Genomic DNA, 288,358 nt, shown 5'->3' on the forward strand with positions numbered 1-288,358 from the left:
TTTTTCAGCTGACTGCTGTGGTAGAGATGATGACAGCTGGTATGAAGTTGTCTGAATCAGTGATACTAGAATTCAAATACATGCCAACACTTTGCATAAAATATGCAAAACAGAGCTATTTCTGCACTATGCCTTTTGACATCTCGGCACGCATGTTGACTTGAATTGGCGTCCTCTCTTTTTGATTTTCTGGTATCAAAATAAAATGGAAAGCTAAGAACAGAATATAAAATCAGACACAGCTACCCAAAAAGGAGGGCAATGGTGAACAAAGAGGATCTTTTCATAACTGAAGTTAAATATTTAATTCTAGCAAACAAATATATTTAAGGAACTTTGCTGTACCTGACTTCATAGTTGTTCAAAGGGATGCCAGTCATCCTGGGGATAGTTCTGAATATACTGAAATGAAAATTCAAAGACTGAGAAGTAACCCAATAACATTTGTAATTTGTTTCTCTTGCCAGGCGGCAATGGCTGACTAATTTGGAGCACACTATTTTATCAGATACATATTTAAAGCTGACTAGTCTACATGTCATTCTAAATACAATTTGTAGAAATTGTAGATTTTGATGAAAGTGATACATTTTCAAAAGATTGCATAGGGTTTTAGTCAACCAGCTCATGTAGTCAGGACTATGAATCAAACTTCACTGCAATGCTTTGAAAAATCAACCACCTCCAAACTATTGCCAGACAGTTTAATGGGAATAGTTTTGTGAAAATCGTGACTCTGAAAGACATAATTCTAAATCACTGTGGCTAACAAATGAGAATTACGAGTAAGAAATGACAATTAGGAGTAATCAATGTTTTGAAAAAGAATCTGAGTGCAAAGGAACCATTCAAACCAATTGCTTTTATGGTTGTATCTATGAGACCACGTCAAAGGAAAAGAGATTACATTGTTAATGGCAGATTCTTTGCCTTGATTAGAAAAGGTAATGCAATAATGAGACTTGAACTAATAACACATTCATACCAGATTTAGCTGTGAGAAACTTCCTCCTCTGTCACAGTAGGATGGGTGTAAAATAAACCTATGAAGGGCCGGGACAGCAACTATAATAGGAACCAGAGAAGAAGTATTGAGTTGAAATAAATATTCAGTCTAAAATGGGCTTGTACAACATTTCATTCGTCTTGCTTTTTTTAGCAAATTTTGAGACTGTGATTAGAGTTCTTAGGACAGAAGCTAATGTAATGCTATGTGTGTCTTTCACAGCCAGCAACCACTGGCTACTGAGAAAACATGTGTGACTTACTCACTATACCATATGGTTGATAATCTCAACAATCACAAATCGTTCTGGTTTTGGAAGGAAGCGTTTTGAAACACTGTGGGATAGAACATGAAGTGAGGAGACAGAAATAAAGAAGTGTGCTATGGACTGTCTCAGTAAAAAGCAGAAATGCAGCTATAGACTTAACAGAAGCTGACAGTGCCCAACTACAAACAGGACAAGAGCAGGAGGAGATAAAAGCCTACATCTTCCCTTTTTTACCAGCACAAAACCCCGTACTCACAATGCACTGTTTCAGAAGACAAGCAATGTTGCGTGCAGTTGATTAGAGAAAGACGCATAGCAGGGTTAACAGCAACATAGCTTGAAGTTGGGTTGAAACACACAAATTGTTCCTACGTAATTGAATCAATGGCAACGTGGCTCTCTGAAAACTATCAGATAAAAAGCAACATGAGTAACAACAAAATAAAACTGAAGACAGACATTAATTCCTTTCACTCTCTGAAGACACTATGACTACAAAGCGTATGGGTATGCATGCAGGTATGCATGTACAGCAAGGTGAAAAAACATTTACCTGAATCTCCTAATTCACTGGTTAATAATGATGTTAACACCTCACCCACTGCTTTACACCTCAGAGTAATGAAAGTATAATGCAGCTAGACTTCTTTACCTTTGAAACTTAATTTGCTAATCCTAAAAATCTTAAAGTCTCTCCTTCCTGTGTTCTTCTCTCTGGTAATCTATTTAGCTGTACAGAGAGTATGATATATGAGAATAAATAATGCTTGCTTCACGGAAAGTGAGATACAGCCTAATGAGAGTGTTGGAGTATTGCCTTCTAAAATTAGTTTCAGATGTATGAATAAGTAGCTTGCTCTTTGGAAAGGCATAAACACCTGTGGGTAAAGCAGACTTAAAATGAAAGTCCTCACCATCACTCCCTATCCCTGTCCCACTTTCTGGACAAACACCAAAATGCTGTGTCTGGACCCAAGCTACGGAAGCCACTGGATTTCTAATTGGAGTTCATTGTTCAAAGCTCTAGATTTTTTTTCAGATTTTTTTGTTTAGCACATATCTGGGTGCTGAACCCGATTGTTATCCAATTGCTAAAAACAAAGTGCTTAGAGACAATTGAGAGGCCTTTGGGTAGCTGTCGTGGTTTAACCCCAGCCGGCAACTAAGCCCCACTCAGCCACTTGCTCACTCCCCCCTGCTGGGATGGGGGAGAGAATCAGAAGGGTAAAAGTGAGAAAACTCGTGGGTTGAGATAAAGACAGTTTAATAGGGAAAGCAAAAGCCGCGCACGCCAGCAAAGCAAAACAAGGAATTCATTCACTGCTTCCCATGGGCAGGCAGGTGTTCAGCCATCTCCAGGAAAGCAGGGCTCCATCACGGGTAACGGTGACTTGGGAAGACAAACGCCATCACTCCGAACGTCCCCCCCTTCCTTCTTCTTCCCTCAGCTTTATATACTGAGCGTGACGTCATATGGTATGGAATACCCCGTTGGCCAGTTGGGTCAGCTGTCCTGGCTATGCTCCCTCCCAGCTTCTTGTGCACCTGGCAGGGCATGGGAAGCTGAAAAGTCCTTGACTCGGGTACGCACTGCTTAGCAACAACTAAAACATCAGTGTGTTATCAATATTCTTCTCATACTAAATCCAAAACACAGCACTATACCAACGATTAGGAAGAAAATTAACTCTATCCTAGCCAAAACCAGGACAGTAGCCAAGGTGTCTGTCTGGGATAGGCAGATATGACACAGGGCCTCAGAAAAGACCCACATCCTCTGAAGCAGCAGCTGGCAGCTAGGGTGGATACCCTACAGCTGCTCTACATCTAAAATAGCACTAAATGCCTAGGTTTGGGCAACTGAATGTCACTCCCCATGTCTGATAAACACTCTCTAGCAGGGAGACCTCAAGAGTTCTGTCACCTAAATCCTGGGATTAATGTCTTAACCAAGTGAACATTTAGACACATTTTGTCCCCTACTAGAAGTGCAATCAGCAGACCAAAGTGAGTGGTGCTAAGGCTCCTTACATCTCCATTATATGCGGCTCAGGAGGCTCACCCTGATTTAGATGTTTTCTGGGCCAAACCTCTCCACTACATAGGTGGTTCAGTGCTCAGAGAAAAGTGATAGGCACAAACTGGAAGACCTTTTGGTAGTATAGTCCACAAGTAAGTTAGGAACCTATCGTCCCTGAAGAGCACTGCAGCACTTCTGGAGTAACCTTTCTGATTTAGTTTCCTTCCAAACAGAATCTGTTTCATGGGCACACAACTGTCCTCAGAACTGAACTAATACACAGTAAATTGAGACAATTAAGGGATTTGCTTCAAAACTGCATTACTGCTCTGAACCAAGCTGCTAATGTAGACCCGGCTACACTGTACATTCAAACCTTAGAATTGGCACAGGGCCACTAGGCCAGACCGCTTTTACAGTTTTATCAGTGTCACTCTTGGTGAAATAGCTTTCATGGTTTAGAAAGCATTATCTTTTAAAAAAACCTCTCCTGCCTTTACTTGCCTTTGTACATCACCTGAGGAACTTCCAGGCTCCAAACCTCCATGGGCAACTGGCAAAAGATACCTCCTTCGTATCAAAGGGGTTAGAGCAACTCAGAGTTGATGGCCACTACCTGATCTTTCACAGTTTCATGACTGTGTTTCAAGTTCCTGCTACAGTACAAATATTCAAAAAACAAAACAGGTTTTAAGCAAAATGGTGGCTGAATTATAGCGGCCTTAAGTTGATATAGATATGTCTCAGTACCTTCAAGAGACAGCAGCTAATGTAGAAACCTTTTGTTAACCACCTAATTAAAATATCCTGGTTTTTAACAGTTTTGCAATGCTGAAGCTATTATCATGCCTAAGTAAATCTTGTATTCACCCATCTGTGATTAAATCTACAGAGACACCCTCTATAGTATCAGTATTTGGCTGTGTAATTTATCTCATAATTTGTTCTTCTCCGATCCATCAATAATATAACACATAGTGCTTACGTATCCACTTCTACAAATGGTCTTTTACAGCACCTTATATAAATAGTATAGAATGTCTGATTCTTTTCATATCTATTTTTATTGAAAGACTAGTGAAATGGCAGTTCTGTGAAATGATGTTCATCATTATCATGGTCTCAGAGTCAAAGATGCTGTTGCCATAAGGAGGTGGGTGCTAACACCTGTGCCTACTTTTAACCCCATGCAGAAGACTCCTCTTTTTGGTTTAGGAATCCAGAAGCATTAGCTGGCAGGGTGTGTTCAGTCAAATGTGCTCCTAGGGTATTATCTTACCATCCATCCTCCTTTTCACATGTTCCACCTCACTGTATGGGAATTGCTTGGTCACTTATGTATAGTCTATCCAAACAACTCCTACTACCCAGTGCTGCTGGGACATCATTATTAATGACTCAATAAGCATTCAATCAGTCCGACTAAAACCAAAAAGGTATCATGTTATTTCATTAAGAGCAGGTACACAGAATCCGCCCATGGTGGTTTTCCACAAGCGGAAATCCACGGGTGGATGCATCTTCTATGCAAAATTTCTGACTCCTACAGGAGGACGGTAAACACAGAAATGCTGTGTCACTTTAATATAGTGAAGAAGCTACTCTCATGCTGATGCAATAGCTAAACTGCATAAGCACATCAAATTTCAAGTTTATTTCTACCAATGAATTTGGAAGGCATAATGTATTTTCCTCTTTAGCACATAATCGTTTGTTTTCCTTGGAGTTGTCAATATTTGAAAGCTGAAAGTAGAAGCAGAAAATCAGCCTGCAAACTAAATATCTTGTTTAGAGCAGGCTACTAGTGAATGATCAAATCCTACATGAGTTTTTGATTCCTGGAATAGTTCACAAGTAAAAGCTGTTGATTGTTTTAGGGCACTGCCTAGCACAAACACACAAAATAGCACGAACAATGCAGTCCCTAAGATGCAATCTCATTTTCTACTATTTGTTGCGGGGGAAATGGTTGGCTTGGAATTCTGTTGACCTTTATGGCGCCTGAGGGAAGCTCTCTCAGACAGCTAAGTCCTTCCATCATGCTTTGAAATTCAGCCTGTTTCTGAGAGGCCAAGAGCTTTCATCAAATAAATGGATGTTCCACAGACTGTAAGATTTTCTCTCGGATGCAAAATGATGCAACTTTAAGAATAATTCCATGGCTTGTCGGAACATGTTTCAATTACAGAAGCTTGCTTTATTTTATTACAATATTCTAGAACATTCTGCTTGAACTTTTTTTAATCATTATAGTTCTTCACTCCTTGGGCTGCAGTGCAGTTGCCCTCTGTATATGGTTGGGCTGAACTAATCTGAACTGCAGCAGTGCAGTTGCCATGAGAAGTCAGGGAGATGCTACCTTTGGCACCCGCAATTATTTTGAACAAATGTAGGAAGTGCTGGGCCTAGCAGCTTTGCAATCTATGATCGACTTTTCTACCCTTTACTGGCATTATCATGTGTTAGCCTCTATAATGCCCTGAGCCCAGCTTAGAATAAACAGATACTAGAAACACCAAACTGGTGAAAAATGAATAATCAGGAAGGAAAGCAGTTTTTAGTCAGACTTTATGAACACTTTTTAATTAATATGTATTAATTATGTATTAATTAATATGTAGTATGTACTTTTTAAAGAGATTAAAAGCTGCTTCTTACATGAAAATACAATTTTCAGTTACAGATTTGTTTTCAGCTTGCTTCTGTAGGGCCACTAGAATAAAAACGGGAATGTAAGAGATGATATTTCTGAAAATTCTAATGTGAAAAAACGATCATTCACTGCCTTGATATTAAAAAATGTAGCAAAGAGGAACAGAAGCATTGCACATCACTCAGTGCAAATGACTTTTATATTGAAGTCTTGGGAAGAAATTAATCATTGCTGTAAGTGGGCAGAACACAGCTGGGAGTGGCTGAATTGTGTTTGCAACCAAGGCAAGCTGAACAGCGCTCTGTGAAGCAGCTCAGCTGGATTCCTGAGCAGTGAGAGGCTGCTAACCATCAGCCTTTTAAAACACCACAGTAGTAAAAGCCCACCAAATGGCTGCAAGAAAGTGTTTGGTCTCAGGCCCAGTGGGAATTTCCTCAGATTTCAAATAGTGGGGGCCATATGCCAAGATCCCTGCAGCACTGCTTATCTCAAAAGTGAACAGCTGAATATATTTGGCAGAGTTTTTACTACTGCTGCTCAAGCAGCTTTTGTATGGGTTTGTATGGGCGCAGCTATCATAGCACTGGAATTAGGAAGAATCCTTTTTTAACTCAATATTCTTTTGCTAAATCTCCGGAAAGCGTGTATAGGGAAGATATGAATTGACCAAAAAACCCTTAAAAATAGATAAACAAACATGCAGAATTTTTCTCTCGTCTCAAACAGAAATCCCCCCTCCAATCATCTACCTATACATAAGGTCAACACTTCTGAGTGTGGGATAGAGTAGGTTGTGCTCTTCAAACTTCATGAAGGACTATTTTTCTCCTTTTCCGGATTATAATTTTTCAATGATAATCTTAATGTCAGTGTTGCAGTTACTGTAATACACCAACTTTGCCTCCTAATACACTAATACTACTATGAAAGTAGGTAGGTTCCAAAAATGCAGATTCACATTAACAGCCCAGTGGTCACGCTGACATGAAAAAACGTCAGGTTCAAACATCATGCCAGAACTCTTTGGTCTTCAGCTGACTGACACCTGGACATGCTGCAAATGATAATTGACTTGATCTTCAAGAAAGAGATTACTAAAACATGTACCAACTCATCTGCTCCCAACAGCTGTTTTGCTGGCAGACTCCAGGGAGACCTCTTATCATAATCTCATAATGAGGTATTAATAGAAATCTCAGAGGAAACTGCTTGCTCTTTCTCGAAAAGGAATTATCGGTAACTGCAGAGCTCCGTTGATTGCAATGTACTGGATGCTAATGCTGGTGACAAGGAAGGCATTCCCTGGCTCCTCCTCTGCAGGTGGGAAGGCACTCGTGAGCTATGTGCTTCCTTCCAATAGGAAAAATTGTACGTTGAAAGTCCTATACTTGGTCAACAGAAAACTAAAACCAAGACAGTGGGCTTTGATGATACTTTTATTTGAGGGATAGTAAGATGAATTTTTGGTTTTGCCTGCTTAGATGAGAAAAAGCATTGATCCTGTAGGAAATGATGGTGAGAGCCACTTAAATAGTGATGCTACAATGAGTTCCTTTTATTGCATAATAGAGGACAAATGAAGTAGACTAATTGTAACAGAAAAGGACCAAATCACGAAGCCCAGTCCTCTCTCGGAAGCATACAAGGCTATTCTTTCTTGTGGCTGCTACAAAAGTTCTCAGAATATTTTGAAGAAAAAAATGTCTTTGTTCAAGGTGACAGTCCTTAGAATCCATAATATCTGCATCTAGACTGATTATAAAATTAGTGTTTCTCAGAACGTTTCAGCATGAAACCTTACCACCTAGGTTCAGTTTTTCCCAGGCATTGTATATGTGTATGTTGAGGCCTACCTGCGAGGGAAAAATCTATAGCAATGCAGGTTCGATGAGCAGGTGGCAACAGAAAAAAAGGCTGCATTGAAGAATAAACATTCAGAGAACCACAGATACCTATTGCTGGCTGCTTTCTCCAGGACTCCCAGGCCTACAAAAGATCTCTCAGATATTGATCCTTTTTCCTTCGTATGAAAGAGATGAACAATCCCACTGAAGTTCGTGGGAGCTGATGGATGCTATGAAAGGCTTTTCACAACAGCACTGACAAAGATGTTTGCCTGTTTCTTCTGCCAAGCAAAAGATCATATGGCTTCACCGTTGAAAGAAATAAAATAGCAAACAAATACTGAGCAATTCTTTTAAGGTGAAATAAATATTCAGGCTGCTCTTGCCTTCTAGATGTAGAGAACCCCATTGTTTCCATATGAAAAGCAGGTTCTGCATTGTTTAGGTTTGAAGAAAATAAGATGAAGCAACGTTTTTGTCCATAATACTGAAGCCCTTACAATCCAAATATTATAAACAAAGTTTCAATAGTGGTATATAACAATTAAATTATGGACATGAATTCTTCAAGACTTTCAGCACCCCAGAACACACGGAACAACCAGGGAGCATTTTTGACAAATTAGACCTGAACAAGTATGATAGAAGTGATTTGACATTGTTAAGCTTGCCCTCTGTCAAGGTAAATCTCTGTTTACTATGATAACAGCAATGAGCAACTTCTCTCTATTAAAATAATTCAAATTCATTCAAAACTGCACTAGGTCCTGAGTTTTTATCAACCAGAGTATAAACAGACAATTAACATAAAAAGTTATATTGACATCTGCATATCATGAAAAGATGCTGACTCCTCCTTTTTTCCTCTTCCTTATTTCTTAAGATTATTGGAGTCATTATTTTCCTCTTCAAGGAAAAAAGAAAAATCCTTCACAAAATAATTCTTTGTCTTTCGGCATATAAATCCTCAAATGGGGTTACTTAGGACTTGAGCCAACAGGAGGATTAAATGAGCCAACAGGAGGGTTAAATGAGCCAACAGGAGGGTTAAATGAAGCTGCTATACCTAGCAAGGTGGTGTTTTCCCCTCAGATGACAGGCTGTTCATACGGAGCTACAGGACTTCCTACAGCCTTTCTGCTAAAGCCATCTCTGACTGCATGAAGAGGGTATAAAAAGTCTAAATGGTTTGGCCAGCCCTTTTTTTTTTTAATCCATTTCACTCACCGGTTGCATACTCCTTGATCCTTGTATACCAGTGATATCCAAAGCGATGTTGGTTTAGCACCCTGAACAACCCTAATCTCTTCTGAGACTTGTTTCTCAGCGGAGAGCTGAGCTTGTTTCAGCAGAGAGCCCTTTAGCTCCAGCTGTCCTGCCTTTCACAACACATCGACCCAGAGGCGTGCGGCTGTCCTGGTGTGTCTCAGCTGGAGATCCCGAGGCAGACGGGGTTGACAGCGCTGGCACTGCGACCTGGCGGGGCAGCTGGCCGGCGTGGATGAAGGACTGCAGCACAATACCCTGTCGTGGTCAAGCTGCTGTGGGGCTGCCAGCCCTTGCCCCCCGCGCGATGCAGCGCTCCCAGGGCTGTGCGCTCACGCGGACTAAATGCTGAACTTGTCTGGTGTCGGCAGCAGGAAAAAGGCTGAAACCTTTTCCTCCCTTCCCCACTAAATTAATTGTTGATATGAGAAGTACTTCCTTCACAAAGAGAGTACACTATTGAAATGGCTGGGCAGAAGGTGCAATTTTTCGTGTTATCTGAGGTTGGCAGACACGTATTTACAGATGAATCAACTCGATTTCCTAGGCAGAGAGACAAATCAAGTCTCTAGAGCTTCATACCATGGGAAATGCTTTGCAAAGTGTTCCAAGTAGTCCTTTATCAAATAACACCGTGGTTTTGAGCCAGCAGCTCCTCATTAAAGTATTGATCCTTTCCTGGCATTACAAAATCTTGCTGAGATGATGACATAATGTTTCCAGTGGAGCCAAGGGCACCTCAGCCCCTCTCTAGACACGCTTGAGCACACTGAAAAGAGCAACGAGATGCAGAGTGCTGATGAATAGTCCTTTGCCTTCAAGAAAGGAGGACCTGAATGCAAACAAGGATTTATTAACATAAATGCTTCTTTCACATTTTGAGATGAGTGAAAACAAAAGCACATAAGCTTTAAGATTCAACCCGTCTTACAAACCCAGCAGAAGATTTCCTAAGCTAAGTTAGATACTGAAACGTTACTGAACATCATGGCCAAACCCAAAGCCCGCTGAAGGCAGTTTTATCTAGGATAGAATATCCTATTCATCTAGGATAACTAGATCCATCATTTCTAAGCACTAGATGAAAACTGACTGCTATTTCTCTACACTAATAATTTTCTCATTAATTTTACTGGTTTTGAGCATGCTGCCAACTATTAGCACTGAAATAAAATGGACATTTTCTTCTATTGTGCGGTGTGTAACAGACAGAAAATTGGAATACTTTAAAGAACTCATATAGCTGCTGCTGTGGTGATTTATTCCTTCACTGCTTCCATATGTTCACACTTCAACTGGCTAATTATTTAAGAGCTATGAAGAAATTGCCTGAGTTACTTTTTCCTAAGGAAAAGACCCCATTTCAGACCCCCTCTCATGAGGGATGTCACAGGAGGGGCCAACCTCCTGACTTCTCAGTGAAGAGAGACAGAGCACATTTCCAGACAGCAGTTTAGATCTTAGCTGGACTAAAAACTATGCAGAGGTGGCCCTCTTTCTTCACCTACACAAACATAGGAAAGCTCATTTTTAGACACAGCAATTTAAATAAATTTGTTCCATTAAATTTCCTCTTGCCACAAAGAAAAAAAAATCACTGTTCTTGGTGATACTCCAACAAAACCACGTTTTAATTTGATTTCTATATAAGACTAAGCGTGTATATCTAATGTGCATTCATATATATACATACATACATATGCTATGTCTAAAATAATGTAATGTAACTGCTTCTCTATTACAGAGAGTTTAAGTAATACAAGCCAAAAGAGACATGAATAAAAAGAAGAAACTCAGAAGGGAGTAGCTTTGAGAGCAATTCATAGGTTGTACAGCCCAAGGGACTGTTATGATCATCTCCTCTGATTTTCTGCACAAAGAACATAGATTTTTCACACAGTAAAAACCTCAATCAAGCCCAATGAATTGTAGCTGAAGTACAACGTATTTTTCAGCAAGACATCCTATCTTGATTTAAAGAACTAAATTTATGGAGAAGCTCCTACATCCTACACTCAATGATGCAATCGCTTATCTTCACTCTTTAGACAGTATTTCCCCTTAACTACTTCTAGTATTAATTTCCAACCATTAAATCATGTTATGATTCTGCTATGTTCTTTAGTAGTGATTGTCATTATCATTATTTGCAACTGTTAATTTTTGCCACCTGCAAATACATGGCACCAGTGATTTTGAATTTTTAGAGCAATAGTAAGAATGTTGGCTAGCATTATCTGAGAACTGGTACAAACAGAAGGGTACCACATACAAATTAATTTAAATCATAGACAAGAAAGATGGTATGGGATCAGCTTGATATTAATAATAGTAGTAATTCTAGTATTATTATTAATACGGGAACAAGAATACAGTATGACATGAACTATGAATTTAAAGTTTTTGTCATGCAGTACTTATAAAACTTTTTTTTCAGTATCAAATTCTTGGCTTTTTTTTTTTTTTTTTTCCCTAAAAAAACAAAGGTTTGTCTGGTAGAAACCTATCCATTCTTCCCTTGGCTACATTAGCTAGTCTAATACAAAATACTATCTCCTTGTACAAATCTTTTCTCTCACAAAACAAAGCCAAAGAGGAGAAAACACAGAAGTTTTCAAGCTTCATTAGTATTTCAATATTGTTCCTGTTCTGCAGCCCATGGCTGATTTTCAGAGTTAGAGAGATTTCTGAAAACCGATGCATAAGGTATTTATTTCCTCTGGCTACTTGTGAAATCTTACTTTAATGACCATGCATACTAGAATTATTACCACTATAGTTCAGGATTTCAGTAGAAGAGATTAATCCTTTGAGCTCTTTCTATTAAAAATGGCTTTAACTTCTGAGGAGCTGCCTGTGATTGCCTTATTATTTTCTCTTCAAAACTCAGGGACTGTCTGGTGGTTTTACGTCAGTATTCTTAGTTCATTTCTTGCAGTAAGATTGCCAGTCCTGAAACAACTGTCAAGACCATTCAAGTGAAATTGCAAATTTTCATTTCAAGGTTTAGAAGCTAAGCTGTTCTTTCTTTTATTGCTTTACAACATGATGCTACATGCTGTGTAATACAAGAAAGTGATATGAATAGTGAAATACTTTATTCTCACTTTTCTAGTCTGAGGGTTTTTTTTTGCCCTTAGCTGAAAAACTTGTGCTATTCCTACCCCTTTCTCGAAAGTAATAAGGTCTAAAAAGAACAAAACTATGCAGGTTTCGATTTTTTTTCCAATTCCATCAAAATTCTTAAATTTGGGAAAACATTTATCATCTCCAGCTAACGAGTTCTTCGTAAATGCAATTCACTAACAGAGTATACCTCTTGGATAAGGAGAGGCAATGCTTTAAAGCAAAGGTATAAAATACTCTGTTACCTTTATTATATCTTTTCACCCAAATATCTGGACCTACTCTCATTTTCTTTGCAATATAATTTTGCTTATGTCTCTTTCACCAAGCTCTCAGCCCCTCTGTTGCTAAATCATAAGCCAACACTCGCACTAATAAAATGGGGGGCTCAGCCGACAGCGTTACCACAGGAGCACTCAGTAACTCTCTTCTACTGAGAGTCATGCTGGAAGGAACCTGTTACTAGAACGCCAACTCCCATATCTTCATTACACTCATCACTCTTGTTTACATTTGCTCTCATTCAAACAAGAGCATACAAACCGCACAAAAACAGCAATAAAAAATTCAAGTAATAAAGAATAGTTAATGAGACCTGATATAGACATACCTCTAAAGTAGCAAATTTCATTCCTCTTTAAGAAAAAGAAAACATGATTTTGGTACAACTCACTTGACTTGAATAATAACTATAACGTATTATACTGAAGATATTTTTGGAAACTGTATCTATGCAACACACTGCAAGGCCAACTGTGAATTTACATTCTATCCTGTACTTGTCATTCACCTTACGCTACCTGAACTCACTCTACCACTAATCCTTTTCTACAGAAATTGTATTAATAGGATTTCAATACTGAAAATATGTGGAACACTAAAAAAGAAGGAAAGAAGGCTGTTTTCAGTTTAAGTACACATTTCAACTGCTACGCAGAGAAACTCAAAAATGGATTAAAAAGCGAACAGTGAAACTTAATTATCTTCTAATATACATTTGGATCAAACAGAAATTAATTGAGAGAGAAATGGGATTGAAAAGCACGGTAAAGGCTTTGCTATCCTCAAGAAACACCACCAAAACCTAATCCCTCACACAGACACAAATGACATGAAAAAGGCACTAATGGTAGCTTTGAGGCATGAAAAGAGAAGTCAGTGGTAGACTTAAACTAGATATAGAGATCCAAGGAGAAACCACAAAAGGAATTTCAAAAAGTGCTAGTGATGGAGCTGGATGTTCAAACACAAGACTAGAGCAAAAATCAAACCCCAAGCAAACCCTGCAGCAGTCAGTCATGAAGATTGTCAGAGAACAAATGTATGCTCTCAAGATAAATTCTAGATGCCAATTAGCACGCAGCTTGATGAGTTCTAACACTTGAAAATACCCGCTGAAGATAATCCACCATCCACTACAATTTCTGTGTAGCATCATGTCTCCATTCTTCTCCATTTTTCTCCATTCTTTTGAGGGTTGGACTCAATGATCTTAGAGGTCTTTTCCAACCTTTATGATTCTATGATTCTAGGATTCTAGGATTCTTACATACATGGGAGGAGTTAAAGATTCACTTCTAAATAGCATTTTTTTGACCAAAAAATGGAAGGGGCCAAGGACATGATTGATGCCAGTGGCATGCCAAATGCAATGTCTCCATGCTGAATACATCTACTGAGAAACTTTGTTTAGAACAATGGATCAAACAGGAGGAGAAACACAGACTGGCCAGGGAATGAACTAAAGGGAACATGTCTTTTATAGACTTTTATAGCTCTGGAGGTTTCCAACACTGAAGAGTCTCAAAGATCTACATATAAATTCATCAGAGGTTGTTATAAACCACAGGTCAGAGCAGGTCAGTATCAGCAATCACAGCAGCAGCAGGATAACCAAAAAGTAAATAATGCTGAGAAGTACTTCTCTCCATGCCTGGTGCATTTCCTGAAATTTGAGATGAAGTTGTCCATTAGAACCAAAATGACCAAAACTAAGAAGTTGAACCAAAGCACCTAAATCTGCTGTTCAATTCCTTCTTAGAGTTGCAAGACACTTTGTTTCAGTTTTTTTCTCCGAAAAATTCAGTAATACAAACTTTGAAAAGAAAAAACAAAATGAGGCCACTTAGCAAAATGAGTATGGCTGTTCTAAAAAGAAACCTAAGGGATCTGAGAGCCCTACTCACTCTCATATTACATGCCCAAATCTGGTTTTGCACTCCAGTTAATTACAGATGATACTTTAAAAAAAAGATGCCAATTTGTAGATGCAGAAGAAAAGCTCCAGACACCCATCTTTTACATTCTGCCCTATTTCATGTCCAATTTTTAGATTAAAGCAATAGTAGACAGTTTTCCTATTTGTTATGATTTGGAAAAACAAATGGTTCTGTGTCTGTTCTGAGGAATTGCCTACTCTTACCGACTTTAGAGAAATGGTATTGCCTACTTCCTCATCAAGCCACAGTACTAAGCTGGTCTTCTGGCACCTCTAAAGCTCTCCCAATAACTCGAAAAGATTTTTTAGCCTCAGGAAAAATCAACTAATGCTACAATGACTTTGCTTTTCACCTTGTTCTGACAGCAAGTTAAATGTGAAGTTTAGAAACTGGTTTGAATTGTATAATTTAAAGAAAAGAAGTTTCTATCAGCAATGAACAGAAGAGAACTATCATGGCTTAGAGCCAAATATGCATTGATTTATTTCTCCATGTTTGAAGTTCTGTCATGCTGCAATGCTATGTTCTTCACTGTATGTACTGGAGGCACAATAACGTGGAATTTCAAGGTATTAGAAGTATGTTGGAAAGGACTCGTTGCTTCTGCAATTTCTCTGTCTTCTACCTAAGACTTCTACTTACAAAGCGTCCTTCCTCCTCTGAGTCATTTAAGCCTCAACTGCATATAGCATCAGACTTCAGGAAAGAGCAGTTTCTTCAACTGGACTGCTGGTGAGCAAGCGCTCTTTGGCCAGAGTGCTGTTCCTGGCTACACCCAACAGACAGTGTCAGATTATCAGTTGATGCTGCGACACAAATAAAAATAAAACTAAAAACTTTCACCTAAAAATGTACGAAATGTAAACACGAGCACTGTTACTAATATTTTAGTGAATGACAGCTTTTGAAAACTATCCACATCGATCACTCTTCTAGAAGGAGAATCAAAAGCCAAAGACATTTACCCAGAGACAGCACATATTTATTTATGCTCTTTTCTGGTTCACAGTCTTCTTTTACTGTTACTGAATAGAGAGTGTGAGTGTGCACAATTCCATACACGTGCACTACCAGCGTAAGTGTATTTTGGCAAGTCCGCTCTTATTTTCAAAATCTTGTTCAATCCATGTGCAATAGGGAAGGCCACTTACAGAGAAAAAGTTACAAAATACTATGATGACTCTCCGTCTGCAATGATGACTCCTCCTGGCCATTATTCTCTCATGTTGATTCCTTCCCCCTTTTTTCCTCTCCACTTTTCTGGAGAAGAATTGCACTGGCCTGAAAGAGCTGTTGCGACTATGTGATTTGCTGGACCATGCCTAACGTCTTTCAATCTAGCTATTGGCTATCCCTCTTCTTTAACATCCCTTTGTCCTTTCTTCCATGGTTCTACGTGACTACTTCTCCCATTTACATTACCTGGCCCTGTATCTTTTTGTCACAAAGTACTCTACCCTCCGAGATTGTTGTCTTCCCTAGTATAAGTGGCGCGCTCTACCCTTTTCTACCCTTTTCTTTTTGTACAGAATGCTGGTTTTGGGTTAGCTTGCTTGGCAACTTCACTCCCTTTGCTCAATTTTATTTTAAAGAACTGCTTCTTCCATGATATTTATAATAAAGTAGATGGATACAATGGCTCAGTAGAAAGGCATGTGCGCATGGACCAAACAGAAACAGTGATCAGCCACCATACAAAGCCTGTGTGCCACATTCAGAAGCACTTCTACCAGTTTGTTAAAGCAGTAAAAACCTGTGCAGAAATTAATGTTTCAACAAGGAAGTGGCTCATTTGAATTCAGTTTAAATTTTTTTCCTTATTCATTAAAGCAAACAAAAAATGCATATAGAGAAACGTAGTCTTGTTAGCTTGTAGAATAAGTCAGTTTAAACCACACCTTGCATCTACATTACAGTGTGTTGCTGATGCAGCGATGTACGGACAAGCATGAAAAAGCACACTCCCTAGCTTACACAACTTTATCAGCAAATCCTCCTGGTGTGAGCGTAGCTAAGTTAGCAGGGGAGTGCTGTTGTCAGCTTAGTTAATTTTGTTTAGCATCAATCTATACTTCCCTGTGCATCATCAGAAAAGCTTCTTTTCGTAAAATACACTGCACCTCCACAGAAAAGTCTACCTGTATAACCATACCAGCAGAACTATATTAGCAGAAGCTCTCTAGAACAGATGAGCTGAAAAACAATTTGGTAAAACTGAATGTCTGCTGAAACACATGCATATATAGCTCACCAGCTATCACACTAAATAAACATCTCAGTCTCTTACTTTGTTCAAAATATTGCTAGTGCAAGCTACAACACTCCTAATTTTGATCAGCCAAGAATATGGCTACATTTCTACATTTTAGGACATACAGAAACTTCTTGGGCACCCTCAATAACATTTACTGACTGTATGCAGTGACTTGATCCTGAAAAATGCCCAACAAAAACAAAAGCAAAGAAAAAAAGAAAAAAAGAAAAGCCCACTGCCCACAAACCTCTTGTTAGTTCAGTACATTATTTACCCATGCTGGCAACAGACCTCTTCCTAGCTATAAATTCCTGCATACAACCTTTCATGAAACAAAACAAATACTACAGTAGGCCTTTTAATATTTCTTCTTGCTCTGAAGTAACAAAAATTCCCATGCAAGTGGTAACTGAAATATTGCTGCAAGTTTATACTGCAATCCCAGTAGGGCAGACCTTAGTTAATACAGCTGTGCGGACTTCAAAATAGCTAGTTTGACTGTTTGGAGCAGTGTAACTACAGTTAAGCACAACTCAACATTAACCAATTTCCCAAGTGCTTATTTAGATACTTGGGAGTGTTTGAAGACTATGCTAATCAGCTGCAGTAGGCGAGTCCCAGTGGTGACTGCAGTGTTGTTACACTCCTTGAATGACAGCACCTGAACGCTGGCAGATTCCTTCTCAAACACAGTAAAGAGGTTGACAGCTGAATCTGTGTACGCCCTTAGCTGCCCATGTTACATTTCTGTAACCAAAAAAGTTAAGCAGGAACACTGCTAAAATACATGTTCAGACCACCTTTTCCTTCCAAGTACAGTACAGCTGTGAACTTACCTTCTTATGATACTCTATTAATACCATTTTATAAGTCCTTTTCAAGGGCACACTCTTTGTGGTCGGATCACCTTAAGTGAGGGGCATAAAGAATTGTACTTAAATTACCTGATGAGATCTTGAAAGGTTCCTCCTTCCAAATCCCTTCCATCTCCAGAACCTTGGCAACACAAATTTGTGTCAAGGATAAAATAAAATACAGAATAAGGAAAAAATATAAAAGTGAATGGGAAGGGAATGAAAATATTGTCCTTGCCATCTTGAAAGTCAACAACAGAGAAGGCCCAGTCCAGCTCCAGATTACTTCAGTCCAAGGGTCTAAACTGGCAGCAGCTCTCCACAGAAGCAGAGATGTTATGTGACTGTGTACTTCCAGTTCTTCTTGATACAAATGTAGTCCCATTTGCAGCTCAGGCTAATTCACGTGAACAAATCAATGCAACAGTTATTTGTTTCCAGTATAAAATTCCACACCACACTGAAAACTTAAGCACAACATACTGGATATAATGAAAACTAAATAATACAGCTAACTTTGTACTGACTTTATTAAGTAATTCAATAAAACTTCCATTTCTAAAATGAACCCGAAGTTCCACATGACTGTACCAGACTGACACAAAAGTTTGACAGCTGTACTTCAGGATTCAGGTCAACTTTTACAAGGATGACAAATGGCTTAGGCTATCTAGGCTGGAGCTAATTAAGTTTCCCTTTGACAAATATCAACAATGAACAAATAAAAAGAACATAAATATAGTTTCAACATCCATATTAATGCTAATGATAGAATGTATCTTTTATGGATTTATCACTTTTTTGACTGTCACAACTGAAAGTATCTCATTTTTATATTCTAACAGCAACAGGTCTAATTTAAATTTATCTAGCTAAGATCAAGCAAAGTTCCACTCACGACCTTGCAGGTTTTATTTTCACTTTAGCTAATAGACGTAGTTCATATTACATTATGTTTCTTGTGTATTCTATCAAAGCTGCTGATACTCAAGGTCACGATGCCTTACAAAAAGCTTACAAGTCCAGAATCTGTAAGAAGGATCCTGTTTAAAGGACACAAGTAGAGATGATGATACTACCCTAGCATATATATCTATAAGTAGCACTGAAATTACTGGGACATGCAGCTTTCACTTGTGGACTGTGATCTAGCAAGATCTGTGAAACATTTTATTTCTGTCAGTTCTTAGAAGGTAAGTGCAAAAGTAAATCCCAAAGCAGGCAGAAAACTTCATTAATTTTTATTCTTAATAAATAACTTACACATGAAATACATACTAAAGAACTAAATGCTGTGTGGCAGGTCAGGTCTTGTACTACATGCCAGTTTTCGAGTTAATTATGGCAGAATGTTCCAGGAACCTATTTTGACATATTAAATTAGTCTTGCATTACGGTGCAGCAAAAAACTCTGTAAGTCAGCGTGGTTTTCTCAGGAGCCATACTCCAAAGAGTAACATAAAACCACATTGTTTGCAGAAGTGATGTATCCTTGGGTCAGAATTGCTGAGAACTCAAATAGATATAAAGATCCTCAATCTTGTATCATCTCAAAGCAAATAAATGAAGTGGATACAATGATTGGATGAGTCCAATCTTCAGGAGAACTTTAAAGCTGAGAAAGATTAGAGCACCCCCTCTCTCACCCACCAATGTAACTGGGTAAATAATTGCAAATAATTGGAAAAAAATAGAGTGGAAAATATAGGATGTATTTTGTTATAAAACGGTGTTAGATCTCATTTGATTGAAATCTGTCCTCTTATCTTCAATTAATGTCTCCTTCCATTCACATGGCAAGTTTTGCGTTTCTTCTTAAAGGGTACTCCAAATTACTCTTTATGGTTAAATAACAAAGGATTAAAGCCTGAAAACATCATACCCGGAGTGCCATGAAGTAAAAACTGACTTTATAGGAATACTTTAGTTACCTACAGCCAGGACCCAAGAGTGGGTCTCTGCACTGTCACAGGCTGGCACCTTACGCACCACGACAGGGCCAGGGAAGGGAAGCGAGAGGCTCCCTGGCGCCGGTTTACGCAGCGGCGACAGGGCCCGGCCAAGGCTTCCGGCGCCGGCCGCCCGGCCACCGCCGCTTCCAGCTGCTTTCTCGCCGCCTCTCTGCCCACCCCTACGACGACCTGCCCAGGCAGGCGGGGCTGGACGCGGCCCCGCCGCCATGACGGGAAGGGCAGACCGACCGCCACCGCGGCCGCGCTCTGCCCCACGGTCCCTCCCCACCCGCCGCCCAACACTCCCTCGCTGCGATTGGGCCAATCTGAACAACCCGGCAGCACTCTCACTTCTGGTTGGCTGGAACCTCCTGGCCGCCTTGGGGGGCGAATGAGGAGCGCGCTTGTTTCCTGGTCCCAAGATGGCGGCGCTCAGTCCCGTTCTTGTGGAAAGGAATGGGGGGGAGTGAAGCCTGAGGGAGCGGGTCGGGGCCGCGAGCCGCGCCGCGGGGAGGGGAATGAGGTGACGGCCGCCATGGCGAGCGACGGGGGCAGGAAGCAGTTCTGGAAGCGGAGTGGCGCGAAGGTGCCGGGCAGGTGAGAGAGGCCGCGGGCAGGTCGGGGCCCGCGGGCGGAGGCTCTCCGCGGCTGGAGCGCAGGGCGTCGGGGCGAGCCTCCAGCCCGGTGGTGCCGGGCCGCGGGGAGCGGTTCTGCCCAGCCCCGCCGGCGCCGCGGAGCCCGTCCCGCTTCGTTGTCTCCCCAGCACCGTGTTCCTGCCGGCTCGGCCGCTGAGGTCAGTGGATCCTCGTCGGTCCTGTGCCCTCTGCAGGGAGCGCGTCCGGTCGGCCGCTGCTCGTAGCCGGGAGGTTGGCGTAGGGCCTCTCCGTCCCTCCCTCGGTTCTCTCTTGTTAGCTCGGTGCCCGGAGTGTTTCAGAGTCGGGCGCCTCCAGGGAGCGATGGAAGATGGCTGGTGGTCTCGGTGAGCGCTAGTTATAACTTCTATCAGAAAAGTTGTTAAATAACTATCTGAGTGTGTGCTCCCAGCCTGATGTCATGGTCAAAAGAGTTAACGTGATTTTGGGGATGTTTTCCCTGAAAAATTTTGTATGGAAGCACCTATTTAGTAATGATACAAGTTATGAAGTTTTGTGACTTGGTATATGTTATGATATATTGAAATATTACACAGGAAACTGCACTTTATAGGCATATAGCCATATTTTAGCTTCTGCTTGATATTTCAAAATATCATAAATTTCTAAACTTTCTTCCTGAAGTGGGAACAGCAGACCCAGTGTTGTATCATTGCTAAGAGCTACAAACACATTTTCCCATTCAAAATTTTCCAGGGAATACATCCCCAAAGTCACATTAACTCTTTTGACCATTACATCAGGCTGGGAACGCATGTTCAGATGATTATTTAGAAAAAACATTCTCTGCTCCCATCCCTAAACTGTTCTCACAGTAGAGTAATTCAGTTTCTTACGTTCTTTTTGTAAGAATGATGCATATTCTTGGTTCTCAGAGAACAGTAACTCTACACTTCATACCATTTACCTGAGTGTAGCAAAATAGTCCTGCTCATCGTTTAACTACTTCCATTCTCAGTTACCCATAAGCACTAACTGGTAGTGGTTTTGTTTCTCTAGTTATAAACTAACTCTTTCAGTCCAATTCTTGTCTCTCTGAACTTCTTATTTTGTAGCTTTGCTGAGTCCTTTGGGGGTAAAACACTTTTGACCCCCCTCGATTACACAGGGTCTATGAATAGTTGCAGTTAGTTAATTTGCAGGCATGTGGAAAAATGAGGACACTGTGGAGAATGTGCTTTGGTTTTGGGTTTTGTTTTTTTTTTTAATAACGTGGGGAGGATTGTTGTTCCTTTATATTTGGGTGGATTCCCATCATGGTCATTCATAGAGTGTTGGAAGGAAAAGGCAGATTCTGTCTGTATGCCAAAATGGAAAGTGACACCTGACCCTCATGTGAGCATAGAGCAGGAGAGCTCAGAGACTTGGCCATGGAGCATATGGCGTACAGTCATGTAGAAAAACTGGTGGTGGACTGACTTTTTGATTTGCATGGAATCACATAAAAGTTGATAGAGTTTATAAACCACCGCCCTCAGTTGTTTCTAGGGATAATTTCACTACTGTTAATACTGCCCCTGTAGTATAACTCTAAGCCTCTCAAAATTTGTTATGACTGCAGTCTTTTTGGCTTGGTTCTATCTCAGGTTTACTAAGGTTGGACTTATTTATATTTATGGTCTGGAGATTGGTTTTGATTTGTCAGGGGGGCATGTTTGTCTCCTTTTATGTGGTTTTTGGTACACGTTTAGGTAGATGTTAATGTTGCATATGATTTGCCTCTCTTGCAATCAGAGAGTTTTGTAGTAATAATTTCCATTATGAAGCCACATGTAAATCTTGATGTGTTTTCTGTGGAGTTTTTCTACTTATAAAAATAATTTTAGAGCTGAAAACTGGGAGGAAATGAACTTTTAGTTTGTAGAGAGTTTTATTATTCACACACTAACATGCTGTTTTATAATGTTAGAGACTGTAGTGAATAAATCTGTGTTTGGAAGCTTATTTACTTCAAAGCATTTGTTTTTAATAGTCCCATGCCTTTTATTCTCTAGCATGCCATCTTTTGTATTTTTCTTTAAATTTATCAGCCTTGTACTTTTAGCAGTGGTTAAGAATTGACTGCTTGGATTTTGGGTGACAAGGGTACATAGAAGATTCAATCTTTGCAGATGTTTCTTTGAGAATTTTTATTTTTTTGCAAGAAATAAATGAAGAAATGATAAACCAGAAAAGAGAAAGAATTTAAAAGCCACGTAGATTCTCATTATGGAGTTAACTTTTTTCTTGTTTTAATTCCTGGTCAGAAAAATAAGTCAGCCTAAGTTAGCTTAGGCCTCAAAAAGAGCTCCTGTTTGGCAAGTCTATGATTTTTAGCATATATTTCAATTTCAGCTTTATTATTTTTAGTGGTATGTGGGATTTTTTGAAATGGAAAACTGTTGGAACATTTCAGTTCTGTTTATTATTGACTATTTATTTAATGCACAGAAAAACCCCAAATTTTTTATTATTTTTGTGATAATTCTCTCTCTTTTCCTTTAGTATTCAACATGTGTATGGAGCTCAGCATCCACCTTTTGATCCATTATTGCATGGAACGTAAGTTAACCTAATTTTTAAGTATCCCAGGTAATTTGGAACTCCTCTGCCTTCTCTCCTCTTTTTTTTCCCCTGTTGGCTATAAAGCTTATTGTTAATCTTCCTTTTTCAGTTTTTATAATAATCTTGACTTCTCTGTTCTAACTTCTCTTTTGTGACTTCCTAGTGCTTACCATATCAGGAGCAACAAATCAGCTGCTCAGTTCTTAACTAACGTAGATTGCCAACTTTTATTATCTGTTTGCAGTGCCTTATAAATTGGAAATTATATGGTAAATACTGATCTTAATTTAGCAGATGAAGTTTACAACTCAGGTGTAAGCGGCTTTCCTGCATGCATCTTTCTGTTGATGGATTGCCTTTATTTGTCTATCTATAAGAGAAAAGAGTCAGGTTGTGGTGTAGATCATTTTAAGGCAAAGGTGGGCATTTTGCTTGTAGGTGAGAAGGCAGCAGGTAGAGTAGAATTTACAGTGATTTAAGAGTTTATTGCCTTAGATCATGGTTATTGGATAGCAGAACACAATGTACATGAAAGTGGCAACGTTATCTTAAACATCATTAGTAACCAAATAAATTTCATTCTGATAACCCACAACTAATGCAAGTGAATGATTTTCCTCTCCTTATGGCTGACGTGTTTAGTAAAATGCTGCATTCTGCCAGCTTCTGCTTTTTATATTTTGCTTTATTGTCTTTTTTTTTTTATTTGAAAGACAGTTTGTTTTAAGCTTTGTCAAGGTCAAAGTTGTTTCTGGTTTGTTGGTAGATTTCACAGATGCTTTGAAACCAGTATTGCTGTTAAAACATTGGTGTATGTGAGAATTTTGGGAAAATTGTATGACCAATGAAATGAACGGCCCAAAGCATCAGGGACAAAAAATAATGTTAGAAGGAAAAGTATTGGCTTGGAAGGAGGTCATACTTCTAGTGGATTTTTTCAGGGGCTGGTTTGAAATGGCACAAGAAATAAACATGTGCTAGTTAATTTTCAGATGATACAGAGTTGAAGGCAGTTGAAATGGCTCACTGCAGGGCAGTTGGACTAGGTGGCCTTTAAAGGTCCCTTCCAACCGAAACTATTCTATGATTCTATGAAATGTGTGATGTTGAGGACTGAAGAAAAAGGAATAGGATGAATTGGTTCAAAATGTGGAGTTATAAAGAGATACCCAGTAATAAAAACTAGAAGCTTATTGCTTGAAATGATGACAGAATAGGAGAAAGACCTTGCTGTTTTAGACAATGATGACAAGTTGGGCGGAAGTGTTAGTGTTGTAGCACCTGTTAAGAAAGATATTCCTGGTAACGCATAACAGAAACATTACTACGTTGTATGAAGACTGTGAGAGAACTTTTTCCGATTTCCAATTCTGGCTGCTTTGTCTTAACAGAAGAAAGTTAAACTAGCACAGATGGAAAGACAGGGATGGTGAGAAAGAGCAAGTTAATGGCAGTAACTTCTGTTTTTTTTTTTTAAGAGTAGACTGGGAAACTTTTTCAACTTAAGCCTTATTTAGCTGAAATCTGAAAGGAGATGTGATTGCTCTGCATTACTGTAAGTGAGAACAAGTGCCAAGCTGGGGAGGGATACTTGGTTCATCCCTCTTACACGGCGTATTGACAAAAGGTTAGGAGCTTGTCAGGGTACACTTAATAACTAGAGGAAATATCCTATGAGTTAGATAGCCTATGAGAAGAGAAAAATTCTGAAGCAAATTTGTGCTGGAGTGCCTGAATGGGGAGGAATGATAGATCGAATGAGTTTTAAGATGAGACTTGATTTGTTTATGACAGTGATTGTATTCCGTGATTGCTCATGATGACTTAGGAGTAGACCTGATGACTTGATTACTTGATTACAGCTCCTGTGTTGTTATGCAGCAATTGCATTGAAAGGTCTGAAATCTCTGCAGAAGTTCATGAAGCAAGGGAAGTGCCATGTGTCCTGTCTATCTTATAAACTATTCTAGTAGTAGTCATTTTATTTGACTTTGGGGTTGGTCTTTTTTTTTTGGAGGGGGTGTGGAGGTGGTGGTGTCTTTTTTTTTTTGTTTTTTTTTTTTGTTTGTTTGTTTGTTTTTTTTAAGACGGGGAAGGAAAGATTTGTTCAGCTTCTGTTCAAAACCATGAAGAGTCAGCTTTTACCTGCTCTTGTTCTCAGACATATTCAGCTGTATGTTATCATGGGTGGGTGTAACAGTAACATGAGTGGAGGGAGATAAATGTTTGCTACCTATGTAATGTCAAGCATGGACTTTTGTTTTTTGGCCCTATCCGTAGTGTTTTGCTTACTCCATTACTGCTTCTCTAAATATTCTTTATTTGTTTTTGAACAGCTTGTTAAAACCAGGTTCAAAAGCACCTACAACTCCAGTGAAACTAAAGAAAGTCAGCACCTTCCAAGAATTTGAAAGTAACACAAGTGATGCTTGGGATCTTGGGGATGATGATGATGAACTATTAGCAATAGCTGCTGAAAACTTAAATACGGAAGTGGTCATGGAAACGGCTCACAAAGTAATTCAGAATCACAGCAAGTTACAGGAACAGCATAAATTTCAGGAAGAACATCTACAGGAAGAAAAACAAGTAGAATCTGCAGAGCTAACCTCAATTACATGTGGTGATAACAGGCTTGTTAAATCAGTCAGTGAAGGTCATACATCGAGTTCATCAGGTATGTTAAAAAATGAAAAAGATGTTGAAAATTAAATGAGGAGGGTTATAAATTTGCCCTTTAAGACATTAACCCCTTCCCAACCTTTTCTTAATACCACAGGAAAATATTAATCAATATTGATTTATTTGAGGGAGATGCTGCATGCCACTACACTGAATAAAGCATGAATAAGCATTAAAGCATGTGTGTGAGAAATACATGGATGAGGGAAGAATAATTAAACTTTTTTGTTTTCAGCCTTAATATATCAGTTTTGCAAGGAAGTTGCACTATTGAATGTATTTTAATGGTTAACTGCACCAAGAATTATGCAATTAGTAGTATTCCTACTACTGTGAAAAATTGTTATTAAAATGCTGCTGTATAAAGTGTGTTGAAAAACTGGAGAAAACCATGCATGTGGACTGGGAAGTCCATCCTCACGTGATCTGGTCTGTGTTTTATGTATAAACTTTAAAGTAACCAATTACAATGATTTCCCAGTTCTTTTTTTTTTTTTAATTTTATTTTAGAATGGTGAGGGGGATAGAAAGAGCTTTCAGTAGCACAGAGATTTTAGAAATCAATTAGCCTTGCTGTTAGTATGATTTCTAATTGATGTGTTTTAATTGTGGAATGCTGCTTGGAAGAGGAATGCTCCTCCTGCTAAGTCCAAGTCATCTGAAGTCTAAACTTGTGCTATACTTGGGCTTACATTTCTCCAAAACATAATTCTATTTTAAATTTACAAATTAAATTCAAGTTATTAGTAGCCTTCTCACTAGTTGAGGCTAACTGTTATGCTTCTTTTTCCCTTCAGATAATGCTAGTGAAAATTCTTCCATACAGAGATCACAGTCCCTTCCACAAACTTCCACACCTCCCTCGGTGAGTGGAGTGGCAGACTATAATACCTCAATTACTCCTGCATTAACTGAAAGAGAAGCATCCCGATTAGACAAATTTAAGCAGCTACTTGCTGGCCCCAATACAGATCTTGGTGAGTATTTCTTACAGGAGCTATGAATTACATCTAAATTATTCTTTAACTATACAGTTTTCTTGTTTGATGTACTGTTCTGCCTGATGGTTTGATTAGGATCTAATCCTTTCAACATTTAGAATTGATCTAAGACAGACAGAATATAATTGAATGCTTGTAGTATTCATGCTTTTAATACGCAATTTACATACATCCTACTAATACGTAGAGTGTTAAATGGCTTCTTGTTCTTTTCTTTCTCACATTATTTCTTCCTACTGGACTAATCTCTGGAGAAGAAACAAAGTATAATTAGTTGTGTTTAGTGTTAATGCCTCATAATGGAACAGCATGCAGTATAAGAATGATTCTCACGCTTAGAAATATGAATGTGAAAAACGATGAGGCGTGGAAGTATCACTGCTTGTCTACTCAGTGAGCATTGTTCATGTTCACAGACTGATACAGTAGTTCTGTGTCTCATCTGTGAATGCTGACAACATGTTAATGTGAAAACAAATGTATTGTCAGATAACTTGACTGTTGCCTTTGTGCACTGGATTTTAACTGCTGAATAGTAAATACAAGTGCTGAGAGTACCGCAGAATCAAATGGCTTTGTATCCCAAGTGAAAATATGGAGTAAGTAGAAATAGTACACTGCATTTAGAGAAGTTGGCTAGTCACTTAGAAGTAGGAGGTTATGTCAAAATAATTAATAAACAAAATCGACTTTGAGTTACACCATTCTGGAAGATATCTGCAGGAAACTCTTATGGAAGGAAGTAGAAACTTCTTGAATTGACGCTTTCCTGTCCTGTCCTGTAATTGTCATGCGACTTCTTCAGTATAATATGGTCTAAATTGTGGCTTGCTGCTTTTTCTTTTTCTGTTTCTTTCTGTGCTGTGTCTTCTTGTGACATTGATGCTAGTAAAGGAGAACTATGGAAACAATACTAACTAGATGAGACTTAACACTTCAGTGAGTTATAGGACATTCTTATAAAATGCAACTGTGAATAAACTCTGGGGTGTTAAAACAAGTTACACATTTTATATAAGCTTGAAAATGATAATCAAATATCACTTTTTCTCCCTTTGTCTAGCAGATGTTATGAGCTGTGTGATTGTGACTTGACATGAAAACTCATATAACTTTTAAGAATGTTGTAATGGTAGAAATCTTTGTTACATAAGGTTACAAAGTCAGAGGGAAGACAAAGTTTAATTTAAACCTATCCATTTTACTTTTGCTGTCTAATTAGATGGGAATACTTTCCCAGTAAACCAAATTTAGGGATTAAAGTAAAATATTTTGGAAGGGAGTGAAATTAAATTTTCACTCTTATTAGGAGTGCAGTCACCCTGACTGTGGTGAGAGTTTAGTCAATGTTATTTAAACAAACTGGATTTGTTTTTTTCCCTGTTGAACTTCCTGAATCTCACACAGAAATATACTTAGAAATACAAAACTTTAGTATGTTGCTCTTATATCTAGTAAGGTCTCAATAGTCTTTCTTGTAGATATCACGAAATAATGCCTTTTCTATGTCTGTTTGTAGGAAGCTTGTTCTTTCTCTTGCTGTACAAACTAATGAGTGCAGAATTTGAAGTTCTGTGAATTAGAATTTTAAGTCCAGTTTTGATTTTTTTGATAGAAATAATTTGAATTTTGTATCTGGGATATATTCAGTAGCATTTCCTAATAAATCTATAAATAATTCATGATTTTTTTGTAGTGAAAGAAATGAGCTCATTATTGGCGACACGCAAATCTTGATGATCATGAAGCTATTAGTAGTAGATCATATGTGATGGTAGTGCTCGGACTACATTATCTCTATATATTAGGGAAAGTGTGTGTATGCCTATGACCATACGTACAGTTCATCAGAATCTGATGTGTGCATGTGTGTATGCATTTTTGGAAGTTGTTTGGCTTAGCGCCGTGTTACAATGAAGATTGTTTAAAAAGGTATCTTGACAGTAGTAGCCTGGGAGACTGTTGTGGGTTGTGTGTGGTGGTCTATGTGTGGTGTGGTGTAGTGTTTTTTTTTGTTTTTGTGGTTTTTTTTGTGTGTGGTGTTTGGTTTTTTTTTTTTGTCTTCAGAGTAATACTGAAGATGGACTAAGGTAGAACTAGGTAACAGGCTCCAACCTCAGATTTGTAGAGAATAATGAAGGGACAGGTAGCTATTCTGTTGCAGCTGGCTCATTCTCTTTGTGTGTGTTTGTGTGTGATGTTGTGGTATGTGTGAGTCTTTTGTTTTGTGTTAGATCCACAGAGAGTTAGGTTTTGTTTGTCATGATGAATTGAATTAGTGGGTAGTAGTCTTGGAGACGTTTTAGTAAATATTTCTGTTCATTTCTGCATGTAGTAGTATTGGTTTTGCTTGGAAGTAGTAGCAGAAGTAAAGTATTTCTGTTGACTTTGTTTTCTTGATATAGTTTTGCATATTGTTGAAAGAGATGATGTGACAAGTCCTTTCAAAGCAATATAAAAATAAGTTAATCTGTGGAACTGAAACAATGGCATGCACATTTTCAACTCAAGGCTTTTCTTTTATAATGTGAGAAATCAACATAGACTAAGAACACAAAGGAATACAAACGGCCTTGAAATCCTTTCAGTCACACTTGAGTAACGATTATCCTATAAAGACAATGTAAAATGCAATGTTAGTCTTGTGTGTTAACTACAGGTTGTGAAATAGTGTGTTCTTTCAGGAGAAAACTCTCAAAAAGATGGATTATGCCTATAAATTTGGAAGTGAAGATTATTTTAGCAATTGAAGTCCACTAATAGATTTTGGAGTTGGGTTTGGTCGATAGCTTGGGTATGGTGAAGTTGTGGAAATAGGTAGGTTCTATCAACCCCACCAAATTATACACTGAGCAAAATAATATCCCAGGTATAGTCTGCACTTGGGAGGTGAATCCATTGGTAAATATTACATAAATATATAATGACAGAACCATTCTCAAAGTTTCTGTGTACAGTTTTATCCAGCAGATGCTTACATACACAAATAGTTATTAGAGCAAGGCACAATCTGAGAACGCAAACTAGGGAAAGGAAGGAAACAAACCAAACCCAGAATTATTGGAATATAAAAGAATTAATTCTTTTAGATTACTTAACTTTTATTTATGAATAAAGAGCCTATTTCCATGGCTCAAAAGTGCCCTTAACTCATTTTCTAATGTTGTGTAGGGCTGAACTAATAAACTCACTCTTGTAACTTATAGTTGCCCTTGTAGTTGTTCTGAGTCTTCCCTTAAGCCCTCCTAACACACTTTACTTCTGTCCTGCAGTCATTTTTGTTGTTTGCATGATAAACAGATGCCAATAATATGCCTTATTTCCATTTGGGACTTTTTATTTGACTATTGCTATGCTGTTGTTACCTCTAATATAAATGGGGAAAATATAATGTGAATTGGATGTCAAGAGTAGTTAGCTATATGAAAAAAAGACCCAGTTCCTATAGAAATGTCACTTATAGGTATATGATTTGTGCTGCAGGAGAGAGGTATTCAAGAGCCCTGACAATACACCTTCAAGTAGTAATATAATGCAAAGAATGGGGAGATGATATCATAAAGTTAAAATTACAAAATGAAAGCTGCTAAACAAGCTGAACCATGTTACAGCAAGAATGTGGGCTGGTAGAAGGAGCCTGTTGTAAGAAGCAGTTTTGGTTGGAGAAGGACTTGAGGACTGATTCTCGTCAATTAGATCATATTGAGGTATACTGGGTACAAATTCAGGAAGCAGGATAGGAGCGGAGGTAGCAGTACAGCTGTGTTTAGTAGACAACTGCAGAGTATACTGTAGGGCCTATATGTCTGTATAGCCTCCCATTCCTGGTACTGCATGCCAGGTTATTCAGAGAGAACAATTTATGCTAGTTGTTTTGTGCAATCAGCTTATGCTTGTGCTTGCCTTGGAGTCAATTTGATGTAGATTTACTTCATTTCAGACCTTGTCTTTCCTTGTAATGGACCTTGGGTTACTGAATGAAGATAGGCTCTGTGCTTGCAGAATCTTTTGCAGCCAATTGGTTGCCTCAAGAGGAGAGGAGGGGATGGGATTTTAACAAAGTGTAGGGAGAGTGTCTGAGAAGTTTCTCTTTCCTTCAACAGATCACTGTTTACATATTTAAGAGGGACAGTACTGCTATGTCTATCCGGTTTCCAATTTAAGTTTAATTCTATTAAATTTGTTAGACTTCTGTTTTTAAGCAGTCTTGTACAATGTTTTAGGGAGCTGTTTCCTGTGCAAACACAACGTAAGCAAACTATGTTGATAAAATCAGACTGACTTATAACAACAAACAAGTTATCTCATACTTGTAACCTCAGCATAGCAGATGTATGATGGGTTTTGTAATATCAATTTAAAGACTAGCTTATTAAAGCGCTTCCTTAACTCCCTATCTTCAAATCAACTAATTTTCAGCTTTTTTTACACACATAGAGCTAATGAGTATGTAATTGGATGTCAGAAATATGTTTAAGTAAATCAAACAATAACCAACAGTCAGCTTGGTGTACTGTGTTCTCTTCATTTAATAAAGCTTCATAACATTATAATGCTACTGTTATGCAACATAGCACGTGTATATCAAGTTTTTCAAAGTCAACGTAACTAATTTCTGAAGATGTAAAGTTGTTCTGTGTGTCAAGGTGACTTTTCTTTCTACTTAATCACGACGTATTCCAAGTTGAACAAAATAACGTATTGAAATTTTAGCATACTACCTTGGTAAAAATAATAGAAGGCCCAGTGAAAGCACCCATGAAAATGGTAAAGCATTCCTATCTTAGTTTACTCATATTGCTGTATCCTATATTCACCTTCAAAAGCTCTGGTTCTTTGCACTTTTTTTTAAACTCATCTATTTCTCGTACTCATTCTAAAAAAAATCTCTAAAGAGAAAACCTTTGCAGAGAGCACCACAAGTTGATGAGTCTCTTAGTCAGTCCTTTGCTATAGAATTAGTAGATAATGTTGTGAAGTCTTACAGAACATACAAAGAATAGCTGAACCTTTGATTAATCTGATGGCAAAAATTAATTCCATAATTTTACAGGAATTACAAATGGTGTAATCTCAGATTATCTCATAACAATAGCTGGTTGCCTCTGTGTACTATAATAAGAGAGTTCTAGGTTGGTTCTCTAGAAATGAAATTTAGAAAGAAAACTTATTAGATGTGTCTTTTTTTCCCCCTTTTTTTTTACAGTGGTCATCTGTATTGTTGCAGCAACTTGAAAAGTAGGATTTTCCTATTTGTGCTTACAGTTGTTTATACATTCTAGATGTGTATTAAACCTGATTAAATATAGTAATTTTCTTTTATTTATTGTTCATAAATATAGTAGTCTGTAACAGCAATCTGTTATGTCCTTTAAAACTGTTTGTCAAACTGATGTTATTGAAAAGTTTCAATAACTTTACAAAATGCATTAATTGAAATGAACTTGATTAATTTTGTTCCCAGCCTCATTAATTTATCTGCACTGAACTGCATAGCGATTTATCTCTATGCTCCTAGTCCATCCATGTCATCTAGAATTTTATTGCCCCCTCCAGTTTTGAATTATCTGTAGCTGATCACATTAATGCTTATTCTTCTTCCAGTTCGTTAATATATAGTATAAAGTGGACAACATGTGTCCTACCGCTGCTTCATGTGACGTGCCATTAGTCATGTCTATCTTTTCCAGCTATTATCACTGAAAGGTGTCCTCTCTGATTCCTGTTCTGTTCTAGTTAGCTTGTTATCTGCAAAACATGCTTGCCTTTTCAGCTAATAAACAAGACTGATAAAAAAAGCTCAGTACTTTACCAGTAGGCTTTGGAACATCTTTTTTTTAAATTAAAAATCTTCTGAAAGAAATCAGTGCTCAATATCCATAAATGATTCCTTATATTAATTGTTTTTTGCAGGATTAATATTTTGTCTTCCTATTTTCTATGGCTTGGTCTCATAACTTGTGGTTTCAGGTAATCAGCATTTATTCTGATTACTGCTTAGTGGCATATTTCAATTTAAAGGTATTAATTTATTATTTTTCATTGTAACTAGGTGATAATAGGTTCTTGAAACAATTTTGAGAGGATTTTGCATAGTTTGTCTCCGGAGGATGTATTTCTCTTGTTTTGTAAAGATACTTGATTGACATACTCGTCAATGCATTACATAGTAAGTGTTGACATTTTTAACTAGTTTACTATATATTGGATCAGTCTTTAAATATTTTTTTTCGTAAACTTTTTGTTTTCTTCCAGTTTTTCCTCTCTGTTTTCAGTACCTTCTCTGATCTCAGTTTTTCAGTGTTTTGTGATTGTTTTTTTTTTTCAGTTCCCCTTTTTTGCCCCTATTTCCTAGTATTCAAAATACCAGTTAAAATAATTAATTTAGTAATTTGGGACTGTAACTCCTGAAAGGCAGCTAATGTTGTTAGCATATATATTAGAGGAAAATTTTTTTTTTGCTAAATTTACATTTTTTCAATGAAAAAAAAGCAGGAAGTGTAATTTCTGTAATTTTTATAATAACAAAGGGTGTAATCTCATATTATCTCATAACAATAGCTGGTTGCCTCTACGCATTATAGTAGAATTCTAGGGTGGTTTTTCAGAAATGAAATTAATTTTATTTTCTAAATGAAATTTAGAAAGAAAACTTAGGTTGCAAAAGTTACAACAAAGTTGTAGAAGTTATTTGCTATACTGTTGATGCTGGGTATATAGCTAGCAAACTTTTCTTAAAATGTATCTGTCAAAAATGAATCATGGGAAGTTGGAAGAATTCCATGATCAGAGACTGGTTATGGCACAGAGTGATATTGAAGGTACTCAATAAATATGATAGTAATTGTAGCTCCTTCCCTTCCTTCAACTGTACCTTCAAGATTATCCATGCAAGCAAACCAGAATAAAACCCCTTTGTATTATGACACTTGTAGTTTAATCTGAGTCATTTATATCTTATGCTTTTTCAGTTACACAGTTTCAATTTTACACCCATGGCTAGAGAAAAATATAGAGCAAACACTTTAATCATATTAAAAAAGTCCATGTTCCTTTAAAATGAACATTGGTTCATTTTTGTTACTCCATGTAATATTCTAGTCTAACTAGGAAAAAGCAAATAACTATCATTTTCACTTTAGGATACATTGGTACAGATATAGAAGCCATATACATCTGCCTTATAACGTTTAGAACTGTGCTAGTCGTATCTTTTTCCATTTGATTGATCTGAAAACATCAATAAGTAATGCATCAGTCTCATCTGTGTCTCTCGTACACATAGTTGTAAAATTTTAGATGTCCTGACCTTTAAACAGTTCCTGATTGTAGTGAAAGGCTTTACAGTTATACTTTCTTTTGCTCTCACATTAAGACCAAAGATTATGTAAATTTGTTTTTTTTTCAGTCAGACATGAGAATATATGGTAATAAAAAAGCAAAAATACATTTTTCAGTATCCAACTTGACTGCAATTTAATGCAGACTCTATAATATTAGTTTTTATGTTTAGCATTGTTTGATGAACATACAGTATCAGACACCAGTTGTCTGGCATCATACAGGTTAATGCAATTTGAATTGCAAGTATCATCTGGTCCCAAGAGAGATCGCTACTGCATTACACAATGTCATTGTTATACATTTCTGGTATTCTTTGGGACATATTAAATGTTTATGTTTTGATTGTACTTACTTGATGAAAACTACTCAACCAAGAAATATTTTCTGGAAGTGAATGGTCAACAATTAGTATCGTAGAATCATAGAATGGTTTGGGTCAGAAGGAACCTTCAAAGATCACCTAGTTGACATCTGTCAATAGATCAGGTTGACCTTGAACGCTTCCAGAGATGGGGCATCCACAACTTCTCTGGGAGACCTGTTCCAGGGTCTCATCACCCACATTGTAAAAAAGTTTCTTCCTTATGTCCAGTCTAAGCCTACCCTCTTTCAGTTTAAAACTGTTGCCCCTTGTCCTGTTGGTACAGGCTTTGGTAAAATGTGTCTCTCAGTCTTCCTTATAAGCCCCCTTGAAGTACTGAAAGGCCACGATAAGGTCTCCCCAGAGCCTTCTCTTCTGCAGGCTGAACAACACCAACTCTCTCAGCCTTTCTTCATAGAAGAGGTGTTCCATCCCCCTGATCATCTTTGCAGCCCTCCTCTAGACTCACTCTAGCATGTCCATGTCTGTCTTGTGCTGAGGAACCCAGAGCTGGATGCAGTGCTCCAGGTGGGGTCTCACCAGAGCAGAGCAGAGGGCAGAGTCACCTCCCTCGACCTGCTGGCCACACTTCTTTTGATGCAGCCCAGGATACGGTTGGCCTTCTGGGCTGCGAGCGCACATTGCTGGCTTGTGTCCAGCTTTTCGTCCACCAGTACCCCCAAGTCCTTCTTGGCAGGGCTGCTCTCAATCCCTTCATCCCCCAGCCTGTATTGATGCCAGGGGTTGCCCCGAGCCAGGTGCAGGACCTTGCACTTGGCCTTGTTGAACCTCATGATGTTCACATGGGCCCACTCCTCAAGCCTATCAAGGTCTCTCTGGATGGCATCCCTTCCCTCTTGTGAATCAACTGCACCACTGAGCTTGGTGTCATCTGCAGACTTGCTGAGGGTGTGCTCAATCCCACTGGTCTATGCCATTGATGAAGATATTAAATAGTATTGGTCCCAGTATGGACCCCTGAGGGACACCATTCGTTACTGGTTTCCACTCGGAATTGAGCCATTGACTGTAATTCTCTGGAAGCGGCCATCCAGCTAATTCCTTATCCATCTAACAGTCCATCCATTAAACCCAAATCCCTCCAATTTAGTGGCAAGAATGTTGTGGGGGACTGTGTCAAAGGCCTTACAGAAGAACTGTAGTTGGTATCAATACCTTCAAGTAGAAAAAAATGTAGATTTCATTGTTTTCTTTTAGCAAGGATTTGTTAATTTTGACTTAAGCAAAGATTCCTGTTCCAAGTTCCAAACACTACCTATCACTGAACTAAGTTTTTATTGCAAAAAAAAAAAGACTGAGCAGCTGCAGATCCTATTAACAAACCAAATAATCTTCCCTTTTTCTCAGTTCTGAAGAAAGAGCCTGTACCGTAAACCTTTGCCTTTTTTTTTTTGGTCAGGAGCTTTGGTATTCAAATATGACTTGATTAATGAACGGATATGCGACATTGTGGACTACTCGGAATAGCCCTAGTTCTGAGGTTCTGGATTTCTTTCAGGAAATAGTTGCCTATAAATCGAGGAGCTCTTATCTTATTTTTATTAATATCAATTGCAGCAGCATAGCACAGAGAGTAAAACTGTTTCTTTTTGTGCTGAAGTCCACAGAGAGCATTCTAGGTTAAAACCGTTGATCTGAACACCACTCAAAAAGAAATGTGCTCTTAATACAGTCTTTAAAACTCCCATGTTAGGAGTAGGTTCCTTTCAGCAAGTTGTGGAGTTCTGAACTAATTCTTTTCCCAATGGATTTGGATGTAGAGCATTACAGCAGGACTGTAACTTCAGCTGATGCTAAGGGATTACTGTTTTTAAAAAAAAAAACCCACACCCAAAATCATCATCCAAATTCCTGTGTACACACAAAATTACCTTGGTAGTTACCATTAATTGATCATTGAAAAGGAAAAAAAAAAAAAAAAGAATTAGACAGCATTCTAGTACAAATTGCAAAATTCATTAATTCAAAGTTTTTTCATGTTGGGTAAAGTTTTAGCAGAGTTTTTAGGAGATCATATACCCCTTATTGTATTGATTCGTGATCAGCTGTTCAAAAATCATCTTTAAGCCTCAGCCATGCGGTGAACAGCACGATTCAGAGGGATATTTTACTCTGGATAAGCTGGGAGAAAGAACGGTACTATATGATGAAGTATTCTTGCACTTTTTCTGTTTCCTTTTTTTGTTGGTTTTTTTTTTAAATTTATTTTTCTTCAGTGTGCTGTCTCTCTTTCTCTCCTGATAGCGTCATGAAAGCTGAACTTACACAGACACTATGTGCAATCTGCATTATCATATTAAAAGAGACTTGGGTGAGAAGTTCAGTGTTCCCTGTGGTAGCTCATAGACTCTCCGAGGGAGCAGCCTCACCTGCGTCCTGCACCATTGTGCAGATGGCACAGCAGGGGAGGAACTTACTAGGAATGTCACCAACAAGGCTATTGAGAACTTTGAACTTTGTATGGGCCCTGAAGCTTTTGAACATCAAGATAAGCAATTTACATGTTGTAATGAGTGGCACATCCTGCTTGTAAGTCAGTTTACCAAGACTCAATAAAGTATAATTCATCCTGTATGTTTTCTTGCCACCATCTCTTCCACTGTAAAATAGAAACTTAATTCACAGTTAGTTACTTCATTTGCAGCGACTTGAATTTCTGCATCCATAGAGAAATTGTCATATTAATCTTTCTGCAAATGTTTTGCCTTATTATAGGAATTAACTGTCATCTCCAGAAAATGGGTTGATGCTTTGTCCCTCTGATTCCAGCTTTTTTTGATGGTGAAAGGAACCAGAACCTAAATTATAGCGTGAAATTTTCATAAGAATTCCCTGATCTTGCAAATACTTTCTGAAACATCAGTACAGTCTGTTAAATATGTCTCCTTTGCAGGATAGCATTCTTCACACATACAAACAGATTATAATCTGATTTTTTTTAGGCGGTATACCTGGAAATTGTTTTGCAATCAAGTGTGTTAGCTTCAAACATAGCTCTAAAGAAGCATCCTTTGAAATTATCACTTAATAGTTCAGGTTTAGAAAGTGCCTAGAAGAAAGAATTGTTATTAATTTTCCTGATTGCAAGATGTAACTGAAGAATTCCTTTAAAAAAATACTTATATTTTCTTGCAATCAAGTTTTGCATTTAAAATTTTTTACTATGTGCAGTGCTTTTTCAATATGAAAACCTAATGCCTATTAAGATAGTTATGTTTGCCAGCTCAGGCTGGAACAGAGGCTGGTATAAATTAAAGGTAGAACCATTGTAGTAGTTTGAGTTTGAGAAGTACATGGAAGAAAGCTTAAATATGCGAAGTGTTTTCTATGAAACTGTACTTCCGAATTTTGAATCTTGCTTTTATATTTAGAAGAAAGTCCAGAACTGGAAGATATTTATAAAAATATATATAAAGCAGTTATTGCCTGGGAAGGTAATCACAGTGGAGCATATTTCTCTGTGTATGTTTGTCCTATGCTGCCTTCCTGATACTGATGATTGGTTAGATATGCCTTCACATGTGTTTTAGCAATAACGGACATCTACTCTGGAGGTGGGATGCATATTTGCAGTTAACTGAGAAAACCTTACTTGGATTAGAGGTAGCCTTTTACAGGAATTTCATGTAATAGAGGTGGGAAATCAGGGAAAAGCTTTTAAACCCTATCCTGAATGCTTAAAAAAATTGTAGCACTTACTGTTGTAATTATGAGTCTTTACTCCAGTGATTGTATTGGAAATACTATGTTCAGTTTAGGTATAGATGAGGTTCTCTGACAGCTAGGTGTTGGTTCTTGGTTAATGCTGACAATTAAAATGAGAGTAAAAGGATTTCTCATTGTACATACTAGCATTTTTTCTTTTTTTGTGAACTGTGAGCTAAGATCAGAGTCTCCACCTCCCTGAAGGAAATTCAGCTTTGTTTCCTGTCTTTCCCAGTCCATGAAACATTTAGGAGAAATGCACTACAGTCACAGTAGTCTTCCCACTTTGATTTGATCAGCAGACATTAGCTCTTCTTAGAGGCAGGAAATACTAAAATATCAGATGCCTGAAAGTGGCACAGACTTTGCTATGTTAATATGAACAGAAAAAGCCAAATTCAGTAGTTGAAAGGCAATCTCTAAACTACTTTGGATGACCAAGTAAATTCATTCATTTTGCAAGATTGCCTGCTTTTTTATTTGACTTTCCCAATGCATATGGAGGAAGTGATGCAAGAATACAACTGTAGCTTGTTAGGTGTATTCCATGTGAAATTCTTTGCCTGATCAGGATCCTCCTTATTCTATACATCATGGAGTGTATCAGCAGCTTTCCTCCTAAGCCAAAGATATTGAAGGAAATTTTAAAAAGAAAAGAAGTCTTTGCTTTACTTACGTGGTAAATAAACATACATTGTAGGTAGACTTACTGGGTTTGGTTTTTTTTTATTATTGGGGGAAGCTCTCTAGTAATAGCTCTTGTGAATAATTGCATGAATTTTGTGGCTCAATAATCTAGACATGTATCTATTAATCCTGATTATTTCAGTTGTGCCTTTCTTGTACTATAGTTTCACATGAAGGACCAATGTCAGTTAGATTACATTTTTGAATGTAGATATTGCAATAGTTTTTTTTTTAAAGTCTGTTTGTTTATTTCATATTGTAGGAGTCTTTTCTTAATAACATGAAGCTTTAATATTATAATAAGTGAATTTATGCCTTGGTTATTTGTTCCGAATGCATATGAATGTTTTTAAAAAAAAAAAAAGATATGGGGGGATGGAACACAGCTGACATTGTCCAAAAGTCAATAATTATTACTTGGCTGTTCACTTAAAAACTGGATTTTTCTTGTGATTTGTCAACAGACTGCAAAATTCCATCTTCTCCCCAAACAGGAGAAATAAATACTTTCTGTTATTTCTAAATAAGTGGGGAAATTGTCTCCTGTAATTAACTGGTACTTTAAGTGGCATTTCCTGTTTTCTCTATTTCCGTATAGAGAGAGACCTTAGTTCTATTTGGAAAGTTTGTTAGAGACTGTTTGAATGGCTTTAAGGTAAAAATAAAAACAGTTGATGATGCACAGAAATTGAATGTTGCAGGAGAACTATGAAAAACTATAACGCCATTTAAAATCTTCTGCTGGCATAGTTGTTCTCATTACTTATTTTCATAATTTACATTGTTGGCTTCACTTGTTGCAATTCTTTCTTAGTGGTTTTATTAATCATCCTTTTGCCTTAGTTTTCCTAATCTTCTGTTCACTTGCTTTCTCATACTTTCTAACACCAACCTCATCTACTTCTGCTTCTCCAACTTTCTACTTGAAATCGTGGACAAGGTGTACTTTCCTGCTCTTTTCTAGCAAAGGTCCTGAAAAGGGTCTTACCCTGTATTAAGAACATTGGATTGGACTTTATTTTCTATTTTCTGCATGCATTCAGAATAACTCTTTGTTCCATTGGAAGATTAAGGGCAGTGTTTGCTTGAAAAAAAATTTAATGAAGTGCCTAACAGAGCTATTATTCATTTTGGAAACCAGTTGCTGTGGTTGCCATAGTAATAACAAGCCCTCTATTAAAGCTATTTTCTATATGTACTGCCTGTATTGTAACGTGCTGTTGGGGGAGCTGCAGTTCCATGAATCTGTGCTTTTGAAAGAATTTTCCAGCTTTGTATAGTTAAATTATCCAAGGAATTTGTGTTATAGGAACATAAAACATGTAAATCTAGTTTATCATATCTATCGTGGAGTTGTTCATGCAGGCCATCACTTCATGTAGCCGTTTACTGTAATCTCAATGAAATAACAGCTGTATCAAAAATGAATAATGCATACAGAGAAATTTTGAACTCCTTTAATATTTCTTGACTTATTTTTTATTTATTTGTAACTGATAGAATGATGAGCTTGTAGTTTCAAGAAAAATACTTGTAGACTTGATTGTTTCCCCTCGTGTGTTTTAGGTGTAATGGGTAATAGCTCTAGTAATAGCTCGTGGGGTTAGAAAGCTGGTAAATTAATGGCATGTTTTCTTTGTAGAATGCCCCATGAAATATTTATGGAATATGAAGAATCTTTAAATCTACTGCAGTAAAAGGATACTGTCCTAAGATTTCTTTTCGAATAATTGCTTTAAACTTTCTCTTCTTCAGAGAGAAGAAATGTATATCTGAATATTGTAGTAAACCAGATAAAACAAATTCTTCCAAAATGAAATGAATTATGTAAATTTGAAGCATTTACATACCACATTATCCCTTCATAATAAGATATTCTAACCCAACAATGTTTCTGCAAAAAAATAAATGGTGTCTCCTAAGCAGAAGTGACAGTTGGCTAGTGCTATCAAATGGAGATATTTTTGGTCTAAAATCTATGGGGTTTTATACATATTTTGATACTTATTGGTCACAGTATTATGTAAAATAATGAGACAACTGAAAGAGTAGCAATTGGGGTTCAAAGTGTTGCTTCAGAAGGTATCCTTTCAGTCTGGGACAGGGTTTATAGACAAGTTTTTACAAATACTGCTCTTGGATCTGGCTAATTTCAGCTCTGAATCAATAGGTTAAACTTAATTCTGCACTCGCATTTTTAGCAATTGATCATGTCTGTGATAAGAATGTTTTACAACTGCTCACTTTCAAAATAATTGTTCTGGAATTTTGAGAAAATGTTAATTATATTGAAGCAAGGATATTTTTGCAGTATGTGTGTCTGATTTGTAGGTGGCATTAAAACTCCTTTGTAGAATCCTGTGCTGGGGAGCATGTTCTCCAGCTTATAACTAGGACATCTAATTCCTTGGGAAATCTACAAGGGGAAAGAGTTAGTATAATGATAATAAATTGAAATTATGCTTTGACTAGGGAGAATGTAACATTTCAACGAATGACAAATAGTTTAATGGTTAATTAGACATTAAAAAGAGGACAAGTTTCAAATATAAGTGCAAGTACATTTCCTTGGTACTCTCAAAGTCTTGGTTGGGGGTGAATTTCTTCTGATGCCTTGATTTAAAGTGTTGCAAACTATGGGGTAGACATATATAGTCAAATAGATTTTTACAAGACAACGATTTCCAAGTTTGAAACCTTCACACCTGTACTTCTATACTGCTACATTCTATGCAATACTAAATGCATGGAAGTGCTTCTAAAAGCGAGTTTGAGAAACAACTTGCAAAAGGTATAAAAACTAGTGTTAAATGCTTTTTATCATATATATTGGGAGAAGGAGCATTGCCGAAGATTCTGTAGGCCCAGCAGACAATCCAGGTGTAAAAAGAGCACCCAGAGAGGATAAGGCTCTGACAGAGGAACATAAATAATTATTTAATCTGTGTTCAGCATTCAAGAATGTAGGGAGGTATTCACTCCCAAATCCTGTATTATGGAGAATTAGTCAGAGGATCTGTTTCAAATAAGTGTTATGTTGTAAAACAAAGATGTTTTCTCCTTGGTGTACATTTTTGCTTCAATGTCCAGTGCTGAGATTTTCTTCTAGAAAGAGCAGTCCTTTGAAACCCAGTCCCATAGGATATGTACATTATTGTTTGGAATTACATGACAGCCCAAGCTATCTGTAATTAAAGGAAATATATGTTCTTTGCAGAATAGCGTCAGGAATAAAACTGATTTGTCTTGAAACTTACCAAAACAAAACGTTATTCCTCCTTTCTCTAATTTTCAAAGAATGACTTCTTAGTTCAGTGAGTCCTACAAGTAATTGTTTATATTTAGCCTAGAAGCAGAGGTTTCATTTGAAATAGTGTTAAAATTTAAATTTTCTTTGTCAAAACTGTCTTTGCTTGATCCTGAATGTAGAAGGAAAGCTCAGCTGCATCACAGGATAGAAAGTTTTACTAGAATAAGCTATATTCCAATTTGCAATTTGTTTGCATAGTTCCTATCTTTGGCCTTAAATGAGTCACTTAAGAGTAAGTGGAATTTTTGTCATGGATGATTTGTCACTGATTTAATCATATGCTCCACATTTCTGATTCTGACAGTAGATTTGTGTCTTTTCTTGTTTTATGCTTGTGTGGTTTTTTGTGTGGTTTTTTTTTTTTTCCTTTTCTCTTTACATGGGTTGTTTTTAGAGGTTGGTACCATGTTTGCACATAGATTCCTATTTGGGTCGAGTTAAGGGAGGAGAAAAAAAATACAGTAGGTGAAGGATTAGATAGAGTTCCATGGGGTATAGACTTGAGAATGAGCATTTGATGTTACTTGAAAGTAATAAAAGTAGTTTTTGAGTTGCAACTTATTTTCTATTTTTCTACATATACTATGCTTATTACATAGTTTATAAATGGTGTGCTTGTGTGTAACAGTAGCCAAAATTTGAAGCTTTGGCAAAATGATTGTGTAATAAAGTAATGCATAAGATCTGTTTCCTTTCAGCCAGACTACCAGTGACACAAATAGATCAGGCCCAGTAAAGCATATTTGTTCATAAATACTGCAGAAGGACTAATGGAGCAGTATGATGCATAGTTGGAGATCACTTGCTTTTGAAGACTTGGGGTCTTTGTTGTTATTAATCCAACATTGGAGCTTATAATCATGTTCTGGGGTGGAGAAGAAATACATATATAATTCGTAGATGTGTTTAGTTAAGGCAGATATTCTCTTTTTTTTTTAATTCATGAACTATACAAAATACAATTTTTCTAGTGTTGTTCATATTATATGCTTACTTTGCCTTTATTTGTTCTGACCGATTTCTGCCTTTTTGGCTTTTAGGAGAATATAACCAGTGATACTGTTACTTATGATTTAGTGCTTACTAGCTTGGGGATTTACTTGACATCAAATCATGGGTGCAATTGAAACTTGTTGCAGATGTGTTAGGGCTTCAGGCAAATATCTAAGCTGCTGACTGCCTTGCTCGGAGGCTGAGCTGACTCCCTAGGGTGTGGAGAACTACTGGAAGCAATGTGAGAAATTGCTGAACACAACAAATAACAGTGTGAGAAGCTGACAGAAGTTATAGATAGCACCCTATGGAATGCCTGGATTTCGCAAGTAGTAAAGGGGGAATTGTGTGAGAGATGTCCAAACAGTGGCATTGGATGGAGGGGAGCACAGGGGCCACTTTGGAAGGTGCAGTGTTACAAGACCAACAGTGCCTAGGTAATCATTTCAGAAATACCAAATTTGGGTATAGTTGTAGTGAAACTGGGACCACTAAGGGAAGAAGTAACTGGAGTGGTTTGTTGATTTGGGGCAGAGAAAAGGAGGTAGAAGGGTGATGGAAAAAGAAGATCAAGTAATGGGAAAAAGGATAAGGTATGCGACCAGGTGCTGTCTGGGGGTACTTGTTGGGCAGCTTGTGCTTGATCATCGCAGCTGGAGTCTGACAATAAATTAAACCTGTTAAGACCATACAGTACAAGTCAAACCTACTTTGTCTGCCAGGAGGACTTAAGGGAGGAGGGCTTCCTTGGCTAGCATGGGGACACCTGGGTGGGTGGAGCAAGAATCCGGTTATCACTGGCTTACTGCTTCTTCCAGGCCTGTTGTGGAGCCACCACAACATATGGGTATTGAAATACCTGATTTATGGTGCCTCTGGTCATTCACTGCCAATATTATTAGACTGGGTGGTAGTTCTTGCTTTTGACAGTCATTGGGAGCTTGTAATATTAGAGTTGTATCTTGTCTGTTTTGTAGACTAGAAAATTGGATTTGCACGTAAATCAGATTAATGAATCCATCTTCTGCTTGCTTCAGGAAAATTGCTAAAGTTGCTATGACCTAAAACTGTAGCATATGAATTTACAAATTTTCCTTTTAATTGCAACACTATTCTTGATCTCAGACATCTATTATGAAGCTGGCTGTTTCTGTCCTTTGGAATGCAAAGATTTTGTTTTAGCTTGAACTTCTTGCATAAACGTCTATTTAAGGCCAAATAGCAAGATTTTTAAAGGTGATCACTTAATACCACGATAACATAATAATTTCTCTGTTCACGAATTTGTGTGTCCTTTATTCTGCTGCTCACCATGTTCCCTCTCCCCATCCTGAAAAATTAGTCCCTCACAGCTATCACTATAAAGAACCAATCCCCGAGAGCCAAAAAGCCCATTCCAAATAGTAATGTACTCAGACTTTTGTTCTGTTTTGAAATAGCAGACTGTTTTTCATCTTTTCCTATTTCTTGGTTTTTCACTTCAGTAGTATCCATCTTCTCTTCTTTGAACCTCTCCTTAATGAAGCCTGTTCCTGTCCAGCTGTGTTCTGTTCCCCAGCCTTGCTGTGTATCATGGCAGAGCTGTTTGCATGGGTTTTTTTTGTGTCATAGGTATTCTTGGGTTTTCTTCAGAATCCATTAGTGATTTTTTTCATTGTTCATGATGTCCCATAGCTCTTTGACTTTAGAACTGCTTTTTGTTTTCTGTCCTCAGTGTATCAGCAGCCAGTCTCTCTGCCGTTGCACTTAATGCATCTCTGTCCCAAGCCTCGGTTTTTATCGTGAATGAACAATCCTGGGTGCCATTTTCTATTTAGTATCAGTGATATTCACCAATCACTTATTTAATACCAGAGAATTTCAGTTGCTTATTACATTTCTTTCCTATTGAATCCTTCGTGCTTGCAGTGACGGCATACTCGTGATGGAATATATTTTTTTTGCCAGCCTGTGATATGTAGTTCAATTTAAACTTCACCCTCTCTCTAAATCAGTGTTTATAGTTGCACAAGTTCTGCTTTCATTGTTTTTTTGAAACTTCGGTTCACACTGAGCTCTAGTAGTATAATTTTTTTTTAATGTTACTGATCTTTTGGTCTGATGTTCTTCCAGTACCTATCAACTCCTTGAGATGAAGAATAAGGGAGGAATTTATTGGGATACCACCAAATTCCTTGGAGTTATGTATATAAGCATGCTTTCATGCTTCTTCCACCCATGCATATTTAGTGTTAGTTAGGTTTTCTTTTGTTTGTACAGTCATGCTACTATCAAGGAACCTTAATATAAGAGTGAACTCATCATTGTTGCTACTATTTTGTATGTACCTCAGTAGGTGCTCCTTCTGAGGTACCTCTGTGCTTAAAGAAGGGGAGATAAAGAGTTCAGTGCCTTGCCATATCTAGATCTTCTCTGAGCCTAAAGTGGCTCTCAGTCTGCCAATTTGGGTTTCCCTGACCAAAGCTCCCTTGCGTTTTTTGTTTTGGAGTTGAGACTGGTAAAATGAGCTTAAATTTGTTTCTGCCTGAGAGTGTATGTTTTTATTTCCAGATTAAAGAGCAGGCAATAATCTGCCTATGCCAATTAATAAAGAGGGAGGGGAAGAACTGGCATTGCAATTTTTGTGCAAAGAATACTTGCTGTAAATGATTAGTGTGTTGGATAGGGATGGACTCTAAATAAGAAAGAAAATAAAATGTAATCAGTTACAGTGAGTGTAGTTATGTTATTAACTCTGTAGTATATTTAATCTTACTGTTGTCATAGAAATGATGGATAGGCTACAAGTACAAGGAAATACAAGACTGAGGAATCTTTTGTTCACTGGAAATCAAATAAGTCAGTTCATATTTGGTGTGTTCTTATACTTTTTCCTTCAGTATTTGGTATTCTAGTCTTTGGATTGCCCAAGGTATATGACTGAATTTATCTTTGGTCATGCTCAATATAATGTTCCTAAATAGTTAGGTATTCTGCTGTTTTGGTACACTTAAACAGTAGTACATGTCTAAATATAATTTGCACAGACAGGAAATAACCTTGACTTATTTATGTACTCTAGCTTTAACAAGGTGTCATCTTGACATCCTTGTATTTCTTATTCTATAGGAAAGATATAAATTAGTTCATTTAAGAACAGAACTACAGAACAAACAGTGTCTTTAAGTCAAAAACATATTAGGAGATTTTTTTTTTCAGTTTTTCCCCTGTGTCAATGTATTTTGGCTTTTTCAGGGGTTTGAAATGTTGTGGAAAAGAAGAGCTTCTATTAATGCAACTTACTTTTGTAAAATACAATAGCATTTTAAAGCTTATAGACGAAAGACAGTTTCATTGGTGTTGTAAGAAAGTTATCTTTTTTCTTTAGACTGGATTCAGGACTTGATAGACACATTCACTTTGATATGGTGGGCTTTTAACGTCTTGTTTCTTAATATCTGTTCTTTTTCTCTGCTTTGCTGAGTTTCTGCTGTGTTTTGATCCCAATGCAGCGTCTGGTCACTGTTCTGATTGGATTTTGGTGACATGGCCTCACTATTCTATGTGAGATCTCTGTGTAGTCTCTGTTGTCTTGGCTGAGCCTGCTGCTCAAAGTGAGGGAAAACATAACTTCTTGAGTGTGTATATCCAGTACTGTCAAGTTTTTCTTACTTGAACAATTGTTGGTAAGCCCATGTCTGTTTGGAATAGTCATGATTGGTTTGAAGTGACCACCCTGAAACCACTCATCTATCTATGACCATAACAATCTTTCATTTCTGCCTCCTGCCAATTTTCCTCTCTCTGTATTTTCTGTAAGAAAAAGAGATGGAAGTATCAATTCATCCAGCTGGAATTTTTTTTGCCATGATTTATTTAACTTCATATTAATGCTGTCATCTCATTTTAAGACCAAATGGATTTTGCAAATATCATTTTTGTTAGCATGTATCTAAAGTAAAAATAGGGCATCTTAATGATCAGGTAACTTCATGCTGCAAACTCTGGGTTATTAGAGCTTTTTGTTTGCTTTAGTTGATACTTCTCTGAGAAACTTTAATTGCTAATTAAGAATTTTTTTTTTTTTGCATTAACTATTTAGCATCAATACACTTTTTAAATCAGATTCCTTTTTCTTGGAATATATTATATATTTTTTAAAATATTGTACTCGTTTCAGTTGACTATGTTTTCATTCCTGGTTAAAAATAGTTTTCAATGTGTCTAGAAATAATTTGCTCTATGATGACATACCACACCTAACATGATAATTTGCATTTCTTGATATTATAGATGCACATTTCTTTCAGAGTAGTAGAAGGAGGGTGGGCGTGGGAGGATGAAGACAGTTGTTGCTAATAGGAGTCCTTGTCTTAACAAAAAATAAAGAGACTATGCATCTGTAAATGGCCAAAGTCAGTCAGTTGTATCCACTCAGAAAGTTCTTATTCTAATTACTTTCTCTGTGCTTCGTTTTCTTGGGGTAGGTAGATAGACAGAATGTTTTTAAAGTCTTTGTCGAACTGTAGAATTTGGAAAATATATGCATATAATAGACACCGAATTTGCTGGAATATACATAGTTAATTCAAATATCTAATTAATTGGAATAAGTATATACAAAGTAAAATGCAGCATTTTGTTGTTTTGTATTCTATAGCAGGTTGATAACTTAAACTTGTGCAGTTTTAACTCATACTTTATACTCAGAGTAAGAAGAAAAAGAGCTACAAGTAGATATCTCATAAAAAATATTGTTTCTTAGGGACACTGTTAAGCACCTCTTGTCTTTATATTTTCCATGATTTTTGTATAATTTTTTTCACATGATAAACAGCTTTCACAAAAAAATGTGTTAAGTCCCACAGATTGGTTTAGCTGGGTATGGTATCTGACAAGCAGCTTTTAAGAGAAAGGAGTACAACATAAAGAATGAGAATATGGCATGGGATTAAATTCCAGCATTCAGACATAAAGCATCATTCTGTTTCTATAACTGCAAATCTAATTTTTAATTAGGATCTGTGTAAGCATATTATACAGTAAGTCTGAGTATTTCTTGCATGTTAATATAAGGCAAGTATACTAAAAAGTAATGCTGAGAAATACTACAAAAAGTTACCTTATCACACTCAGTACCTATTATCATAGGTATCCCTATGGATAGGAATTATCCAGTATTTTATTAATTCGTTAGAATTGCTGTATAATTCTAATTTCATTGGACTTTATAAGAAGATGTGATCATTGTTGTAAACAACTTTGTGCTAATTGGAATATATCTGTTTATATTAATTGATAATAGTTTCCTTAGTTCTCATGAAATACTTCTCCTTTAATAGAAGAATTACGGAAATTGAGTTGGTCTGGCATTCCCAAACGGGTTCGTCCAGTTGCGTGGAAGCTTCTTTCAGTAAGTTGTATTTTTTTTTTTCTTCTTTCTTTGCATTTAGTAGTAATGGTTTTTTTCAAGCATTGAAATAATTTTGCTTGAGTTATAATCCATCAGTGATACTTGAAAACATTGTGTCTTGATGCTGAATTGTAATGAAAGTTCTGTTCTTTTGCTCAGTTTCAAGATTAATTTGTCAAACTGAAAGGACGGGAATGAGAAGTAGTGGTAAATCATCTCAGCTGTATATCTTTATTTTTCAGCCTGGCTTTCTATGAAAGAAAGGCTTATGTGATAACAGTGGCCTCTTTCAACCAATTTTGATGGAATGGTGGAGAGTTCAAAGACAAGTACACTCTTACAGTTTTCTTGAAAATAGGCACACAGTAGAGGAAACAAAGCCTATCAGTGTCCTACGAAACACTTCATTCTGACTTCATATTAAAGTAACTACAAGAAAGGATTAACACTGTACTGAGGAAAAGCTGTGATAGGATCTTATGGGGTTTTTGGCCGATTTTTCTATAGTAGTTTAAGATGAACAAATCTGAACCACTGTGGTCAGTTACCTTGTGGCATTGGTTCTCCTGATGTCAGACCCTGTGAGTCAGTTCAGAGGGAGAAGCTAATTAGAAAGCTAATCACTCTTTTGTAGTGTGAGTTTTTGGCTGGTTGAGCTCTCTGAACTTTGCCTGGCGGTCAGAGGATTTTGCAACAGCAGTAGTTTGGGAGTAGGTTGACTGAAATACCATGGAACAGAACTCGGAGGTGTTTCAGTTGGGCATCAGAGACAAACTTGCAGGAATCTGGTATTCACTGGGTTTGGTGTTACGGAACTGGATTTTTTGTTTTTAATCTCGATGTTTGCGCTATATTTGAAAAGGTTCTTCTGCAAAAATACAATGTATTCCTCATAGGAGTATCTTTCATGTCAATCTTTTCAGCTGTAATACTTGCAAGGGCAAACAGTTGTGCATTTTAGCTGTTTGTCTGCCTGTGGTTGGGAGAAGAACTTGTGAAGATGTTTGTATTAAAAAGAAGGAAAAACCTTGTGCTGTCTACTCTCCAGAGACTGTGAAAGACACTTTATCAGCAAATCTTCATGCATTCAAGAACTGTTCAAAATTCTGAGTTATACACACAACAGTTTAACACTATTGAATTTTTCAAAGAGTAGACTTAAATAGCTTTGCTTTTTATAGAATAATTCAGCGGGGAATGCGAAGTATTTACTTCAGATTGAGACTGATTTCCAGTGACTGAAAAAGTCTCTCTTGCTGATGAGTTCTACTAAATTTGCAACTTAGTTCCTTGTAATGCTAGATGCAGATGTAGCTTCTTAATGGTGGATATTCAAATATCCTGCTCTAATTGAAATTAAACATGCCGTGTACAATTTATTTTAGTTCTGTTTCCAAAGTTGTTGTCTGAGATTTTGGTAATGAAAAGAGCATTTCTTGATGTTTTGGATGCCTGTTTTAAAACACTCAAAGTAAAAAAATTATGGCTAACTCAAAATGGACTTTGAAACACAGTAAGCTAAAGCATAAGTATAGGTTAAATTCTGAATCAGAGGACTGACACTGAGGTTTAGAGAATTGGAATTATGCAAAAGTTAACTGCAGTCACTTTCTTACTTTAAAGTAAGAGCATGGGCTTTCCATGAGCTTCATTCCATAAGTTGATTTTAGTTTAGTATTCCTGAGATTCCCAGTCTAGAGAAATTCCTAAGTGTAGAGTTCCCTTGTTCTGTTGTTTTAACCACTCCAGTTCGGGATCCATTCCAGTTCAATTCTCATCTTTGGCTGTCTTGCCATACCTCTGCAAAGAAACTGTCTTTAGGTTATTTTGTTTTTACTTTAAGAATTAAGTGGATTTTTTTTTATTATTTTTTGAGTAAGACACTTCCGAAAGTGTGGGTGTTTTGTGTTGTTTTTTTTCCCCTGTCACCAAATAGCAATATTTTGGAAGTTCTCAGCTTTTCTTATGTAATTCTTCCCATGATTTCTTATCTACTAAGTGGTCCTCAATTTGGAAACTCAAAGATGAGTCATTTGGTAATCATTACTTTTCTATACTGTAAGGCAGCAGCTTGTTTCATCTTCTTTCCAAAGTGAGAAAGAAAAAGTGCTTTGAGTATTTGTGGTCATAAACTCCATGATGCTTTTTTCTAATGGTAATTAATTTTTAAGTCACATTAATTGTTTAAACATGTTACCTACTGCTAATGTAAATTCCAGGTAAGACGGGGTAATGTGATAATCTTTTGTGCTATAAGATGCACTGGAAGCTATTGGGGAAATAAGTGTACAAAAGCAAAACTATTTTGGTTAAAGATCAGTTGCAAAACCAAAAAAGACCAGGAAACCAAATAACTAAATTAAGGCTGGAGTGTTTGTTTTGGAATTATTCAGAAGTCTCACTTAAAAAGCCCAAACTATGACTTGTTTGTGGAACTGAGTACAATTGGTAGTATTGAGGCAGAAGGTGATTGTCGTGTTTGTAAAATCAGCGTTGAAGTAAGAATTTTTAAAATATGATTTAGAAAATTGAACAGTTGAAATATCTATTACATAGTCAGAAGGTTAATAATGTTAATATGTGTTTGATGAATATAGTTTTTCAAAGGAAAAGCATATGAAAATCAATATAATGCTCAGGGGCTGTTGACGTTATGCATGTCTACTGGTCATAGTATATAAAAAAATTACATTATTTATTTTTAAAATATAGCAAAAACGTTAGGTATACTGTACCTAAACAGCAAGCAGAACTATTCAGGCTCACTTCTCTTTTGAATAACAAAACTAAAGAAATGGTTGCAAAAGCCTCTGGAGGAAATTAATGAATAAACGGATTAAACTATCCACCAATTTATTCCCTGATGATATGCTCAAGCCTTTCCAACTTTCAAAAATAAAACCTAATTTGTAAAGTGAACAGGAAACAAGACATGTCCAATTGAAAGATTACTTCGGTCTTTGAAACTGAATAATGGCAAAAAGACTTGCTGAGAAAATATTGGTATCCTTCGAACAATCACATTTGATCTCACAAATGAATTCTTTTCTAATGGAACTAAGATATCCTACAGGAAAAAAAACCACAACTGTTGAGAATAAACGAGAGGCAGAATTCAATATTTAACTTAATACAAAACACTGGGACAGGATATTAAATGTCAGACTGAGTCTTGAGGCAAAAGTTAAGCTGGTGCAATTTAAAGTAGCTGGAACCAGACGCAAGTCAGTACGTCTTAAAAGATACGGTTTTGCCAAAGGAAGTACCTCTTAAGGTATCTGGAATGTAGTACAGTTTGTACTTATTCTGTTGTCATCTTAAACTAAGAAATTAAAATATACGGGAATAACATTTCAAATGGTTTTAATATAGAGATATTTTCAAAAATCTATTGATTTTTTAGTATGGTGTGTATTTTTTATTTTTCCCTAAAAAAACCCAGAAGTTACAGAAATGACATATGATGTTGGATTGTTGCAGGAGAGTAATGGAATGTATATACTTATTCTTAAAGTGTTTAATTTTGTTGTATAATTTGCAATCTTAGCATGTTAGGTTTAGTCCTTCCATTTTTGCTTGTAGTGTTTAGGCCTGAATAAGAAAGTTGTTTTTGTAATTAAATGCACAGCATTTTGTTAGTTACTTGTGGTGGCTATGGCTCATTGTGTAAGTGCAAATATATGCTGCACTTCTATTATAGGATTTTTTGATGTTACGAGGGTGTTTTTTTTTTAAGGAAACTTAAATCTGACATAAATTTGATTTCTCTGTTTTACTAATTACCATTAGTATGGTCATAGCTGTTATTGTGGAAGGAGAGCTTTTGTAATATTGGCAAGAAATATTTTAATTTGACTTGACTAGTGAATAATACGATTATTAGTTTTTTCTTATATTGTCTTGTCCGGATCGCTTTCAAGCCATCTATCTTTAGAATGATTCTTAGACAAAGTATTTTTTCAGGCCATGTATGTAAAATATGAACTAGCTTTCTTTTTTGCAGTGTTATGGGATATTGGTGTTGATCGTTGGAAATCAAGCTGCTTATAAGAAAGCATTAACTATTTCTGAATGTTCAGGAAACTTTTTGGTAGCCAGTTACATGAATAATGGTGTTTCTAATAAATGTACTTTATATATCAACTGAACATTTAATAACATTCGTGATATTTCCTTTCGTAGAATGCTGAAATAGTAACCTGAGCTTTTTAGATGGAAAGTAGGCTGAGATGCCAGAAGTGGGGATCAAACTGGACAAAAGAAGAAAATGAGAATGGATTTTTTTTTTTTCAAGATTGGGATTTTCAGACATATATATATGAATGAGTTCAGTGAAGAACCATTCAGATATATTTTGTACTTAATGCAACAATGTATCATCCTGCATATCTGAAACATGACTTCCTTAGTGTGTCCATACCTTATGGAAAATAAGATAATATTTATAAATTGCTTTTGGGAAACAACTAAGGAAATGTATAGCTGGTGTTCTTACATCTAAGAGCCCAGTCACTGGTGCTGTTGAGTCTTTTTCTGTGATGAAACTTTTAATAACCTGTTGAGATGAAATGAAAGCTTGAAATTGTTTTTTTTTCTCACCTGAAACAGTGAAATAAAGTAGCTAAATGTTTTTAAAGCTTTTCAATTAATACTCCATTGTGTTACAAGTTTAACCATAATTTAAAGATATTTGCTAATGTATATCATTCCTACTTGAAGGCAACTGAGATATTACACATTTTGTTTAAAAATTTAATAAAATTGCTCCAATAATGGCCACATAGGAATGCAGAAATTAATGAAATCATATAGCATTACATTTATCTGAACTTGCTTACTTGAGCTTTTCTCTTCAGAAGGTGATCATCTTAGAATTCCTGATGAGAAATTGCTTTTTAAAGGTAGAAAAAACTTGAAACTTTTTCTTAAAAAAAAAAAAAAAAGCTGATTTAGTAAGCTGTTTGTGTCTGAACTTTTGTATCAGTTGGAGTGATTAGAAAACTGATTTACTAAAGGATTATTCAGATCTATGTAGGCGTGCATGGCACTACATCAGTTTATTAGCTTTACTGTCACATGTAATCAAATGCCAGCGGTGCTTTTTGTAAGGTGAAGAGTAATATCCTTTTCATTTCACTGTTTTTTTCAGGGCTATCTTCCTGCAAATGTGGACCGAAGAGAAAGCACTTTAAAAAGGAAACGCAAAGAGTATTTTGCATTTGTTGAACAATACTATGATTCCAGAAATGATGAAAATCACCAAGATACCTATAGACAGGTAGAACACCTATTGAAGCGACCTTTACCTACAGGACATCTGCTAAAAAATTTAAAGAGATTATTTTTGAAGTTTGCTACTGTTTTTTTCAATTTCTGTAATCTTACTTGACAGACAACTCTCTAATCAATTGTTTCCTACATTTCAGAAGCAAAAATATGAAATATTTTGGTCTGAAATTTGAAATAGTGGATTTCTTTTAATGTCTGCTTTAGTCATGCCGTGTGGCGCTGCCATTCGGTGCTGCCGTGGTTTTCTGTTTAAGAATAGTAGGGTTTTCAAATCTCTCATTTCCTGTTCAGCCCCTCCTTCAAATGAGTGAGGATGGTACAGGAAAGGTATAACAGTGATTGTTTCTTACTGGCTCCATACTTCTGCTTAAAAAGGTGAAACTCTGTATGATGCGCAGTAAACATAGGCGTGTCAAACTTTCTTGCCCACCCAATCAAGACAAGCAGATAACTTTTCTTCAAGTTTTGTATTAAAATGAATAGTTTGTATGACTAAGTATAGGCTAAGCAATCCTACTTCAGCCTTCCTTAGGACAGCAGAAGACAGAAGAAGCTGAGATCTTTCTTTCAGCTTCAAGCCTGATCTTTAGTAGTAAGAAGTATATATGATAGTGTCAACTGAACATGACTTTACAGAAGTAGTAGTATGTATTTACTCATAATTACCCTGAGGTAATGAGTATTCCCAATATGACTATAATTTGCAAACAATCAAAATGTGATCTAAGGATCCTAAAATGTAAAACCAAAGTGTATGGTTTTTTTTTTTTAATTTTGCCTCATTGATAGATTAACAATGACTTAAAGATTTGGCCATATGTTTTGAAATACAATAAATCCATGTTATCCCAAAAATAGTGATACAATGGAATTATAACTAATACTGTAAAACCATACGATTGTTTTAACAATTATGTTGTTTACAAAGTGTGCTGTTGGTTCCTTTTACAGTATTCTTCTTTCTGTCTAATTAGATCCATATAGATATCCCACGCATGAGTCCTGAAGTTTTAAGACTTCAGCCCAAAGTAACAGAGGTAAGAATGATATCTAAAGATTTTTTTTTTTTAGAAATAATTTTATTAATGAATCTGATATCACAGTGTTGGTTATTAACTAATTTGACAACACTTGCTATTCTGATTTCAGAACTAGCTTAATAAAGGCCAAAAAATGAGGATATGTAAGTATAGGCTAAGAATAACAGTGTAAACATAAGTAGTAAAAGGAAAGGCATCTCATTCCTCCTTCATCAAATCAGTCAGTTTTTTTCATTGGTCTTGTGCCTTTGAGGTTTTTTCCTTTTTTGCTTTTTATATGTTTTATTAATAATGCGTTTTTGAAGTAATCCAGAGCATAGTTCCCATGGGTCTGTGTATTTGTCAAAATCGTTCAAGGTCTGGACATTCTTATCATAGTCTTCCACTTGGGAAATTATCTTTTTGCGAATTTGTAGCATGACTGGTTTGTGTTCCTTATTTGATTTTGCTTCTCTGTAAGTTTTATATGTTGAGTACACTATTTAAATCCTTTTACTACCATGGTAGATATACATCAGTTAATGATAGATATGTTATTCAAATTTGTCTATGTTGTTGGGTAATTGAATCCTACAGGGACTTTTCTTTGTGAAGTATATAGGTCATAAATAGTATAGATGGCGTGAATCATCCTCTTTCAATTTTTTCTTTTAATCCTTCAATTTCTTCTCCTTTCTGATGTTTCTGTGTTCTAATGTACTTCCATGTAGGTTGCATTAGTATCATTATAGAGCCACACAGAACATCTTCTGATAGTTCGTTAGATGATATGAGAAGTTGAATGCAGAACTAGCTTTCATTTGTTTTTTCCAGTCTTGCAATTATTTGTTTAATGTAAATGCTCCTCCACACGTGTTGGAGAAATCGGTTTGAAGAAATAGCCTGTTACAGTTTTTTGAAAGAAAATGGTTTAAGAATACTGCTTTCTGTCTGCTTACTGCATAGTGGTGTTTTACTTGGGCTTTTCTAGGGATGAATCAAAGAGTAAGAAAAATAAAGGGACAGGAAGGTAAACAATACCAGCAAGAAATAAACTATTAAAGAAATGAATAAAATCAGTGTTAGTGTTGTAGCTAGAAATGAGCCAGTAAATGAAATTGGAGGTGAATATTATTTCATGAAAAAATGGCTACAGAAATAAGAACGCTTAAATACTTCTAAGAGGAAGGAAACACTTGAACTGTATCAGCAATAGTCTCTTAAATTATTCTAAAGATGTATTTGCATTCAACATAAAGTGGTGGATTTTTGGGGGTGGGTTTTTTTACTTCCTTACATTGCATGATTAAACTGTTCTTAAGGTTTCAATGAATATCATCTGTGTTTCAAATGAATATGACTGTGGTTCAGATGTTACAGTGATTGTGTTTTTGTAGTTCTTAGTTTGGGTGAACGTTCCCCAAGATGATGTTGGTTTTTCCACCCCCCCTGTGTTTTAATGAAGGAGAGATTAGAGTTGTTTAATTTGTCTCGTGTAAGAATCTATGTATATTCTTGTTTTTAAAGGAAGATTGCAAAGTACAAAACATTTCTTCAAGAATGACTGCTAGATGGTGTATTTATTTCTAAATTAGCTGAACAATTGTAAAAACAACTTGAAAATAGAAATTCTAGGTAAACGTCTTCTGTAGAATATATTGAATGTCCCTTCTTTTAACCAAATTATTTGGATGGGAAGTCAAGTAGCTTCATAAAAGTGATACTAGGAAAGACAGTCTTTGGAGAATATTTTGAAATAAAATATTATTTAGTAAAATGATGAGATTGTCAGATAGAAATAGAAACCTGTAGGATCTTGGACTAGTTTTGTCTTTTGTTTATTTGATTATACATGAGACAAGATATATTTATATGACTGCTCCTAGGAGATGCTTAATACATTTCTTCAGACAAGAAACTGGATAATAGTTGGTAGGAACACAGCTTTGTATTTACCATGGATATCTGCTTTTTCCATAATACAGTTAGAAATGTTAGATTAAACTTGTGTTGATAACTAAAGGAGATACGGTCAAGGTTTTCCAACATTTGAAACGTGTATTTTTGTTAAATATTTAGTGTGTTGGGGAAAGCATCCTATAAGACATTGAAAAGAATTAGAGTTACAGGATAGTTACAAGCCCTTTTTGGTTGGATGCTTAACTTGGAGCTAAAGAGTTTATTTGGGAATTCGGAGCGTATATTAATGTTAAAAAGATATTAGTGCAGTATTTTTTACAAGCAGTCACAGTTGAAAGGAGATTTTTTTTTTGTAGCTGAATTATAATTAATCTGAAAATAGGCTGGTTTAATGAAAATGCTGACAGTCAACTTCAGAACTAGTAGACGCTCACAGAATAAAACACTTCTCTTCTTATTGCTTGGGAGTAATTAAAATAAAAAGGAAATACTGTGTCTAGGTAACTTCTTGCTAAGTAAAATCCAGTATGTCAATAGAACTTCAGCAGCAAATATTATCCAGTAAAATTTGAGTCTGGAATGCAGTTTCAGTTTATTTTGTGGGATTATTAAACATGTGAAATTATTTAGGTCTTTTTCCCTTTTAATTGTCTTTTGGCAGATAACAACATTGCTCAGGTATCATTCATTTAATGTGATTTACTGAGGTCTCATTTGCATACATTTTTTTCATAAAATCAGCATTGTTTTCATTTCTAGTAATTTGTTCAACTTGTCCAAAGGTATATTTTTCATTGGATATGTGCATCTTAAACACTGCCTTAAAATAAACATGTTTTAAATCCACACTTTTTAGAAACTGTGATTGCTCTCACAAGTAACATAGAATTAGTCCTTAAATTAATTTAGTCTGTTGCATACAGCCCAATATCCCTGCTTGCTGGTCATACTTACATTTCTTTAGTTTGAATGTTTAGTAAATTGAGCCACAAGACAAGCGTAATTGAGCCACATAAAGTAGATGGACATACTTCTCATCAGTGTGATCAAGGCATTGTACAGCTAGATTGCTGCTGCTTTCTTGTTTTTTAAAAAAAACAAACCCCCAAAAAACCCCAATCAAAAAAAAAAACAAAAAAAAAACAAGCCAAAACCCCACAACACAACAACCCCCCTGCCCCCCAAATCCCTGTCCAAACTCTATCCCATCCATCTTTCCTACTCCAACTCCTTTTTTCTTCCCTAGTGAATAGTAAGGAAATGGATGGAAAAACGATAGAAAGCTTGGAGGAGTGAGATGTGACAGATGATTAACACTAGGAAAAAAAAAAAGTGTAAAACAAAGGTGTATTTTAATAATATTCTGTTAGTTGGGAGTGAGTGGTCTTGAGGTACGGAAGAATAAGAATGTGAAAAGGGTGGACAGCAGCAGTCAGTGGGATAAGGGAAAATCTAGGAAGTATTTGAGTTATAAAGAAGTGATAGAGATCCATCAGTATCCTGAACTTTACAGAGTCATGGGATCTTCATGTGTCAGATGTTTTTAGCGCTCCGCTGATCTCCTGACGAGATGTGTGGGCTGCTGGGAGGGTAGGCTTGCATATGTCTTTGTCTTTGGTCACTGTCTGATCCAAGAGAGTCAAGCCCAACTTGCTTGATGTCATCTTATAAAGACTAGTGCAAATGATGCTGGAAAGGTCATAACATCCAACTTCTCCCGTGTTTCTTCCTCTCCCTTTCTGGGTTTTTGGAGCCCTACCCTAGCACAGCCTAATCCCTTATCCTCACAGGGAGTCCCTTCCTACTCCCAAGGGCTCAATGCAGACAGGGGCCTTGCATTGTTCCCAGAGCTGACTCCCTTCTAGGGAGGGGGGAAGATGTTGCTGGTCCCAGGTGAGCAACGGTCACTTCCTCTTTTTTAAGGCGAGATGGCAAGAGCTATAAAGAAGAGAAGGGAATCGGAGTATGGGTCAAAGACAGGTTTCAAAACATGGCATAGTGTGCAAGACTGTTGTTGTGGATATTATGATGGGTTTTATACATAGTAATTTTTGATGCTGTGGAGATTTAGAATAATGATACTGCTACTAGGAAGAAAGTTACTTAGAATGAGGTGAAGAGAATGTATGTGACGGAGCAGAAAAAAAAAAACTAGAAACATAACACGTGTATAAACCTCACAATGTCTTCTGACTTCAATTTCCAAATGTTATTATTCCAGGATTTTTGTTCTTCTTGGTGGTATCTGTTTCCAAAGGGCTTTTCATTAGAGTTAATAAAGCTGTTTTAGTTTCTTATCTGAACTTGGAATTTGGTTTCTGTAATAAAATGCTTCATTTTAGAAAAAGTGTTTTGAGTCTGATATGTGGAAGTAACTCGTTATTATATGTTCCTCTTTAAATCAGTTTAAAGTGTTTATTTTTTATGGGAGTTACGTAGATCCAGGGAAGGGGGAAGGTAATGTTGGAGTGAAGACTTAAAGGACTGGGAATAAATAAATAGTGGCCCTCAAAGAGGACCATAGAGGAGTCACTGACCATAGTCAGTTTATTTTAAAGACTAATGACAGTAAGTGTAGGTTTAATAAATTTGATTACTTGATGTGGAATGGTCTGTAATTTGTTATCAATTTCTGCTTTGTCTTTATTTGAGTTTTGTTGAAATGGATAGTACATAGCTGTATATTTCCCATCTAAACTTGCATTATACGGGAGAAATAATTTCAAGGAAACAACACAATTTTTAAAACGTTTATAAATTTTTCCTCACCTATTTTTTTTTTTTTTCCCTACTTAGAGAAACAAAAAGCAAATTCTCGAAAGCTTTCATGATTAAAGCTTTGGGGGTTTTGGAGTTCCTCTGAGGTGGCAAAACTCACAAGAAATTCAAAATCTGCATTTAAGCTAATAGATACTTCTCTTTATGTATATGAATATAGTTCTTAATGTTACCATGAATGAAAGTTAAATTCAAAGGAGAATAATTGATTGGTAATGACATCTCATGAGATGTAGTGGTTCATAGTAGAAAAGTAATTCCAGTTTCTGTTGCTGGTTTGGAAATCAAGAAGGAAACCTTTTGGGAAAGTTACCTTTTTAATGAGTCCTATTTGAACACAGTGATGAGTGCTGTATAGAAACTTAAATCAGTCTGCCTTTCAGGTATTCAGTGCTCATTTTTTTCAATTCAGAACTGTAAATGGAACTTTATGAAAATGGGTAGGAAATTGAAAATACTATTTCAGTGTGTATTTGTTGAATTTCTGATTAGATGTGTTTGGGGATATTAAATATGGTGTGCCAATCACTGAGTGATCCTTCGTGCTCAATAATATTAAAAAAAACCCAAACCCAGACAAAAAACCCACTACAACCCACCCCTACATCTTAGTTTTCATATATAAAAATGCTTTGAAATCCATAGGCATCTCAATTTGCAATGCAAACTATGTGTATTATCAAGTTCTGAGGAAAGGAAAGGCTGGTGGTACAATTCTTGGGGTTATTTGACTTGAGACATGCCTTCGTGAAAAGCACTGTTTTTATAGTTTTTACAACGGGTATTTTGATAGCTGTTACTTACTGATATGTTTTTTTGTTTGTTTCTCACTGTGCATATTTTGTGGCCCCATTGCACCAGGAGTTTTGTGTTTAGCCTAGTGCATAACACTATTTTACATTCAGCAATTGCTATTTAAATAGGTTTTTCTAGTCACCTCTATCTGTTACTTGTTTTCAAGAAAGTTATTTGTATTTGCAGTATGTTAAACATGTCCTTTATTTGAAGGGAAACACAGAATGATAACACTGATAATACTGAAAAACTAATGTTACTGAAACTAGAAATGGCAACTTACAGAAGCAGGAAGGATGGCTGTGAGCTAACTAACCGTTTTCCAATAATAGTAAAAATATGACATAAACCAACTGTAATTTCCTAAGGGTGTAATTTTGTAAAATGTAAAAGGAACTTGTAAATGGTAGAACTTAAGGTCTTTATACACTTGTTGATAGACAATGAAACGCCACTGGCTATTGCTTGATGGGCAGAGGTTGGTGTTTTTTCAGTTTAATATGCAGTGCGTATCAAAAACCATGAAGTGACAGGACTAGCACCAAGAAGAATTTATAGCTAAAGGAATAAGCATCTTGGCTAATGAAAACAAGAGGCCTTTATGGAGAATTTGCTAAATGAATACCTCCCTTTCTGCCTAATCCTTGCCCCAAAACGGAAATCATACTGAGCAAAAACTGAATCTTAATTGTAGCTGCAATGGATCAGACATGAGCTGTGTTAGGGCTTGTGTTTTAGTGCCTACCAGAGCTTTTCATATTTATTGTTGTTGACCGTCTCTCTTGTTCTGTGGATTTTCAGCATGCCAGGGAAACAAAACCTGGAGGTTAAGGAAAGTTGATTCTCAAAAGAAGCCTGTGGGAGAAGGGTAGATGCTGATGTTTGGGACTTGTTTCTAAAGCAAAAAGTGCAAACTTCAGGTAGCTCATGTGGAAGCCTGTGACGGGACTTTCAAGCAACTGGATGCAAGCTATATATGCCTAGACCTTTCCTTACTTGAACAGGCTGTAAGAGGGCTTTTAAATTAAAGAATAAGATTTTATTTAAACTGGAATTAGAATAGTGAACTTTTAATCTAGCAAAAACTTGCAGTGAGATTGAATAGAAATAATACAGGCTTCACGAACTAAACTTCCTCTCTCTATTGCGTCCTTTGAGGGCAGGTCTTTTACGGGCTTTCTTGAAGCCTGAGCATTCATTGACTTCTGGGGTTGCAGAAAACTATGCCATCTCCTTGGGGTCCTTACAAAGTCTCTCCTTCTTTATTGGTATCGAGGCCCACTCTTAAGAGCAACATAGTCCTTTGGTTTGAGCCCTTCTGTCTCTACTCTGCTTACCTGCCTCTGCGTTCTGGCTTCTTGGGCAGACCTTCTAGGGAAAGAAAACATTCTTTTGCTTCGGAAGATTATATGTGATTGAGCAAAGCACATAGCAGCTTTCACTCTGCTGCTTATTTGCAGCATTTTAAAGACGTGTAGCACATTCAGAAGCAAATAATTGAGAGGAAATACAGCTTGTCACAGACCTAAATTGTGTCCGAGATCAAGTTCTGTGATTTCCCTGCTCCATACTCTTTTCATGCTGTCCTTCCCATGATCAGATATATTGCAGCCTTAGGAGCTTTTGCAGATCCTAAGCAAGGTACAGTTTACAATGTTGAGGAGGTGAGGTTATGTGATATGGCAGACAGTTGCCTTATTTCTACATTTTTTTCCGATTTTTTTTTATTAACCAGTATACATGCTTCTGAAGTCTAAAACCCGACACTGCAGTATCAGGCAAGCTTAACTCTTATGGAATCTCTTTTTATGGGCATGTTATTAAAAAATCTAAGCTATATGAAGTATTTTTTTCTGTTATTTAGGAATAAATAGAATCTATATTGATAAAATACTTCTTTCAAAGAGGTGAAAAATCATGGGAAGGTGATTTAATATTTCTGTCTCTTGAGGAAAGAGGAATTTTATATTATTGGAAAAGCTCCAGAGAGTAAGTGCTATTTTGTTGTAACTACTGTAACTGAATTATATACTAGATTGGTTTTAACATGTGCTAATACCCTGAAAATGCTTCCTTTTGAAGAACTGAGAAGCTTACTTAGCACTTGAAGTTAATTATGAATACCAGTATTCATTTATGCTTTTGTATGCATATTTTTATACTAGTAATTCTATGATACTAGATTTGTCCTTGTATAATTTTCAAGTGTCTTGTTTAAAATGTGCTCCTCACTTGATAAATTACCTGATAGTTTCTTTAACTCTTTTTCAGATCTTTGAAAGAATTTTGTTTATCTGGGCAATACGTCATCCAGCCAGTGGATATGTTCAGGGCATCAATGATCTTGTAACTCCTTTTTTTGTAGTCTTCGTTTGTGAATATATAGGTAAGAATTGTCTTAATACTGAGTTATGAATTGGTACTGGTTTTGGAACAGCATCTTCATTTTAATCTGATTTGGATTAGCTAATCAAAGCATAATTTGATACATGAATTTTATAATAAATTTTTGTAATTATAAATCTGTATAGTTCTATTTAAATATATACTGAGAAGCAGTCAGACTATTTAAGTAGTCAGTGGAGTTCAGGAATCTTTCAGGATTTTATTTCAAACAGTCTCCTCCCCCTCCCCCAACAAAACCCAACCAAACAAAACCCTCTGTAGAAGTTGCAGACAGCTTTCTTGTTTGTCAGATCAGAGAGCAGGGGAAGGAAGCACAATCTAGCATTTGCTTTTGTCTTGATTTCTAGTTAAGAAGTGTTCACCACTCCTGATGCTTTTTTCTTCATAGGTGGGTTTATTCTCCTTTTCTTTCTCTCTTCTAATTCACCCATTTTCTGAAAACTTTAAATTGTACATATGAAATGAGCAGGTGTTTAAAAAAAACAAAACCAACCAAAAGCAACAACAACAAAAAAAACCCCACACCGAAACAAGAAAACATGAAACAAGGAAACCTTTTAAATGAGTGGCGGGGAAATTAAAGTAGAGGGAACATATTAAACTGGATCTGTGGCTGAAAGAATGCCAACCTGGAATTAGGGTCTGAAAATTAAGGCAGCTGTAATCAAACTTCTCTGGTTAAGAGCTCTGCTTTTCTGCAGCTCACAACACTACTAACAATGCATTTGTGGCCTTATATATGAATATGCTTTTTGAAAACTTTTTTATTTGGCAAACTCTGATATTGGTTAAATGCTCATCTCTTACTAGAATATAATTCATATGTTAAATTTATATATTAGTATTTAAGTCATAAACATGGTGAGAGTAGTTTATCATTAACAATTCATTAATAATTTGGATATAACTGTTTACAAAAGGTAAGGTTAAACAGTAAAAATGGCAATGTTTATCTTATTTGAAGTAAAACTGTTTTCTTTGTATTTCTATTTGTCATGCACACATACAATGAAAATACACAATGCTTGTATGTAAACTGGAGCAATGTATTGTCTGGCTACTTCAGTGAGGCTGTGTATAGTGGATTCTTCCTACTTTCTCTATGCAAGATACCCATTGGTGTCTTAATCCAGATTGATTAGATTTAATGAAGGACAGATTATCCTTGAGAGTGTATGATAGACTCTGTTGCTTTGTTCGTTTCTTGTTTCATAAGGGGACATTTCATTGCTAAGCAACTAATGAGAACTACTGCTGCTTTCTCCCTAATCATCTCTTAAATAGGGTAGAGGCCTACTCCTGAGAGTACTTGAAGATTCTGCCTTTTACTCCCTCATTTGACAGATAATGAAAACGTTCTTAATGATCCTAGAACAGTAGGGCCTCTAGTAGACTTTAGGGTTGTTAATTGAAATAAGAAGTTCAAATGAGATGTGATTAGAGAATTGATATTCCATGTTAAATAGACCATTTAATTAATATGGTAAATAAGTTTGTCTTTACCACCAACTTACATTTGGAGACCCTGGTGATTGTTAATGTGTTTGTCAGTATTTTTGTATTGGAGAGCATAGCTGTTCCAGTAAGTGTCCAGTGAAGAAAGACAAAACTCAAAAACTAACAACTGTGAAAGATATTTTCCCACTGAAAATGTATGAAACTCAGAAACCTGTATTCTAAAAGCTCATTTAAAAGCTGTTATCTATGTAATAAGAAATATACTGAAATGAAGGTATTTTCTTCAATATAGTAGTGGTCCTGGCTAAGTGCTAACAGCAGTTATTTCCCTCAGTGACATATAAAAACTTTCTAAGATTTGTCTTTAAATAGCTTTTTGATTTGAGTCTTTCTAATATATTGAAGTTACGCTGAGTGATGCATTCAAGTTAGAATGAATAAGAGTGTGCATTTTACTTAAACTTGAAATGCGGACATGAAATTTATGAAGTACTCAAAATCCTGAGTTTTGTAATAAAATTTTAGAAGGATTCAAACCTCAGACTATGAATTGTGCTTAAGTAATTTAGAAAGAAATAAATGCAGAATTGCAGAAGTTTCCTAGAAAATTTTTTAAGCTATTAATGTATTTAATATTTACTCTAGTAATACTCTGTATTTACCTCAGTTTTTTACCTTAGATCTTATTTCTTACTCTGATTTTAAGTGAAAATTGGTTTGTACCTTAAATTGCTTTATTTATTTCTTTCTTTTAACTATTGATTCTTGTATTTTTCTCAATTTAATGGAAACCTTTGTGTTGCAGTTCTGAGTCACTTGGGTCCTGATTCATGCCATTGAAAATAATAATGCCTTTTAATTTAGGTTCTTTCTATAATTAAAAAAAAAAGAAAGAGGTCCTAAAGGATTATTAAAGAGTAATAGTAAATTATTCTTATTATTAACAATGCTATTAATAATAAATCTGTGCTGATTAGATCATCTGATGGTATATCCTGATAATATTAAAGACGTGTAGCACATTCAGAAGCAAATAATTGAGAGGAAATACAGCTTGTCACAGACCTAAATTGTGTCCGAGATCAAGTTCTGTGTTGCGGTTGCAGTTTTGTCAAATATTTTGGTGGGAGGAAAGCCATGTTTATTTTAGCTTTATGACAACTGAGCGAGCCCTTAATCCTTAATCTTGCCTAACAAGTGTGTGACATATTTATTCTAGTGACGCGAGCCTTTCTGCCCTGCTAAAGACATCCAAAACCAATTGGAAAATTATTGTTAAAGAACTTCTGAAGATACAGATGACATGTACGGAAGTGATAATTTACTTGCCTAGTAACATTTTTTTTCTTTCAAATCTGAATGCCAAAAAATATGTTCGTGAGTCTTTTTATAAGGACCAAAGTCATACATGTTTTGATGATTTAGTATGGATTGAGGTGCCTAATTTTAGCAGATAGGTTTACACATTTAGAATAGGTTGAGTGACTGAATGTAGGAATTGAATATGTTAAATGTTGAAAGCATTCTTTCAATCTTTCCAGCAGTGTAAGTATGATGAAAATGTAATTTGGTGATGTCTCATTAATTCCCCACTCTGCAATAAAAGCAGAATACTGTAATGTTTTCAGCAAGCTAAAGCTTGGTTGTCAAACCAAGCCAGGAGAGGCACAACTGCAATTAAAGAAAATTTTGGAGAGGGTAGGCACTGGCCCTGCTGGAATACAGTATATTCAGATTAGGATTTCTAGTCTACATTAGGAGGAGGAGGAATTTAAACCTTAGATTTCTCATACCAGGTGATTGTATATGTCAGTCACCTTTTTTCGCCCCCCGCCTCCTTGAAAAATGCTAGAGATCTGTAAGCTTATTCTGCCACAATATAACATCTTCTTTGGAATTTCAAACACTAGTGGTATGGGAAAAGTATTTCGTGCTTATGTCTAACCTCCTACATGACATAGCACTGTTATAACATGTGTTGTTAGAACAAATGCTAATTTACTGTCAGGGCACTTTTCCTGAAAGCTCTGTGTGTTTGCAGCGTATTAGTTTGTGTTGAAATGAATCTTGTCCGTGTAGATGAAATTCCAGAGGCGTTTTTGTTAATGAGATAAGATATACCACGTGACTGCTCACTGTGTGCTGACTTAATGGGTACAAGGACATTTTGCACTGGATTGCAAGTCCTATTTCAAGTTGCCACACATGTTGCTCTTTTTATATACCTTCCTGTTGCTCTGAGTTCCTGTTGATCTAGTTTCCAAATATTAAGTTGTGCTGCATAGTTGCTTGTGATTTCCTGCTCATGGAGTCAACTACACTTCACTACATCTGACATTTCAGTACTACATCTGCATTTCAGTAATTCACTGGACCTTGTGTGTACATCTAGAACATACAGAGAAGACCTGGATTTATTCACCATCTAGAGGGACGAAAGCTCAAGAGAAGCACCATCATAATAAGGATGCATGTCAGGCCATTGCTAAGTGGGATGGCTGTGTGAGATCACTTTGAGACCCCTAGCAGTGTTGGATCAAAAGGAAATTAGGAGTTAGTAGGAAGTCAAGGGCAGAAAATGAACACTATTGTAACACTTCATCATTTTATGTCGGATAAAGAATGTCAAGAAAAATGAGGCTGCTGAAGACGGGAACGGCGATTGAGATATTGTCTGCAATCTTCTTGCAATAGAGGAGCTTGAGACAATTTGAGGATGCTTACAAGAACTTGTGAACTGAAAACTTTGGAAAGAGGGTCTTAGCCTTGTAAGTATTTTTCTTGTGATTTTAAATCCTCTTGTAGAAGGCATTAAATGTGGCTTCTGTTACCTAGCGTTTTTTAAATTGATACTTCCATGACTCTGTGGAATAATTGTTTCAGGCTCAAATCCTAATGGGATTGGGATGGGATTTAGTCCCAGACTAAACATAGAGAACATAGAGGTTCTTTGATCCTGGAAAAGCCGGTCTGTCTATAGCTCCCTTGCTTACCTTTCTTTTTATTCCCTCTCGTGTGTCTCAGGAAGTCTTCCTGTCCTTAAAATGAGATTTCATACTAGTTATTGCCTTCTTTCCTTCCTTTTCAGCATATCTGCTGCAAAGTTTAAAACTATTCATTTTGGTTTTTCCGTAGTTTGTTGAATGCTGTATTTAAAATTGTTATTTTCATAGTATAATTGGAGTGACGTTTCAGAGCATTGTGTCATGGCTGTATCAGAGGTATTTCCTCAGTGTTTGTTTATAAAATATGAAAAAGTTGTCAATTTAGCAGAGGATTTTTTTTTCTGGAAAGAGAGTCGCAATTTTTATGCAATAAGTAAATCTGTTTAGAATGTACATAAAACTGAATTTCTGAATGATGAGGTAGTAAGTCAGAGAGCAAGGAGTACTAGCCCACTGACTCCAGAGAGCTGCTAGAAGATTTTTCCAACACAGGGTTGGAAGGTAAAATTTTGTTTAGCATGCATTATTTCCTTTACAAGACCAAGCTGAAATCTTGATTTCTGCAGTATGTAAAGTAATCTGAGATAATTAATCCTCCTATCTAAATACCTAGACCTTTCTTACTCAGTTCACCAATTCACTAGTCCTTGGAGAATTATGAATAGGGCTTGTGCATTGGGGTTTTGAGGAGGTAAAGTGGAAAAGATTTAACATATTTGTAGTTATTCTACTTAGAAGAGACTAAAACTAAGGGAATGACAAATTGTTTTGATAAAATGGAAGTTGAACTATAGTTGAGATATAACTGGATTAACTGGATGCTTCTCTCCCTCCCAGGCCCTTCATGTGGTTGGAGATTGACAGAATCATCCTTGCTGTCTTCTGGTTTACCAGGAAAGAAATACTGGAAAACCTCCCAGCACAGAGTGCTCAGGAATGTAAAGAATTTCTTAGGTTTGAGAGATGAAAAGACTTTATTTGCAATTGTTGTATGCTCTTAAACTTTTCTGATAATTTTGGCATTGCACTTTGTTACAAACTTCTACTGTTTTAATGCTTTTCTTTGTTCAAATAAATACATGTTCTTGAACAATACTGTATTAAAATGTTTTTATTTACACATTTTTTGAAGTGATTTATGTAACTTATACAAATTAAATCTGCATAAAAGCACTAACATGAAGCATAACTGACGTTTTAACATTTTCTTGCAAGTTGTAAAAGTATTAAGAAAATGTTTCCTCATTTTTTGAAACCATTGTAAAACTTGCATGAAAAACTATTCAAAATTATTTAAATCACTCCTCTGTCATATGAAAATTCAATGCCAGAAGTTCCATTTGATCACATTAAATTTTCTCTCCTTAACGCAAATCACCAGTAATGCAGTTTCCACATACAAAGGTATATTTCAGTGCTGCTTCTTAAAAATTTCTATGATGTTTTATAGTAATACTCATGACATCAGTGAAGTTGACTTAAATTATCATAAACATGAACAATACCCTGTGAAATATTATTTGATAATTGAATGGAATATTGTTATCTGTGTGATTTGGGTGGGCAAGGAATGAAGAAAGCTTACACAAAACTCTTTTGAATTAATGTCCTGAAAATACTGAAAACCAAATTCCATCTTCTGCATAAGTCCAGAAAACATCATATGCATTCTTCTGTAAAAGATCGGCTACTTAGACGAGCCATTCTGAAAATTTTGACTTACCTGTCAATTCTCTTTGAAGCACTCTTCGCTTTCATATATTATGAAACACTTAGTGTATACATTCATATATACGTAACTATAACATGACGCAGAAGTTGTTCAGCATTATCTTAGCTTGCTGTGAAAGAACCACCGCTCACTTTTTCAATTTCTAGGAATATGTTCCCCCACTCTCACCCTGTTGATGTGCCAATCTATTGTCCAGTGAAAGTATTTTGAAAGTAGTGTGGAGTAGCTGAGGAAAGGGAGGACTGTGATGAGTAAGATAAAGAGCATTTGAATTCGGTTTTACACATTGATGATTCCTGCTTTGCACCATGGAAAAGCTGAAGAAGGTCCACAAGTAAGCAGAAACCTGTGTTGTGTCCGTTCACAGTGCTGAGGACTTCTGTACCAGTCTTCTGTGCTGTGTGGCAGCACTGATTTTGACTGCAGTGGGAAAGCAGTAGAAGTGATAGGTGCTGAAAGAGAGTCCTAACAGGGTGTTTCCTAACTCATTAATAAATAGACTTTATGGAGTTAAACTGTATTTTATCCTGTTTGTTTCTTATGATTTGGCTTGTTCTACTTTATTTAGGAGCTTCCTGAGACCCTTTTATAGGTCTCATTTCTTCCTTACATCTTCTGTTTTATACCGCCTATCAGATTCCTCAGTTGGAATTCAACCATTCTTTTTGTGCATAAAGTACTAATTGCCCTATTTTTAAGTCACTGCAATTTTTAGACTCTGATGTTTATAGTCCTGTTATAGTTAATTTTTGTGAAGAAACAGTGTGTTCTGAGAATTTGTAATCACTTTAAAATACATCCATATCTTTCTGTAATTCAGAAGGTTGGTGTTTTTTTTTTTATTAACTTAAATATTTTTGAGCTGATGTAATGAAAAAACCCCAAGTTCCTCCAGGTAAATTACATTTTTCGTCAAAGGAGATAAAAATATAGACCTGAATTTTAGTGCTTTAAAAAAAACTTTAGCACTCTTTTGAAGCACTTGGCTAGATTATATTTCTAAATTGTTCATTTGTTTTTATGTATGTCTCACTTAAGAAAAATGAACCATTCACGATGTCTGAGCAATTTTCTTTATTAATATACAGTATAGTTTTTCAGGCCTAATTGGGTGAGGAAATCTTACTATTTTACATCCTTCTATTCACTTTGATCAAGGAGGAGAATCCATGTGAAAATAACTAGCAGTGAATTGTTTGAATTATTTGTCAGCTAGCAGTGCTCGCTGTGTCTAGGGTTGGTTAATAAAGCAGTATATTTGGAGGCATTGCAAACAGAACTGTAAGGAAAATGTGGATAGTGTTAAGAGGAATCTCATGCTTAGTTTATGAAGGTTAGGGAATGAGAGAGCATGAAGGAGGGCAAATACGTCTGCAGGACTCGTGGAACGAAGAGAATTGATAAGTAGGGGACCAATGAACTATAAATTACCTTTAATCTTTTGATCCTTTTGTTTTTGTGTTTGGATATTTATTTTAATTATTTACCTGGACAAATTCATCTTTATCTTTCAGCATGACTTGTTGGAATATTAATGTTTTTAGTTGCAGTTTGACTAATCCTGTAGTGAGCACTTTGTTCTGGCTTAGAGTTACAGAACTATTTCAATTAAGGACTATTTTTTCATACAGTTTTAATAGTAGAAGCCCTAATGAATATAATTGGGCTTTACCCAGGTGTGCACTTTGTGTGTGGCTTGCTGGTGATAGAGTTTATTCCCTACTGTTTTTCCCTAGTTGCTTAACTTACCAAATGCCACCACTGACTTCCAGTATCAAATGTATGAGGGAATCTGTCTGTATAAGCTCTCTCTTAGTCTGCTTTGGTCAAAATGAGATGATTTACTTATTTAATTAGTGGATTTTTAGCTAATTGTACCAACCCAATTAATGCTACTGGCTTGTCTTAGAGTATAGTAACCTTGAGAAGGTGTTAATAATGAGCAGCTGAGCACAGATTTACAAGTAACTGTTTGGTGTAGTTGGGTGATAGTATATTGCTACATGTATTTTACTCATTAATATATTTGATTCCCAGTAAGGGCTTGGAACTGTGTGAGCTGGATTACTATGTGCTGTAGACTTCATCTTCTAGATGCCATTTGCTGTGTCAAGGGGTTAATGTACCCTGCCTGTCCTGGGTTTATTTCACTGCTCTTTAAACTTAACTGTGGAGCAGCATATTTGAATATTTCCAAATCGGGTTTAGTTGGACAGCAAAGGGTTTGCTTGCCATATGCTTAGATCACACAGCTAAATCAGGGTTTGCTGCTGTCGAAATTGGTAGCTTTGCTTTGTCTTTCCCAACCCCAAACACGGCGTTCCTGTCTTCTCTTTTTGGTCAGCATTGGCTTTTATTTGGCACAGTGGATCAGTTCTTCTACACTGGCAGAAAATTCGCCCCATAATAAAATGAATAATTTAATTTTCAGCTTTCACCTCAGGAATCAGAGGTGAACGTCAGTACTGGTGTGGGAATAGGAGCATGTCAGGGAAGAAGGGAGAAGCAAGATCTCCATTTAATGCCAGATAGCTCTTAGACTGTATTATTAAACTGCATCCTCATGATAAGTGTTTGTGAATTCCACTTATTTTCTGCTTAGCAAGTTACAGAGCACTCAAAAAGCATCTCAACAGACAGATGTAGGGTAGATGCAGGTAACCTGCTTTTCTAGTGTTTTTACTTTCTAGTATTGTCTTGAATGGCCATGATTTATTATAATAGGCAATACTGTTTTACAAAATCAGTCCTTCTCTACCTCTGTGTTTCAGTTTTGATTTCAGTCTCTTCAATATACTGTGAGATTTCCAAGCTAATTGTAACAGTTAATCTGAAACGTTGGATGCGTGGTTGCATCCAATAGTCATCTTGGAGAAAGATTTGAGACTGACTGAACAAGTTTTTATTAATAATTATGACAACCAAGCACTGTGAATATAAATTTTCTAGTTACCAGTTTCAACTTCAAGGCTAATTAAAAAAAAGAAAAAAAAAATTGATACAAAAGCTTCTTTTTTTTAGTTCCTCTGAAAATTCCCCTGAAAGGCGGCAAAGCTTAGGCTTTTCTTTGCTTATCACATATAGAATTTTTTTTAATGTTACTTCTGTCATGTTTTCTATAATCTTAATTTTTTTTTAAGTAATTCCGTAGAACTTTATAACCACAGTGTTTGAAGTTGTATCATACTGATGGGATAGAGAAAATAACTCTAGTCATCTTCATGACCTCTGAAACAAAATTAAGTTCTTGCAAATGCATTTGCTTAACTACACAAATTGTAAAATCAAAATTCTTATGAACTGGCACATATTGCAAGTTTGAATAAAGTGTGGGCTGTGATAAAATGTCTTTTTCAGTTTGATTACAGAAGTATAGTAGTAATAGTGCTGAGCATTTAGCTCATAAAGGTGTGTTAGTAGAGGAAGTAGGATGTACCCTCAGCTTCACTATCTGCCAGGGAAAAATTAACTTATTTTAACTAAAACTTTTTTGTGGATACTTTTTAAAAAGTTTCCTATCTATTTGAAGTGGAATAAGCCTAATTAGAGTTAGATTTCTCTGGCTGTGGTTAGCAATTGCTGTCAGAAGTGAAAAAGAGACATTAAGATTATCCTAGTAAGTATATCCAACTGCTTAATTGCCTGTTATTTCTAGTTCTCTATCTGAGAGAAAATTAATATTTTGAGCAATGGTATTAAATGGTATTAAAATTGCTCATAGTGTCTTATGAGTTTCTGTTTTTTTTAAAAAAAAAGGAAAGGAAAAAAAAACCCAAACCCTGAAATTTTAAGGTGTATTAGTCTTTCAGACTTTTTTAGGCTTTTAAATAGTCTTCAAAGAAAAGACAGTCCACATAACTAAAGCATAGATTCTTGACTGTTAATGCTAGCTGAATGGAAAAAAAACCCAGTATATAAAGTATATATGAAAGGTGTCTGTGCAAAAAAAACCACAAACAAACAGGGAGTCTGTTGTCATGTTGATGTAAAACTTAAAATATTTGCAATTTTTTATGTAAGTAGAGTTACCAGGGATGTCAGAATTCAGCTCATGAAACCAAAGCACTGAGTGTGTTTTTAAGTCCTAAAACCCATGACCTGTTGAAAAATAAAGTAATAATACTTCAATTTTACTCTTAAATGAACTTCTCTGTTGCATTTATTCTTTCATACTCTAGTTATCAATCTAAATTCAAGTTTGGATGACAAGGGAGAGAAAAGCTGTCACAGTTGTATTCATCTGCTAGAGTTTTAGGAAACTTCTCTAACTATCACTGTTTGCATCAAATTTGAAACAGTTTGCTTTCTATTTTCAAAGTGTAAAGTAGACGCTACTAAATCTTAATAGGATTGTTGCATTGCTTTATAACATTACTATTTACAGTCTAGATATTCATGGTATTTTCTGACTATTAAAACAATTTTTTGGATAATGCCGTCTTCGAGTTTTATGGTTCTGAACTGTTATATTCAAATACTTTGGTTTAAAATTTTTCTCATGAGCTTTTATTTGATAAATAAGAGAAGTACATATTTGCTTAAATTGTTTTTCTTTTTACTTCGGAAAGTATTTGCTCTATTCCTTTATGCTTCTACTAATTTCATAATGTCCTAAAACAAATGGAAATAATATATTTGTCTAAAAACAATTCTTCAGTGTAATCTCCCTGATTTATCTGATGCAATTTGCGCCAATTTTTGTAAATAAAGAAGCGTAAAAGGAAAGATGCTTTCACCTGTTTTAAAACCTATTCCTAACTTTTGTTGTTCTCAGTCAAATTAAATATGGTAATATGAGGAATAGAAAAGTTAGACAAAATGGTAAGAGGTGGATTTGTACTAAGAGTATGCTAGAGGTTACTCTGGTATTTCAAATTTAAAAAAGTAAATGATTTCTTACGAATACACCTTCACAGGAAAACATTGTATTAAAATACAGCTTTTCCTTTCTTCAGGAGAAGAGACGGTAAAGATCTGTAATCCCCAAACTTCCTTTTTTTTTCTTTCTTTTATTTTTTTTTTCCCAAATGAGAGCATTATTTTTGTAGGGCTTTGAATAAAAGGAAAGGACTTTCATGTAATTAAGAAGAAAATATCTGAGTGGTTCAGGCTTGTCATATTAACTCCTTTTTCAGAGTGGCATCTACATACTAAGTCGGTGTGCTCCAAGTCCCAAAGCTGTCACTTTAACCTACCTAAATAAGTATTTCAAAGGAGTGATATACCTAATTATCATACTGCAATATTTTCATTGTAAGCAACAGTCTCTCTATTTTTGATCTGTGTTCTGGTGACAAGCTTTAAAAAAAGATGTCTAATGGGATTAAGAAAGGTTGGCTGTGGAGAAAAGCTGTAAGAGCAACTATTGAAGAAGCAAACACCTACTGTCTCAAAGATTAAAATAAGTGCCAGACGGAGGATTTATCAGACTTAATGATTTCTGTTGACTGGTAGTAATTACTTCCAGGTACCATTATTTGAATTCATTTTTATCTTAAAAAATGCTGCTGTATGTAACTGGCTTTCTTGTTAAATAGAGAATTAAATGAAAATATTTGATCTTTTTCTTTGTTGGCATGAGATAGTAACTGAAAAAATGGCAAGTGCCATTTCATATACATTTTTTTTGAATGATTTATGTCTGTAGGTCTAAGATTACATTCGTCTTCCTACTCCTCTTACCGTAATATCTTGTTCTAATACAAAAATTTCTTATTGCTGTTAGGGCAAAAATAACTGGATTGTATTTCCTTAAATTTACAACTTCCTGTTATCTGTGCTTCTGTTCTGTGCATTATTGTGAGTGGAGGCATCTGTGGGTAGTGTTTGAGGGTTTGGGTTGGGTTTTTTTGGTTTGTTTTTTTTTTTTTTTAATCTTTGTCTGCATGCTTCTGTATCGTGAAAAAAGAGGACGTTGAGAATACTGACCACTATGTTACAATGTATGGCCCAGCCTCTGTTTATTGTTCATAGTAAAGCTGTGGTGTGAAGACTTTTTTGAAAAGCAAAATCAAAATGCTAAAAATAGAAAGGAGTTTATAAGCCCAGGAAGTTAAATGTCCTTTTAGGTGACGATCATGGTTTTACATTTTAGAGGAACAGCCAGGTAGGGACTTCAAAGTTACTAATAAAAATTTCTTCAATCATATCCGCACCAGGAAGCCTATCAAAAAGTCAAAAAGTCTGACAGAGGTGTGAAGGGAACCTCTGAAATGTCACCCCATAGCAGGGGAGCTGCGTGGATTCTTTGCTTAAATGTTTTCTGTGAAGAAACTTTCCAGACCCTGTCTTGTGGACAGAATCAGAGGAATTATTTTGAATTTTTGGTCTAAGGGATGTATAGCACAAATACCTAAATTAGTAAGAAATTTCTAAGGTCAAATGGGACTAATCAAATGTTTCTAACAAAATTAAATTAATGTTTCTGTAATGTGGTAATATCTTTCTATAGGCCATGAAAGCAGTTTTTGGGTCCGTAAACTTGTCTTGTGTCCTCTCCCTAATAAATCAGTTGGTGTGACAAGATAGATGTTCATCCTACAAACGCTGCCTTGCTTCTTTTCTAACGATACTTTTTTTTTCTGGCTATACAGTTTCAGCTCACTGAGAGATTCATCCAGTTTGAGTTACTCAGCATGCTACCTTCTGTGTTTTACTAGAGGAAGTCTTCAAGACCTTTAAGTTTCATTAATTTGATTTTATGTTGTGATTAAACACACGTTATAAAAATGCTGAGTTATAAAATGTTGAGGTAGCATCATTATACTAGTTTGTCTTCTATTTCTGCAGAATTGCTTCTTAGACTACAGGTTGTCTCTGCTGTTTCTGTTCTTCCTGAAAGTTTATTCCACATCATTTTACTACTACCAGGCATTTCCATTCTCTCCAAGAAAGTCTCCATTGGCTATGTGATTTTTATTTTATTTTATTTTTTCTTTTAAAGCAATGTTTACTGTGAGGGTGGCAAGACCCTGGAACAGGTTGCCCAGAGAAGCTATGGAAGCCCCATCCCTGGAAGTGTTCAAGGTCAGATTGGATGGGGCTCTGAGCAACCTGATCTAGTTGCAGATGTCCCTGCTCATTGCAGGGGGGTTGGAACTAGATATTTAATGTCCCTTCCAATCCAAACCATTCTATGATTCTATACTGTTCTTCAGATGGAGATCCACAATCTTGCTTGTGTTCTACTTCAAGTGCCTTGGGTAGTTTAGAGGCTTAATATGGATTTTCTTCTGGCCTATATTTATGTATCTAACTGTAGTCTATATCAAATATTATTTTACATTTTCAGAAGAAAAAAACAAGCTCAAATTTTGTCATTAGTAATGAGAATTAGTAAGTCAGAACTAGTCTTTTCTATTGATTTTAAGTATTTGAGGTTTTTAGCTAACTCTCAGATTTGTCTGTTAAATCGCAGTCTTCTGTTTGTTAGGTGTTTTTTTTTTTTCCTCTGAGGTATGCTAAAGAGTACTGGAGGAAAAAGGATTTTTATTCCTCATGTATATAAAAAAAAATCTGCTAACGAAAGCCCTATTTTAGTGCATAGGATGATGTGTTTAAGTGTATAAATATGATTACTGGTGTGGATTTTAATTATCTATTTTTAAAGTTTGATTTGCATCTGTATGTGTATTTCTAAATTTTTAAATGCATCTGTCAAAAAGGCGTGTTATTTCATGATGCATAATGCACACTCTCAGAATTTTAAAAATTAAATGAATGTGATAATATGAATGTTACTTTAAAAATAATACATTTCTGTTAAGTTTGAAATATCTTTTGTGGTTTATATTGTCTCATTTTTGAAGGCAATTAAGAAACTAATAAACTTGCACTGTGAGGAAGTCCTAAGAGGTTAGTGAAAGGTCTTTTATTTGAAACTACAAACTGGAAATGTTGGGTCATGGGAATAAATGGAAAACAAGATCCTGAATAATGGTAGAGGCAGTAAAATGAAATTGAAGAGAAACCAAAAGATTTCTGCAGGTGTTAAAATGAAAGAATTGTGAAGGAGGAGAATGTTAATTACAATTAATGTAAGTATGGGAGACACATGTATTCCAAAGGGAGCTGCATATTTTAGTTCTGGCTTATGCATTCATTTTACTCTCCCCCATGGTTTCCATATAGTTATAATTAATATCATCTTTCTATAGTGAAGTGGCACAGAAGTGGCTATACTTTCAGATCTAAATCTTCTCAAGCATGCTTTCCAACAGACTGGGAAATACTTTAATGGCTTTTGGCATCCAAATATCACAACTTTGTGTGTTTATTATGAACTAACTCGCAGGAAGAAAAAGAGAAAGAATTACTTAACCAATGCTGTACAAATGTCAGGAACGTAACATTCAAATACTGTTGTATAGATCAGTAGCATCTCAAGATCTAAGAGGAGGTTTTCAAATTAGGTGGATCAGTGCTTTAAACAGTTTTTTTGTCTTACTTTCAGTGAGATATGTGGTTAGTTATGGATTTCAAACCAATTCAAATACAGAAGTTTGTATGCTGCAACTTTTTAATTTGTATGGGCTTTGCTTGTAGTTTAAATGCAAGCCTTTTTTAATCATAGTAATCATGAAGTAATTGGACTTTTTCATCAGTATGGGGATTTTTTGCTTGTTAATTTGGGAAATAGAGATTTTTAATTTCTACTTTAAGCTGTGGAAAACTAATTGTAAAGCAGAAGTGAAAAATTAAGTACTTAAGCACAATAACAAAAAAAAGGAGAAAATAAGTTTTTTTGTGAAACAATTTTTCTTCTATATGTTTTAATTGCCTTATTTCGTAGAAACAGAAAATATTTAATGATTTTATAGCACATTAGTTTTACTAAAAAACAATACTTTAAAAAAAATTGACTTATGAATTGCATCGTCATCAAAGACATTTCTGAACTGATTTGCATGTTTTATCTTTAGTTAATTATGAGATAAAAGTTTACTTTGTTACAGTACAACTGCAATTTAAAAACACTACCTTTCTTACAGTAACATGGGGGAAGAAAAATAGAAACCATACTTATTTTTGAATAGATGGAGCAAGTTTTTTTCCTTGTGTTGTACCATGGTATGATTATTTCTTGATCTTAATGATAAATACGTATACAGTATGTAAAAATATATGAATGAATCTCATGAATAAAGCAAGCCTTGTGGCTTTTTTGCCACAGATGCATATGTAGCAGTTTCATTGGGAAATTGTAAATCACAGCAGATTAAGATAGTTAAGGAATCCACTCAATAAGCAATATAAGAAGTAGTGTTGCCTGTGCAGTCAGAGTTCATTCTCTTTAAATACGCTTCTTTTAATTCAGTATATGCAATTTGTGCTAAACAGTGCAAATAATGGATGGTACTTATGTTCCGTTGTAAATAAGGCAAGAAGTCTGTAAGGTGCATTTCTTTCTTATTAGCTGTGGATGACATGGGAGATTACAAAATAAAGCAGCATATAATTTTGATTAAGAAATTTGACTAATATTGCATAGTTTGGATTTGCAGCAAACTGCCACGATCATAGGCTTGTGCATGCGATGTCACCAAAGAACAGTTATTTCCCCTGACATCTGTTTTTCTTTGAGAATTTATTTAGTTGTTCAGTTCAATGACAATACTAGGTTAATAAAAATTTCTTCATGAGTGGGTGAATTTATGCTTATATAGAGTTATTGTCATATGTAAAAGGTTGCTGAGCTTGATAGTGGGAAATTCTTCAGTCTTTCATCACTGAAAAAATTAAACTTCTGAATTTAAAGAAGTTTTTATATTTACATACACTTTCTTAGATAATTTTAATTAATTTTCTATTTATCCAAGTTAAAGTTGAACCTTTAGCCTGGTTAAGTTATCCAGATAATTATTAAACATACTACTGTTTATGGGATTGTTCAAATGAGTTCTGTTTGCCTACCTTTTAATATTAAGTAATTATGTGCAAGACAATTTCTTTTTTTTTTTTTTTTGTTTCAGGTAGGAAGTATTAATTTTCAGTAGTTATAAAATTTACCCTTCATACTCAAATAGATAGACTTTTAAAAATCTTTTAAATACATTTTGGCCTTTAATGCAGTTGATCCCCCCCCCCCCCCCCCCCCGCCCGATAATTCCTTTTAAAATCTACATTCATTTATAGATTCTTTTTGAAGGCTCTTCCATTTTAAAAAATACAGTGCTGGAGGGACTATCTCTAAAATAGCAATGTAATCAATCCCATACCTTAACACAGGCAAGGCCTGTGTTCCTGAGGCTTGCTTTAGACTTGTTTGACCACCCTATGGTTTACTCTTAACTCATTCTTGCTGTTTTGTGTGCTGCTTGTTTGTATGTATGTGCCTACATAGCTTGATACTTTAAAAAATTAAATGATAAGCACAAACTAGATAATTAAAAAATGTGGTTTGGGAGACACGTTCAACCTTTAATCTTTCATTTCCTATTCTCCAAGCACTTTTTGGATTTCTCAGGAAAGTCCCTTATCAGGCTTTCTAAGAAAATGCACATCAGCATTCTGTGCTCATTGTGCATATTGGATGCTAATTACTAGTCCCATAATTTGGTATCAAATGCACCACTTCTCCCTGGCAATCTGTTTTGGTTGACAGCAGCACACCTACTGAAGTGATTACTCTGAGAAGAATTTGTGCTGAATGTTGTGTTCTTCGTTGTTGCTAAAATAAATTTTTAAGAGCTGTGATCTTATACGCTTTGAAGACTCCTGTTTCACAATAATGTCATACTCAAGGATGTGGCTTGTACCTTTTTTCCTAAATGTAAACTGCATTTACTGGCCAGATTTCTCACCTGTGTGAGAGGTTGCCCTCTTGTATTTGGCATTATGCAAGTTCTGTGGGTCAAAGACCTATTGGTACCACCTGGTTTACTTAGTTCTCTTTCGTACCCTAAGTTGGTAGTAGAGTTGTTGAAGGAGTAAAGATATTTTTCATCTTTCTCATATCTGAATTGTTGAGCAGCAATCTCAGTTGTCTGTAGCCTATGAGGAACTGATGTCTTTTGTTTAATTTGCAACATGAGCTGAGGATCTCCCTATTTTTCAAATAAATTTATCATTCTTAAAAACAGGCCTTATTCTGTGTAGATATGTGCAGTGGGTTATGAATAGGAATAAGGGCAAGTTCTGGACTACTTAGTGTGTGGGGAGAGGGAAAAAAAAGCCATTAAAATCTAGTCTGGAAAAAACCTGAGTAGAAAATCTTACTGGCAAGCGTGTAGATGCACTAAAGGAAGTCTTTCAGTGATTTACTGATTACTGTTATGCACAGTCTGGAGTTAGAGAATAAGTATGTGAAGTACTTACTCTTTTGTGATAGAAAAAATTGAGAGTACTGGCAGGGTCATACATTAATTTTGATGAGCATAAAAATTAGGTCAAAGTAATCAAGTTTACAGTGTTTTTGGAGGTGGTGATTTACCTTGTTCTCCATGTCAAAGGAGATTATAACATTCCCCATGTGCAGTAAAATTATTTAGACAATATTAATAAAGTAAAATGATTAATGTTTAAAACATCATTCTTATACTGATGTATAAAGATATTTATCTTCCTTCCTGTTGCATCTTAAGGAAATTGTGGCAGATCAACTGAAAACAAGTGTAAGATTATTAACAGTTAAAACAGAAAAGTCAACAATATATTGTGTGTGTGAGAACAATACTGGTAATAGGGGAATATTTGAAATGCAATAAGGTCATGTTTACCTAAGCCTGGACTGATGAGATGATTGAATTCTTTTTTTTTTTATTTTACCTTTGTGACTGCAGTGTCACAAAGAAAGGGACGTTTTACTTTGGTGTAATCCTTAACAGCTCAAAAGCTATTTCTATCAGATAAATATGTAATTAGAATTTTTTCAGTAAGAGATATTGATGTGGTTATGTACATATTTAATTAGGTAATTGTTACTAAAGAATTTACATTTAAATGCTCTATTATTTCCTGATCTCCTTAGAAAAACATTACCTTAGTGCAGCAGTGACTTGAATAGCTGTTTCATAAGGCTTTTTGAAAACTGAGTTTGAAGTGCAATATGTAAGATCATCTAGATGTGGAAATATTAATGTGTACCTTTGCATGCAAACATATGCTTGTAGTTTTGTAGTTTCTGTGCTTGGCTGGTAACTTTTAGGTTAGGTCTATCTGAAGATACATCTAAAGCAGATTACAACAAAGTGAACTTTATACAGACAAGTACCTGTGCATGTACAGTCAAAATGTTTTCCTTGCACCTCTGCAAAATAATTTGGACTTGAAATATATGGTAATACTTTTTATACATTAGATGAGAGATATGTTTACACAAATTAGTGCTAAAAAAAGAACAATTGTAAGATGTTCAGAGAATTAACCTTTCTAATGTTTATAGGTATTATTTCTTATATTGGATTAATGTAAAGAACAGTCATAATTTATTGATAATCTTACAGTCTGTTTTGGGCTTCAGCACTGGATCTTTCTTATACCACCATCCAGTTCATCCCCTACCTCCCACGCCAGTGAATTCACCTGAGTTTTACCTGATTCTGAGTGCTGAGACACCATTTCAAGATAAAAGGCTAAAATTAAAACATTAATAAGCCAATTAAATGTCTGTTTCCTTAAAAATTAATTTCCTTTGAAAGAATGTAAGCTTTATTTAATAGAGATATTTTTTTGTATGAGCTTGCTTGGTGAAATGAAGTAAAACAATCAAGTTACATTCATTTCTTTTCCACTTTATAAAGACTGAGTATTGGTGTTGATATAAGCAACAGGTTTAGAGAAATTCTGAATGCAGGTTGCCTTTTTCTTGATTGCATTTGAACACATAGTTGGACACATGGCTATTTGGATGCATTGAGAGGGCTGCTAGTTATTATAGCAATATCATTAATCCGTTTTAATAATGTCATACATTTTCAGCATTTTAGTTTTATTTCGGGACATGATTTCTTCATAAATAAAATTCTCTCTGAAATTAAAATTTTCCAGTTCTTTAATGAAAAAAATTGTATTGGATGATTCCATCTGTCTGTAATGGCAGAGTTTTTACCCATGATCTGTACTGAAAAGGTGAAATTCAAGCATTTATTGGAAGAAATCAAATACAACTAAAAGGCAGAGATTAGATATGAACTTAATTTTAGCATTTTGAACAACTGCCACCAAAATCTTCAACTAAGCTTCATCTCATATTAAAACCTATTTTTAATGGAGGCAAGCCATTATCATCTATGTCACGTTTATTTTCTACTGTCATTGGAAAAAGAAAGCTTTAAGTAGTTGTAAGTAATAATTTTTTTTATTTTTCATTTTATCCTTATGTCTCTGCCTTCGGGAGTGGATCCAGATAAAGCTGTTTAGAAAAATTTATTCATTCTTTTTGCACTGTGGGAAGTTTCAGAAGCATACACTGGGAATGGGTAAAGAACAGCTAATACCATGGTTACAGCAATGCACGTATTCAGATCAGCATGTCATTGACTCCATGCTACAGCAGTTTTCCTCCAGGCAACTATTTTACTGTCTTCTACAATTACATAGATAACATGATAAAGATCTCCACAGGAAACTGAAGAAAATGAGAAACGTTGCTGTGAGACTTTGTAATCGGGAAATTTTATGCAGTGATCTTTTTTCCCTCAGATATTGATACATGTACACGTTGGCCTGCTGTCTTCTCCCATATTCTTGTTATTTAATCTTTATATTATTGTCCGTTCAGTTTTCACTCACTGAAAATAAATTTGAAGTTATCTAAAACCAGAATTTGCAATTCTGTTTTCAAGCACAAGTCTTAAATTGAAATGATATCTCATGTACTTTTGAGATGGTTATTTTTGCTTCTTCTGTTGTTTGTCCTGAAATCCCTTACGCTCTTTCTTTTTCTAAACATCTCTAGTGTGTTTATTTCTTCATCCAAATAAGTGGGGGGGGGGGGGGGGGGGGGCGGGGGGTGGTGGTGGTGTGGGAAGAGTAACACACAGCTTGATTGCTTTTCCCCTTAAAACTGCATGGAAAAAGAAGCACTATGTGTCTACACAAATAAAGGAATAAATGTTAAATATGTAAACTGTTATTTTGCGTATTATTCTGCCAATCAAATGTTCCTTAATTGGAGCTTGTCGTGAAAATGGATGGCCTTTTTCTATTTCAGCTGTAGTGTGGAAAAGGGTCATTCAGATATTCAGAGTCAGTTTTGAACTTCCTCAATAAAGTGCAGCAAGTTAAGGTGAATTGATGCAGCAGAAACCATTGCACATCACTGAGCACTTACTTGTTTGGTGGCTTTTGTGATGCTGTGCCTTCTTTATTAGATTTACTGTCTGGATGGCTTTCGCAGTGTAGCTCCTTGTTTAGCATACACCACATTTAAATCAAAAAACCAGTTAATATAACATATGCAAAAATATACTTCTTAGCTGATCTAATGAAAGATGTATTTTAATATATCTCTAAGTAATTAGATTTACTTTTTAAAATATTTGGTTGCAGAATTTTAAGCTAAAGTTTGAGACAGTTGTTTTACATAGGGTAAATACTACTAGTGTATAACTGAAATACAATTGAGTTGTCTTATACATTTAATTAGGTTTGGTTTTTTTTTTGTATTTCAAAACTTTATTATCTGACATTAGAAGAGATGACTTAGTGATGTATGAGAAACACAATGGAGACGAAATTGGACTGGAAGTAGCTTATATATTTAAAGAACATATAAAAATCCTGAATATTTATTTTACATTTAAAAGGTTTATGAAAATGCTAGACATCAGTCAGTATAAGCCACATAAAAGCATAATGTTCTTGGATGTCTTTTCCAAAGGGAGAGATAGAACAAGAAAGCTGGATGAGTACTTCATAAAAGTGCAATTTTTATGTCTGTAATGGTTGAGCTTGCGGCTCTGTGACATTATATTTAGGGACTATGTGTTCTTTTAGTGAAAGAATTGGGTGGTTCCTAAATGCTATCTGTATCTTTTGATTTATGGGATCACCCAAACTAGAGCAGAAAGAACTTGATAATAGTTGCCTTTCTAATCCATTTTTTTTTCCTGTGGAATAATGAGAATTCTACTTAGAACAGTGAGTTTATGTCAAACCTGTGTTCTTTTCAGAAGGGCCTGTCCTGACATCCTCTTTGTGCTTGGTGAACATACCTGTGATGAAAAGTAGTTGGAACCATTGGAAAATGTTTCTATTTTTGGGGGAAAGAATTTAAAATTTGTCTTACTAATTTGATAGTCCTTCCTTACTAGAAAAAATTTTCCAAAATATTAATGCTGGGGTGTCTTTGCTGTCCAAGTTGCTTCAGCCTTGTTTCTCAAACTGCTGCTGTTTTCTCACAGCCTGTAATTTTTGCTTGTTGCAGGTACTTCAGTAACAGGATGGGAAATCTTTTGATGGGTGTTTAAAGTTTTATTTCAGCTAAGTTTAGACTTCCACAGTTTAGAGATCTGCATTCTGAGGCATTCATTTTAAGTTCAAGTTATAGCTAATATTGAGAAACAGGATTTTCTTTGGATGCAATTAATCTGATTTATTTTAGGTTTCTACTTTAGAACAAGACAGCTAATACTCTGTCACTACTTGTGTTTGTATTGGCTGTGAAGGGGGGTGAAGATGCCTACCTTCGATGGTTAGGTGTATCTTCAGTTTTTTTGTTGGTTTAAATCCTGGTATGAGAATATAGTGTGAAATGGTAGATTTTGAAAGAGGAGAACAAAAAAGAGGTGAGATAAGAAAGATGAGAAAGAGAAGATAAAAAGTCATTTTCATTTGTTATCTTTTCATGCCCACCTGTAGAAGAGTTATTGTGTTGTGCTACGGTTTATAACTTCCTTTTTGTTCAGAAATGTGATAGCAGTATCATGAAAAGAAAAGGTGCTCAAAGGCAGGAAATTTGCAAAGGAACACACTAGCTCAGTAGTCGTAATCTCCGTCTTTCAGCAAGTGTTTAGTGGAGGAGGGCCTGAAGACTGGTTCTTTCAAGAGGAATAAATTTCAATATATGTTTGTGTTTTATATAAATATGAGGAATGCTGGTTCATTTATTGTTTTTTGTGTAGACATCGTGAGGCAGAGGGAAAATGGGTTACTCTTTTTTTCGCTGTATAAGCTATTAAAATGAAAATTAAAAATATTAACTAGACTTTTTTTCCCCCACTGGGGCACTGTTTTATGAATATATAATAAACATAAACTGTATAACTGTAAGACATTTTTATAAGTTAACATGTATAGGATATACCAAAAAATTTGTTCCTGCTGTAGAGGGTACATCATTCATCATCTTTTCTGTCTGGAAAAGTCTTTCTCTTCTAAATTAATGGGAATATTCATCCTTAATTTTCATTTCTGAACTGTTAAAAAGGGCTTCTCTGCTGAAAATTGTGGGGTTTTCTTGTATGTTTTAAAATCTCAAGGCACATCAGGTTGGAGGTAGATAGGTAAATACTTAATATTGATTTTTTTCACAGGTTCATATGAAACTTGTCATCTTAAACTGACTTTTTTTGTCCATGTTAAGTCTAATAGTTTTCAGTCTTTCAGTCTTTCTGTGAGTAAGTCTTGTGAGCACTCTTAGTAATTTTTCTGTTAGGGAACTTAGTAAAGGATGTGTTGACATTAATAATAATTTGCTACTTCTTCTGGACTTTGAGGGTCCTTTCTGTTGTCGGCTTTTTGAGCTGCGGAACTGGCGTTTCGATTTGGATTAATGTTACCAAATGTACATCACCTTACCTCCTTGTCTAATCTGATTAGGTTTCTTTCTTCATTGCTAAATGTTTTGGGTTTTTTCTTGATGTTGGTCTGTTTGCCTTCAATCTTTTCTTGTTATCTCCATTGTATTCAAGCATTTTACTGTGAAAAAAGCTTTTATCTTTTATATTATGCTAGGCTTTTCTCTTAACATGTTTTTTCTGAAAGGATTAGATTTAATAAGTGAAATGAACCCAAGTTTGTTCTAGAAGCTGTCTTCTATGTGGGGAGTCTATTAGAGAAAGTGGTGGGAACTGAACAGAAAGATATTGGAGGGAAGTGATACCTCCCAATTACCGCTGATGTTGCCCCCATTTTCCACAGAGCATTGTGAGAATTTGCTGTCTGTTGCTGGGAGAGGAGTATAATACTGATTTCTGGGGGGTCTGTCCTCCTTTTTGCTGGGAGGGATATGCTGCTAACATTGGGTAAGGAGACGCATTCTTTCTTCATTGTTTTGCAAAGCAGTGTTATATATGAGTTTATTATATAGGGTATTTAAAATATGTTGGATACTTGTTTGTTGATCTTCTTTTAGAAACTGGGTTTTTAAAACTGTACTGCAATGCAAAGGTGGCATTCCTTTAATAACCAGTAAATGACTACTGGTGCATTGTTTACAGTCCTGCCACCTCTGAAATCATTGTGTGCTTTTATTTTATGGAGTCTCTGCTGCAATTCCCTGTTTTACTTACCAGGTTTCCCAATATCTTAACTAATGTTTTATTAGCACAACCTAATCTCCTTGTCCTACAGCTATTAATATTTCACAATCTGTTACGAATGAGTGGTTAGAGGCCGCTTAAAGAATCGCTGTCAAAGGTATTAACAGAAAGCTATTTTAATAGAGATTTACAAAAGCGCGACTTAAGAGTTCGATGGCAAGGTTCACTCTATCACTTACTACATGGATGAAGCATACAAAAGAAAATCGTGTTATAATTGGGCTAGAATGATTTGTACAGAGACCGAGGACGAAAGGGTAAGGGAGACCCTACCGTTGAGTCACGAGGTTCAGAGAAGACCCGGCTGGATCCAATCTTAGACTCAGACTTGGACAACGGTTTATGTCTAATACCAAAAAAGGAGACCCTCCTGTCGAGTCACGAGGTTCAGAGTAGACCCCCTTGCTTTCCAAACTCCTTCTCAGAGAGGAGTCTAGGTGCGGCTGGATCTACCCCTAGTCTTAGACTTGGACAACGTTTATGTTTAGGGGTTATATGTGTTTAGCAGCAGGCTAAGGTTCATTCACAGTTTCCAGGTCGATCACAATATTTTGGCAGCACTTAATTATTAACTAATTTAACATTTACAAAGTAAGTTAGTAGAGTCTACTAAAATCACGACTTAATTACAAATTATGCTTACTATTAGTTCACACACACACAGAGACAGAAATATATATATAAATGTACAGAAGGTACTGTTAAAAATTACCCTGGAGTTCCGTGAAGGAATATTCATGTAAAATGTCTCGGCATTTCTCTCAGCAGGCGAGGGTTGAGCTTCGAGCAGGGAAGGGGGTTCAGCCCAGGTCCTGTTGTCAGCTTTCGGTGACGGTTCTCCAAATATCGCAGGCCCGAGAGGTCCCGAGCTCTGAGAGGCGTCCCACTCAGAGGGAGATGCTGGGCGCAGCCCGCTGCCGTCCAGGAGAGCTCAAAGGGTCTCGCTTAGGACCACCGTTTGTAGGTTTGCAAGATGATTGGCTTTAGTCATCCGTAAATTTCCATCCTGGCCACAGTCCAAGGCGGTGGTTGTTACAATTCTGAAGGTTTCGGTGTTGTTACAATTGAGTTACAACTCAGAGAAGATGATGCCTGGGCCAGGCAGTGAGACTATGTTCCCAGCCTCAGCTGTGCAGAGTTTCTGATACAAGTCAAGGAGCGCTCAGCCGTCAGACTCAGTGCACCAAGGCTGACGTTTCATGGGAATTTCTGAGATTGACAAGCGGCCCAGGAGAAGGGGGGCAGGGAATGCACCACCACACAATCCAAAACCAGTGATCCCTCAGAAGACACACATCCACAAACAGACACCAGTGCAAACAAGAATGCTTTGGTAACACTTTGCTACCAGTGTCTACTAGTAGTGGTAAAATCACTGGGATGTTAAAATTATTTTATAACATGTAATGCTAATGGCTATTACCAATTAACAAATAAGTGCTTTAAGGTAGCATAATCAAATGTGACAACCTAAAGATGTACTTAGGCTTCTTTAATGACATACTGCAAAGCTATGAGACAGATAATAGAGGAGTTTTAAGATAGTACACGTTTTTGGTTTTCTCTTACTGTTTATTCTGTGCTACCTTACAGTTGTGTAATGGAGGAAATTCCTTTTTGGTATATCATACTCTGTTTAAGTAGAACCAAACACCTCTCTCTTCTGCACCTCTCCCTCCTTGAGAAGAAACTAGGGCTGGGAAAGATGCTTCTTTGATTCTCATCTTGATACAGTAAGACACTGTGAGCTGCTGCAAGAGAGGAGCGACAGCATTTACTCAGAGCATTCCCAGCTCGTGTTAAATTCTCTTCTGGGCTGTATGGGAGCTTTGGGAGTTAGCTGGCAAGGCAGCACAGCAATTCTGTGCTCTTTTCAAAATGGATTAGTTCAGATGCAACGGTTTAAAAATAAAACAACGTGGCTTAGGTGGTAAAATTTCAGTTCATAGCGAAATGTGAATTTCTTTTAACACACTTGTGTGAAAGACTCGGTTTCTGTGAATTAGACATCACTGGGGTTCTGTGCTTTTCCAGTATTGAGAATCAAGGGGTTTTTTTGGAGTATGGGGTGGAAATCATCTGTTTCCTTTTGTCTGGTTTCCTTCTGATTCCAAATGCTTGCCTGAAAAACAAATCTTCTTTGAAAAACTGTAGTCAGCTTTCTAAATAAATTTCACTGATTTTTCTAAAAAGTTTTTTTTCAGAGATTTTTCATCTGTTAAGACTGGCAACATATTTTGCTGTGCATGATGCAAACTTAGACATGTTCTGCAGAGATTGTTCATACATAGCTTGAGGGCTCTCAAAGTACTTCTGATGATCCTCTTTCAGGTGTGAAATATTTGGAATGAAGTAATTTATTATATATTAATTCTGGTTAACCAGGCGTGATTTGAGATTTTCACAGTCTGCAAGAATTAAGTATTCATTAACATTTAAAGCCATTAGATGACACAGTTGAGCAATAAATGATTCATTTAGTCCTGTTAAAGTAAATGTGCGTTGAAGTTTCTGACTAGAAGATAAGTGGTGGTTGTCTTTGTTTTCAATTATTTTCCTCACCCTTGCTTTATTTATTCTGTGCACTTCATTGACTTGTCTTTCTCTCTCTTTTCCTAAAACAGAAGAAGAAGAAGTGGAAAATTTTGATGTTTCCAGTCTGCCTGAAGAAGTGCTGCAGAACATAGAAGCTGACAGTTACTGGTGCATGAGCAAGTTGCTTGATGGCATTCAGGTAAATTGATTTTTCCTGTCTGTAAGTAGTGGAGTTAACCGATTAATGTCATGGCTTTGAATTACTTTAAGGTTGTTGAGAAAGAGTACATCTATGAAAAACAGGGGACAAGTAGATTTTCCTGTTGGGGAAATCTGCTGCAAGTTGGCATAGTATTAAGAAAGGAAAAGGAAAAAAAAAGTGCAACTAATTTTCATCAAAATGTCTGCATGTTTCATTGTAGTATGATGTTCTAGACCAGAGCTGAAATCTCCAATTCTAGAGGCATGTTGTACACCTCAGTCACCAAGCACGGAGAATGTTTGCTCAAGTCTCCAAGTAAAATTGTCTTACTGAGGTGATGAAAAGCTGGCTTATTTATTCATTTTTAAGTCATTAATATAGCAACCTATAAACAATTGCTGTCTTAATAGTTCCTGAAATTATCTTCATATTTTTAAAACATCCATTTAAAACTTGATACTTATGCTACTTCGCTGAGTGTTTGAATTTTTTCGATGTGGAGAAGCTATAAATGCGGGCACAATTTTCTGCTAAATGCAGCAAGTTACAGACTAAGAATGGTGGATTTGTGTGTACATGTTTGCATTCGTTGGCATATAAGTTTATGAAGATTAGAAGGATTTACAAGAAATAGTAAATATGTAGCTGAACATCCTGCATTTAGGTGAGAGAGGAATCCATACAATCTACCATAGATTAAATGGGAGTCCAAACATCTGTATTTGATATTTAGCATATTAAAACACTTTATGCTGCGATGCTGACACACGGTAAAGTAGAAACTTCAGACTTTCCGATTTACCTGAATTAAATTTTATAGGCTTTGTGTTGGAATAGGCATCAAATACTATCTAGCTAATATCTGTTTTTCAGATCTGTGTTATTTGAGATAAACGTTTTGAATCTTGCTAGAAAGTAAAAATAATCTGGTTTTGTAAATTCAGAACATATGCATTAAATAATAGTAATTGTGAATTCCTGGGTTATGATGGGACCAAAATTGACCTTTGCTAGAAATGTGAAAGTTTCTGAAAGGTGGTGATTTCTATTTTGCACTGGCAACAAAGAATTGTTTTTAGCGATGTTTGGTAGGCAGATGTTTGCAGTCAGGGTTCATTTGCTGCTTTCAGTGAGCTGATTAGAAAATAAATTACAGCTACAAATATTTAGCACATTGCTGCTGCTTCTTTTCTTTTTTTATGTTCATACCTTCTCTTTCTGATTATTCCCTGCTTTCAGGGGAGCTACTTGTATAGTATAGAGGATCTTTTCTGTGAAATTGTTTCAGTATTATTTTGGTGACAATAGAAATTGTTACAGGGATAGCAAAACTTTGGTTGATTTATTCCTAACATTCTCTTAAAAGATGAGGTGATGGACAAGTGCTTCTACTGTACTTATTACATTCAATCCTTTTGATAGGTCCCATGTAACTTTATTTGCTTTGAAATGCTTTGGACAAATGCTTGAAAATTAGAGGTTTTGTTTCTCCCAGTGGTTTTAACGTAGCAAAGACCCTGGAGGTTGAATTTATGTGTGTGGAAAATGGCTATCCTCCAATCATTAGTAAATCATCATAGATGTGAATAACCATAAAAAATCCTATGAATTGAAGCTGTACTTTTCAGTGAAACTAAACTAATATTTTCCCAATTCTTTATTTTGATTGCATTTTTTGGTAGATATTTCTTTCCTTATGGTACTCAGTATTTTTAAAAGTACTTTCACATATTCTTGCCTATGACTTAGTTTTAATATGAATGTTTTATTGGCTAAGGCATGTTGACTAAGGCATATTATGAATTTAAACTTGGAACAGAGTTCATTTTTGACAAAATTGTTATAAAATTGAGTCAACAAACAGAAGTCTTTAAGTTCTTTGAAGGTATTTTAAGTGTATTTCTCCTGGTTAAAGGTCAAATGAGTAGTAGCTCAATGTTTTGTGTAGCATTGTTGAAAAGCATAGTCTTTTTGTCATGTTGACTCCTGTAAAAAAATGCTGCTTTGCTTATTTCCATCTCTCAGAACTACTACATTTTAAAATATTTGACCACATATCAAAAATATGTGAGAACTTGAAATCTACTTGAAAGGAAGAAAGCCTGGTAAAGAAACGCAAGCCCTGTTTCTGGAACATTTTCTGTCACAGGCCTGCTGCTCTGGTTTTTTTCTAGAAAAGGACGTTCAGAGATTACATCATTTCTCTTTAAAATTCTCTTTTCATACAAAACCATCAAGTACTCATAAACAAAGTATCGAAATTAATTGTAATGGAATTAAACTGCATCGATGAAAATTTAAGCTCTTGTAGAAATGGAATGGTTATCAATTGGATGTATTCAAGAATGCACTCATCTATCAAAAGAGGCTTGAAAGATTATGCTGGTGATGTGACTAATGATGTTACAGTTAATTCAGTGCAACCGCAGAGTGCTGCTGAAATGAAAGGGTTTGCTTGGTTTTTTCCTCCCATTCTGCTGTTTTCGTTCCCTTCTGTGTTGATACAACTTTATTTGTCAGATAAAGGGGTCATGTAGTTGCAGGCTGAATTGGTTGGGAGAACTAAGCCAACAAGAAATTAGCTCATTGAAAGAAAAGGGATAAAAAGCCCCCAGAGAATAAAGATTGTTTTACTGAAGGGATGCCATTCAGAGGGACCTTGACAGCCTTGAGGAGTGGGCCCATGCGAACCTCATGAAGTTCGGCAAGGCCAAGTGCAAGGTCCTGCACTTGGGTCAGGGCAGACCCCAATATCAGTACAGACTGGGGGTTGGATGAATTGAGAGCAGCCCTGCGGAGGAGGACTTGGGGATACCGGTGGATGAGATACTGGATATGAGCCAGCGACGTGTGCTTGCAGCCCAGAAAGCCAATCATATCCTGGCCTGCATCAAAAGAAGTGTGGCCAGCAGGTTGAGGGAGGTGATTCTCTGCCTCTAATCCACTCCTGTAAGACCCCACCTGGAGTACTGCATATCCAGTTCAGGGGTCCCCAGACCCAGAAGGACATGGACCTGTTAGAGTGGGTCCAGAGGAGGGCCATGAGTATGATGAGAGTTGGAACGCATCTCCTATGAGGAAAGAGTTGGTGTTGTTCAGCCTGGAGAAGGCTCTGGGGAGTCCTTATTGTGACCTTTCAGTACTTAAAGGGGGCTTATAAGAAAGGTGGAGAGAAACTTTTTACCAGGGCCTGTAGTGACAGGACAAGGGGCAATGGTTTTAAAGTAAAAGAGGGTAGATTTAGATTAGACATAAGGAAGAAATTTTTTGTGATGAGGGAGCCCAGAGAAGTAGTGGATGCCCCATCCCTGGAAGTATTCAAGGTCAGGTTTGATATGGTTTTAAGCAACCTGATCTAGTGAAAGATGTCCCTGCTCATGGTTGGACTAAATGAACTTTAAAGATCCCTTCCAACCCAAACTATTGTATGATTCTGTGATTCTAACTGACTTGCATTCTGGATGCACAATCACGAAATCCACTAGTGGGGGCCAAGAACTAGATGGGGATGGGTGAGGTGGGACCTGGAATTGTTAAACTTCAGATCAAATCATGCCTCAAATTGCGTAAGCTGATTTACATCAAATTGTGATAATCCTATCCTCCTGCCTGCACCTGAATGCTCATTCTTGTCTATCCCTTGCTGAGTGCTACTTATTGTGAGCTGATTCACAGAGCTGCACTGACTGACAACACAACAAAACAAAAAAGCACTGGTTGTTTTAAGGGGTGAACACCCTGAATAGGTACCTATAGCAAAGAGATGAGTTAGAACTACACAGTAGGGCCAAGACAGGATCATGACAGCTGAGACATAAATTTACTTTAACGGCTGTAGATTCTCAACTTACCAAGCTTGTTGCCAATATGCAGTTGTCTAGATGATCTGCTTCAGTCTCTCTACTTCTCAGAAAAGTTGCTGCTGATTGTTTCTTGGAAGTAGTCATTAAATTAGTTCTTACTACTCCTTTAGTATTTTCCATGTGATCTACTATAGATAATGGAATGTCTTTACAGCCAACCAGGAAAAACTGCTTCTCTCTCACAAGGCCACAAAACCAGACAATATAAAAACACAAAACCAAACGAGAATACCAAACAAGATTAGTGCTATTATATTTCCTTTTTTCTGTGAAAATATGTTGCAAGAGACTCATGTATGACTACTGATACTTTGTCTGAGATCTGTGAATAAACTGTACAAGGATTTTGGAGAAGAGGAATATGTGACCTGGTGACAACTGCAATCTAAGTATCTCTGCAGAATATATCCATTAATTTATTCATCAATATAGGCTTCCATTTGATGTTGGCCTGCCAGTATTGGATAAGTTTAAAGGGTGTACTGTGGTAACAATTAGGGTCCTGTTGTGAAATTTTTGACTAATACGAACTAGATATATTTTTTCTGTGTTTGTCTTTCCAACGCATAAGAATGTAATGGAAAAATGATTGTATTTGTATCCCTTTATTATTCTTAACAGAAAACTCATTTATTTTTCCAACCCGTCCAGACTGTCTCATTTTCTTGATTCCAGAATTGTCAAAGGTGTTATTAAGAAATATGTATTTCTTGATCGAGTTTTGCTACACATAGTATCTATTATTTCTCCTTTCCTCACTCATCTTACCCCCCTCCCTTCTTTATCTAATGTGACTCTGTGTATTTTTAATATAAAAGCACATCTTTGAACCATAGGGACCTATGGAATAAAAGACAGTTCTTAGCCTAGAGAAGAAATAAAAAACTTGGTCAAATCATCTGTTGCTTTAGCAGATTCACTCATGCTGTTTTTTGATGATCAGGGGGTTTCTATGCAAGTATGTCTTTGGCTTCAGTTAGAGGTAATATTTCTCATTTTTCTTTTGCAGAACTTTTCTAGTACTTAATGTTTGATATTGCACAATAGTTTAATCTATTTTGTGTTCTAAAATTACTTTGCAACTTCTTTCTCACTTTGTTCTCTCTAGTGACAGGCTCCTAAGTGGCTACACATATGTCTCATCACAATTTGATTGAAATTTAAAAAAAATTGATTTAAAAAGAAGTACTAGGAGATTCTTTTAATATAAATTTGTCTCTAAGATGTCAGTTAATCTTGTATTCTGTAGCTGTATATACCGTTTTATAGTAGTCAATTTTGGATGATAATATGCTGTAATGGTTTTCCTTTTCAGTGCTTCATGACTATGTGCTGCAATTTTTGTCTTTATCTTTTGTCCTAGAAAGATTATACCTCACTGCAATTTTTCTTACTTATTTCAGGAAAACAAATGAGAACTTTTAAAATCGTAACAATATAGTAGGTTCTTCTGGTAGTAAGGGGCCTCTACAGGCCATCTAGTCCAACCTCCTGCTCAAAGTAGGATCAGCTCTGAGGTCAGATCGGGTTGCTCAGGGCTTTGTCTAGTTGGGTCTTGAAACCTCCAAGGATGGAGACTAGGGGTTAACCTGTTCCAGTGCTTGATTGTCTTCATGTTGAAAAAGTTTCTCCCTATAGCCAGATGGAACACTACTTCTTTGTTTATGCTGCTTGTCTCTTATCCTCCCACTATGCACCACTATTAAAAGCTGACCTCTGTCTTCTTGATAACATAGGTTTCAGCAGGCTGCTGTTAGGTGCCTCTGAAGCCCTCTTTTCTTCAGGCTGAACAACCCCAGTTCCCTCAGCCTCTCACAGGGCATGTGCTCCTTACCTCTGAGCATCTCGGTGACCTTTTGCCCTTGCTCCAGTTTATTCATGTTTTCCTTGTATTGGGGTCCCTAAAACTGGATGTGGTATTCTAGATGTGGTCTTGAAATACAAGAAATTATTTTGAAACGTTAGAAGAAAATTCTTTACTGTAAAGGTGATTGAACTCTGGAACTGCTTGGTCAGAGAGGTTGTAGAATCTTTATCTTTGGAGTTCAAAACCTGACTGCACATGGCCTTGAGCAGCTTGCTCCAGGTCACCCTGCTTTGGGCAGGGGTTGGGCTTAGATGGTCTCCAGAGGTCCCTGCCAGCTTCAGTGATTCCACAATGAGTGCTGAATGGGGATAATTACTTCCCTTCATCTACTGGCCCAGGAGGCTGCTGGCCACCTTTGTTGCCAGGGCATACCACTGGCTCAGTCTGAGCTTGCTGTCTGTTGAGACTTCCAGGTCCTTTTCCACAAAACTCCTCCCCAGTCAGTTTGTCTCCAGCCTGTATTCTTGCAAGATGCTCTAATGCTGATTTATAAAAACCTGTTTCTGAGAGGGTGTGTGGCCATGTGCAATATGTCTAAATGAGACCACCATTCTTGATTATTTTCAACACATTAGTTAATAATTTCACATTTGTAATCTACATAACAGTATTTTGGGGCGTTCTTATTGTGAATAAGAATCATGTATTCCTGGGTTTTTTGTAGCTGGTTAATTTCCAAAACTATTTTGTCTTGCATTTCAAGTTGAACAATCAAAAGATTAAACTTTTCAGATGTCAATCCACCATGCTCATGCTGGTTGTCTTCAGAACGCTTCTAAACTGTAGATAACGTATGAGTAGTTTTGCATTTTCACCTGTAGGAAAATGGCTGTGCATATAAGAAAGCTAGAACTTACCCTACAAGTATTTTTTCTACTTAATTAAGTTGACATTCCCATATATCTATCGTAATTAGCTTTTTTATTACTAAATCATCCTTTATAACACTTTCCTCAACAGAGTCCCGTTAACATTCAAGTAAAAAGTTCATGCTGATCTGTGCCACCTGAAAATGTAATGTTCATGTATAAAATAGAGTATAACTCTTCATTTTAACTTCAAGTATAATGGTAATAAAATAACCAAAGGGGAAATATATGCATTGCGTAATGGTCTAACCAGATGTATTAAAAATAGCAATAAAATATTAGTATCATTATTTATCAGGGCCTGGGAATTTTTAGAATAAAAAGGAGATAATTAATTTCCAGGGACTGGAGTATACTGAGGTATATATTAGCTATTTCTATGGCTTATTAAATAGCAAGATTTATGATCTGCAAAGGGAATCCCGCAAAGTTCTTTCTCGCTCCTGAGTTATGGGAAGTTGTTGCTAAGGTGTGCCTGAAGTCTGAATTATGGATGGATGGAATGCTGTTTGGAAAGCTTTTCAGAGGTCTGCGGGAACAGATGAATAGCATGAATACGGAGCTCAAGTGTTGAGAAGTACATGCAGACATAACTGATGCTAGCTCTTCTGAAAATTCTTCACAGGACCTTGCAAAGGTTTATTTTTAAGGAAAAAATAGGTCGAAGATAGTTTTCTTTGTGTGCCTTTTCATTTTGCAAGACAAGTTTCTTGATTATGTCTGCAGTTCATTTGGGTAGCTAGTTTAGGGTTATGATAATTTGCAGATCTGTTGTCTAAGAATATGGCTTCGTTAGCCAAGATAGATATAAGGAATATGTACTGTAAGTGTCTGCATCTGTCTCTTATCCGTCTCTTGTCATGTGAACCGTGTGTCTGTTGCATATATGCTTTCATGCACGGGTCGAGTTTCTGTATCACGGGTACCGCAGGGTCTAGCTGTGCAAATGCAGCGATAGCTTCTCTAGGATTTCTGGGTATGCATCAGCCCAATGCTTCTGGTAAGCTTAGCTAAATGGAGAAAGCAGTCTTTCCTCCTGCCTTTCTCAGCTGAACATAGCACCACAAATGTGGTGCGTTCAGGGAAAATGTAATATATGATATAACTGTCTCCCAAGCAGTCTTCAGAGTCTCCACTAGCATTGTATAGCTGATACTGAAAGACAGTACTGCAGTTGTGCTCCAATTTCTGTATAAACATATCCTAATGCCAGTCAGAAATGTATGTGTTAGAAATGTGGAAGTCCTGTCAGGAATTGTCAGAAATGCTAGCAGTAGTTATTTCTGTACATAGTTCTCTTAACGTTTGAGCTGCATATTCATGCTCTGTGTCTGTTCCTGCAGCTACTGTCACTGTAACTCCATCTGTGAGATAGAACTTCTATATGGTAATAACTGTGTAGTAATTTCCAGAAATCTAGGTTGTTCATTTTATGGTAGTGTCTTGTCCAAGTTGGATCCTGAGAATGACAAAACATGTTTTTTTTTTTCCTTGAAGCTACGACTATTCTAAGGAGAAACAACGGATTGCTTGATCAGAATTGTGTTTTAAAGCACTTATAAAAGCAACAGCTTTTTATTTTGGAATTAAAGTCCAAGTTGTGTTGTAAAACTTTATAAATCATAATGTATATAATTATAGGGATGACTGCTGATGGTTGCAAACAGACTGCTCTGTCTTGCCGAAAGTGAGTTTATTGTTGAATGGAAACCCCTGTACTGATGAATAAACAATAGCTTGGGATTACTCTTATTCTTTTCATTATCAGCAGCTTCCATAAAGCTATTTCTAAATTATGAACAATTTTAAATTCAAATATCCAGTTTCTCAAATTTAGATATTAATTGGAAAGTCATAAACATGAGAAATTTCATGAGAAATAGGTTCTGCAATTAGGGCAGGCATTTGTGCCTGTTCAGGATTCTAGAATGGCTTTTCTTCTAATGAGAAATGGACAACTTCAACATTTTTAGTAATCACTTATCAAATGATACCCCTAAATGATAATTTTCTGTTATTCTATCTGCATGTCATATGTGAGACTCAAATCTTCTCAAACATAACCATGGCCACCACAGGTGCTTCTATCCAGCAATCCTTTCTGTATTCATGCTCAGATGTCTGATTCTATTTTCTTACATAATCTGTTGGAGCAAATATGCTTTTATGGTGTTTTAAACTTAGAGTGAAGGAAAAGAAGATTCAAAGTAGAACAAGAGTCTAGAAAATTTTCTGTAAGCAGGTTTTACCTTTGTCAATTTAAGAGAATGTTCTTACACAGATTACACATAAATTACTGTTAAAAATGAGTGCCATTCAGGGCAGACTTTTTTGAGGGCAAAACACACACAGGGCAGTATTGTGTCATTCTGTGTGACTTTTCTTTTTCCAAAGGACCTTGAGATCTCCAAAGTCTTTTTTGAAGCTCCTCTTCATAGAGTTCTTTGAAGACTTTTTTAATACCTGAATAAAAAAAAAAATTTTATTGAACAACACTAGGAAGTTAATAAACAAACTCAGGCAGTAGAGTTGTTGTAATTACAAGCTGTTGGAGTGTAATTAACACAGTTGTTATGTTAGTCCTGTTCGTTTAATGTGACAGTAATTAAAGCATGTCTGCTATTGTCTGTTCAAATCTTGGAAGAGTTAAAATGTAAAAAAAGCATATCTGCTATGCTCTTCCTGTATGGCTCTGAGTAGATTTAGTCTGAGCAGCTAAGGATTGTATCATGGTTGTTGATGATCTGGCCTCAGACATATCATTTCAAAGTAGATCTTGAAACTCTTGATGTACCAAAAACTGAGATAAAAAATGTCAACATTTTAGATTTTTTGAATAAATGATCCTTCAAACTTGTCTACATTGAGACTGTCATTAACAATGAGCCTGAGTCATATAGCATCAGTGTCTACTTTGCAAAGTATAAATCGTGCATTGATTTAGAAGAATTGTAATTAAATCTATTGTTTGTGATATCACTGAACTGTATAGTAGGAGTATGCCACAACAATCAGCTTTGCACGAAGATTGCTGAGTTTGGACTAGTGCCTGTCCACGAGAGATCTTTTGGGACTCTCCTGAAATTTCTAGTGGCTTGCTTGGTCACTGGGGGACTTACATTCCTCCCCATCAGTTTGAGAAGATTGAATGCGTCACTAGGATACTGTGCATTGGGATGCCTAGTAAGACTTTCAGAGGCAGTTGCTAACTCTGCTCAGTTTGAAATATATCTGTGATTACCTCCTATGAGGGTCTCTGGTAATGGGTAAACAAGAAGATCAATGGGCAAAACTGCTTTGGTATGAGAGGAATGGAATAGGGTGGGTATGACATCAGATTTTGAAAATGGTTTCAAGGGGATTCAGGAGAGCCCAGGCAATTACACATGCACATCAGGAAAGTTTGTAGGAAGTGTAAAAATAAACAGAATTAATGGTGAAAGGATAAAAACCATATTATTTAATATTTTCTATAACTCCTGTAAAGCAACACAAATCTGGCAGCTTTTGGAAGGAATCAGTGAGACTGTGAACAACTGTTTAATTGCATTTTCAAAATGCATTTTGATAAAGTCCTTTACCAGAAGTTCATAAAGCAGCTAAGCGTCCATGGGAGAAGCATTGCCTGTTACCATGTATGGAGGAGAAAGGTTTGTGGAAGTAGTCCTCAAAAGAGAAAACATCACTTTGCTACATTTGAAACCTAAAATGAGTTTGTGCTTGGTATGCTGTTCTAATCCTTTTGTCCATCCCATTTTGAAATGATGGATTGAAAGTTTAAAAAAAAAAGTAATGGAGCAAGATAAGTGTGATAAAAGGTATGGAACAGTTTCTGGGTGATGGATTAAGTTCCTCAGCTTGGATGACTTAGCTAAGTGGAGAAACGTAATAGAAGTCTTTAAAATTATGAGCTGCTTGAAGAAGGTGAATAGGGAGTAGTTGCTTTCAGTCTCTTCTGATGCAAGACCTAGGTAGTATCTGGTAATACTGGTGAGTGATAGGCTTAAAAAAAGAGTGGTTGAGTAACTGAGCTGTGGGGCTACTTGTCAAAGGATGAAAAGCATTTTACATGGGTTTAGAGCCTGAGCAGTTTGAAGTTTGGTTGAAGAAAAGTCTTTAAACAACTTTAATTACCAAGGTACCACCTTGAGTAAGGGAAGTCTCAGCGCTGCAAACTAGAAACTGAAAGAATGCTGCAAGCATATCCCTCCGGGCTTATTTTGCTCTTATCATCCCCTGTAGTCATTTGCTGCTGACTGCTCTTAGAAGAGGAAAAACAAGGTGGTTCTTTTCTTTGGCCCAGTACCCCATTTTAAATTTGTAACAATGCGTTTGTTGGGACTTCAGATAATAGAAGGCTGAGGGCATCGGTAGGATTTATCCTGAGGGCTGTACTTTTTCTTCAGGACAGGTGTATTCAGAAGCTCTTAAGGAGCCTGTGTTTCTTTGGAAGCTAATAATGCAGTTTTCTAGCATGTCATTGAGAGTAAAATTTTCAGGAAGAGAACAAATCTATTTGTAATCTGTTCTGAATGCTTATATAAAGGGCATTGTTTTCTGTGTTTTAGATGAAATATACTGTGCTATCAGTATGCTTCAGAATAAAAATATTTTAGCTTCTACCTAAAATTTACAGCATCAGCTTTTGGGATTGTAAGTGTCCATATTTATGATTTCTAGCGCTTACCCAGATTTGAACTGTTGTCTGGCCTATACCATAATCCAAAAATATCCCCCGAGCACTTTTTATTGCTACTCTAACAGTTTCTGTAATTTATAATACATCCAGTTGTGTAAAACTGAGGTTTATTACATAGCCCAGTAGATGATTTGGTCTTTGATTCTGAGACTATGGATACTATTATAACACGAGGATCAGTACCTACTTTTTAATAAGATGTTGATTTTTCCATCCTGTTATGTAGGAATAAATAAGATAATGTTTTCCGTGTAGAAAATTTTGGGCTGCAGTGCTTTGTAAATCTCCTTCCTACTGCTTAGGAAATTTTAAGTTTTCAAAAGTCAGGCTTAGTAATTACAAAGGTTGAAAGATCTTTTCTTTTAAAGGAAGTATCTTGGAGTGATTATGGAACATGCTATGGAATATGTGCAAACAGCATGCTCCAGCACACTTGTGAGTTTGTTCTTGTGCATGCACACTCTCTCCTTCTCCTGAACTCTATTTAAGATTGAATTTCCATTATAATCTCCAGCTTCAAGAAACATTGTGGGTAAACTGTGCCTACCATTGAGAGTGTTAATATACATGTTAGCTATCATCATCTAAGTGTCATGCTTCCCTCCCACCTGCCCCCACCTTTTTGCATAACTTTTGAGAGAAGGTGAACCAAGATTTTTAATAGGAGTTTGCTTAGAGGATACACAAATATGTGAATGAATTACTTAAATGAGTTTAAAAAATAAAATTGAGAAGATCCCTTTCTGACATGATGAGGAAAATATACAACTTCAGAAAGCTTTTTTTTTTCAGTTGTCTTTTGTTCATGTGATAATATACTTGCACATACCAAGAGTGATGTATAGGAAGCCTTAAATATACATCAGTAGAGAAAATAGACATCTAAGTATGCCGTATAGAGATCGCTTAATGTACCCTTTATATTTAAAAGCTCTGATCTGATTGATAAAACCTTATTAAAAACAAACAAACAACACATGAAGACTTTGTATCAAAACCTTTCATTTGCTTCTGTAAATGGTTCTAATATTTTCATCAGTACATTGTTGGTGAACAGCTTGTGTGACCTGAAAAGATGAGAAGCACCGTGCCTGTACTTGTGCTTGACTGCAGTCATTATTGTCAAATTATTGACAGTGTTTTTTCCTTTCAATTTGTTTGGCTCTATTTCTCCTTCCATGATAACATACAATTTTTCTTTCCTCTTCAGCTTTCTTCTTCTCTTAAAATTATCCTGTCATCACCTATTTAAAGAAGAAGATGGGGGACTTTGTTTAGCTAAAGCCTGCAAAGTATGAATTTTCAAAATAGAAAGTATTCCTGATACTGACAACTGTAGTAAAGGTCATATGTGCAATATATTAAGTAGTGCAGTAAGGTTCTGTATCATTCAAAGGGCTTTGTTTCCCCAAGCTTCTTAGCTTAGAGAGTTGCAAACTTGTTTCATTTTCTGGCTCTGGGAAACAATTTTAATACTCTGAAATTCCTTCTGTATATTTTTAAATAATATAAATCAGTGCAGAAGGGCAAAGGATCTAAAATGTTAAAATTTCTCATATGTAGATAAGAAAAGTTGTGTTTTGAAACTTGAAAATATTTCCTAAGGAATGACTAGAAAAAGTAATATAGTGTGTTTTCGTTTGTGTGTGTGTGTAAATATGTAAAGTGTATATATGTCTGTTTATATATACACACAGAAGTATATAGATGTATGTATTACTTATTCTTACGAATTTATTATATATAATTAATAATATACATATGTTATTACGTTTATATATAACACTCAGTATGTATTTGATATGTTCTGTGTATGCTTACGGCTGCCTTTGTGCTTATACACCAGATGGCATTCACAAATGCTGTTTACATTCCTTTTTCCATGTGTAATTGAAATAATTGAAGAAGTCGGAAAGAAAGATTTTCAGATTTATTATGGACTCATTGTTATGAAGTACCCGTAGTATTTTGGAAGAGATTTAAAATTAAAATAACATGGAGATATGTTGAACTTACTGAACAGTTGCTTTGGAAGTACATTTAACATGCACTTAAAAAGAATCTGTGTTCTTTTTAGCACTCTATCATAAGTTAGCAATATTTTGAACAGAAAGCTGTCAGGACTGTGGCTGCGTATGGTGATTAGAAATGGAGTATATTTATTACAAAATGCATCAGAGTGACTAATAAAAATCTCATTGAGATATGTGGTTGAAAATACTAGAATCTACTTTGGTATTTTGTTCCTGATAAACAAATAAAAAATGCTAGCGATGTATGGTGTAGATACTCCAACATTTGGAGGATATAAAGAATGCAAGTAGGACCATCCTTAATTCACTCAATATCACTTTGTCAGTGTATACATAGAAAAGGTTACTTTAGGACTTACTTTTCAGGGTAAATACTTTTCCAAGTTATATCTTGCTGTCAGCATTCAGAATAGAGCTAGCAAAATGGGTGGGACTTGATACCCAGTGGTTAAACACGCTTTTAGAAACTGTGATCGATCTCTCTCTCTCTCCGAGTACGGGAGGATAATCCCAGTAAATTTGTTCAGTGCATTTTTTCTTTATTTTCACTTTCAAATTTCTTTCATTTAGAATTTCTCTAACCTTTAAAAATATGTAAGGAACTACGTAATACGTGTTTTCATGTTTACCGAGGGCTATAATTGAAATATTTTATTTTAAATTATAATGGTTATTTTTTGAGGAGCAGTCCTGTCTGACCTAGTTGTAGCTGCAGGGCAGTGAGGTGGTTATACTAGCCTCTACAGAGTAAGTACAGACTGCTAACACAAAGATTTGAGACTTGAGCCCTTGTGACATTATAAAGTCTTAACCTTCTGTATTGTAAAGTGAAACTAATTATGTGTCGGAGTTTGAACTAGATACTGTAACCATTCAGCTGTGAAGTAGATTAGCGTAGTTCACTGAAAGTATGTTGGAAGCCATCTGAGCAGAACGTCAAGGAATTTAGATATTGCACACCAGTGCATGATTTTTTTATGTTTGTCATAGATTCTGTTGTGTACTCATGCATACTTTGTCATACGTGAATACTTACTAAGTGTCAACTCAGTGGTTAGCAATATAAGGCATTTTATATTAACTGTTTGCTGAAGAACTGTTGAGGCAAGACAATCCTGTTGTCAGTTACTTATTTTCAGAGTTTGTCTTTTGCTTAGTATTGATGGTCAAAGTTACACAATGAATAAATGAGGAAATATAGCAAAAAATTGCAGGATGAGTAATGAAACATTCCTGTGAGGACCCACAACTGTGAGGGGGAATAGGTAGGACAGTTGAATACTAGAACACTTTTTTCTGCAAAAGTTGGCAGAGAACTTGTATTGGGTTTACGTGGCAAGGTTTTGGTAGCAGGGGAGCTGCAGGGGTGTCTTCTGTGAGAAGTGGCCCCATGTTGGACAGAGCCAGTTCCAGCCAGCTCCAAGGTGGACTTGTTGCTAGCCAAAGCTGAGTCCATCAGCGATGCTGGTGGTACCTCTGTGATAACATATTTAAGAAAGGGTAAAAACCACTGCGCAACTGTGAGAGAGACCAACTGAGAGAAACAACCCTGTAAACACCAAAGTCAGTGAAGAAGGAGGGGGAGGAGGTGCTCCAGGAGCAGAGATTCCCCTGCAGCCTATGCTGAAGACCATGGTGAGGCAGGTTGTCCCCCTGCAGCCCATGGAGGTCCACAGTGGAGCAGATATCCACCTGGAGCCTCCACCTGTGGAGGAACCCCACGCCAGAGCAGGTGGAGATGCCTGATGAAAGCTGCAGCCTGAGGAGAGCCCATGCTGGAGCAGGCTCCTGGCAAGAGCTGTGACCCATGGAGAGGAGCCCGCATAGGAGCAGGGTTTCTGGCAGGACATATGGCCCATGCGGAGCGGCAGACATGAAGTGTTATGAACTGACTGAACATTCTCCATCCCCCTATGCCGCTAGCAGGGAGGAGGTAGAAGAGTTGGGAGTGAAGTTTAGTCAAATTTTAAAGCTGGTATCACCAATTGTATGATAGAGGAATTAAAATCTTAACCACTGTACTTCTATATTGCCCTGAGAAATAATTCATTAATTTCATGAGTCTGAGATGTTTTTAGCTGTGTTACTAGCTTTTTCCTCCACCTATAAGCACAAAAGGAGCAAGAAGAGTAGATGACAGAATACGTTCTATGTTTACAAAGTCCTTCTCACAGTTTTGCAAACTCCAGAAAGTCAATTACAAGTGTCATAGGAGGGAATATGTACAGCATAGTTTGATTAGAAGAGAGGACTGGGGGAGCCAACAAAGATCTTTCCAGTTAGATGAGCACATGTAGAAGAGTGACTCTCAGCTGTGTTCATTTGCAGCTGAAATAATGACCAGAAAAATAAATTAATAGGCAAAAGATCAAATATAGTGAAGAGCAAACTTACCTGTTTTCAAATCCAAGATGGCAGTTTTGGATTGCATTTCCAGGTGTGTACTTTCCAGAGTAAATGATGCTTTGAGAAAGGGAACAGTTTCAGATTCACAGATCACAGTTGGGAGTTGCACTACCTGGGGAGAGACTAATGATCAAAGTAGTAGTGTTTTAGCTCTGTGTTGGCTTTCAGTGTTAAATATGTGAGGATACTTTTGCAGAGGATCTGTTATAGATTAAACAATCGAGTACCATATTGCTGTACTTTGAGGACAGTACTACTTTGAGAAATACCAGTTAACTTTCTTTAAACAAATAAATAGAAGAATATATAAAAATTTGAAAAAAATGTTGAAAACAGTTTTCATTTAGTTGTTGCTAAGCAGTGCTTAAATAGTCAAGGACTTTTCAGCTTCCCATGCTCTGCCAGGTGCACAAGAAGCTGGGAGAGAGCATAGTCAGGACAGCTGACCCAATTGACCAACAGGGTATTCCATACCATATGGCGTCATACTCAGCATATAAGCTGGGGTTTGGTCGGGGAGGGGCGATTGGTGCTTGGGGACGGGCTGGGCATCGGTTGGCGGGGGGTGAGCAATTGCATTGTGCATCACTCATTTTGTATATTCTATTCATTATTATTATTATTTTCCTTTCCTCTTCAGTTCTATTAAACTGTCTTTATCGCAATCCATGAATTGTACTTTTTTTTTTTCGATTCTCTCCCCCATCCCATCAGAGCGGGGGTAGTGAGTGAGCAGCTGTGTGATGTTTGGCTGCCTGCCATGTTAAACCACAACAGGATGCTCCTGTTCTGTTTGAGAGGCAACACCAACAGGATGAAATGGTTATCTATTACAGTTGGTGATTCCTGTGGAAAATTCCAAGATTTAGAGAATTAGCCTTGCTTCCTTGTCAACATTGTTTTGGTTTATGCATTGATTTCTAATATCAAACGCTGTGAAAGTGCTACTGCTAGGCCAGTAGAGAACTTTGCTATAATTTTTTAATAGCTACTACTGTGGTCAGTTACAAGTGATTAGAGCACGATAGATTTTTTGATACTGTAAATCACTGTTGTTGGCTGAAGTACTGTAACCAACAGAATTATTAGTGTATAATTTTCCCTTGTGAACTTTTAGGTTTCATACTTTATGGTGGTTTTATAGAATTTGAAGATTAAATTGCAATTCAATTTCATAAAACAAATCAAAATAAAAAAGCCCATGTAAATATTGTCAAGAAAGTCAATAGGGCCATTTTTTTTTTTTCAAATAAAAAGAAAAATGTCTCAAGATACATAAAAATTAACTGATATGCATCCCTTTACTCTAAGGCCAAGTTAAAATTTGAAATCAAGTCAAGAAAAAATAATATTCCAACATCAGTGAAAATTTTTTTAGGATGATTTTTGAGATAGTTGCTCAGCTCTCCAATTGATTTTCATAAAGCAATTATTCAAACAATAGGAGTTGAGATGAAAAATCCTTTACCCTGGTTTTCTGTGTATGTAGTGGTTACATGAAAACAATTTTACATAGCAACTTTCTTTTAAAATATATATTGGTAATTTTCTTCTCTTGAATGTCTCTATATAGAAAACCATAACAAAATGAGTTGCGTGGAGGGATTGTCGACCAAATATTCAGAAACATTGCTATGTATTTAAGTAATGTCTTTATTTAAACAGATTGATCACTTTGGGGTTAAAGTGGAGATATCGTTCTCTTTCTCATTATTTCAATCTATAGTCTGTATTCTAGAGCTGCAATCTAAAACTAAAAAATCCAGTTAGAGTTAATACATTCAAACAAATACATGCAAATACTCTGCCATTTTAGCTATATAGCTTGTGTGTTAGATTTTGATTCATGATATTAACTGTGACCTTGGGTTCAGAACAGTCACGACTCCATTGAAATAGACTTTTGATTTCTTATGCTGCTGGAAGGTATTATTCTGAACTTCTAAAGATCGAATTCTTATCCTGTCACCAATTAGGGTCTAAATTTCATATTTCCTACATCATTTGTGGTCAAATTGTAAATTTATGAGAAAAAAATCGCCTTAAAAAAATCTCTAGTGTGGCACACTTTGGCGTTTAAGATGTCAGCCTTTTAAAGCTACTTGGACTTCTGCAATAAAGATGTAACTTCAGGGACACTAGATGAGCGAGTAGAGAGCAATTTATGCGGTAATAGCTATAGGGTATACTGTTAAGAGACAGGGACTCGAAGTAGGACTATACGATGTGATAATTTACTACTTAACTGTAGAAGCATACCTAGGAAATGTAAAAACAAACCACAAACACCTTAAGAAAACATAGAAAAATACATGGATTGAGATAAGTAATTGAAAGAAAAGAGAAAAGAAGCAACTTTTTTTTTCACAAACTTATACTGGTGTGTGGTCTCTTCTTCAGGATAACTACACGTTTGCACAGCCAGGAATTCAAAAGAAAGTGAAGATGTTGGAAGAACTTGTTAGTCGGATCGATGGTAAGTCTTAAAAGCTAGCCTAATTTCTAACTGGTGTTCCATTGAAAGTGTTTAGTTAAAATGGTTGCAAGAAGTCAAGCCAACATCACTGTGGTTACCTACAATGGTGGGGTAACGCTGCCTTCCTCAGATGAGGTGTCATACTCAATCAATTTGTGGCACACTGGCCTTTGCAAGATCACTGTTGTGTATCATTTAAAAGAAAGCCAGTAGAGCATGAGCCACTTTCATTACTTTTTATTAAGGCAATATAATCAAAATTCAATGGCAATTTCTTTGCAGCAGAGTAATGACCACATAGAAAATGCAGCCAGTATTCATTTCACATTAAGCTCAATGATTGTTGTAATTCGGGCAAGTCACAGTGGTTGTTTATGGTTGTCCTTCGGCACTATGTTTTGTGCCTTTGTGCATCATTTTGCTATCTGGAATGCCTGAATAATTTCTCTGTGGAATCCAATTAATTATGAACTCTGGAAATAACATCTTTAATATTATAGATAAATTACAGTGTGTGCAGGGGTAATTTTAGATTATGCTTTCATGTTTTAGCAGGGCACTTCGAAATATTTTCTACCTTCATCCTTAAAATAATTCCCTTCATGAAATGCTGACTGTCATATTGCTAGAACAGAGTTTAATTAAAAGAAATGCAAGAGATAATGCTTGCCCATTCTAAACATACTCTCTTGATAGTTTGTTAAATTAATGAACAGAGTATTAACAAAATGTTGCCACGCAGAACCAGGCATTTATTTGTGACACTAGCCTGTCGATGATGAGATAGAAAAAATATTTCTTGTGTAGCTTAATATTTGATAATCTTCTTGGAAAGATTAATTCCATCTTTTCATTACACATACTGTGAGGGTTTTTTTGTGCCAGTGCTTACCATAGCAGATTTTGGGTTGGCCTGCACATATTTACATCCTGAGTATTTGATAAAGCTCTTTGTGCCCTTTTACGATCTTAAAGTATTTTTAATGATCAAAAACTAAGGGCAGGAGAACAATGTTTATGTAATATTATGCTATAAATGTAAATGTATGTAAAACTTTGTTATGGATGCATTTTTTTGTTTAAAGTGTAAATGAATATGAAAAATACAAGGGGATACTTCTGTATACAACGTAGCGAAATATTTATATTAAAAATATTTTTAAAGCGGTGTATTTTGTTACTTCAAAAATAATCTGCTTGCAGTGTGACTTTTTATATGTCATTATATCAATATTGGTGTTTACATTTCAATTATTTATAGAAGCCAATGACTGTATATTAAATGAAGTGCATAATTATAATGCCTATAAATAGACTTCCTGAACTTGGTCAATGAATATTTATATAAACAAATTCTTTAACCAAGTTTTTAAAATGCAAAATACTGTTCCGATAATCAACCGTATTGTTTCGTTTAATAAAAATTTTAAATATAATACAATATATTATTGTTCAGTTTCTAAGAAAGAAAGAAATGCTGAAGGCTTATTTGTACCTTCAGTGCTTTAAGGATATAGTTAAATAATTTTTCTCAATGGTTAGGTTTGGGAAGGCTTTACACTTAAAGTTGTAGCAAATATATGTGTTTTCTTAAATTGTTCTTTACCAGTCTTTGTAACTGAAAGTGAAGTGTGGGTTCCTGATTTTTATTTGATTTAAAATAATTTTGTGAGGTCTTTATAGGAATGTATTTAATAGGACACTGTTGAAGTGGTTCAGCATCAAAAAATGTAATTGTTTATGTATCTTTCTAAATGTGGATCCAATTTTTTCTTTAACCTCCTCTCTTGCCTGTCTTGATCTAAGGAGACAGGGCCAACTTAGATCAAGCTGTGTAGAGTCTTGCCCTGTTGAGTTTTGAGTAACTCCAGGGATGGAGATTCTGCAACCTCCTTGGGTAAGACTGTTCAAGGATTTGACTACAGTCATTGTGATTTTTTTTTTTTTAAATATAAATAATTAGAATTTTTGTTTATGGAACTGATGTCCACTACCTTTTATTTTATCTCTGTGTACCTCTGAGAAGAATCTGGCTCCATCTTCTCTACACCCTCTCATTACGTAGTTGCAACTGTTCATAGACTTTTCTTTTTAAGGCTGAACAAACCCAGTTCTGTCAACCTCCTTTTATGTGTAAAATGCTCCAGCTTCCTAACTAACTTGCTTGCCCTCCACTGGACTTGCACTTGCATGCCATTGTCCCAGAATTGGACATAATGCTGCAGACATGGTCTCACAAGTGGTGTATACAGAGGAAGAATAATTTCTCCTGACCTGTTTGTTTCTCTCTTGCTTAGAAAGCCCAGTATACAATTGGCCTTCCTTTCTGCAAGGACACACTGCTGACTTGGGTACAGCCTGTTGTCCATCAGGACCCCCAAGTCCTTCTTGGCAGAGCTGCTTTCCAGCCAGTTGGTGCCCAGTCAGTACTATTGCATGAGACTATTCCATGCCAGATACAGGACGTTTGGCTCTCCTGAACTTCAGGAGGTTCCTATCAGCCATTCCTTCAGCCTGCCAAGGTCCCTCCCTGACTTTCAACATGTCAACGACTCCTCCCAATCTGGTATCATCCACAAACACAGAGAGTCCACTCTATGCCATCATTAGTTGTTAATAAAGGTGTTGCACAGTATTGTCCCCAGTATTGACCCCTGAGGGATGCCATTACTAATTAGCTGTCAACTGGACTTTGTATTGCTGATCACAACCCTTATAATACAGTGGTCCAGTTAAAGTTTTGGATAGTAAAAGATACATATCTTTCAATATTCTTAGGGCTGTTTCTTTTTGTCTAGAAGACTGCACTCAGTTACTTTCTTTTGCCAGAAAAATACACCAAAGTACATGTAAGATTGAAATAAAGTTTTAGTTGTTAGATAGGCAATGGTGGATGTGTAGTGCTGTCCTTTCATAAACTTTTAGATGCCTCAGGTAAGGGATCCTGACCTGGTTGGCTTTTTGATGGAATCACAACATAGTTTGATTAAACTATATGTTATTGTGCTTTACGCTTCTCCATTTCTTTTTGCTTTTGTGTTTTTGTACTGGGCCCGCTATACTGTAGCTAAAGGGAACTGTATGGTTTATAAGTTCAGTAACTTTGTTTTTAAAAAAGAAATCTCACGATCTATATTGACTGTAAATATCCTAAGTGCTAATTAAGGTCATTGTGGAAGAAAATAATATTCCTGTTGCTACTGTGTCACATTATTTTCTTGATGCTGGGTAACAGCATGGTGAAGAGAATCTTAACGTAATAAGTAGCTGCATGAATGGATGAAGCTTATACAGCTTGTTTGCTAGTCATAATGGGTTACCAGTCTATGAAAAGTGATGCTCGCCCTTCGGAGAATGTTAATGCATTATGTTAGTGATTCAAGCAACCTTCATTAACCCAGCCTTATGGATCACAGTTCCTCTCAAAGTAACTGTCCTTGTACGTACACTGCAGAACATTGCAGAAGACTTCAAACAGCCAAGCTACTTTGTTAATTTAATCATAATCTCAGTGTGCTTAAACTCCAGAAAATAATTTTGATGAATCATGTGTTTAATGGAATTTTCGAGTTTGTTAATAGAACATTGTTATAGACCAGATGGAATTTGAAGATAAAACATTATTCAATCTCGTTTATCTCCTTGTTATCATAATTCAGATTGTTCTAGGAGTTATACAAAAATATTGAGAGGGAGGATCAATAGATAGCTCAATAATATAAGGAATCTGTTAAAACTAATTATCTTTTCTGTTTCCTGTAATGTTAGTAGAGCTTTTCTGCTCTAAATCATGAACCATTTCTGATGGTTTGTAAAAGGTCACACTCATGTGGCATGCAGTCTTCCACTTTTGCTTCAGTGAGGCTTGCAAGCAAAGAAACATGGTGTAGGAATGCCAAAATTAATTCAGGATTTGTGTTTCCAGAATTTACAGATGTTTAGCATTTGGCTGGTTTCATGCTTGGGAGAGTCTCAGCTTCTTCAGTTTACTGTAAGACATCTGGTAATTATATTAGAGTTTGAGGTAGCCATTTGGAGAAGGCTGAGCATTTGTAGATAAAAGTAGTCTTGGGTTTTCATAAACATTGATAAAAGATGTTAAAATTGCGTGGCATTCTCTCTAAATTAGCAAGAAGGCAGTTCTAGAAAAAAAATAAAATAGCCTGTGTTAAATTTATTTTTTAATTATGTCGGCTTCTCATTAGCATTACAATAAACTATAAAGGCAGTATTGACGACTCAACTTAGTATAAATATTCTGCATCTTCTGTGAGGGTAAGTTTGGGAAGATTTTTTTCTATATCTTTTATAGAACAGCTCCTGGGGTTTGCATCTGTGTTCTGCACACCCCGATCTGTGCTTATGTTTTCTTGTAGTTAAATAAATTCTGTGTTAGTAGTGTTCCATATTCTTTCACCAGTAATCACCAACTTTATTGTAGAATTAGCCCTTGAATCTTAGTAACAAGAAATGGAAAAATAAAAATGTAGAAAATTATTTAAAAAAAAAAAAAGAAAGAAAAAAGCTTTTACTGTTGCTGTATATATTTTTCCCCTTCTTTTGAAAATGGAAATAATGGAAAAATATCTAAGAACATAAAAAGAGTGCTGCATTTTGACTTTCCCATAAGAAAGTTAATTTAGAATTCAGCTACATTTGTTAAAGGTTCAGCAATATTTCAGTATTTCTGCTGTGTCCACTGTGAGTGCATTTTCTGGTCGTCTGTGTTTTGCAGAGTTAACTACAGGTATTCTTACATATGATATTATAAATGGGACAATTTCTGGTTTATTTCCATTTTAATATTGTAAAAAAAAATTACAAATTTTTCAAGAGAAAAGGAAGTATTTTCAGTGCAAAATTAAAGTTGTTATATTTGAATTATTTTAAAGAATGATTGTTTTAATAAATACTACATAGTACTGTTTGGGAAAATATTTTTACGTATGCCTAGGTGCAGTTAAAATGTTTTTCACCTTTTAAAACCATGTTATATTAAGAATTTTACAAGTCCTATTTTTTTTATTGGTGCCATATTGTGTGTTTGTTTCATTCACTTCAAATGAAATACAAATTAGATAATGCATTTTGTTTTAGTGTTCTGAACAAATTAATCTTGGCTCCACTAATCATACTTTATTTACTTCTGTCTTGGTTGGTCAGTTGTCTGGAGTTCTGTAGATAATGCCACAAGTAAGGACTTGTAATAAAGTACTTGCATGTCATGGCATTAAATTTATACTTTGCATATATTTTTGCTATTTATGCACATAGAAATTTAAAATATGAATCTCTTGTATATATTTATACGTGTTGTCTGTATATATGTGCAGGTCAAGTTCTTCATGAAACAGTCAATTAAAAATGTTTCATTTTTGTATGTATTTGTTTATCCACAGTGAGAGAGGTTATTTAATTGCACCATTCTGTGTACTTCTCATGTTTTGAAATATTTGCTGTAGATGTGTCTAAAAGGTTGGTTGATATAATTCTTAATATTTATGTATCATGGTATGGTTTCTTATTTAATTGGCGATGCTTATAAAACATCCTTCATTAGAATAGGATTAGTTCTGGTGGTATTATCTGTTCCAATGTGTGAGTTGATTTGAGCTACGTGTTCTTTCTGGGCTGCTAAAGTTTTAAATGTCCAGACTTCACTCCTCTGAACGTTGAGCTGGTGTTTGGCATTCAGCAGGTTCTTGTCCCAAGAGATAAAGATGCCTATTCCTGTAGAACTGTCCATTGCTTCAAACACAAACCCACGTTTCATGGGTCTGCTCAAAACTTAGTTTGATATGATGAGTTAAGCCCAAAAAGTACTTAGCGAGACCTATTGAGTAGTTTTGATACTTCCATAGTTTCTAAGGGACATTCAGTTTCTGTGCTGATTGAACTTTTTAAACTGCAGAGAAAAATTATTTTGCTTGTTTAGGAAAATCTGAATCTCAAAAAGGCAAAATACCAACCAAGACTAATATATCGTCTTATTAAACAACGTACTAGTGTCCACTGTTCAATATACCGAGATAGACATAGATTAACTAATTTGTTTGGTTTTTAATTTGAATCTTGGGTGCTCATACAATGAACTGATGATTAACTGTGGTAATAGGTGACATTTGAACAATCTTCGTTACATATTCAAGTATTGAAGTATGGTTAAAGAATACTTGATTGTATGTGCAAAATTATGTTCATGTTTAATTATATTGTAAAGCATTGTACTGACACCTGTAATTTTGAACTAGGATTGTTTTGAAGTATCTGGAAGTATCTAATTGTAATAGTTGAAAAGACTGGTATTCTTTAACCATGCAGAAGCATTTTGAATTGGAAATGGAAACAGAATTTATTTAGACCTTACTGCTCCTGTTGAAAATTAGTGATTAAAATAAGGACCTTCTCTGTTGGTCCATCTTTATATGTCAGCTTGGTGCTGAAGTGATTAAAAAACTTGTAAGCATTTCATAATTGTTTTAATTAATTTGTGCCATAAAGCTATCTTTCATTTTAACAAAACCATCTTATTTAGCTCACTAGTAGTTATTTTTTATCTGATTTTATAGTTGTAATTACCGTATTATACTTTAATCCATTCTTAAGTGCTGCTCACTGGGCATTATAATTATTTAATATCGCTTTTAAATAATTTTTTTATGTTTTACTGTGGAGATTATATTTGTATGCTATCACAGAGTTCAGAGATCTTAGCAAGAGTTGAGATTGACTGTAAAATCATTTGTAAATTCCTGACCTCTGTAAGCACTTTAACTTTTAAATACCCAAAACTTACTATTTTCATGGCAAATTAAAAAAAACAAAAAGGGAAGAAAAAAAAAGTTTAACATGATGGGGAATTTAAAAAGCGTTAGGCATAAACCCTGTTATGAATGCACGCAGTTTTATTTAGAAGAACAGGCTACGGAAGTCCAGTGAATGGTACCTGGAAGTAGAAGTGTCTCATCAAACATATTTCTCACTACTGTTTGTTGCACTTTGAATATTAAGTTCGAGTTCCACCTGGAAACACAGATTGTATTTTTAACTTTTATCTAGAACGGTAGATCTTCCTTGATTGCTACTAACTGTTTTTCCTAATAATTTCCTCCATTTTGCGTTGGATGCCACATAATTGTTACTTGCATTTGATTCCCTGAGGCAAATAGGACTTCCCCCCTCCTTCCCTCCTTCCCTCCTTCCCTCCTTCCCTCCTTCCCTCCTTCCCTCCTTCCCTCCTTCCCTCCTTCCCTCCTTCCCTCCTTCCCTCCTTCCCTCCTTCCCTCCTTCCCTCCTTCCCTCCTTCCCTCCTTCCCTCCTTCCCTCCTTCCCTCCTTCCCTCCTTCCCTCCTTCCCTCCTTCCCTCCTTCCCTCCTTCCCTCCTTCCCTCCTTCCCTCCTTCCCTCCTTCCCTCCCTCCTTCCCTCCTTCCCTCCCTCCCTCCCTCCCTCCCTCCCTCCCTCCCTCCCTCCCTCTTTTGCTTTGGGATCAGCATCTTGGGCTTTTTAGTATTGGAATATCGGCCATATCTTTTGTGTATGAAGGTGATATTTCTCAGTCATAGCTACTAACTGTACATTTAGTGAGCTAGATTCAAATAGACCATTATTTCTAAATTGTAGGCCATGAGGAGAATATAATTTGGTAATATTTCTGGTTTTCTGCCAGTCATCTTTTAATTTTGTACAGGATTTTTCTTTTTTTTTTTTAAATGGTTTTATTATAATTCTTACAATGGATGATTTTAGCCAGACATAAAAAGCAAACTAATTCTGGAACAAGATATAATCAGCATGTAAATCTTTTACTCGGATCCCTACCGTTACTTGAGGCAGAATTGTATATCATAATGAGATCTTGTCTTCAAGTGCACGTCTGTGATCTTTTGAATGTCTTTTTCAGTCATCAGGAATTTCTTTTGCTATTAATGTATATTAAAGAAAATAAATATACATAACTAATAATAACTCATTGCTAAACTGTAGTCTTGACAGAATTACTTCTGTTCAGACTTTCATTAATTCAGGTTGGGAAGTTGTAAGCCTTAATCTGCGTCTGGCAACATCTGGTGTTGAGATTTTACTCCAAACTCTTGCCTTTGTCTCCCATAAACATACTGGCTTTGAACAACGTAGAAATGATTCAGGAAGAGAGAGAATGAAATACAAAATTGCTTTTGATAGGTAGAGTACTCAAAAAGAAAGCAGTCATTTACTGATGACAAAGCTCCTTCTTTTGGACAGCAAGGTTCAGTATGTGGGACTATAATTTTAAGGAAATGGCAATGTTTAAAGAATCCAGATGTAGTAGAAAAGATTCCAACATTTTGTTACTAGATTGACTGAATGGATAGTACACACGAGCTGGTGGTGGTGATGTTGCTTGTGGAGTCCCCAAATGAATGAATGAAGTTGCATGAACTGCTCCATGTTAATCAACTGTCTAGATTGGAGCAAAATGTGCTGCAAAATGGTGGAAGACAAGCATGGATGACCATATCTATATGGGGGCGGATGCGATCAAAGGGATGCTTGTTCCCTAGGGACATCTGGAAGCTTGCAGGCAATACTTATGAAAACCAGTTTTATGAAATGTTTGTGGTAAGTCAGACGTGAACCTTAAGCAGTCACTGCTTTTCAGGAGATTCTGGTCTCATGCATGCAAGCTTGCAGGGACAACCCTTGTGGATAACACGTTTTTTTCTAGTAAGCAGTGTTCCTCTAGATTATGTAGTTTATTTGTGTTACAAGACTGTCTTTTTTAATAGCTACCCACACTTTTAGAAAGTTCAGCTATGTAGAAATAAATGCCTACTATAGTACTGCATTAAGTAGAATAAAATCTAGTTGGTTGGTTGCTTTGCACGGTTAAGAAAACAGTACTAAAGTTTTGTAGATGGAAACTAGTACTTAGAAGCTGTCAGTCAAGTATCAAATCACAGCCTTATGAAGAAACTGGAAAAGAAATGTTAGTTTACACTATTTACTTAGATTGTACATAACATCTCATACTTGTAATGCGTTGGCCCATGAAAACTTTGCTGTAGTGAAGAAGTTGCAATATTGCACAAAGAGGGAAACATCATTGTTGCCTACTCAATATCACACAAATTGTGGCAGTGCAGTTTACTGGTTTTAATCTAATGGTCAGACAAATTCCAGGCTTGCAAGCACATCCCTTGTGAATGAATTTGAGATTAAACCATGTGAGTTTTTTTTTTTTTTAAAATTCATCCTTTTAATAATCAGTGGCAAAATTTAACTGATAATCTGATATCTCTAGTAAAAGGTAAATGTTTGCATGGTAATGTATGGGAGAAATCTGATCAACCATGAGGTAATGAAATGCCAAACATTGTAATGGTTTGACTTTTTGTCACAGGACATTTAAAAAAATTTAAATATGGATTTGCTATAATGTATGTTATGAAGCTTCATTATCACCATTAACTGTCAAATTGAGGAGTGAAGTCATAAATAATAATTACTACATTTGACCTAACATGGGATGAAAGGTGTCTGGATTTTAAACTAAACCAATTAAATTTTTTTCAAAACTGCTTCGTAAGGAAAAGAATAAATTCAATCAAATTCTTATCAAATTATGCAGCTGAAAACTTGCTGGATTTTTATCTTTCTTACCGATGAAGAAAAGACCGGAGGAGAAATGTGGATCATGCTGGTCTATTAATCAGTTTTTAAAAGGTGTCTGGAAAGATGTTAAGTTGTATTTAATAGCAGTAAAATAGTGACTGAAGACATTGAGTATCTCTGAAGTAATTCTTAGTTATGCATAGTAGTTCTGTCTGTGCTACACTCCTCCATAAGTTTATTACCAGTCAAAGAAATATTTGTCTGTTTGTTTTAAAAAACTTCTTGTCATTGTTAGATTCATATTTTCATACAGGGAACCTTCCAAAAGAGTCATTAGAGAATTAAAAGAAAGGCAGGCTCCTATGTTAATACTGCAAGAGACACTATGTATATTTAAAATGAAAGGGGTTTAAGTTTTGAAACAATGGTTCTTCTGGGTGTCACGCTTTCTTGTTAGGTGCCTGTGTTATTATCTCTAAGTTTATAGATTATGATTGTTTATTTATGTATTTGCAATGTCAGTTGTTTTTAAAAATAACAAGGTGACTAATTAAAAAATGAAGAGAATTAGACGGCGGAGATTGTCATCTGTAGTAGATGGGGAAGTTGTTTTCTGAAATGTATCATCCCTTCATGCTGTTTGCTTTCTTCGTCTCATCCTCCATTATGTTAGTCTCTGAATGATTAGTCTATAATGCTTGCCTTTATTGGCATGGTCCAGAAAGAAGATAATCCTGCTAGAGTGCCATTGGAAAACAAGAGCGCTAGCATATTTCTATAGCATGTTTTCCTATGTTGAGGAGCAATGCACAAACATCACTCTGCGTGTGAATGGCAGTGCCAGTAAGCCTCTGTGGCAAAGGTTGGCTCATTATTTTACTGTTCATTTTGGATTGGTACCAGAGGAGTTACTCTTGTAGCTCGTGTATGCTCTTCAAGAAGAATTGTGTGGCTTTTCATGAGAAATACACACTTTTCTTCCTTTTGTTGAACTAAAAGGCCTATTTATCAGAGATTCTTAGCTTAACTGCATTTCAGATAATTTTTAACAATTAGTGCTTTTTATATTTACAATGAAATATGTATAAAGTATTGTTAAAATGGAGTTAAAAATGAAGTGCCCCGGGTATGAAATATGCATAAAAAATGAACTTTAAATAATTTTCAAAAGTGTCAAAGCTAGGTCTAAAGTCAAACATCACGAAAGATTGCTAGGGTTGATAGGAATCTTTAAATAAAGGTCAACACCAAAAAGCTAATATTCTGAAGTAATAAATTATACAGGTGGATGCGGTGGCACCATGCTGTGCCACTGTAATTTGGCAATTAATGCATAATTTTACTATTGTTTGGCGGTTCCTCTTTGTTTATATGTAAACTTTCCTAGGCACTCATTCTGACAGTATACCCCAGTCAGGACAGCAGTTAAGTCAGTGCTTTAGTACAGGTTATTTCTGTCCTTACCTGTGGCTTTAGTTTGTGACTCTGTAGTCACATACAACTTTAATTCTGAAATCAGTAAAACAGCATGAAAAGCTGACATTAAACATTAACAATAAATATTTTATATGTATAGGTCCTTCTGCCATAAGAAGCATCTGTTTAAAGTGGCTAAATGCGATCATTCAATCTAATATATCCAATAAGTGCATTTATTAAATTATAAATAGTTATAAATGCTTTTTATGTACAAAATACATATTTTTGGCAGTATGCTACTTTGGAATGCATCTGTATAATGTATTTTATTCTTGAATCAGAAGACTTGCTTCACCAAAACTTTATATAGAGATTTATTGAAAGTATTGGGAAACTTATTAAATGTAATTCTTCTTTCTTTTCAATTTTGATAAAAGAACTATCTTTTTTTAAAACTGTAAAATAATTTTACTACCAGAAACTGCAATAGAAGTATTTTTTATAAAATACTTGAAGTCTGAAAGCTGACAGTAATTATATATCTTGCTTCTTCATTGCACACATGTACTTACTTTCATTGAAATGGAAAATTTAAATTTAGTTTATGACTGTCCAAATTACCTTTATCAGCAAAATAGCCTCTACTTACAATTACTTACAGAGTAGGAAGAATTAGCTTTTTTAGTCAATGCATCTTCTATTCCAGTCTTGCATCAATTATACAATATAATGCACAGAGTTTAGTAGTCTATTTTTCAACTTGTTTAGACTGGAAAGCAACTTTCAAGAAATTCATTATGCCTGTTAATAACTGTAGTTGAAATATCACAACTGGCACAATTTATTGTTCTTCATTACTTACTTTCAATGGCTGCAAGGAACCAAATGAAATTTGTTTCTGCTGTGTGAAGAACAAAAATGTTTGCGAGTTAGTAACTTCAGTTAGAAAATAAACTGACTTTTTTTGCATCCTGCTTGATGTCGTGGATTATCTAATTATAATAGTCTGCAATATAGGTAACTGTGACATTTAAAAAATAAATTTAACATAGTATCTCACATCAGTATTTTTAACTTGCAGCTAAATTTGCCTAGAGCAAAGGCAGACACACGGTAGTAACTCTGTACTTGTCCTGAATAACTAACCTAATAACAGTGTGCTGGGTGAAGAACTGGCTGAAGGGCAGGGCTCAAAGGGTTGTGGTGAATGGGGCTACATCTGACTGGCAACTGGCCACCAGCGGTGTTTCTCAGGGTTTGGTTCTAGGGCTAGTTCTATTCAATATTTTTATCAATGATCTGGATGCACCAGCTGAATGCACCATTAGCAAGTTTGCTGATGATACCAAACTGGGAGGTGCTGTTGACTCTCTTAAGGGATGAGATGCCTTGCAGAGGGATCTGGATAGATTGAAGCATTGGGCAATCATCAGTGATTTATTTAACATTTGAAAATTTAACAAGTCGAAATGCCGGATTCTGCACCTGGGATGGAGTAACACCAGGCCCAAGTATAGACTGGGAGAGGAGTGGCTGGAGAGCAGCCCCGCAGAAAGGGATCTGGGGGTGCTGGCTGACAGCAGGCTCAATAGGAGTCAGCAGTGTGCCCTGGCAGCCCGGAGGGCAAACCACATCCTGGGGTGCATCCAACACAGTATAACCCGCAGGTCCAAAGAGGTGATTATCCTGCTGCATTCAGCGTTGGTGCAGCCTCACCTGGAGTACTGTGTGCAGTTCTGGGCTCCACAATTTAAGAAGGATGTGAAGTCCTTGAATGCGTCCAGAGGAGGGCAACAAAGCTGGTGAAAGGGCTGGAAGGAATGTTCTATGAGGAGCGGCTAAGGACTTTGGGCTTGTCTAGTCTGAAGAAAAGGAGGCTGAGGGGCAACCTCATTTCTCTCTACAGCTTCCTGAGGAGGGGAAGTGGAGATGGAGGTGCAGATCTCTTCTCCCTGGTACCCAGTGATAGGACACATGGGAATGGCTAAAAGCTGCGCCAGGGGAGGTTTACACTTGACATTAGGAAACATTTCTTTACCGAGAGGGTGGTCATACACTGGAACAGGCTTCCTAGAGAGGTGGTCAATGCCCCAAGCCTGTCAGTGTTTAAGGGGCATTTGGACAATGCTCTTAACAACATGCTTTAACTTTTGGTCAGCCCTGAATTGGTCAGGCAGTTGGATTAGATGATCGTTGTTCTATTCTGTTCTAACTGTTTAGAAGTTAGAGGCATGCAAGGCCTCTGTGTGGAAAACAAAAATACAGAGGCTTCTAAAGCTGATACTGTCTTCAAAATGTGGACTTCTGCATATAAACTGCCTTGTTTCATTTTTAAGCCTATTTTTCTAAGGTTGCAAAACATAGGTGGTTACCACATCTGTCTTCTCCTTCCAATAACTTTTCAAGCTGAGGACTTGCTTCATCAGCGTTTTACAGAGGAAGTCTCCGCTGTGCAGAATTCCATGAGTTTTATAAAGCTCATTTGTTGATTATTTAAAACAAACAAACAAAACAAACCAAACAAAAAAAAAAACAAAACCAAAAACAGTGACCCTGATTAGCAGTGCTGCTGAGGAAGGGCTGCAGAGTAAGCCCGAGAGGTTGCTGTTGTGTTTGGAGTACTGGCTAGGTACTCGTTGCACAGGTTGCTCACTTTATGCAGAGCTCAGAACTAGCCTTGATGTTGACTGTTGTCTCTCTTCCAGCTGGGGCAGCTGATGAGTTTTGCAGAAGACCTGGGAAAGAAGGGTGTGCAGGTGATGGGAGGAGGTTTGTAGAGGAAGGAAGAAGATTAGTCACAGGGTCTTGAGACTGGAAGGCAGAGGCTATTTTGGGTAGTGGAAAATCCATCACAAAGCTCTCATGTAATTTTAGAAACATCGACAATATGTAGGCACAATATACAGTGGTAATGTACACATAATGATAGAGAAGGAGAGGGGTTATCCAGGACTTGATGACATCACTTAAAAGAGCACAAGTTCATTACCTCTCCACCCTCATTCTCTACCTTTTCACATCCTATAGTAGCAGTTCAGTCTATTGTATAGCAGAAGTATCTAATTAGCTGGTTAGTGTTATACATAGAAAAGAAATTAATAATTTAAAGATTCACACATCTTTATATATAGCTATGACTTTAAAAAGTTCCCAGGAGAGATAGCAGATAGTTTCAAGATGTGCATATATCTTGATATGACTTTAGGAACATAGATACAAGGTCTGCTGAAGAGTGCTTTAGCCACAGATAGATAGGGGCTGAAGAGTTCCATGGAGAAATACTAGTGCTCTATACATTTCCATGGGTATTTGTTTTCAGACACCACTGGAGAACGGGATTTGTGATAGGTGAACCTTTGGTGTAATGTGTTGTGACTGGTCTTATTTTTAAAAAAGCTCACTGTTGATTGTTTTTAAAATCTAACAAATTTCTACTTCTTGCTTCCATATTGAAACAACTGTATCATATTGGCTGACACTTCATATAGTCACAAATACATCTTGAGAAAAAAAAATATTTGAATAACTTCAGTCTATATTATAATTTAGTATAATTTAACTTCTGCTACCTTAATCTTTAGGTAACGTTTCTTGTAACAGTGCTACCATACTCTTGGGATTACTTTTTTTGTTCATTTAGTATTTTAGTGCCTTTTTAGATCTTTCTGAGAAATGTGAAATTTGTAAGATCAGCACGTACTCATTGTTTTAGCTGACAATAAACTTCTGTGAATGTGGATGAAGGATGATCTGGATAGCAAAATCTCCCAAGAATGTATTTGTAAATACTGAAAGACAGTAGGAATGTCTTATTTAGGCTTTAACAACGACTTTTGTCCTAAACTTATCCAAAGTAAGATTTTAGCGTTTCTGCAGTATTTGTCATATACACCATGCCATGTCATACTTGAGCCTGTTAGCTAAAACCTGTTAACAGAATGTCTGTGATCCTTTTTGGAGGAAATTCTGCTAAATATATAAAAGCCATGTAGTAGATTAGTTCTATTAGCTCTAGCAATAACCCATGCAAGTGATTATCACAGCTTTCAAATAGTAAACATGCTACAATAAACACAGTGTGTATGTGTGTGTTCTAAACAGCTTTAGAAACTGTTGATTTGTACTAGTTTTTGTTTGTATTTATTTGTTATACTAAGAAATTATTTAAGCTGCAAATTACTTAAATTTGCTCACTGTATTTCCTACACATTAATCTCACTTTTTTTTTTGTCTCAAGTGAATGCAACCTTTACATCTACTTTCCTTATATTTCTTTGCTTTGTTAATTTAATGTTGTCTTCTTTTTATTATTGGAATAATTATTTTTGGAAGCCCTTATGTTATTTGCAAACCTTGTTTCTTATAGTCTTGCCCCAAATAATTTGTAGCCTAAGAAATTAGTGAGGATATATGTATCTAATCATTTCACTTTATAACTTTGTATATGTTTTGTGGTATATTGTAAAGCTCTGACCTTAATCTTTTCTTAAGATAGCACAACTGAGAGCAGTTATTTAAGCCATCTAGAGGCAGAAAAATAAATCCAATGTAATGTTTAACTAGTCATTTCTATTTTGGGGATTTTCATTCAGTTGCAAGAGTTTGCATGCGCCACTACATTTTATTTGCTTGGGATCAGAGGAGTATTTTATTTTTTCAAACAGTGCGTTTGATACTGAAGGACTTCAGAAAAGTTGCAGTAAAATGTCTGTTTATTCTGTCTTCAGAACAAGTTCATAGGCACTTGGATCAGCATGAGGTGAAATACTTGCAATTTGCCTTCCGTTGGATGAATAACTTGCTGATGAGAGAAGTCCCTTTACGGTGTACCATCAGGTTATGGGACACATACCAAGTAAGTACTTTTTTTAAACCTCTGTAAGTCTGATAGTGTGTTTTGGATGTGCCAGTATGTTCTTGTGTGGTTTTTGTTGAACCTTTTGTTTTAGTGTCATCTGAGAATCATCGTAATAAGAGAAAAAGCCTTCAGGGGTCATTACTACTTAGAAACATTTAATGTCTTCAGTCTTTTTGCCCTTCAAAACCAAGCACTTGATGTCATGATAATTTATAGTAGTAAAATGAACACTCACGCAAAGCATGGGTTAGTGTCAATACTCCCTTCTGTCTCTTCAGAGAAGCAGAACATTGAATTGTGCTTAATCAATGCCCTCCATCAATTCCGAATTCCGGGCTTCTTACTGCCCATCTGCTTAACTACTCAATCCAATACTAGCTTCCAGTCTCCAGTTCTCAGCATTCATCCTTCTGTCATGTATTCTGTCTTATTGTTTGTCCGGACAAAACTCCTTTTGTTACTGACCTCTAGTTGAGATAATTATTTTTCCTCAATAATTTTTTGCTTGATTGTCAAGTGAGGGAATTGATATCGGAGAAAAACTGTTTACCCGTTCTTAGTTCTGTTACTTGATATTCCAGTAGGTTCTGGTTGCAATTTTTAACTATTTATTTAAACAATATGCCCTTATCTATTATCTTTGTTGTGAAGTTAATGGGGGAAAAAAAAAGGAAAAAAAAAAAATTTAAATTCCATAAAAGTTTTTAACTGAATTAGTTTAGTAAATGTGGGAATAACTCATAATTTATAATGTCTCATAAAGAGATGTAACATCTTTAAATATCAGTGTATTTACATCTGCTCATTATGTAGCAATGTTTGGTTAGCTTCATAGACTTTAATGTTAGAATGTCCATTTAGACCATTTATTCAGACCTCTAATAGCGGGTTAAGAATTGCTTGCTATTCATTTAATGAGTCCAGTAAGTTGTTTCAGTGAAGTGTATTTTGTAGAATGGTATCCAAATCTGGTAAGAAAATGTTAAGAAATGAGGGACCTCTCACTTCTACTGTTAATCTCTCCTAAGAGATGGTATCCTTGCAGGTTTTATTTGGTTGTTTGTCTTCAACAAATTTCTGAATTTAATTTGGCTGTTGTATCCATCTGGGGTCCTTTTATCTCCTTTGTCTCATTATAACATCTGTTATTCATCTTTATATCTGTTATTACCTTCCAGTGGAAAATATGTATTCTTTATAAGATCTTTCTGATAAATTGAAAGAATGAGCTATTCAAATACTTCACTGTAGCTAATTTCTCTTGTTTTGAATAATTTTTGTTGCTATTGCTACAGCATTTCTAACTCCTGGAGGTTTTTTTTACTATACTAACTGTAGCACTGCATTTGGTATTTGATGATTAGTCTCATCAATGTGCTAAAATTATGTAAAAGCTCTTCCTTAATACAGCTAACCACCCATATGTGTCCAAGGAATAGCAGTTTTTGCCAAAACTTCAAACTTCACTTTGAGCTCATCTGTGAGCTATGATTCTACAATAATGTTGAGGCATCTCTTTTGAAGACCCAAGCATGTGGTTATTTCTCAAACTAACTGTTGCCATGCTGAAAGCACAGCATTTCTCATTGCCAGTCCATAGGCACCTGTCAGGTTACACTTCAGTGGGATCTTTATCCATAGTAAGTGGTTCTGATTATTTAATTCCAATTTTGAGCAAATTCTGCTGTACTACAGTAGTTCTCTATAATATTTAAAAGCTTAATACTTTTGTATTTACATGGGATTTCCAAGTGTATCTTTTAAGTGAAAGTTTCTTATACCTAAATACCTAAATGGGATTCTTCTACCTAAGTGGGATTATGTTTGTATATTAAACATGCTTAAGGAGTAATTCTGTGTTTTGACTCAGCAGGTGCAGCAGATCTGTACTGTTTTCTAGGTTTTGTTATTTAGCAGACTGTTCCGTGTGCACTTCTTGGTGAATAGTGTATTTAAAACCAATAAGGATATCTTAATATAGACAGTCACCTATATTGCCAACCCTTTTTTGAAACAACCTCAAGCAATTCCATAAGTTGCTTATCAGATTTCAGTTGTGCTTACACCAAATTTATTATCAACCTATAATATGGGCCTTATCAACCTGATAATATGGATAATAAATGCAGTGAACCTACAAGAGCCAGTAAAGTTTGTGCAAAGTTTTTGCTGAAGTGTTAAGCAATAACATTATAGATTTTTACACAAATAACTTGTCACTAAGCCAATCCATTGCATATGATTTCTAACTTAATCTTTTACAACTGTATCAGCAGTGCTGTTTTCCAAATGGAAAACACACTTTAGAGGTGGAATTTGTTCGGTTAGTTTTATCTTCTCATTCATATTTTGAACTGTAAAGCCTGCTGTAGGCTAAAATGTCATTTAGAGATTCATTGGTAAAGAAGTTTTTCAGAGGGTCTAGCTATGGATGGACCTGTGGTGTTGGATTTGAAAGAGAGATGTAAAATTAATAAAGGCAGAAATATAATAGAGGATCTTATTTTTGAAAGCAATGCAGCTTTCTAGATACAGAGGGAAGGACCAATCCTACTAATAATTGTAAGGGCCTGGATAGATGCTTAACTGCTTTTCTCACTGTACTCAAAGGCTGATGATGCTGTTATCAGGCTTTCTTTTGCTACCTAATGTGTCCTAAAGCAGGAAAGTAAGAAAACATGGGGATTCTCCTTAGATTTCCACACCTATGCCTTCTGCTGTTTTAGTGGCTACTCGGGATGTGCATGTACTGACTTTTTCCCCCCGATATTCTTGAACTACTGTAAATAGAAATGCCTTCAACTGCAGTATAAGTTCAGAGGGAAGGTGAACTAATCATGTTGCAATGTCATGTTAGCCACAGCATGGACTACAGGCATCCCTACACTGCTGATGTGAGGGCTTTTGCTTAGACTCTACCTACCTTACAGCTCTCGGGAAGGGATGGGGCATTTTGCAAGGCACTGTTTACAGGCAGCTCTAGTCCCAGTGCGCGGCATGATTTGGGAATGGCATAGGAGCGGTGCCAGAGGAGGGTCAGGACAGGTGGGACAGTCAGATTCCTTTATGTAGAAGGAATGGGAAGACAGGCGGGACTGTCGGATTCCTTCATGTCTGCACCAGGAGTGCGTTCTGGCTCCCCCATTTCCTGCAGAAATCCCGGGTGGATGGTGGATGGCCTCCCTCCCCTCCCAAGGATTAGAGAACAGTGGCGTCTCTTGAAAGAGGGGATCCTGCTGCTGATGTTTTCACAGAAAAATGTTCTGTCTCCTTTGTCTTCCCCTCTCCCATCAAAGCTGAAATAATGCCTTGTCTCGCTGAGCTGCACATTTTCCTCTGCTTGCAGTGGGAAGATAAATGTTGTGCTGTCTCCAGCTCAAATTCCAGACTGGTCATTCTCAGAGCAGGCCCCATTTTCTCATGAACTGCAACGGGGGGGTTTCAGGGGAATGACAGCACACTTAAATAGTCTGCTGTTATGTATTTTCTAGCATGATAGATAACTGTTGTTGTCTGAAGTTAGAACCGCATTCTGTCTCTCAAAATTTGTTGCAGTTCTTCCATTGACTTCGATGAGAATAGGATCGGACACTTAAATGATGTCCATCTCTGTCTTGGTATGTACGGTAGCAAAGGTACTCTAGCTGGTGTCATATTTTCTATCTAGTTTAATTTAGGATTCATCAGTCATTTGTTAGGCTCTGTGAAGTAAATCATTGAACATGTAATCCAAAATACCTGCACCTGAGAAGACAAATTTGGAAAGGTTCCCAAATCCTCACTTCAGTAAATACACTGGTATTCTGTAACTGTATCTATGAAATCCACTAAAATATATCACTGTCTTCTGTAGCAGAATTTTGTAAAGTAGAAAAATTAAAGAGATTATGTACCTTGCTTACAAAGGATACATTGTGAGAGCTTCTTAGCCATAAATATTTAGTTTGGTTTATTCTTTAACCTGAATTGCATTTTAAAGAGAATGAATTATCCCACTTTTTCACTTGATTCAGAATTTGCTACTGTTGTTTTTTTGTTGTTTTTTTTTAGAGAGAAATGCTGTAAATATCTTGTAAATTCTTTCAAAATAGAAATTGCTTGTTAAGTTACACCCAAGACACTCAAATTTTAACTCTGTAGAACTGATTAATATGAATGTTTATAGACTCTGTCAAGTGTGAAAGATTCCACAAACCAAAATAGTGTAACATAAAACTTCAATTTTATCTTTTTATTATCTCTTGCCTTTTTATTTTACATTTTGTCATCTTTTTTGGCATAAAGGATTGGTAAAATGAGACAGCATGATGGCTGAATTATTCAGGATATATAAGTGTTTAACATATTTCTATGGACTTATGAGATGCAAGTTAGTTTTTTATTTGTTCCTTGCCAAAAGGGCATTTTGACACTAACTTAAAGATTGCTTTGTGTATTTGAAACTGACTTTTGTTGGCTTCTCACTCTGACTTAAAAGATTCAACATATTGTATTAGAAATGGTGCGGATATCTCCATGATGACTGTCTGTGCTGTTCTACTCTAGAAAAATATTTTAAATGTTTACCATCAAAACCTCAGAAAGTATCCTTGCTTCAGTTTAAGACATATTATTGAAGTTTGCATCAAGTTTTTATTTTGGTTTATTTTATTTCTTAAAATGTGTGTTGTCCTTGAGGCACTTTTAAGATCCACTGTGTTTATGTAGCTGCGTACTTCTCTTTTGGGAGCAGGAGGAAGCAATGCCATTACAGTGATGGCATCCATTCTAAACTCTTCATCCTTGACTAGAAATGGCAATACAGGTCTTGAACATCAGTGGTTGTATACCAATACTTAGAGCAGAACAGTGTTTAGTTTTAACTATCACTATTTTTGAACTGCTTCAATACTGAGTTCAAAACTACATTTGATTTCTGGGCAGTTTGGAGCTGGAAGGAAGTCTTTAACAATGCCATCAAATCATCCTATACAAGATAACATCCTGACTACTGTTTTAAATAAGATAAGAATTTTCATTGGCATATAAGTGCTTAATTTTATTTACTTTTCGTGTAGAATGGAGTGTGTGTATTTTTCATTATAGTGTTTTCCTTCTGGTCTGATGTTCTTACATAAATTACCTCTTTGTACTTTCTTCTGTGCAGTGATTTCTCTGTGTAAGTAACTCTGTAGTAGTACCTAATTCGCAGAAGAGACACTGACACAAGTTCCATAACTAAAAACTTGCTCAGGAAAAAAAAAAAAAAAAAGAAAATGAAAAATGAGCAAAATTGTGGCAGCTATGTATGTAAGTCTTCAATTTTAAATACATGGTGGCAAGTGCCATGTGAATGTTTAGAGTTCAAGTGTACAGCCTAATATTTTCTCCTGCCAGGAAACCTTTTTGTTTAGTACCATTTAGCTGATTGCTGTATTGCCAGCTCACCGGAAGGCTGATGTAGCTGAAATGAGTCACATACTCAGACTCATGGAATACACCGCGAACAGGCAGGTGAGATAGGTACTGTTTACAGTGCCCTGGTGTCGTACTTTACAGCTTTACCCTATTCTTGTGTGAGGAAAACTTGAGTGTTACCAAGGTATCTTAAGGCTTATCATGGAAAATAAATGCAAATTAAAGCATATAATCCTACCACGTAAAATGCAAAACAGTTACAAAGATTTACAAAAGGTATAGGAAAAAGCAAATAATAACCCTGATAGAATTTGATAATACTGGTGAGTTGATTTACTCTCTCACTGCTGAAATAGGTTTTTCTCCTAGTTCCTGTTACCTCCTGCTCCTTGGCAGTATCTGTTAGTTTTCTTCAGATTAGCCCACTGAGGGGGCTGATGAGTACCACAGCCAGTGCAAGGGAGAGAGGATGAGAGAGCAGAGCTGTGATTTGAACGCTAGTGTTAAATCAGAATGATTGCTTGTCCATTTCCAGCTTATTTGCTGTCTTTTCCTAAGAAGATTTTCTTTCTTGGTAGATAGTACATTTCTCAGGTTGCATCCATTAGACAAACTTCAATAGAGAGCGCCCATTGCTGGTGGAACATACTGACTTATGCCTTTTCCTGAAGTCCTGCAGGTGGGTCCAGAAAAATGTATTTTTTCTTTCTTGAAATTTAATCTTTCTTCGTCATCCAGGAGATTGATGCTTCCTTTGCTCAAAAGAAATATTATTTCATTTTTCTGGAAAATGTAAGTGTGTCTTCATTAAACCAAGTAGTATCACATGTACTTGACCAGCCATCTATATCCTTTCGTTCTTCAAGGAGGGATGAAGTTTATTTTCCCTTTCTTTGATTTAGTGTTCATTTTTATTGTCATGTATCTCATGTTGGACCTCATATACTCTATTAACCAATATGATAACAGACATCTTTCTTTGCCATTTATTTATGTAGCTCATTACTAGCTTTTGATCATGGGGATTTTGTTTAAACGAAGATATCTAATGTTATATTTTAATAAACAACATTGGTATGATTTTCCAGAAGTGCTGAGGACCCAAAAATCTTATTGAAGCTCATGAAAAACTGCCGAAGCATAGGTTTTGTCTTTATCCAAATGGAAAAGTAGAGGTCTAACTCTAGGGACATATTAAAATAAAAGTTTGGTTACAGAAATTGTAAGACCACCACCTCCCGCAAAAAAACCCCAAAACAACTAAAAACAAAACAAAACAAACAGAGAGAGGAAGAGGGGAAAAAGGTTACATGTAATAACGTTATTTGTCTGGCCGTCAGTCATTTAAACTTAAGAAATGTTCAAAAATTCAGTTATAGTTTTTCCTGTGTTTCCATTTTTTACATAGACTCAATCAGAGATTTTGATTCCCTGAACATGAGAATGATTTAAGTTTGTTTTTCAGCAGAGTTGTCTTGTGATTAGTATTTATTTAAAAAAAAAAAAATCAATTAAAGTTGAAACAGGAGTGCATTTCTTAACAGACACCAGAGAATCTATACAAGAAAGATATTATTACTACTCTTCTCAATCAAAGCCTTAAGCTACCTGAGACAAGAGACTCAAAATACATCTACTGAAAGCAGATTTAATTGTTTATGGCCAGGAATATTTTTCTTTTTATGGCATTTCTAACATCTCTTTTCCATATTGAGTCCATGATATTAAGTAGATGATTGTTCTCATCCTTTTCTTCAGCAGCACCATAAGACCCTCTCACTGTCCCAGTGGTCTGGTCTTTTTTCTTTTTTTAAACAAAGCATGGTTTGGACCATAAAGATCCTTGAACCAGGCTAGGTTAAGTGGACAAACATTTAGAGTGAGAGCAAAAGAGTGGGGAAGGTACAGTTTGATACACCCTTCTATCTTCTACTACTCAGAAGCTTTATTATATCACTATCTGTTATACATTTAAAAAAAAATGCCCATTGAGTATTATTAAATATGTATCTAACTGTTTTAAAATATACTGCTTAAAACATCCTGTGGCAGTGATTTTTTGCAATTTCTTTATGCAGTGTGAAAAGAAATTCTCCTTTGATTTAACAAAAGATTCTTTTGAATTCACTTCCACTTATTTCTTTGATTATGAGAAATTGTGTCAAATCATTCTTTATTCACTTTTTACCCATCACCTGTTTCAAAACTGTTTTCAATCTCTGTATGCAATCACTCCTTTTCCAAGCTGAAAATGTCTGTACTTATAGAAGCCATTTCTTGCACTTTTTGTGCTTAACTTTTTTCTCTGTAGTCTTTATAGTTTTACTATAAATTTTATTTTTGCCATATACTGAATGGAAACTTCTTCAAGAGATGAGCACACCATTAGAATGAGATGAAGTTGTTTTCTATTTCTTTCTTTATTTCTGTATTTATAATTTCTCGTGGCTTTGCTCCTGTTGAATACGAGTGCTTTCAGGTAACTGTTCGTAGTTAATCCAGCTTGTCTGAGTGGTTAATGTCAAGGACAACATCAGGTATGTACGCTTTGCAGTGTTTTTCCCTACGTGTGTATATCCAGGCTGAATTTCTCTTGCCATTTTATTATTCAGTGACACAACAGCTCTTTGCAACTTTTTGCAGCCAGCTTTACTTTTTACTAGTAAAAGCTATCCTGAATAATTTTGCATTTCTACCAAACTATTCTTTTTCAAGACCACTTAGTAATTTAGTAATCAACACAGATCCTGTTCTGTTATTTTTGTCCTTTTAAATGAACACTTTCTCTCTTGTTCGACAACAACTTAATTTTAGAGTCTTGCTTACTGACCTTGGTAAAACTGACTGGACATCTGAATATGTAATATCCAATTACTAACACGTGGGTAGGATCATGCCTTTAAGGTTTCTAGGCATTTGTCAATTTGATTGAAACTGGCCAGTGGGTTAAACGTTGCTGGAGTAGGGGAGTCAAACGTAGTGGGATATAACCTTTCCTGCCCAGACATAAAATGTGAATATGAAAGTTTAATTTTCTTAGGAAATAAAGGTAAAAATACTGTGTGACTTGTTAGTGACTCTTCTTGCCCACCTGGGTCAGAGAAACCAGCTCCTGGATTCAAAAGCATCAGCGGCCTCTGGAGCCTGTATTCATGTCATACCTCTCCCTTTGATTCTGCCACCTCTTGTTTTCTCTTGGGGATTTTTTTTTTTAGCGTCCTACCTGAGAGCTGGAATTCAGCGTCCTGCTATTACTGAACCCAGCCTTGATCTCACCCACTTTCACTATAATTCAAGAACACGTTTTCACATTGTTTTCTTTAAAAGTAGATTTAAAAGTATGATTTAAATCAAATTTAGTTCATGGACACCGTAGAAAAATGATGTGAACACATGAGAGGAGGACTTTCACTTGCAAGACTGGCAATCTAAACATGTTCTTGTTTAAACAAAACATCCGTATTCTAACTCTGCATTTCTTTGGAAGCTTCTAGAGCCTTTTGTGTTCAGCAAATCAGTATTTTCCCTTATGTCAGTAGACTCCTGATACATAAAGCTTCCCTTCAACTTGAGCAATTGAAAAGGTTTTATACTTTTCAAATCTTTGTCAGGCAACTGACTGTCATCACTTTCTACCACATGGTTAGTTATCTTCTGGGATAACTTTGTTGCCAAGGCAACCTCCCACTGACAAGAGTTGTGCTCATTAGGACTTTATTGTGGCAGGCAATTATATTTCAGTGGTGTAGCACTGAAGTCAGTGACCTCTTATTGTTCATCTGTGCTAACTGCAATCTGAAATAACATAAAACTCAAAGAAAAGAAGGTAAGAATGTTAGTCAAAAAAAGAACTGGACTGCTTTATCTTGAACTGTATATATAAGTTTAATGTACAATCTTTAAAGTGCATGAGGATTATGTGCACAATGGAGAAAAAACAAGTTTCTTAAACAATAATTCAGCTTTCAACGTGACCTTAAAATACACTCATTCACATTCATATAAGCTCTCAGGTTTTCTCCTAGAAAAGAAGAAAGCCTAATGCTATTTGTAGAATTAGAATGATGTGTATATATGATAGGTACTCTTTTATTGACCATCCAGGTCTAGTTTGTTAGTTGTTCCTATTTATTTTGCCGTTTCTTATTGAGAGACAGGGTTCCCAAATTCCCAGTGAAAGCAGAGTAAGCGGGTCCTGACTTTGAGCTGGACCACAGTCTTGCACAGAGCAGTGTGCACATTCACATCTCACACTGTCATCTGCAGTTATGTATCCTCACTTCCCCCATCCTGTCTTGTGTGTTTTGCCTCAACAAAGATTTTAAAAAAAGTTAACTTTCTTCCTCCATCAAATAAAATCAGCTTTATACCTGTGCCAGGCCCTTACTTCTCCTAATTGGGATCTTCACCGTATCACTTAATACATCTCATCTGCTTAGCTCTGTCTTTATTTTCACATTCTATCTTGGCCTTGCAGGAAGAATCAATCTTGGCACTTTCTGTATCTCTGCTTGAATTCTGTGGTACAGAGCAGGTTGGGGACCATGAGAGATGTGTATGAGGTTACTTCTTGGGAGTAAATGCCTGTATAGTGGTGGTTACCTGAACTCCAAGAAATATGCACTTACACTAGCAATTATAAAACTGACAGTAGCTGCTTGTGTGAGATGCTTAAATGTGACTCCCCATAAAAAATGAAGTTATCATCTAGCACAAATGCATGCCGTTGAATGGATTTGCATATTAGTCGCCAGTACATGGGAATTTCTGGGTTTAGAGGTCTGCCAGATCTGGAACTCCGAGGTTCCTAGTCTCTGGCCTTCCTACCTGTGGGCATACTGTGAATGGCGAAGGTGGGGTTCAGATTGAGATACAAATGCAAAAATATAGGTGTCTTACTGTAAGTTTGTGTGTGTGTACTGCTGTGTCAGGTATCTAAAGCTTCCATGATAGCTGTTGGAGACGTAGTGAATAAACTCAGAGGACCCTAGAGAGAGATTAGTTATGGCTTAGAGTGGCTGGTCAGCTGAATCCCTTTTTAGGCTTCATTGAAAATATTGACTACATCTTCACTACCTGTGTAGCTTAAGTACACAGCATGCTTTTAGACACTTAAATTTAGAAATCTTAATCTCAAAATGGAAGGTCTCAGTTTCTGTAGAAAGTGAGTTAAAATCCCTTTCATAATATTCAAAAGCACTTTTTTATCATGTGAAATTCTGGGCCACTAGATCAACTGTTTTTAATGTAAGTAAGTGTGGATTGCAAATATGTTTGCGTATTGCCAGGTTTTGTCCATCTTTCTTTGGTAGCTTTCATTGACATCAAGGAGGATTCAATGTGGAAAATAAAAGAAGGAAAATGATGCGTAGCCATGCTGTTTTATGAGGAAGGTATTTAGTCATGCAAAAAACATACAAAATCAAAACTCAGTGATACGCATAGGGAAGCCTCTAGGTTTTTCTAGGTTCAAGTTCTTAAGGCAGCTTCCAGTAGTATTGAAATAGATGGTAATTTTTCTGTGGCTAAATGGAAGTTGATTGTGAATGCAGAGAAGATGAGATAAAATACTTTCTCTTATGCTTAACTTAAAGAATGTGAGTAATCTCATTGACTTGAATTGAACAACTCATGAATTAAGTTAATTAAGCATGTACTCTAAAGTGCTTTATTGATCAGGGTCTTGATGCAAGACTCTAGGATGATAATAGAATGTTAGATACAGTTTAGAAAATAGTTTGTTTTGCTTCTTAGCGACTTTGAAGTAGTCAGTGTTTCTAGAGGAAGGCTTTATTAAAATTAATATTGTTCTTAAAGACTAAAGTCTGAAGGAGAATCATGTTGCTACACAAGAAGAGAGAAAGGAAAATTGCCTTTCTCGCATCCATATGCTCTTTAATTTTGTGCATCTTTTAGATTCTTAGATTCTGTACACATCAGACTTTCATAACACTTTTCTGTAATTTCAAAGGTAGTTTTAAAATTAGTATCTCTAGTCCCCATGTATTCCCTTAGTCTCTGAATTATGTTTGTATTTGTAAAAGTTCTCAGCAGTGCCCAGTGACAGGACAAGAGGTAATGGGCACAAATTGAAAGACATGAAATTCTATCTGAACGTAAGAAAACACTTTTGTCCTGTGAAGGTCATCAAACGCTGGCATAGGTTGCCAAATTTATGGGGTGTCCATCCTTGGAGATATTCAGAAGCCAGCTGGACATGATCCTAGACAACCCGGTCTAGATGACCCTGCTTTAGCAGGGTGATTAGACTGGATGATCTTGGATGGTCTCAGGAGGTCCTTTCCAACTTAAATGATTCTGTGACTTACATTAAACATGATGTAAACAAGTATGTATTAAGAGTAGCTGCTTCATATCTGTTATGCGTATGCAGATTGGGAAGTCAAGAACTGAGAATTTATCACATGCTTTTCACAAAGGAGTTTTCTTGCAAGTGATTGGAAGCTATGCGTCCGCATTTGCTACGTGAGACATCTAAATGAAGCAACCACTGACACATATTTCTGCCTTTGCTTCCACATATGCCATTATCCATTATTACAACTTTCTTTACGCTGATCTCATGCTTTCCTGCACCACAATGAATTGAATCTAGAATGGTAAAGGTGAATGTCTTTCTGGTAAATGAGCTGTCAGAGTTTCCAGGCATGCCGAACTGTCCATCTTCGCTGTGATTTCGCTGTTGCTTTGGGATGATATAACTTTTCTCTGTTCAGTAAGTTTTCACCTAGTTGAGTTTAATGATGTGGCTTCTTATGTGACTACATAACCTTTTATGCTGGCATAAATGAAATCACATAAGTACATGCAAGACGGTGAGCTAGCTGAAACTACCTTTTCAGCAGCAGCCTATGCTTACATTGTCCTAAAGCAGCTGTGGAACTCCATGTTATGAAGTTTTTCGTAAAGCTGTCTTTGCACATGGATTTTTTTTTTTCTTCTTTCCTGTATAGGAAGTCTGCATACGGGGCAGGGATTTTGCATAGCCATATCTCCTCTTCATATGGACATGTGAGGAAAACAGCTTAGCCCATCTGTCTCACGCTATAGGCATAACAACTAATTGTCAGAGCAAGGATGCCTGTGTAGAGGTGAAGTATTATCAAGCACCATTCAAATATAAGAGATTTTATTGAGTTCAATGTGGCATTAAATTACTTCCCATTACACAGCAAATAAATTATTGTAGGTGTACCTTAAACTCATCATTTGGTTCTACTTACAAATTTATTTTCTTATTCCTCTAAAAGAAGAGTTAATGGTTCCTAAATGAGGAAACTCCTTTGTTAGTGCTACTTATGTGAATAGGCCAACGGTTTCTAGATTAACTGATTTTATGCTTTGGCTATTTTGTTAATAAAATGGCATGGATAAAGGGGAGAAATATACTTGGCTTAAGAAAGAAATACTTAAAATCTTGTTCAAAAAGCCTTGTGCACTTTTGCTTTACTAATGTGCTTTATTGTTATCCCATATATTCAGTAAAGTAGGCTAGGTTAGTTAAATATGTCAGATTTTAATCTCCTTTGACTATTGTTTCAACTGCTGATGAGTGCGTATGGCTGTTCTCTGAAAATGGTACTCCGCAGTTTCTGTTGATTGAATAGGTGTTCTCTCAGTTTACTTAGACCTATGTTAAGACCTCTGGATGATCACCTCCCAAAGTGTCACTACCGGATATGACACTATCGGAATTTAATTCTGTTATTTTTCATAGTCTGAGATTCACGTAAACCAGATGCTTCAAGTAATACCAGTGTAGGTCATTCTCTACATACCATATTGTTAAATGATGTAACCTGTTTTAGTTCAGTTATTCCTGGTTTATCTCAACGAAATTGTTCCAGTGTCTGTGTAACATACTGTTTATTTTCAGTTATTAAATTTAATTTTATAACTGCCAATACAGCAATCTAAAACTAGTATGGGAAAGTCGAAGAGACTTCTTAATTTTAGCTGTACACAATGAAAATTCTGTAAGCCAAATGATGGCTGTAGTAATAGATAACCGTAAGTTTGTCTTCAGGGCATTTGTTTGAGACAAACTGGTTCACTGTTGATGAAAGTACCTTTGATGATGCATGAAGAAGCACAGATCCAAGCTATTGAGTGCTGTCAGCTGCGTGGTTTTTACAACCACATGGATTTTACCTAGAGTAAGGAGAGTAGGAGAGTAAGCTTCCTTCATTACTTTAAAAATAGATTGTTATTATTAGATCTTAAACACCTTTGAAAAAAAAATTCAAACCCATTGTAAGCATCGTTTTATGCATTGTAGCAAAATAATTGCCATTTTTTTTGCAGGGTGTTCAGTTAAAATTGATTCAGTGTAAGTTATGCTTGTACGTTTCAGTTTTTCTGCCTTTAGGTACTATTTAAAAAAAAAAAAAGAAAAAAAGAAAAAAAGAAAGAAACAAGGGAAACACTCCATTACAAGCATTCTTATCTGAAACTTCTTTGAGCTTACTGATTCAGGGTTTTCTTCTCATACCCTTAATGTTCTTTAAACATGAGAGTTAGTGGAAACAATACTATTGTATTCTGTTTGTGCTTGTGTTTGTGTCATGGATGCAGGGACTGTCCTGTGTAGGTTGTGAGCAGGGATGCGGAGTCAGTGTGTAATTCACAGTTCTCAGGGGAAGGAGCTGGGGCACAGCAGGAACTTTGCAGGGCACCCCTGCAACACAGGATAGAGCTGCTCCTTCTTCCCACAGAGCCCTTCCTCGCTGAGCTTCAGTTATGTGTCTTAAGAGATGACGCTACAAGTTCAAGTTGTTTAGTTTAGTATTTTAAAACTGGAATCTAATTAGTTCTCTTTTCTTAAGCTCCTGTTGTTAGTTACACTGGTTATTGGTGTTCATAGAAGTGAACACTAACAACTAAACCATGACCGCCATTTGATTTTTTTTTTGCTTTTGTTTTGATGTCATATTGTTGTTAAAACCTGAACAAATGTAAAATAATCCTAATATGTTGTACAGTTCTCTGGTTCCTTGTTTCAAATTTATTAAAGCATCCATAGCTAACACATAGTTCATATAGATTACCTTAATGTGAAGAATGCATGATGTTTCCAACTTTGAACAGTAAAAATTTAAAATCAAATCAGAAAGTGTTTATAGTAGATGTAAGATGAACAGTTGAATACAAATGCAAGCATTTTGTTACTTCTGTAAGTGAACAACAAAATTGGAAATAATACTGACTATATGGTTTATATTATTATGCATAATAAATTTCTCAATAGCAGCACTCCATCCAGGTAAGAAACAAAATAAATTACCATAAAATAGACCTGAAATTCAGAAATCTACAGTTAATACCACTTTACAAAACAGGACAGCCTCACTACCATATGTAAAATAATTAGTACATATTCATGACAAAATTCATCTATGTACTGCAGAACATTCTACTACATTGAAGATTAGTAGATTGAAGTGCGTAGATTAACCTGATTTGCTTCAAAGTGGACTATTTTAGTGGCAAAGCTTTTAAGCAGCCTGCACAGAAAATCTGTTAAACTTTAAAAATAATTTTTAGCTCTTTTCCACTGTGTAAGACATAGTACCTAAATTCAAACACAGCCTTGGGGGGGGAAAGAAAGGACAAACTAGTATTCAACAAGTCCAGTAAAATCCAGTAAGAATAGCTTCTTTATTTATGCTAAAAATAGCACAGATACTTGTAGGGGGATTATGAAATCGGTATAATTACTGTTTGTTTCTGGAATGCACAACATCATTAGAACTGTATGAAATATTAAGAACCTTATCTTCTTTTGTCTCTCCAGTGCTTTAACTCTTAGTAATGACCACTTCTTCCTTAATATTCTGGCCCTTCTTGTTTTCCTGATACATGACAGTCTTGTGCTTTGCTCTGCCACTTGCATTGCCCTTGGCTGTCTATTTTGAGAGCTATTCTGCCCTTTTTTCCAGTCTCACAGGGGTTCTTGGTCCTTTTTTACTTTTCCGTCTCCATCCTATTTGTGAGTGATCTGAGGCTTTCCTACAACTTCACTGTCAGCTTATGCTGATGATTTGCATATCTACTTTTTTTTCTGACCTGACTTCCTTCATTAAGATGTGCATTTCAGAACGTCTGTATGACAGTTCTCCCTTGATAGCTGATGACAATTACTGATACCAAGAATTCTTATTTTTCCTCCTGAAAGCTCTTGGTTCTCTTATTTTGTAACTTTTTGTAGTAGATCCTGCATAGGACTTTTTTGTTTAACGTATTTCTCTCGTACATTTTCCAGACTATCTGTACTCTACTTTCCCCTCACAGAATTTCAGAAAGCTCAATTCTTATTCTTGTTTTGAACTTTTTGTCTAATATGAATAATATGAATCTCTTTAAATCAGATAGAATATGTAATTTGCTGCTTCTGTCATTACTCAGATCTTCCATCATTCAGTTCCTTCATTTTCTTGCCATTTTTCTCTGTAAGTATTCTTGTGGTTATCCCAATTTAGTTTTTTTTTCTCCCAGCAGTAGTTCAGGAATTACTGATCAAAAAACTCCAAATATTTCAAAGTGTATATAAATCTGTGCTAAATTTTGGCTGCTCTGTGCTTAGTTGGAATTAATATTTTTGTAGTGTGAAACTGAAATAATGCTACATATGCTGCAGTATGTAGGTGAATATGAAGAGGTTCTAAAGTGATGCCTAATGTGGCATCAGTTATGGACAGTGGTTTTCAAACTAAATTTGATTTCAGCTGTCCTCTGGACTGTCTTTAGTAAGCGTTATTCCACTAAATCTTTGCCACCTTTAGCTGTTAAGATTCATTTCAAAAGAACAAAAAATTCAGCATAGGAATCTTCAGTTTGGCACTGGTTCAGAAAGTAAGTTGTCCTTCTGATTATTCAGATCTCTGAACAAAGTATAAAATGTGCACTAGAAAGTACAATTTGTAAAATATTAGGTTGTTGTAGTGGTTATTCTGGTTAAGTACACAAATCAGTTACTATTAATAATACCTGCACATTTTAAATTAATGAATGAATTTGATACTGCTATCTCTCTCTTTTTTTTTTTTTTAATTTTGTCTAGCCTTCACTTATTTGAAAAGGTATGTCTATGAAAGAATATTCATTTCTATATTCAACATTTTTGGCTACACCCTAATCCATTTTCACTGTGTGTTTAATAAAGAAGTTAACAAACTTGTACACAGGAGTCAGTGGATAAGATTCATTTCAGGAAACTCAGTTGTCTTCAACAACGTTCCATAGGGTAGTAATATCTTCCAATGAAGCTAAAAATCAAACTAAACTTCTCTAAAGCACTCACTCAAGACTCAGTATAATGTCTGAATCATAACTTGAGCATCATTCCTTGCTGCGATACTGTCGTGACTTTGTAAACAATGAAAGAGTTTACAAATAAAATGAAAATAGCCATTGTGAGAAACGTATCTTTCAGAGACGGTGACTCCACATCTGCTGTTGCAGTTTTTGAAAGCCATGAATGTGGTGCTAACTGAAGGAAGATAAATTTCAATTCAAGCTGGAGGTACTTCGGTTAAATGCTGGAACTGTATTTTTCCACAGTAAAGAAGAAAAAATAGGGCTTTATTTCCATTTATTAAAAAAGTTTATTGTAAGAAAATATAGTGTTATTTATATAGCTCTCTCAGTTCATATTAATTGAGATGTTTGAGAAATACTGAGTTTACACTTCACTCAATCAGATGGAAGTTGAATTGTGTGTTGCCAATGGCACAAGTTTGTCATTCATGTATGCTGACAGAGGTTGCCAGAAATGCTTTTGGGAACTTCATTTGAAGGTAACTTATGAAATAAGTTAAGAAAATAATACATTTTTTTTTAAAGTGCCTCCAGTTGAACACTCCAAAACTGGTAATTCGTGAAGTTGAACAATACCCTTTTCTCCAATGTTTACAGTGTGCTATATGCTGAATTTATCTACTATTATTTTGAATGGTTGAATGTTATTGCACTAAGGATACTTCAGCCCATTTTAGCAGAGTAGTAAAGCACACTTGCATTTAGTTGATTAGTGAGATTTCTTTTCATTCCAGTTGCAGGGGTTCACAATGCTTTAATTTCACCCTGACTAGCTTTTATTTCTCCACTGTCTTAATCAGCACTGACAATTCACCAACCTTTCTGTCTTTGTTTCCAAGTCCTCTAATTGCAGCCTTCATCTTTTTCTTTCTTTTTTTTTTTCCCTTGAAATGAAAGATGTTTTCTCTTTCTAGAACCATTAAGCTGTTGTTTAAAAGACATATTTTTTACAGCCATGGAAATGAGAACTTCCTACTTTTTTGAACAATCTTGTATTAATAGGCATGCTGCTAGTTTTGCAGCTTTGTACTTGTAGGTCCTTATAGGCAGTATCCCTGCAGTCGTGTGAGGTGACCTTGATTTTATAAATTAGCATGTGCAGCTCATGAATTCTTCAATTCCCATTTTGATATGCTGACACTTTCTAGGTTGTTTGGATTCTGTGTTTACTAGGCACTTTTTCCAAATTCTTTTCTTGAGAAGCAAGATTTAGATGCAAGTCTGCATATACATGCAGCAAATGCAAGTCTGCATTTTGGTTTGGAATAATAGTGCAGTTCTGAAGCAAACTCCCCTTTTGTCCTCACTTGCCTTCTCTTAGTTTGGTTCGTGGAATATTTTTTGCGTTAATTCCTTTCTGAGGAAATTTAACGGTAACCTCTTTTTCAGCTACACACCAAAGAGGCTCCAACATGTAACGTCCCCTGATGGGGACATACATGTCTCAAGGCAATGATTTGGACAGCTTTGAACCACGTGAATGGTGGGAACATTGTATTTGAGGGCTCAAGGCTAAATTTGGGCTCAAGGGTAAATCTAGTCTCAAGTAAAATCCAAGACTAAATTGAGCATGAAGAAAGATGCAAATCCAAACTGCATTTACTATAGCTGTAGAAGCCTCAGCCTGAACTGCTCTGATCTTCTCATCATCTCCTATTTCCCTGAGTTACTTGCTGATCTAAATGCAGGCACGAGCTTTCAGATAGCCCTATTTGATCTATCTCACATAGTCCTGGATTAAGTAGGCACTATCTCAAGGCCAATAGTGCATTTTGTTATTATATGGAGATCACTGTAGTCTATCAAATGGCTGTTAGTCTGTATCTAATGTTACTCAGTGCATCTTCAACATCTGCTGAAAAGATTTAAAAGTTGCGCACATTTTTACTATAGTAATTTCAGACTATTTGTGCTTGGTTAACAAACGTTCAAATGTATCTAGTTTTGCTGTCATTGCCGTATCATGATAGAATCACTGGGTATCATTATACAAGATAAAATTCATCATGTGTTTGTGCCACTGTAAATCAGAACCTAGTCCGTTGTTTATGATTGTTACTACAAAAAGTAGTGTTTGTATAGAAAATTTTCAAGTTTTGTCACAATATAGAATATTGTGTTTATAGGAGTTGAAAACAAGGAAGACCTGTCCTTCACAAGCTCTGGAGTTGAAAATAAGGACCTATCCTTATTCCAACTTAAGTACCACAGGAGATACCTATCCTGCTACTAACCTCATATTCTGATCTCCCCTATAGCAAGGTGAGATTTGTTATGACAGGATGGTTATAAATCTGTGAGGTTTGTGCTATAGCTGTACCAGATTGCATATTAATTTTATTCATGAATGGAGTATGAATCGTCTTTTAAAATATAAAATGTAGTAAAACAGTAAAACTCAGTGGGAGGAGGAATAAAGCAATGTTTAGATAATGTTATGATTGCCAGAACAACAAATTCAAGAAGCTAAAATCATAATAGATCATTTCCTTTTCTGCAATTCTTTGAATCAGATCTGTTAACAATTGCCAGGCATGCTTGGTCAGTTGTTTCATATTTTCAACTTTCTGGGTATTTCTCATAGAAGACAGAACTACAGCATTATATAGTCTTATTTACAGCATAGTATGCGGCTATAAAACATAAAATATGCTTTATTTACAAACTATGCTGTAAATATTTCAATTTGTGACTTAGAATTTTTTCCTGTACAGTTCAACAATTCCAAAAATTGTCATGTTATTTTCCATACATGTAAACTAGTTACAAATTCCATGTACATTTTTAAAATACAAATGCATCTTCACAAACAAGCATAGGTATGCTCGTAGTTACCAAACTACAAACAAGTAACTACCAAACAAGGTAGTTATGCTTCATTTTTGCTAATTTATTCTTTTGGTGAGAGGAGTGTGTTTATAAATTCCATTATCCTTATTCAGTGTGTTTTAGTTCATTTTCCTTGGAAATTTGCATTGGAAAGACGTGATATTGGTGCTTTTCAGTTTAAATGCAGTAGCATCCACTAAGGAAGCTGCAGTACCTGTACTTCTAAGGGTGGCATATGTTGTTGAAACTGATTGATTGTGTTAATCTAATCAAACTGTCAAAGCAATCCTTCTTACAACATTCTTCTTCATAAACCCGTTAAGCATTTGAACTTGTAAGCCTTTTATGCTTTTCCTCAGCAGAAGGTAAGCATGGATCACAGTCAAAAGGAAAAGGATTTAGAAATGAGAATATTGAGAAAGATTTAACTGGCAAGCTGATATGTAGCTGTGAGAAATGAACAGGAAAAACCATATCATGGCAGTTGCTCATCAACAATAATTAAAATATAGTTCATAAACTTAGAGCTGATACTTTAAAAAGAACTAAGGTATGTATTTTCTAGACTTTTTAATATAGCATTCCAATCAAAGATACTTTTCTTTTTGAGGATAGGTGATTAGCAGTGATTCATACAAAGTCCACGTTATCTTCCTGGGTGATGATCTTTCAGCCTGCAGGTTAAGTCATATTTTCAAAACAGAGGTTCATTGTAAGAGGTTCATTTCTAATTTTGGTGTGAGGTTGTATTTTTTCCAGAAAGTTTTGTTATCATCTGGAAATAACCAGAAAATAATAACAGCACCGACAGCAGTTTCAGATAATTCTTCCTAGATAACTATACCTGCATTCTCCACGTAAATCTTGTTTTGCTTTAAAAACAATACTCTGAAATGTGCCGTTCTTTGTTTTTCAAATATATTTTTTTCTGCTCTTCCTTCCATGTACATTTTATTCCAGCACTTGGCAATGTAACCCAGTAGAGAAAGTTAACTTCCTTGTTTGGTCCACAAATACATGAGGAGAGCTGGCCTCTTCATTCAGTCTGGTTCAGCAGGTTGCTTGATTTGCTGACAAATAAATGAGTGAAACGAAGTGTCAGAATAAAATCTGATTCGTATTATAGGCAAATTATCTCTTTGTTTTTCAGTTAAGCCAAGAAAGCCTTTAATTAGGTAAACAATTAGTCATCAAAACTGTATTTTTTAATGGGATTATGATAGATAGGCCTTTTTGTGTGAATAAACTCTTACTCAAAGTACAAGGTGGTTTCCTTCAGGTGTTAGTATTGCTCACAGAGACAATGCCTGCTTTGTGTTCCTCTGCTCCTGTCTTTTCTGCTTCCTTTTCCTGGTCTCAGGCAAACATCAGATTTGACCTCCAATGTTTCCAGTACTCCAGTTTTTCATTATTTATATCTTATTTAGTTCCATATTCTTGCAAGATGGATCTCGGAAGCATTTTATTATTCACAAAACATTAATATCAGTCCTCTATGGATTTACATGCCAGGAGCACATATATTTGGAAATAAATATTTCTTTACTTTTCAACGTGATGGCTTTCCACTATGGACAAGACATTTATATTTTTTAACAGCATTAGCAAAAACTGATGTTATTCCTTCAGCAGGGGAGCAGGGAGGGAGCAGGGAGAATGTCGTGGTTTCTAGCTGGGATAGTTAATTTTCTTCCTAGTAGCTGATATAGTGCTGTTTTTTGGATTTAGTATGAGAATAATGTTGATAACACACTGATGTTTTAGTTATTGCTAAGTAGTGCTTACGCTAGGCAAGGACTTTTCAGCTTCCCCAGCTCCCAGGTGCACAAGAAGCTGGGAGGGAGCAGGACAGCTGACCCAACTGGCCAATGGGGTATGCCATACCATATGGCGTCATGCTCAGTACATAAACTGGGAGAGGGGGCTGGGGAGCAGCAATTGCTGCTCAGGGACTGGCTGGGCATCGGTTGGTGGGTGGTGAGCAATTGTATCGTGCATCACTTGCTTTGTATATTCTTTTTTTTTTTTTTTAACTTTATTGTATATCTGTTATTAAACTGTTCTTATCTCAACCCACGAGTTTTCTTACTTCTGCCTTTCCAATTCTCTCCTCCATCCCACCGGAGGGGAGGGAGTGAGCGAGCGGCTGTGTGGTGTTTAGTTGCTGGCCAGGGTTAAACCACGACAGAGAACAAAGTGTGGTAGAAATTAATTGTCTTGTATTTGACATTTGTAAATAAAACTGTTGTGTTAACATGCTTTGAACCCTTAAAGAACTGGTTGTAAAATCAAAGGAAACTAAGGAAATTCTTTTATCTTTTTGAGTCATTTAAAGCCATTCTGAATTTTTTTTCTTCCAGTTTGTTGCTTTATGTAAGAACTAAATACTGCATTATTAGGTTTTCCATCATACTGCTAAGTCTAGGTCATTAACAGAAATTATGCAAAGTCAGAGTAATGTTGCAGATACTTTTATTGTACTAAATTTTAGTCTCCGCAGAGGACTTTTTAATGAGGAATTTAACAATTACTCATTTTGGTATTAAAATGTAACGGGTATCAGTTTTCTTTTAGATGTGTTTGAATTTTTATTTGTATGATTTAAGCTACTCTATGTATTTTATCACCTTAGCTTTTTTCAGATTAATCAGCTTGCTGCTGTAAATGGTTTTTCCTAGTGTCATTTCCAAAAATTCTGCTAGCATCAGTAGAAAAGTGGACTTTGTGGAGTTAAATCTTCATTAAATGTTTTACTTACCAATGCAGTAATTTTTTTTTTTTCCCTTTCATTTTGCCCTTATTCTGCTTCATTGGTTTCAGGAATACAAATAAATACTGATTCAGAAAACTCTTCATGTTTAGAAAGAGTTCTTGGAAGTATGAACATGAGCACATGTGGAAGTATGCTTCCTGGAAGTCTTTACTAAAGCACATGGTGTTAGTTACAAGCTTAATCTCGTGCTTAAGCCCAAAACTGATGCCCGGGAGTTCATTAATGTTGTGTAAAACTAGCCTGTTAATAACCTTGAGAGGTCTTTAGCTCATCAAGCATGTGTCTTCTTGCAATCTACCTTTGGCACAGCCTAGTTCTTCTGAATAATGTTATTTACTGAAACCAAGTGTGAGCTATGAGTACTTTCTTGTTCTCCTGTCAGTGGGGGGTTTGGACTTGTGGTATCTCAGCTGCCATTCATTTCCTTCCTTCTGCCCGTGACTGTGAGGAGGATCCTGTTCTAATTTAGCTTTATTGTTTGTTAGACATAATTAAGCTTAAGCAAGGCATAGGGAGCTGGGCAGTTCTGTGTCGTGCTGTTGTGAGAAGAGGCAGGGGACGGCTGTCTGGCCTTGTTAGAAGCAATCATTTCTGGCCCCTTTCCACATGTGATGTGATTCAGTTTTACTGCCTGCATGTGTTAATAACTATTTGTTAAGATATAATTAGTATAACAGTTTTTGTTGCTCATCTCTACTAAAAAAGACAAAAGCCCTTTTAACTGAGTTCTATTGATGCCTTCTCTTCCTTGACTGAGAGTTCTTTGCATACATTATTGGGAAAGAGTGTCACCAAAATACTCTATACTAAAGTCTAGCACCACTGAAGATGCAATTTTAGCTATGTACTTTCACTGGGGAAGGTGTTTTGTAGAGCTCCATCTTGCGTTTTGATCCTTGCACAAGTGTGATTGAAAGGTGCAGGAGACAATACTTAAAACATTCCTACTGGAAAAGTTGCTGTTTATATCACTGGATCATTGTAGCTCCTCAAGAAAATGTCATTAGTTGAGTCACTCATCAATGTATCTCCAGTATGCTGAGATGTCAGTTCATGTTCTCAAAACAGCGTTCAGAAGCCCCACTCACTTGCCACATCAATGCCTTATTCCTGAGACGGAGCACAAAGGTTCTCCAAGCAGGAGTTGATGCTGACAGATACTTCACAGCAGAGACATTTCACTGTATTCCTGTTTGCTCTAAAATGGACTGTAGAGTGTAGTGCACTATTGAAATAATCTGCTTCTGGTCAAATAACACAAAGGCATTTCACAGTCTACAGCACCATCCTTTCTCTTCCTTGTTAATAGAACAGCACAGGAATTTAAATAAGATCACATGCAAGGAAGATTTTTTTTTTATATATAAAAATTTTAACTGAGGGGGAAAAATCAGAATATCTTAGTGAATGTAAGGACATAGAAGCAAACACACGCTGGTTTTGAGATTATTAAGTATAAGATTTACAGAATGAATCAACTTGCAGCCTAGTGTCGATTCAAAAGAGAATGTCCTAAAAAAAAAAAAGAAAAGAGTTTTCTTAGGACAGTTGCTGCATTTTGTTTGCCAGCCTTTCTGATGTCTTTCCTCCTTTTGGCCACTGTATCTTATATTCGCAAGATTGTGTACATTTTTCAGTATCATTATGAAAATAAGTTTTGATTGAAATCTTTTAAAAATATTTAGTAGAAATAACCTTTCTAGAGGAAAAACACTGTTTTATAGCTGGTCAGAAAGTGGAGTTTATCATAACTAACTGTTGAAAGATAAATTTTTGTAAAGCATTTTATAATATATTTATTTCTGAAAATCCACCAATATATTTGAGCTAGAAAGATACACTTTTGTTTGTTCTTTCTGCTAAAGCACAGCTTACTTTCATGGTGGAGTGTGGATGATGTATTTGAAATTACAAAAGCAAAACAACTCGTGAGTCAGTCCTAAAAAGCAGTATTAAATTATGAATGACAGTTCAGCTTCCTGCCCGAGTTGTCTGATGATAGCTTTGTTGATATGGTGGTCTAGATTCTGGGGGCATACTAGTAGAGATTTCATATCAGGCTAAATCCCTTGTTTTGGCTAAAGCAATGTGCACAACAGTCAATGGTACAGGGAGGAGACAGACTGAGCTACCAAAGATTCTACTTAAAATATTTACAATCATCCATTTTTAGATCTGGATCTCTTGTTTTCTTCTCTTTATTATAATGAGGAAGAACAAGTCTATTCTTAGGTCCTTGCATCTGCAAAAATAAAAAAAGCTTAAGGAGAATTGAGTATTAATAGATGAGACATTCTGTACTGAAATTCTGAATATCTTTCTCACTAGTAGAATGATTATTCTGCCCATCCCTTTCTTCTGACAAATGGAACACAACTGCTGCCAGTTAAGCCTATTAATTGCATCCTTTATATCAACTTCCAACTCTTTCTATTCAACTGTTATATGCTTTATTTAGTATGTTATTCTGTAGGTATATTTCTTAGCGTTCAGGCTCCACAGATACTTATTTTTGTCATGCATGCATTCCTCTGCAAGAGTGAGGGAGTGTGAAAGAATGTGTTGAGCCGTGTCAGATGAAGCTCATTGCTATTCTAACAGCACGACTGTGCTCCTTTAGGAGGGCATTCAATCCTTGGCATTCATTCCCTCACACTGATGTGATAACAGAATAAAGGAGCTTTACAGCTGATTGAAGTCAAGTAGTAGGGCCATTGTAAAGGCTCACAAGAAGATTACTGATGAATACCGTTACTGCTGGAGGTTGGACTAGCAATTGTGCATGTCCATGCTTTCTTATAGAGAGTGAATAATGAAAGCAAGTGTGTGTTAATAATTATCAATTAGCTATGCTTTCCTTTTCTAGAGGGAAGATGGTGGTGTCCATTTGACTTCAGAATTATGTGATAGATGTTTACCAAGTTCTGAGAAATCTTTTATTTTTAAGTGGTAATTAGCGCTGTGGCTCTATTATTTCTCTAGTTCTGAATAACAGAATAAAGAAAATTGGGCATGATATTCTGTTTTAGTCTGGAGTCCAAAGGTATTTGGCCACTTCAGGAATTAATGGAAATTCACAGTTTTTTCCCATCTTTTGCACTGCAACATTCTTGTTTTTCTTGTGACAGGAGACAGATTGAAGGCTTTGAATTTACTGCAGTATGTTGAACATTCTTTGCTTATAAACGAAGCAGATGGCTGAGATAAAATCACACTCTTCTGTGGTTTAGTTTGGCTGAACTTTTTTGAAACTAAAATACTTTGTGTCTGATTGTCTTTTCCTGCAGTGAGGGAGTATATGGGGAAACATTACATCAAATTTCCAGTCTGACTCTCATTTTTTTTCTGTTATACTTGTAAGTGATGATGGAAATAGAAGATACAAAAGCTTTGCAGGAAGTTTTTCAAGAGGATAGCTTAACTGACAGGACAGCTTAACTCACTACCTCTGACAGGACCCTGGATACTCAGTAAAACCTCAGGTCGGCCTGAGCTTGGAGGTGGGTTAACACCTCTTCTTTCACTTGAAAGCATTCCAAAAAGGTTTTTTGAATTGTTTAAAGGCTGTTTTTTATTAAGTAGAAGTTAGAATAATTAGTTTCTTTACTAGTCACAAAATTCTTTCTATTTATGAGGGAGCAGAAGTAAAAGGAGTTTGTAGGCAACTCTACGTCTATTCAATGCATCTATGTAGGGTGGGTTTGCTTCCAGATTTGATTTCTAACTTTGAGTGTCTGCATTGGCAAATAGTGCAGTGCAATAGGAGTGGATCTGCGGAGAGAAACTCTACAATGCAAGTGTCCTGGTTTCAGCTGGGATGGAGTTGATTTTCTTCCTATCAACTGGTATAGTGCTGTGTTTTGAATGTAGTGTGAGAATAATGTTGATGACATGCTGATGTTTTGATTGTTGCTAGATAATGTTTACGCTAGTCAAGGACTTTTCATCTTTCCATGCTCTGCCAGATGTGCAGGGGGCTGGGAGGGAGCGTGGCCAGGACGGCTGGCCCAGCTGGCCAATGGGCTATTGCATAACATATGACGTCATGCTCAGCATATAAGGCTGGGTGAAGAAGAAGGAGGGGTGCATTCGGAGTGATGGCGTTTGTCCCAAGTCACCGTTACACATGATGGAGCCCTGCTTTCCTGGTGATGGCTGAACACCTGCCTGCCGATGGGAAGCAGTGAATGAATTCCTTGTTTTGCTTTGCTTGCGTGCGCGGCTTTTGCTTTCCCTATTAAACTGTCTTTATCTCAACCCACGAGTTTTCTCACTCTTACCCTTCTGATTCTCTCCCCCATCCCACCCGGTGGAGTGGTGAGCGAGCGGCTGCGTGGTGCTCAGTGGCTGGCTGGCGTTAAACCACGACAGCAAGCCATGATTCAGTACATGAACGTATGTGAGAATGTATTTCAAAAGAATGCTTGCCATCCAAACCAAAGCACTGCAGTAGCTGTGCCCTTCATGACTTTCTGAATCCTAGCAAGCTCCTTGGAGCCCTCTCTGCCTCCACAAGATTTCTTTCATCAAACTCTGTTTGCTTCCTGATCCTCTCATCAGGCTTTCTGGCTCTGGTTGGTGCAGGCCCCCAGTTCTTTGCTGTAATTTTTCTTCTGGCCTTCACTGTGTTCACTGGAACTTTTCTTCCTAGTTATCCTCAGTTGCTCTGAAGGGAAGCTCTTAAGGGATCTCACTTTCCCTCTGGAAGCATCATCCTGACCTAGTGTCTGTTTTTGAAAAGGAATATAACCCATACAATCTGAAAACTTACATATCCAACTGACAGTCTTTCACAATAGTCTTAAATTGGATCGTCATAAATATCCATATGATTACTGTACAATGTATTGTATAACTTTTATATATATTCCATTGTTTTTGATAGACGACAATAATTAGACACTATGCTGTGATTTTTGTCCTTTGTCTGTCTTTGAGAACAATGGCAATAATTCCGTAGATTGTGTTGATACCTCTGAATGAAAAAGATATTATGAAAAGTAATAAATGGAAATGATGCCTTCAACTTATATTTGCTCTGAATTTGTTTCTAATGGAACTTTTATGAAACACAATAAATAGTATTGAAAATGCAAGTTTTATGTAGTGACTTAGGAAATAGTAAGAGTACCTTGAATAAACTAAATAGATATAAAAAGCTATACAGCAGGTTTTTTGCATTCCAGGCAGAAATAAATAGTTTAATTTGGAGGGGAAACATGGTTCTAGTACATCGGGCAATAGAAATAACAGTTGAAATGCCTGTACTTTCTTGCTTTTTCATTTAAATACTGTCAATCTTTTTTTTTTCTCTTTTGCAAAAAGTTATGGATGAAAATTTCCAGATAATGTCAACAGTCTACTGTTTTCTTTTCTTTCCATACATTTTTTGAAAGTTTTATATAAGTTATATAGTTATAAATACAAATCAGCTCAACAAAAACTATCTTCTAGTTATCCTTTCATAAATTATCATGTAGCTGAAAAAAATTCTTTTACATTGTGCTCAAATACCTTTCCACAAAATTAACAGTAGCATTTTCATGATTGAGGCTTTAAGTTCCAATAGTCTTCCTGTTTGTTAATAAACAGGTTTTTATTCTTTCTAACTAGATTCTTTCTCTGTTTGTAGTAATTTATCAAACCTGCGGAAAAGCAGTGTGTTAGTGAGAAAACAAATCAATCTGTCCTTTCTGAAAGGTATAAACAACTTTCATTAATGATACTTTTTTAAAGCTTAGATTGCAGAGAGAGGAAAGCTGTCTCTTAGGTATGTTTTAAATTCATTTTAATATTTTAGGAAAAATTGCTTTTATGGGGGTGATGTGCTGTTGTTTTATTTTGAAATAATACAACACCTGCTTCTTAATAAAACATTTTCCTAATTAAAAACTTTGATTTTATTGAGATTTCCATAAGATACAACTTGAAATACATTTTGTTGCATGATACCGTATCACTTTTTGACGTTAAATATTTAAGTGCAGACTAAATGTTTGTATAATTGCAGTATATTTTTGTTTTAAGTTTTAAGTGTAATTATTAATATCATATCTGAATACCTGCTATGTAAATTAGGGATGTGGTAAAGAGGTTTTCGGTTTTTGACTTGTAGATTCCCTTCCCCTGTGGTATTGAGTCCCGTTTCATTACATGTGCATTCTTCATTTCTTTTATTCTAACTGGGCTATGACTTTTGTTTTTGTTTTTGTTTTAAATTCTCTTTGTCTCTGGTCCTGTACCCTTTATGGAAACGGAGCTCTGCAGTTTGGATCCCTGTAGGCTCTCAATGAGCAGTGCGTGACAACCTTTGCTTCCCGTCTGTTTCCATAGTAGCAGCACCTTGCCGTTTCTCAGAAATGAGTATTAATTTGGTTTATAGTTTAAGACCCTAGGGATGCAGAGGTTTTTCACAGCCTTCTAAGACTAGCCACGCGTTACTGAGGTAATAAATAAAAACAGCCCTAGAAATGTTCATGATAGAGTCCTTGCTGTCTGAAAGTTATGTGGCAAATGCAGATTCTTGAAAGGTGTCCAGGATCCATCTTCAGTAGCTCATCGCTAGTCCTGAGAATCGTAAAACTTCTGGAATCGGTTAATTGTTTGACACCACTATTTTTATCCCTGAGCCTGGACAAGCAGTTTCTGCATGGCTCTGGGAGTCTCTTCAGTGTGTAAACCTTCAGTAGAACTTCGGGTGAGCTGATTTCTTTGTTTCACAGCTCATTTTGCAATGCACATTGGTTGGTTAGAGCATGTTTCTTCCAACTACTAGCACTGTACTGCCTCCATTTTGACTGGAATGAGCTACAGACATCGTCAGTATATGGTGAGCTTCATCTTTCCACAGAGCCATTCTGTGATAGCAGAGATTTTATACTGGTAAGTTTTTAATACTACCCTGAAAAATAACGTGTACAGAAAACAGTTTTCCAAAATGGTAGTAGATGATCAGTATTGGCCATCATAAAATCTCTGCATGCAATTTTTTTTAAGGAATAGAAAATCTAAGTGCAGTAAACGTGGTTTATTTTTTATTTAATTTTTCTACATCCTTTACCATTTTGATATTAATTTACTGTGTTTGGGAATTGAGGTATAGCAATGTACAAAAAGTAACTGGGAATGAATAAGCTGTGTCAAAAATCTTGTAGCTAGGTACCAAATGAAGCTGTATTTGCAGCTTAAATGATATCTGAGATATTAATACATTGGCACTGACTTAAATTTATGTTTGAAAGCACAGCTTGACATCCTTCTTTCCAACATTTCGGGGTATATTCTAGTCAGATTTTAAAGCCTAAAAGTTCAGAGTCTTCAGTCGTCATTGCTATAAGCAAAATCACGTGGGAAAAATCTGTTTAATGAATATGAAAAATATCATAAAGCTGAAGGACAGATGCAGTAAAAAAAATTACATTTTGATGATACATCTATTAATAGATAAATCTATTCACAACTTGAGTAGATAATACTTTGTTTGATTTCTGTTGTAATTTTCTAGAGGCTGAATTGTTATTTTGCTAAATATTTGTTCCTTTCACATTCATTTTGTTGATAAAATTCATCCTGAAGCCTGGCAGCATGATTTTTTGATGATTGTCTTGTTGTTGCTTGTTACAACTTAATAAAAGAGATTTGAAGAAAATTATATGGAAGTATAATTTTTTTCTTTTATAACAGTGAAAAACAAATCCAGTAAATGTCATTTATAACCTCAGTAGGTGCTCTTTTTGAAGGCTTGAATAAAATAAATTGTAAAGCGCTTCTGAAAATTTGGAGTGATGTTTAGGAAACTAATGCAGTATGCAGTGCCCAGGTTGTTCCAGTAGGACTAGTATTGTGCTTTTAAATTACTTGGTCAATAGTTCTTGATTACGGAATTTGCAGAAGGTACTATACTAGGTGTTAATCCTGAATTCCAGCTGATGATTCTGCATTCAGCCAGAAAGCTTTTATTTGGATCAAAGCTGTTCTCCCATTTTCAGCTGCTTAAGGCCCTGGAGTGATTAGGGCACTCTTGCTTGCTTTGTTGGCTGTTGGAAGCATCTCAAGATACTGGTATTGAAGACTCAGCCCTCTAAATGTCAACATGGATTAGTGGAGAGATGCTCACAAAAGCTGGTGGAAAGAAAAAAGCAAGCCGTGATTATTGACAGCATTAAGAGATTTGAATAACTTAAACTTCAAACTCTGATGATGTCATGTCAAATGTGAAAAACATGAAGCTGTACTGGTCACCTCAGGCTGTCAGTATGGAAGAAGCTGTTGTAGAGCAAGGGCTTTTCAAGCTACCCAGCTGTGCTGTATCTGTGATGGAGTAAGGTTGTCCAGAAAAATCCCATGTTATTGGTAACATAAGAATTAATAAAGTTGTATGCAGGTATCTTAAAATTTGCCTTACTTTCTGCAACTGTTTTCTTCATTTACATTGTTATAGGATATTCTTATAGAAGCTTTTCTTAGCAAAGCGGTTGCAATCTATATACTTAGGAAAGCATTGATGATTAGTGTATGATACACCTGAGCTGGAGAAAAGTGTGAGAGTATTACTGTCTCGCAATTGCTCAGGGCTCTTCAGGGTCAAGACAGATCTTTCAGTTCTCAGAGATAAGAGTAATAGCATCAGAGTTAACCTCCAGAGAACCTTGATAAATCAGTGTGACAACTCTACAGGTGTTGCCATTCCCACATAAGTCTTGTGTTTCATGCTGCTGTCTTCAATCAGTGATTTGGTGTGAGGACTGATTATTAGTGCAGATCTTGACTTGTTTGTTCTGCTGTCCACCAGGTTTTGATTTTCAGCATTTTGAGAAGATTCAAATCAAAGACCTTACCTTGATTCAATATCCTGAGAGGTATTTAACTACTGAGCAGGCTGTGGCATCCATTGAGACATGTTGCATCTTCAGAACAACAGTGTTATTCACAGGAAATATTTTTGTTGAAGCTAATAAAGTCAGTTATGTTTAGTGGATATAGTTTCTCATTCTGATCAGAGTTCAGCAAAACTGCACCCTCTCATCATTATTATTCGATTTCTGTGCTAACCAGTTGGTGGATGGGAATAGAAGTGGTCTGAAGAGTGGTGTTTTGATCAGCTTGGTGAGTCTTTTGTATTAACTGTTTAGGTAAGAAGCAGCTTATTTATCCAGACAAGATCAAACTCCTGGCTATATCTGTCAAGTATTGTCCTGGTTTCGGCTGGGATAGGGTTAAATTTCTTCCTAGTGCTGTGTTTTGGATTTAGTATGAGGAGAATGTTGATAACACAGAGATGTTTTCAGTTGTTGCGAAGTGCCCTCCTAGTCCAAGGACAGCTCCCGTGCCTACTGACTGAGCTAGGTACACAAGATGGGAGGGAACATAATCAGGACAGCCAGCCCAGCTGGCCAGCGGGGTATTCCATACCATGTGACGTCATGCTCAGTATATGAAGGGTAGGCGTGTTCCAGGAAGTAGCAATCGTTACTTGGTTATCGGTCAGTGCGGGTGGTGAGCAACTGCATTGTGCATCACTCATTTTGTATATTCTATCTTTTTTTTTCCCCTTCCCTTCCTTTTCTGTTCTATTAAACTGTCTTTATCTCAACCCACGAGTTTTCTCACTCTTACCCTTCCGATTCTCTCCCTGTCCCACTGGTGGGGGGGGAGGGGGAGTGAGCGAGCGGCTGTGTGGTGTGTGGCTACCTGCTGGGTCAAACCATGAATTTAATTAAAATACATGCATTATTAACATTACCAGCTGTGATATTGAGCAACTAGCAATTTTCAGATACTTGGATGAGTAATGGCATTGGCCTTTCAGTTGCTTTTGACATCAGCCCTTTTATAAACCCGCAGTTTTGCAGAATCATGAGTGTAGAGCCTGTGTGCTGGACGTAGCTGAAGAGCAGCTGAATAACGTTTTCAGATGATGTGCTTTTTCTTTTCTTTAATCAGTGAAGATGCTGCTGCATTCAGCCGCTGCCTACTTTAGTTTCTGTGGCATTATTAGTATGTTAGTTTTAATAGAAGCTGAATTGAATGTAAAGCATGCAGGCCAAGGAATGTTGTTAAGCAGTCATATGGTCACAAAAAGCTTTGTGCAATTAGATCATCATCGCGAGACAAGATTGAACATTCAGCCAAATTGCCATCCCCAAGTAGAGACTGATTCAGATAGTGTTGCTCTGCAAGGAAGCAGTATTTTCATGAGTAAGTGTTAAGATTTTTGCAGGCCAGCAAGTGGAGGAAAATACCGGTTCCAACTATTTTCTAGTCTCTAGTCGAATACTGGTGATCAGAAATTAAGGATTTTGTTGCTACTTTGTAGAATGTAATGTGGTTTAATGATGAGAGAAGGGGATGAAAAAAAACTAGTGGTGTATCTTGAGTATCTTTATAATGGTTGTGCTAGAAACTTGGGTGGTGTTCTTGACGCTGTGTTATGACTTGACTCTATTGTGACTAAACTTGGAAAGATTAGCTTGGAAAACAGGAAAGGTAGGCAATAGCTCGTGCTTATTACTAAATACCATTTTGGTATTTCTGTTTCCACTATCCTATCCACTTATCTCCTTAGTCAACAAGACCACCTATTAGAAAACATGTGACTGAATTTGATACACACATTTGTTCATTCTCAGTTCTTACGGTGTATTCCTTGAAAGAAAGGAAGAGTCATTGGAATAGTTTGCTTGAAAATTTAGTTGTTGTTGTTGTTATTAAGAAGAAATTAGGTCTTTCTTAGACCAGACAAGGTTTTGGTATAAATGTAATTTCGTGTTCAGAATCTAATAAGAAATCTTCACAAAACATTTCCATATTACATTGATGTAATCATCCCTTCATTTTACAGATGTGGGAATTTGAGAATTGTAGACTTTCTGTTCACCAGACAAGAATTCAGTAAAATCTTTATTGGATTACTTAATACGCTTTACTCAAATGACCAGTAATATTTCGTTTAAGTGTTCATTGCAATCAGAATACCAACTTTTGTCCAAAAAGGCACACATGTAAGCCTCCATATCTGGAACCGACATATGTGGCCTAAAACATACTCAATGAGAGGATGTCTTTGAATTATACGTTGGCAGTGTGTCAGTAAGCAAATTCTTGTTTTATTTGCTGAGAAGTTGGAATAAGCAACTATTAGTTTTTAATAGTTATTTAGATGTTGTTTTTGTCTTTCAGTATAAATGTTATACATATTTGTACAGTTATTCAAATGATTTTTTCAATTGTGAAGTGTTAAGCTAACACTTTTTACTTTTTATAGGTCTGCTTTGAATAGTTAATTTAATAACTTTTATTAAAGCTAATAATATGATAAAGCTAAAGCAAATTAATCAAACAATTATATAACTATTATACAACTATTTCAGTATCTTTGAAATCCGGGGGCTAAAAGCTCTAGTAGTTGTCTTGAGCATGGATTATGTATTTCAGCAAAATGTGATAACTGATGAATATCTGCAGAAGAGGATATCATTGTGCTCTTTTTAATGAACTAACAATTTCATACAAGAAATTCAGCAGTCCCATTGTTTAGAATAAAGGGATACATGTAAATGAGGCCAGTGCTGAAATTGTATTTAAACAATGCTGACAGTTTCTCTATTGTGTCCATTAATTAATTTCCAAGCATCAAGTTTCTCTGGGAATGAACTGCAAAAATAATTAAAATGATACATGAGGTAAATAGTTTAGAAATTCAAAAGGTGAAACAGGGAGTTAGTTTAGTAAATATTAGTCATACTGTTTATTTGTGCTCATTTGCCTTTTAAAAGCAGGTTATTGAGGAAGTATGATCCGGTTTTAATTCACATGATCTGCTGAAGTTCTGCTCACAGGTGGAACAGTTGCCATATTCTTTTTTAATCAATGGTGCCTGTCCTTGTTTCAAATCAGTAGTCTGCTTAAAACAGGTTAACATTTATGTAAAAATATTTTGCCTTACAGCAAAGTTCTTCAGAATTAAATCAGTTGCAGCATATTTTTACTAATGATTTAGTGTGTGCGTTGTAAGGTAAATCATATTCAAGGTCAGGTTGGACGGGGCTCTGAGCAACCTCATCTAGTTGAAGATGTCCTTGTTCACAGCAGGGGGGTTGGACTAGATGACCTTTAAAGGTCCCTTCCAACTCAAACTATTCTATGATTCTGTGATATCTTTAAGTAGAATTCTGTGAATAAAAGCAATTTTAGTTTTGGTGATACACAGCTTTGTTTTTTTCCACCACAGTTTTGGCCAACTGATTGGTGTCAAGTCACTACTTGAGAAAGAATTTGAATGTTTAAGTTCAGATTAAATTAGTGATTTCAGATAGAATGAGTAGGGTCTTAGTTAGACGGAAACTTCAAAACAAATTTCTTTCCAGCTGGACAATCATGCCTGAATAATTGAAACCAAACTTTAAGCCTAGTTTAAAACAAAAGAAGTCTTTGCAATAAATGTTCTTTCTGTCATCGAATGTAGGTGAAACAAAGATGAGATTTAAATTTTGGTATCCCAAATGTGCATGCCTTTTGAAAACATTTTGTCTGGAGGTTTTCACTCAAATCTGCCATATAACCTGTTAAAAAAGAAACAGCCTGCAGCTTTTAGAAAATGTTTTCTTCAACTTCACCTGTGCTGGGGAGGCCACCTAGTCTGTCGCGTTTGGTTTTATCCTCATCTTACTGCTCCTCAGCCTTTTGATAACAACTCAATCAGTACTTCCATAACTTCTCTCTCAGAAGAGGGGTTTTAAGTTATAGTGGGGGCATCTGAGTAAATTAAAGATGCAAAATGAATTTCCTGGGAAATAGCCAGAGGATTAGACTTTTCAAGCATGTGTACATTTTTGAAAAGTCTGTTGCTATTGTCGTCTTGTCGTATCCTCTTATAGCTTGTGTGACCTGACTGCCTAAGCCTTTCCCTGAGGAAAATACTCAGGACTAAGGGGTGTAGGGAAGTGTATACTTCAGCTTTATACTCATGCAAGAAGCAAAATACATTGTATACTTGTGTTTCCTGCTGTTAGAGGAAGTAAAGGGCATAGTGATGCTCAGTCTTAATTACATAGAGATTCTCAACTTTAAGAAATTATACTGTGCCATGGCTTGGTAAGATAATTAGGTACCCTATTAACCAAAATACTTTGTTCTTCAATACATTAACTATGCTGAATAAAGGAAAATATAGCTGTAAGTGATCAACCACTGTCTAAAACCTAAACAGTGTAAATTATCCACTGTTATTGATGAGGACTACAGTGTTATGTGGTTGTTATTTGTTAATGCACTGAAACCAGCCTGGAGTAGTTCCATCAGTTCTTGCTGCTGCTTCTGCTGTTCTCATCTCCAAACAAGTTAGGAGGTTTTGGTTTTAAATACTTACATGGAAGAAAAACTTGCAGAAAGTAATCCTTTTTTTCTACTATAGGAACCATAAATATGTATATTAGATTGGGGTTTTATATCTCATCCCTCACCTTTATGTTGTTTGTTGTTAGCTAAAATCACAGCCATTGATTATCACTGGTAGAATTCATGCTCACATTGCCATATCTCTGTTCTGGCCATGTTCTGCCTTGCCATAACTAGTAGGTAAAATGGAAGTCGTTTGCCTTCTGCTTTGTAGAAATTCAAAGCAGCAGATTAAGTAATATTTTCTCCAGTAAGTACAAAGAACAACTAACGGTCAGTCTTCACTGCAGATGAGAAGAGGCTTATTAATATGGGAAGTTACAGAAAAGAAATCAATAAGCTTTCTGATAGTTTCACTATGCGTAATTCTTTTTCCAACTTTTCAAAGTAACATTGGAAATAAGTGTTGCAAAATGTAATTGTTCTCCCTGCGTAGAGTTCAGTGTCACCTTGCATTTGTATTGAAGGCATTCTCCAAGAAAACTGCCTTATTCCACTTCCTTCTGTAAATACCCAATTAGCAAGAAAGGACTATAAGGGAGTTGCACAAGAAACACCATTCCTTTGCTAAGATCTAGAACCTTTCCTCTATGTGAAGGTAATAAACCACCACCCGTGAGAAGATAAATAACTATAAAAGAAAAAAACATTTCAGTATTGGATGTGAAGGTACCTCATCAAGTGAGAATCCACTTGACATCCTAGTCGTGATGAACTCTAAAAACTTCACGATGGATTCTTTAAATGAACCAAATGAGAAACATTGAATTTTTTTCACCCCAGTTTAATTCTGGAAAAGCTAGGACAAAAAAGTCAAATACACACTTGAAGTTAGTTATTTTTTATTCTATTTGAATTGAACATATTAGCAAGTGAAGAGGACAGTAGTTTAAACTCCTAAACAGCTGATGTGGAAAGTTACATGAAAGATGTTTCTTAAAACTAAATGATTAATGGGAGACTGGATAAATCAAGTAAATAATAATTATCAATAGCATCCATTTATATTTTATATTGATTAATAGTCTTACAATCAATTTTGCAGGCCATATGGAGCATTCTAACAGGGCAAAACATTGATCCAAAAAAGTTCCAGCAATGGTCTGTGTTCCTTGTGGCTGGGATTTCACAGCAGAGATTTATACCGCAAGTCATCTTTTGGGAACTGTTGCGAAGTTGTTGTTGACTAGATCAGAGAGGCCAACTACTAAATTGTTATGAGAACTGATCTAGTTTTCAGCATAAATCTGCCAAATCTAATAGAACATTGTAAGATAAGTAATTTTTTGGACATTCCTAGCAGAAATAGGAAATGTGAACACAGTTCTTTAAAGGTGTGGTTTTTTTTTTTTTAAATAGCTCTTCTGTAGGGGACTTACAATGAGCCCTAAGGGTTGAGATAATTTTTTTTGCATGGTGTTTTGGCTGTGTCAGATACTTCTAGCTTGCTGTTATGACCTGAAAATGTTAGTTTCCATTATAGATTTTTAAAGTGCTATGAAGTGTGTTTGGATCAGATTTGTTTTTAATGCAAAGATCAAACCAACCCATAAATTTTCATATTAATTGATGGATGTTTGCATTAGAAACAGCTACATATAGGCCTTACTTATAAGTAAGGTTGTTTTTTGGTTTGGAGTTTTTTTTTAAGCGTGAATGATCCAACTTTGTTGCTGTATTTATTGTCAGATTAGATTCAGCTTAAACAAGTGCTGTTCGTCACTTATTGCTTTTAGGATCATCCTGTTGGGAATAGTCATGGTGAAACAAAAATAATGATAGAAGACAATCCAAAATGTGCTAACTCAACAAAAACAAATGTTTTTAACAGGTATTTTTATGTATAACTGTAAAATACTTTTTAACATGTATCATATATTTAAATTTTTAGCACTACAGAATAATCAAAATTTCATTCTATAACTGACTGTAAAACTGACAGGCAGGAGAAGGTTATGATCCTACATGAGTTGGTAGGCTGCTGTGTACAATGAAAATAGTTGCAATCCTCAAAGTATTCCAGTATCTTAAGAAAGTGTTGTCATGATTTTTGTAGCGAGAAATGGTACTCTGCAAAGCTTTAAGAGCCAGTGAACGTATGCACCAGGTTGATGTAGCCTATTGAGATTACTGAAAACAGTGAAGAAGGTTCTTCACTAAAGGTTATTAAAGAAAAAACACTGCTGTGCAATTAAAGGGAATGCCCTTGTATGGATAGTAACTGTCTGAAAGATAGAAAACAGATGGTAGAAATAAGCAGGCAGGTTTCAAAATTAAAGGAAATCACATGTCATTCTTTGTGATGAGGCTTTAGCTGTTTCTGCTGAAGTGATTGGAAAAGGGATACAGGAGTGAGACGACAAAGTTTGCTGCCAACACTGTGTTATTCAGAGTAGTAAAGGTGAGAGGTTGACAGCAAGGAGTTGCAGTACTTCATGTTGCTGTAAACAACCATGTGGAATTCCGCGTGGACAAATGCAAAGCGATATTGTGCATGTGTGTTTGGAATAATCCTAACTTTACCTGTACAACTATGGGCTTCAAGTTAGCTTTCTACACTCAAGCACAGGAAGAAAATATCAGCTCAGTAACAGTCAAGAAAGAAAAAGAAAAAAATCAAAGGCTAGGAATTACTGGGAAAAGAAAGAAGAACAGAATATCATTATGTAGCTGTATGAGTTATGTTCTTTTAGCATCTTACATACTGTATATGGTTTGGACTCTATTTCAAAAACAGAGGTACAGGAAAGGATGCTTCAGAAGGCTGAGCAAAGGTGATGGAACCGGTACATGAGGAATGGTGGAATAGACCAAAAATTTCTAGTCTGCGAAAGAGAAGGAAAGATGAAGGGATTGAAGAAAGTGAATAGGAAGTGATTGTTCATACTCTCATTCAATGAGGTAACCGAACAGCTTTGAATAAAGCTAGCAGGTGTCAGGTTTAAAATAGACATGCTATCTAGCACGCACTTGCATTTTGGAATTCTTTTGCCGCAGGACTTTGTGATTACCAAAAAAACTTACAGTTGCAAAAAGCTTTGGGCAGATAAGTGAAGACAAATGCATTAACAGCTATTAAATGGGCATATTCTACAGCTTGTGTAAGGACATCTCTGAGCACGAAATCGTTGAAAGATGGAAGAATATTCTGGGGAGGTACTGGTATATGCTTGCACTCTTAGTCATCTGCTGTTGGTCATTCCTGTGGCAGGATAGTTATCCTGATGGACCTCTCTGTGGTTTGCTCGTGCTGTGTTGCTTCTCAGGCTGGAACTCTGAGTCACAGTTTTGACAGTGGATTGAGTCTGTAACTAGGAAGTCACAGCTTCTGGCTGATGGAAGAGGCAAATCTTGACGGAGCAGCCAACATATTCCACTTTCCATGATGATCCTGCACTGGCTTCTTTCTCTTTTTTTTGCCATAGATTGCTTGGATATTTTTGGAAAAATTACTTAAACCTCTTTACAGCTAAACTATCTACTCTTTGTAATATAGTAAAAACTGAATTGCTTGAAGTTGCTTTATTCATCTGTAATCATGAAGTGTTTGGAAGTCTTTGTGTCTGAGCCATTATTTGTGTGTGGTTTAATACCTAACGCTGGCACGATTTCATAGCTTTAATCATCCTGAGTACTTCAAAAATAATCGCGTATTGTATTTACTCTATCAACAGATATAATACCATGAGATATTACCCTCCCTAAATACTGAGGTATCCAGGTTAGACTAATTGTTGACTAGACAATAATTAGTCTAGTCATACAACAAAATTTGCATTCTTTCAGTGATTGTCTAATTCAAGAAGTTTGGGGAGTGCAATATAAAGAATGCCTTTCATTTCAGCTGCAGAGGAGATCCAGCATTTGCAGGGCAATGAGATATTTGTGATGTTAACAATCTAATTGATTTTTATTGATAATGACAGATGGTTCTTAGATAATGTGCTCTGAGTCATCTGTAATATGTTCAGAATAAGTCTTCTGGAAGGTTGTACATCTGTCTTGAGATCTTTTGCTAAAATATTTAAATCAAGGTCATTGTTTATATTTGATTTTAAATAGCTTTTAGCTGGTAGTGTGCATTTCTGTACATTTAGAGATCAAACTGTTCGTAACTTCAAAAGCTACAAATGGAAAAGTATAATAGGTAGCAGGTGTTAGGAAAGGCAATTATACATTAGCTGTTTTACTCAATTTCCAAAACTGTCTAAAACTATCCGTTGGAAATACTTTGTAGCCTAGACTTATCTCTGAAGCATGATGAATTTTTAAATCTATAGGGGGATATGCATTTTTTTGCTAATGAATTGCATATTTAAACCTATTTGGTTTCATTTAAAAGAGCTGAAGAAAATTGTATTGGGGAAAAAAAAAAGGTTGGACAGAAAAATCTCAAGAAAAAGTACAGATTCTTATATACTTCCAGATATTTTTTCTGCAATTCCTCAAAAACATTTTCAATTTCCAATATTGCAGATTTTTAGGATGTTTTGCTTTTAATTTTTTTTTAAGCCGCTTATCTTGACTTTTTGGCTATGGAAGAATTTTCTTTATTATGTGATAATAGAATGAATTCTTGGGCTTAAAATCAGAATCTTAGGTTATTATCAGAAAAAAGAATACTCTGGTGATCTAATTTGACTACCTATGTAATACTGTTTTGTGAGTCAATGTAAGAGAGAGCAAAGTAAACAATTTTGCCAACAGCTACTGCAAATTGACTTTGAAAGTTAAAATGCTGCTTTCAGACAGATTTCTTTAATCCTACCCCCTTTTCCCCCTTTTCAAGAGCTTATATAATATTGGAGGAGTGAGGAGAAGAAAGGAGGATTAGTATTTATTAATACCAAACCAAGTTCCTTTCAATTCCCTCTTTCTTGCTAATGTCATGTAATTAAAGAAATGTAAACCTTTATTGTATTCAGGTAGGATAACAAATAATCCAATACATAAAATATCCTGATGAACAATTATTATTTTAAATGAAATTTTCCTACCTGCGGACTATTCAGTCTTCCTGCTTCTTCATCTGCAAAAATAGTCTTCCTCTTTCTTAATCTATCCTCAGCAGTATTTCTGTACTTTTCTTTATCTGTTCAGCAATTTCAATCCAGCTTTATTTGCCTCCATCCTGTAACCACAATTTTTCTTCTTCCCTGCTTTCCTATTTGATTGCAAGTGCTCAGACTGGTGCTATGCTCTTCAGTTACCCATTCTTTGAAGTAGGTCTAAACACAAAACATAGTTCACCAGGTAAGGATGAACTGAGCTGGTTCTTACTGTGCCAGAAAGTCTTCACCAGTGACAGCACATACTTCAGAGTGGCCTTCTGGAAAATGTGTTGGTGTTTTCTTGTACAGACTGTTGACTTAGTCTTAAACACAGTCTATTTTCCTTGGACCTTGCTACCCTGTTTGCCTTCCAAATTTGAAGAAAGGTTGTCACTTTTATGAGATTATGTTGTGTATTCCAAAATAATAGGAACTTTTCATGTGTGATTAAAGGCTTCTACTTGAAAGGACATTTTTAAAATTCATGTTAAAAGTGAGAAATTGGTTGCAGCTCAATGCTGAGAAAAATAGACCACAAGTACTGTTTCTATACTTAATTTTAAAATTTTTAAAATATTTTTTCTTATTTTAGAGATGAAAATGTTATATTATCAAAGGCTGAATTTTAAAAAATACTGCATGTTCTGTAAATTTATTTACACAATAAAGTAGGAAGAGGGTTGTTTTCGTAGAATTGGCTTTCTTCATTTTTTAGAGTTGTGGTTGATTATTTACATATTGCCACAATAGTATCTGATATGATAAGTGGTAGCAGAACTTTGCTTACAAGTATGTCTTCTTGAGATACCATTTTATGCTTTTATATATGTTAACTTTCCATCCCAAGAGAAATGCCAACACTAAAATAAAAGATTTTTATGGATTTTTCAGGGGGATGGTAGTCAATACATGATTCTGTAAAACTCTAACTTTAATATTGTAAATTGGACTCTACTTTGTTTTTTCTGATTAAGACAAACTCGAGAGAGAAGTCTAGTTAAAATTACCGTATGTTTTGTCTGTCCTGGGATTTTACAATGTTATTCAAGTCATGTTATTCAAGAACAGTGTTTTCCTAGAGTAGGAAAAATATCACAGGATCTTATAATCAGAATCTTCCTTTTCCGGTTCCAAAATTAACTGATTCCTATTTTCAGTCCCAACTACACTTTTAAACTTAAAAACTTCCCTGCAAAAAATTGGTATTACCTCTTTTCTTGACTCTTGCCTATTTGGTAGACAGGATGATCCCCTTGTAGTACACTACGCACTTCTATCAGTCAAAGGTAGAGGAGAAGGAAAAGTAGGAGGAGGAGAATATTTTTCCTTCTCCACTTGTGATAGCATAAGGTTACTTTATTGCACTGTTACAAATATTAATATTTTAAATACCATGCTCTTCTAGGTTAAATAGCAATAAAATAGACATTTTGTCAAGTTATGTTTTACATAAGAAGTTGTTTCAGTTCACTTGAGCAGAACACTGTATTTTTCTAAAGAGTAAATGGCAGTTTTGAAATGACCAGTAGAGATTATGAAAAAAAATTTGCTATACTGTTAAAGCGCTACAGTTAGATCTTATAAATTATTTAGATATCGGCATTTAACTATCCCTACATTTGTCAGATTATGTAGCTTAATTTTATAATTATTATTTTTAAATGTTATTTTAATGAAATTTTACGTAGCATTAGTTCACAGTCATCACATTGCTAATTAAATATCATAATTATTTTTTCAGTTCTCAGTGGTATAGAAAATAAAATGTAAGATTAATTTGGTAATATAAGAAAACTTAGTGAAGTCTCTTAAAAGTAGGATCACAAATTTTTCTAAACACTTAGGTGTAGTTATAAAATCTTAATTTCTAGGGGGAGTTTTACAAAGTGGCTGAATCTGCTGACTTGAACTATGTCCTGGTTTCGGCTGAACAGAAAGCTGCAAATCTGAATACAAATCTGAGTTGTAAATGTTTTGTGTTACAAGGAGTAGATTTTTTTCCTTTAGTAAAAACCTCTAATTCAATCAAATACAGAACAAGTTGTATATTTTTTAAAATGTTTAATAATTTCCTATAGCAGAATTTATAATGAAAAAGCTACTAGTATAAAATGAAACTGTGTATGCTTCATCTCCATTAAGAGTTTGCTCTTAATCCATACATTCGTGCCACAATATTGAGCTAGACAGTACAGTATTTTATGCCAGATATAAGCTAATGGATAACATCAGAAATGGAAGAAACAAAGCTGCAAAGAATGAATTTAAATATGAGAAATGCATACCTCACCTTAATTCCCATTACGGATAATACCTATGAATAGGTTTGGCATAGATGAAATGCATACATGTTTGTGATATGAAGAGAGAAGGATTTAGCTGACATTTGTAGTTAGTAGTGAATGCCATAAAAATACACTTGGGGTGTATGGTGATCAAAATTATTATTTGTGTATTGAAATGACAATTTAATTTTTTTTTTCTAGTCTGAACCAGAGGGTTTTTCTCACTTCCACTTGTACGTCTGTGCTGCCTTCCTTGTCAGGTGGAGGAAAGAGATCCTGGAAGAGAAAGATTTTCAAGTAAGTGAAGGGGATATTTTTCAAGCACAGGGTGGTATTTATTAAATTTAGCTTCTTAGCATTACTTGGGGATGAATTTATGACAAAATAGTAGCAGTTGCAGCAAGACTGACAGTGTCTGACTGTTTGTTAGAGTTGCTCCAAAACTGTTAGACCTGAAGTGATGGACTATAAGCAATAGGAGATGTATTTTCTTTGTCCACTCTGGAAAAAAAATGCTGTTTTAACTGAGACAGACTTTGAGAAGATGATTTCTGGAGATGCTGTTACAAGTAAAGCCTTGGTATTTCACAAAGAGATTTTCTGAAAAGGAAAGTGGATTTTTTTTTTAATCTTAAATGCATCACTGGAGTTACCGATATATACTTTCTCAGCTGTATTATGTAACAGCACACTCTAACAAGGTGATGTTCATTCTTTCAAAAAAGCTAGGCAAGCAGCCTTTTAAAATAAGGAGCCTGTTTTTCAGTGGGAAGTAAAAGGACTGTAAGAGTATTTACTGCAGGTCTCTACATTTCAAAACCTTACATTTTTCCAGCAAAGAACGTATCAGGGAGTTGTTTGGAATGGGATTTGAATATGGTAAATAGGAGAATCATTTGCATACCCCTGTAGAAGTTCAGGTGACAGTTCACTTCCATAGAAATATTTTATATTGAATTTTACCCTATGATACACATGCAATGCTTGAAAGGCGTTAAGTCCTGTTTACAGGCTGACTGTAAACAAATCATGCTGCAAAGCCCACACCATTGCCTGCCCCGGGGAAATGGCCCGTTACCAGCTTATTTTCTCTGCAGCTGACTGAACTCTGTTGCCCTGTACAAATGAACCATTGTGTAAGTTTGTGTATTGCTTCAATCTATTTTATCTTTCTTCATAAAACGATTTATTCGGAGCACTTTAACTGTCGTTGCCTATTTTTGCAATAAATAAATGCCTAAGGGCACAACATAACAACTTTAATTTATGCTACCTGCTAACACTGTCAGATTGTCTCAATTTACGGTATTTTGTCAAAAACATCTTTAATGTTGGCAGCGATGCCTCTCAACTACAATTGTTCACTGTTAATCCTCCCTATTAAATTTTTCCTGTTGAATTCCTGCACCAAAGTTCATGATTTCCCCCTCTCTACCGAATCTATTACAACTATGTTTAAAGTAAATAATAATCCCAAGGTATAGTACTATGATTTGTTTTGTTCTCCTTACATATATTCAGATTTGTTTACTTATTTAATAATTAAGGTATTTCTTTATGGTTTAATTTCTTTATAAGCTATGTAAACTAGACTATAAAGTACATAAATCAGGAACACACTGGAACACACTTATCAGACTGCTTTAGCTTGCTTGCAACATAGAAATGCGATTAGTAATTTTGAGGATCTGTAAACTAGTGCTAGTTTTATCACTATCATATGTTATCACTAAAAGGCTTGGCCTTCTTTATTGTGTAACATGACCTTTTAAAATGACTAAACTAAAGTGTTATCAATTCTCCAAACGATACTTCTCTCTCACAGGCAAGAATAAAAACTATTATTCTTCCGCTTTGTTAATAATAGCTGTAGACCATTGCCTAGTCTTCAAAGTAGTAGCTCAAGTAATAGGCATTTAAACTTGAAAAACTGGGAAGTTCAGTATGTGCTGTTGGAGTACTCTGATTGCATTGAATTCACATTATTGAGAAGTCATAGTTATAGTGCATTTTGTACTGAAATTTTGTGTTCTGTAGACTACATCAAGAAACATCGAAACATGCATCCAGTCATTTCTCTTGCAAATAGTGTGCGTTGAATTTGTTTTCCTGCAGGCAAGTCTCTCCTAATTGTCAGTCGGAGGGTCTGGTTCTTTAGTACTAACTGTAAAAACTCCAGCTTTTCTTTTACATGTCTGTTTGACCTCTTTCAGTAGAATTAAAAGCCTCACAGGAATTTTAAGGCAGAATAATTTCCCCAGAACATCAGATGTGGTGATATGCCAGCTGAGACACTGAGCAGGTTTTGAAAGGCCAATTTTAAAGGAGTTGGTTTTGCAATACTTTTTTCGTATTATTGGAAGAAGTATATTATCAGTAATGTTACTGACTGGACAATGATAGGAAATAATCTTTGCCCTTAAGATATTTATTTCCATTCTTTTAAATATGTCTTGTTACAACCTAAGCAATGAGTGAAAGTATGTGGTGTTTACTCTTCCTTATATGAACAGATATTAATTAATAGACTTATATACTAAATGTTCAGCTGTGCATGATAGTAGTTCCTTATTACAGACAGCATTGTGTGTGGGTTTTGTTTTGTTTTGGGTTTTTTTTCTGTATTGTTGTGTAGCAGAGAAAGAAATTTTGCAATGAAAGGAGTTAGGCTGGCTGGACTAATACTACAGAGTGATAAAACCTGAAAACTACTTGGTACTTGGTTTACATTTGTAGAATTAAGTATTATTATATCAAAGGAAATAGATTTTGATGAGGGAAATAGAGGAAGAAGCCAGTTCAGGCCTCCACATGTTGAAATAATAATGTATATATTATATATATGTATATAAATAATCGTGTATATGTAAAGTTGTAACAGAAGTGTGTAAAACTGTGTTCATGCTAGTCCCCTATTTTTCATGTTTGAAAGAACAGAATAATTTTATTACTGCAAGATGATAATCTAGTCGTGATAGAAGTTGTGTTCATTTTAATCTGTTTGAACAAGTTATTGTTCTTACTGCCATCTATTTGAAAAGATACCATTGTAGGCCTCCTCTGAAACATGAGACTTGCAGGTTAGCATAAGTTTTGGCAATAGACAAGTGAGGAAGAAAGGTGATGCTTTGTATGTAAATCTGGAGCAATTTACAACGTTATTTATAGAATTTGTCCAATGTCTCTGCTTTATGAAAACTGGCACCTCTTGACTTTCCACAGATTATTCCATGCCACTTGTCCATGTCCTTATAAATTGTTCTTGTCCGACTATTGTAAAATACAGCACAATGGCAAACGAAGGACAACTATTTCAAACTGCAGTGTCCCAAGAGAAAACATTTGATTTTAGGAAGCTGGGGAGGGGGAAAATGTCAAACTTTTTTGTTTTGCTAGGAGTTCATAGTTGCTAGCATTTTGTGTTGCTCAATAAAGGTATCAGTAAGCTTTGATCCCATTTTGAAATTTGCTATGTAATGCAATAGGCTATGTGATGCAATGCTATGTAATGAGGGCAAAAATTATTACATGCAATTTTGAAATTTCCCAGGGTCACTTTTTCATAGCGGTGAAACTATAGTGATATGTTTTTAGATAGACATTTTAAATATTTCATGCCCATGTATAATACAAAGATTAATATTGCTGAAAAGAATGATAGTATAGTTAGAGCTTGTTATTCTCTCATGGTACTCACTTCGAGAGAGAGAGAGTCCGCTTTTCCTACTTAGGATGCTCCACAAACCCAGGTACAGAAAGCTAGTTTGGGTAACTGTAGGTCTATTCATACTTCAGATTAGCAGATTTTACTTCACATATGGGGGAACAGAGAACGCAATGGGCAGACAGTAAATGGAAGACCTTTTAATCCTGGCTCAGATTTTCCTTTGTAATCAATGTGATGTTTTATAGGATCAAACGGGTCATTCTTGGCTTATGATATTTCCATTGATGGTATAAATGTTCTGTGTTAATTCACTGGTTCCATACCAGTGTCAGATTAAAAAAAGAAAAAAAGTAGCAAGTTTAATACAGATAAAAATACAATCATTTTTTTAGTGTGATAAAGTATGACTTGCGATGTGAATGCAATGTGAATGTGAAATTAATTTCATTTCTACTATCTAAGCTTAAATAATTAGACACAATTAATGAAGACCTTTCTATTCATCAGCATATCTTAGACTTTGACTTACTGTTATTAATTTCCTAACTACAGCTATAACTCCAAAATTTTCCTGAATTCCTGAGAAGAATGGTTGATGCTGTTAAGTGATAAAATATTCAAGTGTGATTTTGAGCATGTTTAGAATTAAAATATTAATAGAAAATATGGCTGTTGAGCTTAATGGTGTCGTGTACAGGATATCTGAAAGATTTGTAAGGAAACAGGACTTCAGGGACTAGATTCAGCTGTCAAACTGAATATAAGCTAATAGTAATGTTGGTCTGATACTGGTTTAACTGTTGGATGTTAGAGATTTAGTCCAAATTTTCAGTTTAAGTAAGTTATCATTTTGTTGACATAGCTAAGCTATAAAAATATATTCAATATGTTGTGGTAAGGAATCTGTCTTGCAGATTTTTTCTTCTTCACGATTCTAAGGTACAGGCTTTTCTGTCTGTCTGACAGACATTTTCACCCATGCTGTCATCAACCCACATCTTTATTACTGCAGTGTCCTTTTCTTTGGCTTTGACAAATGCATTTTTGCTTCATTTATATTCACCCAGACTGCAAAGAAGCTGTAAAGATCATTTTTCAGTCCATCATTTTTTCTTGCTTTGCATCTCCTTTAGCTCCCTTTCCGTTATAGCACCAAGGAAAACTTAGATGCTTTCTCTTTCAAGGCCTTTAATGGACTAATACTGACACCTTACATGTCACCTCATATTCAATGTTGAGATGCTGACTGCCAGTTTATCATCCAATGATGACAGCTTCATCACGCACTTGAGCTCGCAAGAAAGTATCTGCTATCTCCCAGGTTGACCGTCTTACTTAAATGGAGCACCTAATACAGATACTCAGTTACTTTCCTCTAAATCCTTATGTAAGTTCTGTTTTTCTGCAATACCCGGAATAGAATTGACAGGTAGGCTTGAGTCTGTTAATAGCACTTACAGTCACATTGACTAGTTTCGTGTTGCTTTTTTTTACTTTTCTGTCAATTGGTTGTCTCTTGTTTTATACTCGAGCCATAAAATCTTCGGGGTAGTGACTGTTCTTTATTCTGATTTACATAATCTTTAAAATAATGATTCTTTAATAATTGTTTTATATAAATACTAGGGAGTAAGCCTTATTGACCTCGTAACCAAAATGAATGTGTGCACAATTGTCTGTCCTATTAAAGTTTAGATAAGTGCTCTTGATTTTTTTCAAATGTTTAATAATGGTGAAGTATTAAAAGCTAATGTTAGTTCAAATGTTAATGTGAACCACCATCTTTCCTACATGATATGGTCAATAAAATTTTAAGGAGATTAAGGTTATTGTTATTACTTATGTAAATGTTAGTCTTATGAAGTTGATGTCAGGTTTATTCTTAGATTAAATCTTAGGTTTTGTATAAGTTAGTTTTAAGATGGATGCCTGTTTCAGAGGATAGTGAAATATTTCACAGTGCATGCATTTGAATGAAAGTCAGATACAGGGTGACACTGAAGTGCATCTTAGCTTAGTGATGGAGTGAGCACTGTCAACACCTTTGGGGTTTTTTGCCTTTCCTCTGTCTTTAACAATTACTTAGAATCAGTGCAGGGTTAGAAGGTTCACTACTACCTACCACTCTTCCTAAATCTCAGCTCACTTGAATATTTCACTCCCTTATTTCACGTAAGAGTAGAGAAGGCCCAGGTTCATATCTTCTGATTTATAGTAAGAATACACTACTGATATTTCAAGTCTCGTTTAGCACGTGAGCTTGCCCTTTTAGTCTTTTTTCTCATATTTGTCAGCATTTTTGGGGTGCGAAGGCAATTGTTTCTACCTGTGATCTGTTTTCTGGCTATTAGATTCCAAAGTTCCTGAAGCTTTATGTTATTCCCTGAAATAGAGGAATAATACTCTATTTTTATGAGTGAACCCTTGGCATCTAAATGTTACTGGCTTGTATTACTTCAGGCCTAATGTCAAATTAAAAAAAAAAAAAAAGCAGATTATCTTTCTTGCAGAGGATTTCACACCTATATTAAATGATATTAATATTCAACATGAAAGTCTGAAATAATCAGAACAGTTTAAAAACAGAGCTATTGAAAATGCTTGTTCTTATTCCCTAGAAATGTTTTCTAGGAACCATATAGGTGATGAGCATATTGTCTCCTTATTTCATTCTTGGACTGGTCTGCCAGTTTTCTTCATTACAGTATTACAGACTTTGTATGCAATCACAAAGGAGTCTGGAGCTTGCATTTATCAGCATTTGGACTGTTACATTTATTACGGGTGTATTTTTTATTTCACTTTTCATATGAACTAACATTTATATTAAAGTAGATGCTTGTATGTGAACTAAAATCACTTGAAAGAGAACGTTTTAAACAAAGACTAATCTGATTCTATGCCCTTGTCAGAGTGTATATTTGCTACAGCTACACAAGTTAAATAATGTAACTTTCCACCCTAAAAATGGGATTAGTAGATAGTTACAGAGGCGTCTGAATAACAAGATGCTTGGAAGACAAATTCAATTCATAACTGCATGTGTAATAGGCTTTAGTTTAAAAAGTTTAATATTAATATTCCTCCCAGTGATTATCTACTATAGAAACATGTCATATATCAGAAACATGTTTTTATACCATCTATTTATGCTCAACTACAGTAGTACAGGTTTCCTTAATCTTTTGTGATTTTGTTCCTAGTTTATGATCTGAGTTTTTAAATAGTTACTTTTTCTGCATTAAAGTACAGGATTTCTGACTTCGTATGATATGAGGCATAACTAATAAACATATTTTTAATTTAGCATCTTGGTGTGTACTGTGCTGGAAACTTAGTTCCTGTTGCTACTGCAGTAAAAATACATGTTTCTCAATTAAAAAAAAAAAAAAAGTAATGTTTCTGAACAGATTAGTTTTCTGAACAGAGGAGTGTTTACCCCTCTTCTTTCTGAGCTCTACGATTAGATGGTTTTGTGGTTCTGGATCCTGCGCCCTCACACTTCCATATATGGAAACTAACAGGGTCTTTTCTGTGAATGTACCAAAACCTGTAAAGAGCTAAGGACTGTGAACGTGGAAATCCTTCTAACTTTAAAGAGCCCGACTATTAACATTGCTGTCATTTTATTCCCTACCGTGAGCACTTTTGGAAGACATTCAATATATCGTTGTGTGTTGCAAGAAACTGGAAGGTCCGCTGTCATAGACTTTGAACATCATAGCTAGCAATCTGATGAGGTTGCTCCTTAATCTCTGAGTACTGGGACGACTGGGAGTTAGCACTGTTAAATCATTTGCATTCAGAAGAGCCAACTTACAATAATAAAATTACTGACACTACTTTTGCATGCAAAGAGCTTAATCAACAAAGAATGAGGTGACTGGTAAAAGTTGTATCTAAATACAGATTTATAGGGGAAAAACATCAGGTCCTATGTTTTTGTCCATTGGTCCTGACTTCAGCTATTATAGTCTCAATTTAACTGTTCTGTTAACAAACCTACTCAACTTAGTCAAAAGCTTCTGCATCTTTTGATTATCATGACTATCTTGACTTGATCTCCACATGTGAATATATTGTAAATTAAATGCAGAGACATTTTATCGTACAGTCTTAGAAATACAAGTTTTGTCCCACAGAAATTATTGTCTCAAAATTTTAATATTAAACTAAAATATAACAGATAGACTGTACAGCATCCTTCTTTTAACTTTGAGAAACTAGTGGTGCTTGCCTTGTACCAGGAGGAGGAGTTGCCCTCTGTCTAGAAAGTTACATGAAGATTCTGATCAGTTTATGTAGTACACTAAAAATGATTTAAGAAGCATGAAAAAGGAAATAAAACTCCTAACACTACCCTTTCTTATCTCTGAAACTTCAGTGTGGCCTTCTGTGATCCTTTTTCTTCTGATGAGACACTAGGCCTATTTTTCCTCAAAAAAGCTTGGCTTTCAATGCAAAGCTGAGAATAGAAATCATAAAAAACCAAACCAAAACAAAACCACTTTTGGTTTATTTTTTATTCAGCTAGCAATGTGCATATTTTTATACTTAAATTCACCTCTTTTTCTTTCTTTTGCTTAAGTTTATAGGCCGAGAGTTCATAGTAATGACACATTACTCATGTCTGACATTTTTAAAATAATATTTGACTTACCTCCAGTGATACAGATAAATTTTGGATTATGTATCTGAATTTGAAATCTGCGCATCTGTTTGTTGTCCTCTTTTCATCTAGCTCCCCTTCCCAGAAGTCATAGTTACTTCTCAGATATTTGGAACTGTTGTACATAGTAAAATTGCAAGTTACAGTGCAATGACACTGAATTGCAAGTAGCTTGAATATATATATTTGTTGCTGAAACTCAGAAGTTACTCTGAGCTGTGAACTAGTCTAATATTATCAGATAAATCACAGGAGTCAGTGAAAACTAAGCCTTGCTCTCTCCTTTGCAAAGGAATTTTGCAAAAATAGAAGTCGTCCTTGGGTGGTAGATTTAGCTGCTTATGGAAAGAGGTAAAAGCCTAATTGCTGCAGCCATGACTTACCTTGGGAGATCTGTCTAGTTTTTAAATGACTCGTGTTCTACTCTAGAGAATATTATTTAAAAAAACCCTCATTTGTACTGAAATAGGATTGCCAAAACAGAAATTAATTTTCAAAATCTCTGCTGAAGGAGACTAGATCTATAGGGTCAGCATGCTATTTCAGTAGGAATTCTCTTCTTGGGAATACAGCATGAAAAGTAGAAAGGTGAAACCTTGATGATAAGAAACAGGACAAGAGTCTTCAGGTATTGATATTGGTATAAGTAGAATAAATATATTTTCTTAATTATTTTCATCTTTTATAAATATTTGTATTCTTTATTATGAATGTAGAGATTTAGAAACCTCTTTTAAGTGTAATTTCAAATCTCATGACTGTTACCAAGTCATTTATTACTCAGCAGTTTGGCAAATCTGAAAATTTGGGACATAATATCTTCCCCAGCACATTAGTTGAGAACATCTAAAAGGGAACAAGGTACATCACTGTAAAAGCTGTAGTGGTTGTTTCTAGAGGAAATGTGTAAGAGGTAAGAGGATAGAGAGGATTGTTTTCCGGTGATTGCCAGCCACCTTTTCTTGCAAGTAGGTGGGGAGTATGCTTGAAAAGCAAGGTCTTAAGAAATCTTATGTCACTCATCTGAGCAATTTAGAGACATATTTTGACTCCATTATTTTTCTTAATTTGCTATATTAGACTGTTACTTTGTTATTACTAGTAGGTAAGTTTAAAACTCCTTATGTCATGCTAATGCCTCTCTGAGATGATACAGAAAGAACAGTTTTCCCAGAATGATTAACATTGAATGTAATATTTTGTAGAAATGTCAGTATATCTAATATGTGAATATACAGGAAAGTAAATAATTCGTACATAAGTGAGTCTATAACACTTCTACATTTGTTTACTATTAAAAAAAAATCTTGAGAAGGGATATAGTAATTTATAATTCTGGATACTCTGTTTTTTCCTCTATGTAAATGTTCATGCCATTTGAAAAATTACATTTAGACAGAATTTTTCTTCAGTTAGTTCCAAATTAAGTTACTTTTAGAATAGTTTGCTTTTGTGATAGTCAGGGAATATGTTGCAATTGTAGATGCATCAAATTAAAAAGCTGGAATATAAGCACTGAATGTGAAATTTCGTGCTTGGATTTCATGTGCAATATACAGCAATTCATTAACTTCTACCCCTTCTTTCATGCAGAACAAAATCTTTGACAATAGATTTAGTGTAAATGACAGCTGAGGTTGGAATAACGTATATTAGTAGGACCAACTTGTAACTCTAATGTTTTTCTGTGGTCTTCAGAAAGAACAAAGCAACTGTATGACAAATTTAGCAGTCATTTGTATTTGCTAAATCAATTATATGCAACATTAGCTAATATTTGTCTTCCTTATTTTTCAAATATTAATCTTTTAAGTAACAAAAGAAAGATGTTAACCAGGTCCATAGTTCAGTACAAATATTATATGTAGATATGATTTATGTTACAGAGACCAGTTAGATTGAAAATGGGTTTCATTATGTAGTTAGGCTTAAGGGTTAATGAAATGAAGCCAATCCTGTAAGCTAGGTCTAAATTAGAAATAAAGTCACTTTAAATTACGTTTGTAGTCAGTGGAAAGACATGAGCGTGAATCAGCCACTTCTTATCTCACTCTACCCTCTGCAAATATTTATTTCACTCTATTAATTACAAAGGAACATGGCATTGGCAGAAATTAGAATTAATCTGTTAAATGCCTACATTTAGTCTGAATATTGAAGATTCCTTGAATACTTCCTTTAAGATTTGAATGTGTCTTTGCAAGCGCAAATACTGTTGCCAGTACTGACTGTTACCAGAGACATTGTCAGTCAGGAGGAGGGAGGGAGGCTCTGAAGCATCCAGGAGCAAATCCAGTGAAGACTGCTGAATAGAAAGAGATATTGAACATAATTCCACTTCTAAAACTTTCTGTGTGTGGAGAAAAACTGTGAAGCACAGTGTCTATACAATTCTTATTGCTTGAAAGATACCTTTAAATTTTGAACGTTTTCATGGGAAAGAAAAGGTATATGTTTCGTTAGCATGCATTCATTCTTTGGGGCAGAGTTACTTGGCTATGAGAGAGTCCTGAGCCCTCCCCCTTTGTGTGCAGCTCTATTTTTTTATTATTGTTATTTGAGTTTAATGAATTTAGTATTATAGCCTTGAGTACAATATGGTTTTGGTGGAAAACACATCCATGTGGTAGTAATAGGAAGATGAGTTTCAAATGTACGAACAATAAGATGCCTAGTTTCTGCTTCTGACCATGTTAATTTTAATTCTTGTTTGGTAACGAATTTTATCCCTTTACTGTAACTGAGCGAACCCTAGAGTGCATTTTTGTTTTATTTATAGTTATTCTGTAAAATCATACTAGCATTCTGCATTCTCTTGCCAATAATTGATTTAATATGTTTTATTGATTTGTTTTAAACCCTTCCATTACTACCCATTTTGTATAGTGACTAATTAGCAGAGCAACCTAAAAAAGAATATTACCAACATACCACTTGATACATGACTATCTACCATAATAGTTTGTTCAGAATCAGAATTTCTTGAAGAAGGAAATAAAAAGGATTACAAAAAACAGGACATGGAGAGTTAGCTGAATGTAGAACTTTGAGATCATTCCAGTAATAATGGCATAGTAATAATTTCTTTCTCGAACTCTGTGTACTGTAAAAACTGTAGAGTCCTAACACTTTAATCTTACAAAGCTGACTAAAGCTGTTACATATCTGCGAAGTTCTGCAGTTTACTAAAATCTTTATTTCATTATACTCCCTGAAAATTACGTATTTTGAATGTGATTGGATTGATCCCATTAACCTTAGAGTGCCATGGGTCAGCTTTTCCTATTTGCCCCAGGAATTAATTTTCAACTTTTTAATGGAAATTGCTTAGTGAAATTTGTGCTAGATGAAGTGCTTTTTTTCTCTATTGTTTTCATTAATGTTGTTGTTTTAATTGCAGGAAAATGTTTAATATGGCTTTATGTCCCTTACTTAATTGTTTTTGTTGAAAGTTGTCCTTGCAGAATGAACTGACACCCAATAAATAGGCCCAGATGTAGCAACAAAAATGAATAGCAAATGCAACTTTTGGAGTGAATGAGACTGACCTGGACTGGATGTAGTGTAATCGTCATTTTAAAGGAGGTTTCTTTATGAACAGTGTTATAGAAAGTAGTTTTCGGGTCCATATATTCTGATGGGTTCCTAAAGCATTCACGCATAAGATATTTAATGATGGATAACAACATTTTTCTGAAGTGAAGAGCAGTGCTTGGACTTTTTTTTTCCCAAGTCTGTATATCCTGACCTAGAAAGGTCAAAATGTTGCAGTGGTTAACTGATGCTGGTTTTTGTAGCATATTGTACTGTTGTTGTTGGAATAAACTGCAAAGCAGAAATGATGCAAGTGTCACTCACTGGACCTATGAAAATTAAATAAAGTGATTTCTCCAGTTACTTTATCAGTATTTAGTAGTGAGAAACTCTGTAAGTTTCTGTCTTTGTCACTACATCTAGTTTTAATCTATGCTGAATTATACTTTTCAGTAAAAGACTCAGAAGTGATTACAAAAAGTAAGATGAAATTCTGTAATAGTTATTTTACAACAGTGTAATAGACATTGCAAGTACCTTATTATCATCCAACTAATTGACATCAGAAAATAATTTTACAGTGCTGTTTCTAATATGGATTACATGTTCTATTGTTTTTGGTTTTTTTTTTAACAGAACTGTAGATGTATTGTTACAGCTGATGACACCCATATGTATTTTATGTTTCTCCATATTATCAGGATATTACACAAGGTGATAATAGATTTTTAAAAAAAACCCAAAACTAATAAAGTTTTTTACAAGATACAAAGGATCCACAGTTTTGTTATGTTCAGCTACAGACCATACAGGGTGAAATGCTTTAGCAAATCTCTAGTGGTCAGAAAAATACGTATCATTAATGCTACTAGTGTGCAAACAGCACAATGAATCCAGATTTATGAAAATGTAATATTGTCCTAGGATTCATAAATCAGTAACTTAATCAAAATCAAGTTGGTAAGAAACTTTTTCCCCAAAAAATCTTTAAGAGATAATCACACACGAAGAGGGAAAAAAAGCTATTTAGGGACAGAGGACTCTTGACAGTCTCTAACAAATCTAGTCATTGTGTCAATAAGTTTATTTAAATAACTTTTGCTAAACTTTTTAAATCACGTTTTTGGCACAATTTTGTAATTACAGTTACGTGAGAAGCTGGAATGGTTGGGTAGTTCTGATTGCATCTAAAAATCACATTGTATGTTATAATTGAAATAGAATTCTATTTCACTTATTCTACAAAAAAGAATGAGATGAAAAGTATATACATAAAATACAATGGGTATGAAGAATATAATTTATCTAATAAGCCTTTGGAAAAGGTGCAAGGATAAGGACTGATTTTTGTTCACTTATCCATAAAGTAGTTCCTTGGTAATCCTCTGGATGCCTTTAAGTGAACCAGAATAATAATTCAGTTTTGACTTCAGTTGAGTTATTTGACAAATTCAACTCATCATTTTTAGTAAATGCTACTGTTGAAGAGTTAAATTGTATAGGGAGAGAAAAAATGCATAGTCTTTTGAATATTTTGAGTAGGACCTCAGGGATCCAAAGGCACGCTACATAAATACAATCATACTTCTTTTCAAAGCATGTTCACTTGGGCACATTAAGAATCAGTAAAATAAAAGTTCAATAAATAAGCTTCAAAACCAAAAATGTTTTCAAATATGCAGGGCAATTCAAGTGTAATTTGCAGAGCATTTTCCCAAGAGGTGAAGGTTTTACTCTTTCCATTTTATAGTTGAGACCAACACTTATCATTGTTAATACTGCATAATAAGATGCTGGCAGAAAATGAGATGAAAAAGCTGAGCTGAGGTTTTTATATCCATATTCTGATATCATCCCTGTTTTTAAAAAGTGCCGTTTCATTCTGGATGTGCTGCTGTTAGCTGATCTTAAGTGGGTATCAAAACCAGATAAGACTTTCTAGGAACAGAAAATGAAATTACAACCAGAAATTTTAGGACTGGCAAAACTTCACAGATATTGAATCTCCCTTCATTTCAAAAAAAACCAAACCAAACCAAACCAAAACACCACGAAAACCAAAAACCAACCAAAAACATCCAAAGCAGAAAAGGCTGCCTATGCTGTTTGGAAAAAACAACTGTGCTTTTTAATGTATTCATCTATATACCTTCCAACGATGGTTTGTGCATTGAAACAGCACATAATGTGTAACTTCCCATGATGTTTGAATTATCACCTTTTAAAAGAACAGTACGCTTTTCAGAACTGGAGGGGATTTTTGATTCTTGCAAATTCCATTGCGTGTTCTTACCAGACCAGATTTCATTTTTGCTATGTTACAATTGTGCTACATCTTGAATGGTTTCATCAAATTATTTCTTTTCTCAGAGTAAACATTGAGTTTGTCTTAATTGCAGAATTATCATATTTTGTCTTTAGTAAAGTTGCCTGTCTTAACAATTTGAGCCTTAGGATAAAAATATCTACATAATAGAGGACATTTGCTATAGGAAAGCAATGCCAGACTGTCAGTGTGTCAACAAATTATACTGAAACTAATTCAGCTAAAAGTGATGTGATGAATACAAATGGAATTGAGAAAGTTGACCAAGAGAAAATTACTAATGCTGGCAACATGAAATTGGAAGGTGTTTTAACAGTTATTTTGTAATGTCCATTTCTACAGACTTAATGGGGAGAGAATTAGACACAGAATAAATATAGATGTAACTTAAGGAAAAATGACATGATCTAAAAATATATTAACTAATTGAATGGATATCACAAATTTAAACAGATGGGAAGATATCCTGGTTTATTTCACAGCAACTAAAGTCTAGATATTCAGCAAAAGAAATTCAGCAGCCAAAACTATACTCTCTAATGAAATGACTAACAGAATTTATTTGAAGATTTGATCAAAATTAGAAATTCAAATACAAAGTTTTTGATAGGAAATTTCTTAAGGTGATCAATGCACAGTATTGTTTAGTAGTTGGAAAAAGGAGCAACTGCGAAGTGAGGTCTGAGGTCTTATTTCTTATTCTAATTCATGATATTTTTGTGTGCAAAACTCTAAGTTTTAGTTCTGTTTTGAAGGGTGACCACGTATCAATGACTTTTTTTATTCAGATGATTGTTTATAGTCAATGATTATTTTCACAGAAGAAGATAAAAAGTTCATCTCTCTAACTCAAAATATCTAGGAACTCAGTTGAATTCTGTGCTTTCTCATTACTGACATCCTTACTTTATTAAAAAAACTACTAAAGAGGATAAGGGATTCCAAAGATATTAGTAGGATTGTACACTGAACACAGTGTGTCTTCCGTCTCTTAATTAGCTTGTATCTGTGAAACCTGAAGTACAAGAACAAATTTTAAAAATCAGTCCCACAGTGTTGGGGCTTGCTTTCATTGTGTATTTTTTAATCTACAGTTGGTTACTAATTCACTCATGTTGTGAATTTAGAAGAGTTTCCTTCCAGCTAACTGCCCAATCCTTTAACTAAAATGATAAAATTTAGTGCAAAAATAAGATTTACATTACTTGCATGATTTTCACACATATCTTCCTAAAGGATGCATGTCTCAGTTTGTTTAACATAAAAGCAGTGGCACTATGATAAACCATTCCAGATTACTGCTGTATATTGGTAATATTTCTGGAAGCTTATACTAAATTTTATAGTAACTTTTCATACTGTGCAGTAAGAGCATTTTTACCCTGGATGCAGGGAGGGGCAGAGGAGAAGGGAGAGTGTAATTGTCAAAATCATGGAAAGAGTAGCTGCAGTTAGAAGACCAGCTAAAAGTGGCCTTCGCTATGTGTCTAAACTGCGGATGGGTCACGTTTGTAGCTGATGCTCTGATGTGTTTTCTTTCTTGGCCCGTTCACTCTGAATTAAAAGCATAATCATATACTCAAGGATTTTGATGCTTTGCTAGAAGTCAAATTGGGTCCTATATTAAGATGTACCAGTTTTAAAATATTTTATAGTTTTAACAGGTTTTTTTAGTCTTTCAAGTTATGTGATATATCATCTATATCTTACATAGATGACAACTACAGCTGTATTTTCTTTAGAAATGTTCTGATCCACCCATTTGACATCAGATCAGGTATTAAAATCTAGAGGCTTTAAAGTGTTGCCTTTTCAGATAAAAATCTTGTCAGTAGTCCAGAGGCTGAAATTATAGAAGGGAACGATTAATTACCTTTTCCTGCTGTTCAGATTCCTAGCAATCTTTTTCAAATAATTTGATTATATGAGTTGGTAAATAGAGTTGCTGAAGATGCACCATAAGAAGCACTAGAAAAATCCAAACTACAGAATTCCTGAAGATATAAAGAAAACAACTAAAGATAGACTCTTAGGATAAAAGAAGAGTAAGAACTCTGTTATAGTCTCAGCTTAACTGCTGTCGTCATGTGATTAACAGCTAAATCTTTCATTTGGCAAAATGTGCCTGTATGTTTGTATAATCATTGAAATAGAGTTCTGTGTGACTGTATCTGAAACTTGTAATGCTTCTTTATCACTAGAATTAATTTCATCTGATGTATAGACTTTGTATATTTTAATGCGAGCAAACAAGTGTTGTTTCTTCTTGACATGTAGCTCATCATCTGCCCTGGCTCTGACCATAATGAAGTCTCCCATCATAAAGTAATGTGATAGCAACATAAATATAATGTAATAACAGCATGATTTAACAGCATGAATCAGCAGTGGACTGTTGTGGCTTTCCAAATCTGTACTGCAACTTCGCTATCTCAACAGAATGTTAGAAAGTAAATGAGGTACCATTAGGGTTGGAGTGGTTCCAGTCATCATAAGTAGACTGACTTCATGCTTCGCTGAGGCTGCAAGGATGCTGTCTCGTCCTATTTCAGTCTTGCTGAGCGTGTTATCATTTCCCTTGTGGCAGCATGATCACTTACCAATAAGTGATACAGTGTAGGTCATGAATGTGAAACTGTAATGAAAGAATTTGACATTTTATTACTTTATTTATGTTTTCTTTACTTTTCAGAAAGAAATCCATTCCAGTTAAAATTATTTTGGTTATTTTTAGCTATTTGGATAGCCTTAAATATTTATTTTTGCTTCCGTGAAGATTTTGAATACTCAATTACTTTTTGTTAATGTATCTATCACTTATAGCTTATCAGAACTCTTCTTAGTGATGGGTTTGTTCTCTTCATGGGTAGGCATCATTGTACACTTGAGAGTGCTATCCAAAGGCTTTTCCTAGTTTTCAGGAAGACTCTAAATAGGGAAGCTCCAAGATATCAGAGGACAATACTGTAAAGAGACTGCGGTTTTCTAGTGACCACAGTGTGTCCAGTTAACAATAATAATAAGAGGTATTAATATTGTCTGAAAAAATAGCTTTATCTTTATTTTCCTTTATGGATTTTAGTGGAAAGCTTGTAACATGTAAATTCTCCTTGTCTTTGACATTTTTTATTTATCTATCTCAGAAGACTGTGTGAGAAGAAAATAATATTGTTATGTTCATGAAGATAATAAAGATATAGTTTTAATTATAAGTATTAAATATCTTTATCAGCTTTACTCAGCCAGGATTTTTCTAATAATTATTATTTATCCATTTACATATCCAATTTTCTTACTATCGGTTAAGAAGAACATATGAAACTTTTTTACCCCAGTGTCATTCCTGACAGCTTCATTTCTATCTTTATTCCTGAAAAGTGAATCTACATTAGATAACAGACAAGACAGTGAAACTGGATTTTATTCTTTGGTGATATTATGTATTTGGTTGATAGATGTAAATGTGCAAGATAATGATTTCATACTGTGGTCTTTTTTTTTTTTTTTTTAACTTTTAAATAGTATTTAACAGTATCAACAAAAACATAATATAATGTCCTGCCAGGAGGACTAAAAAAATATTTTTTAGTTAATCGTGTTCAAGAGGAGGTTTTTCTAGTGAGCTTCTGTGGGAGTCAGTAATTCGCATGATGCTATTCAGCATTTCCACTAATAAAATAGCGGATAATAAAAATCTGTAGATGACCCAGATTTACCATTCTGACAAAGCGAGAAGAACAGAGCAGTTACATAAACCAATCTTGAATCACTTGTTCAGTTAACCTCTTCAGGCAAGCTGTATTTTGATATAGTCAAATGAAAGCTTTTTGCAAATACAGGATAAGTAGAATAGGGCACGTCTCTGGAGTGAGAGACTGTATCCTGGTATTTGTGGCTTCTGAAGAGATCCTAGGGGGCATTGCTGAGGGCTATCTCAATATGAGCTCCCAGAATGATGCTGTGGCACATGGGAGTAATTGGATCCTTAAATTAATGAATATAAGAGCTTGTTTTGCCTTTTGGGGGATTTTTTTTTTTTTGTAATATTGCATCCAGTTCTGATGTCTGAAGTCAAAGACATAGAGAGGGCTCAGATAGGATGACTGAAGTGCTCGAAATATTTAATTTGTCAAAAAGAAAACCAATAGGTGAATTGATTAATATATAAGAAATTTGATAGGAAAAAAAATCCTAAGACAATAACAAAATAAATAAGGAATTTCTGCAGCTCTTAAGGATTTTAAATCGATGTTTTTCCTGAAAGAAAAAAAAAAAGGTTTAGGTTTAGTTCCTATTATCTACACAAGAGGTCAGACCAAGATAAGTAATGATCTTTCCTGGCTTTAACATCTATGACTCTAGGAATCAGCCCCAAATTTCTGTTGTGTATCTGACAGATAATACTCCCACTGACATACATGGTTGCTGTCGTGTATAGATACAGAAAACATCTGAAGTTCTCACAGTTGTAGAAACAATTAGACAATGAATTGGTCTTAGAGTACAATTTTGAAATGGCAGTTGTCGTTTCTAAAACATATATGATATTTTTGCCTTCACACAATTACCTCTTAAACATTTTGATATGTAGTAATTTTTAGTTGTCCTTACCAACCAAGAAGCACACAGTGTTAGAACCACATTGCCATTGTAAAATATAAGTCTAAAATTGTGGATCTCTGTAAAGCCTAGTTGCAGAGAAAAAGCACTATTTTGTTATAAAGGCTTCAATTGTTGAGTAATTACTGCTTTTTTTCGTTATTATTTTTTAATTCTTGTCATCATGTCCAGTAACATAACTGAACTCTAGAAACAAGTTCATTTCGTTCTGCCAGTAAGTTTTGTCCTTCCTTATCTTGGAAGCCTTTATGAATTAACAGGAAATATATGTATGTTTTCTGTTCAGAACTTTACAGCTGTAAGGATGCTGAGACCAAACTCCATATATGTTTAGCAATGTGTTTTGCAGGCTGGGAGGAATACCTTGCAAAATCTGGGTTCCTTCTCATCTGCAGGTGTTGTCAAGAGTTCTGTTTGGTCTGACTCCTGCTTCAGGAAGGGAAGTATGTGATGCAGGTTATTTGGAGAGGTTTCCTATAAGCTTTGCTTTATCGCTTGTATTTTACAGAGATGCTGTTACTATCCAAGTATTAAATCAGATCTTCCAGACAATGAAAATCTGATTTTATTGTCCTGTAAGTTTCCAGAAAAAGCACTTTCTGATTACTATAAGGTATTTTTTTCTCATCAACCAATGTTTTTATTTATTTTCAGTAAATACCACAAAGGCATCTCTGCCGTTTTCTCCATTTCAATACAAAAAGGATTTTCTTGAACAAAGAAAAAACTCTTGTTCTTCCTGAGCAATTTAAGTGACCTGCTAAACTAAATGCACTGGCAGGGCTTCCATTTAGTTAGTAATTCACAGCTGTCACTGGAGACATCTCTCTACAAAGAAAACTGTTTTCTTTCCATGTTTATTTCTTCAGCAGAAACTGCTGCATAACAATGTCAATTATTGGCCTTATCAGTGTGTAACCCTGGAGAAGAACTAAAATCACAGGGGCCTGTACACTTGACTACCAAACTCAATCAAGACTACTGATAAGAGAACAAAGAGAAACTAAAAGCTTTTGGAGTATGAGTTGAATAATAGGATGAAGTGACATATGCCTTTCTTCGAAACAAGCAGATGGAGGAGGATTAATTTTCTTTCAATCTTCTCTTCTCTCCTATGGTTTGCTAAAAGCTGGTGCATGTAGATTTTGCTATCTTAAAACAAAATTGTCTCATTGCAACTGCAAGACAGTAAAAATAACAAGAATTAAAATGCCCATTGTTTTGTCATCTACTTGTAAACAAATTGGATTTTAAATTCTTCCAGAGATGATGTTATAGCAGATTTACTATTGCCATCGTAGCCTCCTAGTTAGCTCTTTCAGCTGTCCTAGAGAGCAAGATCTTTACACGTGACAACTCGTTTGCTCTCAGTAGTGTTTTTTGCACTAGACATCCCTTTGCAAATGTAGTAAGAGCTCCCATTTATCCCACCCTAATTCGTTTTCTGCACGGTAGCATTTGCTTGCTGTTAGCAGAGTGAGTAGCAATGGTTGCATCCTGTCCTTAGGAACTGATTCACCAAAGCTTTGTGCTAATTTTTTTTCATCACAATTCTTAAACGTGTGCTTAGTTTCAGGTGCTGATCTGCATAGAACAACAGGTTAAACAGGGACATCTGAAATCCTTAATAGCTGTTCTCTACCATGTCCTTTCTTAAAGATTGCCACCCCGGAGAAAAGATGACAGAGCATAGCACAGAGCTGCCTTTGAATTGCCAGCTGATAAGCAAGCCTATTATAGCGAACCGAAATTACCACCCGTAATATACCTCTGAAAGTTATAGTTCATGTAGTTGCTGTATGTATTCTCTTCTGTGAGAAAAGGCCACATCTTCCAAGCTGTGCTATAGTTTCCTCTCTTGGAGTTTATTGTAATAAATACGGGAATTGCTCCTCTCATCTGCCTGCTAAGGAACAGATGAGAAATGTAGTCACTCTGGGCAAACCAGCACATCAAACGCTTGTATTATACAACATAATGCACCACTGAAGTATTTTTCCATTAAAAATGTTATTACAGTTTTGGCCAAACCCTTAAACACCTTTTGGTCATGTTCATTTATTTAAACAAAATGGCATTTTATTCACAAGGTATGGTTTTATAAAAGAAATAATTTTGTCAAAAGCTCAGTTCTCTAAAGAAAATCAATTTGGGTATAATGTTTTCCTTAAAACCCATTTGGTTTATGTGTGGTTTTGAGTCTTTAGATAATCACTTCAGACAGATTTTTCGAGGCTTTTCTCTGAATCTGTGAAGGCCACAAGGCCACAAACATTTTCTTAATGTAATTTGAATTTTTACAAAACCACATGGACATGAGAACCCTACACCTGGGAAAAATACTGCAAACTATTACTAATATTTAGTTTATGTAATACTAGCATCTGTCACATGCTAAAATGATTGTTATGAAATCAGTATTTCTCTCTCCATATTGTTTTTCCATGTTTTTACTAAGATTTGTCATTACATAGTGGAAAATTAAGGATTTTTACTTGCTTGATCTTTAATGATTGGTCTGGAGTGGCTTTGCAATTGTCAGATTGCTCCATTGCCAAGCTGCTCTGTTGGGTATTGATACCATGACAGGGGGACGCTGCTTTCAAAATGCAGATTTTTGTGAAGTTTTAGAGTGTAAACTTGATTATTTCCTTACATGAATGGACTAGAATTACAAAGAAGAGGTACTCATGGCCTGAGCGCTTTTAGGACTTTAATCTTGGAAATCTTAAAAATCAGCAGTAAGAAAAGATTAACCCAGCCCATCGTCACCCGCTGTACTGGAAAAACGTTCAGTTCTTCTCTCATGTTTGTGTCTGGAGGCTCTTCCTTTGTAGAAAAGCAAAGAATAAGTCCTGCATTCAGCTGTTGGTTTGCAAACTTGTATTCTTCATGAAAGTTGAGGCGTTCATCATCTTATATAGAAATTTGATCTCAAATTCTGGTTGGCTAAAGCCGAAGTAGTAGATTTCTATTTTTATGACTGTAGTGATATGTAAGAAAAGCATGTAAATATTATATAAGTAAAATGTGTTAGTATTTTAATTGTCTTAGAATCCTAGGGCCTTAGGATATTTGTAGGTACCTTAGGGCTTTAAAGTACTCCATTTAGAATTAGTATTTTTCCACGATCCCAGTAATAAAATCTTTGTCTATATGCTTTTGAAAAATTTCATATCTCTGGGATTTGCATGAGTATTATGTGTTTGGTTTTTATGTAATCTGCTCAAAATTATGTATAATACCAACAACAGTAGACTGAGAAATTAAGAACTTGCCCTAGCAGAGAATATTAAAAGAATGTGGCTTATTTAACCTTGTAAAACAAAGATTGAGAGAGAGTATGATTATCTTCAGGAATGCGTTTGAATTGCTTTGTAATGGGGGTAAAGATTTAAGTCATAACGTAATTTTGGTGAAAGATCAAAAGGATATAAATTGTTCCACTTTGATTTATAAACTATTAGATAAAGTGAAGCACCTTCTGTGTAAAATATTAGGAGGTAAAGAGCAGTATGTATTTTCTGACAAAGCCTGATAAATTTATGTTATTGTGTAATATAGTAAGATTAATCTTGGTTTGGGTTTCTTGTTGTCCCCAAACAGAGGTTGAAAGATGTCTTGAGCTCAGCTGTTAATCATAGAATCATAGAATAGTTTGAATTGAAAGGGACCTTTAAAGGTCATCTTATCCAAACCCCCTGCTGTGGGCAGGAACATCTTCAACTAGATCATGTTTCTTGCATGGTATTTATACTGTTTTAGAATATTTTTATTCTTTAGCTTATAATGTACAATTGAATTATATTGTATTAATTTGAATTAATCCTTCAGTCTGATTGTCTGTAGAAGCACTTTTGGAACTTCTCTCCAACTGATGCATCGTTTCTTCTAAGAGGTACAAAGGAAATGCATTTTCATATATTTTTCTCTAAGGCATCAAGGAATGGACAGAGATTTTGGGGGAGATGATGTTGTTTTTGTACGTTAGGAGAACCTGTGGAGCTTGGATGATCACTGTCTTGTGCTCTTGTGCCTGCATGCTTCCCTCAGCAAGGAAGCATAAACTATTTCTTTATGTCAACAGTGGTGTTCCCCTCAGAGTCGAAGGGATTTTTGGATTAGTTGTTACTGATTCTGTGAGGCTTCTGCAGTTAATTTGGAAATTTTCAGTTATCAGATTGCCTGCCAATGTAGAGTCATAGGACTTTAGGCAGGTTCTTTATCTGTCCTTTCCTTTAACTGTGATATCTTCATGAAGGTGGTTCGGTTCTTCTCTTCCACCACCAAGTCATTGATTCTCTGTATTAACGTTCTTAAGTCTGCCAGATGTGCACGGATGCTTCATGGATTTTGACATGGCAAGTGTGGAACTATTATTTATTATTCAGAACAAAACATCTATATATGGCTTCATGTGGTGTGGGTGATTGAACATCATAATGGAAATGGCCTCTTTCAGTCCTATATCCCTAGGATACTGAAAATATTCCCTTTGAATTATGTTTAGGAATTTTTTTTAGTTCTAAAAATATACTAGTTTAAGTAGCCACCTCATTATGACATATTTATTGGATGTAAAAACTGTATATCTCAGACGGTACTACTTAAGTTATATATACAGGCAGTTTTGCATCAGCAATCCTTAATATATGTTTTTTCTTAAAATGAGATGAGATTTTACTCAGAACAATTTACAGTGTGAAATACCTTTTTGTCAAAACATACTAATTGCTTTAAGTCTGAAATATATAAAATTTTGATACACTCTTGTGCCTATGGTTCATTATATTCAATTGGTATTTTATGATTTGCTTTATTCTTTTTTGCTGAGCTTTTAGCTATTCATATTACAGTGTTAAAATTTAAAAGTCATTGTAGAGAGGGGAATATGTGTGAATTTGGAGCTGTGCAAACTGTTCTGCTTAAAATGCATTGCCAAATTATGGTCGGGAAAACCAAACCAAGAAGAGTGGGTAGCATATGGACTTTATCGAGAGGCAGAATTGTAAATTTTCTGTTGGAATCTGCTGTACAAATATTTTGATCTTGCTTGACTACAGAAAAAAAACCGATAGAATATAGTAACTTACTCATTGGCAACTCATTTCAGAAATGAAATTCTGCCATAATTGCTGCAGTCTTGATTGGTACAGCAGGTCCTATGTTTGGATGGGGTTGGTTTGGACTTTTTTTTTAATAGAATGACTTCTGATCTTCATGGCTTTTTATACTCTGGATATTTGCACCTCTTTTCCTTTATTTGCTGCTTTTTGCATGGAGTTAGTGACAAGTGTTATACTTGGGCTTTTTTTATTTTATTTATTTGCTATGATTTATATTTTGGTGCATAAGAAGTACACATATCTCCAAATACCAGCAATATAGCAATATTTCATAAAACAATATGGCAAAAAAATATAATCAGAGTGGTTCAGGACCATTCTGTTCTGTGCTGTAGCAACTGGAGTATTGAGAAATATTTCCTGGGATATTCAATTTTCATATGGGATTTTTAAAATGGAAGTTCTGTTTTCTCTAGTTTAAAAGTAAGGAAGAACCCAAGACTGTTTTTGTTTGACTGGCTGATTTACGTAGGAATTTATCTCAGTGATCGAGTAAGATGACTTCCTTTTCTTTCTTGAGTATTGAATATTCTGTATCAGTACCTTAACTCCTTCTATTTGACGTGCATGTAATTTTGAAGTGTTTTGAGACAGTTCAGAATAAAAAGGTATTATAAAAATAAGATGTTTGTTTATGGAGTTGAGCATCTTTTGGGTTCTGTGGCAATGCTTGCTTTGGTTTTAAGTCTATGTCCTTAACCTTGTCTTATAAACTTGTAGATAATAACATCAAGATAGTCATTTTTGTTAAGAAAAAGATCTAACACGTGAATTTGTTTCCTGTTTTAATATTTAGGGATGGGGATTACTTGTGGTTTTGTTTTTTGTGTTCATTTGAGAGCAAGGACATAAGGCTACCTACAATATCAGCTAAGACGTAGTTCTTTAATGAACTTTTTTACCATATTAATTTATATATTTTCATACCCGGGTGAATGAAGATGTAAATCTTCTCTTCAGCTAGGTGAGCACAGCTTCTCTGACATAGTTCTTTAGAACCACATATTTTATGATTAGCAATTAAGGTTGCTCATGACTTGCGTAAGCGATCCATACTGGATGAAACAGGACTTTGCTGTTTTAGTGGTTTTAATATCCTGATTCCAGGAATCTTTTTCAGTAGTCATGAAAAGAAAAACATGAAAGGGAAATAAGACCATCAACTTTTCATAAGCTTTCACTTTCAGAATATTAAGGTGTGTTTCTATGAAGTTCTTATTAAGAATATGAAATTAATTATAAGAATAGCGTATTTCTGTATGTTTTCAGAAGATTAACGGGAGATTGTTCAGTTGAGGTGAAGAATAAAAAAATGTATATTTGAATCAAAGAATATATATATTATATATTTGAATCAAACAATTAAGAAAAATATACTTGTTGAGAATCACCATGCACTTGAGTTGCTGAATGTAAGCAAAATCAAATTTAGCATTGAATTTATGAAGTTGAATGTTCACTATTTCAGCAAATATTGGGGTTTTTTTGTTTGTTTGTTTTTTTCCTCTAAACTGCCATGGGACAGGATGTTAACTTTCACATTTAAGGTGGAAGTTCTTGAGTGACAGTGATTATGACTTGCTAAGAACATGTACCTTCTAAATCCTTCAGACTGCGTCCAGTGCAGGCTTAAATGCTCCTACCACTCAGCATAGATAAACCAGTGCTTCCCCATCTTCTCCTTGTCAAAGTTGAGGTTCACCCATAATCTTTGAAATTATGAGAACAAGGAGGGAATTATTGCATCCAGTATCCAAACCGGATCGGTTTGTGCTATCTCAGCCATCGCTGCGTATGCTGCATGTGCACTGTGGCTTGCAGCTCTCCATGCTCAGGAAGCAATGCAGGTGGTCAGCTGTACCACTGAAGGATCCAGGTCCACTTATGCCTCTGTATCTGCAGCAAATATTTCTTAAGCTGCAGTAGATGACCTATTCCTACTATCCCTTTAACATTATATTTTGATGACCTATTCCTACTATCCCTTTAACATTGTATTTTGAAATCTTAGTTTTCTCAATTCCAGCTGTGCCCAATAGGAAAGAAATGTTTTCTCTGACTCTGAGACATAGGTAATTAATAAGATGCACAGCACTCCAGAAATACAGCTCATTATTTGCAACTCCATGTAGCAGGTTAGGACAGCTGGAGAAATAAGAAGTGGCAGCAGCATAGGGAATATTGCTGAGTGCATTGAAAGAGGAAAAAGAGTACTCAAGAAAGAAAAGAGAACTTGTCTCAGAGCTAGAGCCCTACTTATTTGGTGCATTATGTGTCAACAGCGAGGAGCAGAGAGAAGGGAAAAGTAGCTTTAAGGCATCTGAACAAGGTCAGCTGGGCTCTGCAGTGTGCACCGGACCTGTGCTTTCACGTCACCAGCCAGTGCGTTTGTTATTACTTTGATAGCTGGCTGAAGGGGAAGGATTTGGACTGAGCTTGGCTGAGTCCCAAAGCAGCGGGTATCCTTCATCCTAAGTACGTGGGAAGAGGATTAGAGGTTAGCATTGCACAGAGCATTACCAACCTGGCCACTGCAGCTATTACAAGGTCTCAGCCAGGCAGTAGCTCTGGCACATCTGTCTGTCTGCTTCGCTGGGCAACGCAGGGGAGGGACTGTGTCCACGGACAGGATGCCTGCTTGGTACTAGCCATCCCTGCCACCCTTTCCTTCACGCTTGACAATCCCAAATACGAGCAAGTGAAAAAGAATGTTGTAAAGGAAATAGGAATTAAATCATTCCTATATTAAGTATTTCTTTTGCCTATATTATGGTTACATCTGGTTGGAAAAAAATTTTTTAATCGTTGTCCGGTTCTGGCTCTCTCTCGCACCACATTATACAATTTCCCATAAAATCGTAAAAACATTGAGAATTCTTTGAATATATGCATATGGTTTATTTCTGTTTTATATTATCTGAAAAGATAAATGGGTATTTTTTTCTGGCAATAATTGGTTTCCTCCTTAGCTTGTGTCAATAATTCCTCTAAATAAATTTTAGTAGTACTGCACCTCATTAGTTCTTTAAAAGTAAGTGCTATGTTCTAAAATTTCAAGCACAACTTTTGAAAGAACAAATAACTCTCATAAAGAAGCCATTTAATCAAATTGCCAGCATAAATTTTGCAGTGTTTTATATGTGTGCATAATGTGTAACAGATACAGCTCTTGTTCAAAATATAGCTGTTAGCAATTCCTTATTAAATAATGAAAGATTATAAAGTTAATATACCTTTCATTTAGTTATATGCAGTCCTAAAGTATAATATTGAAAAGTTCATGATCATAAAATATAGTAAGATTGCAGGTTCTGTCTATCAGTACAAAATAGAGCTGTGATAGACCAGAAGTACTCAGACCATAATTACATTGCAGTTAGCAGCAGGAAGGATTAACAACTCTCATAGAAAAATACTGTATTTTAGGACTGCCTTTATTTGCTAAATTAATAGACCGGTTCTCAGTTTTGACATTAAAAACTAACTCTATTAATTTCCTCAGTGTGTTCAAGTTTGATTTTAACTTTAGTTATTGCCATTTTTATATTAGCTAGAAATAAAATCACTATTACTGGGTTTTATGTTCTGTTAAGTTTCTTCTGTTAAAAAAAACCTGCAGTTGAACTTTGTCAATAATTCACAGACAAAAAAGTCTGAACGGAGTTTTCAAAGTAAATAAATTGCTTTGATTATCACAGAAGACACCTTTGTGCTCTACTCATTAGAATAACATTTTTATGTTTTATTAACTACCAACTTGTTATTTGTTCTATAATTGGTTTTGATGTTCCTTCCTTCAAGATCCACATATGGAGTCAGAGTGGGGGTGACAATAAATAGCATAATAGCTATAGATAGCCATTACCAAATAACCAGTATTATTGCCAAATCTTATGCTAAAACCTGTGTGGATTAAAGGGATTAGAGTGGACTTCATACTATAAGGGGATTTGCTAATGAACCAGATTTCAAAACATGATAAAATTTGCTTTCTTCTGCTTCTGGGTTTTGGGTTTTTTTTTAAGATTGTTTTAATGGGCTGAGATTTCATTGGGTTACAATCTCAGTGAAGAAAAAGAGACTGATGACTGTAATAATTATTAAAAATGTGTTTTGTGAAGTTTTATTAGTATTCAGTTTTGATTTAGTTTACAAGGAACAGACCTTGACCATTTTTATTTTAGAGGAAACTGAGGAATAAGGGCTTTGGAAATTATCTTCTTTTTGAGATATCTGTCTGGTAGTCTTGTATTTTCTTTTAGATATATGTATTGGATCTTGCATGATAAGATTTTTTTTTCCCTTCAAGAATAATTTTATATCTGACAACAGCCATCGCTTAACAGGCAGTATTACTCCCAGATCTTATTACCATGGTGTTTAAAACATAGAGCTCATACTTTTACTTTTCATATTTCTAAAGGTACTTCTATACCACAGCACTTGCAGCAAGTTTACCACCGTCTTGTCTTGATTACATGGTGAATAGGATAGTTCTTGAATACATGTTAATTTATCAAAGGAAAATGACATTTTGAAAGTATATGTACTTTAAAAGTACATTCTATACAGCTGTTCCTAAGTGTTTGTACATACTTTATATATTGTAGCATAGTTGAGCATGATATATAAAGTGTTTTAGCATATTTTAGCATATCTTACAAAAACACGTATGTAGAGCATCATGTAAATCCAAATGCAGTTAAAGTAGTGGAAATACAATGAGTGAAATTGTAAAAAAGAGGTTTTTGTTTGGTAACAAAAATGTTGAATTTCAAATGTGCTGAAGACTCATTTCAGAACTGTGGTTTAAATACGTCAACATAAACCAGAAATCTCTTACAAAGGATATTAAGTACTTTACTTTAGGCTTAGATCTTTTGCCATACTAAGAAAGGGGCACGATGATCTTAGAGGTCTTTTCCAACCTTAATGAAATCAGTTATATAGATTTTTAATTTATTCGTAGCATGACCCAGCAACACTGCTACCCCAGCCCCCTATATCCTTTCATTCCAAATAAAAAAATACATCCCTCTACTTGTTAGGAAACATACCTTTATTGATTCCTGAAATGGACCAAATGAGTAAATACGTTTAGCAGTTTTTTGTTGTGCTTTTGGATTTCTTTTCTAATTAAGCCCATATCCATTAAAAAAAAAAAATACTGGAAAATTTCAGTGTGGAAGGGAGGTCCATGATGCAATCCGCTGCTGAAAGGCAGGCTAGCATCAGAGCTAGAGCAGCTGTTCAGGGGCTTGTCCGGGCGAGTTGTGAGAATCCCAGTGGACAGATTCTGCGGTCTCCCTGGCAAGCTGCTCAAGCACCCTCATTGCGAAGGGCTTTTTTCTTATGACAGCTTAGCTTCAACTTGTTACTATTGTGCCTTGGCTCCTCATTCTTCTTTGTAACCCTCACTGTACGTAGTGGAAAACTGCTCTAAGATCCTATCTTCTCCCAGCTAAAAAGACCCACAGTTTTCTCGCACTCTCCTGGTAAAACATCTGCCGCAGCCCCCTAACCGTGTTAGTGGTCCTGTGCTCAAATCTCTTCACTTTTTCTTGTACTTGGTGGGAGGGAGGAGCAAATCTAAGTAGTACCTTGATCCTCCTTTGCTATGGGCAGTACCTCTTTCCCTCCACTCTTGCTCCTGCGCCCAGAGCCTTGTGATTTCTCAGAGCAGACTTGGTCAGTCAAGACTGAGGCAGGAAAGGTATCGCTGTCATTTCATTCCCTACAATGTTAAGGTTTTTACCACTTTGAAAATACTCTTATTTTTCTTATATTTTAAACAGAGGTGAAAGTAAACAGGGATTAATTTGAGGGGGAGGGGAGAGTTGCTGTGGTTGGCGGGTTTTTTTGTGGTTTGTTTTTGGTTTTGTTTTTTAATTTAACAAAGCTATTCTATAGATGAAGGATTAACTGTTGGTTGTAGATACCTCAAGTACCTGTGCCTCTTTCCCAGTCAGGAGGAAACCTGCCACTGCCTGAATGGCAAAGAGGAAGGGAGGTTGGAAATGCCTTTCCACAGCATGGCATGAAAGGGCAAATGCCACGTATAGACCCAACTGAAGTTGTGCTGGCAGGCTAGGCCATGTGGCTAGGCCCTCGTTCAAGAGATGAATACGGCTATTCAGCGCAATGAGTCCAATGAAACTGGAGCGCTCTATTTGCCACATGCAAAAGGTGTAATTTTGAATATAGTTGTTGTAGATGCAGACAAAATATAAACAAACAATGGACTAGGATTTTGGAAACCCCAGCTCTGCTGATGATCTACTGTCTGCCCTGATTCCTCACCCAGGTGGCATTACAATATCATTTAAATTAAACAGAAAATAAAATTCTTCAGGAATATTTTACAAATACTGCTTTTCAGAGTCAATTTTCTGAAATGTACCGAGCAGTTTATCAACAATGATTTTTTAATGGTAAATATTAATTCAAGGTTATGATTCATCGTATTTCAAAGGGTATCTCATATTTTAATTCTGAATGTGGATAGGAAAATTAATTTCAGCAGTTAGCGTGGATGCCTTATTTATGCGTGGATTCTAGTGGTTCCTGCTTTATCTGTTGGAGAAAAAAATAAGAATAATTATTAAAAATAAATGAATATTCTTGAGTCACTATTCTTGTGGTCATCTTTGCTCTTTTGTAAGTATAAATGCTAAATTGAGCAGTTTTAGATAAACTTCTCAGGTGGTCTTGTAAATATTAATTATTAAAATGTTTGTACATTTCTTCAAATCCAATGACTGGGGTTTTTTTGTTTCTTTTGTTTTTTGGGTTGTTTTTTTTTGGGGGGGAGGGAGAGGGTGTTGTCGTTTGTTTTCAAAGAATGTTCCATATTCAGACAGTAATAAATGCGGCGTGATTTTCTTTAGCAGTTAAAAAACCTAACATTTTCTTTTTAGTAGGGTTTTTGCCAAGTTCTACTTTATTTTTAACAAGATGTAAGATTTATTTCTATCTGAGCCAATTTTGAAGCTCTTTAATAGATCATAGGAAGATAAGCCGTATCTTTAGAAAATCACTCAAGTAGTGTGTCTTTGGCCAGTTACTTCACTTGGATTTATAACACATATTCACTAGTCAGTATCAGTCTTAGACTTTGACGAGCAGTTAAGGAATAAGTCTTTTCCCTTTGTAACAGTGGCAAAATGCCCACTCAAATAGAAATGGACTTGGACGGTCAATGGATTACTCTGCCATTTATTTATATGTTCAATTCTGATGAAAATTATTAAGAAGTTAGCAATTAATCATAGAAGTATTAAACTAATTCCTCACCAATAGTCCCATTTCAGATTTGAGCTGCACGTTAAATTTCATATAGTGTGGATATTGAACACGTAGTCTTTGCATGTTCAACGAAGAATGTAAGGTTGAATGGTTTGAGTTTACCAGCCTTTTGCCTGGAGCACCTGATTTCTCCTGCTTGTTGTGCAGTGTCTCCTGGGGGAAAAATCATGTGTTTTGTCTCGTTCTCCATGGGTCATTTCCAAACAAACCCCTAAAACTGTAAATTTATTTTAGAAATGTGGTTTGTTCTGTAAGATAATGAACCTCCAGTGCTCTGGAAAGGTAGATGTAACAAAATTAATATGAGTGAGTGTTATTTTACTTCCTTTTTCAATCATTGAGCAGTCAGATGTTTGTAAAAGTGACTGCTATGTAGAAGGTTTTAAGAAAATAAACTATATTTTTGTAATAATTTTCTGATATGTATATCCAGTATGATCACCTTACTGTCAAAACTGAATACATAAGCAGAATTAATTTATCTACAAGAATTATCTGTGTTTCACAAATGTGTAGCAACATTTTCTAGTTTGAAAAACATGTACGATTGCTATAGAAACAATCAGTGTAGTGGGCCAAATGTGTGACCAATGTAGACTCCTGCTTTCTAATCTCATGCTGAAACAGTTTAGCTTTCATTCAGTAGCTGTTGAATAGCTTAATAGTACCTTCTGTACAGGCAGGTGTTGGTTGCAACAGGTGATTTTCTACAAAGTACAAGTGCTGAGGTCTACTAGAAGGCTTATGGTTCTCCAGTGGCTGGAGGATTGGTTTAGGCCAGATTTATTTGAACAGTAACCCAAAGGAAAATCAAAACACTGCTCAAGCAATATGAATCATTTGTACCAGTTTGCACCAGAAGTCTGACCCTGCAAAGTCTTGGCACTGCAAACAGTAAAAGAGCTAATTTCACAAAACTCGCTGAATTAACTGTGGCGTCTTAGAGCTGGTTGAAAGTTACTTTTGTAAAAGGAAAAAAGAACTTTCATGGAGGTAGGCATTTATCATCCCTCCACACAACCTTCCTACTCTGCACTGCTAATTTATTAATTACAGTTATCAGCATAACTGTCAAATAGGTAGATAGAAATTTTAAAAAAATGTGATTTTGGTAGTTGTATAACACTTTATTAAAAATGTGCTTTCTCAAGTGTAATAGAGACATTCTCATGCTAACTCTGTTGTATTACTACTTATTATTCGTAATTAAATATATACTGCTCAACCTCTATCCTTTCTTGTTTCATATTACAAGAATCAGTATGGCAAGACCATGAAATAGATGAAGCCAAAATAATTCTCTCTCACACACACAAAAAATCATTTAATGTTCATTTCTACTCCTTGCTGTTTCCTGAAATCACAGAATCCTTGCTAAGGGCTTCTACAGCCATCTTCCCTGAAAGCAGGTGCAGAGAAGGGAGAAGGGGGGACAAGGAAAATAAGACCCTTATGAAGAAGAATTTGACTGTGTACTTATAAATGATATTGCAGGATTCTGATTTATAGCAGGATGATGATTGTGGTTTTAATTGCATTCCTGCTTACTTATTCCTGCTCTTTAGAATAAATTTTAACAAACGTATTCATGCAAAAATATACATATGCACATGCTCACAAATATATGCACACATACAAATGTGCACAAATTGTCTGCATTTTTTCTGCAAAAATACAGCACCTGGAAGATACGAAAGGCTTAACAACTGCACTTATTCCTAAGGTTGTCTTATAACATCCATCATAAAATTCCACACTCATTTTGTTGTGATGTAACTCATCCAAAAACTGCCCTTTTGCTGCTTTGCTACAGCTTAAATTTTAAGGAATGTTTTTGTCAAAGCAATTAAAAGCATGAGACAGGGGATCTCCAGGTGATCTTTTGTTTGGAAAGTTTGAAACATGAATTTAATAGTTGGCCTAGGGAGGCCTTTGCATCAAGTTGGAGGATTTGTGGGCTTTTGGGTCACCATTTATTTAAAAAAACAAACTGACTTGCCAGGTTTGGTCAAATTGTGAGCCTTATAAAGTTGTCATTTGCATGAACTCAGGAGAGAATTTGTAGTAGTGATCTTCCAAAGAGTCCTCCTCTTACAGCTGGCAAGTTTCAGCATACAGATGAGGATTTGAAGCTTTGTGGTGCTGAGGGTCATGGTGGATTTTGGTGCCGTCATCAGAGCTGGGCACTGTCCCAGTGAGCTTCTTATAACCTCTATTCCTGGGCTTAGGCTGCTTGGAAATGAATTTTGCCTAAACCTGTATTTTTTTCGTGTATAAATAGAAAAGTAGCTTATCTTTACATCAGTGTCAGAGACTTCTCCGTAGAATATCAGGGAAGAGGAAGACATCTGAAAGTGACTGGAAAGTTTTTCTCAAAAGTCCCAGACTTAGTGGTCAGCCATAATTTTGAGAATGTATCCAATTGTATAACTCCATGCCCTGGAGCACAACTTTGGATAGGCAACAACACAGATAGATATAATGCCCTTTTGACCATTCAGTGATGGGTTAGGAAGTAAACATTTTTCAAGTAACGCTTTTGAAAGATCCTTCAAAGTGCAGTCAGTGGAATTTGATCCTGTGCATCGCAGTTCAGCATAGAACTACAATCCTGGGGTTTTGGCCAACAGAAGATTGGGCATATTTGCTGATACCATGTTGCTACAATAAAACATATGCCCTACAAAAGCAGGAATCCACATTTTAGGACCTTTTCAAATTAAATTCAAATTATAATTTGAAATTACTTTTATTGATTAATTTTATCTATATTGCTATGTAATTAACATTGAAAGAAATTGCACTGTTGTTTGCTGTATTATATACAAGGCATACCTAGAAAGCAGCAGCACCAGGAGAAGTCAGATATTCTTCATGTTTGCATGTGCAAAGACTAGGGAGGAGAATTTTAACACTTCTGCAATGTAGTCAGCAACTTTGCTTTATCTGTAGCTGTCTGCCTCTTACCCACCTGATAAAGAGGTTATAAAAACATTTAAGGTATTAAAAATTAAATGAATATTTTACAGCGCCTGTCTTGGTTTTGGCTGGGATAGAGTTAAATTTGCTCCTAGTGCTGTATTTTGGATTTAGTATGAGAAGAATGTTGATAACACACTGATGGTTTTAGTTATTGCTAAGTAGTCTATAGTCAAGGACTTTTCAGCTTCTCATGCTCTGCCAGGTGCACAAGAAGCTGTGAGGGAGCATAGCCAGGACAGCTGACCCAACTATTCCATACCATATGACATCATGCTCAGTATATAAATAAGAGGCGTGGTCCAGGAAGTAGCGATCACTGCTTGGATATCGGTCGGTGGGTGGTGAGCAATTGCATTGTGAATCACTCATTTTGTATATTCCACCATTATTATTATTATTATTATTATTATTATTATTATTATTATTATTATTAATATTATTATTATTATATTTTTATTATTATTATTTTCCCTTCCTTTTCTGTTCTATTAAACTGTCTTTATCTCATCCACAAATTTTACTTTTTTTTTTTTTCCGATTTTCTCTGCCATCCCACTGGGGGGTGGGAGGGGAGTGAGCAAGCGGCTGTGTGGTGTTTGGCTGCCTGTCGGGTTAAACCACAACAGCACGTTAAAGAGGAAGTGTAGGTATTCCTTTTGTTCATACCTAGCATAGGGATATTGAAATGATCTGGGCAACAGATGTTACAAACTGAAAGTAGGTTGAAGTTCTTAAATGTGGAAGATAAGATACATGTGGAATTTTTAAAGAACTATATGCGAACTGATATGTGAAAACTTCTAGAGCTTGATTGGAATTGGCAAGTGTGTAAGATGTATCCAGGTGCTAAAATAATGTAGGAAATATGGCAAATCTAAAAGAAGACTGGGTCCTGTGTTAAACCATTTTGGACTTACAGAACTCAGAATTAAATTTCTAGAAGTTTCTAGTGACTCCAAAACCTATGAGCACTGTATCTCGATTACTAGCTATACAGTGGATATGCTAACACTAGTTACCTCGTAGAACTCGAATGAAATGATTCTAATATATTGCATGTGAGTTCTCATTTGTCTGAGTACAGCAAGGAGTCTCCATCCATCATTGGGGGCACCAGTAGTGGTATAATCATACAAGGGCAAGTGCAGGTACATAGAATTTACCCACCCTTCATTTGGGCAGTAATGCATTCTTTCACTCATAGTATATACAGAGCAAGTGAGTTATTTTATGTTTCTGAACACTCGAATATAACCATAGTTCAGGTACAATTAATAGCTGGTTAGTGAACTGCAAGATTGAATAGCAAGAATTTCTATAAAAGTTACAGGAAAATCACTAAACCTAATGGGATCTCAGGTTTGTTTAGGATACTGAGGTGCTACATGAGTGATTGCTTATGAATAATCATTGTATGAGTAATACATTGCTATTACACTGGTATTTGAAAAAAAAATTTTTTTTTTCTCTCCATCTAGGAATTGCTGATATTTTTACAAAATTTGCCCACAATACACTGGGGAAATGAAGAAATTAGTGTACTCCTAGCAGAGGCCTACAGACTGAAGTTTGCATTTGCGGATGCCCCCAATCATTACAAGAAATGAATATAAAGAGCCAGAAATCATTAAGACCAACGTGTTCTGCAGTATTATGGCATTGGTTGTTCTGGTTGTGCTTTCAGCTCATTGCTCTTTCATTTGAATTAAGATTACCATTAAAATTCTGTTAGAATTTGCAGAATGAGAACAGAATACCAAAGAAATGGAAAAAGCCAGATATTGAGCATTGAATGAACTTAAAAGTGAACTTTTTTCCTCAGCATGAAAAATGAGTTCAGAAGTCTATGACATAATTTTCTTCTTTTTTTCCCTTCTCTAATTAGGAGCATTGCAGTCTGTTTGATTTATGTCAAGCAATTCTTGTATGTACCTAAGACTTTAAACTACTTATGGAATGATTTTCTCGTTACTTCAGTGTCACCTGCCATGACTTTATCAGCCAGTTTTGGTCAGCAAAAGTTATTTACTTTCAGTGGAAAAAAAGAACTTTTCATAGTTGTATGAGACTGCAAGGCCTGTGTTTTGAGGTCTGGTTATAACTCAGAAGACACTGATATTCGCACACCATCTGTTGTTCTTCCATGGAATTAGGTTAGAATACTTCAATAATATAAGAATATAAAAGGTTGCAATGGAAATTGGTGGCATTTTCTAAACATTACTCAGCCTTGCAGGGTGCTATAGAAGCTTTTTAGCCATACAAAGGAGTTACTTAAAGCCGAAGACTCATCTATAACATTAAAATAAATTCCCCTCTATGTATTTTGGAGTGTTTTAAAAATATTGAATTAAATAGAAGACATGGTCTTGTCAAATAATTGAAGCCTTTCTTTCAAGGCCTTTCAATTTTTGAGCATGAAAGTTCACTTTTAAGAAACATATTAAGAAGCTTGGTTTAGAAAGCAAGATATATTTTTTATCTCAGTTGTTGCCTTATTCTCCATTTCTAGCATGTTAGAAAAGGAAAATTAATATATCTTTCCAAAGCTTATTTGTTAAATAATTTCTGATTATTCAGAGGAAGCGAGAAGATAGTTCCCAATAATAATAACAGTAACTATATACTCAGATCACTCTTGCATCATTAGCAGAACAAAAATCCTCTATGACTTTATGGAATGAAATTAGTGTTTCTTCATCTAATCATGGGATACTGAATAATTTCTTAAAACTTACCTAATTTAAGTGCACTATTTATTTTCAAGAAATCTTTTCAGATATGAATTCTGATGTCGCTCTGTTGGATGTAAATAACTCATATTAATTTGTGCCTACCCTACACATACAGGTTATTAAGGGTGAGAGTTGCAATAAGCAATATACTGGAAGCTCAGAATTGTTATTCCTCAGTTCAGTTCTCAAGTTGCACAACATTGCACAAAAAGTGTAGTGCACTTTTAAGTTTGGGAAATAAAAGATCTTCAAGAGGTTTTCTCTTATGACTTGTTATTGGAAGATTATTTTCAAGTTCTTAAAAATATGTAGATACATATTTTGACGAAAGCTTTCTAGATGTATAGTTACATTACTTGTTTTAGGGGCCTTAGTCCTTGATACTGACTTTATAATAATTTGGTGTTTCAGGGTAAATAGAATGAAATACATTTTTACCAACATGTGATTATGAGATCCGTATTTTAAAATTATGAGAAATCTTTGGTAGAAAAGAAAAAACTGAATTAATTCAGAAGCAAGAGTGTTTGGTGACTAGGATGCATTTCTGTTCCACTGGTGTCAGCTGGGGATTTCAGTTGCGATGGATACAAGTTCAGGCCTCCTCAATTGCTGTGTTTGTGCCTAGAGTGTGTAGTGGGTCTGTGTTTCTTAAATGTCCGTATACTGTTTTCAGTAACTTCAGTTCATGGTCTAATGTATCGAAATTTATCTTTATGTTTACAAAGAATGTCATATTGTGCCTAACAGAATATCTACCAATAACAGAATAAAAGAAACCTGAAATTTATGACCATTTGCTTTAAACTTAGTATCTACAATCATTTGTTAATAGAAATGCATATTATTGTAATGAGAGAAGACACACAGCATTAAATGTACAATGTTGTAAAGGTTTTCTATAATTAACTTTTTTCTATTAAGATGTTATTTAGGTAGTTACATGTAACATGGAAAGTTGACCCAAAGTTGTCTGCTGTGTCAGATGCTCCTGCATAACATTTATGGGACTGGATATATAAAATTTCCTTCATCAGGTCCACATAAGTTGTCTGCCATGTCTTCCAAATTGAACAGGTACCTCTTACTTCCCTTGGAAGAAAGTATTACCATTAGAGGTCACATTTACTATTGTGTCTGTGTCAGAAGTTGAATATCGTACTTGAGCACATTGCTTTTTAATGATAGTGGGAAGTTTCCTAATATAATAACAGTGCTTATTTATGTAGATAGAGACTTTTCTGGAAAATATGATCAGATATATAAATAACATTTATATATCTATACAGATAGGAATAGTTTTCAGTAAACAGAAGGCCAACATTTATATAAAATTTCAAATTTTCAGTACTTTAAGATTTACATAAAATATTTCATTTTATGAAAAAAAACCCCACCTTACATTTAACATTTCTACATCTTAGGTAAAATGTCATTCAAAAAAAAAAATTACATAGAAAAGGAAATAACGTTATCATTATTATATACCATATACTTATTTTTTTTCAAAATTCAAGATTCTGAATATTATAAAATTCCTTTGTAATATTTATTTTCTTATGAAGGAGGCATCTTGACACATCACTAGTGAAACCAGGCAGTAATTTCCTAGAACTCGTGTGAAATATTGGAATTGTAGTGTCTCAAATACGTGTTAAAGAATTTCTGTAATAAAAATTTAAACAAGAATGTACAATATGAAAAAGATTTATGAACACAGTATTTGAAAAATGTAAATAATAAAGTAGTTAGCTATGTAAATACAGTACATGGAGTAGGATAGAAATGTAAGTTGAAATCTTATGTAACTCTGTAATATGTTATAAGAAATTAGTTTCATTATTTTTTGGCTCAGTTCCTTATGGAAAGGCCCATTGAATTTGTTTTTAACTTCAGAACTACAGAATAGAAGTATCTGAAGTTTCATTGTATGCTTCTGACAAATATTAACACTGAGGCACTGGTTAAAACTGTAAAACTGATGAAAGATGAGGAAATAAATGCATATTTATGAAGTGCTATATAGAGTGGAAAGCTTTTTTAGTTGTTTTCATCAAGCACATTGCATGCTACATCAAAGCATGGTTTTGGTGTGTTTATGTTTTATGGTATCAAAACCCTGTATCACAAGAGCAAATGTGGTAGCAAAACCTCTGTTCTCAGTTACATTTCTGCAACTCTCTACCCTTGTATCTTATAGATTTTGCAAGTTAATAAGACAGACAACTTCCAGAGATATGTCTGCATATACCATTATATATACAAGGTACTGAGCATTTTCTGCAAAAAGCAGATGAAGATAAATTTGGCACCACAGCAGAATTAAACCAGGGGCAGGTGGAGCAAATTAGGGCAAAGCAAACAAAGGAGGTACAGAATTCTGTATGTCTCTGGATGTGAGGAAGGAGACCAAGCTTCAGCTCCATGGGGGGAAACAGTAAAGGGTAGTGAAAGGGTCAATAAGATCTGGAAATTTAAGGATAATTTAAATAGATTAACAAGCAAGGAGAGATGTCCTGTACCCATGGGAAGATCAAGTCCCTTATGTCAACGAAGCTTGTAGGAGACTTCCAATAATCCAGATGAGTCCGGTGAGAAAATATACTAGCCTGGTTGTATGGAAGGCAAAGTTAATGACTCCGCTGTTTAAAACTACACACAGCATTCAGGGAAAAAGAGACATAGGGATGCAATGGGCAATCTTTCCGTTACGTGCTTGAATGACGATGAATTGTAATCATGCTGGTTTCTCACCTTGAATGAAATTTTTGTTTCTTCATCTGCTATAATCTTCTGAAGATCCTGCAGAAAATCAGCAAGGGGAGATTTTTCAAATTACTGTTTCAAAAGCAGAAGAGATCAAGAAGGTGGAGTAAAGTCCCAAAGTCTCACAAGGAATGTTCTGGGAGACATAGCTGAAAGCTATTTGTTTGTTGATTTTCTTGTACAAAAGCAGTCCTGGATATCTTTATGTCCTGGGCAGATATCGCGCAGATATAAATGTGAAGTGCAACAGAAAGGACTTTCCAGAAATCAGATCTGCACTTCAGGTCACTTCCTCCTTGAAAACAGAGTGGGGAGGAAGGTAAGTACTTTGTAGTGCTTTAAATTCTTTGGAGATGGGAAAAGAGGGCGAGGTGGAAAAGCTTCCAGCCCAGCAATCACTCAGGCAGGATGCTGTGCCATGAGAAAGGACTCCAGCTCAAGTGCTTCTAATCACTGTATGATGGAGAGTGAAGTTTCTGAGCAATTTAATTCCAGATTGTTTGCATTTTTATAAGTTAAAGCAAAAATCTTGCATCCCATCTAATTCCTTAAGCTTAGTATAGCTGAGGCAGCACTGGAGTAAATAATTAAATTGCTATGGCACCGTATCAAGGAACCTTTTAACACTTCAAAGTCTTCTGTACATACCCCACGTTTGAGTCAAGACGTGCCAGAAATGAGAGGCTGAGAGAGATGTGATACTACAGAAAGCCTCTCAAACAGCTGCTCTGAAACTCAGGCTTTTTTTGGCCAAAAGAATTTCCTACAAGCTTCCAAATGAGAATTAAGTGCACAGTCAGTAAAGCATAGTTGTTTGAACTGGACTTCCACATTTATGCTTGTGATCAAGTTTCCTCAACATAGAAAATTAAAGTCTGAATTTGAGATCCCCAGAAACTTGCGCTCCAGGCACAAGCGTAGAAGTCTGAACTACAGTACAGGTATTCATTTTGTTCCTAATACAGAATTATCTAGAAACGTCAGTCAGAAAGGGCCAGAATTTCTAGCAGAAGTCTACTGCAATGTCCGTTGGTCTGCCTTTGTTATCAGATTAATCAAGACTTAGTGTACATATTTGCTTTGATTTTCCTGTTATGTGTCCTTCACAACTGAGACTTCATTTCTGTGAGATCTGGATTTTGGGGCCCGATCCACTTTATTCCAGAAATTTCTTATCCAACCATCACTTACTTGTGCCTACTCAGAGATCCTCCTCATGGGAAGAAGACCATTCTGAATTTCAGAGCAACAGAAGAAAAAAAAAACAAAAACAAACAGGGAGAATAGAAGAGTTTTAGTCCCATTAACTTCTGATTTCCAGAAAGGATGAGGAAATGCACCTCTTGGGGTATTTGGACAACTTCATCCTCAAACTCAGGATGCAGACTCTGACACAGAGCTTTTTGAAATTCAGGTTATTTATTTTCATGTATTTCCCTCTTCCTCCAGAAAGAACTGAGATTTCCAGTGAACAGTTCCTGCTACCAGCCCATTTGGTCAATTCTGTTCACTCTTTTAGCAGCAGCAGAAATACAAAATACGTAGCTGTCATGACAGCTCGCAGGAGGTAACAAGATTCCCAGGCTTATCAATAGTTAGATGGCTATCTCACTCATAAAATGTCATTTTAACAACTAAGGCAACTCAACAAAGTTGGCAATTTTTCATCGCTTTTAGTCTAAAAATAATTCAGTAACTCCAGCTCAAAGCAGTGCTTGTAGAAGCACTTTTAGACTGTAGTTAACAGTAGGCTATATATCTGGAGAAAAAAATTTAGTCCTATACCTACCTGATCAAGTAAAAATTTATCCTAAGACATCAACGAGTATTTGCTGCAACCTTATAGAATATATTATCTCATGCAAATAAATAATTCAGCTTTTGCATGCAGGAATGAATAAAGTTGGCATATCAGTAAAAGAAAAGGTTTTGTTGTTATATTTTTTCCCAGGTATTTTACCATTATTACATCAGTGGAAAATTTTATGTAAGTTTGAAAAAGAAGTATATTTCTCTCCGTCGCTGTCATCAAAATACTGGGCGGCAGATGTCTTCCACGTTCAGGTGAAGCAGCCATTACGTTCTCAGTACAGAGGCTACTCAAGAAACTCTCTGTGAATGTTTCGATGGTAAGGGCCAGCCTGTTGATGAATGTGCAGTCATCCTCTGTGATGTAAAAGTTGTGATAATTTAAATCATGCTGGTTAATACTATTTCTGCTATCCACAAAAGAATAATAAGAAGAGAATCCATCTTTCCCCATGCAAGGACACCTGTTTTTTTGTGGAATCTTGTATTCATTATGGAAATGCTCTGAAGATAATATCGAATATGCTGTCAGGTCGATTCAAGTTAAAAGCAATTGTAGCCAGCAAAGGATACTTAAATCCAACAAGCGTTCCCCAAGAAAAGTAGTAAGCACAAAATAATTGGCCTGACAGGAGGATGTCTGTGGACAGCATAAGGGTTAGTTTTGGTTAAGTATTCACTTTGTCATATTTATGCGAGTTATTATCTCCCCAATTTCACAGTCAGAAATGTCAGAAATGTAGACATCTACATCTGAGCTTGGCGCACGCTCCTTTTGTAGTCAATGGAGAGAAACAGGTCCTTCCAGGTGCCATCGCCCCTGCCTCTGAGTAGACCTCTGAACTGTGCCAAGTGAGTGGCACCCGAAAATTTTCTCTGTCTCTCCAATGACACTGAAGGAGTCTGGAGGACAAGCCCATAGCTAGATGCCAGCATTGTCGTTTTTGTATTTTGAAGTGGCTGCTACCAATTTTAATTTGAAACAGCATTTCTGTACCTACATTAGAAAGAACGATAAATTCTCTCAGATGCATATTTAAAATGCACACTTGAAGTTCAAATTTTTTGTTCACGTGGCCCAAATAAGCTATAATCTGAAGGACACATATTGACTTGTTTGTTGCAGCTACTGTAGTGTAACATCAACCTTACTTAGCTGTGCTTTAGCTCCAGCTAGATAGCAGTTCAGCCCATTAGTTTGCTGTTTATATTTGCTATCTTTCCTGCTGTGAATAAACTATAGCCCTGTAGCACAGCCAGAGATAAAATTTAGTATCCTTGCATGCAAATTGAAATCAGTGGAAAAAGAAATGTTGACAAATTACTTCATTTTAAAACGGGATCTTTGCACTGGGATCTTCTTCCTACCACTTGTTATGTAAATAAATATTATAGGCTGCTAAGTAAAATGTATGGGACACAATTTCCCATTCTGTCTAACCAAAAGTAATAGTAATGGTAGGGTTTACTCTTCCTATTTAAGTAGCATCCAAACTATATAATCTGTTTTCCAGACAGTGAGGAAGATAAAGATCCTACCTCACAGAATGGACCCTGCATTTGTCGGTGTCCTGGGCGAAACTGCTGAACACTACAGGGAAGTGTTGGCTGGGACGGTGATACCTGGCAGGGAGTGAGGACTTGCGAAATGTCAAGAGGAGGTCCTGCTTAGCTGACCAGATTCCCAAACCACAAATTAGTGTGAAACTGTTCACTTCATATACCTGCATATTTCTCTGCAAGACAGAAACAGTATGTCAGCCACAAAATGGCCTCATTGTGTCCTGACTGCATGTGTTCTTTTAAAAAAAACAACAGAAACCCCCAAAATATTAGTAACCCAGCACTAACATATTATCAATCCACAGGATAAAGAGAATAACTTAATTGCTGTGAAACTAAACTCTTTTTTGAAGAATACCGATATCAAGCGACAGTATTAACAATTGAAAAATTGGAGGCTATTGCTTAAGTTTAGCATGAGTCCAACAGCTATCTGAAAAGTACTTGCATATGATAGGAGGTGACATACGGTGTTTGAATATCAGAGATCAGACTAGTTCTCAAAGCTTTTTTAAACCTTGCATTCATCTTTATGAATGGGGTTGTGTTGGTTTTCCATGTCAGGAGAGAAGGCAAACTTTGGAACATAAGGCTTCAGAAATGCCAGATCTCCATGTCGTCCTCTCTTTAGTTAGCTAGACCCATCTCTGTATCAAAGAGGCCAACTAGCCCACTTTAAATCATTGTTCCTCAACTATATTAATAACATCAGTCGTCTGTCTTGCTACCTGCATATATTGATTGTATTTTATACCACTTGTGAAGTATCGATGTAGAAAGTTTCTGTAAGACAGCAGTGGTACTCTCTCAATCTCAAATTGTCAAGTAGATCTAGGGGAAACTACATCAAGTTTTATTGAGTGGGAATATTGTGGATGCATCTTTTGATTCTGCATTATTGTTCTCAGTTCATTAGACTGCTCTGAGCTCTTCATGTAGATCCTGTTAGACTCCTTTCTGACAGGCAGGACAACCCCAACTTTCATCTAACTTAGGGGATACCAGAAATGGTTGGAGGAAAATGATGGTTAGAGGGAATAGGCGCCACAATTGGTAATGTACCATGGAACTCGTCCAAGGTACCTAGCCGATACCTATACAGAATGGATTAATACCCCTACAACGAATAGAAGCTTGGTTTCAAACAGCATAGTTTTGGGATCCTGAGGCCCAGCATGTATGAGAATATGTATCTTTGACAGTCTCTTGGTGAGAGGTAATAAATACTACCAGCTATGTTTTAAACTCAGTTAAAAAAAAAACCTCTGGGAAACATTTGTGTGTACTTTTGGATTTTTTGTCAAATCCAATTTTGGACCTTAAATGTTAGAACTGTAAAAGCATCTTCCTAGTCTGTCATATTATGTGGTAACTTTACATTGTATACAGTAAATATATTTGAGCATTTATTTGCACAAACTTCAATCTCCACTTTTATAGAGTATTCTTTATAAGCTTTTTTTTCCTTCTGGCTTTTAAGGCATACTAACAGGAGGTGCAGAATGAGGAAGTGATACAGCATCAGCTTCTGGCTTATTGAAAAGCAAATGACTTTGACTTCAGAAGTAATTGGTAGGTTTCTTTCTTTGTTGGCCTGAGTGAAAGGAAGTGTAATTTCAGGATCTGAAATCAGGTTCCAGTACCAAGATTCTTTTTTATTAAAGGAAAGAAACAAGTTGGGGTAAAAAAAAAATAATACTGATAGATCTGAGGCAGCCCACAACATAAGAGCTGCCAGCGTCTGAATGGAGACTAAGTGTTGCTTATGTTTAAAGTGCAAATTAATTTCCTCTCTAGAGAAATGAAGTAGCTTAAAGCTATGAAAATCTCATACATGAACAAGGACTATTAAAGAAACTGCCAGTTAAGACAACTGATGGAATAAATGCAGCAAAGGAAGAAGATAGATTGAAATTTATGGTGACTGGGCAAAATAGATGAATGGAAACAAAATACATCTGGAATTTCCCAACCTACAATAGGAGATGAAGAGAAATAGCCTGAAAACCATCCAAAGACAAAAATACTACTCTTTTTTGAAGAAGAAGAAGAAAAAAGGAAAAGAAGAAAAGGCAAAAATTAATCTGACTGGATAATCCATTGGAAGGAAAGCAGTCCAATACATGTCTAACCCAAAGAAAGATACTAGCATCATTTGTACTGCCTTGGATAGCAGTACAAAGAAAGAGGGAAGGCAAAGCATATTTTGAGGCAGCTATGTTGTCACCCAAAAAGGTATTATTCACAGTACCCAATTCTAAGCAGCTAGCTTGCTGCCTACATTACTCAGCTGATCTCTTTAGGTTGCTTCCAGGGACCATGAAGAGACAAAGATATGGAGATAGTTGACAGCCTCTAACCTATGTCCTGCTCCCAGTCACTCTGGGGAAGAGACGTGCTAAGGGCTGAGATGGACTAGTCAGCTACGTGAAAATGGGCAACAGGAATACCCGCCCCCCCCTCCATGCCATTTCTGAGGGAAAATATAAAGAAATAGCTGGCATAACTGTTCTGCCATTTGAACTAGAATTATCTCCAGGAGCTTTTCCTTGTCAACAAAGACACTCTCTTGGTCAGTTAGGGACTCCGGTGTTATAGCTCTGTAACGCAGGCACCTTACAATTTACTGATATGCTCTAATATTTCAGGAAGAAACACAGACTCTTGAAAAATGCAGTAATTTACATTGTTAGACACTATTGGCCACTATTTTGATTTCATGTTTTGTGGTGAATTGATGCAGGGATGATGACGTCGAAATTAAGGCATGTAAAAAAAAAAAGATTTCTCAGTGGTTGTAGCTAAACTCTAGTGGTTCCCTGAAATTAAAATGTACATCTGGTGCTACGCTCCTTCAATGAAGTTTATGCAAAGTGACTGTTACTTTGAAATGTTTCTTTCTTTACGCTGCTCTATTTGTCAGGAATTTTACTGATTTTATGAAAGGTAGATGTACAAAATCTTATCAGACCATCTTTGGGAGCAGCAAAAACTCTTGGGGAAATTACTCATTTGTTTCTTCCGACTTGGGTTCACTGCATAAGCAGAAAAGCCAGGTGGGGGGATCCAGCCCCACTAGTTTTATTGCTATCTGTTTTGCAAGTCTAAGATTCTCCATTTCTTCCAAATTAAAAATGTTATCAATAAATTCTGAATGATTGAAAGAGAGTTTTGGTAGAGTTGCTATTTGACAAGATTTTGTTTAAAAAAAAAAAAATCTCCAAATCTCCAGAGAGGTGTCCCTGGTCTCCGAATGCCGTGGCTGTAAAAACACTTCGGAGCTGGTACACGGGAGGGCGCATCTATCCTACAATTGCAAGGAGCCAGAGGCTGCACTCTTAGCAATCAGCTCCTGAGCAGTAACCCTTTGTTTCTGAGCATACAAAAGAAGACTTTAGCAATCAAGTGTCTAGCTATAACAAGAATAATAAAAATAACCGCAGTCCAAAAGCTTATGCCATACAGGGATAGTTACATTAGAAGCCAGTCTTCAGAAATCACTCGCTTTCCTTCAGTATCAGGGTCAGTCAAAAGAAATTTGCTTAACCTGCCATGATGCTGTTTTCACTGGAAAATCCAGTATGTCGTTTCTGATTCTGTCTGGGGACTGGTCAGATCTTACAGGACACAACTGCAGGGGAGCCAATCTGGCAAAATATGGCCTTTAGTGTATATTGCGCTATGCTTTGGCATATGGGCTGAAACTCTGTATAGGAAAATAGCATACTGAAAACATCGGCCATATGGTAAAATTAGTGAAATACCAGCAGCAGTAAAACCAGAATGACATAATTCTGCGTACTAGCACTGTGTCTCATTTCAGTTGTATATTACTGGATGTCCCAGTCAGAATTAGGGGCCTCTGTGTGAGGTGTTTGACAATCACTTTGCCTTGAGCAAACAAAGCTGGGAAAACAACAAAGACTGGGATTTAAAAATCCCAGCCTAAAACAACAAACAGCACAAAGCAGAGTCTCATAGCTTGTTGTAAATGCCTCTGATCATGGGATTTATAGCTTTCCCACCTGCACGCTCCTAACCTGGCTACTTAGCCTCTGCAAGCTCATTCAGAGAGTGACTATCTGAATCCTTCAGCTGTTCACCTTGAGTAATACCACAGGGCCAGATTTCGTCTCTGCAACTTGGTTCAATATTGAAACGGAAGGAGACAAAAAGAGCACGTGCATAGTGTAGGGATGAATCCCAATTAAAGTTTCTGTGGTTTCTTGGTTACAAAGACAGATATTGGCCAATGGTGTCATGAAGGAGAAAAGCAAAGTCACGCTCCTGCATCATTTTTTGCACAAGGCAACACTGTCTCCCTGCTGCAGTGGGGAGGCCATGCCAAAGTCCTGACAGAGACACAACCGACCCCTAGAAGTTCAACTATGGTGCTTATGTCACCTTTTTGAGTTTGAACTCACTTGTTCTTAGGCAAGACAATCACCTCCCATAGCAAAAATTTCCAAGCAGTTCTCTCTCGACCTCTGAAATCCGGGGAGCTCTGGAGGTGCATTACTGCATATCAGCACAATGTGGTCTAGTACTTGGGCATTGCTCCTAGCAACTATAGCAGTGCTTCTCCTAATAAACCAGAGCAATCAATTAAAATGGCAGCAGAGGCATGCAAAACCTCCTGAAACAAACTGACAGATGAAGAAATGCAACCAGATACCAATAAGGCCCCAGATACATTAAAAACTGCAAACTAATTGTTTCCTTAATGGGATAATGCTTCTGAAGACTGCTGTTTGGAAATGCAATGGCCTGGAAAATGGAGGTCAATAAAACAACAAAAGGACAACCAGCATAGCTGAAAGAGGAAAGCATTTGATGGAAATAATTTAATCACCAAACTCATTCCTTATCTGTTAAGTAGGGAATGCTGGTTGGGAACGCAGTGGAGCATGTTAAGTCTTACAGCTGAAGTCCTAACAATGTAGTTAGTCGTGCTTTGGTGTAGCAACACATATCCTTTGGGACGGAGCAACTCCTCTTATGTAATTTTTCTAAAAAAAATATTAGAATGTCTAGAACCAGTAACAATAGCTGATTTTTTGTTCTTGTTGTTGAGACCAGGATCATTCTCTATGTATGATACACTACCTTCATATTTTACTTTTTTACCAAGTTACCCCGTATACTGTGTACTTGATACCAGGTTGTCCTGGTTTCGGCTGGGATAGGGTTAAATTTCTTCCTAGTGCTGTGTTTTGGATTTAGTATGAGGAGAATGTTGATAGCACACTGATGTTTTCAGTTGTTGCTAAGTGCCCTCCTAGTCCAAGGACAGCTCCCGTGCCTACTGACTGAGCTAGGTACACAAGATGGGAGGGAACATAATCAGGACAGCCAGCCCAGCTGGCCAATGGGGTATTCCATACCATGTGATGTCATGCTCAGTATATGAAGGGTAGGCGTGATCCAGGAAGTAGTGATGGCTATTTGGTTATCGGTCAGCGCGGGTGGTGAGCAATTGCATTGTGCATCACTCATTTTGTATACTCTATTATTATTATTTTCCCTTTTCTGTTCTATTAAACTGTCTTTATCTCAACCCACGAGTTTTTCTCACTCTTACCCTTCCGATTCTCTCCCCGTCCCACTGGGGGTGGGGGGAATGAGTGAGCGGCTGCGTGGTATTTGGCTGCCTGCCAGGTTAAACCACGACACAGGTCTACCATGATGACTCTGGTCTGAAAGCTGATGACAGGCTCTTTGTGAATTCCTGCACATTGTCACTGAACTCCTCGATTGCCCAACACAACGACACTCTATTAAGGTGAAGTTTAAGACACTCAGATGAAAGATCATCCCTTACAAAAAATTCCTCCAATAACTTGTCACTGAGTCCTCTTCCTCTGCTGCAGTTTATCCTGGCCTATAAACTGCTTAAGTGGTAGCAGAGTTTGCTACCTCTTACCACCATTACATGGCACGATGTCATGTAATTCAGACCAGTTCTTCCAGAAATTCAGGAAACATTGCTACATAACATGGTCAAATATAGTCTGCTTTATGAGAAGTCTCAAAGAAATAGTATAGCATCCAATGCAAAAAAGGCAGTGGGACAATAAAATAGCAGAAAACTATGTTGCTCATTGACTGGTACAGTCTGTAGGCAGACAAGCTAATGTTACCTGGGATTTTTGAGCCACGGCTCTTCCTAGTGTTAGTTCTTCTGTGCTTTTACATGTTTTCCATAGATATTTTTTCAAAAGATTCACTTTGAATTTGTGTATAACACTTACTCGTTCAGAAATATACAGTTAAAATTGAGCTAGGAAGTACAGCTGCAGCTGTCCGTCCCAGATAAGGGATGGGAGTATTCAGCTTTTTGTTTGCAGCAGAAAAAGGCTGGAGACCAGCCAGTGTTAAGCTATATCAACGTCGTAAGGTAGACTCTGAGGATACCGAGCAGTATAACAAGTTTGGACAAAGTGGGTCAAGCAGAATGACCTGTACAGATTAAGCCAAGGGTGTTAAGAGAGGAGAAAACATAACCATCAGATATGTAGCTAATCAGACTCGTGAGATATGAGGAGTCCAAAGAGTCAAGAGTAAACAGTCAATAAATAATAAGATGCCATGCTTCAGGGTTAAGAATGTTGCTGATTTAATATGATGTGATTTAACTGCATGTGTTTTCTGTTAACAGACCCTTTCCAGCACAGTCTGGGAAGTCTAATCATCATTTAGGTTTTCATGTTCTCTGCCAAATGATGCAAAATACTATGTGTATGGAGAAATGCATTGGAATGTGTAATACAAGCAGAAAGGTCTATACCAAAAGGTAAGCTGAATAACAAAAATGCAAGATATAATCAAACTGTAATGGAATTTTTTTCCTTTCTCTTATTAATATATTTCTCAACTTTGATGTAGCAAATCACCTTCAAACGCAGGATGAGTCTTGAAAGCCGTGGCTCTGTCAGAGCTGATGCTGTTCACTAATGATTTGCTGCTACTGTCTATTGGAGAGTACTCTCATTAAACCTACAAGTCCTCTTTCCTCAGGATGGCAACCTGGGGAAGAGGAAACACAAAACATCTTAGTTTCTAAAAAAAGCTCTCTCTCTCTATTACCCAAAAGGGGCAAACGTGTATCTCTGGGATTGCAAAGCAGCTGAGAGGCATCGTGGTGTGCTTCCGCAGCAGCTTAAGGCAATCTAGGACGAGGTAACTGAAATCTGCACTTTCCCTGTGGACCAAGGCTGCACACCTCCGTCCCCTCTCTTGCATTAGCCCTGGCATCTCTCTGACTTCACGCGGATCCTGTTCAGGGAACTGACCTGGCTGAAAGCTAATTATTTTATTTCATGGTAAGTTTTCAGTTTTTCCAGCTCCCTGAACCATTTCACTATGCAATCAAATGAGTGCCTGTGCTAAAGTCACAGAGGGGAAGGGTGTGAAAAGCTGGAAATGGGCAGGATAGTGGGACCAGAGCAACCTTGATTTACATTAGCTTAAAACACATGCTGAGCGCCCTCTCGTGAGGGCTCTGAGTGGGAGAGGCCACAGAAGTCTGATCTTCTGCCAGCTGCTAGCTGCATAGGGTACTATGCTCACATTTTGAGAGCGTGTTCAGGCCTTTTCCTTGCTTTTTCCTCTACTGCTTTGTTCACACAGCTTAAAGAAAAGTGTTGTTTCTTCTAGGCAGGCTGTCTTTATCTGCTTGGTGTTTGCCACTGGTCAGAAGAGAAGAAAAGCAGTGCTGTTGTTCTCTTGGACCCATGGAAAGGGCACAGCCGGTATGTGGGCAATGAAGGTCTGTCCTCTCCACGCAGCAGACAACAAAGATGGTCAATATTCCCAGCATTTATTCTTCAAACTCTAATTTACAGAGAGCAACATACGAATCTTCACTTGATGAAAATCGTTGGTTTTGCACAAGAGGACAGCAGAGATTATTTACAAGGCACTTTAAGGATGCTCCTCTCCCCTCAGCCCTGCTCTTCCCGGTCTTTAGAGTGGCCTTGCTCTGCCTGCTCCCCCGCTTCCTTTTCTGTGCTTCCCTCTATTTGCTGTTTGTTGGCATTTTGCTTTTCCAACCAGGACAATGTTTGCATACCTTCTCTTTTTACTTACATGTAAATTTTTTTGTCTTTAGACTTTCAAAATGTGTTCTAAATGAATCTTTTTCAAATCCTGGCTTGTGCGCTCATTTAAGCAGAGCGTCTTACATAAAGTGTTCCCCAGAAATTGCCTCGCTTTGGTTTGCTTATCTTGTATTAAAAATCTTGTTTAAAAATTCACACCGTAATTCTTACGCCTTGCTTCCAAAGCCAGTGGATAAATCCTGCCACAAACATGGACTCTGTTATATGACATCCTATTCATTATGTATAATTACAAAGCACACGAGATGTTGTTCAGTGTTGTTAGCTTGGCTACACTGGAATTCCAGCACACATCTGTACACAATTTATAGTTGCTTATAACATATGCTAGCACACAGCGTGTGAACAGCTAGAATTTAAACTCAGATCCTGCATGAGGCTCTTTACGAATCTACTCACAGCTGCTGCCAGTATTGCTCAGTCCTGAAAAACAGGAACAGTGGAATTCTACTCAAGGAAAAGTGAAGACGGGGCATGAATGCCAAGGCTCTAGGAAAGGGACAGAGATTCAGCTGACTCTTTTTCTTCAAATAAGGATATGGAGAACTGTGGGTAGCTTTTGGGAGTTATCTCTGAACATTCAAATTTTATTTTTTTTTTTAAAAGAGGAGAGACTAATGATTGCCTGACAAAACAGGAAATAAACTCTCAAAGCATAAGAGAAGCTGGTAATTATACTGTAAGTTAAAATTGCAGTGCCTATATTGGACTGACATGGAGCCTCTCAGAATATGTTCAGGGGTCCTATATTAACATTAAGCAGCTGTTGAGAACTTGTCTTTAATAATGCACAATGTTATTACTCTGAAGAGTACCAGCACTGACATCTCCAAGCTCATATTCGAAGAAGAGCAGACTACTTTCATTGTATTATTCACTATTTCGTATGTCAGCACTGCCACTTTAGCTTTCAGGCTCTGGAGACAGACTACATTTACTTCTGTGTCATGCTCAGCAGTAAAAACTTTCAGGCAACAGAGAATGCTATTTAAAAAGTAACCCTTCAGCTCTTCTAAATTTCATGAATTATAGTACATTATTTCAGACTGTAAATATCATTTTTCAGTAGCAAACAATACAGGTGTCTCTGTATCTTGTGAAAACCAAACACTATGATTTCACAGTGTGGATGACTGAAAGTTTTTCTTCTCCCAACTGCTTCAGATGGCTTGGCTACAGATTTGCTGTCTTCCATGCCTTGAGTTAGCTGCATCACTTATACCCGTGCGTGGTTTGAAAGGTGCTTCCTAGAAAACCCAGGCTTTGAGTGTCTGCTTTCAGAGGCCAGGAAATTTAACTGCCATCCTGTTATCATTTTTTGATATTTTGAAAAACTATATTCAGAACTGTGGCAAAAACCTCAAGTGAAAAGGTTAAAAATGTGCCACTGAAATATTGCAACGTTTCATTCCAGCAGTGTGAGAGCATGTGGCTTTCAAATCAAAGTATTCCCAGTTACCTACAAAAGCTCCACTTGATTGTCTTCAAAGCCAACCTTTAAAGTCAAGCTTGTAGGAGAGAGGATGATATGAAGATCCCCAAATTCATTGTCATCTCAGAGGTGGTTACCATCCTATCTAAACTGACACTTGGTAATAAATGGCACGTGTCTGTCCAGTTGTGACATTCTATTAAATATGATTAACAAGCTGGATGTATGTGTAAAGCTGGAAGTTTACATGTGAAAAAGTTTATTCCTGGAAAAGTCCTTTTCATAAGTTAACACTTTATTAAGGCTTAGCCAGGCATGGTTGCTTCTGGTCAGCAATGGCCAGCTGAGAGTGGCACTAGGCTTTACCTGTGCAAAGTGGTTGTAACAGGCAATGATTTGGTGTAAGGGAAGTAGAGATATTTCTGCTTGAGGTAATAAACAATAAATCAGGGAGAGTTCTGAATTTGAGTTACACCCAAAGGTGGAGCTGGGTTGTAAAAGCAACCGGGACTCCTGAAATCCCCATCCTCTTCCAAGAGTACAAATGGAGGACATGAGTTTGGATGAAAGTGTCCTTAACAGAAGGGCTGGGAGAGGCTGGCAACTTCTCAGCTGGACCATGCTGACAGAGCAGCCACGTGTGAGGCATGCTTCGTTTCCCTTCATTTCTGCCCAACTGTTTCCACAGACAGTGGAGTTGCTCTGCTTGAATTTGGTATATGGATTTGTTTTTGGCTTTTCCTACCCTTTCCTAAAAGCAGTTTCAGAGTAACTGGCAAAACCGCAGGGCTCCATCATTTTTGGGTGGTGATCCTAAGGACAGGAGAGCGGGCTCCTCCTCAGCCGACCTGAACCCCTACACTTATTCCCAGCAGTGAAGTGCAGAGGTCCGAGAGAAAGAACGGTCCTTCGGTGGCCAACTCTAGTCAGGAAAAGCATCTGGCATGCAATGGGAAAGCGGGAAGGATGAAGGAACAAGGGCTGTCAGTGCCATAGGAACTGGCATCGCACTGAGCTGACAGACTGTCCTGGGTGGCCCAGGTGGTCCTGACACCCGGGCTGCTTGGCCAGGAGATCCCCATCGTTCCTGCCTCCCCAGGTCGCGTGCTTCAAATGGTGTGTAGGGACTGGTGGCTGGGGTACAGCCCCGAGGAGTCCATCCTGCTGGGGGCTGAGGATGAGCTGGCTGGAAACCACAAACATTCAAGTGGAATCCAGTCTGACTGACAAGGATCTATGGGGTTCTTGCTTCTGCTCAGTGATAAGAGTCATTGATATTGACTTGTTTCCACAAGGAATTTTGCTTTCATTTTCTGAATGTTTTCTGACACAAATTTTTTGTAACAGAAAATTATCAACAGGCTATATAAAGTGCCAAAGTTATGCTCAACCATTGATCTACTGTCCAATGATGTTATAGTCAAAGTGGATCAGTATGACTGTCTTATTTGATCTGCTTTAAATAGATGCTTCTAGCCTCGCCTCAAAGGCCCTACAACTTCCCTGTAACTTCTGGTCCAGTCGGAAGTTGAAATTCAAATACTTCAAGTCACAGAAAATGATATTTTCTTTTTTCTTTTCTTCTTTTCCGTTGCTCTAGCAATCAGAAGTATGATCTAAAATTTTTTATGAACCTCTTTGTCATGCACCAGGAAGAACTTAGCCCATGGATCTCAGCACTGTGAAATGAATTAAGTTTTATACCTGATGTGTTTGAGTAACAGCTATTTGTGACATTATGTTGGTAATTATAGAAATCACTGAAATAGTGAAGTCTTTTGTTAATGCACTGACCATTGCAAACAAGAATTATGTATTTTTATTCCCTCCACTTTAGGAAGCGGATCCACTGGTTAGTGAAGGCTGTCGTCAATGAGTGCCCCAGAATTCGTATGTTAAACAAAGTGCCACTCATGGAAGGGCAAAAGTAGCAACTTCCAGTTTCACAACATCTCTGCCTGCTTTATTCAGCTGTGCTGAAAACCCTTTTCCCATTTAAGCTAGCACTTGAACTGGTGTTCATCACCAGTAGAGAAGGACTCATCTGGAGGTAACACATCTTCTTTCTAAAAGATTTGCTAGCTTAATTTTCAGAAGTACCGTGCTTTTCTGGTTTCTTCTGATGATAATGTGGACTGCATTTGTTCTGACAGTGACAGAACCAAAATGTCCTGAATAAAAGCACCTGTGCTGAATGACAGAATTACATCCAAATCCCATCGAAATCAATGGCAGCCTTTCCACAGACCTCCAAGAGAGTTGGACTAGATGTGTTTGTGATCATATTTTATCTTCGTGGTTCCTCAGAGCACATATGTTTATTCATAGGCAAACTGATTACAGGTCAAGATGGCTCCACATAAACGTTGACCCTGCATCTGAAAGGAATTCGTTTCTCCTTGGATAGTACTTAAGGTGAATTACAGACTTTCTTCCTTCAGAGTGGACTTGCTTATCTCTAAAAAAAATGTTTCTTTTTTATCTAATCTCAGGACTTGCTCGTATCTCTTTATTGAACAGTTGCAGTAAATCTTAGCAGGATTATCAGAGTTTTACAGGCTTTTGGAAGCTTTGGATTTGCCTTCATGCTGTTAGGCAGTGCAGGCATGAGAGGATGAATCTGCACCACACCTAAACACCTGCCACTTCAAATCCTGCAGTGACAATGAGGGTGTCCCAGTAGGATCACCCAGTTACTGAAGCCTACAAAACACACGATTTTTCCTGCAGCCACAAAACATTAATTCCTGTTTGCCATAGACTTACTGCACCATGCTATGATGCAGATAAAATATGAGAAGGTTGGAGACTATGACAGAATAAAAATTAATTTGCTCTGAAATTAAGTAATACTATCGTAGGAGAGGTAAAGATAACTTAAACTAACATGTTGTCCAAGGAAGAGGATTATGTATTCTTCCATTTGAGTAGAAATGCCTTTGACAGATGATTCTTAGGACTCTGGAGAAGAGAAGGGGTATATTAATGTAGGCATGAACATTTTTAATAGAGAAGAGCGGGTAAAACAATAGTTTAGTAGAAAGGTGTTATCAATGAGCTCCAAATGGCACTAATGCTCCAAAGGAATTGCTGTTTCTGCTATCCTGGAGGAGAATAGGTGGAGGAGTGCTGGGAGTCGGTAGCGACACCAAGGAAGAAGAATGAAATGTCATCTACACCTCTGCATTACTTTCCAGATCTCTAGCTAGGTAACAAGGAAACACAGACGCAACAATTCAGTGACAATTTGGGCTCTTATTTGTTTTGATGAATTTGTGCTCTTTAAATAAAAAGCTGTTATACATTTTAATTAAGAGGTATGAAGAAGTCATTTGTGAAAAGGTTCAATTATGTAAAAAAAACCCCACAGCAAGGCTCCAATTTCACGCAAACCTTCACAGGATAAAAAAGGCCAAGTATGTCTTTTAATTATAAAGTTATTTGATTTATAATTGCAGATGGATATGTTTTATTAAAAACAGTCTTAAAGAAATACTTTATGCCAAGCTTTAAGAATATGCTAATATTTAATACTAGCAGCCAGGCAAAAACCCCCCTTGTTTTTCAGAAGTGTCTCTAATTATTACCAGGCCGTAGATAATTCCAGATTCTTGAAATCAAGACCCAAAGAATTCGACCACAATTCAGTGCTACCTTGAATGACTACTGACTGCAGCATCATATCACATTGAAAACAGCTTGAGAATATCACCTGAAAAGAACCTAAGTTTAGGTACCCAGTGTATGGCTTCATGCAGCATCATGAGCCAAACAAAGTGGTTTAAATACGGTGGTATCCACCACCACTTCTGAGGTTCCTAGCTATGCACTGCTTACTTTGTGCTGGATCTAGCATTCACCAGGCCAACCTGTGATCCAATTAAATGTACCCAGGAGAAGACTAAACCCTAAAAAAAGTTAAAAAATTACTGGATTGGTGAATTTAAAACATCTCAAACGAAAGCTGGCAGAACGTAGGGAACAGATAAAAGTGACTAGGATCAGGGAGAAAGGAAAGGAGGAAAGCAAGATGGATGAGTGAAAAAGGAGGAAATCTTCTCCCTCTTGGCAAGATGTGTGCAATTCCACAGCTTCAGATATTGATTGGAAGGGGGATATGGAGCCCAAGTGCTTTATCCTTTTACCTGGCTGCTTTACTGTCAGTTCTTGGGATAAAAAGCGTGAAGTAACCATTGCAAGCTGCATCTGTCTACCTTTTTGAGTGACTTCCTAATTTTGCTTTTTTTTAAAATTCGTCTCTCATTTCTTTCTGAAGACTCTAATGCCACATCATGGAAAAACTTTGGAGCAACAGTTTCCATAGGTTAGGCAACTTAATAAACATCCTGCTTTTCCTGCATGTGCACCAAAGGTTTCCCCAGTCCATCAGTATACCGCTGGCATCTTAATTTGTACCGTAGCGGCATCCTCCAACAGCTTCTTATAGTAGCTGACCAGGGTGGAAGAGAGGACAGGTTTCTGAGCCCTCCAGAAGCGAGGGCTCTGCAGGCTAAGACGATGACCATCACACGCTTTTTCAGGGTATATTTCCATGCAGATTTTCTCCTGGGGTGCAAGCCTTTTCACACCTAGCCTGCAGTTTAGGGCACCCTCAGTCTCACTAATGCAATTGCCTGTTGACCATGATCCAAACCACTTGTGCAATATGATCAAAGTTAATTATTTTTGAGTGCTAGTTGTTGTGGGGTTTTTTGTTGGTTTTGTTTTTAAAAACACGGCCATTTTACTGGTCCAGTTTAAAATATTTTCCCAACAGATACTTGCACAATTGAAGGGTGCAGAAAATTGCAGTGGGGGAGGATGGACAGAATGGGAACTTCTTATACTGCCTTTGCTGTAGAGAACTGGCATCTAGTCACTGCCTGAGACTGGATGACTGAGGTGATTGATTACAGCAATGTCATTCCAGTTCCCTCATTCCTTTTCTCACTTTGGGATCAAAAAGTAGCAGTTGCAGGTCACACATTTCCATGTGGAGAAAGAATTTTCCATCAATATTGCTGCCGTGGCATCTGCTCTGTGTACTAGATGTTAAGAGTGGGTGGTTTACCGGCCTACATTAAGTTAGAAGTGACCTTTGAGGAATATCCTATATAGCTCGCTCTACAGGAGTTTAAATAATTGGCTGCAGCTGAAGAGGTTGCTCTGAGCATTGCTTTCTTTAGCTACGGTACGTCTCATGTCACTGTACTAGAACAACTTCAGATGCTGGGCGTAGGTAGTGAGCTGCCGTGCTGAATCATTGCTAGATAGGACTGGCTTAGCAGCTGGGCTGGTTCTAGCAGAACAGCGTTAGTACAACACCATGTCAGCTGCATAGTGGGGGCAGGCTGGGGGTGGGGGTGGGAGAGGTTGTTATTTAGGATGCCATGCACAAAGACGATGCTATTTATCAGTTATCGATCAGCAGTATCCTTTCCTCAAAAATACACAGAAATTGAAAATATTCTGCAAAAATCCATCACAAGCATGTTGTGACAGGCTCACTATCTTGGTCTCAATGGAGTTACATTAGCACCTTGTTAAATACTCCATTGATTTTAGAATTGCTGTAATGGCCTATCAGTATTGCAGGGTTCTGAGTGTCTGTATTGATCTCAGTAGCTGGTCTTGCACTGAGTCTAGATGTTACACAGCAGGGGTTCTTTCAAAGTCGTACTATAGGATATTTGAAAATACAGGTGCAGGAGTGTGCCCTTTTACTCGCTGAGCATGACTCTTTAGGCATTAATTGGCAACAGGAGCCTGAGACTTTGAGTCATGTAAGATGTCATCTTCCTATTTCTTTAACAAGACTTTTTTTCTTCTCACAGTCCTTTAGAACTTGTTAATTTACTGTTAATACTTAGAGAGGTGTTCACTTGAAAAATGGATTTATTATATTACTTATATTTTATTCTCTTTGTTTAGATGAGGACAGTCAACAGAAATGGTAAAACAAGATCTTCTTGTCTCTCCCCTTTCTTTGGCAGGACTTTCATTTTCGTTTTGATGGCTGATGCTCTTATTGTTTGGGTAAGTAGCTACCAGTCAGTTAAATACAGGGAGGCCAAAAGCCAAATTGATTCCTTAATGTGTGCACTCTGGGAAGTCATGCTAAATGACCTCAACTTTGCACCACGGATGCTTGAGTGTGCCACTATTGGTGACAAACACATTTCAAATTGACCTTGACTATCCAGCAGCCACGTCCCATGGCACTAATTCCCTGAATAACAAGTTGACCACTTTCAAATGCAGAGAGCTGGAAAAAAACTACTGCAAGGAATAAACTTCCTGTGTATTTTTCAGTCTTTTTGGCTATTAGGTGCCATTGCTGATCCCTACGAAAGAGGTTTCTTTGTGTCTGTGAGGAGCATGAGGCTCAGATCTTTAGACTGCTGAGGTGACTCAAGATTTTCAGTCCTTGAGCAAATGATCCCTTTTTCAGCGAGTAACCGGAGCTAAACATCAAGAATTAGTTTATGGTTTCTGGGAGAGAGACTATCAGGTATTCTTTTGGAGGTAGGGATGTGTTTCTATTTAGCTACTAATGACAACAGAAGTGGGGTTTCTGAAGTCCCTGCAGAACCCTGTTCTGTCCCATTCATTCTGGAGCACATCCCTCTGAAGCGCCAGCAGGGCTCGCTGGCACAGGCAGCACACTTGGATTGCTGGTTATCACTGGAGACCAGGTAGCAGATATGGACAACAAGGGAATGACTGAAAAAGACATTCCTTGAATATTCCAGAACTTATTTACTGCCAAAGACAGAGGGAACACTATAAAGTTCAGAATGGGGAAAAAATATGTGGCCCAGAGGCACAAATGTTAGTATTTAACAGCTCCTGAAAAAAACCCCAGAGACTTCTGAGGCAGCCATAAGAAAAATCATTGTCATGGGGGAAAGATGATGAATAAAAGGTGTGTGTGTGTATTTCTAGTCACTCCTGTTCAAGAAAGGGGATTTCCGTGCTGACTGGGTGCAGGAAGAGGCTAGTAGGATGGAGGAATGGAAAATCTATAGCTCCTGCTATAGAAGGCAGGAGTTCAGCTTCTTTAACCTAGAAGAAGGGAAGCTGAGAAGAGATTTTCTCTCTATAAATTCATCAAATACATATGAATAGTCCTAGGGCAAACACTGAACAAACAACAAACACTGAAAAATTGAAATGGCTGCCAAAAAGAACTCCAAATATGATTAGAAGCTGGAGAACAGGCCTAATAATATCAAGTTTAAAGAGATGATTGGTATGGTTAGCTTTATCAAAAAGGACAGAGAGATGACTTGCTCACAGTGTGTAAGCAAGTGTGTTACCTCCCAGGAAAAATACATTTGGTACCTAAGAGCTCTCTCAAGTAGCCCAGGAAGATGACGGGCAGCCGCTGCCTTGAACCAAAGTTCAAGACAGGAGAAGTTCAGACAGGAAACAGAGCGCAGATCTTCCACAGTGGAATTATCTCTTACAGCAAACTATCAAAGAGAGTGCTGAACGGTTCAGCTCCTAACACTTATCTAGAAGACACAGTTTTAGCCCAAAGCAGTTCTTGCTGCATGCAAATGGATGTTAGGCGAAATTTCACAGACTGAAAGAGATATAAGTTCTGTTGTGACTTTGAGGTCTAAGAACGGATCTTACGACAAAACACAGAACATATGGCTCTGCAGGAGGAAAAATGCAGGTAAAAAATCAAAGGCTTACAGGCACACACATGGGCTTTCTCCTCCTCTTCTGAATACATTTGATTCATTGAGTCTGGCTGTTTGCTTCACCTATAGAGGCTATCCTGTTCCTGAACTAACTCGTTGCCAGCCTCTCGCTCCCCTGCTGCCTACGAAGTTGTTAGTGCCCAGCCTCTCCCAGGCAGCCCTGCGGCTCAGCCCACCTGGTGGCACTGACGACATTTTACAGCTCTACGTCACCTTCTTTGGCCCCTGCACCACTTTGCGCAGGGAGTTTATAATCCCTTTTCCTCCTGACCTGCATAAACCAAGCTTGTGAACACCCCGGCTGTGTCCACAACAGACCGACCTGCAAGCAGGCAGACTTGAGGTTGGAGAGCGGACATGACAAACATTACAGCTCACTGCATGTGAAGTCTTTCCAGATAGCAGGGGATATTCCAGTGTTAACATTTCATGTCTTCTCCCACTTTCTTTCTCCAAAGCCAATCACTAACAGTGCTTCCCGATAACCTTTTTAAATTAGAAATTTAATAACCAAATATATACAAAATATTTTGCAGTAAAAAGAAAAAAAGATTCCAGGTCATTATTACAGAGCTTTGATGCAACTGATTCGTTGTTCTTTGCAAACTGATCAATTTGCTGTGTGACATGGAACAAGGCATATTTGCCAAATTGGTTTTCACATGGAAAAAAACATAATTCGGAGACAGTTTTGCTCAGAATTCATGTGCAGCTGTTCCCCTGTGCTACATGGAAAAGAAAAACTGAGTCTGATCCGTTATTCCCACTAAGCTCAGGATCTGAACCATCTTTGCGGAGAGACGTCTGGTTTGCATGGAGCTCTGCTCATAAGCCCTGCAGGCAGAGGACGCAACCAGCTTTAAGTCACGAAAGGCAGCTGAGTGGGCTGTGGCTCTGCTCCTGCCTGGGGTCCACCAGCTCGCACCTAAGAAGGGTCTAAAAAGCTCATGGCAGTATGGGAACCATCACTAGTTCCTATACATCATATTTCTTCTCGCCCTTCCCAATTTTCCTGTGGCATGTAAACACTTACCTGTCAGCTTCAGAAGCTGAAGATCTCTAGCGAGAGCCCAGTAAATTCTCTCTGCAGGTCCATGAAAGAGAGCTGCAGAAATGGGCACTTTTAGTCCTTCGTTATGAACCTACCTCCATGAGATCACCACAGGCTCTGATTCACGATTTAATATGCTTTCTGCTAATAATGAGATGAACTGAAGTAACTGCAAAGAAACTCAATTAGTATTGTAGCTAATAAAAATTATAGCTGTGATAGAAAAATGATTCATAACTGCAGAATGTGCTTCTGCATGTTTTTTCATTACTTAGCCCGCACTAACTCTTGTAATCTAATATATCCCTGCACTTCTGAACCAGAAATGGCTTCCCACTGAGTAGCATCTAAAGTTTCTGTCTACAGAAGGGTGTTTTTTACTGCCACTTCCCATTGCCAGCACCATCTTCTTCTGCCAAAGGCAGTAGTGTAGGACACGACTCCAAGCACACACTTAGTTTTATAAGCACAGTTATCCGCTTCTGCACAACAAAGTCTATAGAAAAGGTCACATAACAGTCAACTAAAACTTGTCTACAGACATGCTTCCTTCACCGCTCACCTGGCAACAGCAGTCATTAGGCTTTCACAAACCCGTGGATGTCAACTGTTGCATATGCAGGATTGCCAGTGTTGTTCTAGTGTTTTATTTTGCAAAATAGGTTATAATCGAGCTTAGTGCTAACGAGAGATGCTGAAATACCTTAACGGGGGGATTTTTCACACAAGCATTGATAGCGTTCAGTGGCCATGGAGATTCCTGGAGAGGTTAGTGTGTAATTGCCACTTGTGTCTCTGAAAAGCTCTTTCTCTCCTGGTGTCTTTTACAAATAATACTTTACTCTGCTAGTAATTATCCTCCACCTCTGTTGGCAGAAAGAATCACTCTGTGTTTCAAATTGCTTTTCATATTTCTATTTCAGTAATTAGAAGTCCAATTTATTATATAAGCTTAATAAAAGATAACTGGAAACAAACTCACTATTTTCAACTATATAGATGAGAAGGAAAAGGAGGTGTGTAATACCAAAGGGACAGATCCCTTTTCCCCTGAACTTGCCAGAAATTTTGTTGCTGGCTTTACTGGAGCTATGTTAAGTCCCATTGAGTTCAGTAAGCTGAGAGCTACAGTAGGTAGTTTTGTATGTCAGAGTAAGTTTTTAGCTCCAAAAAATGTTTCCCCAAAAATCATGGTAATGCTTTTACTGGTACAATTTGAAGGTACGGTTGTCTAAGAACAATAGCATATGCCAGCATGAACAGATAACATTTGATGATACAAAATCTCCACTGTGAATGCATGAACATTATTTTTTTCCTCTGTCTTGTAGAAGTACATATACTTTCAGACTGGCAAGAAAGACAAGAGCCTGAAAGTTGATTCTGGCCTTGCAGTATTGAGCTAGAACAACCACTGAACACTAGGATGCAACTTCTGAAATAATATGGTTAACATTTTGCTTACGCATTTTCATTAGTACAAAGTAGACTGTAAAAAAAACCTGCTTGTGGAACAGTTCATCTCTGGTGTAACTCCGCTGATCGGAGCCCAGTGGGGATGGTTTAAAAAAAAAAAAAAGACCTATTGTCTTCCATTAATAATTTATGTTCTTTTCTTTGTAAGTGACCTACTAAATGGAAATAGAAGAATCAGCTGGAAATGTCTCAAATATAAAACTAGGTGCACAGTGTCTTTATATGTCTCACTCCCAAGACTTTCAATTGCTCTAAAAGAGAAGCCCTTTCTAATTTGGGGGATACATGGCCAGGCATTGGAGAACACAGAGGCATAAGGCAACAGTGTAGAAACAGCATGATTTTTTCCTTAATCCTTTCTGATAAATCTCAGCCCATCTGAAGAAAGTTATGACTACAGTGGGGAAATATGAAGACATTCCTAAAAGGTACATATTCCTAAAAGGTACGTATTTTTACTGATCATATGAATACCAGTAAAGTTTAAATACCCACCAATATTACAGTTTTCGTAGTCAAAATTCTCATTTCAGCACAAAGTGCAGATACTAACTCAAGTTTTTAATTTATGGGAATAAAAGCCCATCTCCACACATGCATGAAAGAACATGGGGGCACAAGGGAAGACAGGAGGGGGAGCCCCAATAGCCCGGTCAGGGAAACAGCCCCCCCACTCTGGGATGGGCACTGGAGAGTCCAGAGGATCTGAGAGTTGACTACTGGAGGGACCAGGAGGTCTGGTGTAAACGGCCCCCGGAGCCCCATGGGTCCCCAAAAGGCAGCGTAGGCCTCCTGGTCTCCTTCGGGATGGCCCTGGGAACAGGGAGCGGTGGCAGCCTCGCCCCTACCAGGCTGCAGGATTCGGCAACTCCTGATGAACCGCCTCCGTCCCTGGCAGTTTCACAAACGAAACCATCCAAGGAGAGGGAATATGACATCCATGCAGTCACAAGTCTCATAAAAGAGTGGTAAGTATGTGCTAAAACTCTTCCCATCGTGAGCAGTACTCAGGAGAAGGAAGAGCCACTTTGTGATGGCAGGAGTGAAGCACCACAGCCTCTGTGGGGAAGGCTGCCGAGCCTCAGACCCTTCCTTTGGACGGGACCAGGCGGGGTGACAGAGCCCAGGCCTGGGGGATTCCAGCCATGCAGCAGCCCCCGGTAGCATCGCCTGCACGCCCGGGAAGGACCATTGCCTCCTCCACTCCTGGGTGGAGGAGTGGACAGCAGGGAGGAGCTGGAGATAACGTGGCGTTCAAAGACGCTGCAAACCCCACCTGATCCCTCCAGAGGACCTCTGGCTGGTTTCAAGTCCTGCTGCACCCTGAACTGAGGAATGAAAGTGGCTGTAAGGGAAGAAGGAGTTAGTCATACAGGCTGGCTGGTCTATGTTACTTCAGCTAAGTTTTGTTTTCAAAGAAACTTGGCAAAATATTCCCTAAACTGTTCTCTATTGCGAACAACCGTGTTCCCATTTTTGTTGCTGAAACTGGGTGCTGAGGCAGGTAACTGTGGCTGGGGAGGGATGTCAGGCAGGGGCTCCCCCGCCCGCACCCCACGCGTTGCTGCGGCTGTGACGGTGGCTGCCCCACGAGGCCGGCAGGTCTGCCGCGAGCCCTGGCCGCAACCTGGGCATGGGGGCAAGGGAGAGCCCCCGGGGCAGGCTGAGCGCCCCTCTCTCCACAGCTAGTCCCGGAGAGGCTGAGCTGCCGCCTGAAGCTGCAGAGGAAGGCTTTCGTGAGCGCAGGGGAAATGGAGCAGGGAAGCAGCCTCCTCCCAGGCTGTGCTGTGCTTCTCCAGTGTGTGACTCCAAAGGTGTCTCTCCCCTTGCTTTACACGTTAAGGTATGCACTGCTCTCTTCAGCGTCTGGCTTTATGCAAGCAGTATTTTTACTGAGATTGAAGGTAGCACTTATTTGCAGAATAATCATTTTAGGCTGCGTTTGAAGTGTTCCCCATTTTCTCCTTGCAATGATTTTCTCTGTTTAGTTTTGCTTGAAGCATTTCTTAACAAGCTTCTTCAGCTTCCCTTGCAACCTCTGCAGCCGGGCAGGCGGGCTGGGCCACCGCTGCTGTTCGCTTGAACATCCGCAGCTCTTTCCGAAAGACTACTGCAGCCCTGGGCCCATGGATTGCTCAGCATCAGTTTAGCTTTAAACTTGTGAGCCTTACCGAAGACACGTGCATTTGGAGCATGTCCAGAAAGTCCACAAAAGAGACTTTCAGGCCCTTATCGCTCCTAACTCAGCTGTGAGCTCTGTACCCAAGCTCCCAATATAATTTTAAGAAACGTTTAAGGAAGCTCGCAGCCACAGCCGCTCTTTCTGCCGACCCTGGGGGCAGCCAACATAGACTCTCGCAATACTGAAGTCGCTCCGTATTTTCCTGGAATCAGATGCGTAAGTCGGATGCCTAAATTCCTGATGTACAAAACCACCAGGTGCTTGGAACATTTTGCTAGTGGAAACTTCAGTAACCCCAGGGTCAGGGGCAACTGTGCATGGCTGTAGGGATTACTTTAACTTGGGTGTTTCAACAACCGATGGTTAGTAATCCAGTCCCTTAATTATTTAAATCTTCAATACATGCTTCACCTTCCATTCCCTTTAGAAGTTTATAAAGGATTAAAAATGATGCTAGCCAAAACTTGCTCTTAAGCAATCAGTTTCCAGAATATTTGTTTTTATTTAAATGTATTATTCAATCTTCGGTTGCTTTGGTGTTTTGGAAGTGCCATAAAACTAAGCACATACTTCTGAAGATTAGATTTAGCTTTTGGTACTTATTCTTTGCAAGACAGTAGATTATTTAAAAGATAGAATAAGTGGTTTTAGAATTAGTGTGGTTCTCTTCTTTATTTTACATTTTCAGTAAGGGAACATACTTTAGAAAGCTTAAATTAATATCTTGACCCAGAGTAAAAATATAAAGTCCTCACGAAATCTGCAGAAATAGTCTCAATAGGAAATGCAACTCGATAAGAGAAATGTGCAGGAAAGCCTGGTTTAGGGGTAACTTACTGAAACTCACTTGTTTCAGTCAAATCACTCCTTGTCAAATTTGCATGTCAAAAAGTTGATATTCAAGGGACACTAATCATCTCTTTTGTAAACAGAAAATGAGACAGCTTTGTAGGAGATACACAATTATTTTTATTTCCTGTTAAAATTCTCTTAACCATTTAGTATGTGCAGCAATATCACCTTTGAGATTGTTCAGATATTCACATTAGTAAATTTGATCCCTGCACTGTACTTTTCTATGTCCTTTTAATATCCTCTCTCCTTCCAGTTTTCAATTTATTCCAATTTCTCTAGTATGCTTTTCATAACTATAATATATTCCAATATCAGGTTTTATAATTACTTGGACTCTATTCATTTCCAAAGTTATATTTCAGGCTGTATTTCCTCCTGTGTTACAAGGAACAGACCATTGTACTGAAAAGCAATCTAGGATGTATGTGAAAATTATTGCAACAGTAGTGTAGAAAATCTGGTTTAATTTGGGGAGTATCTGGGTCGGTGGTTGAATAGCATGGGGGAATTATTCAACAGAAGACAGGTAAGGTGACTCGATACATCTATAGACAGCTACTTTTTAACGTGCTGATTGGCAGATGGGTATTTCTGCCAGTATTATCTTTGGTTTTACTGAAATTAAATGTCAGCACTTCAGGGCACAGCATCTCCACACACTGGTGGTACAAAAAATGTTGTGCTTCAGATCTGGCTCTGGAGAGCTGAAAACATAAGGCTCAGCTCTGTGAAAGACTGAGCCCATGAACCCTGGTCCATCTGAGAAGTTAATTTTGTACTTAAATTTCAGTATATGAACAGGTGCTTACAGCTGGAGCGGACTGCACGTGTGCTGAACAGTGAGTCGATCTTTAAGTGCTCCAATGCAGCATTATGGTTAGTGTCCTGCAAAGCTGAGCTCTAAATGGCTCGGGGCAACGGTACAAAAATAAGTTATGGGTCAGAAAGATGCTGAATCTTCAGTCTGGAGAATAAATACCTTGGAAATATGAGGAATAATCACAACACGGGCATTTTTTAAAAGGGAAAAACTGTAAACTGTGTCCAAAGATTAGTGGTCGGTGAATGTAGCTACTTGCAGGATCGCTCATTTCTGCAGAGTGAAAAATCATTACATTTATGAATTGGAACAGCAGACATGAAACAAATTTCAATGTACTAATGTTCAGAAGGCAAAATGCGTAGTTTGTCCAAAAATATGAAGGACTGCAGCAACTGTAGCGTTTGTAACATCGGAACCTGGTTGAAATGAGCACTGAGGAGAAGAGAGGTAAGAAAAACAAAACATACCTCTCAGGGATCATACTGAGGGAAAGCAAGACTGAAAATGCGGTGGGAGTTTACAAAAGATACCAGCACTCATAAAAGAGTTCTCAAGAAAAGGCACTGAAGTAGTGATTTTTGAATCAAAAAAAGGCATATACTTTGGAAAAAAGGGGCTTAACAATGACTTTTGTAGAAGGAATGAAATAAGAGGTAGTACAATGAGCACTGCAAGTGGATCAAAAGAAAAAGTGATCTTTTTTTCCCAGACAGAACAGTTATATTCATTGAGATCATAAACCAAAGAGCATGAAGAGGAGGGAGCGCAGGAAGGTGGGGAGGGGTGGCACGAGCTGAGCCAGGGGGAGGAGGGGAGTGCTGCGAGCAGAGTCCCGAGTTCAGCGTGTCACCACAATGGCATCAAAAGGGAAAGGAAAAAAAAGGAAATGAAGGAAAATCGCAAATTTTTCTTAGTTACCATTCTGAAAAGAGCAAAGTTTTGGTGGGAAATAGGTCATGAAAGACGTGAAGAGGCGAGGAAAGAAGGCAGGACCTTTGTTTGCAAGTGCAGCATAAAAGTGGGGTTGTTCAGACAGAAAGACTGTGATCAGAGAGGAGATTTCCGAGGCTGGAATGGACAGGCTGCTGCTTTTCAGAGTCCCATTGTGTCTCAGATCAAAGGATGGCCAGAGCATTGTAGCTTACAGAAAAAAAGTCAGACAGGTTTTGAGACAGGCATTTTCATTATTAAATGGAGGATTAACAGCTGTATTAACATTCACAGTGATTAACATGCTCAGGAGCTGATGAAGATGATGTATAATTGTTTGTTTGCTTGTTTTGTACTGTTGTCCATCCCTGGGGAATCTGAGTGCCTTCCATGTAAAACTGATAGCTGAAAACTGAAATCCGGTGGGCACTAGAGGGTAGCCAGCATTCCTGCCGCAAAGTGCTGCTAGTTGGGAGTACACGGAGAAATTTTATTCGGTGCCATCCATATGGCCCCTGCACCCATCTGACTTTGGGGTCCAGAGCCTGATTTACTGACCCCAGCCCCGGCGCTGCTCAGCCCCCACTGCACGCTCTCACTGTGCAGCTTCAGGGCAGAGCCTGCCCCTTCCTTGCCCCATGGCTGGCCCAGGAGGGGACACCCAGCAGGGGAGCGGGAGCAGAAGTGTCACCCCTCTGACACCCGACTGGGCTGGCAGCCACCTCTCCTGCTTCCCAAGCTCCGGAAACATGAGGTGACCACGCATCCATCCACAGCCCTGGACCAGGCTCTACAAGTGCTGCGTGTATCCTGCAGCCAGATACTCCTCAGACAACACAATGCCCATGCTCTGACATTGCCAGGCTCCAGGTGGCATCCCATTTATTGTCCCTAGACCCTTTACCACCATCGGACTGCTGTTGGCCTGAGCTGCTGTCCTGGGGGGTGTTGGGATCCCTGGGGCTCCCCACTGACTATGGGGACACTGAATGATCCACCTCAGCATGGATCTAGGAGGTACTGGATCAGGCTGCAGGGCTTAGACTAGAGGCCTAGAAAGTCTGGCTGACTATGGCTTTCCTGCAATAAGTTAAGAGTTGTCCTAACTACAGTAAAATAGAACTCTGAAAAAAATATTTTCTAGAAAATTTTTTTACTCTTGCTCATCCTTTCACTTCTATGAAAAACACCCTCCCTGCAACTGAGGCGCTGTGCACAGAAACAATTTGCAGGGAGTAGTTTGGTCAGTAAGCTTGTTTATGAATTTATAATTAGAGTTACACTGATTAAAAATAGGAGAAAATTTAATTACGAAGTCCTGCGGGTCCATGAAGTCAACATTTCCTACCTGTTAATCTAATAGTTGACTAATGATCATCACCTGACTCTAAATACTTTCCCCAGGTTCACAGCAGAGTAAATGTACAAACAACTCTTTCAGCTGAATTTTAGGCATTTCAGATATGTCTATGTGGCATTAATTTATAATTCTGTCCTGTCCTATATTTCACCTAAACTTTAGCAATTCTATCCAGTAAGTTTTTCCTTCTGACCCAAAAGGATTATTACTGAGTCATCTTCTCTAGAAAGAAAACAATCGTTAATCTGCTGAAAGTGAATCTGTGAGAATAAACAAAATCATTAAGAAGTTATATGAAATCAGAATATGTTTATCATCTGAGTAGTGCCACATCTAGGCCAGGAATACAGATTTTGGCCCTCCATTGTACAGGAAAACAGAGAATAATTTCATAAAAGTTACTTGGTAAAGGCTTTGATTTTTCTCAGATGATGATCTGATTTCATTACCTTTACATACCAGTATACACTGAGCTTAATTTTCATATGAGAAAATCACAGTCAGTGGCAGGAACATTTCTATTTGCCTGCAACTTCAAAGAGGGAATGAAAAATTTAGAAGGTAAGATGAATAGTTGGAAAATAGAATTCATCTTAACAAGGAAACTAAAGGCTTAGAGCCATGCAAAACAGCCGGAGAAGCTGTGACTTTCAAAATTGTGCTGGATGAGAAATGATAAACCTCAACTGAATGAAGCAGCAGTTCAAGCTAAAACAAAGAAATGCAGCAGGGAAAAAAAGTACTCTTCTTCCCCCTTTCCCAAATGACTGGGAGATAAAAATCAGGCACAGTGGCTCAATTAACCTTCCATCCCCAGCTGCATGGGCCAGGTGTAACTGCAGAGCACACACCTTCCCATCCTACTGCACCAGTACATAGTAGCCCTTTTAGGAGTGCTGAGATGTGGCTTGGAAGCTGGCTCCACAAAGGGAACAAGGTGCTGAAGAAGAGTTTTCCATTTCCCGGGTATTTGCATCATCCAGTGGGGTTATTATAGAAAAGAGGGGAGGCAGTTTTGGGTCCCTAGTCCCAGGCAGAGACTGATAACTGGGGGTGAGTTCAGCTGAGGGACACCACAACGGTGGGGAACTGGAATACTTGCTCTGTGAGGAGAGGCAGGGTGAGCTGGGGATGTCCAGCCTGGAGCAGGAACAGCTTCTGGAGGGCTGAACAGCCACCCTCAGTGCCTACAGAGAGGTATCGAGAAGGTGGAGCCAGGCCCTGCACAGTGGGGCATGGAAGGAGGATGAGAGACAACAGGCATAAGCTGAAACGAGAGAGGTTCAGGTAGAATAGAATAGAATAGAATAGAATAGAATAGAATAGAATAGAATAGAATAGAATAGAACAGAATAGTTTGGGTTGGAAGGGACCTTTAAAGGTCATCTAGTCCAACCCCTCTGCCGTGGTCAGGGACATCTTCAGTTAGATCAGGTTGCTCAGACCCCTGTCCAACCTGACCTTGAATGTTTCCAGGGATGGGGCATCTACCACCTCTCTGGGCAACCTGTGCCAGTGTTTCACCACCCTCATTGTAAAAAATTTCTTCCTTATAGGTAGTCTGAATCTACCCTCTTTTAGTTTAAAACCATTCCCCCTTGTCCTATAGCAACAGACCCTGCTAAAACAGACCCTCATCGCGCTCTACAACTACCTGAAAGGAGGTTGTAGTGAGGTGGGGGTTGGTCTCTTCTGCCAAGTGTAGGCAGAAGGACGATAGGACGAGAGGAAATTGCATCAAGTTGCGCCAAGGGAGGTTTAGATTGGACATTAGGAGAAATTTCTTTACTGAAAGAGTGGTCAGGCCTTGTAACAGGCTGCCCAGGGAAGTGGTTGAGTCACCATCCCTGGAGGTATTTAAAAGATGTGTAGATGAGGCGCTTAGGGACATGGTTTAGTGGGCATGGTGGTGTTGAGTTGGTGGTTGGACTCGATGACCTTAGAGGTCTTTTCCAACCTTAATGATTCTATGATTCTATGATTCTATGATTCTATGACTGTGAGTCAATCATCTTACCCCCATAAATAGTGGGCAGCCCAAGAGCCCTTTGAGCTATCCTGCACAGCAGTGGGCTGCACGCCAGGATCTCCCCTTGAGTAGGGATGCCTCTCAAGGTTACTCCTCGAGGTTGAGATATTCCTTGCTGCAACAGATCCTCGGTAGGTGACTATAGAATCATAGAATCATATGAAATCTTAGCTAAGTGATATAAAGGATTGATTGCACATATATAATCCTTTAGACATAAACCATTGACCAAGTCTAGGACTAGGACTGGATCCAGCTGCACCCAGACTCCTCTCTGAGAAGCAGTTTAGAAAGCAAGGGAGTCCTTTCTGAACCTCACGACTTAACAGGAGGGTCTTCCTCCTGTTTTGTCTGACCCTGTCCTCTATGCAGTAAACAATCAAATATACCTTGCCATCAAATCTTGTTAACTCACTTGCATTTACTATCAAACATTGTTAAACCACTGTCTTACGAGTGAAGTGCATCTCTCTCTCTTGCTCCATCTGCAACAACAGTGAAGCAGTGGGGTAACTTGCCCAGTTTGTGCAGTCTTCATCCGTGTAGATTTTTCAAGACCCAACTGGATAAAGCCCTGAGCAACCTGGTCTGACCTAAGAGCTGATCCTGCTTTGAGCAGGAGGTTGGTCTAGAGACCTCCTGAGATCCCTTCCCACCTGAATTTATCCTATTAAATACAAACAAATGAACAAAAACCCTACAGGTAAAACAATTGTCTGTATATCAAGACTGATGTAAGTACCTAACCTTAAGAAAAGTTTTCAGACACTGGAGCCCCCTTTGGCAGTTGTACCTCCATGCACAAAAGATTTCAGATACAGCTTTCACTTCAGCGTCTCCTTTTTGCTCACTACTGACCTGTCCCCACGACTTGCAGCAGTTCCAGCCCAAGATACCCATTTCCTCCTGAGTGCAGAAGAGGGAGTCCATGTCTGGACGTGCATAAAATGTGGCAGTACTGAGTGAGGGAGTACCCAAATCCATTCAGGACTCCAGTCTGGAGTGCATAATAAGCCAGATAGTAACTAATTAATTTCCCTATATTGCAACTAGTTTGTAGGCTTTTTTGTTACTTTGGAAGCTGCACTACGCCTACCCGTTCCCCACAAACTGCTGTCCTGTGTGACTGATTTCTAATTCTGCAAATTAAATGAGCTTAATTCTTTTATAGTGGCAGATTCTACATGTTAAAAACGGGAGTTCCCAGAGGGAGCCATAATGGCTGGCTCCAGATGGGGCAGTGACAAAGTATCAAACAATAATCCCACTGACAGGTTTGAAGATCAAATTCTATATCCCTCCAAAGGACGTAAGTACAATTTGATGCCTAAATCCCAAAGCATTTTCCTCAGCTGCTGCATAATCCTATATACTGTAGGAACATGAAACTTCACCTCTGTGCATGCTCACAGATGCCTTAGATTTGACAATATCGAGCATTTTGGCATCTGTGTTACACCTGAGTGCTTTCAGGTTTCGCAGTGTGGCTGCCGTACCATCTGTCTCAGCGTGGATGTTTGGTGCATTAGACATGCTCTCAGCCTAGTGCCTGGATCCGAAATCAGGATCCTCACTTGAGAGAGGAGAAAGGAAAATCCTGAGTTCCAGTCCTTTTCTAAGGACTGTTGATGTATTATGCAGTATCTGAGTAAAATTCTAACTGGGTTGTAAAATGCTTACAGTGGGATCTGAAATGCAGGATATCCCCTCCCTGACACGTTCCCTTGCGTTGAAAGTAGCAATCCAGGTTCACTGCTGTGAGCTTTCTTTGTGCCTTGGTTAGTTTTGCAACCATGGCTGCACCGTAAGCCATCTTCAACAAGGGAGACCAACTGTCCTCAGCCTGGCCAGCAGTTTAGTCTCCTCTGGGGAGGTAGTTCTGAAATTGCAGTGTTTCAAAATATGCAGAGATGAAGGGAATGAAATGGCCAGCATCCTAAGTGAGCTAAACACTAAGCAACTGCATGAAAGGACTGGATGAAGCCTGCTGCTTTCAGGGAAGAAAGATTTACCCCTGGGCAGTGAGTATCTCAGGCAGGCTCCTCCAGATGGGAGGAGGTGGAAAGGAGGGAGAACAGGGAAAGCAAAGGAAAAACCTGTTCTGTCCTTCTTGGCTAGATAAGCAGCTTCCCCTTCAGCAGGTTTATTTTGTGATCATTTCTTGAGGCATCTCTTCAGATAGGGAGCCAAATTTCTAAAAACAGGGCTGTGAGACTGAGCACCTTGTCTCTTTGTGATCTGGGCCGAGGTGTTTGAATTCAGAAGCAGCGTATAGCTCATTCCTCAGGAGTACTTCCCTTCACTTCAGGGTAGGCATAGATTACATACACTGTTTGATCAGGTTTTATTTTAAATTGAGCCTCGGAGTCTCTGATGTTCTATAAAGGACCATGCAGGCTGACGATGCTGTCTGAAGGACAGCCTTTATGCAAACACAAGTGTGCTGCCTGCAGCCAGATCCCTTAGTAGTTTTCCACCACTATTTTATTTTCCTCACTTTTACTTCTCAGGCACTTTACAGTGATTTTTCCCATATCCCACATCTTTCTGATACTCAGTCAATCAAGATGGGATGGACAAAAGGATGCTCACTCCTTTGTACCTCTGCTGAGTTAGCTGCGCTGTTTCAAGTACCCATTCCTACCATTGTTTACTTTTACTAAGGGAAGTATTAAGGCATTTCATCAGTTTAATGTCCATTTATGGCTAGTTTACAAAATACAGAACAGTTGTCTTAAAGAAGGTAAAAGATGAAAACAAGAGAATAGTTAAAATTTGGAACAAAGACAGCTTTTTAATTGACTCTTTACAGTGATTAAACCACCAGGATGTGTTTCCAGGCAACAAGTTGCCTAACTATATGTGACCAGCAAGGACATCTGCCCTCTTTAACTGTGCTTAAAAGGATCCACGATGCCTGCAGTCGTTTTCAAAAGGCCCGGAAGGGTGAGGAACCTCCTCCTTTTCGTGTTTAGTTAGAAGATTTGCTGGCACTAACTGTCCTAGTCCCTCTAACTGGATTGCTGACCTGACATAATGAAATCATCATGCAGGTTTTCTATTTCACTGAACATTTTTTCCCCTTCCCTCCTAGAGAAACAAAGGCCTTTCTCCTCAGGTAATGCCCACTCCAAAACATGCATGTCATTACCTATCAGCTTCTGATGAATATTTCCTCCCACTCCTATTTCATCTCATAGAAGAATGAGACACTCTTTTATGAACTCATCTCCATTAAAAAATCATGTAAAATAGAACATTTGCCAAAACAGTAATCAGAAATCCTGCTTTGCCTCCTTAAATACACAATTCCTTAGCAAAGCTGTTGCTCTGATGGGCTGGGATGGGAGGCAAAGTGATGAATATTGCCCACAGAGCATTCACGTGATACCTTTTCTGAACAGATTGTAATTCAGGATGTAGAGACGCTTTTGCTATGGAAGCACAGGATGCGACATAGGCCGTGCCCACACTGCACACAGCTCTTAGACTCGACAAAAGTTGTTTATAATTTCCCAATTACTCTTGCAGGAGAGCAGAAAACTAGTTCCTGGACAGAGTTAACATGAATCTAACACCAAAAAACTGACATTTTGCTTGGACAGCTCTAAAGCAAATAGGCTTGTTTTCAGTGTGCAAAAGAAAACTCTGGAGGATATATATTACAGTTTTTCTGTAGTTTTAGGAGTATCCGTAAATGATTTAGGAAATGCTTGAGGCACACATTTACATGGTTAGGACTATGTCCAGCCTGCTCCTCTCAGCGTTTGAAGATTTCTCAAGGGTGAAGGGAAGGAGGAGGGTGCTGAGTGTCTCTTGGCGAGACACTCATGCCCTAATGCCATGAGCTGGCACTGGTGCTCAAAGCAGCAGCCTTGCAGTACACCCTTCCCCAGCAGCTTCTACCTGACCTTGCTAGTTCATTGCCTTCACCCTTGTGTTTAAATTTCTCATGCAATAGTGCAGTGAGCCTTTTGTCCCCTCTCCCACTTCCAGTTCAGATTTACCTTTTATCAGCTCCCTGTCCCAGTCTGCCATTCAGCTGCATGTAGCTTTGTGCTGGGGTGGAGAAGCACAACAGCAGGCAGGAGAAGTGGAGGAAGCTGGCAGGGTGTGTTTCTTGGTGGCAATGCTGGCAAATACCAGCTTACGGCATGTGTGAACTTGTGGCCTGAAATGGGTCATTAAGAATACGTACCTTGGAATTCCAGCAATACTGCACATTTTTATGGCACAAGGACAAGTCATGAACAAAGTTTTTCTCTATGTTTAAAGATGGTATCCTACATAATTAAAAAGTAGGGCACTTGCTGCAGCTTCTTGATAGATTCTTAGCTCTTAATAGAGTAACACAATTTATTATAGCCTCTTCATCCCATTCTCCAGCTGCACAGGTCTTGGGTTCAAAGTACGGTGTTTCCCTGGAAATTCAGACTGCAGTAAAAGATTTAGACTAGCCTTCAGCCAGCCAACTCTGACTGCATCGAACCAAACTCCATTTGAAGAAACACATTTCTTTAATTTTACCTTGAAATCCTGTCACAGGTTGGATACAGCTTTCAAGAGAGAAAGATTATTATTATAAATAGATAACCATGGCTTCAGGCTGCACCATTTGTTACTTCAATCTCAGTTAGGTCCATAATAATGTTTGTGCTCAGAAAATCCTCAAGAGCATGAGAGTGCATTTGTATGGCCTGTTAGGCACAAAATTGCCTGTTTTATTGGTGCAATACAGGTGCACCTTTTAAAAATTTTACTCCCTGTGTTTATAACTGCTCAACTAAAAAAATCACAAAGCAGACATGGCACTGCCTGGTAATACGAAGACAGTGGCTGCTAATGCAATGTACGTAATTTAATATGCCACTTTTCTTAATACACTAATCTGCTGCATTTCTTCAGCCTACTTATCAGAATTCTTTCCTAAATAACATCCACACCAAAACAGAGCTGCAGACATCCAAGCGTTACATGAGGTTCTCATGAAATAAATAGCAGCTTTCCTTCCTTAAACAGTTTTGTTACTGAACAGGTTGAACTCTACTACAAGGATATAGCTTAAGCAGTGTCCACGCTGTGTTTCAACACACAAAAAACCCTCTAGTTGTTTCACCTCCACGGTTGGCTAAATGACACCACAATGTGTCAGCATCCTGTGTTTTTGCTCTCCTCAGTACCAGTCATCAGCTTAACCGTAGGTATCACTGTTGTGATCACTAGCTCATGAGTGACTTCTGAGAGTCAACATATGTTGACTTTTGAGAAAGTGCATTACTTTGCTGCGCTCCCGCAAATGAAGTTTACGTTTCATAGTTGAGTCTATAATAATACAACCACATCATGATTCAGTCATGTACCCTTTTCACTTGACCAGAGAGGCATTCTCACAGACAAACCTCCAGCCTCGGGGTTAGGTGTCTTCCAGTGCAACAGGTCCATAAGCCAGGATATGCACACTGGCAATAGCTCTCATTTAGAGGGATTAGGAATTAACCTTTTTTTCTCTCTTTCTGCTAAAGGGAATGGAATCCCCACGTAACTTACAGCTCAGAGCAAAGCTCAGTGGTCGTCTTATGCAGGAGCCTGAAGAAAGCAGCAGATCTTCCTTTGGATTTTCAGAAGGACACGAGGCCTTGGTAAGCTCATGACAGATATTTTTCCCCCCTGCTTTCACTGCTGCCAGGGTCATGTGCCTGCAGGAATCATCACTTCCAGCTGGCAGAAACAACATAGCTACAGCCACTCCATCTCCAGTGCCCCTTCCCCTTCTTAAAATTTAATCCTAGTCTCTGAGGCACTTCATTTTCCCATGCATTCCTGCTGAAATCAGTGGGACTACTCATCTGAATAAATTGTGGAAAATTAGGTTGTTATTCTTTAGAGAAAACATAGATAAAGGCAATGCTGCAAAGCAGCTCTGTGGCAACTGAGTTAAGACTGAGTTAGTGTAGACTACTTAGCTAAGGGTTAGATCCCAATTCCATTCAAGGATGAAGTCTTTTGATTGATCTAAAAACCTCCCTGGATGTTTCCAGGTTTCTGGTGTTGTTGCATTACAAAAGCTTATTGCTGTGTTCTGGAGTGAATTCAGAATTGTGACTCTAACCAAAGAGTCGTGGCCACTTGATGTTTCTCACATTGTTACTGTGGGGTACAAGCATACATAATAGCTACAGCTGCCTAAACTATTAGGTTTACTAAACTGCTGATATCATCCTTTCCTTTTTTTTATTTGTTTAATCTTTTCTATTTTGCATACCTACACTAGTACTAATATTGTACTGTACTACACCTAGAAGCTAGCACATCTTTGTACTTTCTTAATGGAAAAGCTTTTGCAGCAGTGTCAAATGAGACAAACTGGACAAATTCTTAAGGGACACACAAGGGTAGTTTCTTACTACTTATCTGGGTATGTACAACTTCCAGAATTAAGCAAGGGTTTATTGTCAAACAGTGTATGACAATATCTATATATATAGATATATATCATCTATATATCAGAAACTTGGGACTGAAGCGGAACTGAAAGGGTCATTCCACAAGATCACCTAAAAAGTCTGTGCTGGGACTAGAAATTGAACTGAAAATGTCCTCGCCCTGTGGCAGTAGTGTCCGGAATTTGCCAGAAAGAAGAGAAGCCGCTGTCTGCCTCTTTTTCTTAGAGCAGCTACTGCAAAAATACCAGATTGCATTGAACTTCGAACACTATTTTTTATTAGAACAGATTAGTACAGTAAGTATTTTTTTAAAGTGAGAAACTCAAAAAGAGCTGAAGGTAAAAGACGGTAAATCTTCTACCTCCTGTACTGAGCTGGGCAGGTTTTTCTCTCCAGCCCTATTCTCAGTCTAGCAAATTTCAGTAGCTTTCTGGTTTGGATCAACTTCCACCATCCCACCAAGTACCCCGGAAAATTCTCTTTTCTTTAGCTCTGGGCTGACTACATGTTTGTTTTCTGCTCCCCTCTGCCTGTATCTGTGCCTTAGCAGCTCCCTGCCTGCCAAGTCTGTCCCTTCCCAGCTGCCCAGCTCCGCTCTCCTGCACCTTTTTCCTGCTGAGCAAGTTGAGTTGCTGTCAGAAAAGGAGCAACCACCCAGTCTGTAAAATATTGCTCTTTTGCCAAAGCCCAGCGGTCAAGGCAAGGCAAACAAGCAGTCTTCCTACCTGCTGCCCAGCCACCGATTTTTCGAAGGAACATAAAAAACACTAACTGCAAACCAGAAAATTAAACAGATGCTATTCATCACAGTCCCACCCCAGCACCCGGACTGCAATACCACCTCTTTCCACCTCAGCTCTTCTCTCTCTTCTACATCTTGTTCCTGTATGCCCATCTCTCACTGTCAGCCCAAATCCTTTTACATTTTCTGTAATCAATATCAAAAGCATTTAATTTTTATTGAACTTTTCCTTTCTTGTTCCAAAGACTTCATGTTCCTCAGATCATCTTATTTTTTTTCTTCTGCTCACTTGTAAATTGCTTTTCATTCAAGACAACTTCCTTTTCTTTGCTTACCTGAAACGTGATATGCTGTTTCTGATTATTTTTCTCCATTCTCAATCTACTCATCCCAGTCTTTCTTTTCCTGATGAACTGTGCGCCCTTGGCTTGAACACAGTTTTGAACACTGATTGAGGTGTATCCAGACCAGATCCTTGCAGGGAGCACGCCCTGTAGGTGGGCTGACATCAATGCTGATTTATTTTAATTTATGCCAGCTCAGAATTTGGGTCCTGTTTTTTTCTTTCATTTAAATTTGGCCTTTTTAAAAAAAAGCATCTTATGCCTTACCCTTCGTGGCTTAGATTGCTACCAGGTAACGATGCCTACTTCTCCCCTCTTTTTTTCTGTTGTTGACAAATAACTGACTGCTGTGCCTTTCCAGGACTGGAGCTGTCCATTTCTGCTTGCGTTCCTACTCTCCACACTGATGTCCATTCGCAAACTCCTTATTTACTTTTTTCCCTTTATACCCCAGAAATTTTACCTGATCTGTCAAGCTTCTTTTATAATTGTGTTCATATTCTTGACCTTGTCATATGTTATTTTCTTTATAAGAACATGGGAATTGCCAAATCAGAAAACAAACAATGATTCATCAAGCCTACTAGCTTGTCAAAGAGGGCAGGAAGAGCTCACAGAATACCTAGACAGGAATACAGGATGATATAAGGGGATATAAATCCTCCTTGGCTTCCAGCATTGATCGGTTTGAGCCCTCAGGTTTTATATAGTTTACAGTTCTTATTTCAGCTAGTATAAACCACCTATGGTCTTTTTGTGCAGGTGTATTTAATGCTGGTTAAATTTTACCAACATTTTGGCTAAAAAATATTGTGTAGGTTATTTGCATATTATATGACAAGCCTTTTTCAATGCTGAGAAGACATCTGCTTACAAAAAACTCCCTGGTTTACATAAATATAAACAAAACAACTGAAAAAAAAATCCATTTTATGCACCTTCTCTGAAACAGGATCCTTCCTCTCTCTGTTTTTATGTTTATATGTGACTCTTGTCTTTCATATTTTTCTTAAGAATGTTAAATTATTTGAGGCTCTCACCCAATCTGTCTGGATTTGTGGTCCAAGATATAAGAAGAACAAGAACAGCTTCCCAGATGGGTAGGAAATTTATTTCTGTAGATCTTCAGCATGAAAACACACAGGACAGCGTTGCAGGGTCAGTTCTCGTAAAACTCAATGGTGAGGCAGGCCTGAGACAGCCACTTCAGAAAGATACCTTTAAGAAGACAGCTTTAGATGATAGAAAGTTTTACATAGCATTTAGTTAGACAATAGTTTTGTTTCCTCAAAGTTCCTGTCTTTGGGATGAGAGGATCACCAAGATGCCACTTGCCAAGGAACATCTCTTCGATAAATACCATGAATAGATACAGTACCACTCACAAACATATTTCTCTCACATTTTTTAGGTACTTAATGTTGAAGATACTCTATGATCTTTACAGCTTTTTCTTTTCCCCAGTCATAAAAAAATGCTTGAGAATGGGATATGTAGGTGCCTTTTTTTTTGGGTAAAACACATGAACTGTATATAGCTGTTTTCGAACAGAGGAGTAAAACTCCAGCAGGGCATCAGCTGTACGGCCGAGCTGTTCCAGTTATGAGGTGGCTGTCCTGTTTGGGCCAGCGCTCTGGTACCGCCATCCCATCCACTTGGAAACTTCACTCAGGAGTTGAAAGTGAGCAACACCTGTGTCAGCCGTTGAGAGAAGGCTCCCCTGTGCCATAGTCTCCAGCCAGCAGAGCCATCGGCTTCCACCAGCCAAGGATGGCCCACTTGGCACAGCAGGGTTCCAGCAAACCAGCCATCACAGCATCCTGTGGGCTATCATCAGAAACTTCAGAGAGTTCACCTCAGAACCCCTTGAAATCTTGTTCCCAAAACAACCAACGGCCCATGGTCAGTTTATGACTCTTACTATGGTGTGCTTTGAGCGGTTTATGGACTATTATTAGTTAAATCACTCGAGTCATTAAACTCTCATCAGCTGTGAGATCAAAATACAAAAGCTCTGAGTTATGTTGTACTGCATGCTGTATTGCACTTCAGGTAAATAAAAATAGCTGGGATGGAAATCATAGATCAGAAATTAGGTTTTTCCCTCTTTAGCTTGTGGGGAGAGGTAGGTCTAGTATTTTATCTTCACCTACTAGTACTAAGACTCAAAAGACGTAACTAGCTTGTCATATAAATGAACTTTGTCAGAGCTAATCAAACTTTTCAGTCATCTCGGCTCTGATATGTTCAGCCCAAATAGGTGATGCACGTAGTGTTCGCTCTGTTTAGCAGCACAAGATGCTCTGCGGTCTTCCTTTAAACCTCCAGAATTATTTTCCCTCTTTTCCACTGAAAAGCATGCCCAGAGCTGCCTCTTTCTACAATTTATTTATATGAACTTTGACAACTTTCATGTAGAAAAGATGGTGCTTAAACATTACCCATGTCTTTCCCTTGTTTCCTACCAATCACAGCCCCAGAGGAGGTTTGAGTAATTCAGTTTCACTGATTGCAAATGAGCAGGAACTTCAGATGCCATGTGTTGTTTTCTAACACAACCTTGTTAATCAGAGAGGCACCCAGAGAGACCAGCTGCATGCAACTGAACCTCGGCCATCTAGTTAGTGTGTTCCAGCTTGCCTGAGTCGCTTCTCAGACCCTGCTCTCTCCCAGCAGACATTCAGCACGGGCAGTACTTGCTCTCCAGGGTTAGTGAGGAGGAGGGTGCAGATGTGCATGTACACACTCTAACTTCCTAGATCAGAAGGGTAAACTCTGTATTTGAAGCATGTTTTCTATATCTATCTGAAAAAGCATTTGGTCATCATTTAGTATCATTACACTCTTGATGCATAGGTATTTAAAAATGAAAGGAGAACTGGATCTTTAGAGGAACAATAACACATTTGGTCTGAATGATAGCTCCTATGGACTTTTAATGGTTACGAGGCTGAAGAAACCATTTGCTCTTGAATGCTTAGCAGCTGATTCAACACAGGCTGATTAAATAAAGAGAAGAGAGTGGAAGGATAATAAATAAGAGAGCACTGTGATGAGGGTTCTAAGGAAATGAAAAACACTTTATTGATAATCAATCTATGGTAGATTTTGATAATGAACTCCTGTATAATAAGCAGCCCGTGTGCTCACCCTGCCACTGGAATTCTAATGAGGAAGATAATAGATCTAAATTAGAAGTTTGCCAGTGAGCTTGTTATTAAAACAATTAAACATTTTTAATGCAAGTAAACAGAAGTTGCAGTCTGTATTTTGCCATTAAGTTATATGTTATCTTCTTTTTGTTTCCTTACTAATAAATGGGCTACGTTATCCTTTGGATATATACTTTTAAGAGTTTTATGATTACTGCCTGTTGAACCAGGTGAGACTATTGTGGATGAAATTACTGGGTTAAACATCGACATAAGATCATGTAATTATGTTGTATTAGACAGGTAAAAATAAATTTTCGTGTCAAGCCACAGAAATATGGATATTAAAGTCCTTCTGCCCTTGAAGGTTGTAAGTTCTCTTGACCTATCTTCTATTGCAAGGCAGTGAGTATGTACATGGCACAGTAGTTAAAAAATACAAGTCTGTCCATCCAGGGGTTAATCAGATTTCTTCTTGCATCCAGACAGCTATGATCAACTCCTTGCTGTGCTCTGCTGGAATGAGCGCTGACGAGAGCCATTCCCACACTTAAGCGGCAGCGATTTCCCAGCTCAGCCCCACCTTCCGATGATGCCCCTATGCTTAAACACTTGCTATAATTCTACCTCAGTGCCTATAACATCCTCCATCAACTGCTTCTCACCGGCCTGTGGAGACTCTGCCTCTCCACCTTATTTAGCTACTGTTCAGCTCATCCCGTGTTGCTCTCATTTTCTTTTTCCAATGAACTTACTGCATGATTGATTCTTGCTAATTCTGCCAGCCGGTCACTAACTGTTTGTTTCCAGACAGGCTTGTCACATCTCTTCAGCAATTTATGCTGTGCTTTTCCTCTCCTCTCTTTCCCACTGCAGCCATCACTGAAACCAGAGCCCAAGTGGTTGCCTGAAAGCTGAAATGGGTCACTGTGGCTTCATGCACCATTTTGGCTCTCACAGCGCTGTCTCCTCTTCCCTTTTGCAAATGCAGGTCAAGCAGTTGACCTGGAGGTGTAAAAGAGTGTTTAATCTTTCCTGTTTCTTTGAATAGTTCAAAGTAAATTTAATATTTCAGCTTCTATATCAAACTCGTCAGAATACTCCATATCTGGGAGGTGTGTGTTGGGAGGAAAACAAGAGGAAAGAAATGAGAAAGGAAAAGAGAAGGACCAAAACTATTAACAGAATGCCTTAGATGATAGCTTCATGAATTTTACTTTTCCCAGGGAGTGACCAGAAAACAATGTCCTTTAGGATGAAAGATGACTCAAGTACACAGAGCAAGTTTCACATGCATTCTTGTGGCAGATAATATGCTACTCCTGAGGGGAGAAAAGCCTTTGAAATTATTAGTATCAGGGCCCCAAGTACCCCTGGCCTCACCTAGGACCCCACCTGCACCCCCTGCCCTAGGCCCATTTCAGCTCAGGACTTAGCCCCTGACCCTCACTCTTCCTGACAGTTACCCAGAAGGATATCTTGAATACAAAAAAAAAAAAAAAAAGGCAGCTCAGAAGGCTGCAGCACGACCATAGCATATGGACAGTTCTGTTTCATCTGGAATTATGAAAAATATCTGTGCAACTGATAAGTGAAACGTTCAAAAATCATGATCAAGGGAAAAGTTTTAACAGCTTTCAGTACAGAAGAGATTTAACTATTGAACTAAAATATAAAACAGTAGCTGCTTCAGTCTTTTTTATATGCATCAGTCTTCCGTTTTACTGCTACCTCTTTTTGACATGGACATTCAAATTCATCTTGCAAATTCTGTTTGCTCTGATGAGACATCTTAGCTCACTTTTAAAGGATATGAAAGGTCTAAAAATCTGTGGTTGAATTAGTAGTGGTTCAACCGCAGACAGAGATTGCTATGTGGTGATCAAATCTGCTTGATAAAACAATTACTTCCATAGACACAGCTACTCACAAGGCATTAGAGATATAATACCATATTAATACAACAGGTTGACGTTTTGAAGAACATCTAATTTTTCCATTCAAGAGAATTTTGGGGCTGAGGGGGAGCAGGGGTTGTTAGACTTCCTATTAAATGTGATGATTACACAAGTGGCAGCTTTACATACCAGACATATGTGAATAATACAGATCTGTGCTAGCTTCACCCAGAACACTGTATTTATTAAAACTGGTGTTACCCAACGGAATTTTGAGGAAGTGTATGATACTTGTGGTGGAGTTCAAATCTCTTTGAGCTGTCTGCAAAAGCAAACAGATTCCATGGCATTAATTTCTTAGGAAACATTTACATTTCTTTTCCAACCTACAAAACTTAGAAATTTGGAGAGGAGATTGTATGTTTGTTCTCTTTTAAAGCAGCTTGTAATTTCAGTATCCAGAAAACTGAACCTTAAACCCCAGTCACGGTACATCACAGGCTCTTGTCCTGAAGGGGTATCATAGCTTCTCCTTTATAATTTCTCTTGTGAATGCCCCTCATTCTTGACAACAGCATCAATTTCCATTGCTTGTCTAAGCACTTCTGCAGACAATGGTACTCTTTGTCCATGTCATCAATCCTATATAGAAGAGGTTCCCAAAGTTAGGTCATTTACCCATTGCCCTTTCCTCATCTCTTCCCTACAAACAACAAATTCTGTAATGTTAGTAGTCTAAGATAATAACTGGGTGATTTTTTTCCAACCTTCTTACTCCATTCCTTCTCATTGTTTGCATTTTGTTTCAATTGAACTGTAATTCATGGGGGCTTCTATCTGTTGATTTCTCCAGTATTTAACACAATGAGTTCTTAAAGGGTTAAGGGGAAGGGAAAATCCTAGGTGTTACAATAATAATATAATTTGCAATACAAATAAAAAACTGTCTTCTTTAAAGTCTATTTCTCTGTGCAAGGAGGGCTGAAACATGCTTTGTATTCAGTCTTCTCCACTGTGACTTACATTTTATTATCCCTAAGGTAAATCTCACAGATGAGTGTTTCCCTTCTGGGGTCACTGCATTAAGATACTCTGCGATCAGGAAGGATACTGTTCACGGCATTCATGTAGGACGGTTTTCCATTTAATTGAAATATCATGACCAGTCAGCCTTTTTTTCCCAACTGATACAGTTGTCCTTCATCAAAACAATTTGCTTTCTACAGGAAGATGAAACCAACAAGTGACACTTGCATCATGAAATGAAAAAATAGTGGTAAATCATACATGACAAATGGAGTTCTAGGAAAGTTTAGGGTGCTATTCACCACTGTTCCCAAGTAGATTCAATTTATTGTTCCCCCAGAAACAGATACTGTAGCTCATGCAGTAAGGTATTGATTTTGCCAATTACTAAGGATTATGGTGTATATTTTTGAGTTTTGCATTATTCTTGAATGATGTTTCTTTGTTACTAAAAAAAAATGTTTTTCATACGTATATTGTTCAAACCCATCAGATTCAAGAACAAGCTTGTTTCATATAATTCTCTAAAAATAGAATCATGATTACTGTATAAAATTCTTTCTGCTTATTACTGGTAGAATTTAAGTACTATTCATATATGTGTTTTTAAGGACTTCTTTCAGAACTGCATTGCAACTAACTGGTCTTTAATAATTGCCTAAGTTTGACTACCAGAACTGAACTAGTTATTTTTCTCAAGTTGAAATATGAAGTTCAGAAGGAGTCTTTTACTCCTTAGTTGAAGATACTTCTTAAAGCAACATTAAAGAAGAAAGAATCACTGTCTAATAGACAATCAGTGGAGGAAGACAGTATTAAGAAGCAATTATTTATTCCTATATGATAAGATTAATTTACACCTATTCCCAGACAGCGGGTGGCTGATTTTCAGACAGTCTCTGAGCTAGACCTTTAAAGGGAACTTAGCCATCCATATCCTTGCAGTACCACTTTTAGGCATTTTGTCTAAATATTGCATACTGAAGGAAACAGTTGTGGCTTAGAGTACGTCTTCTGCATATGGCCTAAGTACCTGCATATGGTAAACTTGCACTCAAACTTATGGTTAAGCAGTATGCACATATGGGTCAAGTCATGAGTTTGGACTGCTTTTCTGTCCATATTATCTTTTCCAGAAATTGGGGTGAAATGATGGCTTACAGGCTTGTGAATATGGAGGACAGGAAATGACTTAAATTTGTAAGGATAGAAATGATAGTAGGAAAAAAAAGAAGAGGTGAAGTATAAAAAACAGCTAATAGAGGTATAATTTAATGTCTTTATGTCCTCCTATCATGCTGCCCTTAAGGAATAGACCTTTAAAAGATTTCATGAGCTAATTTTTAAATTTTCAGTGGAATTGATCACAATTGGAGTTGGACTTTAAGAAAATGTTGAGCTCCTAGTAGACAACTTGTGGATTGACTTCCTATTAAAGCCTAGTCACTTCCTTAGGTGTCTTAGTGAGATCTGAAATTTTTTGAATGTTTTGTCCCAGGTATAGAGGTTTAGTTGTTCTGAAAAGCATAGCATGAATCGCTGTCTTGATACTCTCCCTGAATAACAAATAGGTATATTTTTTCACTTCAATGTTTTTATAGTCACATATAACTTACAATGTTCTGTCATTGCAGAGTTTGCCTCCTAAACTTCCAGAGGAAGTTGGACTTGCTTATACAAAATCTGTATGTGAATTTCTAACACACAGAGAAGTACAGCAGTAAAAAAGATTTATACTCAGACTTTATTACTGATGAACAGAGTCATGCTGGAGTCAGGCTAGAAAAGACATGTTTACTGGTAGTAAGTCTTCTGTTTAAAGTGGTAAGTCCCAAGTTTGATGGGATATGTGATATGCAAGCAGAAGACAAAATTTTACTGAGGTGATGAAGTGAGTATAGTTTTCAGAAGGATTTTCAAAGAAGTGCAGGAGAGTTAGTCATCCACCTCCAGCTGATGTTCAGCAAAAGCTGGGTGCCAAAGTCCCTTAAGCTCTCTTATACATTTTTGCAATAACTCTACTGGAACGTGCTTAGCCTTATTTACCACCACAGGGAAAGGCTCGGCCTTTTTTCTTCCACTTTCCTTTATGCTAGGTGGGAAAATTTGTCAGCTTTATTAGTTAAAGAGGGTGGACATCTTCCATGTTTATGAGGTGCAATTCTATCCTTTTTTTTTTCACATTATGGAAATTAAAATGTCCTCGTTATATTGTCTGTGGGCTCCTTACTGAAAGTATGCATTACCAGGGTCAGGCTTGTTTTCAGTGTGGGAGAAGATTATTTGCTTGGAGATCGTCTCAGTGTCATCAACACAATTTATAGGTAGTTCAGTAACTACAATTCTTTTTGCTTAATTTCAGACATTTTTTAAAATTAAGATTTGTAGATCAAATTGACTTCTCTTCCCCTTTGAGCTCTAACTCCATGCAGGCTTCTCTCTGTAGCCCTCCTACACCTGCAAGCACTTCTGGACTCTTTCAGGATGCAGACTGGGATGGTTCTGCTGTGGGACAGGTGGGAGAAGAGCTGCGAAATAGGGCTTTGAGTGTTTTACATGCTGCTACTGGAAGATGTAGGGCCTTGGCATTGCTGTCTGATGAATGCCCCCTAAGGTAACGCTCCAATAAAAATATCAAGCTGTGTATGCTGGAATACCTTCAGGGCTGTGCTGCAGTTGACCTGCTAGAGTTCTTGGGAAGCATCATATGGGTCTGCTACTATCCAAGTGGACCCCAGGTCTGAATTACCTGCAGGATGTCTGGCCCTGGCTCTCTGTGCAGTCACTGTCTACTCCATCTGCTCCTACAATGAGATAAGGGGCTTATAACAGTGAGAATAACCTATGGCTTTTCCTTTCAAGACCCAAGAAGGCTCTGGTGCTATCCACACTAAGGTGATGGGGAATTGTAGGGAACCCGAACATAGGCTGAATGCTGGTTACCTGAAAGGAAAAATCTGGATGTCATACGCTGGATCCTGAGGGTCCTCAGAGCTCCATGGTGTGGAGCATCTAGCTCGTACCACAGCTTCCCTGGCCAGCGTGTGCATGCATGAGCATAGCATCGTGCACATTTGCATGTGAAGGAAGGTCCCCTGGGCCAAATGTCCATAAAAAGCCGAGAAGCAGCCTCAGTTGCACTGTGCCATAGCATAGCACTCTTTGGTTACGTGGTCATTGTACTGTGGTGGAGCAGATACATGGGTACTGTGTTGCTCATGGTAAGGAAGATCCCATTTCTGTCCTTGCAAAACTTCTTTTCTCATCCTATATACAAGTTCAGATTTGATTCTCTCCACAGTTCTTAATTAAATACTCCCTTTACAGTTGTTTTTTTTTTTTTTATTCCCATCAAACCCTTTTGCTCTTCAGAGGTTCACTGGACACATGTTTAAAGTAATTTCGGTATACAGTAAACTAGAACTTTAAGAGCAGGGCAGGAAATCAGTCTATTATGGAGGATTTTAGTTGATTTGCCAAATTAATGTTTCAGATCACCATGCAGCACTAGATATAATTAAATGTCAGAGAGAGAGGGCTAAATGCATGAATAAAATATCTTATTGTATCATTACACTTTTATAATAAGATTTACTTGTCAACTTAAAATGTAATAGTGTAACTAACAAGATAATTTATTTCTCAATATAATGAAGACATACAGAAGGCAGAGGCAGGACCTTGTAAGATGCTGGCTTCACCCTGTGTCTTGAGTCTGCCTGGTAGCATGCACACTTAATGAAGGAAAAACCCTACTAGACTGAAGGAGGGGGCATAACCGGGTAGGATGGATAGCGGATGAGGAAAGAGCAGGAGTAGGCATGAAGTTTGGACGTGGTGGAGGAGAGAAAGATGAGAGAAAAACTGTGATGACAGAAGGCATAAGAGTCTGCTGGGGAAGACGCTACTGAATGCATTTCTCCAACTGATAGAGCAAGACATTTCCATAATGTAAACTTTCAGAGAAAGAAGATTAAAATAACTAATTGCCTTGGTGTGGGCTGAGAAGATATGTATGGAAAGCTATCCCAGACTGGCTGACACATGCTAACTTGTCTGGCTGTGTAAGTTTTAATGATGCCTTCCTTAGGGAAAAGGAGGTCTACTGGAAGTCAACCAGGAAGACAGAAATCTTCAGGCATTTCTCCCCAAATTAACTACATCTGATAGCGACTGTGATTTACAAAAATGTGAGAGCTGTTTGAAGAGGTTGTGAGGAGTAATTTGCTACCATCTGGTTTCTAAGACTATGACAGGACCAAGTCCTGGAAAGGTCCTCCTTGTCACCATTTCTAGATCATGAGCAACGCCCTTTACATGCCATCTCTAAATTCCTGTCAGTGGAACTGTGTAAGAACAGGCATGTATTTGCAAAGAAACAGAGGACTATGCTACCATTCTGGCTGGCTTTGAAAATAGCAACCCAGGGAGGTGCAGCATGAGACCCTGCATGAGCTACTATGAAGACTGTCATTGCTTCCTTCCTGGCTCATTCCCACAGACATCAGTGCTTCCAGCGACCACCATAATCATGTAAGGCAATTAGAGAAACACATCTCCCTGTGTTTGAATGGAGCACAATATAGGCGTAGGTATACTGGGGCTACGTTCAGCATCACTATAGCAAGTGAATGGATGCAGGCTTGTCTCAGAGAGAGAACGGCGCACCCTAAACTATCTCCTGATTCTTATTAGACCTGGCTTTTGGCCAAGTGCTGAGGAAGCTGGCTCTTGCTGATGTCTGCACAGATCTGTAGGGATTCAGTGGAGACAGTTGCAGGATAGGCTGCAGCCTGCGAGAGTGCTGGAGCACGCTAGGAGGTGGTGACAGGCGCCCTGTACCAGCATGAAGGAAGAAAGAGTTGCTGTGATTATCATCCATGGTACACTTCCAGCCATGCAAGGCTGCGTTGTGGAAAGTATGTCGTTTCTGTATAATCTACTCTCTCTCTCTCTCGTATATCACATGTAATCTACACAGCCAGGCAATACACAGAATAGTAATTGCACACAATGTAAGTGTATTCCTGAACTGTGTAGCATAAATATGAATGAGAGGGAACATACTGCACTTTAAATTCTTTGTATATTGTGCTGCGTATTATGACAATTAGTACACTGTGGTACATTATTCAAAATGTGAGAAGTACAGTACCTGCAAATGATGTTTTGTTTTTCTCCTCATAGCTGCCAGATGGTGTGGAACCATTTACACAACATCTGAGTGTTAGTGCATTTTAAGCAGGGAAAGAAGGATCCTGCTTAGTGTTTTGTTTCTCTCTTTTTTTTTTCTTTTCAAATTTTTTTTTATTCTTAGCTACCTAGCCAGCGTATTTGAAGATTTTTTATTTTTGCAGAACAAAAAAAAAGCCTACTTAGTGTATTCCTTATTTTGTCTTTCCAAGTCACTTCAGGAACTTTGGTTTAAGCAAAGAAAGAACAGAGTTTCTCATTGTTGCTTTTATGACAGTGGAGAAATAGAGAAAGCTTTATTTACCATGCTTATTTTGTTTCTTCACAGAGGTGTGATATGACAGTGCCTGGAGAGCAAACTAGAACACTTGTTTTAGAACTATTTTAAGAGAACTCCCAGACATGAATGAACGTATGTACCACATGGACCCTCATGACATAAGGCAACATTATATTGTCCTTCTGTTCAAAATAGTGGACTTACTTACAAAAGAGATCTTCCACTCATATACAATTTGATAAGCATTTCAGGAACAAGTGTACAACCTTTCTCTCTACAACAGTGAAGGATATATAAAAATTGCAAAGTTTTCTGATATGCATTTTTTTTCATAGCTTGAAAATATTGTGGAATACTAAAGAGAAGTGAAAGAGTGAAAGAAATATTTTCTCTCCTACTGCAGTAAGTATTCCTGGCCACTTTACAGAGAAGTGTTATTTGCCTAGGCATTAGTCCTATGGCCTAGACCATTAGCCTTAACTGGTTTGGTTTTTCTTGGATCCCTGAGATGGTGCCGCAAGCAGGCGGCTGTGAGGTCAGTATAGTCAGACTGGCTCTAAGTCAGCTCTCCAAAGAGACACGGAAGTTCTCAAAATCAGTGAAGTTTTGTTTTATTTGAATGGAACTTAATTTTTAAAAATAAAACTCTAAGCAAATAGGGAACACAAACTGGAAGTTAAAACCAAGAAAAATAATAGTTTTACCTAAGACTCTTACCCTACCCGCTGTGTCCTAGCCAATGAGTTCTTGCTTCTAAGCTTTACTGCAGTTCACATTGTAATGCTAGCTTATAAAAAACTTCTAAGTCCCCTTTGGTCTTAGGAAATTCCTTTCCATTGCCTCTGAGGTGTCTCTGTGCTATGATTCTTTCACATGTTGTAGCATACAGTCTCTTGAGCCTTTTCTTCGCTTACAGGCACAAAATCTCTCCAAGAAAATATGCAATCTTTTGTCTTCTCCTAGAAGTTCTGCCTGATCTAGTCCAGAAGCACTTCCTTTCTTAAAGAAACTGTTGAAAACAAACAAGTCAAATATACCCCCAAACATACCAAGGATATTATGATGATGGAGACTTGAATTCTCCCATCTGCAATGAAGGCTGAGGCTACAATATACTGTGGCATGTTTAGAGAAACCTCTAATTTTAAGCTAGCTTAAAATTGCCTTTCTTGGATTCTGCTGGCAGTGCTGCCATGGTAGCGCATTCTTGGTGTGGGCTCCAGGGAAGTTGGGAAAAACTTCAGATACAAAGGTCCACTAAGCTACAGCTATTCCACTGGTGCTGACCTACGTAAAACTAGCAGAAGTGTGTATATGTGGGCTACAGTTGTTGCTGTGTAAGCTTATCCCTAATGCACAGTAAATGTTTTATGCTGCTGGAGTTATGTATTTGATTCATTAACTGGCATTTTTCCAGTCACCCTTTTCTAGGTTTCAGTAATTTCTTCTTTCTGTTACCAGTTCAACTCACGTCAATATATCAGGTTCTTTATGTAAATCCTGATATGTTCAAATCCCATCAATGTGTTTGGTTTCCTTTTCTTCTTAAATGAAAAGAATAAATATACCTTGATGATCAACTTAGAGAAATAACTGTTTTCTTACTTTTTGTGGAAAAAATGAAAAAGGAAAAAAGTTTTGTCATATTTCTGGAGCTGGCACACTGTCTTCTTCCATTGAAAGTGTAAGAGGTGGATTAGAGTAGTGACCTTTGCTGCACATACAAGGGAGAAGGGAAGGAGAACTGTTGCTCACCTTCAGTTTCCAACATTCTCCCACCTGTTCACGCTGTAGGAAGTCGCTAACATTCAAAGTCAAATTCCTAAAGTATTTGAGCACTTGAAGCTTGCATTATAATATTGGCCAGTGTAAGTAACTTCTATTCAGTCTTGGAGAAAAGGAGAATAAGAGGAAGGGAGGACATATTGTATCACATTGCTAGTTGACTAGGGTCATTCAATCTTATAGAATACGTGTAATTTGATATAATCTGATATAGTGCATCTTCAAGAAATACAGTTTTCACAGTGGGTAGAAGCTTGTGGGCAGGTAATAAAATCCCTGCACTGACCAGAAACTGTTGTGAACATCTGTTCCCTGACTACTTAAATTATACTTGGACAGTTTGATGCATCTCTGGCATCCATCCTATGTTCTAGCAGAATGAAAGTAGAAGTGAAGAAGAATGTAAAAATCAGAGAATCCGGTTGGGTTGTAATCTTTCTTTCTGCTCTTTCTATTTTCTTCCCCCTCCAGTAAATCTGTCACATCTTTGTTTAGAAATCCATGACATCCTTTCTTTCCCTCAGTTGTATTTGCAGCTGTCTGCTTACTTATTTTGCGTACATTGATTACAGCTATGAAAGGCTTCAGAATTAATTAAAAAGCATGGCAAGAGAAAGATAGAGGTTTCTATAGAAATATCTTCTTGTTGAATGTTCTGTTGAGTTAAATCCACCCTACCAAACTATAACTTCTGAAATAAATGATTCTTCCATGAATCTCATCTCTCAGTACCATCTTCACCTGAATTCTATTGGGCTAGAGTCACACTCAGGGGTTTTATATAGCCTTGGAAAAAAGGCTAGAAGGATGATTAGTTCAGTTGAAACTATTATGGTGACACACAAAAATGTGAATTGCCTTCAGCTTCCCCAGATATTACAGCAAAAGAACAATTAGTTCCCATCCCCATGTTAAAGCTACACTTGCTCTGTTTTTAAACTGTACTTATGCACCTGAAGTGTCAGTGCAATTCGGCAAATTTTCCATACTGGCAAAACCAGTGCTTGATTTAACAAAAAGTGAAAATCAAAGCCACTGCACAAATTTTAAACTCCACTTAAAAAGAGCAATAATAATTGATTAAGTCAGAATTATTAGTGTTTTTAAGGGTCTTTTTATCCCATTTTGGCTCAAGGATATAATCTCATTTTGGCATGCTTGCATGAAAATGCTTTGGTGCCTGGGGCTTGGCTTCCACAACAGTAATTTGGAATACGAGTCATCTATCATTAGTTTATGCACATACGAAAATGTAGGCCTTGTGTTTTATGGCAGTGGAGGAAGACTACAGCATGTAATAACAGGTGTACTTCAACTGTGCGGCCTTAGGAGATGCTCCAGCTGATATTCTTCTCTGCCAATAGCAGAGAAATCCTTTATCGTATGGGCTGGTATAAATCTACTCCATACATAAAAAGGAACACATCGTGATTTCACTAAGCATACCAGGCACAAAACGCAACTACTAGCTTTTATTCAAATAAAATTCTGTAATCCTTTCCACAAGCTCAGAGCTGCATTCAGCTGGGAACTCTGAGAATAGCTTATGTGTCTTATGAGAAATGGAGTACAGTGAAAGACAGAATTATGTGCCTCATTCAACAAATATGTTAATACTGAAGATTTTTTTCCCCCTGTGGGTAAAGGAGGAGACAACTGACAAAAATCCTGGCCACAAAAGGCAACTGAAGTTTCTATGCTAAGATACATGTGCAAATTCTGTCAAATGGGTGTGCTATCTGTCTTCCCAAGCAACTAGGACTTGCCAAAATCCTTTGTGCCATTCCTCTCCCTGCTTTCTCAGAATAACTTCTATGCAGATCTTTTGTCTAATTTGCCATCATCTCATATGTTGGTAACAGGTAACAAAACGCTGGTTTAAATGCAAAATTCTTCCACATTAATTCTCTCTCCTTGTGAAGTCCTTCACAGAATCATTGATTTGCAAAGCCCAAGCTTGCTTCATTGAAAGGAAAAAACTGCAATATATATAAAAACTTTAAATCATAGAATCATAGAATCATAGAATCATTAAGGTTGGAAAAGACCTCTAAGATCATCGAGTCCAACCATCAACCCAACACCACCATGCCCACTACACCATGTCCCTAAGTGCCTCATCTACACGTCTTTTAAATACTTCCAGGGATGGTGACTCCACCACTTCCCTGGGCAGCCTGTTCCAAGGCCTGACCACTCTTTCAGTAAAGAAATTTCTCCTAATATCCAATCTAAACCTCCCTTGGCGCAACTTGAGGCCATTTCCTCTCGTCCTATCGCTAGTTACTTGGGAAAAGAGACCAATACCCACCTCGCTACAACCTCCTTTCAGGTAGTTGTAGAGCGCGATGAGGTCTCCCCTCAGCCTCCTCTTCTCCAGACTAAACAGTCACAGTTCCCTCAGCTGCTCCTCATAAAACTTGTGCTCCAGGCCCGTCACCAGCTTCGTTGCCCTCCTCTGGACATGCTCCAGCACCTCCATGTCCTTCTTGTAGTGAGGGGCCCAAAACTGAACGCAGTAGTCGAGGTGCGGCCTCACCAGTGCCGAGTACAGGGGCACGATCACCTCCTTACGCCTGCTGGCCATACTATTTCTAATACAGGCCAGGATGCCATTGGCCTTCTTGGCCACCTGGGCACACTGCCGGCTCATGTTCAGCCGGCTGTCAACCAGCACCCCCAGGTCCTTTTCCTCTGGGCAGCTTTCCAGCCACTCTTCCCCAAGCCTGTAGCATTGCATGGGGTTGTTGTGGCTGAAGTGCAGGACCCGGCACTTGGCCTTGTTGAACCCCATACAATTGGCCTCGGCCCATCGATCCAGCCTGTCCAGGTCCCTCTGCAGAGCGTTCCTACCCTCGAGCAGATCAACACTCCCGCCCAACTTGGTGTCATCTGCAAACTTACTGAGGGAGCACTCGATCCCCTCGTCCAGATTGTTGATAAAGATATTGAACAGGACCAGCCCCAAATATTAGTCATAATATTAGAATATTAGTCAGGAAGTGGTCACAATGATATGATGTAAAGTTAGTCACATCTCTGACCACCTCTAACCATTTGGGTTCTCTGGCGGATTTAGTCAGAAGCCAAGTGCCTGTTCATCTACATACAGGTTCCCAGTTAGGTAACAGACACTCATTTCTGCTCAAAAGGCACTTTGGAGCATGCATAGCTAATATGATGTAGAGATGGATGTGAAAAGTGTGAGGGACTGTGTGGCATTAGGAAGGTTGGTAGGTAGGTTTGCTGTCTGGGACTTAGTAAACTTTAAGATGCCTGGTAGGACTGAGGCAGACTGAAGAGCACCCGGGTTTATGTACAAAGCAGTGATGGCAATCTTCTATCTGGAGGACAGAAAGACATTTTTACAGTTGTGCTACTTGTCACACAGTCCAGGGCTGTGTGTGAAGAATGCATTTTCTGGGGGTGGATGCCCTTCGTATTTGGTATTGCTATGAAGGAGGCAAGTTCTTGAGTGTATTTTCTCAGTTCTTTTATTTCCACGTCTTTGCTCAGGCATTGCTTACAGGCTGCTGCTGGGAGAGCTGATTGAAAGAACTGCTCATGGTGCTCGTTGTCACCTGCACAGTGCTATCAATTCCGTGTACGTTATCCTATCATCCCTTCCTAAAACTTCTGTAGATACTGAGTAAAATGGAAAAAAGGGCAGAGCTATGTGGAAAACAGCTCATTGGTATCAGCTCTTGAATTCAGCTGGAGAGGAGAAACCTGAGCCGCTACAGGGTGTTTCCATTCCATTTTTTTAAGTTGCTTCTGAGAGTTTACACATGAAGTATATTTTTTAAATGTGCCGTAAAAAGTGTTCTTCAATTTTTAACAACTTAATTAAGTATTAAAATCCAATTTACTTTATATCTCAAACTGCAAATTCTAAGGCGTTTTTGCTCTCTACTATTTATTAGGAAGAGTGTTTGTTGTAATTATTTGTTATGCATATTGAATGTTGTATGAGTATGCATCACTTAAAATGTAAATATTTTTACCCAGAATGACAATCAAAGGTAAGATTGGTGCATATGCAAGTTATGATTGCACCTCCTGAAGAATCCATGAGCTTCTGAGTACAGATGTCAGGTGCACATGAAATAAAAAAAACCTGCAGTGGATCTTCACAGCTGCACTCGGGGTAGCTGTAACGGTGTGTAGTGATAGCTCAAATCCACTCTGAACGCCTCTGCTAGCTTTAAACTAGCCACCCTGGTACAGGTACTTTTACAGGTTTCATGCCATTGTTCTAGGTATGGCAGCAGAGGATGCAAAATACGTTTTTTAAATGCTAAGGTGATTATTTTGCAATGAGCTCCATGTTACTGCAGCTACACAGCTAACGTTGCCCAAGGTAGCTTGCTTAGAAATAGCTGAAGAAATTCCACATGAGCTGAAATCACCTTTGACAGCAGTTTATAGGTAAATAGAAATAAGAAGGCATTATTGCCCTTATTTTATTGAAGGGGAGAAAAAGGAACACTGGACTTAACTAACTTGTCAGAGACTGGGAGGTTGATGGACTACACACAGGATGGCCAGTCAATAAATCTAAGGTCTAATGTGGGTTCTAGTGCACTCTTGCATGATGATTGTGTCACTTAACTCCTCTGAATCTCAGTTTTTCGTGCTCTAAGATGGAAGTAATTATATGCAGCTACCATATCATATCCACAGAGAGCTGTGTAGCTGGAAAGTATCACTGAACCTATCAACAGGAAAAATGGGAGGAAGTTAATAAATTTGAAGGCCAGAAGGGAACATCATGATCATTTAACCTGTCCTACTGCGTTACTGAGGCCATAAAATTTCCCCTGTTCGATTTCTGAATTACTCGTCAAACTTGTAGTTTCAGAAAGGCATTCAGACATTTTCTACACTTGACACGAATGCTTTTAGAATCCATACCAGTAAGTTTTTCTAAAGGCAATAAATAGAAGTAGATCTTTGGTATCCTAGGGAATACTGTGCTTCAAAACAGGAGGAAAAAACCATTTAAAACAGTGTGAAAATATTCTTTAAAGCAAAATTCCACAGTTTGTTTGAGTCAGTTGAAATATCTTGTTTGAATAAAATTGAAAATGTTAATTCTATTTCCTCATCCTGCTCTCCTCTTGGGCTGAGCAAGGAAGAGGTCTGCTGGTGGAAATATATACAATGCGGATCTCTCCAGCAGCTGGGCCCTGACGCCCAGTAGCTGCCCCTGGGTCCCAGTCTCCCCAGTTTCCGGCACTTGGACACATGAGACCCCAAGGCTGCAGCCTCACTCCAGCTTCTGGTACAGACCTTCTTACACGCACACACGCTGACACGCTCACACACACACAGAGGCACTCTGCATCCCTCTTGTAATTCGGCTTAGTCACATTCAGCAGCTGGTCTGGGTCATCACTCTCCCCTCCTTCCCACCTCACTCCCAGAGACACCCCCCCCTCCCCCAGACCATTCCAGGAAAAGAGTTAGAAAGACGTTTAGCGAGACGACGGGACAGATTGCACTGATTGGGCACAGGGCACGGCCAGACAAGCGTACTGACCAGCACCTGTTCATACATGACCAATCCCTTATTCCTCTACCTTCTTATGCACGTTCCTCCCCCCAAACCTTGATCCTTCCGTTTCGCCACCTCTGGTTCCTGCCCTAAACATCCCATAATCAGTCCTGTGCAATCATGAAATGCTCTTCCCCTGCACCCCACAGTGTGTCCCATGTCCCTAGGCAGTGGCCCTCCTCAGTGTGAAAGGGAGGAGACCTGGGGAGCAGCTCCCACTGCCTCATGATGATCTGTGTCCCCAGCCCATGGTGCTGAGGCTCTCCTGGGACAGTCCTGGAGGAACTGGGCAGAGGCTTTTTCTCTGCCTGGGTTACTGGGGCTCCTCCACCTGCCTTGAGCCCCTGTGCTCCATGAAGGATGTGGAGATGGGCCTTTGACAGGCTGATGGCTGGGATGGACCTGGAATGAGGTGGGACAGGGTGTAATTTGAGCCCCCCCTCCTACCTTTGTGCCTCTGTACTCCTCCGTGTGCGTGCAGTTAAGCTTTTTATCCCATTACTTAACAATTTCATTATTGGAATGCATCACAAAATCATTTTTTTTACTCCTAACCTTTCTTTTCAAACAAACATTTTTCAAATTTCTTAAGCGGCAGTGAAACATTTCCTCTTGGGGAAATCCATATTAAAATATTAAGTGGGAATGTTTCCAGCTGGCCTCACTTAATAGTTCTTATGGTGAAGATTTGTACTTTATGAAAACATTAAAACAGAATATAAATCCTCCTACCTCCCACTTGTTTTCCTAATAGGGAAAATCACCTCACTCTGCACTAGTCATCTTTGCCAATTATTTTAGGAGAATTTCTGTCTGGCGGTTCTTCCTTCTTTCTGTTGGTTGTAGGGTGAATCTATACCTTACTTAAAGAAAATGTCTAAATTTGAAATGGCTAAAATCAGGTGAGATGAATCCCATCCTGCATATCGTTTTGGGGAAAAAGGGTCAACATTTTCTCTTACAATCACTGCTACATAAAAATGTAAAATGCTTTTCCATGTTATTTCCAGAAGTGTACAGACCAAAACAGCTGATCGAACAGCTGCATTTCAGGAGGTTCAATAGTCCAGAAAAAGAATCAGTGAAAAATCATGCACCCGTTTTTGTACCTTTTATGATTTATGATTGTAAAAGCCCATTCAAACCCTTTAACCTGCAAGGTATTCCCAAGAAACAGGCCTGGAAACTGCTATGAATTCCAATGCAAATACGGCACATGAGAGCCAATAAATTCCAGTAAACCTCACACCACAAGCTTAAACTTTCTGTTTTACCCCTTTGTCAGCCATTGCTCCTGAACACAGCTGGCAAGGCCAAAATATGTTTCTTCTCCTGGTAATGTCCAAGCATAGTGCTCCATCTTTGGGTGAAGTCTCCTCCAGAGACAGCTGACCTTACATTGAGTGCCTGAGCCATGGGGACATATTTTCTTCTATGGACTAGTAGATGGAAAACAGTCTTTGGTGAAGTAAGGGTAACAAACCACTAATGATGAGTAACCTGCCATGGTGAGATTTAACAGATAACTCATCTTTCATCAGTCATAACTGTAATACTTTCTTTCTTAGATATCCTCCCCAGTTCTTCATATTTGCCACCACATCGAGGTTCAGAATGTTCAGGTGAACACCAACTTTTTAAATTCTCTGTGCATCTTCCTGTTCAAGATTTACAGATATAATAACATGAATGATCAAATAAAAGAAGTGTGGGGGAGAAACACAGTTGTAAAATTTAACTGTGGTTAAAAGCCAGCCAACTAAATAACAGCTAAAAGAATTTTGTCCATTCACTCAGTCCCTAGGTGATTGAAAGATTTAATAGAAGTATTGTCTTTGCCTTAAATGTAACATTACTCTTCTGACATATAGAGGAAGTATACTTTATTTTTAGAAACCTTAATTTAATGTTGAAAAATGTTACTTCTTGGAGGATTAGGTATTTTATATACAGTTGTATAGTTGAGCACTGTGATTATCACAACATCCACAATCTGATTATGAAAGTGTTTTTTTAATCTATTATAGATACAGGTCTAATGTATACCTTTTAGAAGCTGCGTCAAAATGGACATGGCTATATGAGGTATTCAACTTCTACCAGGAAAAAGGTCTAGTGGGTACCAAGAGAAGAGAGGTAGGTAACAGGATCTGTGCCCTGTAGAAAATCATAAGGGTTTCTTGCTGCAGTACTTCCACTGTCACTTTCTGGCTTGTACAAAGTGAGGTCCTGGCACACCCTGCCTGTTCCCCTGCCAGAATTCGGAATGGCCAGAGTCCACCACAGCTGCCAGATGAGTGCACTGCGCTGAGAGAGGGAAGGCATTGCCTCCACCAGCTCCGTTTTGTGCCAGCACAATGCAGAGGAAGGCATGAGTCACCCTGCACAGAATTCCTGTATGACTTTGATTAGCTAAGACCTTTTTTTATGTAATTAAATTTTTAGAAGAGATGTATAATGGCCTGCATTTTCCAGAGTAATAGGTTACTTTGCGTATTCTCAGCTTCTTTGCTGAAATTGGTAAACTGAGTGTCCAGATCTCTTCTGAAAACAGACCCACTTTAAGGCTGAAGTCAGGCACATGCCTTGGTTTAAAAAATGCGGGCGGCTATATCTTTTGAAGGGTGCAGGCAGTGTGCATAGATTTCTAGCCAAAAAAAATACCTTTTGTAGTCTTGGTTTTGTTGGTTTCTCTAACTTAAAAAGTATGCTCTTCTCAGAATGTTTCCCAAATTCATTCCCTCTAGGTATGAGTTCGCATCGCTGTTATGTGCCTGTACCTTGAAGACAAGCTGTTTTGAAATCAGTACACGCTTCTTTCTAAAATGCCTCTATTTTTAAAATCCACATTCCTGCTGGTTAAAATTCCTCTTGTCCTGTAAAAACTGAATGATCTTCTTATGGGACTCGATGCAATGCAGGCTGCAGGCAACCCGGTCCTTTCAGAGTAACAAGGACTGTGAACAGATAATGTTTGGCCCTGGATGTGCTGGGTCCTTTTCTTTCAGCGTAATGTGCACAAATGGTGTCTCATTTTTTTTTTTAAGAACATTTTGATGTTTTCTGGATGGGATTACTATATAGCTATGAAAAATGGCTATTGGACAGGTCACATAGCTGTTTTGATACACATTTCCATTGCAAATTCTACCCATTTTAGACATACTTATGGTGCCATGTAATTAAACTGTGATGGTTCCAATGGAAGTGTTATGCTTTATCAAGCTCATAATAACAGTTGAAAAGAATTTTTTTAAGGAAGATGCACACAATGCAGTGCGGAAAATAATATATCTTTTCACAATTTATTTAACTACATTTGCATAATTTAATTTTTTGAGGTCCATAAATACTTATTTATTTGCAAATGCTTGACATTATGATGTGACTGTATCAACTCTCACGTAACCTAATGAGAACGAAAGAAATTAAAAATCAGAGCACTAGCACAAGAATAATGAAAAGAATCCTATATAAATAGCCAGGAAAATATGATATGAGAAACGAAAATCAGACACATTTAAAATTAAAGCTGACACGCTGTTCTCAGTCCACCCCACTGTGTACAGGGACTGTTGAACAGTGGGTGTTTTGTGATTGTTTTTTCAAAGTGAATCTCATTCTCAGGAAAGGTCCCTGGCTGATACCACTAGCAAGGAGAAGTTGTGTTCTTTTTTAAAATATTCCACACATGAACTGTAGCAAACACCAAGAAACATATGAGCTGGTGAGCATCCTTATCTCCCAGGGAACTGAGTGGAGGGAAGGGCATTCAACGTCCCACAGGATGGACTTTCCCTTCGTTTCCTTTTCATTTGCTTTTAGGTTTTTTCACAGGAACAAGTTCTACATGAGAAAGTAATTAGGTTTCCTTGCCTGTCTTGCCCATAGCTGTTTGGTTTGTGGGAATTTCTGGGCTTCATAACTCAGCACAGGAACTGGAAGGGTCTTCCTCTTAACACTAAATCTCTCAATCAAGCACACCTTTTGTGGGGTGAAGATTTTTGCCTAGAAAACATCTCACTGTTACAGAGAGACGATAATCTCACAAACTACGTGCGCTGCCCTCTTCCATACAAAATTGCAAGGAACTTGATGTCTTGGAAACGCATTTATTCACTTTTGTTTCCTAGTCCAAAAAGACCCAGTTCTCTAAAACGAAGGAGCAGAAGATTTAGTTAATCTCCCTCTGAATGAGGTTCCTGGTTTTGCCCCAAGCTCAAGGACATTTTTGCACTGATCTCTTTGCAAGACCAGGGTCTACTATTGAGAGCATTCTGATCAAAATCAATATTCAACCCTTGGGTTTGTGAAGAAGTTCAAGAAACAAAAATCTATTTTCATAGTAAAAAAAATGAAAGGCATGAAAAGCAGCCCAAAATAAGACTGTAGACTTTCTCATTTGAAATTTAACAGAAAAAAAAATCAGATTAGTGTAACCTTAACTGCACAATGCAGATGCTTACTTGAGATATGAAGGTAGGATTTTCTTCTAGCTGAATTTGGGGGTTCTTTCCAAAAAGCTTTTACCCTCTGCAGTAGACATGGACACAACGGTGTGAGCAGAAGCATCGCATTGCATTCTACAGCTGGAACAAGCGAACAAAAAGCCTCTCTGTAATTGTTACGCATTCATTAATGCAATGGAAAGAGACCCTCTTGGCAGTGTCTCCGTGGCACTGAAACAATTCTTCTGTACTTTTTTTCTTGTTATAGACAGGAGCACTTGTCTGCTCCACTCCATCTTATTGATACAAGTCTTGACAATCAAGCTGTATGTGAAGTGGATGCATCAGTTTGAGTTACAAGCATCATTTAAAATACTCAGTTAGTTGCATGTTTTAAATATTGCTATACCATAATTATACAGCTGTATCATGCTTCTTGTCCAGAAATTCCTGGAAACCTGAAATTGTTTGTTTCTTGATGTGGCCACAGCCTGTTGAAATTCAAATGAGCTTTTTCTTCAGCTGGAATAGTATTAAGTCTGTAGGACAGCCCGTGATGCCTGGATTGGAGGCAGGAGACAACTCTTGTTAGTAAATGTGTGTTTGAGCGTATTGGTATTACTGAATGATAGCTAATCATCTGAAAGTCAGAGGAAGCCTCTTTAAGGGAGCAATGCCTCGACAGAAGAATAAGAACAATTCTGGGCCACATCTTTATGAGTAATGAATTCTCATTTCCTTTCAATCTAACAAATGCCCTCTTTAAAGGTTAATTCTTAAATAGTCACTTGGGAACAGATGTCTCCTTCACTCTGATCTCTGTGAGTCAAGCAGACTGCTAAGAAACTTCAGTTTGTCTCTTTTATTACCTGATGCCCCTTTCTTTCAGATTAAAAACAGTGATAAAGATGATTTTAGCTGCCTGATCTCCTGCATGTTTTGTAATTGCTGAATAAAGGAATGAGCTGAAGTAACTGAATAATAACAAACTGATACCCAGGCAAGTTACAACTGCATTTGCCAAATTCCTCACTGTTATTTGAGGCAGTGAGGCAAAAGGGAATATGCTTTTTTTTGTGTATCATTCATTTGGCACAAAGACTCTGAGGAGGCAACTGCCTTGGCTGAGCAAAGGACCATAAAGGCTGTTGGGATGATACAGTAAATTACCATTTTCTCTTATTTAGGGTGATCTGGCTGAAGGCTGAGTAGCAACTGAAGTATGTCCATGACAATCAGAAAGGATGCTGTCCTTGTTCCATGGCCCTCACGGACCTAGATAATCACCCCCACCTCCCACCCCCACCTCTGAAATTCTTGCAAAGATAAAACAGATTGAAATTGTTTTGACACTGTTCATTCATCTGCATGAGCACGGAACGAGAAAGTTCGACAGGAAAATACTTCCGAGACATATGATAAACTAATACTACCCAGATGAATGCAAGCGCTGCCTGGAATATAGACGACGGTGGGTAAATTGCTTCAAATGAGCCTTATTGATTCCACTCAGTGTTGATGGGGCATATCTGAAGGAGGAAGTTTCATTTAAACACTTGGGCACTGCAGTAATTAAATGAACTCTGGGACAGTTTACCTAAAGGACTGGCTCCGATTCTTTAGGAGCTGGTGACTATCTCCCTTAAACATGAAGCATGTTAATAGCCAAGCAGCTAATTCATTATAATGAAATGAAAAAATACTGTAGCACCCTTGCGGCCCAGATAATGTAGCAGCAGGTTACTGTTCTGATGAATAGGGATGTTGCTCAGCAGATGTAACGCTTTCTAGTCTTAGAAGAGGTTAGATCAATTTCTTATTCTTTATGAAGAAGGATGATTCCTTTGCAGTGCTGGTGAGAGATGTGGACAATTACATCTTTGAGTTAATCACCCCCAGAACAATCCAACCACTACAGGATTGCTTAGCTGTTATATTTCTTGCTATATAAATAAGAATTTATAAAACAGGAAATACAGGACACATTTGATTTCTGTTTCTGTACCTTAATGGTATTTCTATAGACTTCTACTGCTCGCATTGTATTTAAGAAAGACCAGAGAGGAGAAAAGCCATTTCCCGTGGGCAGGGAAGGCTGCAGGTGGGAACACGTGGGACTCCCAGGCTGAGCAAGCCGTGTTTGGGTGGGCAGCCCAGCGAAAGGCTGTGGTTCAGTAGATGGCAGTCTTCCCTCAGAGTCTGCTTAGTCCCTGCTTAGGCTGAGCTGGGGTGGAGCTGGGAAAGGGACTTTGCTCCTCCGGAAGGCTCAGGGCCCCCCTGCATTGCAAATCCCATTTGCAAACCCTTTATGCACTGTTTCATAAGGTGCCTCCGGGAGATAGTAGTGTTACACCCAGTGCTCCATCAGTATTGTTTAGAGGTGCCAGTTACAAAACCCTTTACTAGTATTCTGGCCCCAAAGCTCCCTGTTTGCCTTTATTTGATTGTTATTGGTGAATTGTGTCTGAGCACACAGAAGAGCAGAAGAATGGAGCACACACAACTGAACCAGCTCTGGTAGCAACTGTCTCCCAGTTTTTCTCTCAACCAGTATCTGAGATCTCTTACAATCAGGTTTCATAGCAGACAAAAAATGACATAGTGACAGTATTGATGAATGCTCTGGACAACTTTTTCCTGGCCATCACCAGGGAATAGCATTATAATAGTATTACTGAATGAGTGACATTTAGGATGATACTATGTTTTGCATAAAGATGACTCCTAACATAAAAATCAATGTCTGGAATTTATTATGTCATTTAACTTAACTCTTGATTTTCATTAATTTGGGAAATGTAACACTCCCAGTGGATACTCAAAAAGGAAAAGGCAGCTATGTCCTACATGGCAAGCACGTAAATAGCAAATCTCCCCATGCCAAGATTCATGTCTATTTGCAGAGAGTGCCCTGCTGTTCTCACTGCCCCTACTTTTGGTATAGTAATAAGATCTTCATGATTTAAGAATACTTAATACTTTTCTATAACTTTCTTTTCTTGTGGTCCCTCCTGATCTCACTTCCCTGCTCAGCCTGTGCCATACTTGAGAGCTCACCCAAGGCTATCTTCAGCTGAGAAAAAGCTGAAGAAGCACCCTATGGCCTCTGCTTACATTTGCAGACATGCACTGAGGTAGTCCTGCACATTTAATCACGAAGAGACAACACAGGCTGGAAGTGAGGATGGCCATTCTGCAGGAAATTCTGATTATCCATTAGTGTTAAACTGAAATGAACACCTGACTGTGATCCTGCTTGTGAAAAACATTCTGAAAAATTGTTTAGGGAATAGAAAAAAGACAAAATGTTTGTGGTTTTTGTTTTTTTATAACATATGTGTGCTTTGTTTCAATAAGGACCAAATGCTTTGATTTGTGTTATTTGTTCTACTATACTATACATATTCAGGTGGAGGGGAGTGACTGATGACCTTTTTCTATATTTCCAAAATGATGAGGTAAATTTATGTTAGATTTTAGGAATAACTTTTTGACTGGTAAGCAGGATGAAACTCAAGAAAAAAAGCCTTGTGAGGCCAGATTAGACAAAGCTTTGCCAGGGATGCTCTATTTAAGTTGATCGTACCTGAAAAGCAAAGGAATGGACAGTCAGTTGCTGTCTTCAGGCAACTCCCACCTGTCAGTTCTGAGAGACTCTGCAGTAAAACACAGTATTACTAGCAGTGAAGGAGAATGCTCTGGATTTCTCAAAATGAAATGTTTCAACTATATCGAAAAGGAATGAGTAGACTATTTTTGTAAAACCTACAGATGGAAAAGTTCTTGCAAAAATACTTTGATTTAAGTAGGACAGAATTTTCCATCAGGAATTTTTTAAACCAGTTTTGCTCTTCCTCTCTTTGGGGAGTGCTTTGTTACACAACTGTGTCTTTCACTAAAAGTTCTTCCAATATCCTGTTCCTTGGGTTTTTGCTGGAGAAGTGGTTTCCCACTCCATGTGTTTCCCAGTCCAGTGTGTTTGGATTGCAACTCTGCAGGACCTCTTGGTAGTCTACCTTGGCTGATTCACACCAATGTGCAAGCAGGAGAGGTCCTCGCAGTAGTACATATATTGCTAGAGAGACGGAGGTCATGCTGTTGAGTTTCAGGTCGTTGACCTTGAGTCTAGTCTTTACAGAAAATCATTTGAAAAGCATGTGTCAACAGAATCAGACCCTGCAAAGGCTATGGCTGTACTTGCAAAACATTGTTCGTGTCCTGAAGCCAAGAAACTGTCTGTGTGGATCTAATTGCAGGTCAAATTGACAAACAACAGTATGTGCTTGACTCTTACCATCAATCTAGTTTTATATTGTCTGTAACCAGAAGCTATGTCCCTTTATCAGAGGTTTTTACAGGCTATGTCTATACTAGTAAATAAAACAGGCAGGGGCAGGTCTCCAGTCTTGAGGCCAGTTGGTGCTGCATGGTGTATGTCCAGCCAGAAGAAATCCTCCTCCCCTTCTCCCACAAAACGGGACTGCCATGCCCAGGCTGCCAGTGAGGAGACGTTCCTGCGCTTGCTGCCCCTGAGCCCTTCCTAGGCAATGTTTGAGACAGCAAAGCCAAAACCAGTTAGGGACTGTGGTAACAGCTTTACTGAATGGGGAGCTGCAGACCAGCACTTGGCCTGTGTCTTGACCTTGTTTGGTTTACTAGTATAGATGTAATCGTATGTGAAGATGTGCCCACTCTCCATATTTTCTCCTCTCAGTATCCTGCTAAGGTAAGGAAGGACTATATTGACTTTCCATGCTTCCCTACCCTCACAGATAAAGCAGTGAGAGATGATGTGGCTTGCCCAGGTTCATGTAAAAATCTTGCAGAAAAACTGGAACGCATGTGCCAGGCCCTACGTGACACAGATCACTATTGTTTAAAAATGTGCACTGACAGTCAAAGCCGTGTTTTATTCAAGGGTCTCTTTCGTCTGTTCTGGCAATGGGTAGGGACTTCAAAGTATGTGCACTTTAAAGTATTATAAATCATATTTATAATACCAAAAGAAACCTCAGAATAGATGAGAAACAGACAATGAATTTTTAAACACTCTTCTCCCCTTAAAAGTTTGATAAGATGCAGGGTTATTTTTACCTCCTGTTTGTTTGGAGTGGAGAATTTGTTTCAATTAGAGTGGCAGTTCCTCACCCCCAAAATGTTCTGTAATTATCAGTGGAAAGTGCAGAATCAACAGAAAAATCTGTTTCATGAATTGCTCATAAACATAAATCGTTCAGACAATACAACTCTACTTCCTGCTTGGGCACTTATCCAGGCAGTGCTCCAGCTGAGATTTATTTTCTATTATTTAATTTTAATTGAATGTGCTGTTACAGATACTGTGCACAAATACCAAGCATGGTAACTGACTTAATTACATAATTTTTCCCGGGAAAGCGTGACTTTGCTTATACCCTTAACACAACCACAGTTCCTGTGTAATCTATCTCTTTTTCTCACTTGGTGTTTTGACAGATGGGCTCTGTCAGACTGAGCAGCCGTGATCCAAGGTGTTACCACCCTCAGCTCTCCTCTGCCCTGTGCTGCTGGGAGCTGCTACCCTGGAGCAGGGTGACAGAAGCCGCCGTGATCCGCTCCGTTGCTGCAGCAGTCGGGTGGCTTTGCTGCTTGAAGCGTTGATGAGCTGAGAGCGCGATCTCTGCTGAGCAGCAGGTACATTTGCCTCTGATGCTTCTGCTATGGGAACGCTGACTTTGGAGAGAAAAGGGGGGTGGACAGATGGGGTGATAATGCCCTCAGCCTCACTTACTGGTCTGTCAGAGCCCCCAGCTTCTTCTAGCAGCATCCCAGCACTGCCTCCACAAAAATGAATTTTCTGTTTCAGTAATATCAACAGAAATTTTCCTGCGGCAAACTCCAAGCCACTGCCCTGTTGTCTACCATGTCCACACCCAAATGTTCAAAAACCTGAGTCAGGCTCCCCAAGTCACGCTATGTTAAAGCATTTGAAAATTGAATTCTACAGTTTTGCCTTCTAATATTTGAACTGTACAAGCATAAAGGGTACTAAGTTAAAATTTTTTTGGTTGGTTGGTTGGTTTTTTTTGTTATGATAAAGCTGAATTTTCACCTAACTGCATGAGTTCCCAGGGGCATGGTGATCCCCTTCTTCCAGGACTTTCCAGAGAGTTTGGGGTGGCCCACAGTGATGCCAGAGCAGTGCATGTCCAAGCTGTGGTCCCAAATCAGTGCTGCTGCTAGGCTCTGCTCTGGGACCTGCATGGGGGACAAAGAGAAGGTTTAGCTCCTGCCCACTCCCTCACTAGAGAAAGCACCTGTGATTGCCCCTGGAGCAAAGGTGGCATCACTTCTCTCCTTTCCTGATCAAAAGAGAGACCAAAGAAGAGCAGCACAGGGCTGTGGGAGCAGTACGTTGCTGCCAGGGAACTGTGTGGTCCCCGGGGGTAAGGGAGTTAGTCATCCTGCTCCATGTTAGCCCGGTCCTGTGGAAGCAGAGTGATGGCTGCTGTCATCTCAATGGATGGGTCTGCCCGGAAATTATGTTCTTTGGCACAGTCAGCATCTACTCTTCATATATCAGACCCTAAATGACCTGCTGCCTCTTCAAAGTGCAGCTCAGAGTGTTAGTTTTGATCATTAAAGCCTCTCACTGTCTTTGTGCATTACCCAGATCAGCTAGGAATTGTTTTCAGCGAGAGTCTCATGCTCTGGGACTGATCCCAGTCTCAGCCACTGATAACATCAGTGAAATGGAAGGTCTACCCATAGTATCATGATCAAGATAATGATTTATAGACCACTTTGATAGATCACTATAGGTCAAGATGTATAAGAATATTTTAATGCGGCTTCAACAGACAGATTTGCTGAATGTTAATGGCAAATCACATTTTATCCTCAGTAAGGATTCAGTTTTTTAACATATATTGTATTTACCAGTGCAATAAGTGTTAACAAACTAGCTGATATATTTATTTCATTCTATAGCATGTATCAAAGAGCTATTTATTCACAATACAGTGATCATAAATTTGGTTTCCTTGGTGATTTCCCCTGTGTGCATGAACTCTGGTTTATGTTCAAATTCTTTTCCCTGTTAGATCAAATTATTTGTCTTCAGGGAAGATGGGTGGACTGAAGTGACACAATAATATTTGTGATCAAAATCTGAAAAACGAGTGCTTTTGTGGTTATTTACAAAGCAGATATTGGAGAACTCTGTGTTCATTATGTTGTACTAAAAATATAGGCTAAATAATCTGTTTGGCTTTTATCCATAGAGATGGAACGGAGCGTGTATTATTCTAACACTTACAATTGCACATCAGGAAAATGGATGGAAGAAGAAACTCTCAAAAAAACCTGCAAAACATAGGTTTCATCCTAAGTTTTCTCTTCTTCATAAGGCTTTTCTGCTTCATAGCCTTGTGTCTCAGGAGATGTGCCTCAGATCACCTCATTATAATATGTTGTGTTGAACTGAATAGTGTTCATGTGAGCAAACTTGAGAGTAGGTCCAGCCCCTTGGGGTTTCAGTATCTGGTGTCGGATTGTTTGAGCAAAAAAATCATCTGTTCTTACACATTTTATTCCTTCACATCCTCCATTCCTATCCTGAAGAAGAGTTTCTGAAAGCGTAGCAAATGTTTGGGATTTTCAGACTAAGAAACATGCAAACAGGGGAAGACAATTTTACTTCCTTGAATCCCTTTAGTTATTAAAATCTCTCCCTGCTTTTTAAGAGCAATGAGACAGTGGAAGCTTAGCTCACAAAGATGCAGATTTATATGAGCTTGTAACCATCAGGGAGCATGTACAGCTAGGATCTGCATGATTTCCTTAAAGGTGTTAGCAAATCCATGGTCCTAGTAATGTGAAATGCTCCGTGCTCTGCAGCCTGTTGGGAACCTTGTTGTGCTCTGAGTCCCTTTGAAATGTGATGGCTGAGAGTACTGTGTTTTCTGTTTATCTGTAACTCTCTTGTCTTTTTTTTAATACTGGAGAACAAACCTGAGGTAAATTACAGTATTGTCTTGGCTGTATGTGCTTCCTGGGTTGTAGTTCTTAGTTCGTGGATGTGTTAAGTTCGCCATTGCGATGGTGTTGGGGACTGTGATCAGGATTTTGCTCAGCTGTGCTAGATGCTGTCACACCTGCAGAGTCTGTAATAGTTCCAGAAGTGAGTCTTGAGAAGCAACTTGCAGTTTTGAAGCTAAAGCTTTGTTCCTTTCCAAGAAATGAAGAAAGGGCAAAAGCTTCTGGAGGAAAAGTGGATGCGTAAGTAGCCAATGGCAGCAGCAGTGGGAGTACAGGACATGGGTAAGGGGGCCTGACCTGAGGTTAGAAGCAGAAGATGCTTTTGTTCCTTTTCACGCTTTTAGCAAAATGATGGTGTTCAGTTACCAAGAGTGTGACTGCGTAAGAAAATTCAGCAACTAAAAGATTAAAGCAGCATTTTCTATTTTTCCACCTTCATTCTGTTGCTGTTCTTTCATTCATCCTTCGGTTGCTCATAGACTGAGGGACTGCAAAAAACCAAACAAGCCCTAGCAAATCTAGTAATTTTGCTTGTGTGCTTACTACTTAACCAGGCTAAAAAAAATGAAAGGCACACGACAGAGAAACGTGACAGCTCAGGAGAAGAACAGAAGTTGTTAATTTCTTCAACTCATATCTTGCAGGAAAAGTGTTAGGATCTGAGTCTACTGGAAAGCTCAGGATGGACAGTGCGGTTCTTCATCTCAAATTTAGAAAGCTATATTGATTATTTGTCTTGCTCTAGTGACAACATAGTGGCAATCATTTTGGCAGCCACGTAACTTCTAGACTTTTCTAAAATGGTCTAAGTGGTCCACAGTTTATTAATATTCCCATAATGGTGCCATTATACTGTTTGTTTCTGTGCTCATTTCCTAAGTAGGGCACAGCAACTTTTGTTGTGGCAGCTTCTGTGGCAAAGGCTGAGTGAGGTATGTCACCCCATGTGAGTTAGTTTGGTCTAACAGAAGTTCATTTCCCAGATGAATAAGAAAAAGCACTCGTGTATGTGAAAAAGAGTCTTGAGCTATGTTCCTTTCATGCTGTTATGCTGCGGCAGTGTCATAGTGTTTTAAAATGGGGCGGGGGGGAGAAAATTAAAATTCATAAACTGAAGACTTGCATGGCAAACCCGGCATGAGAATTATAGCTGTTGGCTGTTGCACTCGCTTGAACAGTATTAAGGAAACTTGTAGGATACTAGCTATTAGCAAATTATTTACTCAAAAGAAGATATCTCAAGATGGATGGACATGATAGCTTTTACCTTACCTGCTTCCTAATGTCCAGCAAGATCTTTGTTCTCTGCTTTAAAGTTTCTCTGAATAGTTCACCACAATATCAAATAATTGTTGCTGAAGTGTAGTTAATGACCCAATACATAGCTATTGTAGCAAAATTATGTCCTTTTAGGAAGTAGTCTTTAAAAGAGTAATTAACCAGTTTTGATAGAGCTCTAGCTGGTGGAAGTGCAGCTCCTTAGCATGATATTTATTTAAGTACATTTTTGGAGCAATTTAAGTCAGACATTTGTTCTTCTCTGATGGATGCTGGAAGTTCTCCGCCACTGAACAAACACATTTTCACAATTCTGGCTGTTGTATTCCTGAGCAGTGTTTCTCTTGAAAGGGTGTCCTACCAGCTGTGGACTTTTACAATTTATTATGTGATGCTGAAGGTCTAATGCCTTGGTTAACAAACTGTTAATTATGCTAATGGTGCTTAGGAAAAGATTATTATGAAATGTAGTTAATAGCCCTTTACAGTGCAAAAATGTTGTCTTAATATAGAGATATGAAGAAATACCATGGTATCTTAGTGCATGAGAAGACAGAGAGATGAAAATGATACACTGCTTGCTGTTGAAACCTTACAAAAAGACAAAGCAAAATTTCAGGATACTTCATTTCACTGGAGACACGATACAGGTCTTGCTATAGCCCATCCAGCCTCTGGTACTGTTATGTTTCATTCCCATTGTCACTGACAGGCTTTCAGACCATGATGGCATCCACAGTGTAAAAACTGGTGAAATGTAGAAGTAATGAGAATGAAAAACCCTGAGGTAAAGCCATGTCATGATATGTTCCACTACAAGGCATAACATAAGCAGCTATTTCCATGATGAATAATGTGCTATTAAAGTAATGTATTTGTAAAACTAGATTAAATGGAGCAAATTACAGAGGGATTAATAAGAGAGATGGTATTATTACAGAGGAGAAAATCAGTAGCTATTTTTATTGATGAAGACCAAGGAACTGAGCTGGGCAACAAGTTTGCTCAGAACTGGAAGAATATTTATTTTTTGACCTTTCTTTTAATCTGGCACAAAACTTCCCATAGAAATCAAAGTAATGTGTACTAATACACTGTAATTACATCTATAGTGGGAGCACATAAAACAAGTTTATAAAAGAAAACCAACATTGTTTTCTTTCCTGTATAAGTTATCCTTACAGCTTCATTGCTCCCTAGCCCTCTTTCACACAAAAAATGTCTAATAACTCTCTCCGTTGCTCCCAAACCCATAGCTTACGTAGCTGAAGCAGAGAGGAAGACTAGAATACGCAGTTGAAGGTGGAAACACAGGAGTAAATATTAGGGCAAAATTCTATTCTTTTTTACATATCTAGACATTTGAAGAAAGTATATTGTTAACACAGAGTTACACTGGTGTAGCCAGACTAGAATTTGTCCTTTCTGCTAAATTAGATCCTTTATTTCACAGTAGAGTTATATATTATACTAAATTGTATCCCTGCTCTTATCCCTGCACCTATTTGCAAGTCCTTGTTCAATTTGCACTTTGGGCATTTGGTACATAGTGGCAATTCTAGAGCCACTTCAAAGCAATGAAATACCCAGCTGAAGATGTCCATGAGAAAACAGAAGATGGTTCCACAAGAAAAAAAGATACAATGTTCAGTGGAGGCTTATATATGCAATGCACATCTTTGTGTAGGGTTGTAAGCCAGAAGATTTTAATTCAGATTTATTACTCTCTTAATTTATTCAAACTTGGCACTATATACTCTCTGTCAATTAGAAAAATGTAGTGTTGTACAAAACATACTTTAATAAGAATTTTCTTTAAACTAATAGTTTCAGGAGTTTCAAGAAGAAAATGGCAAACTGGCTACCTTGTCTTGCTACCCTCAACCCTCCACCACACCCTCATATTGCAAACAACAAATCAGTATGCATTAGGAGTCAGTGAGTTAATGGGTATTATACTCAGCATGCTATAAACTACAGAACCACAGGATGGCTGAAGTCAGCAGGGACCTCTGGATATCGTCTAGTTCAAACCCTGTGTTCAAAGCAGTATCAGCTATGGAGGGTTTCTCAGAGCCATGTCCAGACGTCTTTTGAATATCTCTAGGTGGGGAGACTCCAAAACCTCTCTGGGCAACCTGTTCTGATGTTTTACCAACCTGACAATAAAAAGCTTTCTTATGTTTAGATGGAATTTTCTATATTTCCATTTGTGCCCATTTCCTCTTGTCCTGTCACTGGGCACCGCTAAGAAGAGCCTGGCTCTGTCTTCTTTAAACCCTCCAGTCAGGTATTTATATACATTGATGAGATCCCCCTGAGCCTTCTCTTCTCCAGGCTGAACAGTCCCAGATCTCTCAACCTCGTCTTGTATGAGAGATGGTCCAATCCCTCAATCACCTTTGTGTCCCTTTGCTGAATCCGCTCCAGTGCGTCCATGTCTATCTTTTACTGGGGAGCCCAGCACTGGACACAATACCCAGGTGTGCCTCACCAGTGATAAGTAGAGGGGAAGGATCACCTCCCTCGACCTGCTGGTAATTCTCTGCCTAATACAGCCCAGAAGGCTGCTAGCCTGCTTCGCCGCAAGGGCACATCGCTGGTCCATGTTCAACCTGGTGTCCACGAGGACCCCCAGGTCCTTTTATGCAAAGCTGTTTTCCATCCAGTTTCTCCCATACTGGTGCATGAGGTTATTCTCATACTTTAAATTAAAATAAATTTTAAAATAAAGCTAAAAGCATACATTTCAGCCTTTCTCTTCAAAACAACATTTCTGCTTTTTTTTTTTTTCGTAAAAGGGTCAGAATAGTTGAGCTTCAGCAATATGCTAAAGCACCAACTGAGAAAGCCAAAGCAGCATTATTTGTAACCTTGCATATGTCATAAAGAAGCCTGGAATTAAAATATGTAGAAATATAAAATGAATGTGATAAACAGCTGAAGCTTCTAATGAGAAAAAGATATTGACGATAGCATACTATGGCCAGTTTTAGTCTTATCTCTTATTTTTACGTTTTTTCTGTGTGGTTTTTTTTTTAAGCATTCTTCTAATAGCACAGCATATGTTGCTCAGTTTTCAGTATTAAACATTGACTTTCAGGTACAGCTGAAGAAATGCGAAGGAATTAGTGATATATTCCTAGGGCTAGCTCTGGAAGCAGGGATGGAGCTGCTCCTAGTCATTGTTCAAGGGCCAAAATTGTAGTTGACAACAGTTGGAAATGCATTAACTGCAGCCATTATAATCGAGACTGTGGACACAGAAGTGAGGAAGACATAATTTTCTTGTTTGGATTTGCCACTAACTTTGTTATTTGAAAACTTGGACAGCTAAAGGCACTACAACAATGGGACAGCTAAAGGCACTACAACAATGCACTAGACATTTCACATTTTGTTGACACACTGGCAAAACCCAAAAGGCTGTCTAGCATCTCAAGCAAGATAACATTAGTTATGAAAAGCAATCTGATGAGAATCCAGCATATCCCTGTTCAAGCATTCCATTACGATGCAAAAGACTGTAAGAGCTGAATTAATTCGTATACCCTGCCAAGAGGGTACGTGCCAGTGAGGATATCCAGAAGGAAATTGAAATTATGAACCAGTACAGCAGCAGTTGCATTGATTGCTCATGTTAAAGGAAGATTTGGTCAGTAAAAATCTACAATTTAAAGACCAAACTGTAAATCTTCAACTCAAATATTATTTCAATCTTTCTATACAGATGTGAAAGCTGAAGGTTTTGTTATAAAGACAGAGCCAGTACCTGCTGAAGTAGTGTGCTTCTGGGTACCTGGAACAGTATGTTAAAGGGTGTAACAATATGTTAAAGGGTGTAAATAAACAGAATAGTTATATTGAACAAAAACATCTTGGACCTAGCAAAACAAAAGGAAGGAAAAAAAAAATTAATATAGGTAGAGGACGGACTGGGGGCTCTTTTATTTGGTTGAGTTTTGCTTCTAAAAGATTTGATGGCAAGGAAAGGATCTACAATCAGGATCTTTTTTTGTCCTGAGTGCTTTACTGTGCTCTGAAAATGTTTCCAGAGTGTAGACAGTTTGTTTTATGATGCCTCTTCTCTTTCTGCCTCAAAAACAATAAGAGTATTTCCATTGTGCATTTTCAGAACTTGATGAGGTTTTAAGCATTCTTCCCATGTGAAAGCATCATCTGAAGAAAGGAATTATCAAGCTACAACAAAAAAGATTTTGTTTGCCAGATAAAACAAAAGGCAATATTAGTCCCTTCAACAAGTGTTTAATTTATATGTAATGTATTTGATCTGAATCATAACAAAACAGAATAAATACTGTGGAGATTTCAAAGAAAATGATAGTATTATTACTTCACTCAAACACGAAGGGATGATAATATGAAAATATTTATTTTCATAACATGTTGCAAACATGACAGCTTGATAATATTCTGGATGATTATAACTGACATTTTGTTTGAAAAATAATAAATAATATGGTCTCCTGGAGCAATTACACAAATGTTTATTGGGAATGTGCCCTGAGATATTCATAGATAGTAGCTCTCAGAGTGGGGCCACGGTTCCTCCAAGACTGGTGTCATGGGCTGACAAATACCCCCCATTTCCCACCTAGCAAATAAGAACCTAATCATGAGAAGTTAGAAGACAAGAAGGAATTTCAGAAAGGACATCATGATTATTGAAAAAATTGAGAATTACTGTGCTTGAAGGAAAACATGGGAAACCACAATGCCATTTTATGTCTAAATAAAGCTGATCCATTATGTTACACAGAACTCACAGAAATGTATTAAACACTTTAGGATTACCCAGGATAAAAAGCTATACTGCATATCTCATCAGTTAAATATTTATTTCTCAGGACAAATAAGGGCAGTATTTTTATGTGCAGAAATGATAAAGCTGTAAATGCAGACAAATGGTGGTAAAATACCTGTAGGATGGTACAGCTGCAAGTACAACACTGTTTCACAAGAAATCTTGGAAATCTTGCATGCCTCATGGTTTGAGTAATGAGGGGAAGTCAATATAGATAATTTTTAACATACTGCACAGTGCTTCAAATATTACCAAATGTGGATGAATGAATGTCTACACATAGCAACTATAATACATCACACAAATCTCAGGGCTGTGAGCTGATTGTTTGTTTGTAGCTGAGGACAAAGCCAAGAGTAATTAAGCCACTATGTAGCATTCCTAAAGTTCAGAATGGCTTGCTGTTGTGGGAGTTAAGGATGTAACAGTCTTTATTCCCAAGGTTTTGGTGGAAATTAGTTGAGTAATTTTTATTAAGTCACATAATACTTTTCCATCTAAATAGATAAATACAGATTTATTTATAAATAAATAGTCTCTTTATAAATAGTCTCACTTATAAACAAAACCTGATCGTTATAATCACCTATTTATGTTTGTGAAGTTGCAGTTTGACATTTAATAGATGAAAATATCATGTTCCAATAGAGTAATAATAATGGCTTAGACTGTCTATAAAAAGATTTGTCAGAAGTACAGTACTACATGGGCAATCCCTGTGCTGAAATGCATGTTACGTGCTTTTCTATTATCGAAGAGAAACTATGGGATGTATAAGCAGAAAATTCAGATGATGCCAGAGCAATTTCCTATATCACCATTACCATGTTATGCACCTAGCCATCTGGCCACTTAAAGTAAATAATTCCTTTGCTAGAGGATCACATGGGTTCGAGGGCTAATATTTTGTCCTTTACATGAAACTCTTCCATTTCAAAACACACCTTATTTTTTCCTCCATGAATGTTCTCTGCCACTAAAAGGTGGCAAGGTCCATTTCTGAGTATGGTTTATGGTCTAACAATAGTTCTATATAGGAAGAAAGATAAAGTGCCTACTAGACACAATGAAAATAACTCAGGAGAGCCCCAAGGGCATGTGGCCAGCAACACTGCTGGGTAGTGAAGTGTCATATTCAGACTCACACCTGTAGCTTGGAGAAACGTGCCTATGGAGAAAGTTGAAAACTTGCATATGGAGAAGAGCATGCCTTTTACCAGCAGTCAAAAGAGTCTCAAGCATCTGTTCCTCACACCTGCTACAGATCACAAGGCTGCAAAGAGGATGCTTTGGCCCGAGAGGATGAAGATGAGGACCACAAGCAATGGGCACAAACTGAAACACAGGAAACACTTTTTTACCGTGAGGGTGAGCAAGCATTGGCACAGGTGGCCAAGGGAGGTTGTGGAGTCTCCATCCTTGGAGATATTAAAAAGTCATCTGGATTTGGCCTGGGCAACCTGCTCTAGAGGGCCCTGCTTGAGCAGGGGGTTGGACCAGATGACCTCCAGAGGTCCCTTCCAACCTCAACCATTCTGTGAGTCTGTGAGTCTGTGACTCTGTGAAGATGTCCAATGAATGAGTTTGCAGTCAAAGGCTGTGGTGTGGACAGAATTTCTTGGCAATACATACTTCTGTTCTGACTACAAGGCCAAACAATGGCCTTAAGGACATCACATTTGTAAGAAAATGTTAATCTTTCTCATCGGTTCGTACCCTCATAAAATCCAGATTTTCTTATCTTCTGAGACAGAGGAACAGGTCTTTTCACTGAACTCTTTTGCTGGTATTATTCCTATACACTGTTATAAGCAAACTTGACAGTACTGGTGTTTCAAAAAGCAGAGGTCAGACATGTGGTACTCACTGTATAGGTGATGCAAAATTTTTCAGTGTAGCTGCATTAACCACAGGAAAGCAAAAAGCGGAAAGTCAGTAGTTTGTTCCTGAATATTTAGTCTTCTGAACATATTAAGAGCATTGATAGATTTGGGCAGACTTATTAATTGCATGGTCCAGATTTCCATTTCTCTTCTGAGATGGTGCCAAATGTGTGTACCTTTAAGTAACTAATTTGTACAGACAACTGTGATAATTACTTACCTGAAAGAGAGACTACAGAAATAGCTGATCAGTTACAAAAGCCACTGAGCTGTCTGAACATATCCTTTCCTACCTTTTATTTGCAGACACAAATATGTAAATGCTTCTCTAAAAATCTGGGCTTAATATTAAAACTTCTTCATTTGTAAAACTAAACGGTATAGAAAAAGGTGGAGGAGGAAAGACAAAAAGAATTTAAATGAGTCCAGATAGATTTGCATGATGTGGGAATGTCACTACACTTTAATATCTGTTATAACATTTCTGATACTTAATAAAATCAGGTTAGTGCCAGACTCTAGTAAAGGTCATCATAGTGCATTTTCATTTATAGCTACAACATTTTCACATTTATTAAGATTATTTTAAACTGAATGAATTAAATGAATGAATGACATACTACGGAGGTAAATATCAAGGAAGAAGAATTATTATTTGAGTTAAAGGATGGTATTGGCACAAGATCAAATGATTATATATTGGCCATGAATAAATTTAGAGGGGAAATTAGAAGAAGGCTCCTTATCCGTCCAAGAAGTATGTTTCTGAACTGTCTGACAAAGGGAGAGGGGACTGAGTAATTTAAACTGTTTTAAAAGTAACGTGACGTGCTTGGGAAAGGCATCACGTAATTAAGTAGGAAATTTCACGGAGTGAGATTTGTCATAAGATCCTGGGAAATCATTTTGTCCCAGGGCATAAGTTTGCAGTGACAGTTTTCAGATACATGTTGTGTCAGTATTGCCAAAGAGGTCCCTTAGAAATGCTATTGCCAGAAAATTATACAATCTTATCCATGTTGCTGCGTTTCTATTCAGCACTGATTAGAAATTAGCTATCAGTTACCTATCTTGATCTGTAATTTGGCTTCTGGGATCTGCATTTACTGTTCTCTAAAGCCTTGGAGGTGAGCAAGCAGACATAGAGGGGGTGAAATTGTACCTTTAATGGCATTACATCCTCAGATGTCTGGTTGATGTGCCCTGATCACACAGTCAGCGTAAAACCAGTTGCCAGGTATGAGCTCAGAAGGAAATTCTTTCCTGAATTTAAATTAGCAGCAGTCTTGCAGTGTAAGTATATGACTCTTTTAGGACTCTCTTTGAGTTTTATTTAGCAACTAAAGTGTAGGCACCTGTGATATTAGCAAGATTCTTCCTACTTTTACCTAGGGCATGGTTCAGGCTTGGCTTTCTGATAGGGTATTGGGAAGACTTTTTTATCCCTTAATGTACAGATGTTTTCGGACCCCTTTCAAACCAGGCTGCTGTTGCATGGCTGCCTGAAATTTGAGAAACTGGACTTTATGAGTTGGCTGATTTCTCCCATTCTTGAAAATAAAAGTTACTGTTAAGAGTGGAAACCAACAAGTCATATGTATTCCTTAATATATAATTCTGTAATATGCATTCCTTAATTTTATAATTCTGTAACCATTTTCTTATGGATTTTCTGCTTCATGATCACCTTCATCCTTCTTCACATTGGTACTCCCTGCCTCACTATAGGATTATATAGGCGAGGAATGATACATGAAATGGAAGCTTTGCCTTTGATTCTGGGGCACGAGGGGAGAAAAGAGAATACAATATAATCAGTATTTCTCAATGGTAAGCCTTTGCTCCTAGGAGGCCTTGAACAAGGATCCCATGGAGGCCAGCTTAATCATGAAGTTTATTGACAAAGCTGAAAAGAGAAAATTGCGTAGTATTTGTCTATGACACCTGCTTTTAGCAGTGCTTTGAGCCTCAAATCCAAAAAACCCTCCTGCATAAAGTAAGATCTTACAGCTGGACTATACAACTAGGTTTCTTGTGATTTGCATTAGCAGAGATGATGTGGATCTGAAAGAGCTAGAGAAATATTTGTTGCAACTCAAATATATTTGAAACAGCCAACACATTAAAATAAAAGTCTAGCAGGTATTTGGCAAGAGGGAAAAAAAATCCTTTCTGTGAAATACAGCAGATAGTGTGTTAAATACAATCCACTGTCTGTTCATCAGAGGTCCACAGCTAACCAGCAACATTGTCAATAGTTATACCATAATTTCCAGATCTCATCTCTGTGTGTTGTGTATTGTGAGAGTGTGGTGATACCATGATGAAAAATTATGATTCACGGTATTCCTGATGTTTTTTGTAACGTTTACCCATGAAATACCATAAAGTTCTGAATGCAATAGGAAATAGTTCTGATCTCTTGTTCTTCAGATTTGTCAAAGGACTCCAAAATGACAGGCAAAGACTATCAACCTATGTATAGTCTTGACTAACAGACTTTTCACTATGTTGATAGGAAGGACGAAAGCTGTAAAGAGAACTCTGCTTTTCCACCCACTAGATTTTCTCAAATCTGATCTTCTTCACTGTTCTGGTTTAAAATTTTCTTCTTCAGAGTGGGGAAAACCACTTCTCCTCTTCCCTGTTGCAAAAATGAACTTTACAATGTCTAAACCCAAATTCCAGCTGTCACTAGAAATTTTAGCATATTACAGCAAATAAACCAGTCTGCTGCTGAAAAATAAATGGGAATTAGAACTGGTGAGAAATGTTTCGCCCTGCCCTGCTTGCCTGTGATAGATATGATGAATTTCAGTAAAAGTGGTTTTGATCACAATTTCCATCAAAAACTTCACCTTCCAACAACAACATTTGAGCATTTTGCGAAACTTATATAATTTCTTGATTAGGAGAAAATCTAGTTTGGACAGAAGATCAAGATATGTAGTCCTTTTAGTGTGTTCTCAAGGATATGAACTATATTGTGAAGGGACATAAGGGAAAAAAGGAAAAAAGGCCTAAGGGCTCCAATACAGTAAAAAGAGTTTCAGCTGGCAGAAATGAGAATTAAAGCATGCAGGAGAAAATAAACTGGAAATCATATATTAAGTGGGATGGAAAGAGCAGTAAAGCTAAAAGAGGCCTTGGGGAAGAGGGAGGACAGCAAATTAGACATGAATTTGTAATCTGATATTGGAGCAAAACAAGGCAATGAAAGTTGAGCTATTTATACAAAAGTAGTGCATCATAAAAATACTCCAAGTAAATGAAGTAAACATTTTGGCATCTAACTTTCCCTATAGTGGGTTTATAGCCCCATTTTATAACCTGAATTGCAAATATGGTGTGCAAAAAGGGTGACAGGTTGGATCTGGTCAAATATAGGTCTTGTGAGTAGTATCCATTATGCCTAACTTTACACGTCTAAAAGTTAATTGACACATCAAAATAAGCTCACTATCTTAAGAGCAGACACATCACCCTTTGGATCTGCCTGTTTCTACAAGCATAGAGTGACTCAAGGGTGACCAATTTAGACAGCTGAACTTTTGCATAGCTAAAGTTTAGAGAGATGAATCCTGCTTTTTTTGTTGCTAGAAGACCTGAGAGAACTGAGACGATGAGAATGACATGAAAGGTCTAAAGGGTCTAGAAAGGATTAGATGTTTTGAAGAAATACTGAGAAAAGACTAAAGACCTCATAGCAGTTAATAAGTATAGGAAAAATGAAAACTTTGAGGTATATGAAAAATTTTGAGGTGGTATAGATGAATATAACCAGGAAAATTAAAGCATTTTGAGGGGGATTTAGTATTTTGCAGCATGAAACTCACAGTCCCATTCAGGTGAAGGAAATGAATAAGCTGCAGGGAGAAAGTTTGAAACTCCAGTAAGATAATTCTTTTTCTCCAACTTCTCACAGTTTGTGATTTAGTATTGCAGCACTGTCAAAGCATTTACATCAGTGTAACTGCAAAATGGAAGGATATCCAAGTTGTTCCAACGCAGAGAGCCAGTTAATAGGTGCCTTCCTTAAACTGATTCTCTACCTAAGATAATGGCAGCTGTGTGTCATGGCCAAATTTAGATGAGCAGCAACTCTTTGAACACAACACCAAGTTTCTCAGAAAAGCACCGCTCTTCTGGGTAACCATTTTCTATGGCAAAATCATTGATTTTCTGCCCTTTTACCTTCTATTTGTAGCAAGTGCTAACCCCCAGGGTTTCATGGTAATATTTTATTAAGGAAATATTATGACCTTTACTGACTGACATTTTATAGAAAAATCTAGGGGTTTTTGTATAAATTTTTACTTTATTTGTGACAAAATTAGAAATCTATTCTTTTCACAGTAAGTTTTGACAAGATGAGGTTTTTTTGTGGTGTTTTTTTTTTGGTTGAAGTGTACATTTTGTGGTGTAAATGGGTTTGTTCCTATCAGTTTCCATTAACTGGCATCTTTTTAAACAATTCATTGCTTTTGTTTACTGACAGATAAGTTTTGTCAATTTTAAACATGTTGACTTACACTTATTTATGATGA

General features: G+C 37.1%; 1 protein-coding gene and 1 long non-coding RNA gene across 10 annotated transcripts; both read left to right on the plus strand.

The window, feature by feature from the left end:
* Positions 1-19,852: 19,852 nt before the first annotated feature.
* Positions 19,853-204,851, plus strand: TBC1D22A (TBC1 domain family member 22A). 9 transcript variants are annotated; one of them, XM_075146086.1, is made up of 14 exons: positions 19,853-20,059; positions 22,600-22,656; positions 24,996-25,336; positions 26,139-26,318; positions 48,085-48,155; positions 53,305-53,433; positions 54,419-54,481; positions 62,228-62,342; positions 88,605-88,714; positions 106,855-106,930; positions 122,669-122,796; positions 166,068-166,163; positions 185,017-185,125; positions 186,259-186,302. In XM_075146086.1, the coding sequence occupies exons 1-14, from the start codon at positions 19,854-19,856 to the stop codon at positions 186,285-186,287; spliced, it is 1,710 nt and encodes a 569-aa protein (XP_075002187.1). In that variant the 5' UTR covers position 19,853; the 3' UTR covers positions 186,288-186,302. The 9 variants fall into 9 exon arrangements, 7 of the variants coding, with proteins under 7 accessions (XP_075002187.1, XP_075002198.1, XP_075002215.1 ...); XR_012673024.1 differs by lacking the exons at positions 185,017-185,125; positions 186,259-186,302 and adding an exon at positions 128,775-128,875 and having other exon boundaries at positions 166,068-166,126; XR_012673023.1 differs by lacking the exons at positions 166,068-166,163; positions 185,017-185,125; positions 186,259-186,302 and adding exons at positions 128,775-128,875; positions 135,171-141,398.
* A 10,780-nt stretch (positions 204,852-215,631) lies between these two features.
* On the plus strand, positions 215,632-217,217 carry LOC142081936 (uncharacterized). The gene is made up of 3 exons (XR_012673516.1): positions 215,632-215,761; positions 216,625-216,719; positions 216,813-217,217. It is a non-coding gene; the product is annotated as an uncharacterized LOC142081936 (long non-coding RNA).
* Positions 217,218-288,358: the final 71,141 nt, after the last annotated feature.

Source organism: Calonectris borealis, chromosome 1 (assembly GCF_964195595.1).
Source record: "Calonectris borealis chromosome 1, bCalBor7.hap1.2, whole genome shotgun sequence".
Classification (NCBI taxonomy): Eukaryota; Metazoa; Chordata; class Aves; order Procellariiformes; family Procellariidae; genus Calonectris; species Calonectris borealis.

Bases quoted from the DNA above. Each gene is read 5' to 3' on its own strand.
- TBC1D22A (XM_075146086.1), top strand. From the start codon at position 19,854: ATGAGGAGCGCGCTTGTTTCCTGGTCCCAAGATGGCGGCGCTCAGTCC. The intron at 25,337-26,138 runs GTATGTTAAAAA...TTTTCCCTTCAG, and splicing joins TCATACATCGAGTTCATCAG to ATAATGCTAGTGAAAATTCT. The intron at 88,715-106,854 runs GTAAATTGATTT...TCTCTTCTTCAG, and splicing joins AGTTGCTTGATGGCATTCAG to GATAACTACACGTTTGCACA.